Consider the following 288,358-nt stretch of genomic DNA (forward strand, 5'->3'; position numbering starts at 1 on the left):
TCCTAGAATTCAAGGTAAGCTGTCGTTAGAAACTTGACCGTAACCCTGAGGAGCCAAACAAGCACTTCGGTTTTTGTTTGTTTGTTTGTTTGTTTGTTTGCTTTTTGTTGTTACTTTTGGTTTGGGTTTTTTTTTTTCTTAAAAGAAAACAAGATACTAATTGCTTTTCAACCAGTGTCAGAGGTTTTTGAAGCACCTAGGGCAACACATTAGAATCCTTCTCCTTGAAGCCACAGTGAGTGTGTGTAATTTTTGTATTACGACACTGTACTACACTGTAAATACTACCGGGATTTAGTGTCCACGAAGGGAGAGTTTTGTTGGGATTGCAAAGGTTCCTCACAATGGGCTGTGGCAACTCTAAACTGTACACGGAATCTGAACAGACATTCCCATCCCTGGGGTTTCAATGCCAGATGAACCACAAGGGTACAAGTAACTGTAACTTTTCTACAAACATCACTCACAGCCACCTTCATTCACCTCTGTATAGTAATGCTTTCTAAAATGTACATAAGTCACACAGAGCAGTGTATAGCTGAAAATACTCCATATTTATGGCTGTTATTCATCCATTATGTGAATTTGTCTGTTTTCTTTTCTTTTTTTTTTATCATAATAAAGTGGATCAAGGTTATCCAGACTGTGAGTCCTTCCTGTACTAACAATCTTTGCTCTGCCGAGCTCATGGAATTGAAGGACTTCTTTGGATCCATCTGTGCAGACACCTCTGAAGACACTTAGACATCACTTGGAACATCGACCAGAGATGTCTTTTATTTCTCTCTTTTTCCCAATGGCAAAAGTAGGCACTGGAAAGGTCTTTGGTGTGGCGGGTGGTGGTGGTAAAGAGAAAATTCTCTGGCTAAACGCTTGCTACATTTGCAGAGAAACAAAATAAGGTTCCCAGAATCCACGTTTGAAAGCCTACAATGTCTGATAATCCAAGTTCCAGAGGATACAACATCCTTTTCTGTCCTTGTTTTCACCAGAATGATCATGTACACGCCTACACAAAACACATACACATAAGTTAAAATAATATACATGTTAAAAAGGTAGGTAGTGATGATGTCTTTCCAACAGCTGAGTCTTTAACACAGGACTGTAACTCACAGGACAAATTGTTCACTATCTTAGCTGCCTTCTTATCAAAACTTCCATCTTTTCTTTATACCTGATTTCAAAATGATCACTGTCCTTAAAACTATAAGAAGCAGCATTTATTTACCTGGTTTTCTCATCAGATGGATTTTAGGCTTGTTCGAACAGTGGGTGCACCCCGTGATAATACATCAGAGTCTATTCCTGAACTCTTAAGTGTCTGTCCCCTGCTCTCAACCTAAGCATAGTGACTGCCTTTCTGCACTTGTCATGCCTTCCTAGGGACAGTCACAGACAGGGTCTCAAAAATCATGTACCCTCAAAGGTGAAAAGAGGAACATTGTCCTGTATCATTATTCTATTCTTTTTCAGTGTGCCCATCACCTCTGCCATTCCAGACACCTCGAAGCATTGACAATTTGCAGCGTCCATGCTACTGGATTCAAGGGGCCTTTGTCAGAAAATCTTGGGAGTGAGCCTGGTGCTCACTCCAATGTGCAATTAAATCTGAGAGCCTGGGCAGAGCCTATTGAAGGTGGGGGGGTATGCGGTGTGTTTAGACATACTTACATCCAGAACAACTTGTACAAATTTAAATACACTGTTGAGCATCTCTAGGTATGAGGGGGAGTCACATCAACAGAACAGTTGTGCTTATGGAAATCAGACAGGTGAAGTAATGCTATCATGAAATACAGATGTGCCTCTGTTTACTGCTCTAAAGGTAGTAGAACCTGGGAGAATGGAGCCTAAAAAGGGGGAATAAAGTCTCACACAACAGCCAACTTTATTAATAACATCAGGCAATTTACACTTTGAGGGTTAAGAAAGATCACGTGAGTAAAGCTCTCATGAGTTCAAGCTGAGTATAATCACAATGACAGGCTGCACATTGGAAAAAAAAAAAACCATGAATTTCTACAGAGGTATATAAATAAGTAATAATAGCCAGTTGGAATGAATAATCCGAAGCAAACTCACTCCTATATGATACACCTGGGAGGGGTGGGGAAGAACAATCCTCCAAGAACAATTCGGTGTTTTGGAGAAACTGAGGTCACAAGACTTTTGTTTTCTTGGGAGTTTTCTCACAGGTACTCAGAATTGTTTTTCTTTCTTGAGAACATTTCTTCCTTTTTCCATTTTTTTTCCTTTAAATTGTATGTGTGTTGTGTTTTGTCATGGGTGTCAGGTCCCCTGGAGCTGGAATTACAGACGGTTGTGAGCTGCCTTGTGGGTGCTGGGAATTGAACCCCAGTCCTCTGGAAGAGCAGCCAGTGCTCTTAACCACTGAGCCATCTCTCCAGCCCCAGCACTCAGAATTCTCACAGGACTCCATTCTTGGATTGTGTTAGGATACTCTTCCACCCACATTGTGGTTACACCCCGCTGAACCCACTTTAGATTGAAGAGCACCCTAAATTAAAAACGCATTTGTTACATCTACCTTCCTATCCATCACACTCAGAGCTGTCAAATGATCATCCCAGAGGTTCCCAACATCTCCACAGAATACCCTGCTTCAGATTGCTTCTACAGAATTCATTTCCCTTTCACACATTGTAGAGTCAGAAGACCCTAAGCTGAACAGGTCAGCCAGGGAGCTCTCGGCAATGTGTGGCGCTTCTCCTACCTGTGCCAGATGTACGGCAGAGGTGAGGGCAGCGTGCAGGGGCAGCAGTGTCTGAGTAGCTGAGTGCCTAACATCCCAAACTCTCACCTTCCTGGAATCTGCATGAATTCTAGGACTGTTGGATGTCACCTCCTAAAAGCTGGCCCACAACCCAGAGAAGAAGGAAGGTTGGGCTTTGCTTTCAGGGACAGTGCTTTTGTGCTGTCTAAAAAAAAAAAATAAATCTTTGCCTAACTTGAAGTCATAAAAGCTTTCTATTCCTCCTCTAAGTTCTTAACCTCCGGGTTGTGCATATGGAGCTGTGATCTACTTCCTTTCCTTCCGTGTGTGTGTGTGTGTGTGTGTGTGTGTGTGTGTGTGTGTGTGTGTGTGTATAAAATGTGGTACCAACTAAGGCTCATTATATTATATTGTTGTATTGTTGTTTTCATGACGGAAAGATTGCAGAGCTCTTTTGCTTGGATTACATCGTTGAGGATTGGGGGAGTGATGGAAAGGTTGCTAGGCAGAGCTGAGAAGGTGCCCACACTCCCACCTTGGTACAAGCAAGCAGGCTGTCACAGAGACAAGTTGATGTGGGCCATACCAGACCTGCTGTAGTTGCTACTTGGTACTTGGAGTTAAAATTAGACTATCTTATGACCTTTGTGTGTTAGAGCGTAACTCCAAACAGCTGCCGGGAACATGGCTCCTGCTCCCAGGTGTCTCTAAGAATAAACCGCACAGGCCTCGGCCTCCTTCTCATCAAGCTGAATGTATTTAAAGAGCAGGGTTCCCCTCTGCAAAGCAGGCTCTGAGATGACTGTTTCCTGTTCCTGGAAGGTGTTGTGAGGGGAAATGATAAGGTGGTGGTGGTGGTGGTATGGTGTGTGCGTGCACGGGATGGGGGCCTCTAAACAGTACCAATAAGGGAAAAGGGAAGATCCCAGGTACCCTATCAAATACTCACGGGAGTGAAGGCTGACAGCCTTAGGCCCACCCCCATTCCAAAGGGATAAAGCTTTCCCTTTCCCTGCACCAGTTACATTTCTTGGCGTCTCCCATCTGTAATTCGAGAAGACCTCTACATAGGGTCATATACCAGACTCAAAATTGTGGAGGAGGACTTGGAAGTGTCCAGACTGTGGCAGCACTCTCTCCTCTAGTGAAGGAACCCTCTCCAACCAGGATAAGCGTGACAGCTTAGACAGCTCCCACCTCCACCAGGAATAAGGAAAGTAGGGCTTCTGTCTGTCTGTGCAAAGTGATTGATCTCATTTGGCTATCCATGTGATGACTAGGGTAGAGGGGTAAGCCACAACTCCAAAACCAAGAGACTTTGGACTCCAAGGAACCAAGAATCTTCCGGAGAAGGAAGAGTGGGGGGGGATTCCCCCCCACACCTGTAGATTGCTTCATTACCCGGTGCTGGGCTCTTGAGCTAGGGTTGCTAAATGTAAGCACCTGGAGGTAGGCTGTCTTAGGTAGGGAAGATTTGCTCAGCTTTTTTCTTTCCTGAGCTGTTCTAGCACACAGGCAAAACCTGAGCTAGTCCTGAAGTTTTCCAGCGTGGAAGCTTGCTTTTGAATTTGAAGTGGGGATTGCCTGAAATTCCAATGGAGCCGGTGAGTGAGCTAGCAGGGCAAGTCTCTATGTAGGAAATCTTTGTTGGGTGTTGGCACCCATTTGCTTAAGGTGTTTGCTTATGTATTTTTAATTTGAAGGAGGGAAATAGGTCAAAGGGAATATTTACTTCAGGTTATTTTGAATGGTGGGTCTTGTAAGAGTAGGGATTCATTAAAGTCACAAGTTATTAAAAAGCCAGTTATAAGAGCAAATAATATGCCAGGCATGGTAGTGTACACCTTTAGTCCCAGCACTCAGAGTGATCCCAATATTCGGGAAGCAGAGACAGGCAGATCTGAGTTTGAGGCCAGCCTGGTCTACAGCGTTCCAGAACAGCCAGGACTATACAAAGAAAACTCTTTCAACCAAAAATGAGAAGAAAGAGAAAGAGAGCAAGGAGGACAGGAGAGAGAGAGAGAGAGAGAGAGAGAGAGAGAGAGAGAGAGAGAGAGAGAGAGAGAGAGAGAGAGAGATTACTGTGGCTCAGGAGACAGATTCCGTGTCTCTTTTGTTATGAATGGCAGTCAGAAGGGACTCTCTAGACTGTGTCCTTGCTCATTTGGATCTCTTTTATCCACTGGCCTTGAGTAAAGAATACCTCATAGGATTTTAAAAACCCTGAAATGGGGAATATCCGATAATAAAAACAAAAGCGTAGCAAGTCTCCACAGCTATGAGCTGGTCCTGCTGTGGGTTTTAGAGCTGCGTGGAATGGTTTCTTGATGCCCCTAAGTTTAAGAGGCTGTTTCAGGCTCCTGCATTTCTTACCCAGCATGTCACACTTTCTTGTAAGTGTTGTCCGTAAAGGAAGCACCTTCAGGGATGGTCCTAGAAGCCACAGAGGTGTGCATTAGGTGCACCAGAAGACATTCACTGTTGTGGGGTCAGGGGAACAAGAAGGGGTTAAGGGTTAAGATCTAGGGCTCCGAAGACAGACTGCAGTGTTCTGAGCACCTGGAGATTCTCCCTCCAGCCTCTTGGTTCCCTAGGTTAACAAGGGTGTAATGGTTCCCTAGGTTAACAGGGGTGTAATGTATAGTTCTATTTTTCCATCTGGGATACTACCTTCTCAGTCAGGGGATCTTCAGAGGTTGGAAGATATTAACTAGTGTCCAAGAGTGCCAATGCAGATGTCCACTTGTGCTGTGAATCCTTTTATCTTTTGTTTTATTTTGAGATGGTGTGTGTGTGGGGGGTGTGTTGTGTACCCTTGGCTGTCCTGGAACTAGATCTGTAGACCTGGCTGGCTTCCAACTCCTAGAGATCGCGCCTTTTATCTTGATGTTTTGTGGGTCTGTGATCACTTTTGCTTCCAATTAGATAACCCCATACCCCACCTGGAATGGCTTTACGCCTCTCCCTATTTAGGATCCACCTTCACTGCAATTGTTTTCTGTGTAACAGGTGTTAACTTGTTGCAGCATCAAATCCTTAGCCTCATGGTTAGGTAGTGTGATGCAATGGGGAATAGGATGGGTACAAACAGCCAGATCCTGTTGAAAACCGGGCAAACATCAGTGACCAGAACACACCTAATACGTGTCTGAAACCTTGCTGGCCAATCTGAAAACCAAAGTGACAGACACATGGTTTACATAACTTGGAGTTTCTCCCCTAAAGCCTGCACATCTGGGGACCACATAGGAATGTGAGTAACCCTGCTTGTCAGCCAAGGCTGATAATGGGCTGGTAATTCTAGTTGTTGTTCTGAGATTTATTCAATTGACTGTTAGAGAGTTTCTGAGTTGTTGGGTTGATGTGTCCCAAAAGGAGATGAGCCTTAAACATTGGACTTCTTAGAAGCTCTCCATGATGAATATTGTCCCCTAGGCTCATCCTAGTAGAGTCTTGGCTATTTATAACTGCATAACATGTGTGACAGTTGACTCCCAGGACGGAACCTATCTATCTAGCTCCTTATTTTGCATCAGTCTGTCTGGCTCTGTGAACTTGTGTGAGTTACTGATCATGGGAAATAATTGTAGATTTTGTGATGATGAAAGGATGGAACAGAGATGCCCCTGTCACACACACAGCATGTGCTCAATGAACTCAGTAAATGTGACTCCAGCACCTCTTCCAGAGCTTATGTGGTTTACATGGAAAGTGACTCATGGAACATCAATAGTTTTGCTTGGTTTGGTTTTGGTTTGGTTTTTGGTTTGGTTTGGTTTTGTTTCTTTTGAGACCAAGTTTCTCTGGCTGTCCTGAAACTTGTTGTGTAGAGCAGGCTGGACTTGAACTCACAGAGATCCACCTGGCTGTGTTTCCACCACCTTCTAGCCAAATCAAGTGTTTCGAGGAATGGTGGCATTAAATGTCTTGCGTACAAATGGAGCTTTAGGGGACTTGAGCCTGACTCCCTGTGGCCATTTGCAGTAGCAATATTGCAGTAAGTGACTAAAAAGGAAAACTGGGAGATGGCAGGGTCCTGAGTCATGGTTAGGTGGGTCAGCCTCTTCCAGGGACTACCCTGGCTGCTGATTGTTGACAAGCTGGAGAAGTCCATCGACATGGATGTGAGAATGTGGACAGAAAAGGGGCAATCCTGACCCAAGACCTCTCTTTTTTCTTCTGTCTCATTGTAAATGAGACAAACCATTTCCAAGGTTCTTCTAAAGTCAACTACTCAGCTGCCTCCTCAGTGAGCTGAATCAGGCATTGTGGGAGAACACTACTGACCACCTATGTTCACAGAGCCGCCTTCTTGGCAGATGCTAAAGAAAAGCAGAAGCTATTGAGTTTTCCAGGTTATCTGCCTCCATTTGCAGGCACATGCAAAGTGATTGTGGGTGGAGAGGGTGGAGAGGGTCTCAGGTAGCTCATTAGAATGGCAGATAACGTCCTCCTTTATTATGGGGGCTCACTGCCACTCACCATGGCTTTATAAAATTTCAATCTCTAAAAGGATCCCCTTTTCGATCTCTGTTCCCATTGCATGACCCAATAACACTCACCTGGATAGTTCTCTACTGGTTTTAAGGAAAACAGGTACTGTGGGTTCAGCCAGGTGCCGCTGGATCCAACAGAACGTCTCCTGTCCAGCATAAGCCTCTGGTTTCTGTTTTACAGGGGGGCAATGCCTTTTGTGTAAGTTGAAATGGCTGTATGTCATCCATGGACAGGTGAACAGATAAATCATTGGCGGGAGAGACATGGTGGGTGAACAGATGATGAAAAGTTGGATTGGTAGGATGAGCAGAAGACAGTTGGTGAGAGGGTGACTCGGGATGGACATGGGGGTAGAAGAAACCACGGCAGAAAGAACAGATTTTGAGTGGAAAGGTCTGGGGGGGGGTAGAAGGGCGGCCGGAAGCGGCTGGTTGGGGAAAGGCGGGTGACGGAAGCACGGTTGCAGAGACATGAATCTCTCCTCACTGACCTGATGCTCAGCTCTGGCCTCCCACAGGGAGTTTCCTGGTCCCCTACATCGTCATGCTCATTGTAGAGGGGATGCCGCTCTTGTACCTGGAGCTGGCTGTGGGACAGCGCATGCGGCAGGGCAGCATCGGTGCCTGGAGGACCATCAGCCCTTACCTCAGTGGTGTCGGTATGTGGGGCCCTTCTCGGTTCCTCTGACAGAGACGTGTGGGTTCCTGGGCATCACCGGTGTACATGGGCTGGACCTGTGACTGGGTGAACCGACCCCCCAAGAGGGCTACCACGGAGCTCGGGCAGAGAGGGCCCTGGATTCTGACCCTCACGTGGAACCCCATCCCCAGGGAAACTCCCACCTTGGGGCATCTCCACTCTGGAGCTCAGCTTGAGATTCTCTGACTGGCTGGACATACCATTCATTTGGTCCCAGCTACCTGCCCTCTGGGGATGTACACAAACACCACCCCCTGCTTAATGTGTTTCTGGTGCTGAACATGGCATGCGCGCGTGTGTGAGGTCATTTCGTTTCGCAGCACCACTTAGGGGCATTGGCGCATCACAGATGTTCCCAGAGTTTGAAAGCCGAGGCGCCTATGCATACTAGGTGGCTTTGCTTCCCACCATAGCTTTTCAAAGTGACCTCCACTTGCTATCCTCTGGTATCTCCCAGACATGGTTCACCTCCTCTGTAAAAGCCTGGGATCCAGGCCCATCAATGGTGGGTGCCTCCCCAACCCAGAAAGGAGAGCAGTTCAGGAGCAGGGAAAGGTCGGAGGCTCTGTATAATGGGAAAGAGCTTACCAGAATCCCTAAGGGCCAGAACTCCCCCTGGTGGTGGCGATACCACTATACTACCACCATGACTAAGGTCAGCTGCGATTTTTACTTCAGAGCATCGGGTTTTTATGCAGAAAGTTGAAGGAACAGATCTTTGGCCAAAGTTTAAAATTTACAGACATACTATAGAAATGTCAGCAATTATTTTGTAGCATGAGATCGTAAAGACATCTCATGTTTATTTTGGCCTGCTTGTGGTCAGCTTACCAGGGATTTGATTTACTGAGTTTAGAGAATAATCATTGTCTGTGGTCAGTAAACTTTTAACAGCATTGATAAGAACTCTTGTACTGTTTTATTGACTTAAGGGCCCTAAAAACTCAGTAGTAAATCCCACAACAGCTTTACTGTGGGTGGGCTAATTAGGCAGGGTCATCTTGTGGGCAAATTCCTGTAGCTTTAGGTATGTTAATTTATTAGGACTTGGGCTGACACCTGAAGTCTCCACTGGCGCCCTGGGATTTGTAGCTGAGGGCTGGTCTGTATCTCTTTCTGTCCCTGAAACTGTAAGTGTTTTCTGGGCTTCTCTGAATTAACAGTGGAGCTATAGGCCAAAGCATCCATGATCAAAAGCATTAGAGCTATCATAGCAAAACAAACACCAACCACCTGTTCCAGATTGTCAGTCGGGCAATGACCTGCAGGGTCCTGAAATACTTTTCCCCAGGAGGCATAGCCGCTTGTGGTGTGATCCTCTGGACAGGCAGCCATTGAGATTTCTCTCAGCCATTGCTACACTGTCTCCACTGGGGCTGGTGTGGCAGCAGTCCATGAAGACTGAAAACTGGATTGTTTCCCCTGCAACAGTGACGAGACACAGGACACCTGCTCTCTCCCAGGTCCTACTAGGAATTCTTTTCATTCCCCTGTCTCTTTTTGAAATTTTCAAAACCTGGAAAAGGCAAAAGATAAGGTAAAATACACAATCACAATCACAGCACAAATAAAAGCTACAAACCTATCATTTGGAGATGTGTGTGTGCGCGTGCACGCCTGTATGCACGCACATACCTGTGTATGTGTGTGTGTTTGTCGATGGCCTCATTGAATTGTATTCCCATGATCCTGTAGTTGGTTGAGGCAGGAGGAGTTTCATATGAGGCCACAAAGGGAGATTTAAAGAAAACCCTCAAGATGAAAGTCAAAATCACCTACGTAACCTTCGCAACATTGCCAAATGAAAAAGGGGCCAGGGGACCAGGGGGCCAGGGGGCCAGGGCACGGAGGTAGTTGAATACAGGTAGTCATGGTTATAATTTTCCTTAGTTAGGCTTAATAAGTTATGTATAGCACACACCTTTAAAACCAGCACTTGGGAGGCAGAGGCAGGGGGATGATTGTGAGTTCAAAGTCAGTCTAGTCTACAGAGTGAGTTCCAGGATAGCCACTCTGTGAAACTGTCTCAAAACAACTGACATGGGGCCTCTTAGAAAGTAATATATTTATTTTCTCTAATTTTCTTATTCCACTTCTAGGAATTATCCAAACTATGGTCAGTTTAATTATCAACTTGACACAGTCTAGAGTCATTTGGGAAGAGCCTCTGTGAAGGATTTTCTGGTGTAGGATGACCTCTGGGCTAGTCAATAGGGAACTGTCTTGATTTCATTACTGATTTGGGCAACCTAGCTTGAATGTGAGCAACACTACTTTTGCATCCTGTGTTAATACTCCCTTCTCCCTGCCATGATGATAATGGACTAAAGCTCCAAAACTCTATGCTTCCAAGCTCCCACCTCAGTTAAATGCTTTCCTTTGTAAGGGTTGTCATGGTCATGGTGTCTCTTCACAGCAACAGAAACCCTAACTAGGACACATCATGAACTGTGAAAAGAGGGGAATGTGAGCTGAGCACTAGTAAGAATGCAACATTCACGTTCTGTGAATGCACAGCACTGGACTGTGGATGTGACTAGCTGCTTCAGGATCCTGGTTCTTTGACATCTCCGTGATATACAACAATTTCCTCCATGATAAAACATTCCACCTTGCAGGAAAGCTTTGTATGACTAAGGAAATAAACATGTCAGAAGCTCAGCAAGTCCCTGAAACTGACCAGATAACAATAGGTCCCTCCCTCCCCAACTTATGAAAACACACAGGACTGCAGAGACACCCTCAAAACCACCATGATGCCTGGAAGGGACTCTTCAATCTTTCAAGCTGCCTGCAAATCATGCAGCCTCCTGGTTTCTGGTTTCATGAGCCATGAGCCATCACCTTCTAGTGCAGGCTTTAGGTAATGTAGCTGTGTTCAAGTTGTTTTTGCTACTATAAGTAACCCCAATCAACACACTGATTCAATTGGACTTCAATGGTTATCCATTACTTTGGTCTGTTGTGGATTCCCTATCTAGCATGAATATACATTTGTTCATGTCTCCTCAGACACTCTCTCACATGACACCTCAGACTGACAAACTACAACCTGGAATTGTGAGCTAGAATAAACCTTTGCTACCTAAATGATTCTGTCAGCTTAATTAATCAAAGGAATTGGAAAGGAAAGTAACCCCCCCCAGAAAAAACAATTCAAGTTAATATTAAAAATAGATGTAAATTATAGCTCAATATATATGATTAAAACTATGATTATATAAATACTAAAGTGCTTGCTGGAGGTTTTTTTTTTTTTTTTTTTTTTTTTTTTGAGACAAGATTTCTTCTGTGTAGCTCTTGAAACTGTCCTAGAACTCTCTCTGTAGACCTGCTTAAGTTGCAGGCAGCTCCCCTGAAGAGTTTACCTCCAACTTCTGTTGTCTACTGCTGGATACATAACGTTACATTTTAGATACTTACACTCCTGAGTCTTGTAACTTCTGTAATGTTCTGAGCCTTGGAAATTTCATTAGTTTGAGTCTTAATTTTGAACCCACTTCCTCCCTCTAGGGGGATTGTTTCAATGCAGAGGGAATGGCTTCACAATAGTTAGAGAGACAGAAACATAGGTACTTACAGAGCAAGAGAAACAGGGGAACAAACTAGAAGGAATAAAACCATTTTATACACAACAAACGTATGTTAAACATTAAAGTGCAACATTAAACATTACAGGCAATACCAAGTGCACATTTCCTTGCTTTTTTTTTTTTTTTTTTTTTTTTTTTGTGTTTTGAGACAGTTTCACAGAGTGGCTATCCTGGAACTCACTCTGTAGACTAGACTGACCTTGAACTCACAGAGATCCCCCTGCCTCTGCCTCCCAAGTGCTGGTTTTAAAGGTGTGTGCCACCCATACCTAGCATCAGGTGCACATTTCTTATCCCTGTCACCCACGGTCCATTACATAGACAAAAGAAAATCACAAATTAGCTGAATATAAAGCCACGTCTATGACTGAAAGACCCCCACTATGCTTATTTTCTGTTTAAATTGCTCTTGCTAATTTGCCAAGGTCAAGTTATGAGAAAAGTACAGGAGGGAACCAGGTGCTGCTCTCATCCAACGCCAACCAGATATCTGTGGTCTGCAGCTTGGACCAAAGCAAGGTCAGCAGGACAGTGTCCAGTATGCTGAGATAGTCATAACTGAATTCTTTGTGTTCTTTGTGCCCAACCCGAATAACCAACTGTCCTTGGTTAACTACAACTGTTACATTTAGATGAAACAATGAAATCCCTGTAACCATGCTTCTGCTTCTGTAAGCCTGCTTCTTGCCACCCCAACCCTATATAAACTGCCTGAGTTTTAACCTCAGCACGCTCAGTCCCCCGAAAGACTGAAGCGTCCACAGGTACCTGTGTAAACAATAAACAACCTCTTGCACTTGCATCCAGTGGTCTGGTCTCGTCTCTTTGGGGCAAGGGCCTTCCCCCTGACAGGCTCCAAACTCTTGAGGTCTCTGGGGGTCTTTCATGACCATTCCAGCTCGATGGACTGGGTGATGTCTTGTGTTCTTCCCATTGTCATTCGCATGGTGAACATGTCCCTGACATGTTCCAGGTCTTTCTGAATTAGATCTGTGTGCGACAGGGATGTGACACTTTAGCTCAATTCTCACAGCACTTTCTATGGCCAGTTTGCAGCTGGTACCCAAATCCCTGGGCTTTGGTTGATGTAAGTGCTTCCTTAAGATGTTATCTTGCCTCTGGCACAATCTCCCAGCAACCCCTGAAATGCAAAATACACCTGATAATGGAGTCTAGTTCGATTTCATTATCAGTCTGATAACCTGGTGTGTATTTGTATTTCTGGGTTATCATGACAGCAAACACCCTCAAACCACTTAAAAATTGCAGACAACCTGATTTTAGTATTTTGAGGAGAAAGGACAAGCTGGACTTTCCCTGTTCTGAGCAGCAGATGGCGCTCCTAGCATTTGGAATCACACTGGCACAGCAGTCAGTCCAGCATGCTGGTGGAAGGTAAGGTTTGCTCATGGTGCATTGCAGTGGGCAGGAGGCAATGCATTTGTTAACTTCATGTTTTGTTTGAGAAATGTCTTGTTATATAGCCGGGAAGGTGTCAAATTTGAGATTCTCCAGCCTCAACCACGCCGGTGCTGGGGTAATAGGGGTACACCACTGTGCCCCTTGGTTTATTGAGTCAACCACAGTTGTTCCAGGCAGGAGTCTGGGCTGCTGTGAAGCTTTTCAACTGTGTTTTGTACTTTTTCTTTTTAGAGTGTAAAGTAGTTCTGGATCCAGCCTGGTGGTGGGTGGTTTAGTGAGGGAGATCTTTAACTCCCCCTGGATACAAGCAGATGGGGCTTTATGCCATTCTACCTCAGACCTGCCATTTGGAGGCTGTCAGCCAGCTCAGGTACCAGTGAGGATGAGGTCATCTGTGGCCAGGCCAAGGGCCCTGTGAATTTAACATGTGGTGCCTGTACCCTGAGCAAGTATGGGAACACCAGCATTTCTGTGTAGTGGTGTGGGGGTCATGAGTTGGCTGTTTGACCTTGGCTTGGTTTTGCTTTAGGACTCGGGACAGCAGCTTCTTTGAGAGATGCACTTACAGGACGTACTGCTTGCATGGTTTAGGGTGAGCGCCCTGCATGGTTTGGGATGAGCACCTTGCATGGCTTAGGGAGAGTGCCCTGTGTTTTTCTGGAGAGATGAAACAGAATTGTAAAACGGGAAGTGAGGGGATCATCATACCCACCCGTTACAGCTAGGAAAGGAAAATAGGAGTACTCCAGCAGGCAGTGGGCAGTCAGCCCCTCCCCTTCTCTCGCATTTTTTTTCATTGCTATAACGAAATACCTGGCAATATTAAGTTAAAGGAAGAAAGGTTGCTTTTGGCTGCTGGTTTAGCAGCGGCAGGATTGTGAAGCAGCTGTCTTGTTGCATGTCAGGAAGCAGAGAGGGGTGTGGTGCTCAGCTTGAATTCTCCTTTCAGTTCAGTCCCGGACCCCAGACCACGGGGCAATGCTACCTACATTCTTTTTATTAACGGGACTGAGAACCCACAAAGGGAACCCCAGTTTCCCTGGTAGCATTTAGACACTTGGTTAGTCCTGACCCAGTTAAAGGACAAAGTGAGGTTTGGAAGTCTGATTTTACCTCCTTACTCCTGAGGCTCTGTCTGGCCTCGGTCTCGAATTCATATGCACCGGGTCGGGGGGGGGGGGCTCTCTATCTCTAGGGATAGGTCATCTCTGAGGCCCACCCATTGTCTGTCCCTAGGGCACCTCAGGATCTGGTGAAGCTAGCAGTCCTGATATTTTGCGTTATTGGGTCTTTAGCTCTTTTTGCCCTATTTTCACTTGAGGTCTTGTGACCTGCACGTGGTAAGGAAAGTGAGTACACTGCTTTATTTGAAATTGGATTTTTTTTCCCTCACTACTAGGATCCGTGACTTCTTGACAAATGAACAAGGGAGAGCAGGTGTGGGAAGGAATACACTTGATTTAGGCTGCTGTGGCCTTCAGGCTGGGCAACCTGGCAGATCATTAACAGCCACCAGATGGCGCTGCACGCAGCATCGCGACCCGCCTTTTCCAGGAGAGTAGTTGAGATGTGTCTGGCCTGAGGAAGTAGCATTTCTTGGGTCATGGAGGGCGGGAGTTTTGCTTGTGCACAACAATGCCTAGCTGCTCATGCTCCTGACCCTGTACCCCAGGGACTGTAGTTATATTGGTTTCTGACAAATGCTTTTCTGGCAATCTGGCTTAGCATCTTTCTTATTTTCTGCCTTGCTAGCTTTAACGTCTCAAAACGGGATATTTCCTTCTGACAGATAAGGACTGTGTCATCAGAACAAGATGTTCTTGCTTGTGACGATAAAAAGTCTCTACCGTGCTCAGCCCTGGTGTAGTTTGATTCTCTCCTAGGGCAGGGTGGAAGCGAGGGTGGGTGGAGAAAGACCCAGGGTGGGCTGGGCTGGAGTGGGGGGGAGGGAAGAGCAGGATTTTAGAGGTGGGGCTGTCATGAGAAAAGGCTCACAGTTGGAAGGACACAGAAGATTGGAGCAGGGCTGTGGAAGGGGCTTAGGAGCACACTTTCACAGAAAAGTACAGGAATACGATTTGCATTTTGACTTCTGCTCACAACCATCTGTAACTCCCATCCTAGGGGATCTGACGCCCTCTTCCGGCCTCCTTAGGCATTGCACACACAAGATGCACAGACACACATGCACATAAAAATTTAAAAAACCAAACACTTACACTTGGAGGTTGTGTTCATGTGTGGTCTAAGGCGTCACAGTTTGGGAACTTAGAATATTTACTTTCTAAAGACAGGTTTTGTTTTTTTCAAGACAGGGTTTCTCGTGTAACAGCCCTGGTTGTCTTGGAACTCACTTTTGTAGAGCATGCTGGCCTTGAACTCACAGAGATATGCTTGCCTTTGCCTCTGCAGTGCTGGGATTATAAAAATATTTTAAAAGTTTTACATTGTATATATGTGATGTGGATGGGCTTGTGACCATGCAGACATATGTGTGCACAGCACATGTAGAAGCCAGGCAACACCTTTTGTGAATGAGTTTTGTCCTCTGAGCATGAGACCTGATTAACACCTGACATTGACCTCTGGCCTCCACATGCACAGGCACACATGCACATAAATCTTCACATGTGCACATACATGCATATTTATTGAGCTCAGGCATCAACAGGGCATCTAGATGTACAGATTGATCTCTGAATGTGTGCGGCTTGAGATTAGATGATCAAAGCTGGGCGTGGCTGTGCTGTCCAGCCTTTGTCGCAGTGACTGGGGAAAATTCTCATCAAGACTCAAGGTCTCTTGGGCAGGGTTTTCATCTTGTGTGGATCATAGCCTCTGTTATGGCAGTGATGACCTACAGATGTCATAACACAAACTCCTATCTCCAGCCTTAGCTATATGTCCAGCTCTCATTGGTCAAAGTAAGATTACAGCTGGCCTCAAAGCCACAGAGCAGGGAATACTCCACTGTTGCCCACCTATCAGGGACTTCAAAGACTGGGTAAAGGGTATGGATGAGGGATGTGTAGAAACTTGGTTCCCAAAATGCAACAGTGTGTATGAAGGGGACCCTGTGCACTGATCAGAAAATCACTCTATGACATTCTCAGCCTGACACTCACGCCTAAAGTCAGTCTCTTTAACCTTCTTCTAGAACCTTCTTCTCTTCCAGAGAAGCCCTCCACCCTGCCTCCTAGACAGACACACCTTCTGCATGCCCACCTTTCTGCAGATAGTCCTCCTTGTTTTGTTTGCCTGAACCTTACCCTTGCTTCTCAGTTGAATGCAGGTTCTGCTTCCTCCAAAATGCCCTGACTTGGTGCAGACTTCTGAACTTGCATTATTGCTCATCTCTTGTACTTACTCATCTTGGCTTATAGCTCTGAGGGGTCTCAATGAGTCCAGGGCAACTCTGAACCCCACCCAGTCTCTGGCCCAGCGGCTAGCTCTCCAGTAAATGCTCAGCAGCCACTCTTTGTGCCCAGGAACTGGGAGCAGCGGAAGGAAAGGACAGTGTAGAGCGGGAAGTCAGACACAGCCTGTCCTGTCCTTGTCATTCTCCTGCTCATGTTTGGACCTCACTGAGGAGCACGTCACTGTAGGTTCCCAAGCCCTGGGGCACAGCCCTGCTACTCATTTGCCTCATTACTCTGGTCAATACCTGAATCTGAGCCCCATCGGTCTCCTTCTTATTGCTTTAGCCAGTGCTGATTAAAAGGCAAGATAATTGGTTTGTGTTAACTGGATAATGCAGTGTGTGTTCATAAGTCAGACCTGCTCCCTGAGAGCAGCTGTCCTGCCCTGTGCCCTCTCAGGATGTTTTCACTGGTTGCACTCACCCCTGCAGAGCTCTCAGGTGCCCAGGAGAAGTCAGACCCTGTTCTAGTCCTACCTCTCCACAGGCCTTTGTCAGAGTCAGGGACGAGAGCTGCTGCCATCACCCTTTGGTAACTAATGCAGTTGCTATGACCCTTAGCTTTAATAAAAAGCTTAAATGGGGGAATATTCTAAGTGTCTAAGGTGGGTTTCATACATGTGCACTGACAACAGACGGCCTTTGGTAATAGAACACTTCAGATACACTCCCAATAGAGAGAGCAGTGAACGTCCTGTATCATTTAGAGCTGATAGTTGATAACATTGCTCATTTCTTGTCTTATTGTTCCTCCTACCTTTTATTTTGTTGGGTGATTTAAATTTTTACTATTATTTTCCCTTTTCTATTTTCTGTGTGTGTTCATTTGCTGTGCCTATGTGTATACATACATGTTTTTACGTGTGTGGGTACATGTAAATGTAGACATGTGTGCACATGTGCACACCTGCATGTGAGGCTTCACATTGATGTCTGGAACCATCCCCCATTACGCTTCTACCTTAGTCATCAAGGCAAGGCCTCTCAATCAAACCCAGATCTCACTGACATGGCTAGCCCTGCTAGCCATCTTGCTTTTGGTGAAGCCTGTTTTTGCCTTCTGAAGCTGGAATTAGACATAAACATGGGTTCTGGGGAGCTGAACTTTGATCTCCATTGCTTGTGCAGTAAGTACTTTAATTGCTGAACCATCTTCCCAGATGTTCTGCAAATTTAAAACAAATCACAGATGCCAGGTTCTTTCACTCTTGAACACTCAGACAGTTGACAAATGTTCTGACCAATATTCTCCAGCAATCCTGAATCTCTGGGGCTGTTCTCTGGTTTCTGTTCAGTACTTTGAGCATCTAATCATGTCCCTTTCCCTTTCCCCTGTGTTTCTCCAGGGAAATTGCAAACAAGTGACATGAGGTTTGTTGGGTCCTGTCCCCATGTTCAGCTAATAGCGATTGTGACAGATCACAAGGCATATGATGAAGTGTGCCAACAAATCAACAATGAGGGAGCGTGGGGCCACACTGACACATGGTGTGAGCCCAGATGGTGGGGCTTGCACCTGGAGGATAAACAAGGTTAAGTGAGGTTGCTTATCAGCCCCCTTTAACCACAGCCGCAAGTCAGCAAAGGGAACAGCTGCCCCATGTGTGAGAGCAACTGTAAAACCAGAGCCAAAGGAATCACAGGTCAGACATGAACCCACGAGATGATGACAGGTGACAACCTGACAGATGTCAGTCTTGTGCAGGCACCGAGGCATCTGATAGACTCTCTTTAGCTAGTGACTCGCTCCTGTGCTGTGGAGAAGAGCTTCTGAGTGGACTGACCTCATAAGATTTCCTCTGAGGAAAAGGCTCACTACCAAAAATGAGTCTGCAAAGCATCTCCCCATTGTTTCTGCACAGTCTTTAAAATGGCCTATAGCTACAGATTCTTCCCAGACCCCTTTCTCCTCTGTGACATGGCGAGGAGGTAGGGCTTACCACATTCCTTCCCAAACTATCAAGATGGCTGAGTGGGTAGATGCAATTGCTGCCAAGCCTGATGACTTGAGTTCAAATCTCAGGACTCAATGATGGAAGGAGGGAACCAATTTCTATAAGTCACACTCTGATCTCTACACATTGGCCCTAGCATGTACTTATCCCCTCCTCCAACACCATGTGCACATACAACTATGGTAAAATAAAAATTATAATAAACCCACATTCCTTCTTCTTTCCCAAACCATGGAGACACATCTGGAACAAAACTTCCAGCATTTTTTTGTTTTCTTTTTGAGACAGGGTTTCTCTGGATTGCTTTGGAGTTTGTCCTGGAACTCACTCTGCAGATCAGGCTGGCCTCAAACTCACAAGACATCTGCCTGTCTCTGCCTCCTGAGAGCTGGGATTAAAGGCATGCACCACCAACGCCTGGCTCCAGCATATTTTTTAACACTGAGAATTCTCAAGGTGACTGAAGGCGAATACCCCTGGCCTTACTGAGCCTCTGCTTCTGTACCTTTGAAATGACGACTGTCTTGGTACCCAGATAACTGAAGTTGGCTCTTCAGAACACCACTCAAGGTGTCCCTCTGCTCTGCTGTCCCCAGAGTCCTTTGAATCTGTGTAAGGTCACTAGGCCTCACGTAAACACAATTCTAAAGGAGTCGAGGGAATAATGCCAAGGGCAGCCCTGAGGGGAAGGAGCCATGAGAGTCTGCTGTGAGTCCTGTAGCCTTTCCATCTTCTGCTGGATGGGCACTGACACGCACCTATGCAGTTCTCCCTCAGTGATCCAGAGACTCGACACAACTACAGAGCACCCCACAGTCTGCTCAGGTCCTGTAGTACTCTCAGGAAAGGGGGGCCTTCTTCTAGGGTACAAAAGCAGTGAATGCCCAGCCTGTGGCAGGAGGCTCAGGGTGTGTCAGGGGGCTCAGGGTGTGTCAGGAGGCTCAGGGTGTGGCGGGGGGCTCAGGGTGTGGCGGGGGGCCCAGGGTGTGGCGGGGGGCCCAGGGTGTGGCAGGAGGCTCAGGGTGTGGCAGGAGGCTCAGGGTGTGGCAGGGGCTCAGGGTGTGTCGGGGGGCTCAGGGTGCGTCAGGGGGCTCAGGGTGTGGCGGAGGGCTCAGGGTGTGTCAGGGGGCTCAGGGTGTGTCAGGGGGCTCAGGGTGTGGCGGAGGGCTCAGGTTGTGTCAGGGGGCTCAGGGTGTGGCAGGAGGCTCAGGGTGTGGCGGGGGGCTCAGGGTGTGGCGGGGGGCTCAGGGTGTGGCGGGGGGCCCAGGGTGTGGCGGGGGGCCCAGGGTGTGGCGGGGGGCCCAGGGTGTGGCGGGGGGCCCAGGGTGTGGCGGGGGGCCCAGGGTGTGGCGGGGGGCCCAGGGTGTGGCGGGGGGCCCAGGGTGTGGCGGGGGGCCCAGGGTGTGGCGGGGGGCTCAGGGTGTGGCGGGGGGCCCAGGGTGTGGCGGGGGCCCAGGGTGTGGCGGGGGGCCCAGGGTGTGGCGGGGGGCTCAGGGTGTGGCAGGGGCTCAGGGTGTGGCGGGAGGCTCAGGGTGTGGCAGGGGGCTCAGGGTAGATGGTATTTCTCCCTTTGCCTCCTCTGTGGGTGGGCAGCTGGAGAAGGATGAGGTAGCCCTGAGAACCCAGGTGATTGCAGATTTTCTGTTCTTTATATCTGTCTGTCCATCTGTTTACCTGATCCAGAACTCTAGAACTTGCTATAGCTAAGGAAGGCTTGAACTCCAATCATAATTCTAACATAATCCCAAACCTTCCTAGTGCTGGGATTCCAAGCACCAGTAATGCTTGTCTTCTGCCATGCTGGAAATCGAGCCTAGGATTTTGTGCATTTCAGACAAGCACCCTACTATTTGAACTATGTTTCCAGCGCATGGTTTTTAAAAACATGTTATGTTATATTATGTTATGGGTGTTTTGGCTTTGTGTATGTCTGTGTACCACACAAGTGTCTGTTGTTTGAGGAAGGCATTGGATCTCCTGAAACTGGAGTTACAGACAGTTGTGAGCCACAATATGAGTGCTGGGAATTGAACCCAGGTCCTTTGCAGGAGCAGCCCACTGGTGCTCTTAATGCCAGAGCCAACTCTTCAGGCCCCCAGTGAATATTTTTAAAATCATCATTACTACAACTACTGCTGCTGCTGCTGCTTTTATTAGGGTCAGCTCTTTAACCTGCATTCCCCAAAGGTTGAACAACAGTCTCTCTTTGTTCTTAGGCTTAGGAAAGATCTGTTGGGAAATTTAATTTTCCTTGGGAGTTTATGAACATCAGAGGCCAAGACCTATTGATCACCCCGAGAGCCTCTCTTCTGCCAATTGCTCCAACAGCACCTGCCTATTTTGTTGGGCTCAGCCTTTCAGAGAGGCCCACATTAACCTCTCACATGTGACTCTGGCCTGCTCTGACAGTGCCTGCTTCTGTGTTCTGCTGGACTCCCAACTACTTCCTCTGTCTTCTGGCAGCACCTCACAACACAAGCAGGTCTTTTCTTCTGGCTTCCGTGATGCAAACTGCAAAAGAAGTGATGGATGAATGGGAAAGCTCATGTTGTAGTGCAGACCCTGGTTTTGTAGTGAAAATAGATCTCACGCCACCCATACAAGGCTCAGACTGACTTGGGGGAACTTGTCAGGAAACAGTGTGTATGCAAATCCAGCTTCGGTCCAGATAAAGAACTGGGTGGGCAAAGACGTAGATGAAGAGCTCAACAAGGAATCGCAAGTGAGACATTATGGGTACCAAAACCAATAGAAGCTGTGGCTTCTGCTTCCCAGAGGTGAGAGTGGCTATGAGGATGTGCCAAGAGCTACAGCTGTTGCAGAGTGGCTGCCCTCTTCCACATGCAGCCTTGGGTGGCAGGTAGGGACTCAGGGAATGAACATATGTCTCCCTCCTTTCCCTTTCTCTGTAGTTTTACACTAGTGACTTCATTTGCTAAAGCCGAGCAGAGCTACAGGCCAAACAGCTCCATATAGATCCTTCTGCAGCCCAGAGCAGGGCAGAGGAGAGTTCTCCAAGAGCCGGAGAACGATAAGTAAGAGTGCCCCGGGCAGACAGTTTAGGAGCAGGATAAAGATACAAAAATGTGTTTGGTGATGAGGGTTAATAGACATGGTGTGGTGGGATGGAAATCATAGGCATCTGTCTTGTGTAGTAGCCAGGTAGAATACAGTTTGACAAGTGGGCTGGTGACGTAGCTCAGTGGGTGCTTTCTATGAAGGCCATGGTCTTGAGTTCAGTTCCCAAGACACATGTGGCAGAAGGTGTGAATTGATTTCTGCAAGTTGTCCTCTGACCTCCACAGGTGTGTTGTGATGCCTTCGTGTGTGCATGTGTGTACGTGTGTGTGTGCGCGTGCATGTACATGCATATATTTGCACACATAAAGTAAACAAAATCTTACATATGCTGAATAACGCTAACATAATAAATAAATATATAAAAGAAATAAAAACATGATAGCTTTCATCTACACTGAGTTTTCCTCAAGTCAATTATTTGGGGGGAGATATCAGGTTGTGATGTGTAGTTCCCCACCCTGGATTTTAAAGACAGGATTAGAAAAAACAATTTAGAAACATAATAATCGTCTCCATCCTCTACAGGATTCTGATAAAATGTTTTAGTTCAAATAAATACTGAATTTTCATTGTCCACAGGAAGAAAACTAACTGATATATATCCATGGGGAAATAGCATGTGGATCTAATATTTTTAGGGATGTACCTGGCCCTTCCATCACAAAGGAATGGGTATGTATTATATTATATTATATTTATATGCATACATATAAAGTTCTGGAATCTCTTTGTTTTACTTGTCCTTCACTGGTGATGCCATGGAAGAGTTGTTTGCTGGCCACGCTGTTTCTCTGAGCAGTCAGTCAACTCTTTGTCCTATTATAAATCCAGAGATTTATGTCCATGTTGAGCGTCCTGCCTATGTACAGTAATAGTCCTTTATAAGATATGACTCTTGCAAATATTTTCTCTCAGTGGCTTGTTTTTCACTCTCTTGACAGTTTCTTTCAAACAGGAAACTTAAGCCTTAGTGAAACCTAGTGTATCAACTTTTTCATAGATTCTCTTTGGTATATCTAAAAAGTCATCTGGAACCCCAAGGCCATCTAGATTTCTCTCCTCAGTTATGTTCTCAGAGATTTTAATAACTTTTCTTTTGGGACAAGGCCTCATATATCCCAATCTGGCCTTGACCTTGTATGTAGCTAAGGATGACCTTGCACTGCTGAGTCTCTTGCATTTACCTCCTGAGTGCCGGGATTTCAGGCAAGTACTACCACGCTGGGCTTATGAGATACTGGAGACAGAAGCCAGGATTTCCTGCATGGAGGCAAGCACTCTGTCAACCGAGCTATGTTCTCAGCCCTCCTCTAGAGTTCTGTAATTTTTCATTTTACATTAAAATATGCAATTAATGTTGACTTTGTTCCTGTCAAGTGTATGAGGTCTTCTGTGTCTACATTGTTTACTGTTGCATACAAATATCCAATGTGGGTTTTTCTTCCTATTTAGCAATAAAGACTCAAAGTCAGATGTTGGGATGAAACACTACTAGATCAGAGAATTCAAGAAGCAACCAACTGACCTTCCTTTTGTCTGGAGATTCCAGAAAGAGAGCATCTCTTCACACTGTCTCAAACCAAAAAGGACCTCAAATCTCCAAGTCCCTCCCTACTTCTTCCTGTGTGTCTCTTATCCATCTTACCAGGTCCTCTGTATTCTCTGTGGCAAATTCTTGTCAACTAGTCACAGACATCCCTTGATCCAAGGTTAATTTTATTAACACAGTCTCAGAGTTTCACAGTGTAATCAAACGTCTTGCAACACTAATGGTTCCAGTAACAGTTGCAGGGAGACTCATGTGTAACTTTTCTTTCCCCTTCCTTAAAAGCTAGTTGACTGTATGATGTGTCTGTTTGTAGGCTCTGTGTTCTGTTCCCTTGATTTGTTTGTTTCTCACCAATAGTTCACTGTCTTGATTATCATGCCTTTATAAAAGTCTTGAATTTGGGTGATGTCAGCTTTTCTTCAGTATTGTAGTTGGTATTCTGGATTTTTGACCTCTAAGCGTGAACTTTATAATAAACTTGCCAATATCCATAAAACCTTTTGCTGGGATCCTAGTGGATCTATAGATTAAATAAAAAAGTGCTGATGTGTCAATGAAATTGACACTTCCTATTCATGAACATGAAATACTCCATTTACTCAGTTCTTTGATTTCTTTCTTCAGAGGGTTATAGTTTTCCTCACTTACCTTTTGGACATATTTTGTTACATTTGTATCTATTTTTTTCCTGGTAATTATGTACATGGTATTTGTTGTATAGCAATTTCCTGAGCTAAAACTTTCTGCCTTGGAGGGAAGGTCAATGAGGATTAGGGTGTTCTGAAGGGAGATGACATATTCCATCCTACAGAGAAGCTCATTAAACTCAGGAAGTAAACAACTCAAAGGCTTCAGGAAGTCCCTGAAACTTATGGCAGGCATTCCTACCTGTCCCATCCACAAGCATGTATAAACTATAAGGACTGCAGAGAGACACTCTTAGTAAAACTCGGCTGCCTAGAAAGGACAGAGACCAGCCACGCTCACTGTCTGAACATCTGCAGGTCATGCAGCATGCTCCAGGTTTCCCAGCCTTTGGGAGCTATCACCCATGCTGGGATGGGCTTCAGTGGTGTAGCTGTCTTTGTGTTATTTCTGCTTCCTTAAGAAACACTCCCATCTACTCCTGTAAGCAACCCCAACAAAACTTGTTAGTTCACCAGCTTAGACTCTGGCAGTACCCTTAGACTCTGCCATTACTTCTGTCTTTGGGCTGAGTAAATGCTTGTGTTATCACCCCAGGAGTAGAGTATTATTTTGAATCGCAAATTTCACTTGTCCACTGCTGACATATTGAAAAGTGATTGTCTTTTCTCTGCTAATGTTGTACTCTGAAGCCTTCATGTAATTACTGAATGGTTCTACGTGTTCTCAATTTTGTTTATCTTAAAAAGAAAATCAACTCTTAGGTCCATGCTTTTATCCACATTTTTATTCTTTTCTCTATTTATTATATGTATGCTCCAATCTTTATTGTTCCTTTTTATACCTTATAACTCTAGATTTAGCTTTATTTTCCTTTTTGGTTCCATGCGGCACAAAGTTATTTTATGGACTTTTGGAGTCAGATGTGCTATACTGCATGACGAGGTCCTATTTTATTGACTTTTAAAATTCACTTTTGTGTAGGCATTTGGCACCATGAACTTACTTTTTAGGACTCTTTACTGCCATTCACAGTTTTGGTTTGTTCTGGTTTTGTTTTCTTATGTATCTAGACATTTTCTCCAGTGATTACTTTGCACTCATGGGCTGTTTTTTAAAAAGATTTATTTAAAAATTATGTGTATGTATGTGAACCTATATGAGTGTATGTGTACCGTTGTGTGCAGGAGCCCCTAGAGGCCAGAAGAGGGCATCAGATCACCTGTAGCTAGAGTTACAGGTGGTTGTGGGTCATCATATGTGGATGCTGGACTGAACCCAGGTTCTCTATGAGAGCAACAGGCAAGTACACTTAACCACTGAGCCACATCCAGCTCTCTCCACCCTAATTTCACTTTATCATGGACAGAAAAGATGGTTAAATTTGTAATAATGCGTTTTGCAGCCTAACGTGTACTGTTGAGGAATGTGCACTCTGCTGTGGGTGGAGGATGCATTCTGTCTGCTAACCTCATCTGGTCTCTAGTGTTGTTTAAACTTTCTCTTTTCTGGTTATCTCCTGCTTCATCTTTTCTGCTCGCTACTGAATGTGTTGGGGTTTTGAAATTTCCTACTATGAAGGTGTTACTGTCTCTGCCTTCAATTCCATATTTTTCCTTTATGTATTTGGGTGCTGTGATATTTATAATCATTGCATTTTTCTGTTGAAAGAGTTTTTATTGCTATATATTGCCATTCTTACCTCTTGCCTTTGATGTAGCCTCTTATTTTTTCCCAATATGGCTGTAATCACCCTTGATCTCCCGTGGTTCCTATTGTGTGGAATGGCTTTCACAATTCTTTTTAATCATGTGTGTCTTTACATTTAGAGTGGGTCTCTTAAACTGTGAGTCACGACTCAATGTGGGGGGTGTAAGACTGAATGTGGAAAACTTGGCAACAAAGATCTCTGAATGTTCAACAGCTAAAAGTCACTTCAAGATCAATCAAATGTGTAATGAATCAGAGATGTTTCCAGTAACACTCGTCTATGTGACATCACACAACTTTGCTGTAGTAAACACACAACTGAACACACAACAGGAACGCTGCACTGTGTGTGCCCTCACGACACACATGCCAGTGTACACGGTATGAAAGAAACACTTTGAGGCCACTGTATGTTACCAGTTGCTGTGACTTCACTGTATATACAAAGATTTCTGCCCTTATGGAGACATATGTTTTAAATATGTAGAAAACAAGGACTTTTAGGAGACTGGCCAGGAAAATCTCATAATGTTTTACTTTAAACTGCAAAAAGGCTTACTTCAAGGCAGATGGTGGTGGCTTGTGCCTTTAATCCTAGTACTTGGGACGCAGAGGCAGGTGGATCTCTGTGAGTTTGAGGTCAACCTGATCTACAAAGCAAGTTCCAGGACAGCTAGAACTGTTATATAGAGAAACCTGTCTCCCCAAACAAAAACCAAACCAAACCAACAACAACATCAACAACAAAAACCCAAACCATCATTACCACCACCAATGCCCCCAAACCCCCAAAACAAAGTAAAACACTTTACTTCAGCTACATAAACAACCTACTATCTCACATCTCTTCCCTCCCATTCACGTTCCTGTTCCCTGAAACGACTTCTGTATATTTTGTGTGTGCCTGTTATATTAATGTATTTTCCATTGGTATAATAAAACACCCAAGCCTGAATACTTTATGAAGGAAGGAGGCCTATTTAGGTCAAAATCGTAAATATTCAAGGGTGTGGGGGACACTGGCCTTCATCTGGCAAAGACTTCCTGGCAGCTGCTGTCCATGGCAGGACCACGAATAAGAAGGATTAGAGGTTTACAGCAAATTTAACAAAGCTGCTACAGAGACTCCTGTGTACCCCACACTCAGTTTTCCGACCTTCACTACCAGCCCTGATGGGGTCAAACCCTGAGCTCTGTGCGTGCTAGGCAAGCAGGCCCCTATGTGAGCCATATACCAAGCTCACTAGTTTAATTTCTGGAATCTATGGAGAGGCTGGGTGCTGTAAAGGAGAGCAGTGGAAACTCTGAGGGCCTGAACTGAATCCTGGGGGCAACAAGCCGCCTACTCTGTAACAAATTAAGGAGAGCAGCGGAAACTCTGAGGGCCTGAACTGAATCCTGGGGGCAACAAGCTGCCCACTCTGTAACAAATTAAGGAGACTAGGAAAAGTGAGGCAGAGTTCAATACAGCACTGTGCAGAAAGGGATGTCAGCAGGAAACAAAGGCAGAAGACTGGTGTCTAAGGTCCCGGGTCTTTTCTGCCCTCCTGTCCAGAGATCATAATCTTCAGGCTCTTCTAGGACAACTCCCTTCCCAAATTCCCAGCCCATTCTGGAGGCAGGGCCTTATCTAACTAATGTTCTGGGGCTTGTATTATCCCCATTTCTATTGAGCGCCGTTAAATAGCAGCCTGCCTGCAACTTCCCAGCTGTTATTGATGTGAGACACGCAGGCACCAGCCACAGGGAGGGATGAGGGGCCCAGTGCCTTTCTGCTCTCCTGCGACTCTTTGAGGCAAAGTGCACAGCACACCGACATGAACCACATCCCTCACATCTTACGGTCCCTCCACGTGGCCTTTGCATCTGCGTCACCCATTCAGGCAGGACATATTTCCCTGACAGTTGCCATAAATTTCCTGGATGCCATTGGTTATTTTCATATTGATTTTGTATGCTGAGAACAGAGGCCTGCTATCCACCAGTTCTAGAAGCTGAAGTGTGTCCGAAGGCAGCAGACATGTGACTTTACTTCCATCGGGGGTGCAGGAAGGAGGGTGGTCGCATAATCTTCAAGCTCCTTCCCACATATGGACAGGCCCCCAGAGGAGGTGGCAGAGCCGACCATCCATCCCACTTCTGCTCACGCTGCCCAGCTAGCCTCTGTCTCTGTCATGTTGCTGCTCAGGGTGACCCCACTGTTAGGGGATAGTTCAGGTATTCTGTATAGCTAAGACCAGCTCTAAGGAACGGATGTCATGCTGTCCCTGCTCATGAACAGTGCAAAGAATGGCTACTCTTTTCAGAAGTTACCCATCATGGAGCACCTTAAGGCTTTAGAACTCACAGGTCAAACCCGCACTGTGCCAGTAAGCAATTCTCGGAGGACAGCTGTAGCAAGTGGTCATTGCTAACCACAAATCTGTGATACTCCCTGGAGAGACTGGTGATGTCTCATTATCATAGTCTGTGTGAGTGGGCGCCACATCCAGTCAGATTTCTTACTTTTACATTTATGACTGCCTATTTGTGATGAATTGTTGTAAGCCATTTGTTGTAGAAGGCAGCCCTCAGAGCAACAGGGCTCAGCTGTGTCTGTTTGCAAGCAGCCATCAGGTGCAGATGTTAGCTGTGGGAACTCCCTGAGAGGAGGAATAGTGGGAAGGGCCACTGGACCCCGTCTGACATTGCAGCTGCTCTTTGCAGCCATTTGTATGCAATTCTGCCCTAATTACACGTGGCCTTGGATGCATGTGTCTCTGGAGTTGCTAGGGTATGAAGGGTGAGGGATGTTAACTGAAGGGGCTCCAACTTGTGGTGGCTGTGGGGAAGTCATCTTTTAGCCTGGTGAAGATTTCCTCATTCTTTGGGTCACTGATTCCTGCAAGTAACCCCCACCTCCCCCCATCCATGCTCTGTAGGTAAGCCCAGTAAACTCATTGTTTCCCCAGGGTGAACGTGGGTGGAATCGTACTTCAGTTTGTTGGTGGGTCCTTACGGGGAGGGGTAGATAGTGTTCAGATCTCTGTAGTGAAGGAATTCTTCTAACACTCACTATACAGACAAGACTCCTGTAGGACTGAGGGACTTTTAGCAAGTGTTGAAATTAGGGTGTTCTCAGGGAAGCCAGGAGAGTGTGTGGGTGAGGCTGGACCATACCACCCATTGTCTCATAATTTTGCCTAGACACTGACCCCTGAGAGGTGGGTTTCTGAGTTCATCCTCATTCCCCTTCTTTGGGTGCAGGAAGACTCGTGACCAAACTACTGGGAAGCCTGTGTTCGAAAGGGTTACAGATTTGCTTCCCACATATTCAGACAGGAAGAGAGTTTCCCCCTCCATCCGGTGCACCTTTTGTCAAACCCCACCCCTGCTGTGGGCAATGAAATGAGGCTCATACAGGTTGGACTTCCAGGGTTCACTTCCCGATTGTTGGGCAGGTTTCCTCCCTCTTGTCCTCCTCTGGGCTGGGAAGATGACCTTTAATCTACTCAGGCCACTGCAGATGTGGGATGTCAGATGTGAGGAGATAGGAATGTTTGGAAGAGCTGTCGTACATTGTGGCCTGTAGATGAAGGTCAAGTGTAAATATAAGGATGTGGCAGGAACACTGATTTCTGATAGCATTTTATGACTGTGTATAAAGGAGATTGAGATCAAGGGTCATTATTATTATTTGTATGGGCCAAAGGTTCTCAACCTGTGGATTGCAACCCTTTTGGGGGTGGGGCAACTCTTTCACAGGGTTTCATATCAGATGTCCTGCATGTTAGATATTTACATTATGATTCACAGCTGTAGGTTATAGGTATGAAGTGACAATGATATGATTTTATGGTTGTGGACACCACGACATGAGGAACTGTATTAAAGGGTAGCAGCGTTAGGAAGGTTGAGAACCACTGTAATCGGCACATGTGTGCTGTGTATGTGTGCATATACCCACGCATGTGCACACTTGTATGTGTGTGTGTGTCCATGCATGCCAGTGGACTTAGAGCTATGGCTCTCTAGTTTTCTTACTAAGGTTGAGTCTTTTGCTGAACCTGAGAGACACAGAATCAGGTGGTCTCGCTTGCCCTGGGGACCTCCTCTCTCTACCTCCTGAGCACTGAGGTTACAGGTGGGCCACCAAGCTTGCTTGGCCTTTATGTGGGTGCTGGGGATCTGGGCTTCAGTTTCCATGCTTTTACATACAGTAAGAACTTTATCCTCTGAAGCATCTACCGAGCCCATTACTATTATTTGAGACAGACTTCCATGGAGCAGAGGCTGGCCTCAAACTCACTGTGTAGTTGAGGATGACCTTGAATTATTCCCCTGCCTCTGCATCCCAAGTGCTGGGATTACAAATATGTGCCACCATCCCTGTCTGTTCAAGGACTATTACAATAAGTGTTGAGGATTCCTCAATTCTGAAAAATTTTTAAAAATATTTTTAAGTGTGTGTGTGTGTGTGTGTGTGTATGTCCATGAGTGGGAGTGCAGGAGCCTAGGATGCCAGAGGAATCTAACGACTCTGGAGCTGGAGTTAGAGGCTACTTGATAGGGCTTCTGGGATGCAAACTTGGTTCCTCTGGAAGAGCACTCTCCACTCTTTCCCACTGAGCCATCTGTCTGGCCCCAGGATCCTTCAATCCGGCTGACGCTGTCCCTTTCCCCACCGTGGAGGTCCACACAGCTCAGTAGTCTCCTCTGTGAGCTGGCGACCTCCCCATGGTGGTGTGTTGGAACCTGGAAGGCACAGGCTCCTCTCTTGTGCTGTCATGGTAGAGTGACTAACTCAGTGGCATTGCCAGCTGTGGCTGTAGCGGCTTCATCTCCCTCTGCCTTTTAGCTGGTGGCATGAGTGGGTTTCACATTCTCTGTGATGGAAGGAGAGTGTGACTTTTCATCCTTCCCAGGGAACAGCTTCACATTCCTTTCAGAAGAATATTTTAATGGCTAGTTGAATTCATTATCCCTGTGGCAAGAGTTGGAGGTATTGTTTATAAGCCATCCCTTCTCCCCAGTCACTGTTCCCTGCCTAGCCTCTAAGGCAGGGAACTCATGTTTGGCGGCGGGCGGTCTGTTTTCTGGCATGCACATATTTGACCTTCTCTTTTGGAGGTTAGCATATTTCTGAAGAGATGTCGTGTGGGTTCGAGTGTCAGCTGACAAGATGATAATGCAGTGCTGGGGTTTTTAGTGGGCTTGCCTTTAGTATTGATCGTTAGGAACTGGAGCGAGTCCTTGGGACTCATTTCTGTTTCTCCTGAAGACCAATGTTTATTCTAGTGGTTGCATCCCTTGTTTGCTGATGGAAGCACAATATGTCCATGCTAATTGGATTTGTCTGTTTGGAAGTATTTTCAGCTATCACAATGAATGCAAAAGCAACAACTATCATTTATAAGAACTTCAAGAAAAATATACTCCTCATGAATGAATGTGAGGCTAATTTTGTTTGGAAACAGCAGAATTTTAAAAGGAAAGACACAAATGTCTGTCAGCTCTTTGCCATCTGCGTAGTTTTGGAAGCGGAAAGCCCTCTAACGCGCTGTGTGCTGTGCTGCTGGGAGCATGGAGTTCTTCTTAGGGTTTGGAGCTAGTCTCTGCTGCTTAAAGGAGACAACAGTCTGTTTATTTTGACTCCCCCCACCCCCCAGAAACAAAGGCCAGGAGGACCAATCGGGCAGGAAGCAGAGCCCCGTTCCAGATGTGGTGTGAGGACTCCAGGCAGGCAGCTGTATGACTCACCCCAGAGGAGACACAACCCTGCAGAAATGAGCTCAGCTCGGCAGGTTGCTACCTCAGCTACATCCAAGATATGACTCGTGGTTTCTGTTCTGAAGGGGAATGTAGATGGTTCTAGATGGCTCTGGTAGCCAAGCTGCATGGGGAATCATGAACAGCAAAGCAGTCATGACCAGTAGGGACACATTGGAACTTAAGGGCAGATGTCATGGGCCTCTCGAAAAGCAGCCCGTGTTTTCTGGTTCTTCCAGGACATTCGCTGTAGCTCAACCCAGAGCTCATTATTCCTTGTGACTGGTGACAATCTAATTCAGGTTTTACATGTATTTTGCACATATAAAGCTTTATTGTATTTTTTTGACAAGGTCTGGAAGGGTGATTGCAAAAATATAAAATGAGGCTTTATAGATTGGGCTACTCAAAATTGTCTGCAGATTAAAAAAAATGGTTCCGCATTTTTGTCTCACTTTACCTCACTTTTATGGCTTATATAAAAACATATTCCTACAACTCTGTAATGTACATTTATCATGTCCCCCTCCAGCCCACTGGGGTTCCCTTTCCCCTCCTTCCTATTCCCGTTAAGTTAGTCTCCTCTGTTCTTCTAGATGCAACTGCTTCTGTTTTCATGTAGTTAAGTAAACACAGGATTTTGTGCATCCATCTAAAACCTAGAAACCACAAAAGTAACAAATCACTTGGCATTTGTCTTTCTGGGGCAGATTTAATTCATGTTATACTATTGTCTCCATTTTCCTCCAAATGACACAACTTTGTTCTTCTGAGTAGCTGAGGCATATCCACCATGGAGAGATGGTTTGCAACTGAGATCGTGAACTGCTCCTGTAGAGGACCAGCACTCATGTCAGGAAGCCCACAATTGCCTCTAACTCCAGCTTCACAGGATCCATAGCCCTCTTCTGGTCTCTGAAGGTACTGTATTTATGTGCAATACACGCATGTAGAATGGTCTAAGACCATTAAATTTTATGCGTATGAATATGTATTATACATTACATTTTCTTTATCCATTTCTGAATCAACAGACACAGATTGGTTCTCTAAGTTAATTCTTTGTGAGTAAGGCTGCTATAAACATTAATGTGAAAGTGTCTTTTTTTTTTTTTTTCTTCACACATTGAGCTGCCGTCCTTTCGGTAGGTATGGAAGATCTAATCTTGGTTCTCAACATCAAAAGAAACTATAGAACACACCCAAACTTACAGAGACAGAACAGCACACTGTGAGTGAGGAATGGATCAAGTTGATTTAGAAGGAGAAAGGTAAGCTCCTACAACTGAATGAAAATGAGACTGCGGTATAACCTGTGTGGGGGATGGGAGGCATATGATGTTGTCTGGGGTTCTCCGTGACCCGAGCCTCTGCCTCAGGGTCCTCAGCTCCAGGTCTTACTGATCACCATGCGTCCCATCCATGGTTATGCGGCTAACTGTTTCAGCAGCCTCCATATAATCTCTTCGCTCCCAGCCGCTTCACTCAGAACCAACCACAGGGTGGTTTTCTGACTTAAGCCGCAGACAGGGGCTTTGAGAGGGACTTACAGCACACTGTCCTGGCTTGTACACTTCTAGTTTTATTCTCATGGACAATGCCAGGTGCCAGCCCTGTGGTACTTTGGCAGTTTGATTTCCCAGTATGCACTTGCATGAAGTCATTTTCTGGTATATCTGGCTCCTTTGCCTTGACCATGTCAATGGCTCAATGGAATTAACATTGTGCCCACCCACTGTGGCCTTTAGGGCAGAGGACTGGTGTAGAAGAAGATGATGTCCCTGGGATGGAATTTTACATGCCCTCCTTTCAACTGCTTTTTTAGTCATTCCTCCCAGTTTTTGCCCATTTAAAACAATATAAAAAATACCCAGCTAAATGCAGAAGTCTCCAGCTCAGTGGTTCTAGATACTCCGTTGTGGGATGCAATCTCATTTGGGAAACCTGCAAGCTTACTTTTCCACCAGGGGGCAGTGTGGAGACCATTGCACGCACAGCCTTTCATTCGCCAAGCAGATCATATCTAATTTTCATTTTAAGATACTTATTATTTCTCTGGAGGGCCCAGTCTTCCTCCCAAGGCTCATGAGTCACCCTGGAAGAGGGATTGGAAAGATTGCAACAGAGGTAAAGGTGATTGCTACAAAGTAGTGTTTTCCCAAAATGAAAGGCAGTTGCTCCTGTGAACCCAGCAGCTATGACTGCCAGAGTAAGATCTGCATGAGATAAAGTGAGCCCAAATCACAGCATGGGTGCGGGAGGGGCTCATAAAGTCTCTCCACTGGCTGTGGAGGAGCTATGGGTGATTGATGACTGCTTGGGGAGGGAGAGTTTGGAGGACTGGATTTGATTTAAATGCCTTATATTCATGAATTGTCAAAGAAAGTAATTCTACATAAAGATATTGCCTTGTTGGCATTTTTTTTTTATACATGTGTATGATGTAGTTAGATTTGGTCATTTATACGCCCATCACCCTCAAATATCCTCCTCATACTCCTGTTGAGCCCTTTGGAGTTTCAGATTCTTCGATTCTTTAGGTGCTGTTAGATTCCCTAGCAGTGCTACTTATCAAGATAGCCATTCAAGAATCCCTTGTCTCCTAGACTAGAACTGGCTATGAAGCAGGTAGCAGCCCATTGTGTGGATGTGATAGACCAAAAGGGGAGGGCTGTGGCTGTTGTCTACAGCTAGTGTCCCTCTCTGCAGCATTGTAGAGCCTGTGTACTCCCACACTCCTGGGTACACAGACATTGGGCAGGGCAGGGCAGGGCAGGGCAGGGTAAGGCAGGGCAGAGGGGGCGGGGCAGAGGGGGCGGGGCAGGGCAAGGCAGGGCAGGGCAGGGCAGGGCAGGAGCAGGGCCTGTTGTGCCCTCTGAGAAGTTAGAAGCTTTAGAAAGCCTGGTTCAGGAACAGCTAAATGCTGTAATATCGAGGAATCAACTAGCATTTGGAATTCTCCTGTATTTGTGATAAAAAAGAAATCTGGTAAATGGAGAATGCTTACAGACCTGAGAGCCATCAATAAAGTTATCCAGCCAATGGGCTCTCTACAGCCTGGAATGCTCTTGCCTTTTTTGATACCCAAAGAATGGCCTATTATAGTTACTGATTTAAAGGATTGCTTCTTCACTATACCTTTGTAAGAACAAGATAAAGAGAAATTTGCCTTTACGGTACCTTTACAAAAATTCTGAATGGGTGAAGAGATATCAATGGAAGGCACAGAAAAACTGTGGATACTATACGCTATTCTGTTGTCTTTAAATTGTTTGACTGCTGAGGAAATAACAACTCTTAAAACAAATGCTGCTGGATCAATTCAATTTTTATATTTCAAAAATGCTTTGACTTCAAAATTTAAGTTCAAGGACAAGTTACTTGGGAAAAGGATTTCTATTTTTGTTTCCACAGAAAATAAAGAGCTGTGGATTCTTTCCAGACTAATGTGGTTTGAGCAAGCCAGACCCCCTGAAACAGAGTATCAGGTGATCCTACATTCAAAACAGCTGGACAAAGCAGCCTTGCAGATTACAGCGAGGATTTCTGCAGCTGTTTTTCCTTTTTCAGTTGTTATTTCCTCAGCAGTCAAACAATTTCAAGACAACAGAATAGCATATAGTATCCACAGTTTTTCTGTGCTTTCCATCTTTATATGGCTTTTTTATTACTCTTTTTCTTTTTTTGTTCTATTTTTTTTATTTTTTGAGACAGGGTTTCTCTGTAACTTTTATCTGTCCTGAAATTCACTCTATAAACCAGGTTTACTTTGAAATCACAAGAGATCTGCTTGCCTCTATCTCTGGAGTGATGGGATTAAAGGCGTGTGCCACTACACCCAGCACCTCGCTGCGTTTTTAAAACCATTTTATTCTTTTTCTCTCCCAAGTCTACATATATTTTTGAACACACTGTAAACCTTTAGCGTTTTTTCTTAATGTGAATCTGTCTTTACTGTAAATCTTTATCTTTTTCTGGCCATGAATCTTTAACTGGTAAACAACAACATTGCTAAAATGGAAGTCATTGTTGTTTCTGCCGAGGTTTGTCAAAGATGGCGGCAGCTATTTTACCGCCAGCAGTGAGAGCTATGCTTACTGCCTTGGTCTGCACTGCCATCCAGACCCATGCTGCCAGCCTCATTGGGTATGCTTTTATTTATTCCTGACAAATGTGATTTATGAAGCCCAGTTCCTTTGTCCCATTAGAGAATGGAGCTATCAGCTTGGTGTCCCGACACCATAATTTTGTTTTAAACCGTTCTGTCCATTCATATGCATTTTCTGGCCACAATTTGTGCACTTCTCTGTCAGTTCCATAAATCATTAGAGATAAGCAAGTCCCTCTTTTAACCTCTTTGGAAGGATAACATGACCAGTACTTTGTGAACATGCTCCTGTGGGGATTGTTGTAGGGAGATAAACTCGGCCAGTCTTGATGGCACGCTACCACACAATGGTGTGATTTATGGAGGGGACTGAGGCTTGTTCATTTGGATTCACCAAAGACTTTTCAAAAGTCTGTTTTGTTTTTGTTTTTGAAGACCCATGCCAAGTTGTAAGAAGACATACTAAGGATTTCAGACAAATGCACTGTGGTGAGAATTTCTACAGTTGCTTCTAATGTGAAAATTTTAGTCAATCACTTGAATATAATTGGTTGTTCTTTCTGAGTGATGGAAACTTCGTTTTTTTATGTATACATGCATATTTATATACATTTAAGTTATGTATCTAGTGTGTGAACGTGTGTGTGTCTGTTCACAAGTGTATGAGTGCATGTGTGTGGGTGCACATGGAGGTCCCCCCTGGATGTTATTCCTAGGATGAATGTTTTTTACATGGGTCCCAGGGCTTAAACTCAGTCCTCATGCTTGAACATCTCACCTTCGCCCCCAGCCCATGCTTGCTTGTTTGTTTTTCTGTGTATTTTCATTGACTCCATCCAAAAAGCCTCACATCTCCCAAAGGCACACATTTGGAGTGTGCATTTAGAATGAAGTTGAAAGACCCCCACTATGCTTATTGCCTGCTTGAGCTGCTCTCATTAATTGCCAAGGTCAAGTTATGAGAAAAGTACAGGAGGGAACCAGGTGCTGCTCTCATCCAGCGCCAACCAGATATCTGTGGTCTGCAGCTTGGACTAAAGCAAGGTCAGCAGGATGGTATCCGGGATGCTGAGAGAGTCATAACTGAATTCTTTGTATTCTTTGTGCCCAACCCGAATAACCAACTGTCCTTGGTTAACTACAACTGCTACATTTAGATGAGAATATGAAGTTCCTGTAACCATGCTTCTGCTTCTGTAAGCCTGCTTCTTGCCACACCAACCTTATATAAACTGCATATGCTTTAACCAGGCACGCTCTCTCAGTCTCTCGAAAGACTGGGGCGTCCATAGGTACCTGTGTGTAAACAATAAATAACTTCTTGCACTTGCATCCAGTGGTCCGGTCTCGTCTCTTTGGGGCAAGGGCCTTCCCCCTGACAGGCTCCAAACTCTTGGGGTCTGCTGGGGTCTTTCAAAGTGAATTTAATTGAGATACAGAAGAGAAATGAGTGTGTGGCTCATGGGAAGGGCCCTCTCCTACATCATAGCTATAATATTACATACCCAATAAAAAGGGTTTTGCAGTAGAATCGTGTGTCCCAAACAGGCTTGAGTCAATGGTAGAGAGCCAGGCTGTGGAGTCTGGCTTGGTCTTCTCCATCCTCAGCTTCAGCACAAGGCCCTCCCTGCTCCTGCAGGGCCTCATTTTTTAACCTTGTTTTACTTCCCTCTATTATGGCATCTCTTTTCTTGCTCTTCTCTATTCTTCCCCTGACTCAATCTTCCTGCTCCCTCATGCCCACCTCTCCCCTCCTCTTCCACTTAACTCCCTCTCTTCTCTCCCCAAGTTCCCAATTTGTTCAGGAGATCTTGTCCCTTTCCCCTTCTCCAGGGGACCATGTATGTCTCTCTTAGGGTCCTCCTTGTTTCCTAGCTTCTCTGGTAGTGTGGATTGTAGATTGGTAATCTTTGGCTCTATGCCTAAAATACATATATGGGTGAATACATACCATGTTCATCTTTTTTGTGACTAGGTTACCTCACTCAGAATGGTTTCTTCCATTTGCCTGTAAATTTCAAGATTCCATTGGTTTTTTTTTTTCCCTCTGAGCAGTATTCCATTGTGTAAATGTACCATATTTTCTTTATCCATTCTTCAGTTGAGGGGCATCTAGGATGCTTCCAGGTTTTGGCTATTACAAATAATGCTGCTATGAACATACTTGAACAGATGTCCTTGTTGTATGACTGTGTTTCTTTTGGGTAAATGCCTAAGAGTGTAATTACTGGATCTTGAGGTAGAATGATTCCTATTTTCCCAAGGAACTGCCATACTGATTTCCAAAGTGGCTGTACAAGTTTTCACTCTCACCAGCAATGGAGGAGTGTTCCCCTCTCTCCACATCCTCTCCTGCATAAAATGTCTTTGGTGTTTTTGATTTTAGTCATTCTGGCAGGAGTAAGATGGTATCTCAGAGTTGTTTTGATTTACATTGTCATGATGGCTAAGGATGTTGAGCACTTTCTTAAGTGTCTTTCAGCCATTTTAGATTCCTCTCTTGAGAATTCTCTGTTTAGTTCTGTACCCTACTTTTTAATTAGATTATTTGGTGTTCTGTTAACTAGCTTCTTGAGTTCTTTGTATATTTGTATATTTTGGAAATCAGCCCTCTGTCAGATGTGGGGTTGGTGAAGATCTTTTCCCATTCTGTGGGCTGACATTTTGTCTTGTTGACTGTGTCCTCTGTCTTACAGAAGCTTTTCAGTTTCAGGAGGTTCCATTTATTAATTGTTGATCACAGTGTCTGTGCTACTGGTGTTATTCTCAGAAAGTGGTCTCCTGTACCAGTTCATTCAAGGGTACCTCCCATTTTCTCTTCTAAGAGGTTCAGTGTGGTTGGGTTAATGTTGAGTTCTTTGATCCACTTGGACTTAAATTTTGTGCATGGAAATAGATATGGATCTATTTTCAGTCTTCTGGACGCTAGCATTCAGTTATGCCAACACCATTTGTTGAAGATGCATTCTTTTTTCCATTGTATACTTTTAGCTTCTTTGTCAAAAATCAGGTGTGTGGGTTAATATCAGGGTTATTTAGTGGAATGCATTCCACAGACAAGAAGTATTATAGTCTTCATCAGACAAGCCCTGACTCATCATCACAGGCAAATACTCTAGGCTGACAGGAAAATTCGGTCTAGGTATTACTTAGTTTTATTGAAGGAGTGAGTAACTCAATTCCAAATAGAGCAAAATCAACTTATACCTTTCTAACACTATCAATTTTTAGATTTTATTACTTTTGAATATGTGTTTTACGTGTGTATGTGTACATGAGTGCACGTGTCTGGAGGTGTAGGAGCTGGAGTAATAGACCATTGTGAGACACTTGTCACAGATGCTGGGAACTGAACTCACGTGTCCTGGAAGAGCAGTAAGTGCTCTTAATATCAAACCATCTATCCAGTCACCCTCTCCTAACATGAAATGAATCCTTCAAGTTGGCCTCAGTTCTGAAAAGCTTCGCTGGGTGCAGGCATCTCTTCATCCCAGGACTCAGCTCGAGGAGGAGCCTCCAGCTTCCATGTTGCTTTCACAGAAGATATGAATGTCAGGAACAAGCTTGGTGTCTGCACATGAATAACTGTGTTCCACTGCCCAACTTGTCTTCATGGGATGAAGCAATGTACTTTGGGGAAGCACTCAACATTGTGTGTCAGTCTGCTCTCTGGGGACAAATTAGAAACAAGAGAAGGACAACGGATCCCATTTGTAAAGCATTTACCACGTAAGAGACTATTGGCATGTACCTTACAAAGGTCACAGGTCAGAGTGCTTCCCCTCCCTCCTCCTTTTGTTTGAGGTAGGGTCTGATGCATCCCAGGCTGGCTTAAAACTCACTATGTGGTTGAGGATGGTCTTGAACTTCTGGTTCCCACACCTCCTCCCCTGCAGTGCTGGGGTTACCAGTATGCTCCACTGGTGATCCAACCTGGGTCTTCATGCATGCAGGCAAGTCACTCTACCAACTGCTTTATACGCTCAGCTCACTTTTTCTTTGTTTTTGTTTTTTGAGACAGAGTTTCTCTGTGTAACCTTGACTCTCCTGGAACTCACTCTGTAGACCAGGCTGACCTTGAACTCAGAGATCCAACTTCCTCTGCTTCCCCAGTGCTGGGATTAAAGGCATGTGCCACTACTTCCTAGTTCAATTCATATTTTAAAGAAAGAAAAAATTTTGGTATAGACATCCAAGATAAATCATAAAAGAAAATATCATAAATACTTTTAGCTTATCTTTAGTGAGGGTTAATGAGACCAGTTTATATCCATCATCTTCAAAATCTTCATAAGGCAAGTATAGTATAGTTTTTGTTATTTTACTGATCAGGATGCTGAGGTTAGGGTTATCCAACATTAGCTAATAGTAAAATGGGTGGTGCCATTAGGACATAAGTAGAACTATGAAGCTGTGGCTTGCTTCCTACATCCTCCATTAGGATTCCAGAGATACCCCCTTCTCCCCACCATCCCATACCTCTAAGCAGCTCTGTGGCCATGTGGGTGGTAGCTCACATGTCCTGGATCAGACAGGCATATTCGAGGTCACTGAGAGGCACACATAAAATCAGGGGCATTTTGCTCTTGTGACTACACTCTGACTGCATCTGAGGGAACACACTGGACTCTGGCACTGGGTCTATTTCTTGGTTAGATGAGGCCAAAGCCAATGGAGCTCCTGGGGATTGCATCCAGATGCTGTCTTTAGCTGGAAACAGAGGCTTCCTAAGCTTCCTCTGGACCTAACAGAAGTGCAGGGTTTATTGTGTTTCTAGGTGGTTTTTCTGACATACTCCTTCTTACTTAGGGCTAAATGTTACAAAAGTAGAATTTGCATTGGGTTTACCAACTCTGCCCAAGAATGCAAACAAAACTCATGCTTGCAATCACCGAATAAGTGCTCTTGTCACCGTATCGGCACAGCATGTTTGCAAATGTCTTCCCAACAAGTCTCTGTATTGTGCATGCAAGGGACGTGTGTTCACAAGTGCATGCATGTCTTTAACCACCTATGATTCCATGGCATGTCCTGCCCTGCCCTCTCAAAATGAGAAAGATCAATATGCCAATGGCTTCCTAAATAGGATATAGGTTTCTGTGGGGTAGAATTTTGTTCTATGAAGTCACCTAATTGGAGCTGGGGTGGAAGGAGGGGAAGGAGAAATGATGGGGACACCAAGTTTTGAATAAATAGAAAGAAAATCCAAGTGTGGGTTGTTGGACCCTGCTGTTCTTCCAAACACATCTGGCAGAACAGAATAAAAAGATGACCATCTCCTCCCCCGATGGCGTGGGGCTTCTGCAGTCCCAAACAGCACCTGGCATTTCTTTAGCCTTGCTTGAGTGAATGTAAATTTCAAAAGGGCAAACCAGAGGCAAGAGAAGAACATGTGGATGGAATGGTCCCTAATAGTCCATCTCTACCCTCCATGGTGGGGACAGTGGTGAACAGGCCTTTTGAGTATGCCGGGCTGTCTAGGCTAGGGTTTCTATTGCTGTGATAAAACACCATGACCAAAAGGCAATTTAGAGAAGCAAGGTTTTCATTACTTCATCTTACAGCTCTCAGGTCACAATCCATCACTGAGGGAGGTCTGGGTCGGAACTCAAGGCAGAGAACTAGAAGAAGGAACCGAAGGCACCACAGAGGAATGCTGCTTCCTGGCTTGCTCCTCATGGCCTGCTCAGTTTGTTTCCTTAGACACCCTAGGGATGGCACAGCCCACAGTGCCACGTCAATCATCACTCAAGAAAATGCCCTATAGCCTTGCCAAAGGCAATCTGATGCAGGCGTGTTCTCCATCTAGGTTTCCCCTTCAAAGCTATGTATAGATTTGTGTCAACTTGACAAAACCAACCAGGACACTTGGCCCCTTGTCAACTTAACGGGAATATATTACTATTAAACCACAACCATTCCTTTCTTGTTTATCCCCAAGATCTCATATTAATAGCAATGTCTCAATCTAAAACACATTCCGACTTTTCAAAATCCTACTGTCTTTAAAAATTCAAACACTTAAGGAATTCAGTCTCTTTAAACTATTTAGTTAGTTAGTTTTCTTTTTTAAACTATGGGCTCCTGTAAAACAAACAAAAACAGGTTAAATGTATTTTTACTTCAATAGGGAAGAGTCAGGGCACAGTTACATCCAAATTAAAGCAAAACCAAGGTCCAACACATGTCAGGCATCCGTGACTCATCTCAGTTCCGAAGGACTCTGGCAGCTCCGCATCTTCGCCTCTGCCATCGGTGCTATGGTGCTCACAGGCTGTGCCATCAGCTGTTGTTACTGAGGTGGCCATCCCATGGCTCTACTCTGGGGTCTCCACACCATCTAGCCTGTACCTTCATCAACAGTTATCTCCAGGGACTCTGATCCTGCCGCATAGTGCCAAGCCTCTGCTTCTCTCCATGATCTCATCTGGTCCTGGGCCTTCTACTGCAACGGATGCCACACTTTCACCGACGGTCTCTCCTGGGGCCAAGCCTCCACTGCTCTCTATGACCAACCTTGAAACATTCAAAACCAGTGCTACTTGGGGGACTCTAACCATTACCAAGTTCAGTTGCCAGCAGAAGGTACAGACCGAGCCCTCTCTGGACTACAGCTTTGTGTGCTGACCTGAGGAAACAGTCCCCAGAAGATTTTGCTTTCCTTTCCTTTTCTTTTTATTTATTTTTTAAATCAAGACAGGGTCTCTCTATGTAGCCCTGGTCACAATGAAAGTCTTTGTGTAGATCAGGCTGGTATCAGACTCACAGAGATTGATCTGTCTCTGCCTCCTTAGTGCTGGGATTAAAGGTGTGTACCACCTCTGCTGGTCACTTCTATTTTTTTAAATTTGAAAGTAATTTAGTCACATAAAAGAGAGCAAAGCCCCAAAGAGATGCAGTAATTCACAGACATCATTTAAGGAAGCTTAAAAGGAAGTTTGTGGTGAAATTCTGACTCATTGCATTGTGAGCATATTTGGTTTAGGATTATAAAGTATTCAAGGGAAAAACATTGAAGCAGTTATCAGAAATGGAGATTCCCAGGGCTCTGTTAACTCAGCAGCTGCATAGACTTTAAGCTCTTTAGCCCTAATAACTGACACATGCCACTGTGGAACCCTCAAAGATTCTGTAAATGCTTCCTGTGCTACAAGACTCCAGGGGTAGATTTCTACACTAAGAACACGATCAGTCTGTGTCCTTCTTAGCCCCAGGTTCCAATGTTCTTTATCTAAATGAACAGGGTACAGTAATTAAAGGTACAATGCTATGTGCTCCGCATCTATGTAGTTATCCATCTTCTTTTTTCATTATGTTTGCAAAGGTCACAAACGGTTTCTAATCCTTCCTTGTTTCTAATCCTTCTCTTTTCCTTTCCTCATCCTTTTCAATTAATTAGTGAATTAATTTCCAGTCCAATCACAGTCCCCCCCCTCTTCCAAGTCCCTCCCCCATCCTCCATTCCCCTATCCATTCCGCCTCTGTTTCTCTTCAGAAAAGTTCAGACCTCCCGTGGATGTCAGCCAGCCAAGGCATATCAAGTCACAGTGAGACTAGGTATCTCCTCTCCTACTAAGGCTGGACAAGGCAACCCAGTAAGAAGAAAAGGTTCCCAAAGCAAGTAATAGAGTCAGAGAAAACTCTTGCTTATACTGTTAGGAGTCCCACAAGAAGACCAAGCTACACAACTGTAACATTTGTGCAGAGGTCCTAGGTCAGTCCCATGCAGGCTCTCTGGTTGTCGGTTCAGTCTCTGTGAGCCTCTATGAGACCAGGTTAGTTGATTCTGTGGGTTTTCATGTGGGGTCCTTGACATCTCTGCATCCCATAATCCTTTCTTGGCTTCTCCCAAAGGATCCTCCAAGTTCTGCCTAATGTCAGGCTGTGGGTCTCTGCATCTGTTTCCATCAGTTGCTGGGTAAAGAAGCCTCTCTGATGGCAAGTGGGCTAGGCAATGGTCTATGAGAACAGCAGAATATCATTAGGAATCATTTCATTGATTTTTAAAAATCTTTTTTGCCAGTCATGTTTGGTTCTATTTTAGGTGTCGGGCTGTCCAGCCTCTGGGTCCTGGCCCCTCAGGCAGTGTCAGTGGTGAGTTTCCTCCTACAGCATGGGTCTCAGGCTGGACCAGTCATTAGTGGGCTGCTCCCATAATTTCTGTGCCACCCTTGGCCTGGAAAATTGTAGGCCAGGGGTTACGTGGCTGGGTTGGTGTCCCAATCCAAGTCTTGCCTGGTTACAGGGGATGGCTGGTTCAGGTTCTGTATCCCTCATTGGTAGGAGTCTTAGGTAGGGTCACCCTCAAAGATTCCCAGGAGTTTCCATTGAATTAGGTTTCTAGCTCATCCCAGAGGTGTCCCTGTTTCCGGTTGTCTTTCCAAGTACTCTGTCCCTCTGTCCTCTCCTCACCTGATCTTTCCTTCCTCTCGCTAGTCGCTGCCCCCATCCAGACCCCTCTCCATCCACCAATGAATGACATCATAAAACTTGTTGGCAAACCTTAGTGAGGTAAGCCAGACACAGAAAGACTAACATAGTACCAATTTCTTCCTTAGTTAGGATTTCTGTTGCTGTGATAAAACATCATGGCTGAAAGCAACTTGTGGAGTATAGGAAGCATTTCATTTTGCAACTCTCTGGTCACACTCCATCCCTGGGGGCAGGAACTCAAGGCAGGAATCTGGAGGTAGGAACCAAAGCAAAGGCCACAGAGGAGTGCTGCTTACTGGCTTGTTCTCATGGTTTGCTCAGCGTCTGTCTTACATAGCTCAGAACCACCTGCTCAGGGATGGGCTAGCTCACAGTGGCTGGCCACACCCACTTCAATCATCAATCAAGAAACTGATCCAGAGACTTGCTGAAGGCAATCTGATGGAGGCATTTCTTCAATTAAAGGTCGCTATTCTTAAGTTCTTATCAACCCTACACAAACCTGAACACAGACCATCTCCTTGTTGTTTAGGTATTGCTTGCACGGTGTCTGGAGAGAATTTATAGAACCAGACAAGCATTATTCTACCCTGATGACAAGAAGTAATGGTTGGCTCCTGGATGTTCACGGTCCTCATCAGAGAGCGCTGGAAAGGAAGGTAACATGATACCGTCTGTTTCCTCTAATTTCTTCAGTGCTGATTGTATAATCTCGGGTTTAGACCAAGGCTTGCAAATTTTCCGCTCCGCCATCTATGCCCCTCCAGTGTGTCCCTCCTCTCCCTGTCTCCAGTGCTTGATAGCTTCTAGCATTGCTCTCTTTTCGTGTCTCCTGTAGATAGAAAACAACACTCCTTCTCTAGCTGGTGTCATATGAATTCCTTTTCAGTTTATATTTGAGTGTTTGTGGATTTGTGTGTGTGTGTGTGTGTGTGTGTGTGTGTGTGTGTGTGTGTGTGTTTGTGGTTTTTGTTTTGGTCTCTCGTAGATAAATCCAATGCAGCTGTTTGAAATTGGGCAATAAAGGATCAGTGGGTAGGAGATTAAATTTTAGGAAAATATGCCACTGAAACAAAATACCGTTAAGGGCGTTGTATACACAAAGAAACACTACAGTAGGGAATTCCTCAGTCTTCCCCTCCAATTGAGATGCAAAGCTCTGGTCCCTGGTACTTAGAGACAAGCTCTATGTGTCTATGTGATCCTGTAGCCTAGGGTGTCTGATAGCAACTATCTACACTGTACTTCTACACTGCTGCTGTTTCTGCCTTGATCTTTTTTTCCCCCCAGAAATGAGGGTTGGAGGCTGGTTCCCTACAGAGAGCTCTTCCCATGGGGCCTTGCAGTATTCTGAAGGCCTTGGAAGAAGGTTTGTCTATCTGTGGTGTCAGCAGAGTTTAGCTATATGGCCGTGAGACCAACAAAGGCAGTATTTCCAAGGTGACCATGCAGTGTTCGCTTCCTACTTTCTGTGCATTCCAGCTGCTTACGTTTCATAGTTGCCATCCTTTCTGGGAAATAATTCTGGGTGAGGAAAGTCACCTGACCTGCAGAGGAGCAGGAACATAAGCCAGCACCCCTTAATCTTAAAAAGGGCATCTCTTGAGGGAGGAGTAGCTTCAATTACAGGACAAGGAGGCTCAGTTACTCCTTTTATATTACTTTGAGTAATGATTAGAGAAAAGTCCTTGCCGATAATCCTTGCTGTTCAGGTATTGTTTCCTTCCAGGCATTGAAGGGCTTTTGTGTCTTCCTGGGGACTTGGCCCTAGACTGTTTCTCCAGGTTAGCTCTGCTTTACCCCAAATTTTATCTACAATGGTAGCACCAACTGAGGCCTGAGAGGGAAACTGGAACTTCTCAGGGACAAATCAAAGCACCATGATAATTTCTCTATAACAACCACCCTCCTGGAAGAGTAGAAGATCTAGCTGTTGAATGACTTCATGCCCAATACACTTTGAATAAATTATTTTGTTTGGTTCAGGTATTTGAAGTTTGTAGGTTTCTGGGAGTCTTGCCAATGAGTTTTAAAGGGTAGTTACCTTCTCCGTGTCTTCCAGATGTATAAACATCCCTTCTGTTTGTGAGCTTTTGTCACCATCCCGAATCCACTGGGTCAGCTGATACTGACATATGCCTGCTCTTACTATCCTCTTGAATGTTTGCTCTCTCTTACCTAGTCTCCCCCTTATTTCCTTCTCACGTCCCAGCCCCCTTAAGAAGTCTAACTATTCTGTTCTTAGACGAATCACAGCACTTTGAATTCCTACGGTCTTCACTTTAAAAAATTGGCAGAGAGACAGCTTCACCCATCTCTGCTCTGACTGACTGACTGTGACTACCATCTCCATTGTGCTGAGAAGATGCTAAAAGGAGACTAGGTTCACTGGGAAAAGAAAGTGCTATGGGCTGAATGTGTCTAGCCCCCCAATTTATATGCTGAAGATTAATCCTTTTCATGTTAGCACTTGGAGGTGGGACTTTGGAGGTGTCTGTGCTTACATCATGAGAGTGGAGCCCTTCTGATGAGATGAATGGTCAGGAAAGAGCTGGTCTCTCTGGGTTGTGTGAAGATTCAGTGAAGAAGTAGCTATATACAAGCCAGTAAATGGCCCTCACCAGACTCCAGATGACTGATGACTGAACATGTACTGTTTAGTTTGTCATCTAAGTCAGGTACTTTTGCTATAGAACCCAAACTCATATAGGAAGTCGGACCCATACAAATGTGTGTCCAGAACTGTAGGTGACTAATCATGGGGCAAAGAGAGGTTGATGGCATTTTTTTGGCTAGATCTACAATCTAATGATGCTGACTGTAAGGTGTGCATGAGCTTCACGACAAAGGTCTCCCATAAGTATCAGTGGCTAGAGAGGGCCTGTGATTGGCAAATGGTTCTTCACCCTAGGGATGACGATTTCAAACCTGGCCTTGTGTTTCAGCTGGTTTTGGATGCGTTGTTGCGTTCTTCTAGACTGCACGCTCACTGAGCATGCTGCACCGCACGCATGTCTAAGCCTCAGAAACTTCGTTTCTGGCACATAGACAGCAGTCATCACAATGAGCCATGAATGACTGTCTAGACAAATAAGACCTATTGGCTCTGAAGGCCGCATTGCTCTGTTGGAGCTTTTCTAAAGCACTTAACCCACAACTGCGCAGAAAGATGTGACTAGAAGAATTGCAGGCTCAGCTGTGGCTTCCTGACTAGAGCTGAAAGGAAGCCAGGTGAAGCTTCAGCTGACCCAGAGGCTAAAGGCAGATCCATTTGCCAGGGGGATTGTGTTTCTCAAAGTTTTCCATTGCAAATAACGATTTGCAAGAGAAAACCACTAATTAGAGTGGACTTTAAGCTTAAATTGGATCTCTTTGTGGAAAAATCAATTATGGCTTATATTTTTATTAGATCCAGGCCTGCAAGTATGAGAACGCAACTGAATTCGCAAACACTTTTCTTTTTTCTCACTAAATGTAAATTATTTGGGAGTAAAGACCAGGAGAATATATTTTAAACCTAAAACACATTAAGCATCTTAGGACAAGGGTCAACATGTGAACAAGCTGTCTCCCTATTATACCCAAGCACAAAAGGCTCGCACTGGGCTAAGTGCAGAAGAACAGCCCAGCCAAGAGATAGAAGAGGGGAGGCAATTTTCATATTCTTCAGGGTAATCCTTGAGACAGTGCTGTCCCAGAACAAAGAAAGGGTATGAATTTTATTCTGGAAGGTTGTAAGTAGTCATCTAAAAAGGCACGTAGATTAGGATGGGGAGTATGGTGTTTTGAGTCAGAACACCCCCATAGGATCATATATTTAGACTCTTAGTCATTAAGGACTGGCACTACTTTAGAAGGATTAGGAAATGTGGCCATGTTGGGTAATTGTGTGTTGGGGTTTGAGCTTCCAAAAGCCCAACCTAGGCTCAGTGTCTTCTTCCCTGCTGCTCAGGGATACAGATGTAGAATTCTCAGCTACCATGTCTGCCTACATGCCATGCTCCCTGCCATGATGACAACGGGCTAAAGCTCTGACACGGTAAGCCATCCCCAGTTAAGTGGTTTCTTTTATATGAGTTGCTGTGGTGTCTCCTCACAGGAATAGGACAGTGAGTAAGAGAGGGAGGGTGGCACACACAACTTAAATGTACACTAGTGGACACATTACTTGAATTTCGGTTCGAGAAGAAAAGATGGGTACCTGCAAGACCTCTGGGCCCATGCGTTGAAAGACTCCTGTGCTGCACCGTGCATGCATTTATAGACGATGATAGGGCGCACTGCAGTTGCATTGTAAACGGTCTATAGAAGATTCCTGGGTACACTCAGAATTAAGCACAAGGAATGTTCTCAGACAGCTATTCTTCTACCGAGATTGCTTAGCTGCAACCAAAGAAAAGGACATGTTGGAGGTGAATTAATATAGAAATCTGTCCCCTCCCCCAGGTTTCTCACATCCCCCAACTGCTAGTGTTACCATCTAGGGGTCTTGATCAGGTTAATTTTCTCTGCCGGTTAAAGAGTTAAATGGCAGGAAAAGTCTCAGACACAGCAGGCAGTAGTTTGTAGAGTGCTTGTGTAGCATGTACAAGGACCTGTGTTTGATGCCAAGCATCTCCCCAAAGTTAAAAAAAAATCTCATGCCACAAATTATAGAAGAATAGTTAATTTTAATCATAAAACATTTCAACCCCCCAGAAATGTGGTGAAAAGGACAGAGACTCTATAGAACACATTCCAGGAACTAGGGCTGGCAAAAAGCACACAGGCACTGTGGGTGGGACATGTCCTGTGCTCCTGCCATCGTGCATCCGACCCTTAGCCTGCGCACTGGATCTAAAGGGAGGCAGAGAACGCTCCTCTCTAGTCTCAGCTCACTTGTTTTGATTCCCTCCTTTCCCCAGCTGGTCATATATATATATATATATATATATATATATATATATATATATATATATTTATTTATTTTAAAGTGTGTGTGTGTGTGTGTGTGTGTGTGTGTGTGTTACTCTTGGAAGCCAGAGGAAGGCATTTGAGTTATAGGAGACTGAACTACTTGGTGTAGGTGCTGGGAAGCTTCTCACATTCCCTGATGTAGTGTACATTCTTAATCCCCTCCTCCCTCCGCCCCGGCTCATCACCTTTCACCAATGCTGGGGATCCAGATGTCATGTCACAAGAGGAAAGTTCGGCTTCTCCTCCCTGTCACCTTCTGGTTTGGAGTTTTCTTCATACAGGTTTTGAATTGTTTCTTGAAGTCACTTTGGATTTCTCTTGCCGTCTTTCCTGCCTCTTTGCTTCTGACCTTTCAATCCCGCCTTCTTTGTAAGGGAATCCTTGTGTTGTATCTTGCTAACAAAAATAAATGGGGTGGTCGGTGGTGTATGGGGGAGGTTGGCATCACTGGGGCTGATGAAGAAAGGCTGGTTGAGACAGTAGGGAGAAGGGGCCTTTGAAGGTAGGAAGGCAATATGTAAGCCAGGCATTGACCTGGTTGTTCTGGGGACATAGAAGTAACAAGAATAATGGCAAGAACTGAGAGAAAGAGGAAGTCTGAGAATTCAAAAGGACTGCAGGAGGCAAGCTTTGCAGGAGTTTTAAACTGGAGATCAGATATCCTGTAATAGCCATCATGGGGTGGGGCGGGAAGATACTGCCCACCTTATTCTCCTGTGTAGAGGAGCTGAGGTATGAGAGAAAACTGTTAGTCCCTAAGAGGGTGACAGGAAGGGCAGTGTCTTTCATGTTGGAAGCTCAGAGAAACTTGTCCATAACTTTTCATTTTTTTTAAAAGAATTATTATTTTTTTCTAACACAATCATTGTTTGCAGTCCCTCCCTTCACCCCTCTGCCCTGACCGCTCTCCCCAGCCTCATTCACTCCCCTCCTTTCTCTTCAGAAAAGGGCAGGCCTCCCATGTATATTAGCCAGCTATGCTCATCAAGTTATAGTAAGACTAGGAACCTTCTCTCTTACTGAGGTTGAACAAGGCAACCCAGTAGGAAGGAAGGGTCTACAAGCAGATAACAGAGTCAGAGACAGCCCCTGCTCTCACTGTTTAGGATTCCCACAAGTAGACATATGTAACATTTGTGCAGAGGTCTTAGGTCAGTCCCATGCAGGCTCTCTGGTTGTCGGTTCAGTCTCTGTGAGCCTCTATGAGACCAGGTTAGTTGATTCTGTGGGTTTTCATGTGGGGTCCTTGACATCTCTGCATCCCATAATCCTTTCTTGGCTTCTCCCAAAGGATCCTCCAAGTTCTGCCTAATGTCAGGCTGTGGGTCTCTGCATCTGTTTCCATCAGTCACTGGGTAAAGAAGCCTCTCTGATGGCAAGTGGGCTAGGCAATGGTCTATGAGAACAGCAGAATATCATTAGGAATCATTTCATTGATTTTTAAAAATCTTTTTTTTGCCAGTCACGTTTGGTTCTATTTTAGGTGTCGGGCTGTCCAGCCTCTGGGTCCTGGCCCCTCAGGCAGTAGCAGAGGGAGGCTATCTCTGGTAGTATGGGTCTCAGGCTGGACCAGTCATTGGTTGGCTACTCCAATAATTTCGGTTTCACCTTTATCCCAGAATATCTTGTAGGTAGGGTGAATTAGAGGTTATGTGACTTGGTTGGTGTCCCAATCTCTCCACTGGAAGTCTTGCCTGGTCACAGGGGATGGCTGGTTCAGGCTCTGTATCCCTCATTGGTAGGAGTCTTAGCTAGGGTCCTTGGGAGTTTCCATTGCACTAGGTTTCTAGTCCATCCCAGAGATGCCCTTGATTCCAGTTGTTTCTCCCAGCATAACTTTCTTATGACATCAAAATTGCATTTTTACCTTGATAGTGGACACAAAGGTTGAACTGGAAACAGAATGCAGTTTAATGTAGAGCAGCTACAATGTCAGCCATCGGGAAGTGTTACAGAGGCCTAAGGTCTGAGGTCCAGCCTCACTTGAACAAACTGCAGAAGGTTCTTCATCCGGGGCAATAACCCCGAACTGCAAGCATAAAAATAATTGTTCTCGTACCATACTGAGTGTTCTTATTCATGTACTGAGTGGTTTAGAGATGTTTATATCTATAGGGATATAACTGGGACTGGAGAGATGGCTCAGTGGTTAAGAACACTTAGTGGTCTTCTGGAGGTCCTGAGTTCAGTTCCCAGAGCCCATGTCTGTCAGTTCATATCTTCCTGTATCTCCAGCTCCAGGAGACCTTACAGCCCTCTTCTGACTCTGTGGTTACCCTCATACACACAGACACACACACACACACACACACACACACACACACACACACATGCACAAAGATATACATACATTTAAAAAAGAATATAATTTCTTGTTAAAAATATTTGATTTTATTTTCTGGAAAAGAAAGGAATTTTAACTAGTTTTTTAACTAGTTATTTTTTTTTTAAAGATCAGATTTGGGAGCTGAAGGTGAAGTTGAGTTGTGAAATAGTTGCCTGACTTTGATTCTCAGCACTGGGGGAGGAGGGGCAAATAAACAAGTAAATAAAAAAATCTAAAAGAGCAGTTTTGTTGTGCTTTTCAAAACTATTTACCTACTTATTTGTGAATATATTTATTTGCACGGTACCTCTGTTGATTGTAAAGAGTAGGGTTTTTCCTCCCGCCGCCAGTCTTGTCCTGCCACTGCGCCAGCCCCAAATAATACACAGAGACTCTGTATTAGATACAATTCTGTTGGACCAGGTACTTGTTTCTTATCCGCTAGCTCTGTCTTAATTATTAGCCCATTTCTACGTATTTCCACGTGGTCTTACCAGGGAGAGGTGGCTGGCGGTTCTATTCTCTCCAGACTCTCCATGCTGACTCCTCCTTACTACTTCCTATTTCCTCCTTGTCTCCTAGTCCCTCCTATCTTCCTTTCCTATTGGCCAACAGTGCTTTATTCATTAACCAGTATGAGAAACATATTTACAGAATGACATCCCCATCAGTTGATAGTATGAATTATTATTTTTTTTCTAGACTTCTCCTGGGCATTCACATGTGGTATCATAGGTGTAGGGCCCCACAGAGACCCACCAGTGAGCCCGTGCATTTTGCAACTTTCTCTTTAATAAGATTTCTTTCTATTGCTCTGTCTCCCCTTTTTCTCCCAATGTTCCATTTTCCTACTCTCTCTCAATCCGCACACATGCTACTTATTAGAAAAGAAAGGCCACTGTATTCTGTAGTAGGGATGGACTGCACCATCTGTTCGTATCACCCTAGACTCATCTCCCTCTGCCACACATCAAGACTGTTTCTAATTTTTTGCCATTCGAAGCAGCAGCATGCCATTATAAACAACGTTGGGCAAATGCTGCTCTCCACTATTGAGATTCAAAAATAGAGTTCTTGGATCCAAACCACTGAGTTTTAGAGGAGCAAGTTTGTTTGTTTATTTATTTATTTCGTTCTTGCTTCTCCTTTCTGAACACTTTAGGAGTTGTCAGTGTAGTCTCCCAAATATTTTGAGTTGATAGGCTCTGTCTTATTCTGGGTCTGCTGTGAACATCACTGTTTTAGAGTACACGCGTGTGTTCCTGTTGGTGAGTATGCAAGCAGGGTGCAGGACCCTGCCTTATTCTTGGAACATTGCAGTCCTGCATTCCCTCGAGACCTAATCAAAGGCAGAGCCCTGGGTCAGTGCCATTGGCTTCTCAGCTAGAGAATTCACCAGACCTGGAAGGATATTCATGGAGGCACAGCATGCTTCTCTTGTATCTAATTTTTAAGTGTGTGTGTGTGTGTGTGTGTGTGTGTGTGTGTGTGCGTGCGTGTGTGTGTGTGTGTATGTGTGTGCGCGCGTGCGTACATGTGTGTGAGTATTTTCTCCTTACACCATGTGTGCTTTGGGATTGCATGGTAAGCACCTTTCTCCACCAAGTCATCTCACTGGTCCATGCTGGTTTTTTAATTTTTTTTTAATTTTATTTTTTTGAGACAGAGTTTCTTTGTGTAGCTCTATAGACCAGGCTGGCCTTGAACTCACATAGATCTGCCTGTGTGTGTTAGGATTACAGGTGTGCACACCATGCTCTGTGTGTTTTAGGATTACAGGTGTGCACACCATGCTCTGTGTGTGTTAGGATTACAGGTGTGCACACCATGCTCTGTGTGTGTTAGGATTACAGGTGTGCACACCATGCCCAGACCACCTTACTAAGTTTGTAGATCCTGCCGGTAGGTTCACCACCCCTGTGCTCTGGCTCCCTGGCTCTGGGGTCCTGGTCAACCGTCTGTTAGCTCCACAGTGGAGCCATTCTTTCTGACCAGCTGATCCACCAGTAATCTTGTTGTGGCCTTTGTGGTTTCTCTAGGAAATCCCTCATCTTTTTGGTCTATGACCTGGGCACTTTTCTCCTTATAAAAGCTGTAATTTTAGGGGAGCTTATTTCCATCTCAGATGTCACTAGGCTCTGGCCCTGCTCCTCAGATAAATGTGCTTTGGTGGTTTCTCCCAGCTTCCTGCCTTGCCCTGTCTCTGTGCTACAGGCTTCACAGGATTACTTCTGGTTATTATGAGAGTTACCGAGGCAGGGCTCTGAATGCTCCCAGTAGAGGGTGGCAGAGCTAGAGGTCTGGGCTTGCAGAAGTTGACAGCAGTGGTCTGAAGAACTGGGTGTGCCAGGCTGGGGAGCTGGCTCCATGGAAGAAGCAGCTGCAGGGCAAATGTGAAGACCCAAGTGGGATTCCGAGAGTCCCTCGCAGCATGCAGCTGTGAGCCTAGCACTCCGGGAAGAGATGAAGGCAGAGGCAGGGGGATCCATGGCAGTTCTCAGGCCAGGTAGCTTAGCACAGAGGTGAACAAAAAGACACCCAGGCACCTGAGTTTGTCCTCTGGGTTCCACACTCATTCTCTGACACCATATTCCTGACTTTCCCCCTCCCTCTATGCCCCCCTCTGCCTCTGTCTCTGTCTCTCTCTCTCAAACATACAGACATACATACACACACAGACACACACATACACACAGACACATACCAAGAGACATACACACAGACACACAGAGAGAGACATACACACACATACACACAAGTAGGGACACACAGAGAGAGACACAGAGACACATACAGAGATACAGAGAGAGAAAGACGCATATACACACAGGGGCTTGCACACACAGATGAATAAACACAAATGCAGTAAAATTTATTTTTTAAAAAAGTGATTAGGTACTCCAATAACAGGGAAGGTCAGCTGGGTGGGGACATTGGGAACTCCAGAGGGTCAGCAGAACTGAGTGATCGTGTGTGTGTGTGTGTGTGTGTGTGTGTGTGTGTGTGTGTGTGTGTAGGAGCTTAAAGCAGAGAACAGCATGAGGAATGAAAGGACTTGTAGCTACCGATCATTGGTGCTGTGTAGCTCCCAGCAGCCTCCAGGACACAGAAAGAATGGCAGCTGCTTCTTTTCTGCATTTCAAGTGTCATGTGAGCTTTCTTTGTGAGCTAAGCAGACCAAGTCACCCACGATAGAAAAGCTTGAGATACTGTTCCAGGTTGGGTGTGCTCTTGTGGGACAGAGCCTGCAAAGCCAAAGCCATAGCTTGTCAGGCACTGATTGTCTAGTGACAGACATTTTCAGATTAGGAAGAGGAAGAAGCAGAAGGTTTTGGTCTGAGAAATCAGCAACAGAAGAAGGATGGCAGACCCCAGGGTCCATGGGTGGTGTGGGCTTGGGGTGGAGTGGGTTGCGGTGAACCATCTTTCTTAAAATATTTATTTTAATGTGTGTGTGTGTGTGTGTGTGTGTGTGTGTGTGTGTGTGTGTGTAGGTGCCTGAAGATGGCAGCAGGGGGCATCAGCTCCCTTGGTGCTAGAGTTACAGGAGCTGTGAGGTTGTCAATCAGCTGGTATGGGTGTTGGGAACTGGACTCCCATCCTCTGAGAAGGCAGCTGAGGCATTCTCCTAGCCTCTGCGCCTTTTCTCCCAGTCATTTGTACCATGTGAAGCAGGCAGGCTGGAGAGGCTCCTCTCCAGTTGCTCCCTTAGGCACAGAGCCATTTTCAACCTCTCTTTGTTCCCAGCCCCTCTTTCCTCCTAGACACATGGGTATTGTGGCCATGGGGACTTGTCCTGAGGCAGGAAGCTTGTAGACTCACACTGGAAGCCATATCACACACCTTTGGTGCTCTGGCTAATCTGCATGAAGAAATCTCATTGATTTCGATGTTTCATCCAATTAAGGCAATCTTTGCCTCAGCACCCTCCCTCTCACAGTCCCACACAACCATGTTAGGTGAATAAGGGGACTAGTAGGTGTTGCCCCCCAAAAACCCAGCTGTGCCTCTGGGAACCCCTGCACATACTACCTGTACTCTCGAGAACCCCAGTCTTCATAAGAAACTTCACGCGCGAGGAGGAATGGAGCCCCAGCAGCCATCCCATGCCTCAGTTTATTTGTGTGGAAGATAAGGCTGTCAACCACCTTCCTCAAAAGGATATTCTGAGCTTTCACATAGAAGGCTTGACATTTATTAACCAGGGTCATTTGAAAGTCCTGATTTAATCTCTGAAAAAAATGCTTTGAGACTAGCAGACATAGGGACCATATAAGCATAAAGAATTCTGCCCATAGCACTAGAGGGAGGTGGCGGTCAGTCACAGGGGTGTGGGCTAAGCCTTGGTTCCTCTTGGGTTCCAGACAAATGAAGGGAGAGTCAGACAACCCCCACACACTACCTGGTTCTGGTTTGTGAGACATTAACCATTCACATTCCAAATGAATGAACATATTCTGAGAATATTTACCATATGAAAAGATAGAGGCCCTGTGGTAGAATGCTTATGGAGGCAAGTAGTTTCCTAATAGGAAGATGATATTCTTGGGAACAACAGAGAAAATGAAAAGGGGCATGTGTTCATCGCTCGTAGTACGGAATGGTATAAAAACATTTTCATAGGGCATACGATATACTCTTAACACACTGCCCCCACCAAGCCTTCCCAGCCTCCCCTTTCTCTCCCTTTCCTCTCTCTGCTAGCCTACCTCACCACCCTAGGCTACTTCTACCTTTGATACTGTATGTGTATGGATGATTTCATGCACCTATACAGATCTACAATCCACAAGGGAGAGACAATACACTGTATGTCTTTCTGGGTCTGACCTAACATGACAATCTGCACATACAGTTCTGGCCTCTGGGAGTAGAGTTGCAGTAACCACTGATGTGGGTGTATCCAGGGATGTTGACCACAGTCCTCTGGGTGATGACCAGGCACAGCTGGGTCATAGTTTACTTTCTTGAGTAATCTCCACGCTGCTTTATAACCATGCATCACTTGAGCCTTCTCTGAGGAAGTCCTTCTACACACTTCCATGTAAGTATCTTCTTTAATGCCCTCAACAGTCTTTCTAGGTAGGCATTATTTGCTCAGAGGCTCAGGAAGTTAAGTAATTAAAGTCTACAGCAAGAAAGAAATGAGAATTTGAATTTATGTTGCTCATATAACAGCAAAAACCATAACCGATTCCACGCTATTCTCACAGTATCATTAAAAAAACTTGTGTTTGGGTCAAAGGCTGTAGTATTTAGCATTTGCCACTTGTATTTATTTTCTGTGACAATTTGGCAGTATAACTTAAATGATAAACTACGCATTTAAGGGCTGTATAATTCACAGATGCTGTATTTTAGAGTACATGTCTATATTCATATTGGATCTAGACTTACACAAAGGCAAATGCTATTGTCACCGTTTATGCATCGATCAAGTAGACTTGGTCCTCGGGAGAACGATGGAAGGAAAACAGCCAGAGCTGAGTTCCTGTGAGGGGAAGAAGGCCATATTTCTTCATTGGAAGCTACAAGGAGCTGAGGCAATGGAATGTTGCAGAGAAGCTGGGAGAAATGTCAGCCCCACTCACCTGAGCAGCATAACTGGCAACTGACCATTCCACACCCAATGTTGAATTCATTTTACTTTTATTTATGTATCTGTGTGTGGGTGTGTGCACATGAGTACAGGTGCCTGTGGAACCAGAGGCAATGGATCTCTCTGGAGCTGGAGTTACAGGAGGGTATGAGTGTCCCATTGTGGGTGCTGGGAACCAAAGTCAGGTCCTCTGCAAGAGCTGTAAGTACTCTCACTTGCTGAGCCATCACAACAGGTCCTATGTCCTGTATCCCAAAAGTCATATGTTTTCTATAGCTATCCGTTTTCAAATCAGAAACCCAGATTTGTGTGTGTGTAAGCATCCATGTGTGTGTAATACATACACAGACACATACATGCACACACACACACAAACACACACACACACAGAACACGAAGGCCAGAGAATGACCTAGAAACAATTTCATGTCCAGCACGAGAAGAAGACTTTAGGAATCCAATAGGCGTGGCTTCACGCACATCACATGGTCACAGAGGAGGGAGTGTAGTAAGACTTTCAGAAGCAGATTTAGGAGGCTGACATGATTTCACTACAGGGACCACGTCCTGGCTGGCACACTCTGGGTGTATAGGGACCATGCACATACTCTATGCTGCAGACAGGAGTCTATTTTCTAGGGCAGCTTCCAGGACCAGGGTCCAGAGGTACAAATCCTTAGAGCTCTTCCTGTCTGAGTGGAAATTCTGCTGTAACTAAAGATGATACTTAATTTATAGTTTTAGCCATATGTAGGGAAGTCTTCTCATATGCTCCAGGCCTCTGGGCTTACTGAGAGCTTTGACCTGTGTAGGTGACAAAGAAGAATGTTCCTGGAAGAAGGAGAGGGGTTCAGTGCTAGCAGGGGCAGGGTTGGGGGAAGGGCCCCAGCTGCCCGAGCATGGCAAACATGGCACCCACAGGTTTTGCCTTTTACCTTTCTCCTTGCTAAGCCATAGATTACATTCCTAAAGCTACCCACCAAGTTCTGTTCCTTTATTTGGCTACTTCTTCTGCCTGAGGCTGACCACTAAGGTCCAGATATCAAAGTATTAAAGTCCAGCAATCAAAAGCCCCCCCCCCTGGGGGCAGTCCTTTGTCCCTCTGGGGTAAATATCCCTCCCCTGTCTCCCTTGCCCCTTTTCTATCCTCCCTCATCCTCTACCTCCTATCTTTGTCTCTTATTCCTTTCCCCCGTCCCTCTGCAGCAAATAAATCTCCCTTGTGATGAGAACTTGGTCTTGGCCGAGCTGGGATTCTTCCCTGTACTCTTCACTGACCTCATCAGGACAGTTGCTGTAAGCTCAGCACATGATTTATGGGGTAGATTTCTTGTAAACAATGGTGGGGTGACAGAGTTTTGCCTCCAGCCTGAGCCAGAGCAGCTCCAAAACAGCTTTCATGGTCACAGGCTCAGGGAAGCAAAGGGGAACACAATCTTTGGAACTTTCTGGAAATTGTGACAAAGGGTTTTGTACTTGTCTAGGTGATGGGTTAAAATCTCCAAATAACACTCTCTAGATTCTAAAAGGATGAAGAGACCCAATCTTGCTGGATACATATTTAATTTAATGCAAAATATTACTGTTTATTGAATGCTTATTCTCTATAGAAAGAATTACGTTGACTATAAGGAAAATAGAAATTCAACAATCTTCCACACAAATGTGTGTTCCTGAAATCATGACAAAGTCAGATCTTTCTCTTATATTTTTCATAATCTAATGACAGAGGCACTAGCACTGTCCAGGTTTACAGAGCAGAACAAGGTAGGAATCCTAGCAGGGCAGAGACAATCGTGGGCAGAGGGGTGCAGGAGGGCACAACATCATGCCTGTGTATAACTGCAGTCCTCCTGGACTGAGTGATTTTTGCAGGCCATGAACCCATATTGGGATCGCCATAACTAGTGCTTGGAACCACAGCCATAGGTTGGATAGCTGATTTATGGCTGGGGAAACGGCCTGCAAATTCACACAACTGTGAGTGCTGAGCACAGGGACCTCATCAGTCACCACCATTGCCATCTGGAGCATCCGGGTGAGAGGCTGGCTGTTTCTATTGGGTACCGGCACAAGACATCTCTTGGGTAATCTCAGGCAGACCTACTCCCCATCGTTTGCATGAACATCATGCACAATGTGAGATGTAAGGATGCTCTCACATGCAAACCATTTCTCTTTCTCCTGCTCCCCCGACACCATGTGTCTGTGCCTGAAAGTGGTGGAGACTGGGGATGGAGGTGGAGACAGGGTCTTGTGAGGTGGCCCTGTCAATCGACGTTAGGTCCTTACTCAGTGGGTCCTTAGCATCTTTTGCTGACCTGTGGCTGACTGTCAAGGCTTCAGCCCTTGCCAAAGACAGGCAGGCTCACACCTCTGGTTCCATCCTTGAACTTGACCTTTATTTTGAGGAATTTGTTGACCCTCTGGACCTGCTAGAGTTCATTGTCACCTACTGTCACAGCCTGGCTATGCAAAGAGCTGGGAGGTGGCTAGTAGCAGCAGCTAGGGTGTTTATAATGATGCTAAAACTAGGTGCTCTGAACCTATTCCTCAGTCTGAACCTATTCCTTCTTAGAGGCAATCAAGCCTTGCTTCTGCCCTCCAGGAACTGAAAGGCTGTTCATGGAGTCAGTCAGGTATGGCCAGCAGAGGGGTACTGAAGCTCTTTCGCCACCTGTAAAGTAAGGATCTAAGAACACTGACTGAAAGGCCGGTCCACAAGTACTTCTTTCCCCTCCAGTCTCTACTATTTTAGAGATGATTGGGATGGGTAGGAGTTCAGGGGAAATAGTGTGAAAGTTAGCACCAGTTACTCAAATCACCATGGCAGGAATCAAAATGAGATGTTGGAAGCAAGGTTCATGTTGTATCCAAGGAGCAACCAGAACCAAAAAAGGCCTTGTCGTGGTGGGGCTCTTGTGAGTACGCGGTGCCCACGGGATCTGCCAAGCAGGCTGGCCTGGCTGCATTGCCATGAGCTTCTTGCTGTGGCCCTATATGGCTGTAGGGTCAGCCACCCAGTCTCGGGCTCCCTGGCTTTTACTGAGCACAGTCTCCTGTTCCTGAGGGCATCTCTTCTCCTGCTTCCACTGTCCTGATACCAACTTTATTTTCATCCTAATCCCAGCTAGAATCTGTATAGGGTATTGATTTCATCCATATTTCATGATGACCCACAAACCTTTTCCTACCTTAATCACTTCAAGCATTCTCTTTATTTCCCACCATCCTGTCTTGATGAGACACCCTTGCTGCCCTGTGCTATGATGGTTACTTGTCACTGCTTAATGATTGCTCTTTCTTGAGCTATAAATAGAAAGCAATTTTGAGAAAGATTGCAGCTCAGGGCCAGGATGCTCCTCTAAGCACATAGCTTTCTGTAGGTGGTTCCAGAGCTGGTATAGAACTCACTCACCTTTTTCTTTTCCTTTTCTTTTTTAAAGACAGGGTTTCTCTGTATAGCTTTGGAGTCTGATCTGGAACTGGCTCTGTAGGCCAGGCTGGCCTCGAACTCACAGAGATTCGCCTGCCTCTGCCTCTTGAGTGCTGGGGTTGAAGGTGTGCACCACCACCGCCTGGCCTCAGAACTCACCTTTGATGTTATCTTTTCATTGTCACACAAAGCAGGTGGTCTAGTTCTTGTGTGATGGAGAGGTAGGACAGAGCACAAGAAGACAGTACCCAGGGTCCTTCTCGAGGCCAGGGATGATGGTCCCACACTGCTTGGCACTGCTATCGTGCTATCAGGCCTTTCCTGTCTCTTCAAATGATCCCTCTGAGTCTTGAAGCCCTTTCTCCATGCTGGATCTGAGTTTAGGTTTGTGTCTTCCTGTTAAGAGTTAGCCACAGCTGTGGTGTGTATTCTCTCCTTTGTCTCTCCGCCTTCCCAGTGAGATGAGATGCTGTGTGTGTCCTATTTATAGTTTAACAAATGTGCACAAACTCAGTGAATTAAATGACAGACGTTTATTGTCTTACGTCACAGACATCACAAACCCTCAATGGGTCTCACCAGGACACCAGGGCACAGAGCAATGTTCTTCGAGGATTCAAAGCCTGCAGGCAGCAGGGTTCATCTTTCGAGTGTTACTTTAGGGTCAAGCCATTGTTACTTCAGCTGGTCCCTTGAGAGTGTCATGTCTCTGAGCTGAGGGCTCTAAACTTGTCTTTTCTTTCAGCAGACATGGATCACGCTGAGAGTTCTGGGTGACACAGTTCATGCAGACTTGTCTCATTAAAAGCGTTCTAGTGTGTTCATATGCTTGAGGGTGTGGGTATGTGTGTGCATGTATGCGGATGGCATCATCCTATAGTACCTAGTGTCATTCTTCAGGGGCATTTTTAAAAGTCTTTATGTAAGTTTTATCATTGACCCAGAGTTTGCTAAGTAGGCTGGCTGGTTGTCTGTGATGTTACCATCTCCTAGTGCTGGGCTTAGAAACATGCCACTATGTCCGGTCTTTTCTTTTAAAACATGGTTTCTGGGTTCAAACAGTGGTAGATTCAAGTGCAAGGTGAATACTACTGGCAGAGCCATCTCTGCAGCCCGAGAGTGGGTCTTTACCCCCTTGCTCTATATGGACTGTCATTCGAGTCCAGCACTCTCTCTCTCTCTCTCTCTCTCTCTCTCTCTCTCTCTCTCCTGTTGAGGGCTTGGACCTTCACTGTGTCACTTCTCACTCTATTCATATCCCAGAGTGGGCCACTTCTTCCACCAGTACTGGGACCAGTGTTCAGTCTTGCAGCCCAGAGCCTTAGTTCCATCCCCGCTCAGGGTCTGTACTGTTTCATTGCATTGCATTTTGTGGTTCTGTTATCATGTCCATTAAGAGTCATGAGTTCATTTCTTTACTTTCCAAACCAAATATAATGCAACACACATTGAAGAGTGACATCAATAAAGACGAGACACTCCTAAAGAGGGAAGAAAAACTTCCCCAACGCTAGGGGCAAGAAGCTTTGAGTTTGGGACCACCCTACAACTGGAGGGCTTTCACAAATCCTGTCCTGGATGTGACAGCATTCTAGCCTTCCTCCCATATGCCTGCAATTTTTTAAAAACCTTGGTTTTATGTCTTGAAGGAACCCTGAATTTGTTTCAACTTTGATGATATATATTTTATATTAAAGATTTATTTATTTCTTATTTTGTATGTATGTGAACCACATTTATGCCCAGTACCTGTAGAGGCCATGAGGGTATCAGATTCCCTGGAACTGCACTTACAGATGGTTGTGAGCTGGCGTGCAGGTGCCGGGAATCAAAGCCTGGTTCTCTGCTGTAGCAGCATTACTCTTAACAGCTGAGCCATCTCTGCAACCTCTTTGATGGTATTTTAACCTTTATTATCCTGCATATAATCTCTGCCCCCACCTTGAGCACCACATATAAGAACTAATGTGGGTCGAGTGGAACATTATTTAGGTGGCTCATTCTCCTTGGGACATTTCTTATGGCAGGAGCTGCTAAGACTTCTGGATGAGGTATGACTTGAATGAGAACACCATTTCGTTTTTTCTTTTTTGCCTGCACACTATCCCCTTCCCCAGCTGCCTCTTTCTTACCCATCCCCTGTCCCTACACAATCTGGTGCTACAGTGGCAATATCACTCAGTTGCTCAGTACTCCAGCTTAAAGGAAGCACACTATCAGAAACATTAGTAATGAAAATAACACACCTCATAGCCACAGCATAATCTACCTAGTCATATGCAAAGTCTAGTGAGACTGAAGAATTTCACCTGCTAACATGGTCATTAACTTGAAAAGCTGCTATGTCTGCCTAAAATCATGCAGACCTTCATCCTAGGAGAGCCAGCAAAAACCTGGCATGCTATTGCAGGTCACTCAACTTCTACTGTGGGGCCAAGCACATTCTAATTATAATTCGTTTGAATATTTATTAATCATGTCACAAACATAATATCTTAGTGCTTTTTTTTCTGTAACAGAATGTTACAGAGTGGGTCACTGAGACAAGTTGTAATTTATTGGCATTTAGTGTTGGAGGCTCTTTTTCATGGTAAACATGATAGCACTGAGCTTAAGAGAGAGGATGGACAACTGTGTAATAAATACACTCCTGGGAAGATGTAGCCTTTGTGACCCAAGCACTTCCTATGAGAGCCCAGTTTGGGATGGATACATAGCTCAGGGGTGGATCATAGGTTCAGACCTTGGGTTCAATACCCAGCACTTCAAACCTAAACCAAACCAAATGCCAATTAAGTCTCACCTCCAACATTTCTTCACTAGGGACCATGCTTCCAACATCCAGTATGAACTCTGGGGACACATCTCTGCATTTAGTATTGAAGTCCCAAGAAGATCTTTGCAACCTTTTCACTTAAAAAGAAAAGAAAAGGGTTCCTGTGTAGTGTGCTCCAGGAAGCTGAAGAGGACATTTGCTTAGGACAAGACCAAAGCAATTAGTTCTAAATGTAAAAGAGGGTGGATGCCATTTCTTCCCTGCAGACTGGACTTTGGAGGTCCTCATAGGAATCTTTTATTAATGCCCACTGTACTTATTCTTGGTTCTTTGTCTTTGATTGACATATAAGCAAAAAAGAATACAGACAATTTGAATTTCTTGAGGATTTATTTAATAGATATATAGTGAAATCAACACATTGAAGGCTAGACCCATTTCTCCAGTGTCAGCTGAACATTTATACACACTGGTCAGATATAAGAACACAAAAACAAAATAATCAGTAAAGTTAGAATTCATACAGAACCTGTTTCCCAGCAACTATACACAATGGCCTATCCATTCACATACTTAAAAAAAAAAATCAAAGAGAAAAGTCAAAACTTAAATCACAGTGTTCAGAAACGAGTAAGAATGGAGGCAACTATTTAACATGGTCAAAACTGAAATCAGGAAATCATAAAGAACCTGAGATGACACTTTTGTTTGTATTAAAATAAAAATGATTGAAAAACATGCCAACTTTCATAAATTAGTAGAAGATAAAGATGTGTTAATTGAAAAAGATGAACTCAGGGAAGTAACTCTAGAGCCTGAGTGATTGATGCCCATAAAATTCTCCCTCTCTCCTTCCCTCCTTCCCTCCTGCCCTCCCCCACTCCCTTCTAGGGTGTCTCACTGTAGCCCAGGCTGGCCTGGAACTCACTGATGAGGTTCAGGTTCCCATGGACTATTGTTGATCCCTTTGAGTCTGCCACCCTCATTTAAGGATTGCAGGCATGTGACATGCCAGGCATCACTGGAGGAATTTCAAAGTTGGCTTACCCTTGTTCTCAGAAGTAACTCTTGCACTTTTCCAGGGATATTTTCAGGATTCAGGATATCCTGACTTCCACAAAGACATGGGAGATCCTCACTAACTATTCAAATTTGATAATAGACTACTAAAGAAATATGTACCAGTTCTTCATTTTAAAGAGGTCTGTTAAAATAAGTGGCTATGGTCTTATGGACTGTTTAAGATACAGTTAAGTTTTCATTACCTAAAGAAGACTTCAGGCTATTTAAAGCTCCTTGTTAGAAGCAAAGAAGAAACCACATCCGCAGCATCAAAACCACCAGGTGTACAAAACACACAACAGGGTGGTAACTAAGAAAAGTCTCAGGGACAGGTATAGGATGTCATGTATTAGTTTGAATTTTCTGTCTAAGTTATTTTTAGGGGATTCTGTTTGTGGTGAATCTTGGTGTCCACCTGCTCACTTAGCTTCCTGGGGATTCCATTTTGAGCATGGCTGAACTTTCTCTTATTGATGCTAGCCTCCTTCTGGCTGCTCACATTCATTCAAGCTATCAGAGCTTTCTACCCTGGAGTGCATAGCTCTCCACATCCTCCTTCCCTTCACCTAATGCAGACTCAGCCCAGAGAAGGCAATCCTAAGGCCACTTAGTGCTCAGTGGCCAGTAGGAAGAGTTCAGTGTTAGGGACCTTGAGGTTGGTAGTTCATCCTGTATCATTTGAGAACTATCTTTGTAGACTCTTTCAAACTATACTCTAGAGGAGACTGGCAGTATTCCCTTGTTCTAACCCCCTTTTGGGTAACTACAGTAAGAGTTAGAAAACAGATTAAAGGTCCTGAGAAGTCCTGAGTACAGCAGCGATGTTAAATAAGTGTAAGTGTAGGTGCCTTGGCCTGGGCCAGGCTCTAGTAGGTTCGGTGAGTCTATTTACTCTCTAGCTCTCTTTTTCTTCTTGGAAAGCACATCATCTAGACTGACTTTGCTACAAGTGACTTTCCCATTGACTCTAAGTTTTCCCCTTCAATAGCAAAGAAGACCAGCTCCATTAAGCTCCTATGATGTTTTGCCCCATTGTTTGCCTTAAACATGCAGCCCAGTTGTTGGATTCTTCTTCGTTATGAGAATATGGGGAACCCTTGCCATGTGTGTATCTCTGTGTCTCTGGGTGTGCATGTCTGTGTATTTGGTATGTAGCTGGGATGGAAAATGATGAGTGAATCACCTCTGCCAGTCATCAGGCAGGCCAGGCATCTATACTTGGTTTCTCTTTGCAGCCCCAATGTCTACATGCCTGGTAGTGACGATGGTGGGGGAAGAGACATTCAGTTCCCTGCCTTCTGGAACTATAAGGAATTTCTAATCAGTTCTTCCTCACACACTTGCCAACACAGAGTCATGTTTCACAGTGAGGTGCATGGCACAGCTGCCGTGGTGTTGAGATGGCCCTGTGCCTTCCTCTTGGAGGCGGCAGCACAGACGGTGATGACTCGTGTGCTCCTGGCACTACAAAGGGTGTCCCCCGTCCCCACAGACTCATATTTGCTCTTTCGTATTGACACTTTCTTCTCCTTTCCTGTCCCCACACCAGCATTTGTCTCTGAATGTCCTCACCTTGTTTCCAGTGCAGCTACTTCTCAAGTCTTAGAAGCCATCAAGACTTGGGCAGATCACCATTTGTTCTTGTCATTCTTGCAGGCAAGTAGAAGAGGACAGGAAAGGCTCCTAACTCCTCCCCTTTCTCTTACCCTTCTCTGTATGTATGTGTGAGAGTCATCCACAACAATCTATACACAGCGTATCTCCTCTTCTGTTTGAATGACTCTAGACTTTTGGAGAATACTGCACATCTGGCACTGGAGGGTTAGCTGCCTGCTGACACCCAATGTCAGCAAAGCTTTGGTGTCTCACTGCACAAAATGTCAAACTTACATTTATAAATATTGTATATATTTGGATTGATCGTATGTTTGGGGCCCAAGAAGTGGTCAGCAGGGACAAGTCCCCATTGCTCTATCGTTGTCTTTACAACCTCATCTGCTGAAGTATGTGGTCTTTGCATGGAGGCCTGTCCCATATGGTGGCCTCAGGTACATACCTGCCTCTCTTCATGAAATGTCCCAGGGTCGCACCAGTGTGTTCTCTGATAGGTCAAGGCGGAAGCTGTGAGTTTTATGAGCTAGCCTCATGTGCCTGTCACTGTGACTTCTGCTATATTTCACTGGCTACTGAAGACTAATCCTGATCCATTGTGGGAGGAAGCTACATAAAGACTATCAGGAGGCGAAGGTCAACAAGGGAGACCACCTGAGAGGCCGGATGCCACATCTCCCTTCTATTGAAAAGGCAAGCTGATATTAAAATTCAAGTTGGGTACCCCAGTACCGGAAGCCTGCCATGGACATGGAATCAATGAGGAGAGGACAAGACACAATGTTTTATATTCCTTCCAGTTACTAGGTTGTCTTGATTTAATGGAAAATTGACTGGAGGTGGAAAGTGTCTGCCCTGGGTGTTCAGTTTTCCAAAAGGCAGTCATGTGATCCATGATCCACCTGCGCTCACAAAGGTTTTGAGTCTGTGAACCCTCCTTAACAAGTGGCGTTGGATGAAGACGAAACTGGATACTATTTGAGAACAGGAGTCAGGCATCTGGGCTACTATGAGACCAGCTGCTGCCATAGCTTGGCTCCTGATGTCACACTGGGCAGTAACAAAAACATCAAACAGACAAATGATTCTTTGGTCTAAGGAATGAGGCTGACGTGCCCTGGCCTGGATGTAGTCATCTAAGTCTTCAAAACAGAAAAACACAAAGCAAAACATTGGCTTTGGGGGTCAGGGGTGTGGTTCAGTTGGCAGTGTGACTGCCTAGCATGCATGAGACCTCACGTTCAGTCCCCAGGGCTGTGTGCATGGGTTGTGCTGGTACAGTCCTGTAATCCCAACACTGGAAATGGGGTCAACAGTATCAAAGTTCATATCATCCTCAGCTATGCAGTGAGTTTGAGACTAGCCTAGGTTAGAGTTCCTTCCTCAAATGAAAGAAACAAACCGTAAAACAAAACAAAGCAGAACCAAGCCCAAACCCAATGGTTCTAATGATTTTATTGCGACATTGATTTCAAGGTCACTGTGAATCACATTTAAACATGTCAGTGACTGCTAGGAAGCAGGTCTGAATGCTGGGACCGGGCTTGGGAGGAAGGCATCGCAGTGTGGTATGTCCTTGTAAACATCGGTACAGGTTGAGAGCAGTTTCCCTAGGTGATGGGGGCTAAGCTCCAGCTCCCTCTGTTTGCACAAGAGATGAAACATCACAGGTTCGGTTCCACTTAACACCTGCTGGAGCTAGAGATACCGCCCTAGAGAAGAATGGATTCTAAGTTGGCTACATTTATTCTAAGATGTTTTTCTCAGTGGCGCTCCCCGCTCCCTGGTTGCCTACATGGTGGATTCATCCTCTATCACCGAGTCCTACGGGCTGCACAAGGGAGCAAGTTTTGCTCCTGATACAGAGGATATGAAATGGAAATGGAGACTCTCAGCTACCACTTGCTTTGGAAAAGAACACCCCATCTGAAAGGGCTGCACAATCCCAGTACATAGGACTCATTCCCTGCCCTCACTCCCTCTTCTGGCTGCTGCTTGAGTCTGTGCCTCTGACTTTGCTCTGTCACCTCCGTGAGTCACTGAAGGAGCAATAAGGACTCCCTGGTAAGCAATCTGTCTGCTAGTCAAATCTTTGCGCTTGCTACCGAGTTAGTTCAGCCTAGGACGTGCTCCGAGGACTGAAAAGAAGGAAAGAACAGTCCTGCCAGCAGAACCACATCTGAGCAGGCGCTGGAGTGAGGTCTGGGGTGTCGGGGACTGGGAGGTTGGACCTTCTTGATTCTCGGCAGGATGTTGACTGGCCAGCACTGGGGACATCAATCTGGAACCAGAGTTAACACTTGGCTACTCAGATCCAAATGTCTCACCAGGACCACACGGTGACCTGGGGCATACTCCGGCCTTGCACAGATGGGCACAAGTGGGTACAGGTGGGCATAGGGAGGGAGCTGAGTCCCAGGGCAGCCTTGGCTACAGCCCACCTACAGCTCTGGGATGCTGCTCTCTGGCAGCCTGGGTGTGCCGTGCAGAAGGCTTGCTTCCAGATGCTAGCACAGTCTCACATCTCCTGGTCTCCCTGTTTCCTGGGCACTGGTCAGTGCAGCTGCTCGTCTGGGCGGACACAGTGAGATCAGCAGAGCTGGCCTCCTGCACTGGGAGGGACCACCACAGTCACACCGTGACCAGCACATCCAGCGGGACAAGGCCCCTCTTCTTCCCGCTGAGGACTCTGACGAAGCCGTCCTGTTCTTCTTCAGAGGTCACACAGATCTGAGTGCCAGGGGAGAGAGAGGAAAGGCTTCAGTTTGGCAGGAACAAGTGAGGACATTACAGTGTCAGTTGCTGTACAGGAACATCCAGCTGGGGAAGGAGAGGAGACTCAGGAAGGGGATGTCGGGGGTGGCAACGTGAGGAAATGCTCAATAAAACATTGCACGTAAACCTGGTTTGGAAACAGGCCCAGATGCAGAATATCTTCTGGGCTCCAGGATTAACAAAACAGCATTAAATACTGTGACTCCATGAAGAGTCACCGTAAGGAGAGAAAGGCAGAAACGTTTCATAGAACTGGCACGAGGCTTGCAAGCTTTCTGTACATTATTATGCTGAAGACCCAAAATAATAGCTGTCACTCACCGGTTCCTGTCCAGTGCTTGGAATTTTATATGTGAATTGTATAGCACCAGGAAGCCAAGACACAATTTCATTACTAGCTTCAGGCAAGTAAACATGAGCATCTCTCATATGCCTGTGCAAGACTTCAAAGGGGGCTGTGAAAATCCATTTGGATGCACTTGTCACCCACTGTTCAGGCCAGTGAAGGGCAGAGAAGGGGATGAGGCCAGATGTGTGAAGAGGTTCCTGGGGAGGGTAGGTCTGCTCTTTTCCCCCTTCACGAACCACTGTCACAGTTGAAATGTATGCCTTAGTATGTATTTCCCGGAGGTAGACTGAGGCAGTGACCCAAGCACTACATGGAAAGCGGCTGCGATGGGTTTGAGAGAGACAGCAGTGGTGTGGAGAGGGAAGAAACCAGGCAAGAACATGACTCAGCCGGAGAGAAGTCACAGGAGCTCTGGACATGGATGGCCCTACTTTGAGATAAGAGATCTGTACTGACCCGGGACATGAGATGCACAGCAGCTCAGTCGAGGCAGCATTGCATTTGCTTTGCTAAGGGGGCTCCCGGGGAGGGAGGTGGGTAGTGTTCACAACCCAGAGGTAGCAGCGCCCCCCAGTATATGGAACCTGGATGAGGTTCAGCAGAGCCTAGAGCTGGATGTGTGAGCCTCCTAGGGTCCGGAACGTGCACCGGGCTGGTATGTGAGTTATGTTTCAGGAACCTGGATGCAAAGAGGCTTAAATCACAGTGTGGGAGGAGTTAATGTCAGAGAGTGGAGGATGTATCGGGTGTGGCACAAAGCCACGATGTCTGTCATCTGTGAGACAGAAGTAGCTGGAGGTCCTGATGGATCTCACTGAACCTAACTGAGGTAAACTGAGTCCCAAAGGGGGAAGGCCACCTGATTTCAAAGACTAAGGTTTGCTTTTGTCCCCAGAAACAGTGGCACATGTACACATTGTCCCAGGACTTGGGAGTCAGAGGCAGGACAAGGGGTTCAAAGGTCAACCTTGGTTACATAGCAAGTTAGGGACCAGCCTGGGCTACATGATACCTTGCTCAAAAAACTAAAATAAAAACAAACAGAAATTAAAAGAAGCATAACACAGTTAGTGTTAATGTTGGGAACAGCCTGAGGGCATCTTGGGAGTAGTTGGGAAGTCAGACATTCTGTGAGCAGTTCTAAGAGGGTGAGTAAGAAGACAGCAATTATAATTTTGTCTTAGGAGCAGTACTCACTAAGCTGAAAACATAAACACACACACACACACACTCACACACATACTCACACACACTCACACACATACTCACACACACTCACACACATACTCACACACATACACTCACACACACACACATACTCACACACACTCACACACATACTCACACACACACTCACACACATACACTCACACACACTCACACACACATTCACACACACACTCACACACACACTCACACATACTCACACACACACTCACACACATACTCATACACACACACTCACAACACACTCACGCACACACTCACACACTCACACACTCACACACATACTCTCTCTCACACACACACTCACACACATACTCTCTCACACACACACACACTCACACACACACCTTGACACAGCCTGGGCAGGGGGGGGAGGGGGAGCAAGACCTTGGAGAAGTGACATTTAAGCATAGAAGAAAGAACATGAATAAAAATTTCAATTGACAAAGTTCAGTGCAAGGGGCCAGGTGTGGTAGTGTATACCTATAATCCTAGCAGAGGCAGGTGGATCTGAGTTCGAGGCCAGCCTGGTCTGCAGAATGAATTTCAGAGTAGTCAGGGCTACATAGAGAGACCCTGTCTCAGAAAAACAGCCAGCCAGCCAGACAGCGTTCAGTGCAGTCAGGACAGAGGCCAAGGGGTGAAGGGTGGGAGGGGAAGGTGGAGAGCATTGTCAAGGCCTGGAACATACTGGAAACATAGACCATGCAAAGCCCTGCTAGGCCCCTCAGCTTACTTTCTGATGCTTGTCTCAGTGGCTAGAACTGGGTCAGACTCAGCCACTAAATAATCACTGACAGTAGAACGGGACCAATTTGGCCAGCTTCAAATTGCCTGAGACACATAGGATGTAGGTGGATCACAAGAGTAAGGCTCGATGCTGTGCGTCACGGCTGAAGGGCACATGTGACAGCTGGCAGAAGCTAAAGGGTTTTAAGATGACCACTGAAGTGGTCACATTTATTGAAAATCATATTTTCTTAATTTCCTTCTATCTCTTTCCACGTCTCTTTTCTTCCCTTACCTTCTGATCTCTCTGTACCCTCTTTATCCTTCTAGCCAGAAGACTTCTCAAGGCCTGGATACATTTTTTTTTTCCTGATCAGGACAGTGCAGTTACTGTTAGGGCAGACCAGGCCTGACACACAGTGTCAGCCTCTGAGGTGGAGATGGTGTAATGCATTCTGAGGAGGGACACCATGCCTCCAGTCATCCAGCCGGGCTATGAATTGAGATTGTTTATGGTCTCCTAATTTCAATATTTAATTTCTTTCCAAGTCTCTTCCAGAGCACAGACACTTTGCTGGGTTGGCGGCTCCTATTTTGGACTTAAACTAAACTCCTGATCCCTTAGTCTTTTGTCTCAGTAGTCATCATCATCGGCATCACCATCATCTTTTTTTAAAAAAAGACTTATTATTTTAGTTTTATTTATTTACTTTTATTTTATGTGTATACTTTGCCTGTGTGTATGTATGTGCACCACTGGTGTTCCTGGGGCCCACAGAGGTCAGAAGAGGGTGCTTGATCCCCTGGAACTGGAGTTAAAATACACTCAGGATAGGCCATGTGGGTGTTGGGAACTGAACCCAGGTCCTCTGGAAGAGCGGCAAGTGCTCTTAACCACAGAGGCATTCCCCCAACCCCATGGTTAGTCTTTCAACTGTACATATGTGTGTATCTCTGTGCACATAAATATAGGTGCCTAGGGATGCTAGAGGTATTAAGTACCCTGGGGCTGGAGTTACAGGAAGTTGTGAGCTGCCTGATGTGGGAACTGAACTCCAGTCTTCTGCAGGAACAGAGCATGCTCTTAACCCCCATCAACATCATCTTCAGGCCATGCATCTGTGTTTCCTCCCTGCGTTTCCAGTCTAGTGGAGCTTGGTTGGACTTAGACTAATGTATCTAGTGTTTCAAGGAGGACACACTCGGTAGTCATGGTTTCTTCTAATGAGACACAGGCCTAGGAAACAAGAGAGATGGAGTACCTGGTGACAGATCTTGGGGAAGGTTTTTCCTACTCTACAATGAGGTATACTCAGAACAGTTCTTCCAGTGACTAAAAGGGATTTGTTAAGGCTCTGTGGGCATCTGTGACCTGTAGTGGGAGGCAGCCAACATTCTGGAGATCCTAGTGGAGGAAGCTGAAGGAATTTAGATGGCTGCCCACGGACTGGAGCCAACCCTCAAAGCACACACTACCACAGTGCCTCACTGTGCACCTTGAATAAAACTTGTAAGGTTGAGTCAAATTAGTTCCCTCTTTAACTTGTGATGTGTATGTTTGCTATTGCACTTAACAAATTGTGGCCAACTCAGGTGTCATTAAGTGACAATAACCCATTGCATTGTGGTTCTTAGGGCTGATGACATAGGACTTGATAGTTATTTTTTTTTTTCTGTTTAAGGTTAAGGAGGGCAAAGGACTGTGTCTTCCTTCTTTTCTATCTCTACAGATGTAAATTCAGTTCAATGTGCACTGATGTTGCTCCTGGTGGTTGTGGGACTGGGTTTCCCACTCCCTTACTGTCTGTCTCCCAGGGGCCACTCACTCTTAGTTTGCTGATTCCAGCTACACTTGGGCTCTGTCCTCCATCTTTAAATAAAAAACAAAACAAAACAAAACAAATCCCAGTGGGTTGAGTCATTCTTGGAGTTCATCTTGCGTGGACCTGCCTTCTGTTCCCACCTTCTGCCGCTGCTTCTCACTGGTTTAGCAGGATACATTTCTGTGCTTCTGGGGCTCTCATGATTAGATGTGGCTGTCCATCTGACAGAAGAACTGATATCAGGATCCACAATCTTTGTAATGGCTGTCAAGAGCATTTTGCATAATATCCGGACTAGCTTCCAGATTTAATAGCTCGGGACAACACGCCTTTTTTTCCTCTCAGTATGCAACATTAGAGGACTTAAGGTCCAGCTGGTTTTCAGAATGGAATCTCTCCCTCAGATCGCAGAGGAGATTCGTTTCACTATTCTTTGTATCTCCCAGAGTCCTCCTGCTTTCCTTGGCTCACAGCCTCATCTCCTGTCTTTTAGGCCAGCACCATAGCATCTTCAGCTCTCTTTGACTTCTGCCCTCATCTTCTTTGCTGCCTCTGACTTACTGATTTCCTCTTAGAACTTCTGCGTTTACACCTGTGCCACTGAGATAATGCAGGACTGTGTTCCCTTGACAAGAGCCTTAACCAAAGCTACACTTTTTTTTTTGACATAAAAAATAAGCTATTCAAGGGCTGGGCAAGAGTCTTGAAAATATGCAGGAAGTCTGCTTATGTATTCAGGGTGATATTCTTTGGTGTAGCTGAAGATTCATTCTTGATGTTATAGTGTAGAATCTCTTGAGGTGTAGAGATGATGTCACGGGATGCAGAGGAATACAATGTAGAGACAAGGAGACTGTTGGGGAAAGACTACGAGGAAATGTCTGCACTGAAGCCACTTTTCTCACTTGACAAAAGCAACAGAAGGAAGGAAGAAAGGAAGGAATGAAGGAAGGAAGGAGGGAAGGAAGGGAGGAGGGAAGGAAGGAAGGAGGGAAGGAGGAAAGGAAGGAGGGAAGGAAGGAAGGAGGGAAGGAGGAAAGGAAGGAAGGAGGGAAGGAGGAAAGGAAGGAAGGAGGGAAGGAAGGAAGGAGGGGAGGAAGGAGGGAAGGAAAGAGGGAAGGAAGGAAGGAAGGAGGGAAGGAAGGAAGGAGGGAAGGAAGGAAGGAGGGAAGGAGGGAAGGAAGGAGGAAAGGAAGGAAGGAAGGAGGGAAGGAGGGAAGGGAAGGTTTGTTTTGGTCCACAGCTCTGTAGAATCAACCATGGTGGGTAAAACTTGGTGGGAGCATGGGCTGGGTTGTGTCCTCAGTCAGTGCGCAGAGGTAGATGGATGCTGGCACTCTGTCTGCTTTCTTCTCGTTATTCATCCAGGACCCGAGTCCACGGGATGGAGCTGCCACACTCAGGGTGTGTCTTCTCTCCACAGCTGAACGTTTTAGGAATCTTTCTCACAGTCACTCCAAGGTGACTCTAAATCCTGTCAGGTTGACAGTCAAGATTTATCATTCCATCTACATGAGACGAAATGTGACTTGAAACTTAGGGAAGGAAGTTTACGTAAAATGGGAACAATCTTGAGGCCTTCTCTTAGGAAGAGGAAAGAAAAGAACAAGTGGAAGACATATGAAACCTGTAAGGGAGATATGATAAAGTAGAGATGCACCGGCAAAAAGGATTATTAAGTTCCAGGTGGAAGGCATTGTATGCTAAGTTGGGAAAAATATTGGTCACATATCACAGCTTATGTGTAATTATTTCTTATGCTCTCTTGATATCATAAGGAAATATGCAAAGCACATAAGCAAATGATACAGTTGCTCCATAGGTCTGTGATAAAAATGACAAACTCTTTTCTATTTAGTCAAAGCAGAATAACATAAAATATTATTTACCTCTCTAACTTGACAGGCATCAAAAACTAGTCATGTTTCATTCTGGCAAGAATATGGTGACCTGGGTATTCCTGTAAACAACAGGGGTGGGTACAGATTGGCTTTGTGGACGCAGTTTGGCATCTATCAATCACTGTAAATGTCTTTTAGGTGGGGCTGGTCATAGCACTCGCTGCCAAACCTCACAATCTGAGTGTGATCCTGGGGACACATGTGATAGAATGAGAGAATCAGCTTCCCCAAATTATCCTCTGACCTCCACATCCATGAATGCACATACCACATCCATACACACATGTATACACATACGTACACACACACTCACAAATCAATAAATGTACAAAAGTCCCATTCCATTTTCCTATAAATTCTAAAGTCTGACTTAAGGAAATAATCAAAATTAGAAAGATTTAAGTTTAACGCTGTTCATTGTAGTTATCAATAATAGTTAAAGTTAAAAAAAATCTCTTGAATATCCAGGAACAGTTGATATTTAAACACATTTTTGTATATCTAGAATAGAGTTAGCAAACTTGTTCTATAAAGGGTAAATAAACATTTTAGGCTTGCAGGCCACGTTGTTTCTGTTGCAGTTGCTTAACCCAACCATTACAGGGTTAGAAAAGATACAGAAATCTATATATATACACGTATTAAGTACATGTGTAATTATTTCTTATAGATGTATATAAGTGTGTGTGTGTGTGTGTTGCTAAGACAGACCATGGAGAATATTAAGCAGACATTCTGTCCCCAGATCTGGTGTAGACATTCTAAAAAAGTTATTTAAAAAAGAGAGGGAACTGGGATTAATATATAAAATAAGATTGTTTCTAATTTAAATAAAAAAGCATATGGTAGCAATCCACATTAAATATATAAGGTTGTAGTGGGATATTCACTTTGTCTCCTTCTGTGGCACTGACCACGCCCATTGGGGGTGGAGCCAGGGGTGGAAGTGACCTGTGGAACTAGGTCTGAGGAGGAGCCGGGAACGCTCTCTTGCTGGCATCCTTGGGACCAGGAACCTGCTGGTGTTCACCTGTCTACGTTGTGAGTTATTTCTTGCTAAATAAACATCTGTTCAGCCTAATTGTTTATCCTGATCCTTATTAAACCGCGATATAAGGCTCCACACCAACAAAGAGAATGGGGACTGAGATGACTCTGTGCTGAATAGCTCTTACTGCTTTTGGGTCCTACACCTCATCACCAGTCAATACAATTGCCCGTAACTCTAGCTGCAAGGGATCAGATGTCCCCTTCTTTCTGATTTCCATGAGTACTATACTTGTACACATACCAACAATAAAAATAGTTAAAAATAAAAGTAAAATCCTAAACCTTGTCATGTATTAAAAACCATAAGTTACCAGATTTGGCCAATGTGTCAAAGTTTGCCTCTCTGATGTATGTACAACTGTTACAAACTATATTTTGATGAAACTAAATAGAATTAGATAGACTAAATAAGATATGATATTAAACTATGCATTCGAAGGAAAACTTGACATGAAATATGACAAAGATTTTAATGCTAACAACTTAATGGTTGAGTTGCTGTGGTTGCTATTTTCTTCTGTCTTTAAAAGCATTATTTTCTAAATTTCCATATAATAAACAAATTTCAGTTATACAATCTAAAGACATCTGATTTATTTTTTTTTTTTTGCAACAACACAAGGAATCCATGAAAACATTTCTACAGCTGTGACAGACCATGGATGACATTATGAAAATGTTTTAAAGGAATGTAAAGCTGACTAAGTAGGATTCTTCTTAAATTTAAAAAAATGAAGAAAATTTATCCTGTCAAGCAGACTCCTACGTGTTCATAATGGATAACTTAATTCCATCTGGAAACAAGCACGCTGTGGATAAACAATGTAATAATTACGAAAGATTTACCTCAGAAACAGAAATGTGACTTAATAAAAAAGCATTGCATTTATTTTCAGAATCAATTTTCTCCTATCCCTCTGTTAATAGCCACTTGCCTCTCTATGTTTTTAGAGTTATAAATATCACACTGGCTATTTTGGGGACTCATGGGGGTGCCTTACACTGGTGTTTACCAGTGCAGATGAAGTCCCCATTGAGACCCGCTCTGAGTTATGATGATGGGAAATGACTTTTGTTAATACCCATGGTTCCCAGGCACCATGCTGTCTATACAGGAGGCCACATTGAACTCTCAGGTCTACATCAGGGAGATGCTACCATGCTGACATTTTAGGTGACATTTAGAGGTGATTATCAAAACCACACATGACACAGATCCATTTCTTCATGACTTTGGCATCAACGAACTTCCTACTATATTACATTTCTTTAAGAGGTTTTGAAAGTTTTAATATAAACTAATAATGTAAGACGTTAAAGCAGATGTCAAGTTTGAATATTCTATTTGTTATTATCATAACATTGATGTTTTTGGAGTCAGGGTCTTACTACGTATGTGGCCTTGACTGGCCTCGAACTCACTCTGTAGACAATACGGATCTTGGGCGCTCAGAGATTAGACTGCTTTTGATTTCTGAATGCTGGGATTAAAAGTGTGCTTCCCCATGCTCAGATTTAACAATAATAATCTTAAATTAGGACTTCTGTTTGATCTAATGTATCCCCGGCTGGCATAAAACTCCTGACCCTCCTGCCTTTGCCTCTCAAGCATCAAGATGACAGAGCCCACCTCAGCTCAGCCCAGAGGCTTTCTTACACCTGGGAAACAAAACCTAATAGTCAGCATCCCTACCCCTCCCTTATCCAAGTCCGTGGATTCAATGAGAAAGTCATTCCTTGCCCAGCTTCTCCCTCCCACCCTCCGTAGATGGATTATTTTCAGGAGTTCACTGCAGAAAATGGAATTATAGCATGCATAGGGCTGAAGAATATTGCTGCCTCTTAATACACAGGCTGAGTAACTACTCAAAACGAGTGGACAGATGCATATTAGGATTTACAGGAAGCCAATGTCATCGAACTCCATCTACTACTGTTGTTAAGATAGATTGGAAAACAATGCTCTGATTTATTGCTGTCTTAGTTTTAATAATTTTTATTTACTTGACTTTAAGATTAATAGACATGTTTTTTTTTAAACACTTTTTCACGTTGTAAATTTTCTTTAGATTTCTTTTAGGCATTCTATTGACTAGCCATGACAAAAGGTGAATCATTCCTTTTGGGAGGGCTTCTTTTTTTTTTTTTTAAACATTAGAAAGCAAGCTCAGGGCCTTGTGCTCTATCACTGAGCTATACCCTAAGTCTTGGCTATTTTGGGACAGACAGGTAGTTCAGCCTGGATTTGAATTCACCTTTTATGCTGACCTTGACCTTGAGATTTTCTTGCCCTTGATTCCTGAATGCTGGAATTGTGTGGTAAACTACAGGTCCAGTGTGAGGAAGCAGTTATCAATTTGATAAGTCATTTGGAGCCTCATATGGGAAAGAAAATGGTTGATTGAGTTGAGTTATAACAGTATTTTAGAACAATACATCCATTATAATTATGAAGCAATGCCAAGTCATGTGTGTGTGAGACTTTGTAACTTTCTTTGAAGGTAATTCCCTAAAAAGAAAATGGCTCAGTGGTTAAGAGCACTGGCTGTTCTTCCAGAGGACTCAGGTTTGATCCCCGGAACCCCCATGTTGACTCACAACTGTCTATAACTCCAGATCACAGGGAGTCAATGCCTCACCTCACTTGGCTTTCCTAGCACCTGACATGCATACAGGCACAGTCTCTACACACATAAGATAGAATAATAAAATTAAGTAAATGACATCCAGACACATTTGGAGCAAATGTGTTGAATAGACAAGTATTAAATTATGAATGCATGTCTCATTCTTTACTTTCTTGGAGACCGAGCCTTGTAATTTCCACATTTTCAACTAGAGATACCCATTGCCTTGAGAATTGCTAGAATTACTATATATCAAGATTGTAGAAAGAGGCCAGTTTCTGACTTCCAAGACTGAACATTGCAATCAACTGTGAGACTTCATGGAGAAAGAGGGCATTTCTAACTCTGGTCCCCCACATCCTCTTCTGACTTATCCAGAGCGATCTTGGAGACTTGAGCATGCCATTCTGCCCTGTAGTGACAATGAGGTATGTGACATGAAAAGAAATAAGGAGAGCAGAAAGACAGTGCCTCTGTGCTGGAAGGGGACTCACAGAGGAGCAGGCAGCGCTGGGCTGTGATTTCCTCTTTGTTTCAATCTGCATTCTATAGCAGAGCTAAGGAATCCAGAAGGAAGGATGTAGCCAAAGGACATGATACATGGAGAGGACTCAGGGAAGCAGATAACCTCACAGAACAGGCCATTCAACACAGCACTGAGCAAAAAGGTACAGGAACTTGTAGGTGAGAGCAGAGAGATGGCCAGAGTCTCTGCCCAGGATGGGTTTCAGTCCGGGCTTTGCCTCTGTTTTATCCTGTTACGGGAAAGTGTATGGTGTTTAGGGGACATATAGAGGCTTGGAGTCTTGATAAGGTGATCCGACAGGGCTCCATGTGACAAGAGCCAGCACACCAAGCCCTGGAGCACACTCGTATGCAATGACAAAGTTTTCCCATTAGGTGATGACACATTGGTGGCCACAAGCCCAGTGTGAAAACTGGAACTGGAGTAGCTGCTAACATCAGTTAGGTGGTCCTCAGACCCAAGTTCAGGGATGAGGTGCTTTCTTAAGACACTGTGAATATATATATATATGCATCTTCTCTGACAGATACCACTAAGTATGCGTGGTGCGTGGTTTGAATGAGAAATGTCTCCTGCAGGCTCATTGATCTGAGTACTTGGTCTCCAGTTCCTGGCTCTGTTTGGGGGAAGTTATGGAACCTTAAGGAGGTAAAGCCTGGCTGGAGAAAGTGCGTCAGTAGGGGCGGGCTTTGGGGGTTTATTATTTATTCCCATTTCCTGTCCTTCCTCTCCCTCCTCTCCCCCCCCCTCCCCACTATCCTTCCTATGTTTGAATGAAATGTGATCGATCAGCCGGCTTCCTGGCCCTGTTGCCATGCCTTCCCAGCCGTTATGGGCTCTAACTTTCTGAAAAATCTAAGCTAAAATAAATCCTCGCCTCCCTAAATGACTTTTAGTTGTGGTATTTTATCACAATGATAGAAGCTAATTTAAATAGCTAGTTTCCTGTTGTTCGGTTTTGCATGTTGGATTCTACCTATCCCCACACCACTGGCACAAGGTCATGTTTTCTCAAATGGCATACCTGGTCCCCTCATTTGTCCCTGCTTGTGTGCACATGGTGCATTTGTGCACAGTGCTTACCTGGTTCTCTTTCAGAGTTATTTGTCCCTGGTCCTTGCAGCCAATGAAGGTTCTAACACACCTATAAATCTTCTCATGCTGTTCTACTCTCTGAACAAAGTTGGCTGGAAAGAAACCAACCCTGTCCCGAATCTTTCCCTGAAATGGAAGAGGAGACATTCAGCGGCAAATGTAACGTTTATCGTCACTGTCATCACCACGGGATTCTTATTTTTTTTTTTTAAAGATCAAAATACCTACTTTCCACCAGTCTTCGTTGGAGTCTTCTAGAAGAGTAATCATGTCTCCTGGCCTGAAAATGAAGAATGGATAAGTTGGGCAGGGAAGTAAAACTAGGAAGGGACTTTAATGTTAGGTAGTTTTTCATTCACTCAAACAATCCTAACATAAATGGAAATAAAACAAAAACAATTTCACTGGCTCTTACCCCAGCCCCAGAAAAAGGAAAGCAAATACAATTTCTGTGCCTTTTAAAAATGTGATTATCTTTACTTTTAATACACACAGATCTTATTTTCATTTAAAAAATGCCCACATTCAATGAGTATCAAGGTCTTCCATCTTCTCTATGTCCTTCCAGATTTCCCCCTGTCTCTATGTAGATATGGCTGTATTTTGCTTTTGTATTATTGTCTAGAACTTACATGTAAAGCCAGTCACAATCTTTACTATTATCTTTATTAGTGATGGTTAATTTACTGTCACCTTGATTGGATTAAAAACACACAGGCGGGAATAGAGAGATGGTCCAGTGGTTAGGAACACAGGATGCTCCTCTGGGTTTAATTCCCAGCACCCACATGGCAGCTCACATCTATCTACGGCTTCAGGTCCAGGGGATCTGACACCCTCACACAGACGTATATGCCAGCAAATCACATTGCACATAAAATAAAGATAAATAAATTTTAAAAAGGAACACATGGGGCATTGGTGTGGCAAAGTTTCACGTATGTTGCCCAGGCTGGTCTCACACTTAATATGTAACTAAGGATGAGGAAAGGCTACATTTTCACGTTTGTCTCTTTATTGACCACCGGCATTCCTAAGGCCACTCCAGATGCAGGAGATGGAGTAAAAGGCCCTGCACCTGTGAGAGGTATTGCAGCATCTCTAGCTAAGGAGCACAGACCCAGGGAGGGAGCTACTTACTGATGCCAGTGGGGTTGTGCACTGCAGACCCAGCATTAGCCAGCACCAGGGATTTTGCCAAGTTTTGAATTTATTCCTATACCTAGGGATTCATTTTTTTTTCTGAGTACAAAGTTTTACATTTTAAGACCTGATAATACATTACTTCCCAGGCTGGCCTGGGACTTACTTCGCACCCCTGTCTGGTCTTGAACTTGCTGCAATCCCCCGGCTTTAGCCTCTTGATGCAGGGATGCAAGGCTGTGCCACAGTGGCCTGCTATTCTTCAGCCTTTGGTCACCTTTTCATCCTGCCTGGGTTTGCAGCTCCCTGCCAAGAGTTTCCCAGGGTTCCTCCTCTCCTGGCAGTCTTTCTTTTTATTTGTATGGCACGAGAAACACTCTTTAGGAAACTAATTTTTGATGTTCTTAGGTGCTGGAACAAGAGCAGTGCAGATTTCTGTGCCCATCTTGCTATTCTGGTGCAGCCTCTTCTGCTGCCAGCGCCAAGTCTCAGCTATCTATTTCAACCTGGGATTCCCAGAGACTTGCAGTGTTACTGATATCTAAGCATCACTCCCCGCTGCTCCGTGGAAAACCCGGGAGACAGAGATCAGTGGAAGGCATCAGATATTCAAGGGCAGCTCAGAGAGAACCAGAGAAGGCTCCTGCCATGGATCTCTGCTTTGGAAGGCTCAGGCATGGGAAGGGTTTTTATGGAACTCCATGGTGAAGCAATGTGCAGGGATCTCTATGCTGGGTGGGCTCTCTTTCTCCAGAGCCCATCCCTTCTCTGCTCCTCTTCCTTTCCCTCCTCTTCTTCTTCCCCATTCTCCCCTCCTCCTATTCCGTATCCTCTTCTTTTGTGCGTCAGATGTGTGCATGCATGTGCATGTGTGGCTGCCATGGTGGGCGCATTGGAATCAGAGGGCAGCCTTGGGCATTGGTCCCCACCTCACCGTATTGGAGGCAGGGCCTTTTGTAGTTTCCTGGTGTACTGCATTTGCAATGCTAGCTTCCTCCAGGGGTCTCCATAGATATCCTCTCTTTTCCATCTCCCAGCTTGTCCTGGGAGTACTTGGGTTACAGAGTGCTATACCATGCCTGGGTTTCACACGGGTCCTAGGGGAGTCGAACCCAGGTCTTCGCCCCTCTCAGTGAGCGACTTAGACACCGAACCATCTCCCCAGCGCCTTTCTTCTTCTGAAGACCATTGACCTATGATCTCTGCCTCTTTTGGAGCAGCTATGTTTTCCTTCCATGAAATTTATGACTTTTCTACAATTCATGTGAGTGCTTCAGGACTTAGACTCTCCCATGAAATGGATGGATCATTAAAAAATTAAGAATGTAGGCAAAAGTCGCAGTTTCTGCCCACTCTGTAATGGTAGCCCTGCAGCAGTAAAAACAACTGACATCTTGCCATTTCAACAGTCACAGCTGCCTGCTGATGCCACTGAAAAGAGATGGCTGGAGAAAACCGTTCTTTCCCAGGTGAGGGATTTAATTAAGCACCGTGGATGAAAGTCATTGTGGAAAAAATCTGCTAAGCTCCAGCAGATTTTATTTAACCCTGTAACCTAAGAAACGGCACATCAGTACCAAATGCAAAGGCTTTGCTGATGGTTTGATAGAGGCTATAAGCAGGGGATGGAGCAGGAGACTAGGGAGGCGCCTTTCGTAAGGATAACAGAAGATGATGCTTGCATTAAATTTCGGTATCAGAGAGCATCAAGAGATGGACTCTTTAAAGTGGTCAGAAGTGGACAGTCCCTGAGCACCCTCCCTGTGCTAACTAAACTACCCACCAGAATAAGGTACACACTGGAATAGCAGCTATAATTTTATGTGAGATAGCAGTTATGCCCCTGACAACGTGGTGAGGATTTTGTCATTCCCAACAAAAGATCTTGACCAAGACCAAAAAGGTGCCTGATAAATGAAGAGTGCCACATCGATCCATTTATTCTTTGAGTTTTACAAACATCCACTTCCTCATTCAACAAATACCCACAGAAGGTAGATTCTAGAAGATCCATTTCACTAGACACCATTGCAGAATAAAATCCCCGCTTAGCACTTACACTCCCATGCAAAAGATGAGTTGTAAACAAGTAAAAAGAGAGCAAACCCTTTAATAACAATATAAATGACAACACAATGTCTTAAAGTCTATGATGGAAACAAACAGGATGTGGCAGTCAGGCATGGGAGTGGATTTCTACAGAGATTACTCACACTACCTGTTCTTCTGGCGGACATGGCTAATGTTGGTGTCTTTTGCACTCACAGCCAAGACAACAGCTTTCTCCACATGACCTCAAAGCAGGTGAGATTTTTCTCCGTTCACACCACCACACAAAGAGAGCATCCTTTCCCATGGAGCCTGAACTCTGACTTTTTTTCCCACACTGGGAGCCAGGAGGTAGAGCTGGATGGACATGCAATGTTAGGGGGCTGATAGTGATAGGGGACAGACAGGGGCACCTTTAGAATTCACGTTCTAGGACCACCTTAATACTTTGTATTAAGGGAGTCTGTATGTTCACAGTGTACACAGCCTAGGAATACATCAATGGTTTGCATGACTTGGGTTAATCTTTAATCTCAATGCAATCCAAATGGCCATCTGGAAGGAAGTGAGACCCAGCCATCCTGCTGAATTCAGAAACTCCCATCACTTGGAGAAGAGATGATAAATAGGCAAACACCCAAGTCACACCCTTCTAGACAAGACTACCTGTCTCGAGGGGCAAGACTAAACTCGGGGATGATGGCCTCTGTGTCCACTCCCGGTGTCTGGCTAAAGTGGAAGACCGGAGGACATCCCACATCAATTCACGTTCCTTACCTGCTCTCTGGGTAAAGCGTGATTTAAAGATTCTATCTGCATCCCCACTTATTGACTGATTCTCAGTGATGGGGGCATAAGCTGCTTTGGCGTTCTAGTTACAGGAAGACTACACTGTGGTATAGTCTGTTTTATGTTTTTAAAATGTGTTGGCCCAGCTTTGAGGCTCAGGCTAGCGTTTGCCCAGTTCTCTTTATTAAGTGCCTGATTAACTCCCCACTCCAGCTACTTCCCTTCTGTTATGTTAGAGCTCTGATCTCCCATCCCCATGGCAGGTGGTGGACAATGATAGGCAGTCCCTAATCTCCAGAGCCTGGCAAATTACCGGGAGCTCCAGGAAACCCTATGACTTGGGGGCATGTGAGCTAGCTGTTGTCTTGACTCCTTTCTTGCATCCTTTTGTTCACAATTGTCCACTTTCATTTCAAACCTCAACTCTGCTCTCTCCTTCCATGGTACTCAGTGTGCTGCATTCTGCCATCAAAGGTCTAAAACACTGCACCACACTACTCTACAGAGAGAGACTTTCCATCAGTCTGGGGATAATGTGAGTCTAATGGTTGGAGTCTCCCTGAGGATGACCCCTGTTGATCAAAGTATATTGTTCACATGAGCTATGAGTATGGCTGGGTATGTGGAACTTTCTAGAAGCTATTTTTAAAGATGGCTTGGTGCTTCATGGATGAAAGTTCTTAGAGGCAGGTAGGTTGATCTAAGGCCCCACTGTCAATCTCTTCCCATGGCCTGTGTGGAGCAAAGGTTCTAAGGAGTGGAGACATTCTCATTTCCTAATGAAGCCACTGTTTGTGAGAATGGCCTTTCTATTGTTGGGACAGCGGGAGGATTGGGGCCACATTTGCCTTCTATTTAGAAGTCAGAAAATGATCTTCACTCCTCCATCTCTGCCTGAATAGACAAAGGAGATTTGTGGCCATCAAGCTTCTGTTTTCTGAGTGCTTATGACCATCAGGTTTTGACTGTTCACCAGAAGCAAAGAGATGGCAAGACCCTTTCCTTGCCGCAAGGGTGAGTGTAATATGACAACTTCTGATAAGGCCTCTATTTTCCTGTCAGACAAACACATTAGAGAAGCCTCCTCAGACTTAGAATCCCACATGAGAGGGGTGGGCTTTGAAGGAGTAGGGAGAGAGACACTGGTCTTTATTTTTAAACACCCAGTTACATCAACGCTTACATAAAATATTTAGATCACAATAAGTGGTGGTCATCATTGCTGTTAAGCCACAATCACTGCCTTCAGGGTGCTGGCAGTCTTGAAAGCAGCTATCTATAAACTAGGAGTTGACAGTGAGTGTCTTCCATCAATGAGAAGCAAGTGCCAGGGGGGTCAGAACCAGGGTGGAACTGGATCCAGGCAACTCCCACCCCCTCAAATGTGGTCTTTCTATATTTCCTAGACTGGTCTTGAACTTGCAATCTCTTGCCGTAGCCTCAGGTGCAGCTGGGGTTGCAGAGGCATGACATTGCATATTGCTGCACTGCCCACAGTGACAACTGGTCTGCTTCCTTCAGTAGCTTCAGACCCTGGTCTTTGGAATGATCCTGAACTTAGGGAGGCTTCTGCCTCTTTACATGTAGACCCAGTCTCCTTGCCCTCCATCCCTTCTGACCATAAAGAAATATTAAAACTGGGCTTAGTCATCAACTATCAGGTGCCTCGTTGCAGCGTTATTTGTGTAGGGCTGAAAACAGAAGACATCCTAAAAGGAGAACAATGTCCCCTGCACGAAGCGGGCAAGGCCAGGCACATTTGTGTACAAGTCAACAGGGGTAGAGAGATTTGACTACTTACATCAGGGTTTGGTTCCATGGCTAACTGCAGGATATCTAGCTGCCTGTAACACTACTCATAGCTTATCTAAATGCATGAGAGTTGCCTGTATCACTCCGCAGTCATTTTGAACAGTTTTAATATTCTATATCCTAGCCTATTCATTAGGCAAGGAGAAGTCCACATCAACCTTCCATCAACACCACCACTCAACCAAAACAGATGTCCTCAAAAGACCCAGCCATTGGGAAAGGCAAAGGGAACCAGCCAAATTACTCTGTTCATCTGAGATTTACTGTTGAATTTTTTTTTTTCACCAGACTCATTTCTCAATCTTCATTAATCTGGCTCAGAATTGTTTACAGTCTGGGCACATAAGTAGATAATCAGGAACTCCTAGATGCCACAGTTTGATTTACATCTTAAGACTGTTTGCATTTTCATCCAAGTCCATATTCTAGCAAGAACATTTAGCTAAAGGGCCATTTGGAAGATTTGGGGGAGATGTTCCTGAACTGTTACAGATCACGCTCTCTAGAACCTAATTGGGAGAGGCGTTTGAGTGGGAGGGAGGCTGCTAAACACATTAGTGGCATCTGGGAAGGTCTGGGTTTCTTGACATAGTACAGCCTCACAACATAATATGCATCGGAGACTTTCCTCAAATAGCCTTAATTGGATTTTGATGTCCTGGCGACTGTGAAGATTATTTTTAAATCAAATTGGTGCATTAGAATTACATTTAGTTTTAATTAAGTTGATGCATTTGCCAAGCAGTAATATACTTAGAGAATGGAAATGAGACACCAGGGGAGTCTTCTTCTGTCCCATTTGTCTCAGTGTTCCTTCTTGCTTATTTTACATAGGGTGCACACAGCTGGTGAGGTGAAGGGCATTTGAGTGGGCCTGGCAATGAATGCAGCTCTCTTGCAGGTGGTCAATGCAGAACCAGGGAACTGGAGCTCTCTCTCTCTCTCTCTCTCTCTCTCTCTCTCTCTCTCTCTCTCTGCGTGCGTGCGTGCGTGCGTGCGTGTGTGTGTGTGTGTGTGTGTGTGTGTGTGTGTGTGTGTGTGTAGGTCAGACGACAAGCTTGGGTGTTGTTCTTCGCGAACTGCTGACCTTTGTTTCTTTAAACAGGGTTTCTCACTGGCATGGAAGTTGCTTAGTCAGCTGTCTGTACTTACTCAGTGCTGGGATTACAAACACATACGAGATGCTCTGCTCTTGCTTTTACACAGGGTTTGGTCATTGAACTCAGCTCCTCATGCTTATGAGGTGAACACTTTATGGCATGACTCGTCTCCCTAGTCCTGCATTCTGCTTGAGTCTGCCTTTGGTCAATGGCAATTATGATTGCTTTCAAATGTGGAATACAACCAGAATCCAGGTGAATATGTAACCACAGGTTTCCAGGCAGAATTTGACTTAAGGTGTCCCCAGGAACCTCCATAATAACATTCCTTATGGGATTCTTATGGTTTACAGCTGATGGTGTTACTCTTCCAAACAGCTTTCTCCTTTAAAATATTGTTGGCCTGGACAACCTCATAGCTTTACTAAAGGAGCTCTAAGGAACACTGGGAAAAATCATGGAAGATTTAGAAATGGACAAAATAATCTGGCTATTGTCTTCCTTTACAATGGCTCTATTATTTCCCATTTCATAAAAGTTGTAGAAATCTTGTAACGATGCAATTGCCACTTTCCATAGTAATGCAAGAGAGCTGTGCCTGGCACAATCTAGTTGGGTTACCCTATGAATTTTGGTTATTCCTGCACTGAGTTGTAAATTTCCAGCAGCAGTCCCCATCATCTTACATGTGATACACTGGCCTTCCTCTGAACTAGGTTCGATATCTTACTAGTTCTCTCATGTATTAGTGAGTCAAAGAATAATTTGGATATATGCTCATTACATGTGTGTATGAGAATCACAGTCTGTCTGATCGTTACTGTACAATTTCTGTGTCCAGAGCAATGTGTCATGAGCTCAGCCTACAGACCATAGGCTTCTGTGCTCAGGGCTCAACCTGATAGGCTTAACGGAGAGTAATGTGCTGGGGATACATTTCTACATTGCATGATGGGTACAGGTGTGCAGGGTTAGGAAGGAAGGTAGGCTTCCACTGTTCTGCACCCAGTGGGTAACTGTGACTTTATGACATTTTTTTTATGTTTAAAAATAGTCACTAGAGATGATTTCCAATATTCACAATGCAGAAATGATAAATCTTTAGGGTGATAGGAGTGACTGTTAGCCTGATTCAATCAATATACACTATATACATTTGCTAAACTACCATATAGCATCTTACAAATACATGCAACTATGTGCCAATGAAAAATAAAATTAAGGCTGTGGAAGAGAGCTTAGTTGGTCAGGGACTGAGCTTGGCTCCCAGAGAGCATGAAAACAAAACAAAACAAAACAAAAAACAAACAAACAAACAAACAAACAAAAACAAAGCAGAGCTTTCTGGTGCACACTTGTATTCCTATGCTGGTATGGTGGAAACAAGTGAATTTTTTTTTTTTTTTTTTGAGACAGGGTTTCTCTGTATTGCTTTTGAGCCTGTGCTGGAACTAGTTCTGTAGACCAGGCTGGCCTCGAAATCATAGAGATCCTCCTGCCTCTGTCTTCTGATTGCTGGGATTAAAGGTGTGCACCACCAATGCCCAGCTACAAGTGGATTCTTAGGACTTGCTGGCTAGCCAGCCCAGCCTACTTGGTGAGTTCAGGCCAGAGTGAGACCTTGTCGCAAGAAATGAGAATAAACATAAAGGTAGGAAATTCCTGAGAAACAATACTCAGAGCTATTCTTTGCCCTCCACATCTGTATGAATATATATGCACACTCACACCCCTGCACACACACGATGGTCATACATGCACACATATCCATATACATATTAAAAAATTACTTAGCTCTTCAGCTTTTTTAGAGAGGACACTGACCAACATCTACATAGGGTGTAAAGAACAGGTAGGAGCAAAGCCAGTGTGTTCAGCCTCCTTGCGCTCTGATCCAAGCCTCTACTTTCTATCCACATTCTTAATACTGGTCCTCCTACCCAGTCTCCCGGAAGACAGAGGACACAAGTTGTGTCACTGGCAAAGAACTGACAGCCAGCACATGTGTCTCTGCCCCAGACTTCAAGACCTGCTCTGCAATGGGATGGCATTAGGCCTCTGCTTGCTGCTTCTTACTGAATTTCTCTAGTTCTGGAGTTTAAGATCTTTAGCTTTTGCCCCAACTTCCACAAGCAGAGTTCTACAAGCTGAGTGCTGATGCTGCCTCCTCGTAGAGCCTGCCTTGGAGGCCCAAGACAATCTGGATGTCCCTCTATGGTGTGTTGTAGCACCCCAATAGTGTTCCCAGGCCAGCACCTTACACTGGATTATATCTTTTCTCTGCTCTTCCCATGCCTCCCAGCTCTGTGACCCCTTGAGCTCAAACGAGACAGTTCCTTGAGAATACATCCTGGAAAAAGCCATATGTAGGTTACAATCATTTTCAACTCAATGATAAATTCAGAAGAGAAAATTTATCAGTAATAAATTCAGGCCATCCATCTTCAGGGGTCTTGCAAATATTAGCTAACCAGACTCATGCTTATTTGTTCTAACTCAGACACTAGCTAACCAGACACACAGTTGCTTTCATTCAGACACTAGATGACTAGACATATTGTTGCTTCCATTCAGACACTAGCTAACCAGACACATGATTGCTCTCATTCAGACACTAGATAACTAGACACATTGTTGCTTCCATTTAGACACTAGCTAACCAGACACATGATTGCTCTCATTCAGACACTAGTTAACCAGACACATTGTTGCTTCCATTCAGACATTAGCTAACCAGACACACAATTGCTCTCAGATGCTAGATAACTAGACACATTGTTGCTTCCATTCAGACACTAGCTAACCAGACACATGATTGCTTGCTCTCATTCACACTCACCCACAGAATGTCAGAGACTTGATGTTTTCAAGAGCCTGGTGATTCACAATTTTAACCCTTATTTGGTGTTAAAGAGATGTGCTTTTCTCTGGAACTGTCCCTCCATTTAGGAGCTCTGTCATGCACAGTCATTAATTTATATCTTCCTTAGAATGGAATAATATTGAAAAAGCAATTCCTTTTTTGCCTGCTTTAGCTCCTAAGCCTTTCTCATCCTGAACCTGCCATTTCTTTTCCCCACCTGAAGAAAAATGGCCATTATCATATAAATCTGTTTGGAAAGAACTAATAAAAATGAAAATTACTTAGATGTGGAAAGCCAAAGTGGATTCTTTAAAATAGACACCACGTGGTCACTGAAATATGTATTTGATCCTTTCACTCTTTGTTACTCTCCCCCATTTCTTCTGAGTTTCTGAATTCTTTTGTGTACTTGGTCATTTACATCTCTTGATGATTTACATATAGGTTATTTCTACTGATTAAAAACAAAAGGTGCCTTGGTGAGAATGAGAAGAAATGACTTCAAGCCTTTGTTTTGCAAACTTCTCATACTCATAGCAGTAAAGATGCTGGGACTAGTTGCATTGTGAATGTTGAAGGTAGATTTCCCCAAGGGAGTTTACAGGTGAGGGAGATATAATTAAATAGTTCCAGAATTGTATGACTACAAGTTGAGGTAAATCCTCTGAAAGAAATAATCCAGATAGAGTCATCAGGAGAGAATACCCGGCAATCAAGAGATGCTGAGGTAGGATCAAGAAGATGAAAAAAGTCAAGAGGTAGATAGGCATGTGTGTGTGTGTGTGTTCGTGCACACACTCACATGCGTGCATGTATGTATGTCTACTGAAGCTATGACTTATCTGCTCTGACTTGTGATGGCTGGTTTTGACATCCTTTGACATCTGGGCCTTCCCTCCCATCCCCCCAAATTCACATTCTCAACATTCCTTACATGTTACTCCTTTGTTACTCCTTTGTTTTCTTTCCCAAGGAAGGTACCCAGAATACTGCCCAGGGTCAGTATGCAGGCAGGTATGAATAGTATCTTATCATAGTGATTTTTTCCCCTTATGATTTGAGGAGGAAAAGATAATTTGCAAAATCCCAGCTTTTTCAAGGATTTATACCCAATCCTCTCAGTATTGCCTTGAATATGCTAAGCAGGTTGCTGGCTTTTAAAAATGGGAACTTACGATACCTTAGATTAAAAAAAAAGTTAAGTAAGTAAGTGAGTAAGTAAATAAATAAATAAATGAAAGTAAGTGTGATTTATCACTTTGATCTTGCAGCTTACAAAATGCAGATATTTCACTCTTGGGAATGAATAGCTCTGCTTGCCTGCAAGCAGATTGTAAACGTTGGAGTCCTGACCAGACATTTTGGCTTTTAATGGCCTGCAACCAACAAAAAATAAACACACAGACTTACGACAGCCAGCACAAAGCCAGTCATTCTTCAATGTCCCTGGTAACGTTCAGAATTGCTCTGAAATTGCTGTTAAATTTTTGCAGAATTCAGAAACTAGTCTAACAAAGCAGTGGGGCTAGCACAATAGGGTGCTCTTTCATCTTAAATTTATTTTTGGTGCATGTGTTCATGTGTCTGTAGGTACCCGTGTGTGTGTGTATGGGTATGCTGTGCAGGCCAGAGGTTAATTTTGTATATCATTCCTGAGGAACTATCCACCTTGATAGTGGTATTGTTTGAGGTAGGATCTCTCATTGGCCTGAAAAGCTTTCTGAGTAGACTAATGTGGCTGGCCACAGAATCCCAAAATCCATTTATTTCTGCCTCCTAAGCTCTGGGATTACAAGTTTGTGCCACCGTATCTCTTCCTCCTCCTCTTCCTCTAAGCAGGTTCTGGGGAATTGAACTCAGGTCCTTATGCTTGCAATGCAATCACTTTACCAATTGGGCCACCTCCAGTACCCACTGTAAATTCTATACACCCAAATGGCAATCTCAAGGGACTCAGGATATTATTGCCATTCTCATTCTCACCAGCAGTCAACTGTGAACCATCTCCTGAAGGTCACATAGCAGTCACGAAGCCAGAGAGGCAATGACTCAAGGGTCTGGACTGTCTCTGAGGAACAGAGACCACCTGAAAATGCCGTACCCTCTCCCAGCATTCTAGGACTAATCAGGCAACAATTACACCCCAGACAATGAGTTCATCCTGGCAAGTTTACCAAGTGAAGGAGAAAACTTAGAACCATTGTGGCAGCGGTGTAGGGTAGAGAATAAAGTCAAAATCAGCACAAAGAAATCAGACTGGAACACCTTTGTGCCAGGGCTGACATGCCATGCATGAAGGACCTGTCAAAGGTGCCAGTCTGCCTAGCACAGGTTTCATGGAACCTCATCCCCAAGCTTTGGTCCGCTACTTCCTTCAAATAGAGTTTTGTTTGTTTGTTTGTCTTTCTGGAACATAGTCTCTCGGCCACTATGTGTCCCTGTCTAATTTACTGTTTCATGACAAAAGCACCTAGGAATCCCAGAGGATGCCCTTCAGACTCCAGTCTTCACCCATGATAGTATTCACTAATCAATATCTGAAGCAAAGAGAGAAGCCAGATACAGACCCTGATACTGTTCTAAGAAGGCCCAAGTGCCACTCAGAGGCACACTCAAGCCAAGCTGACCTGAGGCAGGAGGTTGTAGATCAACCCTTCCCCTAACTTGGGGATTAAAATAAACCCTTTGATTATCTATTGTGAATATCAAGTCCATTCGATTCTTAACCTTCATGGAAACTCTCACATCCCACGGGCCATGGACCAAAGAAGCACTTAGCAAAGTGTGGTCCCCAGGCCAGCGTCAGATTAGCACTGCCTTCCGACTAGTTATAGATTAACACCTTCTGGCCTTCCCATGGACCAGCTGAATAAGACAGTTGGGATGGACAGAACCCAGCAAGCAGATCACATGTTAGCCCCACAAATGGTGGGGGGATGTGCATAAATACATCTACAAGTCACTGTTCTAGTGATTCCCATGGGTTTATTATTGTTATTATTGTTGTTGTTAGTAGTAGTAGTAGTAGTGGTAGCAGTAGTGTGTATGTGTGTGAGTATATGTATATGTGCATATGTGAGTATATGTGTGTGCATGTGTGTGTGCACATATGTGTATTAGTGTATCTCTCTCTGTGAGTATATGTATGTGTGCACATGTGAGTATATGTGTGTGTACATATGTGTATGTAGTGTATGTCTCTGTGTGTGTGTGTGTGTGTGTGACACACTGTGCATGTGGAGATCAGAAGTTAGTTTCTCCTTTTATCAGAGATTCTGGGCTTGAGCTCAGGTCAGAAAGCTTGCTTTCACTTGCTGAGCCACCTCACTGTCCCTGTTTTTGTATAGAAAAATAACCACTTTAAAATTGTCTTTCATTCATTTAATTTAACACACACACACACACACACACACGTACATATATATATACACATACATACATACACACACACATACATACATATATATTTCTTTTTACCTCATTTCCAAGTCTTCATTCTCTTGGGGTACAAATCTATACAAGGCAACGTAGGTGTTCATCTGTAATGGGTCTTTGGAAAGAGGTCCCTGCCAGAGAAGATAAAAAAGATAGAGCGAAATTGAGAGGGGGAGGAAAGAAAACAGAATGAAGACAGGACTGCCATGAGTGTCCATGTGCAGCTCTCACTAGTCAAAACCAATGGCCATCACTGAGGTGGAACTCTCTCACAACCTTACCTTCCTACTGATTGATTGATTGATTGAGTCAGGGTCTCTCCACATAACCCTGGCTGCCTTGGAACTCATTATGTATACCAGGCTGCCATTGAACACACAGAGATCCGCCTGCCTCTGCCTCTCTAGTGCTGGGATTAAAGGCGTGCGCCACCACATCCAGCGCCTTAGCTTGCTTTGAATTTTGGAATTATACTCCTTTGCAAGCTACTTGAAATGCTTGGAATGTGCCAGAAAGAATAATTTTCTTCAGGTCATTTTTTCTTTCTTTGACATAGATCTTCATGAAAAATGTCAGAAATGGGGATACTTTCTTCCTATTTTTTCCAGTGTGTGTGTGTGTGTGTGTGTGTGTGTGTGTGTGTGTGTGTGTGTGTGTGTGTGTTTTCAGGCTTATGTTAGGACTCTTCCTAATCACTCTTTATCCTATTTATTGAGGAAGGGTCTTCCAATAAAACCCAGGCTTGCAGACATAGCTAGTTTCTCTGTCAGTTTGCTCTGCAGATTCTCTGTTTTTATCTTCTGAGGCTGCAATTGACAAGTGAGCCTCCATGCCTGCCTGGCTCTTATGTGGGTGATAGGGATCAGAGCCTTGGCCTTCAGGACTGTTCGGTAAGAACTTTAACTATCAGAGCCATCTCCTCTGCCCCAAGTGAGAACACTTTCCCTGACCCAAAAAAAAAAAAAAAAGAGAGAGAGATATGAACAGGCGTAAAATAGATTTGTTTCCCCAAATAGACATTTATAAAAAGATTTATTCATTTGTTTATTTAATTGTGTGTATGTACATCACCACATATACAGTACCTGTGGAGGTCAGAAGAGAGCACCAGATCCTCTGGAGGTGGCATTATAGACGGTTGTGAGGGACTTCACATAGATACTAGGAACTGAACCTGGGTCTTCTGGAAGTGTCATGTGAGTTTTTAAGTCAACTTGACACAAGCTAGAGTCACTGGAGGAGCCTCAATGAGAAAATGTCTCTTTAAGATCTGGCTGTAGCACACTTTCCTAATTAGTGATTGATGTGGGAGGGCTCCGCCCACTGTGGGTGGTGCTACCCCTGGGCAAGTGGTCCTGAGTTCAAGCTGAACAAGCCATGAGAAGCAAGCCAGTAAGCAGCACCCCTCCATGGCCTCTGCATCAGCTCCTGCCTCCTATCCCGACTTTCTTTCATGGCGAACAGTGATGTGGAAGAAAGGTGAGCCAAATAAACCCTTTCCTCTCCCATTTGCTTTGGTCATGGTGTTTTATCACACCAATAGTAACCCTAACTCATACAGAAATTGATACCAGGATAGTGAGGTATTGCTGTGACAGACCTGACCATGTATTTTTGGGATGGTTGCAGAAGGAATTTTGAACTTTGGGTTGGAAAAGCCGTTGAGTGTTCAAAGCTTGGCGAGCTGTTCTGTCGGGTCTTCGAAAGTAAGCATGTTGAGAGCAGTGCAGAGAATGGAGGCCTGGCTTGTTTTCGAGGGAAGTTTGAGGGAGTCCTTTAATGACTCTGAGGGCCATTTGCTATTTTGAGTTAATCTGTGGTTCTTAAGTTAGTTGGGGGCTGAAGAATCAGCTGAGATTAGCAAGATACCAGAACCACTTCCGGGAAAACCTTTGGTTTTACTGGGACAATTAATGCTGGTCAGCTGGAGCTGAGAAACTTGTGGTGGTTAAGAAGACCAGCAGCACTGAGGTAAAGTCTTGTGGGAGGCATTTCCTCAGAGCCAGCTCATACAAGCTGTATTCCAGAGGCTGCCAAGGTTGCACTCAATGCTGGCAGTTGTACTCGGTAGTGTAAGAATCGCTCATGTGGTACTGGTTTTGAAGGTGTGAAGGGGTCATGAGAGAGGCTGAGGCTTGGCACTGTGGCAGGGTTGGAGTCCCTGAAGAGAGACCAGGAGAAGCTACTGGTGAAAAGTGAAGCTTGGTTGCACAAGGTTTCCCAGCATTTTGGAGATGCCATTACCATGGGAAGGCTGGCCTGAGCCTAGGAGACAAGGTATGTGTGCTGAGGAGGGGTGAACTAGAGAAGGGACCCAATCACTTTGGAGGAGTTCAGAAGATGGTGAGCAAGTCCCAGGTATTGGACGTTGAATTATTTACACTGTTGGGGTCTGGTTTTGCTTCATTCAGATTGTGACCATGCCCTGGTTCTTCCCTTGTGAAGTAAAAAAAAGAAAAGTATTTAGCTTAATTCTAATTTTTATAGGAGTCCACAGAAGAGATTTTGAACTTTTAAAAGGGATTTTAAAGAGACTGAGTTGTTTTTTTTTTGTTGTTTTTTATACTTTTTATAGTTTCTTTGTGAATATCAGAGACTGAATATTTTAAAGGGAGTGAACTTTTAATGTGTCAGAATTTGTAGACTGTGGGACTTTTAAAGTTATTCATGTTTTTAGTGTGAGATCTTGGGGGTGAATAAGAAAGGGAAAGTTATGGCTTAGTGGTGATGTGTTTGTGTCAAGTTGGCAAGGAGTCACTTATGCTGGCTAGTTTGCCAACTTGACACAAGCTAAAGTTATTGGAGAAAAGGAACCCCAATTCAGAAAATGCCTAACATCAGGCTATAGGCAAGCCTGTAGGATATTATGCTAATGTAATTGCTATGTAATTGATGGGGAGGGCCTGGCCCATTGTGGATGGGGCTACCCCTGGACAAGTGGTTCTGGGTTCTATAAGACAGCAGGCTGAGCAAACCATGGAGTTTTATTATAGAAATAGTAATCCTATCTAGTACAGGCAAGAGGTGCTCTCAATCACTGAGCCATCTCTCTGGATCCCTAACACTGACTTCTTATTGGTTGGTTGAAAGTTTGTATACAATGCATCAAAGAGCCCATGGGCATTCATATGGCAATCATTTCATTTGTGGTGAGGAAACATGGCTTTTTGACAGTGGACTGGTAGCTATGTATAGTACCACAATCTATTGACTTGGGAATATTGCAAATATTATAATAAAAGCTGCCAAAATTTTGATAGCTTATAGGCTATCTGGTATTTATTATTTGTATTAACATAACTGGGCTTCACACCCTGTTAGATAGTTTTACTATAGTTCTCAATTTATTATACTATAAAGGAGTCTTGTAGTATCACATAAATATTAGCTGTTATCACTAACCAAAAAATTGTAATACTATAGATACATCTATATTTTATAACATACAAGTTAAATTGACATATTATATACACACAATTATATAATGTTCTTGGGTATTTTATAATATAATAAATATATTCTATTTATGAATATAAAACATGAGACTTGTACAAAACTATATTGCAGCCTTTTGAACCCTGCGATTAAGTTTTTACACTAACTTATTGGTGTGTGTATCATATATATCCCAGCGTATACATGTGGAGGTCACAGGACAACTGTGGGTTTCAAAGACTGAATTCAGGTCAGCAGACTTGGCAGCAAGCACCTTTAACCACTGTACCCTCTCACAGGCCTTTCATTCCACTATAATTTAAGGCTTAAGTACATTGCACAATATTGAGTCTATTGTAATTCTATGTGTATGTATGAATGGTTATATCTAATGCAGCAATACATGCATACATACCATACAATGTAATCATAACATGATTTTGTGATTAACACATTGTAGAGTATGTCTTAATTTATAGTAATGTACGACAGAAAATTGTGCATGTCACTAGTACAGTTTTATCCTTTTAACCTTTTATACTCTGTGCTTCTATTCAGTGTTATTTATTACACATTATCATATGATGTCACACTTTATTATATGACATCACATCATTCCTCACCGGCACTTATTGTCAAACATGTTACATTTTGTTTTTCAAATGATTTTAAAAATGATTTGACATGAAGCCATGCCTCCCCTCATGGATTTTGTGAGCTACTTGGGTGGGGATGATTGGCAGGCTGACCCCGGGACTCTCACCGGATCTGTGTCCTGTGATTTCTACATACCTGGTAGTTTATGGTCTTTACTTGGTCTCTGAAGTCATCGGTGCCATTCTCTGGATATGTGAACACTGAGGAAGGAAAGAGAGCAGAGACATTTTGCGTGGCTGGTAGCCATGATCGGGGACACACATGATGAGGCCAGTTATGATTATTCCCTGAACTGGAGCTTTTCATGGCTGCTTCCTGCCCATCCCCTTCTATACCTCCCAACCTCATTCTTCTTTCGGAGATGATTTCCCTGCCTCCTCATGCAGCATCCATCTAATGCCAGTTGTCACTCCACTGTCTGTGTGTACCCAGTGATACATCCTCACCATCACTGGCCAGCTATGTGTCTGAAACTCTCCGTTGGGAGTGCCCTTTCGGAGGCAGAGGCATGTTCACTGTGTGGAATCACTCGAGAAGACAATTCGGTTCCTTCAAGTAACCTTTCCGAAACACTCGGAGTTTTACGTTCAACACCGTGATGCTCTTAATGCTGTCTTAAAGCATTAGCTTTACACTTCAGAGCATTCCCCTGATTGATTACTTCCAATGTACAGATGCCACTGGCCAGATCTTCTTTGAGCTTAGTTTTGGACTGTGTAACCCTCTTCCATGTGTGCTGGGGCATCAGCTTGAAGGCATCCCCTTTGATAATGAAATCTCTCACGATAGGCAGAGATGCACACTAGCCCAGAGTTCTCGCCATCCAGATGCACACTAGCCTAGAGTTCTTGCTGTCCAGATGTACACTTGCCCAGAGTTCTTTACAGAAACCTAGTGAGCTTTACTTGCCAGATCTTGCCCAGTGACCATGGCCAGCTTGTCATTTTCACTGGATAGATCTTCCTTTGAGTAAATTATTCTACCTTGTGATGGCTTGACTTTTTAGAATAACATATTTATTCTTCATTCTTTTCCTTTACAATAGCAAGAAGATATCAGGACATGATGGCACATACCATAGAAATCCATATAATTTGGTCAGTTACTTTTATAAAAATCACTCTGTATGTGTGTGTGTGTGTGTGTGTGTGTTGCACACTACAGTGTGCTTTTGGAGATCAGAGGACAATTAGGGAGAATCAGTTCTCTCCTTTTACCATGTAGGGCCTGGGGATTGCACTCAGGTTATCAGACTTGGAGGCAAGTCCTTTTACCCACTGAGCATCTTACCAGCATCTCTACTGTTAATGACACAGACCAAGAAATTCTACATTAAAAACATATACAAAACAAGAGCTCCTGCAGAACTACTAAGGAATCTTAACTCTCCAGGGCATTCAGTTTATAATTCCAGAGTTTACAGATACAGTTTCATTGGCACAAGGATGTCCAAGATGCCCACATGCTACCAATGGAGCATCACTGAGTTGTGGCAAATGGTCCCTTCCCACAGATTTTGCCTGAGGCATTTGGTCACTTGGAGTTTACTTGGTGAAACAGGACAGAGACCGGCAACACCCTTTTCTGGTATTACATCATCTCTTCAAATCCTGGTGAAAACACTTGGTTCTGTAAGTATAAAACTGTATTCTTCCGAAAAGATTAGTAAATAATTGAATGGAAACAAAGAGGATCTAAAGAAGGGAATCATATCAGGTGAGTCTACAATGTCCAGTTTGGAATAATTGTACAGCTTTAAGTTTCATTGTATTTTAGCCTTTCATTGAATAGCCATCAGGTCTATTTAGTTCAAATGTGCATTATGCTATGAACTGTCAAGAAAATTATTTGAAGTGACCTTTAAGTTTTTCAGATCTGCAGTCAAAAGCAGAGTGGAGCCAGGAGTAGTGGGGGTTTTAAAATCTATTTCCTCGAGCCATTTCTTCTTCTTCCTAAGATTTTATTTTTAGTTATTTCATTGTGTGTGTGTGTGTGTGTGTGTGTGTGTGTTTGTGTGTGTGCACATGAGTGTAACTGCCTGTGAGGGTCAGAAAAGTGACAGATCCCTTGGATCTGGAGTTGTGAGCCACCATGCATGGGTGGTGGTGATCAAATGTGGGTGAGTGATTGGAAACTGAACTTAGGCCTTCTGCAAGAACCAATGTCCCCTTCCCCCTCTCCAAATTGTTTCTGAAGCTGATTTGCAGAATGAAAGAGAAAAGTAAGTCAGGTGTCTGTATACTGCCCAACTCTATATATTGCACAGTGTGATACTACACAATATGTATATTGCACAACCGGGTATACTGTACAACTGTTATTCTAGCTGCTTTATAGTGTTTTTTTTTTCTTTCATTTTGTAGATCTGTGTTGCCCATGTCCTTTTCCTTTTTAATGATATATGTCATATTACATTACTAAGTTATCTGATAGGGGCCCGTATTTAAGTTCTTGGTCTAATCCCAAAGTAGTTATCATGCCGTGCCCTTTAAAAGTCCATCACTGGGTTCAGTGCACGAGAAATTTTACTACAGACTTTTGCATCCATACTCAAGAGAGAGCGGCCAGCAATTTCCCCTTCTCCGGCCTTGTTTGGTTTTGAAGTCAGTATTGTAATAACCTCGTAAACCAAGTTAGAGAATGTGTCTGCCCTCCCCTCGGTACTTTTGCTTCTCAGAAAGAGTTTATGTAATGTGGAAATTTTCTGCTCCTTAATTGTTTGGTAGAATTTACCTATGAAGTTGTCCAGGCTTGGTAGTTTTGTCGTGCAAATGTTGATTTGGTTTCTATAAGGATTAGAAATGCTCACAATTTCTCATTCCATCCTCTGCAGTTGGGCCACAGTCACTCTGGCAATTTTGGTATCAGCTCATTTAGAAAAGGTTGACAAGCTTTTCTGGGAGAATTTGACGGCTGTCTTGTCTTTTTGGTGTGTTATACTCCCCTTTTGGTTGTGACATCTTGATTTCCTACTTTGTTCCATCTTAAAAATTGTTGGAGCGTATAAATTTTGTTCTCTTTAATATCCACGCAGGATTTATTGCCCTGTCTTTGCAAGCTAATGATGTCTGCTTGTATTTTTATGATTACCATTTTCATGCTGTCTTTGGATGGGAGTATCATATTTTGTTTTCTGACTTTTTATTGACACCTGTATACATATTCATGTGTGTGCTCGTGTGTGTGTGTGTGCGCACGCGCGCGTGCGCGCACACGTGCATGCATGCTTGTGTTTGTGTCTACCTGTGTGTGTGTTTAAGGAGTCTGGAGGATAACCACAGGTTAAGTTCCTAGTGCTTTCTCTTTGATTGGTTGGCTCCTACTTCCCACTCAATTCATTCAATTTTTGTTGCCTTTTGCAGTTTAGAAAATTTGGTCTATTTTGCTATCCTTTGTCTTATCTTAGATCTTTAATGAAGCGCACTTTAATAAAGTTTAAAGTAAAATATTTTTAAGCTTCCCTCAAACAGTATGAGGATCACTGAAGGCTCATTGTCTATTTTACAGGTCAGCACTTTAGTTTATTTATTTATTTATTTATTTTTTGGTGACCAATGTATGCTTGCCTAGATCTAGATTTAACTTACATTTGTTACTTTCATTTTTATCATTTATTTATTTATTTATTATTCCATATGTATATGATGTGTGAAGGTCGTATGCGTGTGACGACAATTTTTAGGGACAAGTTTTCTTTATCCACAGTGGGATCTGGGGATTGAGTAGAGGTTGCCAGGCTTGGATGGCAAGTGCTTCTACTCACAGATCCTTCTCCCTGGCCCCATCTCTCTCTTGACTTTCCATTTCTTCTTGCCTCAGGATGTTTGCTGTGTATATAGTTTGAAAGGAAATGGCCCCCCAATGGGAGTGGCACTATTAAGAGGTGTGGCCTCGTTGGAGTAGGTGTGATCTTGTTGGAGGAAGTGTGTCACTCTGGGGGTGGGCTTTGAGGTCTCTTTTCTCAAGTTTGATTCAGTGTGACACTCAGTTAACTTCCTGTTGCCTCTGAGTCAAAATATAGCACTCACAGCTCCAGCACCACATCTTCCTGCATGCCTCCATGTTCCCTGCCATGATGATAATGGACTGAACTTACCTCTGAAACTGTAAGTTACCCCAATTAAATGTTTTCCTTTATAAGAGTTGCCATGATCATGGTGTCTCTTCACAGCAATAAAATCCTAAACCAAGACACTATGGCTGCTTTATTTATGATTCCAAGCTATGAGTCCTTCCTTTCTCCAACCCTCCCTCTTTCCTTTCTTCTTTCTTTCATTCTAAAGATGCCATATCACTGTTAGCTTCAGCAGTAATGTGTAAGACCCTCTTGTATAATTTTCATTCCTCTGTTATCATCTGCCATTCAGCATCATCAGTACTTGGCTGCCTTTGTAGTACTGTTGTGTCACAGAGATGGCTTCGAGGAATGGTGTCTTCATTCAGTTCTGTGAGTTCTAAGCCTGAATGTTCTCTTAATCCCATCTCTGTGTATGCCAGCTGGATGTGCATTGGAATTGTCCACTCTCTTTCCACAACACATTTACTCCCAGTCTTTGTAACCCTGGGTATTCACTATGTTTATTAGCTCTCTTCAGCTGTGTCGAATGCCCGATCCAGCTCGTCAAACACATTTCTACTTTACAATATTCTGGAAGCTCTCTTTTGGAGTTTTCTTAAGATTTTCATACTTGATAGTCTCTTGTTCTTTTGTTAGATTTTCTAGTTTAAATTAAGCATTTTAAATATAAATGACTATATAATTGTGTGATAATTTTGACACATATGACTCCGAGGCGCTGACCTTAAATTAACGGACTCTGTTACCTCTCCCTGATAGCAGCACATTTTCAGGTGACTCTGTGGTACAATGGCTAGCACAGAGGACTTCCATTGGGATAGTAACACATGTTCCTGTTCACTGATTTTGGATTATTACATTATGTTTGTTAAAAGCTTATTGTGGGGAATGTTTGAGTTCTTGATTTAAATTCCATAGACTGGAGTCACCTTTGCCTCTGCGCATGAATTATGAGCTTTGCTCATACAGGAAGCATGGATTCAGACTGTAAATTTAAGAAGGAAAGCTCCCTCTCTCTCTTATTCTCTTTCTACTTCCCCCCTTTCTCCCTCCTCCTACTCTCCTATTTTACCCTGTTTCTCCTATTCCTCCTCCATCTCATCTTCTTTCCTCCCCCACTGGTGACAAGTGAGCATTTGATATCTGGAAACAACATATACTAAAGACAAAGGTAAATGTTCAAAACCAAAGTTTGCTTACTTTTCTTTCTTGGCAAAAGTTCTTCATGCAAGCGTAAACTGAGGCAGCACTGGGCTTTGTGACATCCTCGAGTGGATATTGATTGGTTCAGTCTTTTCAGACGCGAACTTCTAAGGATGTGCACTACCTACACTCTGCTCCTTTTCCAGGGAAAACGACTATCAATATGATCAGAGTGAAATGTGGCCATTGAAGCCTGCTGGTGTGCCTTTTGGTCATGATGGAACATGCCATTCAGAACAGCTTGTGACCAGTTGCACAGAAATTCTGATAGGCTACACCTTCTTGTCCTAATCAAGAGGACCCAAAGGAAACTGCATCATTTGAGTGTGCTTTCTCCCCATTATCTGCATGGATGAGGGACCGAGAGCAACCAAGAGTGTGGAGCAAACTGCTGCATGATTAATCCCCCTGTAGCTGCTAAGGCATTGTGAAAAAAACTATGCCGATCAAAGGGCTTGTATATGAATCTACAAAGCGTGTTGCAAGTTTATAACATGCATCTTTCTCTTCCTATGACCTTTTTACTTTACTTTTCCTTATTCCTTACTTTAAAAGAATTGAGATGGGCTGCTTATGTAGTTTGGGCTGGCTTTGAACTTGTGATCATCCTGTCTCTGCTTCCTGAGCATTCAGATTTCAGGCATGTGCTACTGTGTCCATCCAGTCCTATGGATCTCTTTCAATATGGCTGTGAATTGCCAGTTAACATGGAATAGATGGAAAATAGTCAACTTTATGCTTTTGAGTGTGTTTATTCTTCACTCTTCATTTATTTGGAATATTCTCTCTCTCTCTCTGTGTGTGTGTGTGTGTGTGTGTGTGTGTGTGTGTTGGGAGTGGGAGGAACTGAGTGCTCTAACCCTACTTCTCAAACACCACAGATCATATACCCATGCCTATTCAGCAGGTACACTGAAATTCTGCATTTCTCACAGGTTACCCAAGTGATATGGGGTCTGTGGACAGGTAGAGCAGGAATCTCCAGGCTGTGTCTCTGCCTCAAGGAGCTTATGAAGAATTTGTTAGTAGTAATCACACTTTGCAATGATAATTCCCAAATCCAGCTGTTTGTAATGTGCAACTCTGTTAAGAGCAGTTGGCGAGAGAAAAATCTATCTGTCATTAAGGGGAATCTCAACTATCAAATGGACCGAGTCTAACAGGCTAGCATTAATGGAGTCAGACCTGGATGGCTGAGACAGCAAGCCCAGTGGAAGGCACGTGTTGGCTGCTCTCATGATCTATAGGCAGATTTGCTGATGGGCTCGATGTGGAAGTGTGTGAAGAAAGGGGGAGACTGACCAAATAAAAAGACTTTGGTCTAACCAATGGTTGAGTTGTATTCCTATTCCCTGAGCAGAGAGAGGTGTGGGAGAGTCCTTGTGGCTGAAGAGACCAAGAAACAGCATGCGTGTTTTTAATTTTATGGTGCCTGTGAGGCTGGAGACTAGGACAGAGCATGAGGTCCAGAAGGCCTTGTCTAAAGCCGCACAAAATATGCATACTAAGAAAACAAAATGTAAGCAGTTCACACAGAAGAAGGCTAAAACTGGTCACTGGTGCAGGCACACTGTCTCAAATCCATTCATCCGTGCACAAAATCTCCATGCCCTTGGGTGGAGAGTTAAGATGCTAATGAGGCCCCTGAAGGATGGAGTGGCAGTAGAACCATGTAACAGAGCTTGAGCAAGATGGTCCATGGCACACAAAGGAGCCTAAAGGCCCTGGTCCATTGTGCACTAGGCACCACTTAGCTCTGAAGCAATTTCTCTGCTCTGGCCAACTTCCCTATCCATTCTCTTAACAAATCGTCTCTGGTTCCATTGCAACTACGTGTCTTTGCTAATTCTTTGTTTGGAGACTCAAGAATCTGGAACCCATCTTAAAGTACTCCAGGGACCCTGATATCTGCCAATATTAGTTCCACATTCCAAAGGCTGGGCCTCATAGATATCTGAAAAAGCCTGATGCAGGAGATGAAGGCTGGCTTAATGTGTGTGGGTGGCATTACATTATCTTATTTAAAGATCACAGCAGCCTTATGGATTCACAGTATTGCAATAGCACTTAAAAACTGCTTTTGCTAACAAGTGCTGATTCCCCACTTGGGCCCACAAGGTAACTAAAAGCAAGGAGTGAGAGCCTGGACTCCCTGCCTTCATTTTTGTATCTGTAACTAGCTTAAGGCTTAGAGGTAAGACTTCCTCCTGAGTCATTTTGAATTCCAGGAAGAGCAAAACCTCTCAGATGAGGATAATCATCCATGAAGATGAGGCTGTATCCTTGCAAATATCAGATTAACAGCTCAACACTATACTAGACCACTGTGCAGAATGAAGCCTAGATAATGGTAGGCCACGATGGTCAGGATTGCAGCTTGACCAAGACTCCTTAATATGGCATATCTCTTGCCCTTTATTTTATTTTCATTTGTGCCTGTGTATGCATATGTATACATACATGTGTACAGTGCCTTTGGAGAAAAGAAGAGGGTGCTGGATCTCCTGGAGTAGAGTTAAGGCAGTGCATTGCCTGATGTGGGTGCTAGGACCTGAACTCTGGTCCTCTTTAAGAACAGCAAGTGTTCTTAACCACTGAGCAATCTCTCTAGCCTACCCTGCCCACTTTTTAAACTGCTTGTTTGTACCCTGGACCTCTGTGTCTGTTTCTTGTCACCTGTGGCCACTTCACTCTGCCTTTTGCCATTGTGTATCTATCTAGTTGCTTTATCAGGGATGGGTGGCTAAGCCTTGCCCATTGGAACTCCTAATGATGTCAATGCTTTCATTTTAGACATGGGTAGAAAGCGTCTACTCAGTGCCTCTAGGTCACATGATCTCGAAATCCAGAACAGGGCTTGCTGAGGCCTACATGTCCAGTGCAGAGGCCACCGGGTCCACTGAAGAAGACAGCCAGCAGACAGGTGACCAGAGAGATTAGACTCGGCATGAGCGGCTAGCTAGACTTGCCACATGAATGTGCAAGTTTAATTATGTGACTTGTGGCTTAATCTTTGAGATGTTAAACTCTGTGGCTGCTGGCTAAATCCAGTTACCAGGCACATGGTTCTACACAGACCTGGGCCAGGATGACTCTGTCTGATTCTTCCTGCTAACAGTGTGTCTGCTGACACGTTGCTAAGAGCTCAACTAGTGGTTGCGCCATATTTTCTTGTATGATGCTAAAGAACCCATGAACTGAAGTGTCCAGAAAAAAACAGCCTCGCCTGTGTTAAAGGCTCAACAAGGCTGATCAACCGACTAATCTCTGTGACTGTGGAGTCAGTTCTTACAGATGTGGAGCCAAACTATCTTGGTGACTTTTAGCCCCCATAACAGGAATTTATCACTCTCCTGTGTTTGATCTCATATCCTTGGGTCTGTGAAGCAAAATCTTCCTCTATCTTCCACTAACCTGAAGGCTAAGGTTGTCTTCAGATAGTTGAAGGACTTTTAGGTTTTGTTGTAATCTGCCTAGCTATATCCCTACTAGTTTAGTGTGTGTAAATGTGTGCACATGCATGAGTGTGTATGTGTGTAAACAGGTACACATAGAGGCATGAAGGGGCAACAGATCCATTGGAGCTGTAGCTTTATGAGCTGCCCTATGTATGTGCTGAAATCCAAACTCTGCCTCTCTGATAGAGCAATCAGCCCTCTCAACCTCTGACCCAACTCTCCAGCCACCATATTGGTTTTTTTCCGTGTGTGTGTGTGTGTGTGTGTGTGTGTGTGTGTGTGTGTGTGTGTGTGGTATTGTGTGCTTGCATATGGATGTTCTTATATGTTCAGGTACTGATGGGTGTACAGATTTGAGTGCACATATGTGCCAGTGTTTGTAGAATCTAGTGTGGCCAACCTCTTCTGACATTCCTTGGGCATCATCCATTTTTTAAACATGTAGATTCTGGACATTGATCTCAGGTCCTTGTGCTTTCAAGGCAAACACTTAGTGAGATATTTCCTATCCCCCACAGTGGTTTCTGAATCTTAATAATCTCCTAAAATGACTGGAACGTGTCCCTCTCTTTCTGGCTGGGCCACTGCCCATGATTCAGGTACCTCAGATGTGGCACAAAGTAACATCCAAGTGGTTGGGTTTTCAGATCTAATCTGGGTCAGTTTAGGAAAAACTCATTAGCAAAAGGGTTGCAAACAACTCCTAAACCTTTTGATGGCCAGGCCTGTAGGTCTGAGAACTGAGGAGAGAGGGTAGAGGGAAGCAGAATCTGATTATTGGAATTGCCTGGAATGGACACCCACCTTTCTTTAAGAAAACCAGACTCTTGCCCAGGTCACATTCCAGAGCTATCAGAGAACGAGAGGGGCATGAAAGAAGTGGACACAGCGCCTGTAGCCCCTGACAGTGTGCTCAGGTCTCCCCACTCACCACTGTTGCTGCGTGTCCTGAGATCAGACCCATCTCCCGGTCCATCAGCCTCTTCAGGGACCTCCACGAGCTCTGACGTCTTAGAGGAAATAGGAGACATCACAGAGTAAGCCAGTGAGCCGTGATGTATCATGGCCAACTGAGTACAGAGCTTTAATGCCAGTACTGGAGCTAAAGAGGGATTAAGTGCACAGCATTTGTGAATTTTCAGCTCTTATATATGGTCTCTCACTGATTGGCATCTTAAGGGGCACACAGATACCCACATATATTCATGCACTTTGGCATGGTGTTTATTTAAATCACATTTAGCACCCTTTCTATGGTTCTCCCAGTAGATGAATTAATGACACATCACCATTTGAACTTCAAATGAGAATGATATCCTCGTCAGAAGGTCATCAGGTCATGTCACACATTCTAGGAGACTGAGGAGGGCTTGCTTGGTAAAGTGGTTGCTGTGTGAGCATGAGAAGCGAGTCCCCTTCCTCTTTAGTGTCCCCTACAGTCCTAGCAAAGTGTCCACTACTATTCACCCTCACCACATAGAAGACAAACTTCAATGGGGTTAATGTTATGCATAAGCTGGGGGAAAAAAGCCATGGAAGTTGTTTTTCCTTTTTAAACTGTCACTTTTCTTCTTGAGAATTTCATTAATGTAGACAATGAAATATGATTATGATTTTTTTTCCTCTTGGAAGTCAGTAGAAGGACAGAGCTTCCAATGGGTTTAAAGACGGCATCTTAGAAAGTGTGTGGCATCAGAAGGCTTTCTAGCCTCACATGACCTACATCCCTACTCTCTACTACTGGACATAGGAACCCACAACTGTTTGACACTAAGCTTTGAGCTCAACAATCCTTGAGGTTGGGTTGTCAATGAGTTTGAGGGACCTGCTGTCTCTCTCCTTTTTTGGGGGCTACAGACACACCATCTGCACTGACTTTTACCTGGGTTCTTGGAATCTAACTTGGGTCTTCATGCATGCTGCTAGAACTTAATCAACTAAGCCATCTCCCCTGCTTGACACCCAGACACTTGATAGGACTGATGACAAGGTCCATTACCGAGGTTCTGGGGGGTGAGTCAGAGCCACTGCCTGAGCTGCCCTTCTTCGTTCTCTGGGCCAGGGAAGTGCCAAATCGGAGGGCCTCATACACGGGGTCCACCTTATTGCCACAAGCTGCAAAAGAAGGAAAATATCCATTACAGAGAACCCAGAAGACCCAAGAAGCAAAACTTCTGCCAAAGAGTCCCAGGGACCCGGCCAGGGGGCTTTGTGTGTTCACTCTGTCCTAATGGACTAGGGCTCACATCAAATGCTCTCGCTACCTAGTGGAACTCCACATGTCCAACCAGAACTGGGGTTCACATCATCCTGCTCACATTCTCCCAGGAAACCAGATATGTCTAACTGGAACTCTGCCCCCGAGGAGGTGTTCCTGAGTGGGTAGCTTTCCTCTTTGTCTTCCCACTACACCTTGATGGGTCTTCCCAGAGACCAGTTTGTTTCCTACTGTAAGAAGTGCTGATCTCTTGAGAGAAAAATTTTGAAGCAGGGACACATGTTCTCAAACAACCAGCCATCAAACATTATACGTCTCATGAAAAGTTGTCCAGTTTATCATTTCTAGTTTAAAATCCATCCAACTAAAAAGGCTGTGGTGTAGGTATGTAGAGACTTGCAGGTACAGAAAACAAAACAAACAAAAGCAACCCACCCAACTAAAACAACAAAGGGAAGCCAATTAAAAGAAGATAGCCACACCACATCTGTAGAGGGTACTTCATTAAATAGTGTCGTTTGTTGAGTTTCTACTCAGCATTGATATACATGTTACATTATATATATACCATATACAATATATAGTATATGTATATACATATGCATATGTATATGTATATACATATATATACATGTATATACATGTGTATATACAATATATATTATATATATATTGTATATGATATATATATATATATATATATATATATATATATATATATATATTTGTAGTGGGTATTTGCTCTGCCCATGACATTGGGCTATGTGGCCTGATAGAGGTAGGTGCTTCTCATCTGCTGACAATGTGACCTCTTAAAAAAGAAAGGGGGAGGGGCTCAAGCTCTTTTGGGTGGTGAAAACCCAGTTGATCCAGCTTTCCAAGGACTCTGCAGCAGGATTTACCACATTCTGTATTCATGAGTGTACTTTTTCCCCTTTTCATATTTTTATAAATCCTTGTTACGCATTAGATAGATGCATGTGGATTTCTCGCTGCAATATATGCTATATATAATTATAAATACTACATAAATATATAAATAATTGTGAAAAGTAATGACTACTGGCTCCATCTTACAGCATATGGCAGAACGTTCAATGATGCTGTTGATAAACAGAGAGCTCACTCTGCACCAGGGCTGCAGGGTGCCATGCCCCATGCTGATGGTTGAGTGGATGTGTTGCTTTGATGCTGATGGTTGGGCAAGTGTGTTGTCCTGTTTCTGAATGTCTGGAAATTATGGCATCTGCTTTTGAGACTGCTATTTTTAAACTCCATTAGGGGGAATGATGAAAATGTTTCCTCTCCAACCAAATAAGTAGAGCTAAAAAGCAAACCACCACACAGGTAGCCAAGGCTGTCCCACTGGCTTTGTAGTTCTTATAGGGTCACTGTCATCACTGACACCTCAGTGCATCGCCGTCCCAACTCACCAATGGGCATAACTTCTTTAATGCATCCAAACTGTTCATGGATGAGCAGAGGGGAGCTGTAGTAACGCCGAAATCCCTTTGGCTGGAGACAGAATGAAGAAGAGAAGGGCTTAATGTCAGAGAGGAGATGGAGAAAACCAAGCAGGAGTCTTGCCTGTCGTTGCCTCTCATTAGTGTACTGACATAGGCTGTTAATGCTATGATTTACCACTGACTGGAGACGAGGCGAGTAAGCTAAGGTTCCATCTAGAAGGCAAGCTTCTAGCTTCCTGGCCCTTGCCTTTCCTACTGGGCCCTATAACTTCACTACATACAGAACCCCCCACCCCAGGATACCTCACACAGTTTTACACCACAGCTTACTGTGGGTGCTTCAAATTGTAAAAAGTCTCCACAGGGGAAGACAGAGGTCAGGGCATGCCCAAGGCCCCTGTATGTTTTCAGAGTGTCACCCAGAACCATCAACTTGGTTCTCTAGCTTCTGTGTGTTTCTGACCTGTGGTCTTTCCCTTGTACCGTTGGAAACACAGAGGGGAACAGATGTGAGAGGAATTTAAAAGAAGAGGACATTGCAAGCCAGAGTCCCTGGATGTACTTTCTCAGAACCTAGATTTGATATGCTCCAGGGTTGGAAGGTAACTTGGTGACTTGGACCCTACAAGCATCCATGAGTCTGCTCACATGTTCTTGCAAGTGGTATCCATGCTTGTCTGGGCATTGCCAGAGACTGGGGTTAGAGGCAGCTCCCTACCCTGAAGGCGGGTCTTTGTTGGCATTGCATCTGGTGTTAAGATGCTGTACCTACTCGTCATGAACTTCTCCTTGGATGTGGAAAAGCCATCAGAATTCCTTCCTGGGCTCAGATTAACAGTTTCTGGAGACTGTTGCTAATTCCCTATAGTAGATAATGGTGTAATATTTTGTCACTGTGGTTTCAGTGGCCTTCAAATGTGTTCTGAGGCATGCTGGGACTGGAGGCCACACTGCTGAGATGGTCTGAGTGGAATGTGCGCAGACTGTGAGATCTCTTTAGTCTGACAAACAAGACTGTCACAGGGACACTCAGGCCAGAGGGTTAGCTCCAGTCTTTTCTCCACCCCCAAGCAAATAGCAACTAATTCAACACCTTGTAACCTGGTTTGCATGGGCTGATGGAGCTCCTGCCATGTTTAATTTTCACTCTGAAAACCTGAATTGTCCTGGGTGAAGAGAAATGAAATGCTGTAGCCGAGAAGTCCCCACCTGAGAGAAAGCTGGCACCTTCTGAGGATTGGACCCCTTTCCAGTGTAGGGCATCTGTTACAGAGATTGACATATCTCCCCACTCCTTCACTGTGCCCATGGAGCTGATGGGCCGGCCAGCACTTCTGAGGATGCTTCAGAACTCCTGAGGCGTTTAGAGGGGGTGGCTCCCCTGGGACAGGCTCCTAGGGCCTCTGGACAGAGTGTTCCAGGGTTCCCTCAGGCTGACACCAGTCCTTACCAGCTTGCCCATGCACCGCTGGGGTGCCAGGCCGTCTGCACACTTGTGATGGATGCTCATCTTACAGGCCCCGCAGCGCAGTCCATGCTTAGCGTGTGTTCCTGTCAGGCACACAGCAAACTCTGGTTAGGTACAGCTTGCCCTTTCCTGTGGTCTGGTCTGAAATCCCTGAAAAAGGGGGATATTTTCTAGCCAGTTAATTCTTCTCTGGGATTTCTTTCAGGAAACTTGAAAACTGGAAAATTTTAACATTGCGTATCCTTTCCCCCATCCCACATCTCCTGCTTAAGGCATCCTCTCTGGTTCCTCCCTTTTTATGTTCAGGACGTTAGCAAATCCATGCTTTCTTTGTCTTAATTTAAGTTAGCAAAAGCCACGTCCTTTGCTGTTCATGTAAAATGCCCATCTCTTCTCTTTTGGTCCTTACCGAGTCACATTGTTCCTAACACCTTACCCGTTCTCGCCTGCTCACCCCGATGGGGAAGCGTGACGTGAGTTGAGGAAGCGTGCACTCCCTCATGCTCATGACATGCTATCCATGTGGCTGACTTTCAGTTCTCTGGATGCATTAGCTCTTTCGTCCCTCGGGGTGCTTGCATGCATACTTTATATATCTACAATGCAGTCCTGTCTCCCTTTCCTGGGCTAGTGACCCCTTCGCTTTCACTCTGTCAATTGCACCAAGCATTTCCCTTCCCCTGTCCAAGTATTTTCTTCTCTTTCCCCTTCCTTACATCTCCCTCCCACCCCCTCTTCCTCTTTTCCACTGTCCTCTCCTCTCCCCTCTTCTTCCTTATTTCCACCCTGTTACTCTCACGCTTCACTCTCCCTCCGCCTCCAGTCCCCCAGCATCTCCTTATATCCCCCCCCCACATCCTTCACACTGGAGATGAGCCCTGGGGTCTTGCACATGCTAGGTATGCACTCGAGTCACTGAGCCACAACCCAGCCCTCCGTGTGATCATCTTCTATACCACTCATCATAATTAGCAATGAGCATTTACTTGAAAGCTTGCTTTTGTCTTTCCTTCCTTCCTTCTTTCCTTCCTTCATTGAACTCAATGAGACCAAGGACGGTGTGTGTTGGTTTGTTGCTGTAAATCTTGCCTTGTACACAATGCATTAAATAACTAACGAGCAAATTCCTTCATAATCACAGCACACGGTGACAAAACAGTGGCTGATCCGAGGTCTTCATGGGAACGGATTCCTCAACCCTGTGGGAATATTTAGAAGCTAGAAGGGGAAGTGGAATTCTAGCTGCATTGTTTAATTTTAAAAAATGAGTCTTCAGGGGTCATAGTTTGCCCCAAGGCAACAGAGGTCTCACCTTGCTCACCCCCTTCTGTTCTTTCACAGCTTGACTCAAATACTCCTCCTGGTTCGCCCCCCCCCCCCCAGGATTGCTTACTGTATATGCAGATGAAGTCAGGGTTAGTTAGATGGTGTAACAAAGAAATACAAGGATCCATATTTCATCTGGGAAAAGCAATGCGTACATCCCTGAATGGGCAAAGGACTAGAAATCCTTTGGAAGTGTCATCTGGAAAGTCCCTTCAGGAAGCACCATTTAACAGAGGATCTGTCTCTGTTATACGTGAAGACAGAAAGCTTCTCTCTCTTGTTTCTTCATCCTCACAAATGCACACGCGCGCGCGCGCGCGCACACACGCGCGTACACCCACACCCCCCCCCCCCACACACAGAGATCATGAAGGTACATTACTTGTTTATACACAGCGACAGAAAAGACCCCATTTGTTTCTGAGAAAATCCCTCAGGTAAAGCATGCTGTTCTTTCAAAGGCTGGCCTTGGAGAGCAATGGCTTTTCATTTCACTTCAGAGCCTGCTGTTTGCACCTAGGTGGGAAGGTAAGAAAGATCTTCAAAGGGAAGTGGCTTTGCTGTGAGCTGGCCTCTGAAATGCTGTCATTATAAATGATGGTATATTTTCCTGTATCTATATATTTCCTTTCCCTGACTCCGGTTTTCTGGCCGCTTTCATACTCTGCTGCTTAGTATGAATCAGATTGCCAGCAATTACTCAGTGTCAGCTGTGCCCATTTTCACTGTGCAATGACAAGCTTCCCTGAAGGTTGGTGGGGAGTGGGGCTTCTACTCTCAACTTCAGAGAACTGGGAGGGAGTGGTTTGGATCACTGCAGCGGTCCTGGTTTATTCTAGAAAAATTTGAGATGCTTGATCTGACTTCGTTCTGTTATTCCTGCTGTCCATCACCAATGTCTGGCCATATGTTCCCCTTATGTCATCCAACTACAGGGAAACACTTAGTTTTGAATTTCAGTGCATCTCCACTGGGTCTTCAAATTTAAAAATGCAACCACAGATTTCTTTTCCCTACCTTCATCATCAAATGCGAACCTTCTCTCCACAGGGCTGCTAACACAACAGTTTCACAATGAGACATCATCCCTTGACCTGTGGAAAGGTTGTGTCCTAATCAGATAAGCATAAGCTGAAAATAGTTTGAGTCAAAAGTGCATAGAAGAAGTTAGCTAAGGCCAAGCTGGTCAAGGGCTTGCCTTGTGAGCATGAGGGACTGAGCTCAACCCAGGGCTCACATCAAACATAAAAGCTAGGTGTGATGGTGTGTGTTTGTAATTCCAATGTAGGGCTCCCTGGTCACCTAGCCTAACCTAATTGGTATGTTTCAGGCCAGTGAGCAATCCTGCCTCAAAAACAAGGTGATTGTGCCTGAGGATCCATACCTGAGAAGGTCTTCTGGCCTCCATAGGCATGTGTACACATGTATGCACTTGTGTATCTGCACACTCACAAGCATGCACAAACGCATACCTATATGGACTGCACTTGAAATTCTTACTCTGCTACACACCGTCGCTCAAAAGAATGTGGTATACAGAGCTCTTGCTTCCCCGGCACCATGGGGCTGTCTAGTTGGAGCTCACTGCTACCCAGCTTCTTGAGACAATTTTACAGTTATATTGATAATGGTCCTGGGATATGATCAAAACCTGAAGTACAGATTTTTCTCAATGTGTACAGCTTTCTCATCATAAAATTAAAGTCAGGAACTTAAGTATAACAAAGGGATTTCACAAGGGCTTGCCATCCAGCATGACAACTTGAGTTTGACCTCTGTAATTGTTGTCTGACCTTTATATACAAGCAGGGTACATACACCCCTGACACACAAGACAAACAAATAAAGGTAAACATTTTAAAAGAAAGGAGTGTGTCAGTTTAAATACTTAGAAACAAAGATGTTACTGGATTTCAAGTAAGTAGATTGGTACAATACACTTACTCATGTCAAAGGCCTAGTAAAATTATACTGTAGGAACTAAAAATCACCAATAGGAAGGAAGAATAGAATTCAGCCTAGTATTTACTTGGAAGAAAACCTCAAAAAGAGTCAAATCCTAAAGTTCTGGCAGAAAATTATTCCCAAACTAGTTTTTTATACTAAGCTAAATTACCACATATAAGTGATGGCAGGATTGATATTTTCAAAAATGTGGATCCTTCTTTAAAATACTTTCTTTCCATGTGCTCATCCTTAAAAAAAATAACTACTGTAGAATGTGCTCTAGAAAAATGACAGAATAAGTTAAGAAACTAAAGATCATTAGATGTAATGTAGAAGAGACGTGGGTAGAAGTAGGGGCTCCCATATAACTCTGCAGTAGCCCAGGCTGGTGCTGCAAGATGTAAAAGGGAGGGTAGGATGAAGAATAAGACAAAGGAAACAGACATTTAATGGCTTTGATTTTACAGCAGACGCAGCATTTGAAAGATCTGTGGGAGGATTTATAAATTATAGAGATAGGAAAAGTTAAGGGAGTAGAAAGGGCATTCTTTAATTTGAGGGAAAGCAAAATGTGTTTAAGAAAGAAATGCAATCATAGTAAAACATTTGAATTAGAAAATATCAGTGATTAGTCATGATGCCTAAACTGACCTTCAGACTTACACAAAATTGTGTTTTAACTGTTGTTTGGAAAGGGCAGAACGAGGAAGACAGAGGCAAATGTGTCTGGTGGCCCAAGAGATGAATCCTTATCTACAGCAGGAAGTCATCATCGATGTATTAATCAGTACAGACAGCACAAGCATGTCCTTGAGAACGATGGATGTAAAGGTCACAAAGAGCAATGAGACATGAGGGAGGATACTCTTCTGAGTCTGGGATGAGCTGGCTTCCACTGTTGCACTTTTCAGACCATCTCCATTGAACTATTCTCTTGTACTATTGTGACAGAAGGCAGATAAGAGGAAGTGCAGGATGACTTAGAGGGCAAAGGAGCTTTGCAGCTCAGCATGATGAGGGTCAATACAAAGACCTACATAGTAGAAGGAGAGAACCAATTCCTGCAAAGTGGTTCTCTGCTCTCTACACGAATGCATGCTCTCTCTCTCTCTCTCTCTCTCTCTCTCTCTCTCTCTCTCTCTCTCTCTCACACACACACACACACACACACTTGTTTTTGAAAAAAAATGAAAGATGGAGTGTCTGGAAGAAAGATCAAGGTACCTGAAGGTGACTAATGCTGTCACTTTATCACTTAATCCACCAGTTACTCCTTGGACTTGTGAAGTTCCAGCATGAACTAAGACAGTTGTAGGAATCATCAGTGGTAATTAAGAAGAATGTCAGATGGAACTTCAATGCTTTCCCTTAGGGTTGGGAGATGACCCGGGGGCTAAAGGGCTTCCTATGTAAGAGTAAGGACTGCCTCTGGATCCTCAGAATCCATTTTAACCTCATCTGCCCTTTTTCCACAGCAGACACCTGAAATCCCAGCATTCCTATGGGGAGATGGGGGACAGAGATGGGATCTCTGCAAGCTGGTGGGGCACCTGGTCCAGAGGACACACTGACCAACAGAAAGAGACCCTGCCCAAACAAGGTGAAAGATATGGACCAGCGGATGAGGTTGTTGGTTCTCTGCCACCTGTGCTCCAACTCAACCCCCCCCTCACGTGCACAGGGTAAAAACTGTATGCAGAGACTGATTTTTTTCTCCATGCTTGTAGCTACATATACTGGATTAAAATGACATGCTATTAATGAAACCTACTAGATAAATATTTTAAACAGTTGTCCATACTGTTTATTTTTTCTTTTTTGTGGTACTGTCAATTGCATTTATGGCTTTGCAAATTATTGGCAGGGCTTTCTTTAGCGGTAAGTTTCTTTTTGCTTTTGCTTTTTCTCTTTTGAGACCAAGTCTGGCTATATAGCATAGGCTGGCCCTGAGTTAACTATGTGTGAGGTCCTTCTGACGTTTCCTCCTGAGTTCTGAGGGTACAGGTATGTGCCACCACACTTAGATTGGCTAGATTAGTTTTGTAAGGAGCTTGACATTGAGACATTGCTTAACTATTCGGAAAATTCCAGATAATGTCAAAGTTCAACAGAAAATAAGGCTTAACAATTTAGGGTCTTAGAAGTGATCTCCATATCACTTAATCAAATAGAACTGGCATGTAAATGTAGTGGGAATGCATCCCATATCCTGTATTTGCTGGTTAGACATATGTATGTGTATATAGTCTCCCCCCCTTAGGGCAAATGGGGATCCCTTAACTATAGAAATAGTTTGGAGGATGAGGAAAAACATCCCGTGAAAGAAAAGAAATCTAAGCATACAACAGTATTTGAATTAGCAACAAACAATGGTTGAAAGTTAATTTTGTAAATGTTTAGATTGCTTCAAGTTTCTTCCATTGTAGAATTATGACTACAGATCATTTGATAAAAATTAATGTAAATCAGATAAGAAAAGATGCTTTTGAAACTATGATTTGGGGAAAACATGTTTTCTTCTGAGAGAAGACTCACACATGCTGTGTAATGCAGGCTTATCACAATCTTCCTACATCAGCATCCTTAGTGCCTGAGTTACAGATGTGTACCACAAGACCCAGCTGGCTTGGGAAAAATACTTTAAAAATGTATAACCCTATATATAAACATGGGCATCTATAAATAGAGAGATTTAACCGCATCTCTCTGGGTTATGATTCCCACTCTATGCTTGAAACCACGAGTAGTTTTGAATTCTAAATATACTGTGTTTATTCCTATTCATTCCTATGATAAGGTTGATTTATGAATTATTATGTACGTAAAAGCAACAACCATAACTAATAATAAAATAGGAAGGTTATAACATACCATGATGAAATTTATACGGCTACAAAATTTATCTCTCCCTCTCCTTTTTAAAAACACCCCACGAACTGCATGCATTACCTTCTTGTAACGTGAAGAGATATGAAGCCTATATGATGAGGTGAAATGGAATGGGTGTCATGGGCATTCTGACAGAGTTGTTCTGGTAACCAAAATGGCTACCACGTAATGACCTGGTAGGTAACTTTATACAGCTTAAGTAAACCAGAGGAGGCAATGCCGTGTTCCCAAGCAGGGCAGTGCGGCGTTCTACCACTCAGAAGAGTGCACAGTCGAGAGCCCACGACTTCTTTATTTATAGAATTTTCCATTAAAAGTTTCAGATTATAGGTGATTATGGGTAACTGAAATTTCTACAAGTGCATACATATATTATATATGCATACATATATTATAATTACCAACCAGCACATACAGGGTATGGGATGAATTCCCACTGCATTCCATAAAATGATATGGAGAGCATTTCTAAGATCCTAGAGTCACACAAGGCTGACAAAGCCAAACAAAGCCATGGAGCACAATTCTGTCTCTTGGTCCATGGACAAAGGGCAATTAGAAAGAAAATAAAATGGATTGGTTTGTCGGTGAGCGTGTGTGTGCACGCACGCACGCACACGAGAGGAGGGACACATTACACTAGAAGCTGGCAACTTGAATTCTTGTCTTTGTGCTGTAAGAAAGAATTGAAAATAATTGAGCTACTGGGGAGGGCATAATTCCTCTCAGCTTTCTTCATTTGACTAATAAATGAGCCTTGTGTTTTGTAATGTAAGCTGTTATTTTAACTAAGGGGGCAGGGATACACATAGCTCGTAGCTTCACTGGAAAAATGAACGAACAATAAGTATGTGATACACTAGCTAGGGAACTTTCAGGCCCTTCTGTGGTCTCCCATCCAAGCACTAACCAGGACTAATCCTGCTTAGCTTCCAAGATCAGTGGAGATCTGCTGCACTCTGGGAGATATGGTCCAAGACTCTTCCTATTATCTCAGTAGTCCTCTGAGGTAGGAATTTCCACCTTCCATTTCTGTAGAACTAAGGCCTGGGAACAGGAAACTGGTTGGAAAAGGAAAGAGGGTGAGGGTCCAGTCTACCCCACTCTCTGAAACTTAGCTCTCTTCCTTTCTCGGTAGCCTTCTGCCAGCCTTTGTGAATCAATTGGTTGCAAACCTCATCTGTCCAGATTTTTTTTTTTTTTTTTTTTTTTTTTTTTGCCATTGACCAAATCAGCTTCTTTATTAACCAATGGTAATGAAACATATCAATGGTAATGAAACATATTCACAGCATACAGGAGCCCCCTCCCCCCGCAACATCATCCCCTCTTTTCTGCCCAGTTAAAAAGGAAGGTTTTAACTTTAACATTGTAAAATTACATATAACTAATCAGTTATCAAGCAAGAATTACAGTTATACTACTTAGTAGGTTATATTTGACAAAATTAAAGAAAATTCTCTATCATCTATCTTTGTGAGTCTAAAGTTTTATATCTAATTTTATTATAACTAAGGAAAACTATAATTATATCTAGCTAGTCTTCAACTCCATTAAAGACCCCATATTACCTGAGTAAACAGAAAGTGCATTGTAAGCAACTTCCAAAACTCTACAAATGACAGAGATATCACAGATTTCCTTGACTCAATATTAGAAGGACAACCGTGACCCTCTGAAGTCTGATGTTTTAGGATGAGAAAATAAAAATACAAGTATGACCAATAAGAATGGGGTCAATGAGAAACAGCAAGGATTTCCATGTTTTCCAGAGAAGATTCCGGGGCTGCAAATGAACTATTGCATTTTCTTCAGAGGGGACATCTGGTTGAGTACATAGAAGAAGCCCCCAGGAGCTGAGACAACCCAAGTTCAGTTCCCAGAAGCCAGATGATCTGGTGGCTCCCAACAGATTGTAACTCCAACTCCAGGGTTTTTTTTTTGACTCTCTCTTTTGGCCTCCTTAGCATGGACACACATGTGGCATACATACACACACACACACACACACACACACACACACCTACATAAAAATAAAAAGCATCTTTAAAAGCTCCCCGAGACAACAAATCTACCTTTTTAAGACTCTCATGGTGGATTAGGCTATGCTGGCCTGTAGCTCAGTGCAAGCCTTTGAAAACAAGCAACATGGAGGTGAAATACACAGAGAATTCTTCCCACTATGCATGCTAAGCCCTCCAAGTTGGTGATTGCTGTCAGTCAGGAGTGTGTCAGTCAAGGCTGCAAGAGTGTTAGCCAGGATGTCTTCACTGGTGTCCCAGGTGTGCTATGCATCTATTCAGGGGCTTGCTATTTTATTTTATTTTTTTTTTTAATAATAAACTCTAGTTCTCCTTTAGTCAAAACCATGGTTTAATCTTGATTATTTACCATTTTTTTTTTTTGGTGTGTATGTGTTTGTGTGTGGTCTGATGTGTGTGTGTGTGTGTGTGTGTGTGTGTGTGTGTGTGTGTGTGTGGTGCCTGTTTCTGAGTATGTGGGTGTATGTGCCCACTGCAGACACATGGGAAACAGAGCAGAATGGCACATATCTTCCTCCATCCCTTTCTACTTTATTCTCTTGAGACAGAGCTCTCAGTGAACCTGCCGTGGCTTGCTGTCTCAGCTAGCCTGACTGGCCAGCAAGCTTTGGGGATTTTTTTTTTGTTTCTGCCACCTAGGGCTGGGGTTGTTGCAGCACTGTTTGGTTGTTTTTGTGGATATTGGGGATTTGAATTCAGGACCTCATTCTTCCCCGCTAAGCCAGCTCCAATGATTTTGGTTGATTCTTATAATACCGGGGTTGTGAGACAATGAAATAGATGGCCGTTTAACAAATTACTATGCCTTCTACACATAAGCTTTATTTGGATGTTCATATCTGATTACTTGTGCATGTATATACACATGAAATCTATGAAGACAGCATGGCAGAGTGGAAAAAGCTGGGCCTCTACTATTAAAAGGTTTCCACAGTTGTCCTGTGCTTGAAGACCTTGGGCAAAGCGTCTAGTTCTGAGGCGCTGACAAGCAGGTGCTGAGCTAAGCCAAGATCCACCTCTTGAGCAGCAACTTCCTCTGGGGCCACTGCGTTAGAGCCCTTATGTCTGAGCTAGCTATATCAAACTCGAGAACTGCCATGGTCATGCTTTGGTGCATGTCTGCATGTGCATTTCTCCTGTGTGTACTGCTTCTATGCCTCTTCTTTATAGTTACACACAAGAGAGATGGTCCTTACTGTGCAGAGCTTTGTCTCAAAGGCTGGACAGGTGGCTTGGCCATTTAGAATACTTATTTCTCTTGCAGAGAACTCAGTTCAGTTCTCAGAACTTGACTGCAACACCAATTCCAGGGAAGCTGAAGGCCCCTTCTGGCCTCTGTGGAACATGTATGTGGTATACAGACACACAGGCAAACCGCTCATATACATAAAATCTTTTTTAAAAAAGGCCCTCCTTTAACAAAGCTAGTCTTAAGTACATTTTCACGTGATTTTGTTATAGAATACCAATGAAATGCATTGTTTATAGAAGAATTCACCCTGCAGTGAAGCGAATCATACTTATCAAGCATATTAATATTTTTCTATCATCTGTCTATTTATGTATTTTGTATCTATCTATCCATCTATCTATCTATCTATCTATCTATACATCTATCATCTATCTATCTATCCATCTATCATCTATCTATCTATCTATCTATCTATCTATCTATCCATCTATCATCTATCTAGCTACCTACCTGTGAATGAAAGTACTTTAAGAGGGAGAAAGTGATCTAAAGAGTGGGAATGGGGACAACAGAACAGAATAATGGCATATGTGTGACATGAAGCAGAGAGAGGAATACTTGTGGAGGGGAAGTGGATAAGGTGAAGGGAAGAGGAGGCGAACGACAGAGAATAATGATTTAGACATAAACAAATGTCACCATGGAACCCATCACTTTGTATATTAAAGAAAAACTGATGAAAACAAACAAGACACATCTTGAAGAGTGTGTCTCCAAGAACTTCATACCATTTTTGAAAGATAATCTATTATAACAAACCACAGGTTGATTAAACCAGGACATGCTTGGTATAGGGACAGATGATCAACATAACCAATAATGTGGATTCAAAGAGCCCAATAATATCTTGAAGGATCCAGTGTTTGAGAGAGGGAGAGAGGGAGGGAGGAAAAGAAAGGATTCAGTGCTTGGTAAAAATGATTTCTCTAACAAGCAGTGACAGAATTATCCAACAAATGTTAATGAGGCATCTGGCTCATTTCTGGTGAAAGCAACAGGTGCTTATTTAGAGGAGGTTTGGAAATAAAGCAAGAATGGGCAAGAAACTAAGAGTTGAAACTAATAAATTACCTAAAGAAAATGTATTAGCTTACTTATTCTTAATAAAAGTGACTCTTTCTAAGCATACTTTTGTGATAAAGCAATATATGAAAATATTGATTAACACTGACCACATAAAAACATTGTCATAATGGTGGACGTGTGGCTCAGTTGGTAGAATGCTTACCTAGTGTGTATGAGGCTCTGGGTGGTAGGTCATGCCTGCAGTACCATAATTGAAAGGTAAAGGAGGGTCCAGAGGTTCAAGGTTACAATGAAAGTTCAAGGCTATCCTTTGCTAACCTAAGAATCGGTCTCAAAACAATAACACATTAACTCACTGTGGAGGGGGGGGGGGGAGGCTGAAAAGTACTGCTTGTGAAATCAATGATGTCACATAGGATTCATGAACTGTTCTTACAAGTTGAAGGAATAAAGGGAGAGAGCCAAAGGCCTACAGTGTCATCCAAAGATAGGGACCTACAACTAACTCAGACAATTAAGCATTTAATAAATGGCAGTCTTAGTAACCAAAGAGTTAGGGGAAAGGATATAAAATTCTCTATTGTTAAGGGGAGAAGAGGCAGGGAAAGAACAGAGGAGAGCAAGATAAGACACCCTGACAGAGGGAGCCGTTATAGGTTTTAAGAGAAATCTGCCACTAGAGAAATGTCCAGAGACCTACAACGATGACCCCAACCAACAATCTAAGCAATAGTGAAGAGACTACCTTAAATGCCCTTCTCCAATAATGAGATTGATGACTACCTTAAATGCCATCCTAGAGCTTTTATCCAGTAGCTGATGGAAGCCTAAGCAGACACCCACAGCTAAACACTGAGCAGAACTCCGGGAATCCAGTTGCAGAAAGGGAGAAGTGATGAGCAAAGGGGTCAAGACCATGTTGGAGAAACCCACAGAGACAGCTGACCTGGTTTGTTTGGGTTGTACTTTTCAATTTCTGCTTATTTGGTAGAGGGGAACAATAGAGAATTTCTCTCTCTCTCTTTTTAATTAAATTTTGAAACAAGCTTGTTTTACCTGTCAGTCCCAGTTCCCTCTCCCTCCCCTGCTCCCCTGTCTCCCCAAAACCCAACCCACCCCTTTCTGCTCCCCAGAGAGGACGAGGCCTTCCATGGGGGAATCTTTAAAGTCTGTCATTTCATTTGGAGCAGGGCCTAGACCCTCCCCCATGTGTTTAGGCTGAGAGAGAATCCCTCTATGTGGGATGGGCTCCCAAAGTCCATTCCTATACTAGGGATAAATACTAATCCACCACCAGGGGCCCCATAGACTGACTGACCAAACAAACCAGTCAGTGGTTGCATAGGGCATGGTGATTACCCTCACACATTGCAGCTGGAGGAGGCAGGAAATGACATCACTTGTTGTCAGGTAAACTTGGAGCAGATATTTTCTTGCTATCAGGCTTTGTTCTAAATATCAGAAGCTTACAGCATTTTCAGTTTCAGGATTGGGTATTAGCAAAACAGCCTACTCGCAAAGAGTTTGCAACAAAAGCTCACATCAGCTTTTCTAGTAACAGTGAGATATGTTTAAAAAAAAAAACAAAATCAAAAAACAATACAAACAAACAAAAAATAATGACTGACATGATATTCACAATATACTTGAAAACTGTCACCCTCAGAGCAAAAAGACACCCAAAAAAAAAAAACTCATTTAAAATAGGCATACACATTAAAAGGCTAACATAGACACCAAGCACACTGTTAATATCTGTGTTATAACCCTTTTCCATTTACTTATTTGCGTCTCATTTTCCACTATAAGCACATTTTCCCTTGTAATAGGAAACAGAGCTGGCCATGTATTTGAAGGGAAGCATTATTTTTGGGGATTTAGGAAAATAAGGTCATGTTGAAACAAAAGGAACTGCTGTGGCAGTTTGGGTTTTGGTGTTCCCATTGTTGGGCACTGTTGGGAAGGGAGTATGGCAGCTAATGGACGAATGATGGGTCTGAGGAGATGGACCAGTGGGGAGTGGGCTGTGCACGCAGGGTTGGACTTCTCAGCATCCTAGTGAAATCATCCTGGTTTGATGGTCTTCCCAGCACCACACAGGTGTTCAGCGGACCCAGCTGAGCTCAGGTTCTCAGTGATCTGCTGTTTTTCACCCTTCCCAAAGGAGCCCTAGACTTCTCACTGTTTTTCCTGTGTTATGTTCTAGAAGGATCTTGAGCTGTTCAGTGAGAGTGTTGTGTTTTGGACAGCTTGAAACCCTATGGATCAATCAACAGGTTTCTGTTAAGAGAAAAGAGAGGGAATGATTTTGCTATCTCAGCTGAATCTAGCCATGGGGCCCAGTTAAAACTGATTAAAAACAACCTTCCTGTCTCCTCTACTCTCAGCTTGACTCACAAGTTAGGGCCAAGTTTTCCAGGAAGTAGGAGTGTGGAGGCCCAAGGCTGATGGTAGAAGACTTCAGGTTCTCTCCACTGTATTTATTGAGGCATGGCCTCTCAATTGAATCCAGAACTCACCAATCAGACTGGCCTAAACTAGCCAGCTCGATCTGAGGATCCCTGCCTCTGCTTTCCATGTGATGGAATTATGATTGGTTACCTGCCACATCTACTGTGTTTATGTGGGTTCTGGGGATCGATCCCAAATCCATCCTCACTTGCAGCAAACACTTTAGCCACTGAGCCATCCCCCAGCCTCCCACCAGGAATCTGAAATGCCATTACTCAAGCAGAAAGCTTGCAGAGAAGACTCCTGGGCCCCCCTCCCTCTCCCTTACTCTTCCCTATAGAACATCATCTTCAGCCCTGTCCTAGATTAAAAAAAAAATTAATGGCATTCATTGTTTATAAATGCCTCTGTTGATCTTTCCTATTTCAGTTCCTGACGACTAGTGGAAAAACTCTCCTTTCCCTCACCCCTCACCCACACTTGGCTTTAAAAATAGCACTGAGAGTTGGGTTGGCGAAGGGCCTCCGGGGTTTGGAGTTCACAGCCTTTGCCCCTGGGGCCATCAGCTCATAATGTGAAACATGGCTGGTTAGCTTTTCTTCTGGGATGTGTGTTTGGCTTGAGCTTCCAGAGGAGGTATCCTCTGAATGGCCACTTTCTCATGCTCATCTGGGGAGTATTTGGACATGATGGCTTGACCCTGGTATTGACACACTGCTGATGTTTTTCTGTCCCCCCTTTCCAGAAGCCTGTTCCTAAGCCCATTTCCTTCTTTCAGACTTGTTCTTGGAGGCTGGAGAGATTCTGTTTATCTAGGTTACCACAGACTAAGATGGCCCAGTCCTTTCCCTCCAAGGTGCTTTTAGAGAAATTGGGCATATGATTGATATCAACCTTCTTGCACATGAAGCTATTATTTATTAAGTTTTAATTTTACAGTGGTGCTCGGGATATGCCAGGCAAATGTTCTGCCATCAGGCTACATATATCTCAGTCACCTTTAACAATTTTGTTACGAGACAGTGAATTACTAAGTTGCCCATGCTCACTTTGAATTTGAGGTCTTCCTGCCTCAATCCTCCCCTGCAGCTGTGAAGACAGATGTGTGATACTATGAGAGGCATAGAGATTTAATAATGGATAGGCTTTTCAGTTCAGTAACCCACAAACCAACTTTCTGAGGCATTGCTTTCTATTAGCCAATTTTATGAAGTACTGTAGTTGTTTTTAATCTCATTTTAAAAACACTAGGCTTGAAAGGAGGGGAATGGCTTGTCTAGTCCCTCCACCCATTTACTCTGGGATCCCCCACATTTCTACCCTGTCCTGTATTCTTCTCAGTGTTCACCATTTTTAACACTGGCCGTGAGCATCAGTCACGAGTGAGATTCCCTTTCCATCAATCTGAAAGGGCAGAGCCCTTACTCTACCTTTGCTAGTTACTGGAGGTTTTAGAATAAACGAATCAAACCCAGGAGCACGAGGGCAATTCTTTAGAGAGCAAAGTAAGGTTAGCACCCTTGAGAAGAGCAGACTGTGATGGTAGCTGGCCTGGGAGAGTGGAGCAGGGTCACAGATGGAAAGAAGTTATGTGATGCAGGAAGCTGACGAAAGGTCCATGGGCATGGGGAGTGACTGAGTTAGTAAAGTGTGAGCAAGAGGAACAAACCCCATATACAAAGCCAGGCAAGGGTGGCTCCCACTTGTAATACCAGCACTGACTGAGGAGAGATAATGGAATCCCTGGGGGCTTGCTAACCAGTCAGCCTAGCTCTTACTAAGTCCCAGGTCCCAGAGAGAGACCCAGGTTCAAATGCACAAGGTGGCTGGGCCAGAGAGATGGCTCATCAGGCAGATCAATCTGAGATCCATACCCAGATCCCACATGGTAGAAGGGGAAAGCTGACTCCTGCAAGTGTCTTCTGACATCTAAACATGTGCCTGGGCCTGCACATGTGTGTGTGTGTGTGTGTGTGTGTGCGCGCGCACGCGCGCGCATCTCGCGGAAACACCCACATAAATAACACATGTAATAAAAAATATAAGCAAAAACATACAGTAAACAGCACCTGGGAAATACCACCTGCAGTTTACCTCTGCCCTATACATGTATGTTCATGTACATGTACTTGCATGTACATACCTATGTTTACCAGCACACAGGAAAGATGGAGATGTGTCTGTGTGTATGTGTGTCCATGTGGTATATATGCACATGTGCATGCAACTCTATGCGCTGTCCTGCATTTGTGCACTGTCATCTGTTGAAATGGTGCATTCCAGGGAGCCGTAGGCACCTGCATATTTTTTCCAGGCATGAGCTGCACTTTGTTTCCATGGCTAGCCGGCTGGGCAATGTTTAATAAGTGATAGTGAATATACTTCAATAGGATTAGCCATGGGTTCTCTTCTCCCCACCCCTGACCTCAGGAGGCTTTAAGCCCCACATATGCAGACTTGCCTGTTCTATTTTATACCACTGACCCAATTCTGTCATTTATGATGTCTATTGTTGCTGCATAACCGTAGGGACCATCCTAAAGTAGGTCAGTGGAGCAGGGCCTGCTATGGCAACTGAATGGCTGTACGGGAAACTTCCTTCAACAGGGTTCCCCAACATGGCTAGCTGGAGGTGATGCTCTATTCCTGTACACTATCAGCCTCAGATCTGGAATGATTCACAACTCAGAAGCCTCTTGACACTCTTCATCTGAACCTCCGGCAGGAAGCAGAGACCAGATGCAAAGGCTCTGCCATGCTGGTACTCGGCAAAGCCTTCCAGTGCCACGACGGCTGTGCCCGCCTTCTCTCCCCATCCCTTCTTCTCCAGCTCCAGCTGGATTGACCTTTGCTCTTTTCTTTCTGCCCTGGGCATTCTGGATAGAATAAAAAGACATTCTAATGAAACAGCATAGGAAAGAGGGTGTATTCAGGGCACACTTGCTGCAGTTTGAGCATGCTGTGTCTAGGTGCTAAACTATGATAAACTACTCCACATACTTAACCAAGATTTGTCCTGAATGAGCACACACCCTCCTCTCTCTGCTTGGCATTTATGCACTGAAGCCTTCTTCCTAGGCATTCCTTATTTCAGCTAAGGTGTGATCTTCAGATCCAAATCTCTGGGGCCAAACAACTTTACTCTCTCGAAAGATCACCTCTGCACTGTGACTCACACACTTCCCACGGCACTCAGTGCATCACACTCTACGGTACAAGAGACCATTTCCTTCCATGCATCATTTCAGTTTTAGGCTCTCCTTCCAAACTTGGCCATTTAAAGTCTCCAGCCAATTAATTGCTTGTAAAACAAATAGTTTGCAGGAAACTAATGTTGGCCTCCCCACATTTTTCTTCCATGGATAAGATAACAGCAGTGTCTGGCAAGATGGAAGTTTGCACTTTCCCAAGAAGAGCTGTGCATGCCTATGGAGACCTTGTGTTGTAACTTGACCTATTATATCCCTTAGCCCTCTCCCTCTCCTCCCTCTCTCCCTTCCCTCCCTTCTCTTTGCTCCTCTCTGTGTACGTGTGTGTACGTGTGTGTACGTGTGTGTGTGTGTGTGTGTGTGTGTGTGTGTTTGCTTGCATGCCTGCATGCGTGTGTGCACATATGTAGGTAGGCTGGAGGACAATCTCACATTTCATTCCTCAGAACATTGCTTTGTGTTTGAGATGGTCTAAAGTTTGCCAGTTTGGCTAGCTTAGCTGGCCATTGAGCCCCCGCCCCCAGGCCTCCCTGACTCTGGGACTATGAGTGGACACCACCGACACCTGGCTTTTTCACTTGGGTTATGGGGATTGAACCCAGGTCCTCATCATTGCAAAGCAAGCCTTATCTCCTCAGGCCACCTTCCTTCTTAATTGTCACCAGATGTTAAAAGATAGGACTCAAGGCCATTTCCATGACATGGAATATCAGCATGGATGAAGGGGAAACAGACTTAGCAGACATGTAGAATGTGACCCATGTCATGGAGGCAACAGACTCTTACAGCTCTTCTGTTTTTTTTTTTTTTTTTTTTTTTTTTTTTTTTTAACTTCTCCCCAATGATACTGAAATGAGGCTCAAATATCTTCCTCCAGTGATGTGGCTTCAGAGTACCCACATGTGATCACCTGCATAGGTGAGGTTGTTCATCTCAGGAGGCTGCTGAAGTCTTCCTGTCTGCTACCGAGCATCCATCATGGAGGGATTTGTATCTCCACATGGTGAAGCATCTTCTCTCTCCTGGCTTCTAGATAACTTCTAGTTTTTCTCCTCTCACTTTCCTTGCTGGAGTTTATGAAGATTTTGCATTGTTTGTCCCCAGAGACAAAGGGTGGGCTGCTCAGACAATGGCTACAACAATTACCCACAGTACTGCTTTGTAATTATGAACACAGCTCTGTGTGTAATGAAATAAGCTTAATTCTGATAGTAATATTCCTCGTGGATTGAATGTTCATGTGTCCATTCTTATAATCACTTAACCAGTTCACAAAGGACAAGTGACAAGCTTAACTGTAATTGGGAACACCACAGAGAGAGCTGGATACACCAACTTCCACTCTGTGGGGTGCATGTTGTCACATGAGTCATTTTGCTGTAAGTCAAGATATGCTTTGAAGGTCATTAAAGAGGTAAAAAAAAAAAAAACTGACCACAAGCAGTGTCTGTATCTGGGAATCCAGATATCACAATAAAAGAGTCTAAAGGAAAATCTTCCAGCAACCTGGAGCAATATGTGGGACAATAAAAACAAATAAACAAACAAACAAGTAAATAAATAAAATTTCATGATCAACGTCTTTATTAAAAGCAAAGGATGGTAGGACTGACTTAATATTATAAAGCAATAGTTTTCAAGTTTTCAGATTTTTCTAGACTAACATATGGGGAGGGAACATGCTAGAAGCTTCAGGAAGAACAACAGACAGAGAAATAGTGTGAAGAACCCACGAGGGACAGACATTAAGAGAAACCTGCACGAATATGCCCCATCTATCAAGCATTTCCTAGCCAGGGATGTGGGGCTCTTCACACTGGTTCCCACATGTATTTGGTTTCTAGCTTCTTTTTTAAAACATTACTCCAAATGGAGCCTGAACGACTGAGAAACAAAATTTTAAGGGTAATAAGACAGGTGGTGAATGGAGAAATCATTCAAACTGGAAATGCTTGAGATGTATAAAATGTGATGTTATGAAACGCATATCCCACTTTAAGCTCACTCTCAGCCAGGGCAGCAACTGCAGAACTTTGCAGTAGCAGCGAGACATGGGTCTGCAGCTGCAACTCGGTGGTGGAACTCTTGCCCAGTATGCAGGAGGTCCTGGGTTCAATCCCCAACCCCACAAAAGACAACAACAAAACAAAAACACAGTAAATTGTGGGAAACACTGTTGGTAGGTGTAAAATTAGGATTAAGAGTTTGGTAAATATGCCTGGAATAATACCACATTTAACCAAAATGCTAAATATATTTATACTTGAAAAATGTACAATAAGGAATGGGTATAGTTACTAGTGAAAAATTCATATATTTTGAAGGTTGTGGAAAGGAAAGATCTCTTAAACTGCTTATGGAACTTGGACACATGTGTGGGTACACACAGTGTGGGAAATGAGAGGTACATAAGGTAGAAAAGCCAGGTATTTTATTACTTTCAACTAATTATTTAACTTCAGACCTATCTGTCTATTGTATATGTGTCAGAGGAAACCTTGCTAGAATTGGTTCTCTCCTAATACCTTCTGAGTCTTGGAGTTCAAACTCAGGGTATCCAGCTTGGTGGCAAGTGCTTCTTGCCCTGTGAGCCATCCGACTGGCCTAGGAAAGCCAAATTCTTCACAACAGATGGAAATCCAATTTAAGAATATAAAAGAAAAGTTCAGTTAAAAAAAAAAAAGTCCGTATACAGTTCCATCATGTCTGCTTTCAAAAGAGCATGTAGCAGAGCCTGGAGTGGCCCACCAAGCTCCACTGGATAGTCCACCCCCATGAACACCCAGATAGCTCGGGTTAAGTTCAGTGGGTCACAAAGGAAAACAAAAGGACATGACCATAGCAAAGGTCTGGAGCTGGTGACAGGGTTGGGAGGGACATCTGATAAGTTAGGGAGTAAGAGTAAAATGAACAGTTACATACATGTATAAAGTTATCCAACAATGCCCATAAAAACATGGCAAAAAGTTGAAAGTTAAGCCCAGTGATCGATCATATATTAAAAGTAGACAAGACAGAACCGGGAACCCATCACTAACTGCTAGATAGAATAGTATGGTGTCTTTCTTAGGTGTGGAGTCAGCTCACAGCAGGGGGTCCCTATGAGGACCTTTGTGCGCTGTACACATCTGTATTAAAGCATGTAACAGAGAAAAGATGGATGTCAAGAAAGTCAGGCCTCTGTGCCAATTTTCTTTTATGGCTGGCTGGGGTCTTACATCCCAGGGATGTTCCCAAATTCTTGTGCTAAAACCCAGTTTTCTTTAGTATGTTTGGAAACCATTGTTCCTCATCCACTTCCACCTTTTTTAAGGCAGAGTTTCAGACAGTTCTGGCTGGCCTTGAACTCCATGTACAGCTAAGAAGGACCTGGAATTTCTGCTCTTTCTGTTTCCACCTCCCAAGTGCTGGAATTACGGGTGTTGGATACCATGTTCACTCTATACTCTGCTGGGTATCCAGCAACAGGTGAGCATTTCACCTGCCAACTGAGCTCTACCTCCAGCCCCACTCACTGCTACTTCAAATGTGTGTCAGGTGATTGCCTTGCAGTTGCTGTAATGATAGGCACACATATTAGAACTGAAAATATCTTTAGGGGATTTGCCACAGTCTAGGCTACCTAAGAAATGGCATGGAAATTCAGAGAAAAGAAGTGATCCCCAAGAACTGGCAGGTAGGTTTTTGTTAGTCCTCAATAGACTTGGGATTGGTCAGAAAATAGTGCCTAGAACTTTCGTGAAAAACATGTTACCTATGACAGATCAAAAAGACACTCCAATGTCTTTACTGGCTTTTCTATAGGCAGGGGGCCAAGGTTTTTGCCTCTTCAAAATGATGATATTCAAGCCCACATGTTCCCACAAACACTGTTTGTCCATACTCAATATTCCCATGTCTGAGACATGGAAAGACATCTCCTTTGCTATCCAATCCATATCTATTTCTGGCGGAACAAATGGTGTGTGTGTGTGTGTGTGTGTGTGTGTGTGTGTGTGTGTGTGTGATAGGTTGATTTCTGTGTCATCCTCTATTTCTCTGCACTTTACTTTTTGAGACAGGTCTCTCACTGAACCCAGTGCACATCAATGCCAAAAGGCTGGCTGTGTGGGGCACCCTACCTGTGCCTCGCGAGCACTGGGGTTACAGGTGTGTGTACTGTGCCAAACTCTTTACATAAGCACCAGGAATTGGAATGCAGGTTCCCATGCTTGCATGACATACACTTTACCAACTAAGCCATTTCCTTGGCCTCTGACATAATCATAGAGACATTTGAAATCCATTCTCTTGGCAGTAGACAAAATATCAGAAAATTAATAGGAGGTGTAGCTTTCAAAGTATTTTGTGCTTCCTTCTTTTAGCTGAAAGGTACTGAGTACCAGCCATGTACATTTCTGTTTGAGAGCATTGGGCCTGAGATTTAAGTCTTAATAACTTTGCAATGACTTTACTTTTGCAGGAATTTAAAGATCCTCCAAATTGTGTGTGCTAGACGGAGGAGAGACATGCTGAAATATATTCGCTAGTGACCAAATGGCATCCGGCATCAGGAAGCAGGGGTGTTGGAATGGTGAGTCCTTAGTGACAGTTGCAATCTCCTACTGTGATTGTCATAGTGTCCCCACCCCTCCCCTCTCCCCCTGCAACCTTGTATGTGTGTGGAGATCAGAGGTCTGCTTTGGGTTTATTTTTTAATTAATTTATTGACTCAGAACCTTGCACTGGTCTCGAGTCTAGTAACCAAGTAGTCTGGGCTCTCTGATCAAGAAACCCCAAGGATCCTCCTGTCTCCACCTCCCAACGCTGAGAATAAAAGTATGTGCCACCACATTTGGCCTTTGTACATGGGTCCTGGGGACTGATCTCAGGTCCCAGTGCTTTCAAAGAAAACACTATCTTTCCGGCCCTAGTTCTATTTTCTTTTGCTTAATTCTTTGTCCAGCAGCAATGTGATTCTCTTAGAAGGGAGCAGATAAGAAAGCAATGGGATGAGGTCTGCCTCTAATGGACAGAGCACTGCTTTGCATTTTTGTCCCTGTAATGTGAGTGAAGCAGTTAAGCTGTGAATAGCAGAGATGAATAGTCCCATGGGATAGGACAGCCAGAACTGGGTATTGCATGTTATCAGAACTGATCGTGCCTTCAAAGGATTCACCAAAGTCTGCACTGTGAGAAACGACATGAAATTTCAGAGATAACAAGTGTTTGCCACAGAATTGGCAGGCACATTTTACTTAGGTCTCAATAGATTTTGGATTGGCTAGATGGAAGGACAGATCGGGAAGGTAGATGCCAAATCTGGAATGCTGAAAATGAGCTGAGGAAACAGTATCCAGAATTTTCTGTGGAGAATAGGTTGTCTGAGACAAAACAGGGACAAATGGCCATTAAGTTCATACCACCTTTGGCCCCCTGTTCTTATTATGTCCGTAGCCAAGGATTTGCCCGTTCAAAGGGGTGGCATTCGGTGCTGCTCAAGGAGGCTTCTGTTTGATATATTTCCAGGAAGGCTTTAGTGATGTTTGTATTTTCTTGTATGTAAGTTGCACAGCCCTATAAGAATTGTTCATGTAAATGACCACAGATGTCCTTTATGTTCTGCCAACTCTGAGAACACATAGACAGACAGACAGACATTATATTTGATTTTAGATATTCCCTTCAATCTCTGTTTGGCCATTCTCACCCTCTTAAAAAAACCCAACTTATAAATTTTATGCTTTCTGTGTATATATACATGTGTCTTCTCCAGTGCAGATCTGGTTACTATCTAGAACAGTTGGGTGCTTTCAGAATAGGTAATGAAATGGTTAAGCTACTGGTCAGATTAGAGCTCAGCAGAAAGGTCTAGCTTGGGTATATGGTAGTGTTTCCTGATGTCAGATGATTTATTATAACCACGATGGGTCTATCAACATCAGGGTCTCCCTGCACCTTAAATGCACACTCAGCAAAGATGCTGCTCTGCTGGTGGATGCTGATGAAAGGTGGATTCTACTGGTGGCTTGCTCATATCTCATTTATCTGGTGCAGTGATCAAAGACTGTGAAGCTATCATACATTCATTCCCCAATTCTCTCTTTTTCTGTAAGATAATTAGTCTTAACCAAATAGGATTCTTATTTTCTGGATGCCACATCCCTCCTCCCTCCCAGGGCAGCCGTGGCCGGTGATTGGGTAATAGGATGTGTACAGAGAAGTCCCTTGTCTCTGGTGGACTGTTTACTTGATTCAGGATGATAATGATATATATACCCTGGATGAGATCATGTCCCGCTTAGCGCCTCCCCTTGTTTTTTCTGTTTCTTTGAGGCTCCTTGCCAGGGCACCTCCTACAACTAACCACTCTCCTAATAATCCCTACTTAAGATAACATTATTATTATTATTTCCCCTTTTGGCAGTTATAAAAGTCATTGATTTTTTTTTTTCAACAGTGACTGTATAAGGAGTCTTGAAAATTTAAGCAAGGAAATCCAACAATTTTTCTACCAATATGTTCATAAAATGAGTCCATTTAATATGCAGACTACAGTTAAAGCCATTAAAACTAATTTAAAATAGTCTTAGAGACATGACATCTAACAATAAACAGAAAACTTGGGACTTGTAGGAAAAATAATTTTCTTAATTGACAGAACAGATCCATGCCTAAAACTGGTCATATTAAGAACATGTGTTTCACATCCATGAAACATCTGGACATGGTGGTATAATCTCAGTACTGGAGATATAGATGCAGGAGTATGTTAGAGCATGCTAGCTACCAAGTCTAGCCATATTGTTAAATTTCAGGTTTAATGCCAGACTCTATCTCAAAAAAAAAAAAAATGGTGGAGAGTAAAGGTGCCCAATGTTTACCTCAGCCTCCACAAACACACTCATACACTCACACATGCATGCACACACATGTGCATGTACACACACACACACACACACACACACACACACACACACACACATACGTTTACCTACTGCATTGTCACAGTGGCTCAATGCTCCCCTGAATGAGTCACTGCCAAGTCAAGGCAGAATGCCATAAGTAGAATCCATTTAGATGATGTATGAGAAAATGGTCCTCTGACACTCTCCTTGGCAAGCCTTAAGGATTTTAGGAGAGGATCTGCTTGGAGGAAAAAAAGGTGTTCATCTGACCAAGGACCTTGGTCTGTTTGTAATTCTCTCCATCTAAGACTTAGTCTTGAGTCCTGTTGTTCTAGAGGCAGGCCGCTCATCTTTGGAGTTCATAGGCACACAGGACTACTTGCTTCTATTACATTTCTATGAAAGGTTGGGTCTATCATTGACTTAAACCAGTCTTTGTAGAAGCTGCTAAAGAGGTGAGAATATATCGCACTCTCTACCACTCTTCCCATGTCTCAGGGAACATTGAGGAAGAGGAGCTAGAGAGATTGGAGGAGCTTGAGAATGGGGAGGACTTGGGAGAAACAGTATGCTCCATTGTGCTCACTAATGGCCTCTCGTCTCCTGCACAAGACCTGCAGATGGATGGAGAGGGGTGGGACACATGAGTTTCCACTCCTAGCTGGGAAGTGACTGACACTTCATGGTTGCCAGGAGAGAGACAATTAGTTTTCTTTAATGGTTTGGTACCTAGTAGGTTGCCCAAGCTCCAGTGGGTGGCCACACGTGTGTGTGTGTGTGTGTGTGTGTGTGTGTGTGCGCACACACGTGTGTATTACCAGCTGTAATTAGACACAGCAAGGTTTTATAAAAGTACATAAAATTAGGGCAGGGGGAGTTAGAGGATCTGGAAGGAATCGGATGGGGAGAGGGGATGAGTATGATTGAAATACATTGTATGCATGTATGAAATTCTCAAAGAATAAATTAAAATATCGTACTAAAATATTTTTTAAAAATCATCCACAGCAACCCTGCCCCATAGGCAAAAATGAACAGTAGGGAGCTCTAGAGGCATGACTAGACTGTCCAGAGGGCCTAGCCTGGGAACTACTTAGCCCATTGGGTGTGCAAGCCAGAGTAACAGGGAGTGCCTCAGGCATCGTCTGAGGCAAAGGAACTTGAAACAGATGGTTGGCTATGACGGTCTATACTGATAGTATGCTCTCGGTGGCCATGTTACCCTTACAACTTTAAGGACAGGTGTCAACAGGCACACACACACACACACACACACACACACACACACACACACACACGCTGTTTCACAGACCAGTCGAGAATGTACTTCTGTCTCAGAAACCTAGAGTAGGGAGGGTAATGTCTGTTGGTCTCTTTCATTCAAAGAAGCCCCTGACATGGTGTCTGTCCCTCACGTCTTTCAGTCCTTTCCTTGCTCTCCTCAAAGAAGGCACTGGTTTGCTTTGTTAGACCCTTGAAAAGAGCAGGTCAACTGTTGGCTACTTTCTCAGATAACAAGCAGTAGGGTCGGGGAGATGGCTTCCGGCAGTTGTTTCTCAACCTTCCTTCTGTTGCCACCCTTTAATACACTTCCTCATGTTGGTGTGACCCCTCCCCCCCCCCGCAACTGTAAAATTATGTTTGTAGCTACTCCATAACTTTACTTTTGCTGTTATGGATCATAATGTAAATCTCTGTGTTTTCTCTGATGGCTTTAGGTGACCCCAAAGGGATTGCAACCCACAGGTTAAGAACCGATGAGTTTGGGTCCCCAACACCCATGTAAAAGCCAGGAAAAGTGGTGACACATACATATATAACCCCAGTGCATGAAGGGATTGGGATAAGGCAAGCAGACTCCTGGAGCTCCGTGTCCAGCCAGACTAGCAGAAAGGCTGGGCTCTGGGTCCAATGAGAGACCCTGCCTCAAAATATAAAAGTAGTGATAGAGGCAGTGCCTGACAGTCAACCTCAAGCCCCCACTTGCACATGCATGCCCCTCCCCCACCCCAGTTAAAAAGGGTTTTCAATGAACAGGTATCTATGGTACTTCCTCAGCATTCATGAAGACCTGGGTTTGATCCTTATAAAACCAGGTGTGGTGGCACACAAAGGTAATCCCAGTTCTCTGGGGGAGGGAAAGCAGGATGATAAGAAGTTCAAGACTGTCCTAATTAGGCCAGCCTAGGATGCATGAGACTCTGTCTTCAAAGTAATTTAAAAGGCAGATACATGGGTCTGGAGATACGGTTCAGCAGTTAAAAGCACTTGCTGCTCTTTTTGAGGATCTGAGGTTCATTCCCAGGACCTGAACCAGGATGCTCAACGACACTTGTAATCCCAACTCTGGCCTCTGAGCACATGCAGGCATGTGCACATGCTTCCTCCCAACCACATATACACATAACTTTTTAAAAGGCAGCTACAGTGTAAATTTAATTCAGACTAAAGCACGTTGTAACCTTCTTTAGTACGGAGTCTTATAAAGTTGTTGCTGCACTTGAGATGTCCTGAAAAGCCCCCCAGGGTAATGGCTGTGACATTCCTCAGAGGTGAATGCATTTCCATTACTCATTCTTAAAAACACATGCTCCTTGTCTTTTCACACGCATCACAATGAGGTCTAAAATAGACGCTCATCACCACCTCTTTCAGGGTTATGAATAGCGGTACCTTGAAAAGGCCTGGTGGCAATTGAAAGTGATGCATGAGATTCAGAAAGGAGGCATTCAAGAACACCAAGCAGGAGGCAGGCTGCTAAGTACTTTTAGCACAGAACACGACGGGACCCCCTCAGTCTCCCGCGCTGGCAGCCAGGTGCCACACTTCAGGGTCAAATGGAGAAGTGAGTGGGTGGGAGCTCCAAGAAGGAGCTGCACCTACCAGGCAAAGAGGCTGAAGAATCCAAAGGCGACCCAGACATTGGATCAGATCGCTGATCCTGTTCTTTGTGTCTTCATCCATGCCCCTTTCCAGGTGGCCGGAAAGATCAATTGGTATTTCTCTACCCTCCCGACTGTGGGATTTCTCATTCAATTTATCCAACCAAAGGAATTCACCAGAAGTTTCAGTGGGCCACCTCCAGCTCAAGAACCACCCCTTGTCCTTGCCAGGACAATGACAAGACAGGGCTGTGCCTCCGCCTTAAAGAGAGAGTGAGGGACAAGGACGAGAAAAGATACAACCAACTACCTCGCAGTGTCTCAGTCACTCAGGCTCTGTCTGATCTAAAGGTGCTCAAACGAGAACTGAACGGTGGCTAGTTTAGTGTGGGGGTGAGTGGTGTTATGATGGAAACCTCTTGACTAACACAAGCCTCTTTTTCTACATCTGGCTTATTTGGAGAAAAACATGGAGCATTAAGAGTAAAAGAGGGAAGGTGTGAAGTGGTAAGCCCTATCCGAAAACGTGGACAGGTCTCATGGCTATGGCGACAGCAGGACTGATGTTACTTCTCAATTAGAATATCCCATCTGGGAGTGGAAGGTTCCAGAACAGAAGCTGTACCTCCTTACACTCTATGAGGCTGTCACTTCCTAGAGCCAGAATATTGCAGGTCCAGAGACAAATGCTTTGGGGCTATCTTTAGTTCCCTAGCAACTGATTGCCCACCACTATGTTTGACCTGACAGCCTTGTGAGACTTGGAGGTAAATAACTTCTGGAATATATGACGGCCTTAAATTTCCACTGGCCCAAAGGCTGAGCATGTCAGGAATCACATCTGAGGGTGACGGCTGAGATCCCCCTGGGCTTTTCTGTAACATGACTACCTGATGATTGACCCCATCCATCTATTTTTATATATCCCTTGATTTATAACTTTCATTGTTACTATGAAAATCTTCATGAAACATTGAAGCATGGTATTTGGGGTAATCTAAATTTGTATTTCTGGGACCATGGCCACTTATATTTGGCTCTAGAATAAACTCTTCTTTATTCTTTTTTACACTGATGCACCCCTTAGCTGGACCTTGGTAAAGGTGGGGGAATCATAGAGCATTCGACCTTCTTGGCCATGCCGGCCATCACTTATGTGTCCAGTTTCAGTAAGGACAGACATTCAGGTCTCCTCTGCCCACCTGGTATATCAGGCTCAGGCAGGTATACACAGGCTACATACAGAAAAGGTGTAAATGGTACCAGGCTCCTGATGGAGGGTGCCAGCTGATGTCTTCTCCTTCTACGTGGCCCTGCCTCCCTTTGCTTTATACAAGCTCTCTTCCTCAAAGCCACTCCCCCACGTGGACCCTCTTGCATCCAACTCTCTGAAGCTCAGAGTTCGTTTGTGGTTCCCTGAGCCAGGGCACCCAGTTCTCATTCAGCTTCCCAGGGCTATTACAGTGGAGGGGGTTCTTACCCACAATCATGTGGTTGCAGACATCACAGAAGGTGGGCTTCTTAAAGACATGTTCCTGAAAGGCGTGGACCTTGTTGTTGCTGCCGGGGTGTAGGCCAGCCCTGGTAGGCACAGGTGCAGGGCTTCCAGGGACGGGCATTGGGCTGGGGCCTGGGCTAGAGCCCAGGCTGACCTTGGCCAGCAGGTCTGCTTGCAATTTCACATCACTGTTGGTTCTCGGGAAGAAGTTGTCGGCGCTTTTGCTCCGCAAGCTCTTGGTCTTGAAAGAAAGTGACCGTTTTAGTTTCTGGAGCTGCAATGCAATGACAGGACAACTGCTCTTATGATCAGTCCTGTGACACCTGTGGCAGGTGCAGCCCCACAGATACCTTAGCCCAGGAGGCTGTGCCAGGCCCCAGTTGGGGAGTCCAAGGGCAGCAGCTAGCTGAAACGGGATCAGAGGTCCGCCCTGCGCCCCGTTCTTCCCCCCCTGCTTCTTTAGGTCCCACCTATGTACTGTCTCAAGTCCCAGGACACTGGGTTTTTCATCTCTTATCTTTTGAGTTTTCACAGTTGGAAATGAGGCATGAATTCCTGGGTGCCAAGCTCTGTGTGTAATACCATCTTCTCTTTCTCATGACAAGGTCTTCGGTCTTAGGATGATAGCTATCCATCTCTATGGACAGCATAGTGTGCGAACGATGTCTCCCTATGACTTGACATTGATCTGGCTAACTGGTCTCCGGGTCACAGCCATAAGCTCTCTAATCTGCATGTATCTGAACATGTGGAGGATTGTTTGAGGCATGCCTATATGCACATGTGGTATACGCTTCTGCATGTGTGCAGTATATGTGTATGTGTGTATGTACATGTATGTGTAGCATTGCATGTATGTGCATGCATGTTATTATATGTGAGGTATGTTTGTATGTATATGTGTGTGGTGCATATGCATGTGTCTGTATGGATGTGGTGTGGGGGCATGTGAGGTACATGCGTTTATGTGTGTGGTGTGTGTGTATAACTCAGTATTTCAACAGCCTGTTTAGCTGTGCCCTTGCCCTGGTGTTCAGCCTCAGTAAACTAGGTCACTTCGCTTTGCCTTTGGGACTGATGGTGAGACACCAAGTGGATTTAGAAGAGCTCTGAACTTGATTTCAGTCTGCACTCCTAATCTAATCCATGTTGATTCTGGAGGGATCTTCTGGAAGCACAGACGTGAATGTGTGAGTCTCATGCTTAAAATCTTTTAGAGACTTCCCCTTTCTTAGGTGTAAAGACACACTCCAGCTGAGTGTGCCATTGCAGGGCTAGAACTCTAGCTACTCAGGAGGCTGCAGGCAGTGGATCACACTGCCTGCTTTGCAGAGGGAGTTCCACTCAGCTTTGGCAATTCTGTGTCTCAATGGTCCAGTGGTGGAAAACAAGGCTGACGTTAGCTCAGTGGTAGAGTGCTTGCCTGGAACCTTAGGGGTAGTCCCTGGCACTAAACAAACAAAGGGCCCAAGCTCAGCCCTGGTGGCAGTCTGCACTAGCTTGGTTTTGCTCAGTCCTTGTTAGCTACCACCGCTCTCTCCAAATCTCTCACACATTTCAGTATCAGCCCTTTGCATCCTGTCTTCCCTCCACCCAGATAAAGGGAGTGGACAGTGTACTAGTTTTATGGCTTTTTTTGGGGGGGGTCACTGTACCTTTGAGGTGGCCTCCCTTGACAATTATTCACCTGTGGCCATTCTTTCTAATACCCAGAATCACACCTGACCAGCAGCGGAAGCCATTCATGAAGGTGCATGACACAGAGCGACAGGCTCCCTGAGGATGCGTAAGATAGCTCACCGGCCCCTGACAAACCTGCCACCTTCATCCCCACCTCTATCTTGCTCTCAGGAGACTAGGAAGCCACTATGGTCATAGAGCAGAGACACAGCACAAAATGGCCACACTTCACCTCCAAAAAGCCATATTGATTTGCAGTGTGATTTTGCCATGATACACTTCCAAAACAGAACTTATTTTCCACTCTGAGTCTTGTTATTTTAAGGGTTCTGCCAGTTTTAGGGACATAAGACAAGATCTCACATCACAGCCCAGGCTGTCTTAGAACTTACTATTTGTCCAAGACGGGCCCTCAAACCTGCAGGTTTCCCTCTTTCCTCAGCCTCCTGCTGAGAGTTCATATGTGATTCTAGGCTCTTGAACTTTTATTTTACTTTAATGTCAGGCTGATGAGATGGATTAACACATGAAAGGCACTCATCATCAAGCCTGAAGACCCAAGTTCTATCCCTGGGACCCACCAGATGGAAAGAGAAACGACTCCTACAATATGTACTGTGGTAGAACACACACACACACACACACACACACACACACACACCACATATTTACAAAGGTTGACTGTGTGTATTGCTAAACGTCATACTGCCATATAAGGACATTTTATTAAAGTATGTGTTGTAAGTTGAGTACATTCATGACAGTTATTGTTGTTATTTATCCATCTATTCCAGACCTGGCAACAGAGGAACAGATGACGGATGTGTGGTATATTATACACAATGGGATTCTTTTTAGTTATAAAGAAGAAAGCAATGTTGTTCGCAGGAAAATGATATAAGCGGAGGTAATCACATTGAGTAAATTAACCCAGGCTCAGAAAGACAAAGGACATGTTTGCTATCATTGGGGGTTCTTAAATTTTATATAGACACATAAAATGTGTGTGTGTGTGTGTGTGTGTGTGTGTGGTGTGTGAGTGTGTGGTATGGTGTGTGTGTGTTGTGTTGTGTGTGTGTGTGTGGTGTGGTGTGTGTGTGTGTGTGGTGTGTGTGTGTATGTGTGTGGTGTGGTGTGTGTGTGGTGTGGTGTGTGTGTGTGTGTATGTGTGTGAGTGTGTGTGGTGTGTGTGTGTGTGGTGTGTGTGTGTATGTGTGTGTGTGGTGTGTGTGTATGTGTGTGGTGTGTTGTGTGTGTGTGTGTGTGTGGTGTGGTGTGTGTGTGTGTGTGGTGTGGTGTGTGTGTGTGGTGTGGTGTGTGTGTGTGGTGTGGTGTGTGTGTGTGGTGTGTGTGTGTGTGTGTGTGTGAGTGAGAGAGAGAGAGAGACCTGAGAGTAGAAACAGGACTATTGGGGAACAAAGAGAATTAATGGGAGGGAAGAAGGGGGAGGAGGATAGGAGAGTATGGGGGTAGCTCTAAGCCAGTTTTAAGGCCCTGGATCCTTTGGAAGCCTCCCAAATGCTTTCAGGATAAAATCTGAGATAAACTGAGGGATCATGAGAGGGAAGACTCCTTCCACACGGGGAACTCACAGACTTGAGCCATATCACCTCATGAAAGACAAAAGGGACTCCAGCTGAGATCATAACTTCCCAGCCAAGTCCTATCCAGACTGTCAGCCCCACTCAGCAACAGAAAGATGGAAGTAGTTGAGGCTCTTGAGCTACATGTCTTCTCTGCCTACAGGGCAGAACCAGCACAGGAGTGTAGGCAGGGGAGGTGGTATTGGAGCCTTGGAGAAATGACGGCTGGACGAGGTCAAGTATCAGCTTAAGGTCAAAGAGCTCTTGAAGACCAGGTTCAAAGTTCAGACTGCCTTCTACTGACCCTAGGCTCTTTCCTTCCCTGGTTAGTCAGTCTCCAGGTGTTGGATAGGGGTGAAAGGCAGTTACCCCAGGTCTCAGGAACATGGGACTTCTGCTGGTCAGTGAATGCGTAAAGGGCTTTGGAATGGACAAGTAGGTCTGTGGTCTCCAGAAGTTTATATATGATGACAGGGAGTCCTTAGTGGTTCCCTTCCTTGTCCTCATGTGTGTGTCTGGATGTGTGTGTCTGGACACTGTATCAAGTGATGAAGTCAGCTTGCTTCTAGAGCCAGAGATTTGGTTGGAAACCAATGAGACATTTCCTATTGAGGTGGACAGCTTGGAAGACATGCCCACCGATCAAACAGGATCACAGCTGCAAGCTAAGGCAGGCACTTCCTTCATTCATCACCAATGGAGCAGAGACCAGAGAGGAAGACATCAAATGAGGAAATATAAGTAGAATTTGATAAGCACATGGTCACAAAATAATTCTATGCACAACCACTAAGATACAGTTCTATTTAAAAATATTCTTTTTTAAATAAAAGAATTTAAAAAATTATTTTATGTCTATACTACATATATGCTGGGGTCCCCAGGGGTATAGGATCCCTTGCAGATGGAGTCACAGGCAACTATGAGCAGCCTGACATGGGGAATGAGAATTGAACTCAGATCCTCTGGAAGAGCAGCACCATTGAATCACAAATTTTGCTTCAGCAAATACTCATAAGTGCATTCTTATGTGCTGGAAATGCCTCATACTTCAGTTCTTAACATTTTTGTAAACCTTATTCATTTATGTATTTAGTCATTGGGGTCAAATACTGGGCCTCCTTGTACATGGAAGTCTACCACTGAGCTACATCTCCAGCCTCACACACTAGAAAACTCTCCAAGTAGGGGATCACTCATCTCCTTATTCATTAAATAAGTCAATAATGAATATCCATTTGGATACTACCAGGAGCCAGGCATAGTACTCAATTTTGGTGGTAAAACAGTGAAAATATTTAATGACAATGAAATTAATCTCCTTATGGTTTAAAGTTGAGTAGGCAGAAGAAGAAAAAAAATGAATAAATGACAACATACTTGGGAGAGTGCTTAAGTAACAAATGGAAAATGGAAAATAGACGCAGGCTTTAGATGGTCAGGAGAAGGCTATTTGACAGGTGACATCTGAGCAGATGTGAGGAAAGTGGCTGGTGAGTAATGTAGGAGAGCATTGTGGGTCGAGGGAAAACCATCAGAAAGACATTGTTGGTATTGGACAATGAACAGAAGAGCATTATGGGTGATGAGAAAACCAGCAGCAATGAACTCAATGAGAAAGCAACTTCTCTGCAGCAACTGATGAGGATGCGGCAAGGGCACTGGTCCAAAATAAGCTTCAGTTGGGGCTTCCTTGTTGGCCATGGTAAGGGCTGTGTAATTTATCCCAAGGGCAATGGTTCAGAGCAAGAAAGTGGCTAGGGCTGACTTTTATTTAAAGGGGTGCCCTAGGGAGTATTTGAGAAGCACATGGTTAAGAGGCAAGATTGAAGCAAAGAGACCTGCTGGGAGATGCCTGCAGTAAGTTTCTGGCTAAGAGGGGATTCTGACATTTGATAAGACACACTTGCATTCCAGGGATATTCTGAAGGTGGATCCAGAGGTTTGCTGGGGAGTTGGATATGGATGAGTAACTCTAAGATTTCTGACTGGTGCAACTGAGTGAATGGAGGCATAGTCTTTTACTTGAAGGAGGAGCATCAGAGAAGACACGTTTGCCATGGAGACTGGGGAGGGGGGGGGTCTGAGGATGCTCATTTAGAATTCAAGAGGAAGCAAATTATTGGTAAAGAGATACATGCTTTTGGCATTCAGGAATAAGGTCCAAGCTAGGTAGTGAGTGGGAGCCATGAGCGTATGGATGGTGAACAGGGCCAGGAGACCAGTTGAAATCATTACAAATGTCATGAGCAGACCCTAGAGATCCCCTGTTCTGAAGGCAGAGCTTAGGAGATTGCAAATGCAGATGAAAAGAAGACCCATGAGGCCAGGCAATGGTGTTTCGGAAGAAGCTGCCAAGAAAGAAGACCGAGAGAAAGGGCCATCATGGAAGCTAAGAGAAAGAATGGTTCAGAGAAAGCTGGACAGCCAGGGGAGGGGTCAAATGAATTCCAGCAACAATTTAAGTCAATGAGGCCCAAGACCCTGCAAAGGAAGGCCTCTGAGAAATCTTAGAAACATGGCAGATCCAGTGAAGCCCAAAGTGTGCAGGGACAAGGTTTCAAGAAGGAATCGCCAGAGGAGAAGAGAGTAGGTGTGCTGGTGGGTGGGCAAAGCAGTGTCCTTGAGTTTGCCATGAAGCAGATCCGTAAAAAGACAGTGGCCAGAGGGGGCTATACACCTCAGCATTGTTTGGGGAAAAGTTTTGTGTAAATGCTAGTTGTTTCCAAGCTACTTTTAGTCTGATGATGCATACCAGGGGGTCATTGTTGGAGCTCTGTCCTTGGGTAGAGGATAAGGGGTGAGGGTTGTATATGAGAGAAGAGCGACACACACTCTTGGTTGGTTGTGTACAGATCTTTGTGTGGTGTGTGTGTGGTATGAGTGGTGTGTGTGGTGTATGGTGTGTGTGTGTGGTGTGTGTGGTGTGAGTGGTGTGTGTGGTGTGTGTGGTGTGAGTGGTGTGTGTGGTGTGTGTGATGTGTGTGGTGTGTGTGTGGTGTGTGTGTGTGGTGTGTGTGTGGTATGAGTGGTGTGTGTGGTGTGTGTGGTATGAGTGGTGTGTGTGGTGTGTGTGTGGTGTGAGTGGTGTGTGTGGTGGGTATAATGTGTATGGTGTGTGTGGTGTGTGTAGTGTGTGTGGTGTGTGTTGTGTGTGTGGTGTGTGTGTGGTATGAGTGGTGTGTGTGGTGGGTATAATGTGTATGGTGTGTGTGGTGTGTGTGGTGTGTATGGTGTGTGTGGTGTGTGTGGTGGGTATAATGTGTATGGTGTGTGTGGTGTGTGTGGTGTGTGTGGTGTGTGTGGTGGGTATAATGTGTATGGTGTGTGTGGTGTGTGTGGTGTGTGTGGTGTGTGTGGTGTGTGTGGTGTGTGTGGTGTGTGTGTGGTATGAGTGGTGTGTGTGGTGGGTATAATGTGTATGGTGTGTGTGGTGTGTGTAGTGTGTGTGATGTGTGTGGTTCACTCGTATGCAGGTGCATGAAAGCCAGAGAACAACCCCACAAGTTGTTCTTCAGGGTCCACATCAGATTTTGAGACAGGAAGTCATCTAAGCTGGCTAGACATTATCCTCAGGGATCTACCTGTCTCTACTTGCATAGTGCTGGGATCACTGGCATGTGTCACCATGCCCAGCATCTATTTTTGATGTGGTTTCTGGGGATACAAATAAGGTCTGGCACTGAGCCTTCTCTAGGTCAGGATATGGATCTTTGTTTGTAACACGAGAGAAGCCAGGAGAGAGGGCAGAGATGTCAAGAGCTTGAAGAGAAAGACAAGCTTACAGATAGAAGAGAGTGTGCACTCCAGACCAATGCAGAGTGGGGGGCATGGGGCATCTGTGACAGGTCACTACATATTTTACAGATGAGAGACCAGGGACAGGACGTGACAATGTAAATGCCTCCATACAGAATTCTCTGACGTCAAAGACCCCAAAGCCAAATGAACTCCGATGAGAAAGCAGCTCACCTTCACCCTCCTCTTAGGAAAATCTCTGAGCTTAGTGCGATTTGTCACCCTGGTGCCAGCTGGGATTTTAGCAATGATCTGTGCAGCTGCCATTTGAGCAGCACTTTGGTGGTAGTTAATTAGGGAGTACAGAAGTCAGGTATCCTGAGAGCACATGGAGAACTTAGCCTGAAGGTGGCCATAATGCAGACGTGTTGATTCACCAGTTGGTGAAGCTGCAATGAAGCTAATTAACCAGTGTGCACTTGATGTTCCGAGCTTTGGGACCTCAAGCCTGAACTATGTGGGGAAGTGTGCTGCGGAGCAGGCTGCCCACACAGGCAGCTACTTGGGAGGCACATGCTCCCTGGGGGCACCGGGAGCTTATGCTCATGCTTGTTAAGCTAAAACCACCAGTAGCTTTTACAGCCATCTTCTTGGCTATCTAAAACCACATCATTAGCACACTGGCTTTCATATATGGACCCAGATAAGGTCATCAGAAAACTGTTGACAAGCCAATATCGCATCCTGAATTTCCCTATGTGATCCACATCTTTGATTTTGGATCAATATGTTTTTCCTCTTGACATTTTATGTCCTCTAAAATAGTTACATCTCCCATTGAAATAGTCACTGGCTTCGTTTTTGCCTGTAAGGATGTGATTAAATCAATTGATGATCTAAGCATGAAGGGAATGAGTTACTTGGCAAGCAGAGGTGGGTGATTAACTGTCATGTGTGGGCACTCCTGCTATAACCTACTCTCTTTCACCCTTCATCAACCACATGGACCACTAACTGCATCTATTTCAAATCTGGCTGATGCTGTGGATTGTCAGAGTGTTTCCCAAATGTACCCAAGGCTACTAGGTAGCAGTGCATTGTAGGTCTTGGGAAATACAGGGCCTATGGTGAGCTTTCCAATTTTATGCTCAATTTTTATTCTTGAACAGTTGGATTCCTTTCATTTGTACATGTGTGTGCATGCATGTGTGTGAATACATACATGTGCACATGCATTTGCATTCACATGGAGGCCAGACCTTCCAGAGTTTCTATCTTAGTTTTTGAGACAGGCCCTTTCACTGGATGTGAACCTCACCGATTGGCTGGCTGGTGAGTTCCAGTTCCTGTTTCTGCCTCCCCCATGCTAGAAGTACAAACACAACACTGGATCTGACTTTTTAGGTAGGTTATGAGAACTGGAACTCAGGTTCTTATTCTTGTATGCCAAGTACTTTAGTGACTGAGCCATCTTCCCAGCCCAAGTCTAATTTCTTTTATTACAAGCACAATGCATTCTAGGTTAGATTCACTGTAGTTTAGACAGTGACTTACAAGTTAGAAAATTTCTTCCTTTGTCTACCTGGATCTGTCACAGTCATGTTAATGAACAGACAGGTTAAGCAACCTTTATTGAATAGGACTGACTGCATACTGTGTTCCCTACAGCTGCATGGTTGAAGCAAGTCCTTGAAATCTCATGGCTTGAGTCCCAACAGGAAAGGGGAAAATTAACATAGTGTTTCCAAATTCCCTCACAGTTCTGACCCCACTGTAATACAGAAGATCAGAGTTCATTCTTCAGAAATATAGGGTGTGCTTATACAGACAATCAGTAACGTTGAGAACAATGTAAGGTTTCACAAGACCATGCATTGATGTCATTAGGTAGTAAATAGACTTTGATTTCTGCCTGGTCTATGTAGTTGGAGAAAGGAGGCATCAGTAGGGGCTAGTATAGTCAGACAAAGACATTGTTTACAACCTCGGAGGATGGATTAACAGCTTCTCATGTTATAAGCCTAGGTTGGCCTTAAACTTACTAAGTAGCTAAGGATGACCTTGAACTTCTGTCTTTGTTATGGCGTTTTTCTTGATGCATCCCCTCATCTAAATTGGTCTCTAGTTACCATTTTGGTCTCAACACAGACACAACCAGAGCATGATCCACCCCAAATTTCCAAAGATGTGTTTGTTATCCATGTCTTTGTTTTTCTGAAATGACTCCTGGGTATGTCAGCATAGTCATACATTGTCTCCCATGTATGATGTCAGCAGAGTCATGCATTGTTTCCCATGTATGATGTCCACAGAGTCATATAATACCTTCAGAGTTTCCTACTTGCACAGAGAATCTGTGTGTGGAGAAGAAATGTGGTGAGAAGTGACCATGATAGATCTGGGCTGGAAAGGGCAGAAGGAGCCAAATTTAGGAGTGTCTGAAGCAAAGAATTTTGGGTCAAAACACTTCTAAATTGGGTGTTCATTGTAAACTTGCATTTTTTTTTTAAACTCAGAAAATCACCAGCAAGGTTTACACTGGCCTCTGAGGTATATGCACGGGGCTCATTATTAGCCTGAAGGAAGGCTTGTGGAGTCAGTCACCTGATATAGCATAAGTGGATTTTGTGGAGTGTTTCCGTGACCCTCTTCATCCTTGGAATCTTACCAGGGAAGCCCTGTCCAGGAGGCACAGAGGCTGAACTGAATCCTGGGTGTTGATCCACATGGTCTATCAGGGGCAGTCAGTCAAGCTGTGGGACACAGCAGCCACCAAGCCTTACTTGTGGCCTTACTTGGTCTCTTCTGCTTCACATGTTGTTGCTATTGCTGAGGGAAACTGAGTGGGCAGGGGTCAATCCTGGAACCAATGATATGTCTTCTCAAGAGTAAAAAGAAGAGCTTCTGTTGGCTCTGTGCATCATGGAAAAACTATCTCAAAAGCATATGAGGAGTTTCGATTATGAGCCCTTCTAGAATTTGATTCACAGAACCCATCAATTAAATAATCAGAGGGCTGGAGAATAAACATGTACACTTAAGTACACTAAGCTTTGTTTATTAAGCAAATAGGCCTTGTAAATAGGCCCTGATTACAGTCTGAATAGTGTCCTCCCTAATTCTTACACTGAAGGCTTAACACTCCACCCTGTACCTCAGAATGTGACTATGTTTGGAGATCTGGCTTTTACAGGGGTAATTAAAGTCAAAACAAGACCATTACAATGTGCTCTAATCCAATCTGACTGCTGCCCTTACCAGAAGAGGAAATTTGGGGGATGGGGAGGTGGCTCAGTGGGGTAAATTTTGCTGCACAAGCATTGATGTTCAAGTTCCCACCCCCGTGGAAGAGGTAGATGCAGAATCATGCATTTGTAGCCCCAGCACTTTGGGGACAGAGATAGCTGGATTACTGGGGCTCAGTGACTAGCCTCTAACTGAATTGGTAAGCTCTAGGTTTAGTGTCTCCAAAATTAAGCAGACTAGCAAAAGAGGAAGGCATCTAATATTGACTTCTGGCCTCTATCCACCTGAATGGGCACTCATACCCCACTCCATGCAAACACATGTGTGTGTGTGTATGTGTGTGTACATGTACACTCATGCACACACACGTACACAAAGAGATTTAGACAATGTTAACATGGAGGAATGACACAGTGAGAAAGCATCCCTTTGCAAAGCCAGGAGACTGAAGCCTTAGAAGAATGAAACATGTATCCCCAGCCTATAGAATAGAGAAAAAATAACCCTGTTATTTCTGTCATCCAGTCTATGGTATTTTATTACAGCAGCTGTTCCAAACTAACAAGTCCTCAATAAAAAGCTTGCCGAGGGACGGCACTGCCCACTAAGAGTGATGGCTGTGTGTCGGAGCTGCAGCGAGGAGGCTCTTGCTCTGTTCTTGGTGCTGCCTACCACACATAATGCACTGGGTAACAAGAATGGAAGACCCGGCAGGTTGTCTTAGCCATGCCCATCACCTTGGACATTTTCATACACATGTTCCTGGAGAGTTTTAGCTCTACACCAAATCTTAGCTCAGAACTTCTGTCCACATTCTGCCAGATCTTTCCATAACTTCACCACAAAGTTCGGTATGCCATGTTTCCAGGTGCCTCATCACCAGGCAACCACATCCCTACTACGTCCCTGGGACTTCATTCTGTCCACTCTCACCTTATACTAAGAGGTAAGAACTCTGCTTCACGCTTGTCTCTATCCTACAGTGTAGTTTTTGCCATGGGATAGGTATTTTGTTTTAAGTGAGTAAGTGAGAAAGTGGGCCTTCTGTGGGCTTGGATTTCCCACATTTATTGGGGGAAAATCACAGAGTCATCCAAACAGTGTTCTTGCTTACAAGACCTTGAGTCTTCCTTTCTGCGATCCTTAACCCCATTCGTTGCCCCAGACCGCAGCCAACCTCCTTTTCCCTCTTCAGAGCTCACAACTCTGTACCTGTGTTGGTGCCTCTCCTGCCCTGTCTCCATGCTATATCTTTGCACACTATTTTATAGCATTGTGTGGGGTAGAAGGGAATAGAGGATGTAGGTCCTCTTGACGATGAGGCTTGAAACCAAAAGATTTCAAGAGCCCAGGTCTAACAGTGGGTGGTGGATGAAAGGAGCAAACTCAAGGCTGAGGAGCCTCAGTGGTGGCCAGGCAAGATGAACGCATAGGGTCAATCCAGAAGATGAGGATATAGTTTGGAGGGGGTCCAAGGACATGGAAGGGACATTTTCCAGGGTACATGTGTCAGCCATGATGAACACACAGAAAGTGTTGCTCTGAGAAGCTCCCCAAATGGTCTCACCATGCTTAGGCTGCTTCCTGCTGGCCCATAAACCAGCCTAGAGGGATCTCAGCAGCCACAAGGAACATGTGTCTCACTCTGGGGTGGCCCTGGGACCTGAGCAAGGCTTGTAGTGGGACCTTTGTAGGTCGTATGGCACGGTTAGATTCTTACAGAGAAAGATGGCTGAATTGTTGACCCTTGTGACCTTGAAAGCAGGTTCTTCCTTCACATTCCATTGTCCACATTCCAAGTCACAACCAGCCTAGCATTTGCTCAGTTATCAGGCCTCAGGGCCCGAAGTCATCTTAATTATCTGTTTCTGCTCTTTGCTTCACATACTGTCCAGTGGCCAACACATCCATCCATACTTCTTTGAAAACCCACATGGAATCCACCTGTTTCTCACACCCTCGATGCCCCCATGGGGGTTCAGTCTCTAACCATTGCATTCCTCAAGGGCTCTTTGCCCAAGTGCAGGAATTACGTTGTTTTCCTGCCCTACTTCCTGTAAAGTGGCTAACAGTGATTCTAAGACAGAACCTGATAACACTTCCTCACCCCAGCTACCGTATGGTCAGATGCCCGAGGACTGACTATCCCAATCATTCTCATTCTCCATTCTTATAATCCTTTTGACCTCTGGTCAGACAAACCAAGAATGCTGCTGCCAGGCCTGTGCTGTTCTCTGCGCCTTCCAACGAGGCTCGTCCCTTCACAGAGGTATGCATTTCTCTTCAGATCTGTGCTTTGGCTCTGTTCCATTTGGCTGTTCAGGGTGCTTTTTAATATATATGTATATGCATGCGTGTGTGTGTGTGTGTGTGTGTGTGTGTGTGTGTGTTTTGTGCGCATGGAACGTTAGCAAGAAAAAAAGTCCCAGGAGCGCAGATCTCCCTTTTAGCAAGATTGAATGGTTGTTAATAATTTGGCAATATTTGCTTTTCTTGTCCTTCCTTCTGGCCCAGAAATAATGATTGATTATTATCATTGTTAGGGCATACATCACACAAATCCATCCTCAATATTTCTGAGTTCTTTGGTGCGCGTTTCTTCAGAAGGAAGGTAGTCCATTACACAAACACACTTCACATGAGTGCAATTTTTTTATTCATACCTGGATTTTGAAAAAACTGGACAAAGGTGTCTCAAGAGCATTAAGAAAATCTTTCTTAGTATCTCCTGTAGGATTACATTTTTTTTTTGTTTGTTTTGTTTTGTTTTGTTTTCATGTTCTTAGTCTCATTTGGTCTGAAAGAGTGTGTTGGGTTTTCTTTGACTTTAGTGACATTTTCAACTTTAAAGATGACTGAACTTCTCTGTCTTGTAGATTGTGCTATAACCCGAGCTGGTCTAGTGTTTCTTTACAACCCAGTGAGCTTTATACAGGTTGGAAACAGTTTCATAGGCCTGGCACTGTACCTTCTGTGTACCGTAGCAGAGGCACATAAAGCCTGGCTCTGCCTAATGTATTTATTGCTTTGTTTGTTCATTCTTTGTCTCCTGTGCGGGGAGGAGGTCTCTGAAAGGGCAGGCCATTTCCACTGTGTTCTGACCTTTTATGTTTTGGAACCTACCATGCTATCAATGCTCAGTAAATCTTCCCTGAAAAAGAATGAATCCAAGTGTGACTGACTATAAAAGCCCGTGCACTTGACTGCACTAAGAACCCTTGGTGATAGAAAATCCCTAGGGTTTGGAAGTGGAGGACTTGCGGGTTGGACAAGTGGCAGGGAGGGAGGGAAGAAAAGCCAGGCAAAGGATGCCTGTGGGGACAAGCCACCTTTCATCCTTCCTTGTCAGTTCTCAGCCCAGGGACACCTTGGCAAGGCCTCCATGGATGCTGGAGGAGGAGGTTGGTAGCAGAAGGAGGGGCAACAGCAGGGAGTCAGACTTGCATTTGTTTTAGGCTCAGTAGACTTCAGAGGAGGGGAGAAGTGGAGGGGGGAGGAGGACATGAGGAATCAGGAGGGTCAAGGTCAAGTTGGGGGAAGAACAGAGAAGGAGATCAAGGAAAGGGATACCTTGGTAGAGGGAGCCATTATGGGCTCAACAAGAATCCTGGAAATTCCCAGGAATCCACAAGGATGACCCCAACTAAGAATCTAAGCAATAGTGGAGAGGCTATTTTAATGTTCTTCCCCTATAATGAGGTTGGTGACTACCTTAAATGCCACCCTAGAGCCTGTTTTTTCCAGTAGCTGATGGAAGCAGAAGCAGATACCCGCAGCTAAGCACTGAGCTGAAGTCCTGGAATCCAGCTGCAGAGAGGGAGGAGTGAAGAGCAAAGGGGTCAAGACCAGGCTGGAGAAACCCACAGAAACAGCTGACCTGAACCAGGGGGAGCTCATGGATTCCAGTTTGACAGCGGGGGAACCAGCCTAAGACCAAACCAGGCCCCCTGAATGTGGGTGGCAGTTGGGGGCTTGGACAGTCTATGGGGCCTCTCTGGCAGTGGAACCAATATTTATCCCTAGTGCGTGAACTGGCCTTTTGGATCTCATTCTCTATGGAAGAATAGTCTCTCAGTATACAGGGAAAGGGACTTGATCCTGCCCCAAATGATGTGATAGACTTTGATGATCCCCCATGGGAGGCCTTTCCCTCTCTGAGGAGAGGATGGGTTATAGGATGGGGAGATGGTGGGGGTGTGAGAAGGCAGAAAGGAGAGGGAACTGGGATTGGCATGTAAATTAGGTTGCTTTTAATTTAAATTTAAAATTAATAAAAAAGAATTGGAGAACAAGAGATTGAAAAAAAGAGTAGGCTTCATAGTAGAAAATAAGACCCTTGTGATCAACCAAGTGGCAAGAGCTGATCCAAAGTTTTCAAAGTTGATGAGAGGAACAACAGATTTTATCCATCATGTTAGAAAAGTGAGGTAAGAACAAGGCCCATGGATGAGGTCCTGGCATGGAGTTCAGACGATCATAGATGGTTGTCCATATCTGTATATAAAACTTCTCTTCATAGACATTGCTTACTGGATCTAAAATTACTAGTAGGTGAAAACTTGAATCCAAACTTCCAAGTCCACATTTGGGGGTCTTGTTACAGCCTGGATCTGGGGCCTTTGATTTTAGGAACTCAAGAGAAAGCTTGGGTCTTGAGAAAAAGTGGTTAAGGACATCCATGTATATGCTGACTACTTTGTGTACTCAAGTTAATGTACTGGAGCCTTAAAATTTCATTTTCAATTCATGGTGGAGCATCTCCATGGCTGCAGCCGAGCTCACAGAACTTAGCTAATGGCTTCTATGAAACTGTTCATAGCTTAAATGGCTGCCTGGGGAATCTGAGCAGCAAGTCCACCCCCAGATCTGTGTAAAATCTTAGCTGATGCTCTCCCAGTGAACAGCCAATCCAGAGAGAAAGATAGTTGCTAAAGTTTCCTTTGTAGAAAGAAAAACAGAGGTTTTTGCTTACTTGTTTGCTTGTTTGATTTTTTTTTTTGTTGTTGTTGTTTTGAGATCAGCCTTGTCACTATGTAGACAAGGCTGGTCTGAAACTCACAGAGATCCTCCTGTCTCTGTCTTCTGAGTGCTGGGATTAAAGGCATGTGGTGGAGGAGTTCCTAGTCAACCATGGAATGTATGGCAATGTACAAGGAGGAATGTCTTAGAAAAAAATTGGCACACAAAATACCACAAGGAACAGGGCTGTTCTGCTAACTACACCCTTCCTGGAAGGAAGTACAGTAGAGAAAGGAATATATGTCTAGTTTTAAATCTATATCTATTGGGGTTCTTTGTTAAAGAAACTTACCCTTACCCTCTAGTATACTCCCTGTTACAAACAGCAATTGAGTGATCACTGCACCTGCATAGTTCCCTATACTCCTAAAATTATCTAAGCACTATAATGCTGGAAAATGACTTGCTTGGCCAACTCAATGTGACAAGGATTAACTGTGTGAAAGGTGACTTTGGGGTGGGGACGTTTAAGAAGCTGTGGGGAGAGTACAATATAGACACAAGAACGTGGAAATCACTAAAGCCTGTGTTGTTGGAGGAAACAGAAAGAAACGACTGGATCCCAAAGGAGAATGGAGTAGAAGAGACATTCATTGGTAAGGTGCTAGGCCTAAGGCAGGGGACCCAGGTCTAGCAGCATGAATCACCATGTGTTGGGTCCGTGTAGTCAAGAGGCATCTTTCGTCTTGCCATGGTGTGAGTGTCCTCTCAGAATGTTCTAGTAACAAATGTGAATGCTGCACAAGCTCACAGGTAAGATTGCAGTCCATGCACCCAGAGAAACCTTTAGCCTCATGGCACACTCTTGTGCAGCAGGAAGCCACCATGCCTGAGGTCTAACCCAGCTTCTGAATGTAGGCAAAGGGCCACTGATAAACAGAAAACCAAAGCAGGAGGAAAACAGAGTAGCTGAGGTACAAAGACACTTGTTAATGGGACAGTCTCAGTAAAGTAGATGTGAATCGAGGTTACCAAGAAGCTTCTCCTGCTACAAATTCTGACTTTTAAGATTTATTTTATTTTTAAATTGTGTGTGTGTGTGTGTGTGTGTGTGTGTGTGTGTGTGTGTTGAGTTCATGCATGCATGTGCAGATGCCTGTGGAGGCTAGAGAGGGATCTGGATCTCCTGGAACTAGAGTTGTAGGTGTCTGTGAATCATCTGATGTAGGTGCTAGGAACTCAGTGCTTATCTGTGCGCTGACTGCTGAACAAGTGGTCTCTCCAGTCCTGCATATTCTTAATGACGTAGAAGACATACAATTTAGACACATTTAATGGTAATGAAAATACCTTGACTTGTAACAAAATACAAGTGAAGTAGGTGGAAGGGGACATGACATCACTTTGTGCTGATGTCCTCATTTAAAGGAAAATGAAAAGCAGCAGTGACTGTAGCACAAGGGTATTTTACTGCCGGCATCGAGTGCCTGTGCGTCACACTGTGTTCATGGGACTTTATATGTGTCACCTCCTTTAACCTGCAGTCATTACAGGGAGCCATCATTACCGTCCCCCTGTAGGACAGGAAAGGAAATGGCTGTGCTATTCCAGTCCTCAGTGTAAATCAGTAGATTGCACAGTTGTAATAGGGAAGCAGTGGCTATCCTTTATGAGGTGCCAACATGAGAATCCACACTAGTCTTCATACAAGAGGATAGTGCCAGGGAGATGAAAGGCAGTCGACTGCCAAGTCTGACAGCCCGAGTTTGATCCCTGGGACCCACACAGTAAAAAGAGAGAATTGATTCCTGCAAGTTCCTCTAACCACGTGTACCATCTACCATGACTGTATACACACACACACACACACACACACACACACACACACACACACACGCTTAATGAGTGAATGTAAGGATGCTTTTTAAAGTGCATATTTAAAGACAAGACGGGTCTAGTGGAGTGAGTCTCGAATCTTGTCTGTGACCCCCAGAATCTGAAGGATGCTGTGAGTCTAAGCCACCTGTTTCAAATAACAACAAAAAAGACGAGAAAGTTTTAAAAGTATCCATTTGCACATTTTTGTATAACCGTCACGAATTTATTAGGAGCCCAGCATGTTGGCTCATGACTGTAATTCTGGTATTTAGGAGGCTGAAGCTGGGGACCTTGAGTTTAGGGTCAGTCTAGGCTACACAATGAGTTCCATGCCATCTTGAGCTGCATGTCAAGATCGATAAGCAATTTTTAAACATTACCAGCAAAAGTTCACATCATAAACAAAGAATGAATTTAAATGGAAAAGGTGGTAAGGAGTGTGTAAAATTCCAGAAACAAGCAACAAAATGGCAGAGAAGGAACTAAAATGCAGCGAATGACAAGGAATTATGTCCCCAGAAAGCAAATTTATAACAGACTGATGGAACCCTAAATATTAGATAAGAGCAGTGAAGGAGAAAAATTCCAAATACTAACAAAAGAAAATACTTTGATAATCATATTAGTACAAAATCTAGTAAAGAGACTCATGAGGCCAAGGGTGAAGTTAGTTAATGTTGGATGTTACATCATGAAATAAAACTTCAGAGCTGAGTGTGCTGGGACAAAACCTTTATCCCAGCACTCAGAAGGCTGAGGCAGGAGGATTGCTAGGGCTCAAAAGATAAAGGGAAATGTGGCTCAAATAAGGTAAGAGTATATATCACTTTTAGGACTAGTGGACCCTAGCGTTTTTATGTGGTGAACTCTTTGCAAATGATTGTAAAACTTAAATAGAATCCTAATATCTTATAGGTTCACATATGAATAGAAAAAATTTGAAGAATAAATGGACAAGACACCAGAGGATGTATTTACAGCTAAACTTAAGGACACATAAAAAAATCCATAGTTACCAAATAATTTTCGTTCCTTTGACCCACTAAGAAAAGTCATTTAAAAAAAAAAAATGTTTGGGGGGAGGGGTTGGTAACCTGAATATTTTCTGGGTTTTTTTTTCTTTTTAAAAACTAATTGTTTTAATATAATGTTATCTAGTAGGTAAACTGTTTATTTTTATTTCTAAGGAAAAGCCTTTTAGGAACAAAACGCATGTGTGCGCATGTGTGCCAGTCGCATGAAATGAAAAATAGAACCGCACACAAAGTGTGTGAGTCTACGTAGAGTTGTTCATGTGTGAGAAGTATTCAAAAATGGCAAATTGCAGTCTCTCCCAACCAACTCCCAGTTGAACTGCAAGTTTAAATGTGCAAGAGGGAAAATAGTAAATTAAAAGGGTAGCGATGACACCTAGAACTAAAGAAAGACTCGCGAATAAACTTAGTAATCACAAACAGCGAGGGAAAACATTTGTGGTGTTCGTGATAAAATAGGAATCTTGTAAGTGCACCAGTCTACAGCATGAGTGACAACTGTGGTGAGAATCCACTGGGACCTGTGAGCTGCTGGCCTCAGCGCTAAACATGCTGATCTATACTGTGAGAGAACCAGAGAGGAGGTGAGCAGCATGTCTGTGTCTAATGTCTATTGACTGGCATCTGATAGGAAGTGGGGGCTCTGTTTGTAAAGAGATTCGTTGATGTCTGACGATGAAATGCTGGATTGGTCTGTAGGCTCTTAATTAAAATGGAGTAGAAATACTAAGAACCAAGGAACATGTCACATCCCATTGCTTCAGGTCACCACACCAAAAGCCAGATGCCAACTGTAATTAAAAAGCCCCACAGAGGACAGCTGGGTGACTGCCATTAGAACACAAAGCCCTGGAGGGTGGAGTCCTGTCTGTTTTGTTCATACCCATTTCCCAGGTGTATGGAGCTGCTTAGAGTGGCTTCACTCAACACCTGGGGATGCCTGGCACTGTAATATGGCTGTCCTGAGCTGTTGCGGGCTACAGAGCCCCAGATGTGGGAGACTCAGTGCAAAATATATTGAAATATTTTTTGTTTGTTTTAATTGATTGTCCAGGTTTTTGTTTGTTGGTTTGTTTGTTTGTTTAGACTGTGTCCCATGTATGACCAGTTGTCCTCAAACGGGCTATATTGCCAAGAGTGACCCTGGACTCCTGATTATTCTACCTCTGTTTCCTGAGTCTTGAGACCCCAGATGTGTGCCACCATGCCCAGTTCATGCAGTGCAGGGGGCTTGAACCCAAGGCCTTGTGCATATTATGCAGGCTCTCTCTATACTGTTAACTGTTAATACAGTGTTGCTATCAGGTTGGCCTGTGTTATGATTTTATTGGACACCAAGTACTTACCCAAGGCAATGACTGACACATGGTAGGCCATAAAAGATGCTGACTGGAGGAATGAATACATGACTTTAGTTCAATGGAACTTTTAGTTGGCAAGTACTTTGTGTTTTACATTAATTCTTCAGCCTCACATATGACTCCAAGTGTTCAAAGTGTCCTATTGGTTGTGGCTTGTGGGGAGGACTAATATAAGTTTACAAAGCAAGGCAGACCATGAACAGAACACTATTTACCTGAAAACAGGGCACACTCTGTCCTGAAATTGTCAACTGAAATAAACTGTTCACCCATGAACCTGCTCTATTTATGTATTTATTTATTTATTTATTTGCTTATCTATTTATTTGTCATTTCTGGAGCAAGGTTACAACTACTGAATATTAGCACTTTATACATGTCCTCTCAATTCTCCTCCTTACCCTTACCCTGTGAAGGGCCAGAATACAACTTACAGACAGAGATGGTACCACTGGAAGTCAGAATAGCAGGGTCCTCCATGAGGAGCTGGTGAAGCCAGGGGTCAGTTCTGCTAGAGCCCTCTTCATCCTGTGTTTCAGCCATGATCTGCCAGCAGGGTCCCCAGCCTGCCTCCCAGCCTCTATGCTCTGCCTGGGGATGCCATCACCCTTTTAGAATGCCTCCTGCTCTGGTAAGATCTGTAACATATGGAACGTGCTTGTATTTTCTCTAAACTCTTGAGTATGGACTTCCTAAGGGTCAGGTGGGTTCCCTGTATGTCACTAGAGTCGTAGTGATCAATGCTGACATTTATTGGGCATGAGTAGTCCCTTTCAGGCAATCTCTGCCTGGATCACTGGGGATGCCATGGTATCACCATCATTCCAGCCAGGAACAGGCACGTCTTGCATCTGCCACACAATGCTCTGATGCCCTGTAAACGTCTTGTCCCGGTTTCTGATGCATTGTCATCAGCTTTCACCTGTATCACCACTTTGTGATGATTTATATTTATTGTTATCTTGATTGGATTTCAAGTAACCATGGAAACCTGTGAGCATGTGCCTGTGTGTGTTCGTGAGTGTGTGTGTGTGTGCGGGGGGTATTTTGAGGTTAATTGAACAATGAGGTGAGGAGACCCCACAACTATGGGTGGCACCATCTCTGCCACGGACTGAGGTCTTATATCGTGGATAATGGAGAGTGAGCTGAGCACCAGCATCCACCTTCTCTTTGGATATTGTATCCCATTACCCATGCCCAGGTGCCTCAAGCTCCTACTGCTATGCTTCCCTGTTATCACAGACTCTGCCCTGAAATTGTGAGCTGACATAAACTCTTCACCCCTGAACTTTATTTAGTCACAGAAGCCAGAAAGGTAACTAATAGAATTCCCCACTGTAATCACCTTGAAAGATCAGATTTGTGTCTTCCTAAAAGCTACTTTCAATTCCTTTCCGTTGTAAGGCTTTTGGTTTTCCTCTATCTGTAATTCTCTGTGGAGGTTGTTTAGTTGCCTTCCAGTTCCCGTTTTCTTTACAAAGTCCTCATCTTACTCGGAACAGCAACGCGTCAGGCTTTTCTCAGAGGATTGAATGGCCAGCGACAGGTACAACCAGTGCAGCTAACCACAGAGAGGGTTCACCTTCCTGATCCAAGAGAGAAGACTACAAGGCTGGAGAGAGAGAGAGAGCTCAGCAGAGAAGAGCACATGCTGCTCTTACAAACATCTGAGTTCGGTTCCCAATACCTGTATCTGGCAGCTCACAACACCTCTAATTCCGGCTAATTGAGTACCCTTTTCTGGCCTCTCTTAGCCCCTACACAGATGCATATGCACACATAATATTAAAGTGAGAAAGGGATCACTACACACTTTTGAAATACTAGGGGATTGGGAGGCTTAAGTGATCCCCAGGGTAGAGGCAGAAGTCGTATCTAGATCTTTCAACTTCAAAATTCACACCGTGACATCCCTAAGTTACTTCCCAACAGGGTTTATTCTGTCTACTGAGCCCACATCTCATGCCTTCATGGGCATTGGGGACCTCTCATTGCCATAGCCTGATGAACTGACTCGAGCAACACAGACACCTAGACTGAGATGCTATGGTCTTGTTGCCTATAGGGAAGTATACCTTGCTGACAAGAGTCCATCTACCTGTTATGGATATGACTTTTAAGAGACCAGTGGGAACATTTGCCAGCAGTATTATTGGATCCTGATTATTCTCCCAACCAGGGATAGGGATACATTCTGTGTATTTGGGGAGCATCAAGGAGGAGGGTGTGGGAAGGGAGGAGAAATCAGAGGAAGAGGTAGTTGCAGGGGCTGGATCCCATGGAACCTTGGAGAAGACAGCAGAGATTTGGGGGTTGTTCTCAGTGTGATGGAAAGTCATTGCTTGACTCCAAATAAGCAGGGTGTTAAAAAGGCTGTGAAGTTATACATGGAATGAATCAAGTATTTCTATAGACAAATGACAGCCATGTACCAGTTCTATCCAACACTGTGGCATGATGTCATCCCCAGAGTTCACACTTGAGAACCATGTAATAGAGTTACCAAAAAATGCCAAAATATAATCTCACAATGTAAATTTATTATTTGTGTGGAGCCCTAAACTTAGAATGCATGTAGCTCCAGGCTTTTGATTTGAGTTATTGTCATTGGAGAGGTGGCTGTCAGCATGAAGACAAATGTCCAGCATGGGGAGGGAGGAATAGTTGGAAAGTAGTTTTCATAGATTATCTTTTGATAACGACATCATGGATCCCTAGGATGGGAGAAGGAGGTAATGTAATAACCATAGTTTGAGGGATTTTTTTGTTTTGTTTTGTTTTTCCTGGCACTAGGCAGAACATTTCCATGTCTGTGACTTTGTCCCTAGCAGTGAGCTTATATTTCCTTAAAATGGAGGCCATTCCTCCTCACATGTGGTAAGTCTCTTTGTACCTGTCATAACACAAGGAATAGAGGGGGTCAGGGCATCCACTCTTAACCCCTGCCTGTCAATCAAAAGTTATCTCTTTGCTTGTGGACAGCAACAAAGGCCCAATCCCTTCTATTGAAGGGGCACAGACACCTCAAGACCAACAGAAAAGGGCAGGAAGATGAATCACTAGGTTATATATCTAAATCCAAACAAAACCCCACTCTCCTAGATTTAGGGGTCTCTCCAGCCTAGGGGGTCTTCTTTATCAAGGAAGTATGTCACACCCACCATTAGATTTGCCCTTTGTGTGGTGCTGTTCTGTCTTTTAATTGGAGAAAAATAACCCACCTGCTATAGCTAGTATCATGACAACTATTAGACATCTCTGTGGATCAGGAAGAGGCTCCATATGCCCTAAACATATGGCTCTGAGGAGTGAGATGGTAAGCTATTAGAGTTAGCCTGTTAGCACATCAGAACGAGGAGTGCTAGCATGCATTTGAAGGGAAGGACAAAGATCGATAGCAAATTCTGTACGCATACTCTAATAAGACTTAGGTTTCCATCTCCATTTGCTGCTGAGCAAATCAATAGATTACCAAGAACATGAATATGCTTGATTAATTGCATTGACACAAGCAATACATCAGTTCATTCAGAAAGGGGAAGGATCACTTTTAAGATTTCCCCCAAACCAAATTTACACAAATATATACATAAACGGCAGCATCGGAGAGTGTAGAACATCCTATGTGCCAAAAGCCTCTAGGGAGCTAGCTTTCCCAACAGTCCAGTTGCCTGGGTCTCAATCCTGGTTTTGATTCTGAATAGCTCTATTAACTTCATTTGGAATGGAAAAGGCTGCTGAGCTCATTCAAAGAGATAATCCCATAAAGCTCTTAGCACAGAACCTGGGACAGAGTAGCAAGGCAATAAATACCAGTTAGATGCTTTTCCTTTCATGCACAGTAACATACATGACTCACAGAGTCTGTCTTCACACCCACATTCTGATGAGCTTATGCCCAAATGGACAACAGCATAGCGTCATGGCTCAGTGAGCACACAGAGAAATGCCTTCAAATTTCTCATTTTCCCATTGCCCATTCTTGCCTGCCTCTGTACTTGGTAACACTCCATCTTAATGCTCTTCAAGAATGGAAAGATTATTTTCTCTGTCTTCTAAGAGCTGGCTGTTCCCACTATGCTTTCCATGGCTCAGAGGCCTGCTGCCCTCTTGAATGAGTGATGAATATCCTCGGCAAGCCATTTTCTCTAAAAATAGACTACCCCAGCTGATCTTAACTGCACTTCTCATCTCCATAAGCCTTCAAAGGAAGGAACAGAGTCCTTTCTCAAAGGGATTTCATACTAATCTACCAGAAGCAACATGATTCCGTGACACAGATAAACCCTTCCTGAGTGTGTGCAGAATGTCCCACTTCCAGATCCCCTGTTATTGGATTCATATAAAATAGAAGTGTACAGCAAGTGAATTTCTTCAGATACTGACAATTGAGTGCTCATTCTGTCTGGCTTTATGGGGCCATTTAGCTAAAGTTCTTCACCTTGGCGATTTAATGCATGATTTGCTCTGGTGATTTCTTCCTGAAGAAGGATTTAGTGAAGGTAATAGTCAAGCCATAGTCATTTTGTGGAAGCTGATGATTTTTTTCTTACCCCTACAGTTCTACTAGGCTTTTGATGGACATGGACACTTAGCTTTCTGGAATCTTTAAAATCTTGGAACTCAACTGTTAGTCCAGTCCTAAAGGGGATGAAACATGAATTCTATATTTGTCCCGATGACCTTGGAATGCGTAAATCAACTCTTATTTAGATTGATTTCTATAGATCTGGGATTGTAGCATCAAATGAAGGGCTAATAGAAATTCATATATATCTTAGTCACATGAACTATTGATATAAACTTTCAAAATGGAAGACACAGAATCTTAACATCTGCAGAGATGCAACAAACCTGTGTTTTCATAGCTTTAGAAGCTGTTAATTTAAATCAGGAGCAATGGATTTAATATGCTGGTGATTTTGATGTTATCTGATGGGCAGAGCAACTCCTGTCAATATTATTGCTTTTGTTTTTATCATCATCATTGGGTGCAATAGTTTCAAGAATCTCTAGCCACGATATGTGAAATAAGGGAACCACAGTATTTTGTGTCATTTCATTGTGCACCATGATAGGTACAATTAAATACTGGACACTCACATTCAACTTGGCTCAATAATAGCTATGGTCTCCTGTAAACAAGGTTGTAATGCAGGTAATTCTAGGGGTGGCTCTCCTAACAGTTGAATCATCTCACCCAGGACTTGGGTTCCTTCTATTATCTTCTCTGACTTCTTCACCCCAGTCTGGTCCAAAAAGATATGGCTATCTATTGGCAAATATCCAGTAGTAACAGCTTCTTCACTGTATCTGTTCTTATTAACCCAGAAATTATAATTCTCTCAGCAGTCATTGGTCACAATTGTAATGAATGTCCTTGTTAAACCAATGACTTGCAAGGAAAATGAAATCACCAGGCTTGGCTTAGTTAGACTAATCACAATTTGTCTCTTTGATGTTTGGGCTGAAAGTATGCCAAACAAAGAAAGGTTGATATGAGAAAAGAAGCATTCCATTAGAAAATTGGAAAAGGAATAAACAGCTCAAGAGTATACAAACCCCAATACTCTCTAAGCTCACAGAGACTCCTGGTTGAATTTGAAAAGGACTAACAGTGAAGGGAGGGGGAAGACACAGAAGATAATGAGGTCTCCTTGGGGCAGAAATATTTAATCCCTTGCCTACAGTATGGAAAGACCTGTGGATAAGATGGAATAGCAACTCTTGATTAGGACAACTGAGAGGAAAGTCCCTCTGAGTAGAACTCTACTAAATTATTGAAGAGGAGAGCAGGTCCATCCAGTTGGCCTTAACAAAATAAGCTTGCACAGCATGGGAATAAGGGAATGCATGTGACAGGGATATAGGTGCCCTCTAGTTGCTGAGAATATCCTTGGGCTAGCTAGTATGACACTGGAGACTTTAGCCACATGACTGCAAGGAGTTAACCCTTTCCATACTAGTGAGCTTAGAAGAGAACCCCAAGCCTCAGAGGCTGTATCTTAGTTGGTATGCCATCTCAATAAGAAGCTAAGCACAAAGCCATTTCAACCTCACTCCTCACCCATCACGCATGTGTCATAATAAATCTGTATGGCTCTAAGTTCCTAAGTCTTTGCAGAGAGATAACAATAGAGATAGATAGATAGATAGATAGATAGATAGATAGATAGATAGACAGATGATTAGACAGGTAGGTAGATAGATGATAGATAGGTAGATGACAGATAAGTAGATAGATGATAGATGGATGATAGATGATTAGACAGGTAGATAGGTAGGTAGATAGGTGATAGATAGGTAGGTAGATAGATAGATAGATGACTAGACAGGTAGGTAGATAGATAGATGATAGGTAGGTAGATAGATGATAGATAGGTAGATAGGAGACAGAGATAGGCAGACAGAGAAAGACAGACAATGGGCTTTTACAAACCTCAAGGCCTACCTCTGTGACACACCCTCTAACAAGGCCACACCTCCTAATCCATCTAATCCTATCAAGAATTCATTTCCCAGTGACTAAGCTTTTAAATATGTGAGCCTTTGGGGGCCATTCTTATTGAAATCACCACAGGGCCTCATTATTCAGCCCTGTGCAGTTTGGAGCTCATTGTGTAGGCCAGGCTGGCTTCAAACTCACAAAGATCCATCTGCCTCTGCCTCCCATGTGCTGGATTCAGGGTGTGTACCACCATGACCAGTTTGCTTAGAGATTCTTGTCTTTCCATATGTCTTCTTGCTGTGTCATCACTGGCGTGGGGACAACTGATTAAGTTGGGTTTTAGATTTTGACCACACAGTGTATGGAATTGTCCTCTTAGTCACCAGAGGTTCAATGGCCATTTCAAACAGATTTTCAGATGTGCTATTAAAAATAGCAACATTCTCCCCTTTCTACTATAGATGCTGGTATGTCTTTCTCAAACTAGGACTTTGAAAAAAAAAAAAAAAAAAAATGTGGTGTGACACAAGAAAAAGTACCCTTCCTGTCTTATCTCCCAGTTTACAGGGTTGATGATTAACTACTACCTGAGGCCTTTGCCACAGCATTCTGCTGTCTACCCCGCAACAAGTGAATGGCTCCTACTTTACCAGGGATCTTTTTGATAGTAAGAAATTCCATTTATTTCAACATCAGTGGAGCCACAGTAACATCCTCCTGCTTTAAAAGCTGAAGTAGGGGTTGGATACTTTCTTTTTGCATATCTTAAGTCTCCCTTTTTCTGTAAGGTTCATCCTCCTCCAATCTGAGACCAAGGAGACATTTTCAAACAAGACTGGTGGCTTTGAATGCTTGTTGCAGGCTTTAATTTGAACCCATGTCCTTTGGTGGCTGTCTTTCCCAGAATCACCCCCAATGACCTGACATTAGACTCCAGCTTGAGCGAACTCTTGTTCAGGTTCAGAAGCCAAGCTGCCCTTGACTTTGACTCTGTCTACTGCTTCACTGCTTCTCATTATGAGAAGGTCATTTGCTTTTACATTTGTGGAGACATTTCAGGGTTTTTTTCCACTTTGTAGCTTACAAATGTTACCATGGTTTCTCTATTCATACACAGAGTTCTACTTCAGCGTTATTGTTCATGTTTACTGCTGAATACTTATTAGGCTTAATAGTCCACTAATTCCATGTTGATCATTCTTCCCCAGTGGAGAAAGCCAGCAACCAGTGTCTGCATTTGCTTTCTGTAGACTGTATTCTATGACAACTTCACAGATTATCTTCCTTTTTACTGACTCAGCCTTTACATCTGTCTGTTCTGCTTTTGAGGCCTCCCATGTAACTTTAAGAAAATGGTCACTTTATTTAATGCAAACACAAAAATTTGAAGTTTTACCTTTGCTGAAAACTCATTTGTAGGCACCGATTGTTCTATTTCTTAGAAAGAAATAAACATCCACTCTTTGGGGTGCCCATAACCTGTGGATCTTCCACGTAAACTCCCTGTGTGTGCAGGTGTTTGCCTTGTGTGCTTTAGCCCACTGTAGTAACACATTAGTTGTTTATTCATACTTAAAGGCGAAGGACTGGCTTGATCATGTGTGCAGTCTGGTGAGTTTTCTGTGCCCATAAGGATCCAACTAGAATTATCTGAGCTAGGGAGGAGACTTTGCTTTAGGGAATGTGGGTGTGTCACACATGGGGACATGCAGAGGGCTCACTGTGGCATTTGGATGCTCCCATTATCTTTCAGTTGTCTTTGATGCATTACCGTTTTCTTACACTTGAACATGCTTGCACTTGTTTCCTCGTCCTGGCCCCCTGAGTTTTGTTTTGCGTGGTTTTACTCGCTAGTGTTACACAGTCTTTAGGTAGAAATCCTGAGCCTGCATCCTTGGCCAAATTAGTGAACTGCTTGCTGTAAGCTCGTCTGTTTCTGTAAGGTGAGCATAAAGCAGGTACTGTCAGGGGGAAGTGCTGTAAGGAGGAGATGAAACAAGGCATGAACAGAGCTGTGTCCTCACTAGCCAGGATGGGATGTGCTACCTTCCCCTCCTCCTCCTGCCTGCCCCTTTCCAATTCTTACTCAGCCTTCTCTTCCCTCTCCCTCTTTTTCATCTTCTTCTTTGATCCTGCATTTGTATTTTGCCATTACTATTTTAAATAATCATGCTTATATCAGCACCTGGACCAGAATCTGTTAATTATTTTATTCCTTATAGTTTTATTGAATATGTCTTCTTGCTTTGGCCTCAGAGGGAATTAAATCTGAACACAGAGGTCAATACATTCCTTATAAGCTTTTTTTTTTTGCTACAGGAATGTGCACGCAGAAAGATTAAACAAAGAAACAAACAAACGAGGTGCCAGAAATTAATTTTAGTATAGACTCCAAATCAGACATGTGTTATGGGCAATCTACTTTAGTCTACTCAGCCTCTATGCTTCTGAACTTCCCTCATCTGAAAAAGGGCATCAAATGAAGTAATGCAAGTAAGTCAGCGTGCACAGGCCATCTAAGGGAAATGCCCACTCATGTCTCCAATTCTGTCTCTATTCCGTCTGACTCTGCAGTAGGTCTAAGGTGTTGCAGATGCAGGGTTTTGCACTTGCAGTACCCCAGGTTTCCTGCAATGCTGTTTTTTTTCCATCTTTGGGTTCATAAAGATATCAAGGAGCTCCTATTTCCTTGCACACCAAATCTCGCATGTCACTGTGCATGCTGTGACACAGTTCCCAGAAGAGCAGGTCTCTCTCCATCTTCCTAAGGCACAGATGGCTCAGAGCCGCAGTGGGGACCCCAAGACTGCTCAGGGCTGCAGCTGTCCTGCCATCATCCCTGTCCTTGCTCCTAAAGGACTTGGTGCAGCTACCTACCCCTAGACACTGTGCAGCACTTTAGCTGCTACTCCAATCTGACACACCTGGTGTTTCTATCAGGCCCTTAAGAGAGATTTCTGCACGGCTTTGGAAGTAAAGCAACCTAGAGCCCTTTCAGTTAATGATTCAGAAAGGCAGGGACAATTTTCTGAGCATAAGAAAATGTTCGGACTATGCCTGGGAAGGCACGTCATGCTGTGGTTGGACCATAAGGTATCATTGAATTTGAGCTCCTTGCCAAGTGGATTCATGGCTGGGAGTTCCCTTTGCCTCCTATGACCTTCCAGTGAACCATTGGTCCTTTATTTCCACAGAGGCAGCGTGGATACTGCTTCTATAAGCCAGGATGACTCTACTTCATTTTAGGGAGGCTTAACTCCCGAGTAGTTTCCAAATGGACATAACTTATTGCATGGCATTGAGCAGGTCATTCTCTTTTGTCAAGCCTACAGTCAGAGAAAGAGGCATGGGCAATGACGGTCACTGCAGCCACCTCCCTGCCAGCTGAGTAAATACTGGCCATGTGTGGGGTGGCAGAGGCTGAAGACAGAGCCTTTATGTACTGAGGGATGATTTTGGGTCAGCCTGGGTCTGGAGAATACCTGCATGTGTACCTCAGGTGAGCAGAGCCAGTGCTTACCCCAGGGTGATGCTCACAGTGGCATGTGTGTCACAGCATCTCTTGTCATTGCTTCTGCTATGATGGTGGCATGTTGGGGAGTAAGCAGATAGCTCTGTGGTTGAAAGCCCTCAACTCCATCTGCCCTGTTTTTTGATATTTATAACAGTATTCTAAATTGTAGGTCATGGAGGAGGGAAGAGCCTGCCTTGGATGAAGCAGAATGGGCAGGGTTCTGATGAAGGGGAGGAGCTGTGGGGCTCACCCAAAGCTTCAGCTAGAGCCTAACTCTCAGCCTGCAGCAGTCTGGCTTACTGATCTCTGTTCTTGCAGAGTCATCTGCACTTGTAGGACCTTTCCCTTTCTTCTTGTGAGATCACACACACACACACACACACACGCACGCACGCACGCACGCACGCACACACCTAGGTTCCATTCCAACTGTGCAGGAAGGGTCTGCTGGTGAAAAGTTGCTTGAAGGGATGGCTATGAGGAATGATTTTTGCTTCAGGACCTGAAGGTGATGTTAGGCAAAGGGGAGACTCAATGTATGTGAAGCCATGGTTCTTTTCTATCTGAAGCCATCTCCTCCATACATGTTGCTTCTGTGTGATCAACCTCTGCTTGAAGAGACCTTCTCTTAAGACAAGGATGAGGTACTAAGAAATTTAAGCTCCATACCTAACAGAGCTCTAGCAACTCATATGCGGGAAGAAGGCATTCTCCATGTCAGACCTGCAGCATTTGCCCAGTATGGTTGCTTAAGTCTCCTCTCTCTTTATTCCTTTTTGCTTCATTAATAAATATTTATTTTACTTATATGCACTCTGCGCACTCTGTGTGTACAGTTCCTCTGGAGGCAAGACAAGGGTGTTGGTGCCCCTGGAATTGGAGTTATAGGTGGTTTGTGTACTGCCTAATGAAGGTGCTGGATATCAAACCCAGGTCCTCTACAAGAGTGGCAAGTGCTCTTAAGCCTTGAGCCCACTCTGTAACACCTTTCTTTTTTATTTTAACTTTGTTTCTATGTTACCAGGACAGTCTTATTTACAAAACTCATAAATTGGCAGGTGGCATTTTAGCCTGAGCACTGTCAGGCAAAGTCAATGCTGCCTGCTCTTCTCATGGGCCCCTGACCCCCAGCTGCCACTGAAAGTCCGGGAGGCAGATGCACAGGCTCGGGGAGCTCACCAAGGCTTTGCACAGCTGTCCTACCAGGCTGTGCACACTTACTTACAAGGGAAGGTGCAATTAAGATCCAGGAGGACCCTGATAGGAAGTCAGATCGCTTGGCATTTTGCTTTTGGATCCTGATACAGGTTTAATACCATTGTCACTATTGGCATTCGAGACTGGTTTTCAATTGTACATGGATCAGACAGGGTATGGAAGAAGCCACAGTCGGCCTAACCATGAGAAGAGACTAACAAATAACATTTGAAACACTATATAATTTCTCAGACAAGTTCGTGCCATCTATGCAATTAGGTGATCTAGACTAATCTGCACAGAAGGCTTCACATAGTGGCTAATGTGCTCATTTGAGGGACTAGGGAGCTGTTTCAATAGGTAAGGGTGCTTGATATGCAAGCTGGGCATAGCTCTGAATATCTGTAACCCTACAAGTGTGTGTGTATGTGTGTGTGTGTGTGTGTGTGTGTGTGTGTGTGTATGTGTGTGTGGACAGAAGGATCACTGGGGCTTGCTGGCTGCTAACTCAGATCCAGGTTGAGAGGGAGACCCTGTCTCAGTGGAATAAGGATTGATAGAACAGGATGCCTGACAGCCCCCTCTGGGCATCCACATATGCACTTTTGCACATAAAGCAAACAAATATACCCACACACACATATGTACATTCATTTGGAATGATGCAGTGGGCAGTGCCATGGTTTGATACCAGGACTCCTGATTGTACTCTGGGATTATATATATATATATATATATATATATATATATATATATATATATATATAATGAAGTTTTCTAACCTGGATATTTTTGTTTCATTTTGCTATATTTTCACTCGGGCAACTTTTTCAGGGAACAGTATTTTGATTGTTTTCTCTATGAGAGAATAGAAGAGATATCACTTCACATCTGCTCAGCAAGACAATAAATAGTAAAATTTCATATCAAGAGGGTGATCATTTCAGTTAATTTGAAGGCCCATGGAGGATGGTTAATCCTGAACTGATCAATACATTAATTATCCAGCAGAGATGAACTAATTAAACAATTAGGTACCTGAAAATCCAGCCTAGTCAACTTGTGTTTTAAAGGAGGTCTAGAAACATTAGCCCTGTGAGGTAGACAAGGTCCGAGAAGTCACTTAAGGGAAACTCGGCAATGAAAAGAAAATGTAAGCACAAGTCCAGAGAAGGACTAATCACTAATAGCTAAACAGCAACACCCAGAGATATCAGTGGGGGAGATGTACAGTACATAAAATCCTCACATGCAAACATGAGGACCTGAGTTTGGAGTCTCCGAATCCATGTAAAGCCAGGCATGACAGAACGTATCTGTCATCCCGGCTCTCCAACAGTGAAGTGGGAGTTAGACATAGAAGCATCCTTAGAAACTTCCCTCCAGGTCACCTCCCTTCCCTTCTGACCCTCGGCTTTCACATGACTAAGGTTTTCCTCATTTCATATTGGTTTCTGTTGCAAAGACTACTTTGCCAGCCATAGACTCCTTTCCCAGTCTCTGCTTTAGTCAGCTCATGTCATCTATAGTAAGAATTCCTGCAGCTGGCAGCTTTAACGACAGGTGACAATCTCTCAGCATTCTGGACACTGAAGCTCCAAGGTCAGAGTGTGTGTCTGGCCTGATTGACAGATGGCTGTTTTGCTACTCACTCACATAGGAGGGGGCTGAGAAAGGAAGCGAACGCTCTCCCACTGGAAGGTATCCCATCATAGGGGGACGGTTTACAGTGTGGGACTGGGGGAGTGGCACATTTCAGTTCTGGGCACCACAGATCCTATGAAAAGAATTGCCCCGGCCTCTCTTCCCATGAGCAGGCACCTGTGTGGCATCATCCCTGGCTGAAATGACCTGTTGATCACCTGTCACCTGTACTCTCTCCAGAAGTGCGGGGACAGAGTAATCCGGAAACTGGCTTTCCATGTGATTCTGAACAGAGGGTCACAGAATCTAGCAAGCTGACAGTATTTGCAAAAGACTCATTGTCATGACTAAGAGCAGAGCCCGAGGAGCCAGAGTGGCCAAGGGCAGGTGGCAAGGGCATTTGTAGTTTAATTAGTTCTGTGCTCAGGTCGGGTGAAGTGTCCTGAGAACAAAAGTACCAAAGGGTAAGGAACACCAGTGTTCAGGGGAGTGGAGGCGGACAGAGGAGAGGACAGAAGACTGCCAAAAAGAATGAGGAGTTTTGACAAGGTTATGGCAAGAGTTTTTGTGTGAACTCAAACTTCTTGTTTTTTTACATCTTAAGTTTTAATTACTATGTCTTACAGATCCAGATCCATGACAAAAACCAAACCACAACAACAAACAAACAAACAAAAACCAAAACCAAAAAAAAAAAAAAAAAAAAAAAAAAAAAGCCTCAAATCTTCAATCCCCTTGCCCAAGGACAGATAGTTCCTGAAATGCTGAAGGCTATTGTTTATAGAAGACAACAAACCACAGTTCCTCACTCCCTAAACAAGTGTTTGACCCAGCTACACTGGATGAGCTTGATCACATGCAGGTGGGAGGTTCAAACTTACTAAAGTCTCTCTCTCCCCTCAGGGGAAAGAAACCCTGCTTGGGGTTGGCAGGGGGGCAGTGATGTTGACATCGGGTGGAAACCCTTGAGAGAGTAGATTTTACAGAGGTGACAATAATATGGAAGAAATGGAGTGTGTCCCTAAGAACCAGGTCTCAAGAGGGAGATCCACCCTTTCAAAGTCCCACAGAGGAAGACTAGACATCTGAGCAGAGAGTGAGGGACACGGGAGGGAGGGAGTTGGAGGAGGTTCCGAAGCTGCTAAGGGTGGGAAGGAGGTGCTGATCTCTGGAGGTAACTGAACAATAGGCCAGCTCTCCGATATGCAACCTGAGTGGAGACAGAACCATGAGAGAAAGGGACACCAAAGTCACATGGTGCTCCTGGCAATTAAATCCCCGGGGAAAGGCTATGACAGCATCTGTTTCGAAGACACCAAAGTCATCTTGTTTGATTGAAACACGGAATGTGGTGGGGAGGAGGGATGTGGGTTGTTGTCGAGGGTGCACATACCCATCGGCTCTTTTTACTTCCTGAAGGTAAGAGAACAGTGCCATCCTCCGGCCCTCTGAGTACCACAGGGCCCTTTTTCTCCACTGTCTTACATCTCACTTAAATTTTTGTTCTGTTGTCACAGCTGCTCATAATCTGAGAAGAATACCCTGACTAAAATCTAACTGTGAGGGACTGTATGACCAGGTGGCATGCACATACCTGATTTTAAGTCAAAGGAAAGCACCATTTGAGAATCTAGAGATCTCTTGTTTCCTGACCTTGCTTTGGCCTCCTCGGATGATGACCTCTGACTTTCTAACCCGGTTGATGATGTGGATGAAGAATATCTATGGTTGATCCCACAAAAACTGAGGTGACGTTTAGGTGGGGAATAATGACTTCTGTTGAACATGAGTTGATCTAAGATATAAGCCTCAAGAGGTTGTCCAAAGAACAGTGGATATGTGTATGATCTAGAGTTCCAAAGAAAGTTGGCCATATTGAAAATGTAAGAACAGGTAAGAGCTATCCCAGTAAATCCAGACGGACTTGGAAGGTGAGAGGGGTGTGGGCTGAACACAGTGTTGAGGTAAGGGACAGACTATGAAGGGTAGGCAGAAATGGAAGAGGCAGCATTAAGATCAGACTGTGTCTGTATGAGTGACAGGGTGGGGGCCAATCTGGGGAGAGAAGGGTCCATTCTTTCCACATGTTAGTGATCTGAGCAGTGGTGTTGACTGCTTCCACTTCTAGATCTAGACCTGAGGGACCAACTCATACAAAAACATAGAGCTGCACAAAAAGAGTTCCCAGGGTGGGTGCCAACAGGGCTCTGTCTTGAACTAAAGTGAGATGAGCTTAGAGGAAGGGTCTGCAGCTGTCTATAAACCTACCCAGAGACGTTACAAAGATTAAGTGAAACACAATCTTCTGGCAAAACAAAAATTAACAAGTTTGACTGAAGCCCATTTGTATTTTTGAAGATAATGATGATGATAAGACAAAAGAGTGTTTTCAACTTTTATTTAGAAATGGATGCTAGGTTTAGACATTATTGGCATCTGTTTTCCTTCAAACATTCATTCAGAGAGGAGGAGAATTCTGGGCTCTGTCAACAGTTCTATAGAGAAAATCCAAAGCATCCATGGCCTTCTTCCAAAATAATTTTTTTTTTAAGTTTGGCATATCCTTAAAAATGAAACATGACCAAAAGCACCACGCAAGAGATATATATGTAGATTCAAAAATAATAGCACATTGGCAATCACACTACAGAAATATATTAAAAGAAAACCCTTTGGCCAAATAGAACCTGTGCCAAAAACATAAAAAGAATTTAATATTCCAGGATGTCTATTAATATAATACACCAGATAAAAAGGCCAAAGGGCCCAAAATAATCCCTTGGTGACTTAAATACCTGAGACAACTCCACACCTGGTCCTGATGGAAATTCTCAGTAGGCCAGGCATATGATCTCTCTCTAACACAAAGACTCTTGTGGCTTAATTGTTAACACAGTGGAGAGTATGTGGTTTGCATAGGAGGAATGATATGGGATGGCTTAGCTGGAAGCTGATTGGCCTTGAGAACTGAACTTGCATAGTATCCAATACTTTTTTCTCAAATGCATTTACTGATCAGCAGAAGTTTCCAGAATGGCTAGGGATATCAGGAGAGTTAAGGCCATCCCTCAGTACCAGCTAGCTCCATGACATTGAAAACTTCAGTGAGTCTATAAGTAAGTCAGGTATGATCCTGATGCCTCCAGTAATAGTCATTGTCTTGGAGAGTTGTAATTTCCCTAACAACTGCACTTTACCTGGCCCTTTAAAAAGAGGGCTGTAGCTCTAGGTCAAATTGTGGTCATAGCTATTTTAACTACCCCATACAATATCCACTCCTGAGCAGATCCCAGGCACTCAGCATCCACTAATTGCATTGACTCTAATGGCAGTGCTGTGGGAGGTGTAACAGGTTCACTTTAGAAAAAACATGCTACAGCTCTGGAAAAGGAAGGACTGTTAGCTGGCATGTCAGAGGCACAGTGAGATTTGCCCAGTGTCTGACTTCAGAGCCCAGTGTTCTGGACCAGTCAGCAACACAGCAGGCTATGGTTGCTCTCTCTGTCTCTGCTCTCTGTTGTTCATGTGTGCATGTGTGTGCAGGTCCATATGCATACTTTCACATGGATGTCCACAATCCCTGTCCCGTCTTCTTCAATTCTCCCTACCTTATTCACTGAGACACGGTCGCCCAGTTGGACCCCAAGAGCTCACAGCAGCTCACAGTGTAGCTAAATTGCCTTGGAGATCCCTTGTCTGAGCACTAGAACTTCGGGCGGGTTGCTATGCTCACCAGACTTTAATGTGGGACTTGGGGCTCTAAACTGCCAATCTTACACTTCCTCAGCAAGAGCTTTAACCAAGACATCTACACAAGCCTTATTTATTTTCTTAAGTAAATTCCTTTGTGGATGTTTGAGTTTGCAACTCGGTGCCATATGATGACAGCCAAGTGTCTCCTCTAGCGAAGCCAATTTCACACTTGCTTCTTCGGTGTGACAAGGAAAATCTTCTCACTCCAAGAGAAGTCCCCAACACAGTATCCCTTCCTTCACTGTACTCCTCATAATACCCCCCTGGCCTGCATTTCTCTATTTCTTCCCCCTGTCAATCCAATGATGACCTACCCACTGCCCCTTCCCTTCCTTTTCCCTCCCTTCTCTCCCTCCCACTCCCCTCCTCTTCACTGAAATAACAAGGGATCATGTACTGTTATTTTCTTCATGGGACACATTATCCTTCAGATTCATTAATGTTATGGCAAGAGATCTTCTTAAAGACTGAATAACATTTTGTTATTTATACGTGTGTGTGTGTGTGAATGTTTGCTTGTGGGTGCATACATCTCAGTCTCATTACCCACCTACTGATTGCTGTGACCATGTCTGGCTATGAACGTGGGAGCACAGATAGCTTTCCAAGGAGGCGACTCTGTTATCTTTGGGCATGTACCCAGATCCCATGGCACTGGGACCGTGACAGAGTTTCTCATGCTGGTTGCACTAGTCTCCCATCTGACAATGCGCAAGAGGGTTCTCTCTCCTTACTCCCTTGTCAGCCCTTATTGCTTCCTGTCTTTATGCCACTAGCCCTCCTTAAGGTTTTGACATTTTGTTATGGTTTCGTTTCTTCATTTGCGTGGTGCTTAGAGACGCGAACACCATTTCACGCACAGGTTGGCCATGTTTAATGTCTGATCAGTGTGTCCATTAACAAACAAAATATGGAATCTCAGCTAGGGAGATGGCTCAGAAGTTAAGGGCACTGACTGCTCTAGCAGAAGATCCAGATTCAGTCCCCAGCATCCACATGGTGTCTGGCAGCCACCTGTAACTTCAGTTCCAGAGTATGCGGTGCCGTTTTCTCGCCTCCATGGGGACCTGCACTCATATGTGCACACACACATTCAGTCTCGCACATGTATGCATGCAATTAAAAACGAAATAAATCAAGAAATGGAATCTAAAAGATCTTAGATTACAGGAGTGTGTAAAAAAATGAATTCCCTATGTGCCAGTTATAGAAAACACAACAGATGGTTCCCAGTGACAACTCAGAGTATGAAATGCTCAGTACTAGGGTGTTAATGCCCATGTCCTCTCCCAATTCGCTTGTTAAAGCCTAGGCATCAAGGGGGTGGTAGGAAGAGGCAAGACTTCATGGACCTAAGACAGAACTGGAAGTGAGCTCTCAGGAAAGGGCTGGTATTCTCATAAGAGAGGTCCCCAGGGCTGCCTCTCCCCTCTATATCTAAACCAGGGAGCAGCCTCACTGGCCTGCCTTGCCTCTGCCGGTATCCTGGAAATCCCCACTGCACAGCAATGAGAAGTACTTTCCTGACGCTTGCAAAGTCACCTCTGATCAGTTTCTGGCACTGTGTTCTGGAACCAAACGGCTGAGAGAGAACCGCTAGAATTTTGTTATGTATGTTTGTACGTTTGTATTTTTCAATACTTTCTGAAAGGCATAAAATTATGTCAAAGCTAAATAAAAATACATTACCTTCCTTATAGAAATCATACCGTGAATATTTCACTAAGACACTAATGGACATATTACACAATTACTTTAAAAGTATTAGGATTCTTTAATATTTTTTAAGTTTTTTTAAAATTTAAAATGAAGTTTCACTGATACGTGAAACATCTAAATTGTACATACGTATGTGCTACCATGTGATATGTGACTCCAATGTGTATATTTATATATGCACATATATATCACATAATATTTAAATGTGAGTATACTCATCTACCCCGTCTCTCTTTATCGGTTCTTTAATGTACTAAGACGTGGTTGGGCAGAATAAGGAGTTCTGGTGAACTGTGACACGCCAGGGTGCCTATAAATAGTGATCGCATGTGGTTTATTTCAAAAAAACAAGAAAGGATTTTAAATATTTTCCCATAAAGAATATTTTAGCCAAAGTGTTATTTTTGGAATGAGACTATAGCTCAGTGGTGGAACATTTGCCTAGAATGTGCAGAAAAACAAAAAGGCAGGCAAGTGCAAGTAAATTACTAAAACTCCCAGGATGGTTCTTCTCTGATCTCTTATCGATTATCAATGCCTGTTTTAGCTTTTTAATTTTTATTGTTGCGTATGAGTCTGTGTGACTGTGTGCATGTGAGTCTAGATGCCTTGGGGGGGGTGGAAAGGGGGTGTCAGATGGAGCTGGAGTTAGAGATGGTTGTGCACTGTACTGGGATTTGATCTCAGGTCGTTGGGTAGAACAGCGAGTGCTCTGAGCCACCGTGCCGTCCCCACAGCACCCATCAAAGCCCCCTGTAAAGTATAGAGCAGTACTAAATGAACGGATACATTTTCAAGTCATCAGAACAGGATGGATGATTCCAAAAGAGACTCCAGTACACATTCCCATTTATTAGATAATAAATGTACCACCTCAAATCACTGAGAAAAGAATAAATTACTCAGCAAGTGGTTTTAAGATGCTGACTAATCATTTGGGAAATTTAGAATCATTTCATACCTTAACAATGAATGATGCAAACCCAAGATGGTTAAGAAAGTGTTAAAATAAGTTTTGTGATAATGATACAGATAGTGAAATATAGATTAGTATTTTTCTGTTCTCCGGATGAGAGAGGTTTTCCTAAATATAAATGAAAAGAAGAATACACAGCTAAACTTGAGACATTTTATATGATAAAAATAAATCTATTTTGAAATGAAAGAAACCAAATTGAAAAATAAATGACAGTGTGAGACAATGTCTGCAGTGCATATGGAAGACCACTTTTCAGGATGGATAGAGAATCTAAAAAATGAATGGGAAATGTATATGCAGGGTAAAAAAAATGGACAAGGGCATTGACTGATTATTCAGAAAGGAAAGAAGACAACAGAATGGTATGTAATTAGAAAAATAATAAAAATCAATGCTGCTATTTTATCCTTCTAATTTGCTTGTCTTCCTTCCTACTTTCCTCCTTCCTTCCTTCCTGCCTCTCTCTCTCCCTCCCTCCCTTCCTTCCTCCCTCCCTCCCTTCCTCCCTCCCTCCCTTGCTTCTTCATGTCAGGCAGGCACTGAATGTTGTCTGCTTCCTATCTCAGCTTCCTGAGTGCTGGATTTCAGGCATTCACCACCATGCTTAGTTAAATTTCCTGACTTTTGAAGGATGTGATACCATAATTCCAACACAGAAATCACCTTTCTAATTAAAAAAAATAATAAAATGGGCTAGCATTTCCTAGATCTTTTCCCAAAGAATATATGCAAATGACTTATGAAAACAGGGAAGGACGCTGAGGATGATCAGACATTAAGAAAACCAAAATTGCTATCACCACAGAATGCCCCTTTAAAGCCGTTAAGAACATCAGTTAAGAACATCAACAACAACTGGATGTAAAAATACCAGGCACCGGTGAAGAGGCGGAGAAACTGGCTCTGTTGTTGCATACTGGGAAGGAACTAAAATGACACAGAAGATGGTATGGTGGTCCCTTAGCAGGCTAGGCATGAAGTACCTATGAGTTCCCGCAATTCCACTTACGGTTGTACAAAGATGAAGAATCATAGAATTGGAGCAGATTGTGTCTGTGCCATCTCATAGCAGCATCACGCCCAATGGTCAAAAGGTCAAGGTAACACGAGTCTTATTAATACAAGAATAAATTGTGTGTGTGTGTGTGTGTGTGTTTAAAATAGAACATTATTCAGCCCTCACGAGAAGGGACTTCTCATAATATGGCACAACATATGTAATAGAAATAAATATGCTATTCACAAAAGGGTCAACATTACACAAGATATTCAGAATAGCCAGAACAGCTGAATTAATAAGGCAAGTGAATAGAATTGTATTTTTCAAAAACTTAGTGGGAGGTGGATGCTAGGTAACCATTGTTGAACAAGTATAGAGTTTCATTGAGGAAAGAAATAGAGATAGATGGGTAGTGATGGTTCCACAACCATGAGAATACACATGATGGCTCCAACTGTATGCTTACAATGGTAAATGTAATGCTCTGTGTTTTATCATACATTCTGCTTTGGGCTTACACTCCCACACCACAGTCTGTTACGAAAGGATGCTAAGGCAGGAACTTGAGGAAGAAATATGGAGGCTGTAACTGAAACAGAGGCCATGGAGGGATGGTGATTACTGGCTTGCTCCCAGTGGCTCGTTCAGCTAGGCTTATTATATAACCCAGGACTACTTGCCCGGGGTGGCACCACCCACAGTGGGCAGGGCTCTCCCATATCAATCATTAATCAAGAAAATGCCTCACAGCTTTCCCACAGTCCAATCTGAAGGAGGCGATTTATCAACTGAGGCTCCCTCTTGCCTAGTGACTCTAATTTGTGTCAAGATGTGAGCCAGCACATCAGAGTGAAAACAAATCTGGAGTGATGAGTTTTGATGATTGCTCTTGGGAGGGAAACCTAGAAAAGAAAGAGAAGATGAACTCAAAGCAAACTGCGCAATTCAGGATGATGGGGAAGAAAGCTCAGACTTGAGGTAGGCAAAACTGATGATTAAAAATATTTCCCACAGAGGTCATTATCACAGATTTGCCTTCATGTAGACTTGAGGCTCAAATTTATGTTAAAACAAGTTGGTTCTAGGAATCCCCAGATTGGAAAATTAACAAATTCACTTCTCAGCTAATGGTAGCCTGAGGACTTGGAACTGGGGAGTGGGAGATATTACTGGAAAACTGCATATTATAAATTCCATTCTCTTAAAATAGGTAGTACAGATTTTCTGCAGTCCCCATCAAAATCCTGTCAGGTAGTTTTGTGATTCTAGGTTTCATCCTAAAATGTGAAGAGCCAAAAGTGCACCTCCACAAGTCAATTTGATAAAGGAAAGCAAAGAACAAAGCTTCAAGGCTCCATCTACCAAAACCAGAGATCTCAACGATAATGAATCCCTGATGCTCGAGGCAGGGCCAAACTTGGGTGAAGCCATGACCTTTACATCTCCACAGTTGAACTGCTCAGGGCATAGGTGGTAATACAGTTGTTACCAGATCTAGATCTGTACTTTATCCCACACCAAGAAAGAAGCCACCAATAGATTTTCATCTATCTGTGGAAGCTATGTAGATAACATTTCTTGGGTCAACCATACAGAACCCCTTCATGATTCTGAGCAAGTACACCCATGAACAGAAGGACTGACAAACTGGACCACAGGAGACTAAGACATTGTGTTCATAGAAGCTGGGAAGATGCCTCAGTAAAGCATAGGGACCGGAGTTCCATGCCCAGCATCCATTCAAAACAAACAAGCAAACACACCTGTGAGCATAGTGTGGCGGTGCAATACTTGTAAACCCAGCCCTGGGGAAGCAGAGACGGGCTGATCCCTGAGGCACACTGGCCAGCCAGCCCAGTCTACATGGTGAGCATCAAGCTAGGGGAAGACCCTGTCTTCTAAGTCTAAAGGTAGCCTCTTCCCAGCCCGAGACTATTTCGTGAACTCTCAGCATTCCTTAGTTGCGGGCAGTTCTTTGTGTGTGGGGCTGAGGTCTCTTGAGCTTTCTCTCTCCACACTAGCAAGTTTATCGATGGCATTCTTGTTCGGTTTATATTTAGGCGGGCATGTTGGTGAGACTTTACCAGTGTAGCTTCTGACATTCTTAGGAGCTACAACCTCACAACAAAAGTCACTGATCCTCTGGCTATCATTATCTTTCTGTCCCCTCTTCTACAATGATCCCTGAGCCTTAGGAACAGGAATTATGTTATAGATGCATACACCTATATGCTTATTATAACAACTAATGTAAAAAGAGACCATGACTTTGAACACTAGTAAGGACAGTTTGGAGGGCAGGAAGGGAAAGGGGGAAATGATGTAATTATAGTATAATCTCAAAAAAAATGTTTTAAAGAGGTGGATAGTATCTGAGGAATGACTCTAGAGGTCCTCTGGCCTCTATATCTAAACATCTACATAGACAGACAGACACACTCATGTGCATGCACACACAACACACACACACACACACACACACACAGAGAGAGAGAGAGAGAGAGAGAGAGAGAGAGAGAGAGAGAGAGAGAGAGAGAATTTCTGCTAAGCCACTAAGAGGCCTTTTATTGGAGTATGAGAAAATGCATGTATTACATCTATCTTTCTCATACCAAAATATATAAAGGACTCCAATGAAAAAGAAGTCAATCTAACAGAAAAGTAAATAAGATGTGTGAACAACTACTTCACAAAACATATACATGTCAATAACCACGCGAAAACCCACTGTTTTCAATGGCCATTGAAGATATTACAAATTAAAATATTTTGTGCTGCTAACTATTGTCTATGATATGACACAGTGAAAACATCTGATAGACAGACGATACTGAATGCTGGGAGTGCTCAGTGACTGTACTGTTACATGTTGCTGGCTGGGATGTGTGCTGATACAGCCATACTACAGTGCAACATCTAATATGCATATACACATGCCATGACCAACAAGGCTGCCCATAGATACAAACTTAACAGATTAATTCCTCCATCACAGAGGGTATGTACAAGAGTGATCATAACAGTACTGCTTCAAGCATCCCGACAAAGTAGCTCTCTTCCATCAGTAAGATGGGTAGACAGCTGTGCTCTACTCTCACCATGGATAATCACATCGCTGAAAACGAAAACACGGCTGCTGAATTGGCCCAACATAATATAGAGCAGAAGAACCAAGCAGTTACCTGGCCCACACTGATGGATGCATTGGTCAAAATTTCCAAGACAACAAAGATAATTTACTTAGTTAGGAGTGAGGAAATTGCTCATGTTTGGGAGAGGTGACTGGAAGGGAACACACAAGCTATATGGGATATTGGGTGAGTCACAATCTGTTTTGTGCTTTTATATAGTGGTTTACCATAACCAGGAGGGTTATTTTTTGGGCGGGAGGGCTTTTATTGAGATGTTATATTTGAATGAGAAGTTTGTTACAAAAGAAAGGATGACAGAGGCATTCTCTTGTAACAATGAAAATAAAATGCACAGGCCCAGGAATTTCTCAAGAAATGATTAGAAACACGGTGCTTATGCATCTGGGTGCAGGTTTTAATATTTCTCAAATGTGTGAAAGCCAGGAAGGAACCTAGATGTGAAAAGCAAATGGAGCTGATAAAATCAAAGTATTTGAGCAAGGAAACGGGATAAGTGGAATATTATACCAGTGATTTCAGGGGACATAGAACTGTGTCCGGAAACAGTAGGTGGAAGAAAAGGCATAACGCATGTGTGAGAAAATTTCCAATTTCATTTTCAGTGTGTATCAACCCAAGAAGGAAAATATACTTGAAAGAAGCAGAGCAGAAACATTGAACAATCCTTATCTCTGGGTGGCTGTGTGATGTGTGTATTTTTCTTCTTTAAATTATTTTGGTTTTCCAGTTATCTGCATAGAATGCCATTATTTTTCTATGCATGGAAGGAATAGGGATAGAGTTAGTCCATAAAACTAGCTGCCTCTGAGTAATGCTTTAAATTATTTAGCAACATGGAGAACTATAAGAAGGCCACCTTTGCAAAGCCATTTCTTTGGTTCAGTAGGAGGAAGGTGACAGAGAATATGGATATTGCTCTTTTGGACATTCTATTATCCTTAGAAGAGTCCAAGAACTGAAGAAGCATTGGAAATGTAGTGATACCAATGATTCATCTTAGGAGGTTATGCCTGCCCTGACTTCCCTAATGATTCGAATGCATTTTGCTTCTTTGTCTTCCTTTGAGTAAAAATTGAATTTCTTGTCTATCATCAAGGGAAGCCAGGACAGGAACTGAGTCAGAGACCATGGAGGAACACTACTTACTGGATTGTTACCTCTGGCTTGTTCAGCTAGCTTTCTTGTATAGCCCAAGCCTACCTGTCTAGGAACAGCACCATCCCTAGATGGCATGAAACAATTAGTAACTAAGAAAATGCCTCACACACATGGCCACAGGCCACTCAGATCTGAGAAATTATTCAGCAGAGTTTTTTTTTCTTCCCAGCTGATCCTAGGTTTATGTTGACATATGAGGCTGTTAAACTTGGGCTTGGAGATAGTGAGCTGTCTTGCCTATAGACAGAGAAGTGACAAGTAGAAGGAAGCTGGGAATTTTGTCTATTTGACCTCAAAGCCTAGGATCCTTTTGCATCATCTGGATGGGATCTTAGGTCACATCCCTGATGGCCAAAAATCTCACATTCGACCCTTGTAAACTTCTGTGCTGTCACTAAGTCAAATGGGAAAAAATTCAACTACTGGGGCTAGGGTACCCTCCCCCCTTGTTCATTGATCTCCTTCCAGCACACTGTAATTAGCTATGGTCTTTCTGGAACAGTTAGTGGAAAGATAAAGGAGGAGACACACATTAGTGGCTTTCAGAGTTTTCAGCTCAACTAATGGAAAAGAAAAAAAAATACAATTACATTAAACATCATGACTACATGTGCTTACAGGGAATTGGCTCTGAGGAAATCATCTGGGATCCCAAGTCAGAGATTGGGATCTCAGAGAGGAGCATAGCCAACATCAAATAAGTGTTTAACTACCTGTGCTACATCATCTCAGCGTCTTACTGTCCTTCTCTAGAGCCCTGTCTGAGAGGGGAAAGAGAGAGAATGCAGGATCACTAGAGCCTTGAGTGCTACATGCTCTCATGAAACTTATGCAAGGCACACATGCTTTTCACAGGTAACATATGTGCCTGTGAGGTCTTGAGTGTTCGTTCTCTTTACTCACAGGTTTTCCACAATGTTTGAACCTCTGAAATACTCTGTTGATCCTCGACAACAAAACATCTGCAGTATATGCTAATGGGACCCTGAGTTTACCCAAAGAGTCCTTATCTTTTTAAATATGCAACTCAAAGTTTTTCTGCCTAAAGGATCTGATGACTCAGAACTTTCTTTAAGATGGTCCTGTGGTGGTGGTGATGGTGGTGGTAATGGGGGGGGGGTGCATCTTGGCGATGGGATAGTCTGTCAAACTTTATTGTCCATGAACCAATAACCTAGGAAGGTGGCTGGTCAGATTTACGATGACTTCTTGTCTTCCTGTGTGTATGTTGACATTTTCCATGCAAAGCTACAGGTTTTAAAACACCCAAAATAAATGTTCTCTAGTATTACTAATATCAACACTGTAATTTAGCTTTTCAAGGAAAGTGCAAAGGAAATGGACTTCTGCTGGTGATGCTGTTTGCCCTTGTTTTATGTTTGGTGGTGTTTTGTGTATTTTATACACTCAGACACGGTGTGCACATGCTTGCTGCTCATGATGCCATATAGACCTCTGGAATAGTGGGTTTAATGTGTCCCATTTTCCAGGAGGTTCTTAGATAATGCATCTATTACATGCACATGTACTTTGGGGTGAGAAGTAGCAAATACAATGTTGAAGAAGGCAAATAAGACTTGTCATCAACCATTTCTCACAACAATGTGACTTGGTATAGTTACTTATTTTTGAAGTGCTGTGGATTGAATTTAGGGCATTGAGTAAGCTCAACAAGCATTCCACCACTGAGCTACATCTCCAGCTCTTGATTTCTTCCTTTTCTGTGTATGTATGTTTGTGTATACACAGGTACACACATATATGTGAAATGCATACATGTCATACATATGGACACTGCAGTAAACCCTCAGGTGTCTGTCTCAAGAGCCATCCATTGTGCTTTTTGAGGCAGTCTCATTTGTCTAGAATGTTCCAAATAGGTTAGGCTGGCTGGCCAGTGAGACCTACTGATCTGTGAGCTTTACCTCCCTAGCACTTAGGTTTGCAAGCAGGCACCACTGTGCTTGGCTTTTAAAAGGCAGGTTTTGGGGATCAAATTTGGGACTTCATGTTTGTGTGGCAAACACTTTACTAACTAAGCTGCCTCCCCAGCCCCATTGCTTAAGAAGACACGACTGGGTTGACAAGATGGCTCAGTGGATAAAACTCAGACTGACTATCTGAGTTCGATCCACAGAGCCCACATGGTGGAAAGAGAGAACTGACTCCAAAAAGCTGTCTTCTGATCCTCACACACATGCCATGGTGTGTACACTCTCACAAGAGTTCGTGCATACACATAATAAATGAGGAAATGAATGAATGTAATTAAAAGACTAAGTAGATGTGGTGATACATGTTTGTGATGGTGAGGGGAAAGAAGGAGAAGAGGAGCAGGAAGAGGATATGGAAGACATAATGTGTCACTAATGACCTCTTGGTGAGAATCTGATCTCTATAATCTTAGGAGAAAGGGCTGATGTAAGAAATGCCCAAGCGAGAGGTAGGTAAAGACCAAAACTCCTAACTCCAAGGTTGAGTTGCTCAGGTCCTGCTCTTGCCATTCAAGGAGCTGCATGACCTTGGGTAGGTCACCTATCTTTCCAGAGCTTTCCAGTGCTCTAGCCATGAAATGGACGTCGCAGCAGAGTCTTCTGGTGTTGAAGATTATGGTTATATCTGGCTAGAGGAGCATTTAGTGGAGACTTACCTTTGTCTTTGCCACTAAGTAATCATGACACTAGGTTGAGCAGAGAACAAAGTGCTGTCTGAGCTTGCTTCTGGACTGTCAATCAATGGTGTCTTACTTTTTATTTTTTATTTTTTTCCCACTGGACTTTTCAAATAGCCAGCACTTGTTATTCTTATATTTAGAAATCCCCCCCCTCTGTGTGTGTGTGTGTGTGTGTGTGTGTGTGTGTGTGTCTTTTGAGACAGGGTCTCATGTTGTAGCTTTCCTGCTTCTGCTTCTCAGTTGCTAGGATTACAGATCCATGGCCAGCTAAAACATCTCTCTTAAAAGTCTTTGAGGGCCAGTGAAATGGTTCAGTGGGTAAAAGCCCTCACCTTAAGCCTGATGACCTGAGTTTGAGCCATGGGTTCCACATTGTGGAAGGAGAGGACTGATGCCTACAAGTTGTCTTCTGACCTCCACACAAACAGTGTAGCAAGCTCATGTCCACATATACATTAATAAATATGTGTAATGAGAAATTAAAAATATATGAACAAAAGTCTTAGCAGAGAAATTTCAATGCCCAGTAGGGTCTCCACGATGCATCCTCTAGATGATATTGTTAAAAATTGTGTTAAACTGCCATATCATAACTGTGTTACAATATGGAGTACAAGTGATGTTTTTGATATATGGACCTGGAATTTACTTAGTTACTTGACATTTTTGGGATGTATTTGAAGCCTGTCTTTTTGCTTATATTGAAATGTGCATTTTGACCAACACGGCCACTTCCTGGAAGAGTTCAGTAGAGAGCTGACCCTGCTTTGCCCGCATCTTCCCAGCAGACTCTCTCCTTCTCAGGGCACAGAGCTGCTTAAAGGCCAGTGACAGTGATGTTCACCGTGTGCACTGATGATCTTACCAGCTCCTGCTCCAAGCCCTCTGCCCCTCACCACTGCTCCTCCAAAATCAGCAGGAAAACCTCTTTTGAGGGATGTGAACCCCTTGATCCAGTTACGAATAGCACTTTGAGAAAAAAAAAATCACACCCAAGCATGCTTTTCAGTATGTAGTTTCCTATCCTATGGTCTGTTCCTTAGAGCTCGTCTCCACTAGTTAGTAGGATGCCTAAGCCACAGTGGAGTGGCAAACTGAGGGACGCATAGACACACAACAGGCACATGGATGACGTTCAGAAAAATGGACGTCTACAGATCTGAAATTGTAAGCCGGATAAACTGGTGGGTAATTACGGGCATTACATAGAAGGTTTTTGCTTTGCCAGATGATTTACATGGGGACATCTATAAATAGCAAGCCCATGCTGTGTGTTTGAGTCATGCTGCTGTTTTACTCAAAGACTAAGGCCTTTCTAGAACACACCTATTGCAGGATGGCAGGCCCAAATGTGAAGTTTAAAACATAAACACTTTCATTCTTGCTCTGAGTTATTCCATGCACATAATCCCAGATCACCTCTGAAACAGCAGCTGGCCCTCGGCCTCTAGGACTACTGGTGGTCAACAGTTGACAAGAACGAGTTCCATCACGTTGCAGATAGAAGAAGGAGAGGCACAGGGAGCCTGCTTTGGAAAGGGCCATCTAGTGTGGTGGACCCTACTTCCCCAGCTCACACAGGGGCAGGGTATGTCTGTCAAGGCACCAGGAAAGAGTCAGGTCTTGTCTGTCTTTCCAACGGGATTTAAGTTGTCACTAGAGCCCAGATGACATAGTCAGGAATTAAATTTGTGCACAGATTTTGGTCTTAGACCACCATCTCTGATGGTTAACTATTGACACTGAAAATGTACATTGCCAACATCATGCCTGTCCCCATTACCTCGAGCTGTATGATGCCATACAAGGTTGCATGGCATGACCACAAGAACCCACTTCTCCTGGCTCTGGTCTAATCCAGCATCCCATTGGTCATAGGAAGCACTCAACACTCCCCGCCATGTCCCACCCAGGTACTCACAAATACCCCTGCACAGCCAGGAGACACTCACTTAAAGGAATCTATGAATCTAACTGCAAATCCATCTTACGAGCTTTATTTTCCCGGCGGGGTTGCCATTTGTCTCTGCACATTCAAGCAGCCACGCTTTACTTGGTTCTCTTCCAGTTTTTCCAAACATGTGCCTGGCACCCACGCAAGTTTCAGAGGAAGTATAAATGTGACAGGAGACGTGCTGAGGGCTTGGTTTTGTGTATGTGTGTTAGTGTGACTCTTAAAAAGACAAGTGTTAAGTTCTACAGAGTAGCAACTTCTACACGGGGAAAACTAACTTTCTTACAATCCCAGTTACTTCTCTTCGCCTAATATATTTCTTTAAACTCTTATCTGAAGTTAGGGAGGCTCCCTAGTAAGCAAAGGGTCCCTGAGACCCCAGGATGAGGCACAGTTTGTGGGCTCAGTGCCCAAGCTTTCTAAAGAAATAATCTCTAGGCTGTCTCAGTTTTCTGCCCCCAGAAGCTACCCACCCACACTGGGGACACAAGCAGGTCTAGGGCACACATCACCCTAACTCCCTCTCCTGCCCAAGGAAGCCATCTGGGTATCGGGATAAGGGTGAAGTGCTTGGCTCCTAAAGCAAAGCGCTGCAAAGGGTTGTATCTGGGCAGCTGGCTTACCATGAGGAGCAGCAGGTCCTACTGGTCCCAGACCACTGGAGGATGTGTCCCAGCTCCCCTGGCACGGGACCCCTGAGGAAAGGTGACAGAGGGAGAAGGGACTCGGTGTTGCCCCAGGGCAGGCACACTGTACCTTGGATTCCAGGCTGCTTGTGGACGCAGGAGAGGGCGGCTGCTCTGTGCCGGTTGCCTCCCCGGTCAGCCCGTCCCCGCTGTCCTCGCGGGCGCCACTCGGAGGGATCATCGTGGCCGCGGGAATGGTGTTGGGCTCCTGGCAGGAACCTCAGGCTTGCTTGCCTTTGCTCTCCCTCAGTGCCAGGTCCCTGGGATGTCCATCCCGCCAGGCAGCGGCGTGCACCCTGGGGCCTTGCCTGGCCGGGTCCTGCCCACCTCCCGGGCCTCCGCCCCGCCCCGCGCAGCACCCGCGGCCACCTCGCCCGCCCGAGATCGCGCGCGTGGAGTCGTGACTGCCGCCCACCGCAGCAGGCGGGTGGGCCCAGGCTGGCCCCCTGGAGGATGGGAGGCAGCGGCTTGGGGCGGGGCTGCGTGGTCTCGGGTGGGGAACCCAGGGAGGGCGGGAGCCGGAGATCCGCGCAGGGTCTGGTGATGTTCTAAGGGAAATGCTCAGCAAACCCCCAACTAACAGAAACTGAGTACAAACAAGTGCTACAGGGACGTGTTCAGCAACCTCCTCATCCCTGGTCCTGAGAGCGAAGAGAGATGTGGTGGCACTTAGCTTAATTTATAGTTCAGTGGCAGCAGGGACCAGTGTGGGCGTCCTCTGACCCATAGGCACTGCAATTTCCAATGTTCTGCCCTGATCTAAATCAGGCAGATAAAACGCTTGGTGTAGGGACACCTGGTCCCCAGTCTCTCTTGCTGAGCCTCCCAGGCTCACTACGGGTTTGACACCCTCACTTCCTTTTATAGGCGAGGAAACCGAGGCTTGAACCGGTTGCTTAAAGTCAGTCACTCGGCTATAAATGGCAGAGCTGGGACTTGGGAGTGAGTTGGGATTTTCATATCCATGCCATTTGGACTGTGGAGCCTGAACGCTAAGCCAAGCTTGGAAGAGAAGAGGAAACCTTGGGCTGCAGGGCTGTGTTTGCTACTGAAGTCTAAGCAAATAGACTGGTGAACCCGACTGCTCTTCTCAATTTATTGGCAACAGACACTGAGCAGTGTTGGACCAAGGCACGAGGATCCATTTCATTTTACAGACATGACAGAGTAGGTAGCCCAAGGGAACACTCCGAAACTTATAAAAGCCTTTCCAAAATCAGTACAAAACTCTGTCCTTATTTTTATCTCTTTAAAAACTTAAATTTATTTTGTCACTTGTAGTTAGAGTGTACAGTAACGGGGCTCTTGGTCATATTTTCATATGCACAAAGAAGACCTCATCCCTCTTTATTCTCCTTTGTGGCTCTCCTCCAGTTCACCTCCAAAATCATGATTGTAACCCAGGAGGCTGGGGTGGGAAGGGCAGCCTGGGATAAGTGATGAGTTCTAGACCAGCCTGAGCTGCAGAGTAACAACCTGTCTCAAAACGTAAAACAAACCAAAATGAAACAAGACAAAAGCCAACCTTCAAAGCAAAGGGACAAAAAACACTGCTGCGACTCAGCGGAGCCCTGTTGGTTAACTCAGCGGAGCCCTGTCGGTTAACCTCAAAGGCCTCAGGCATTCCTCCTTGAAACACTATTCACATTTGCTGGACAGGAATGGAGTTCACAAGTAGACATCACACCGACCGCTGGCCTGAGGCAGAGCACAGAGGGGCATAACTCTGTATAGATGGATCTTGGGCTGTGCCTGCTTTGCTCCAGCATAAAAAGCATCAGTGGAACCTGTTCAGAGAGAGAGAAAGAGAGAATCAACTCACACTCACGCACTCATAGAGAGCTAACCAACTGATGGGGGGCAGTACAGGACTCTAGCAAACATGTATAGATGTGAGAGGCCTGAACGGATACAGGGAGGGCCAGATGAATACTGCAGGGAAGGGGAACTTTTAGGGTCTTACAGACCTCTGCGTTAGGGAGATAGCATACCCTAGCTTACAACAAGAAATCATTCATCTTTAGGTTTTGTTTTTTAGAATTAAAGGTGCTACCCCTTGTTTTAAAATGCCCAGTTTTAGTTATCAATAGGATCAAGCAAAGATATAAGAAATACTGTCTTCTAATGGAAACAGCATTTGGTGCTGGGGTTCAAACCCTGAGTCCCTGTACTTGTTAGGTACATACTGCACTGCTATGCTCGGCTCTATCTCCTATTTTTTTTTTTTTTTTCTTTTGCGGTGACTGTTACTACACTGTTGACGAATGAGAGAAGTTAGGAATTCACTAGAGAAAAAGACAAGACCAAAGATTTGATTTTGTTCTGGGGTTAATGACCTTCTGCCTCTGCCTTGCAAGAAGGTAGGACTACTGGTCTATGAGACTGTAGGAAAGTTACTTCCTTGCACCTGACCTTTAGTCTACTAACAGAAATTGTAGCTGTGGTGCCTGAGGGGATGGGTCAGTTGGCAAAGTGCTCAGCTTATATGCAAGAGTACCTGAGTTCGATCCCCATAACCCATGAAGAATGCCAGTGATGAGGAGGTGAGATGTAGAGATAGGTAGGTTCCTGGAGCTTGCTGGTTGACTAGCCATGCCTACTTGGTGGCTCGTCTTGAACAAAAGGTGAAAGACACCCGAGGAATGACATCTGCACTTGTTCTTTGATCTATATGCACACATATGCACATACACACACATGCACACAGAGTCAGACACACAAACAGAGAGGCACAGACATACACACACACAAACGGACAGAGATAGACCGACACAGAGAAAGACAGAGACATCCACACAAACACACAGGTTGACAAAGAGAGAAGAGAGAGAGAGATGACACATACCCACACAGAGAAATAGAAATAAACAAAAAGAGAGAGGGGGAGGGAGGAGGAGAGAGGGAAGGAGAGAAGTCCTTCCTATGTCTTACAAATAATAGTTGCCTAGGACTTCTCAAACAAAATCAAACCTTTGTTCTAATGTTTTTATCATCTCATTTTTGGTCATCTAACTATTATTCTTCAACATGTATCTACGCGGGTTCACTATTCTTTGCAGCCTCCCTATTTATCTCACTTAGGCTTCCACATCAGTGACACCTTGTCATGGTACCTTCCCCAAGTAATCAATGGCAAAGTGGGCTGTCCTCTGGGTGTCTTAGGGTTTCTATTGCTGTGAAGAGACACTATGACCACAGCAACTCTTATAAAGGGAAGCATTTAACTGAGGTGGTGGCTTACAGTTTTAGAGATTTAGTCCATTATCATCATGGTAGGGAGTATGGAGACTGGGAGTATGGTGGCGTGTAGGCAGACATGGTGCTGGAGAATTCTACACCTCGACCCAAAGGCAACAGGAAGAGTCTGTCTTACTGAACATGGCTTGAGCATACATGAGCCCTCAAAGCCCACCTCCACTATGACACATGTTCTCCAATAAGACCACACCTCCTAATAGTGTCAGCCCTATTGGGGGCCATTTTCTTTCAAACTACCATACTGGGTGAGAATTTATGCTAGAGAAGGAACAGTGTCTTATTGTCTTGTTTTTCTAGTTACTAGATACCTTGTTGGTTACAAGGATACTGGCAATACAGTCATGAGCTCTAAACTATCCCAGTGTTGGTAACCTCATGCCCCTTCCTTAAATGGAGGTTCCAGAATACATATGGGAAACAGTGAGATTTAAAATCAAATAAGCTCCACCTGAAGGATTTTGCCTTTATTGGCTTAGAAGAGTCACTGATGTCGGAGACTGTGGGACTCTGTTCTAGTCTGTGTGTCTGTTGCTGTGATAAAACACTGACCAAAAGAAACCTGGGTGAGGGAAGCATTTCTTTGGATTATGGGTTATAGTCCATCATCAGGAGATCCAAGGCAGGAACTCAAAGCAGGACCCTGGAGCCAGGAACTGAAACACAGACATTGCTTACTTGCTCAGCTGTCTTTCGTGCATAGCCCAGGCTCATCTGCCTAAGGATGGCACTGCTCACAGTGGGATGATCATTCCCATATCAACTACCAGTGAGAAAATGCCAAACACATGGCCACAGGCCAATTTGATCTTGGCAATCATTTCATTGAGATGCCTTTTCCCCAAGAGACTCCATGTTTGTGTCAACTGAACAGCTGAAGCTAAATTTGACAAGCTCACTGACTTCCATGGGGGTAAGGGATATTCCAAAGGGGAGCTGCATCCATGGCCCCTGCTGAGTATGTTGTCTCTGTTGTGCACAGCTTGGTGTAAGACCTTCTCCTACTCTGTGTTGGGTTAGTTTTGTCAACTTGATTCAAGCTAAAGTCATCTGAGAAGAGGGAACCCCAGCTGAGGAATTTCTCCAAAAGATTGGCCTGTGAGTATGTATATGGGGTCATTTTCTTGACCAATGATTGATGTTGAAATTCCCAGCCTGCTGTGGATAGTGCCATCTCTGGACAGGTGAGCCTGGGTTCTGCAAGAAAGCAAGCTGAGCAAACCATGAGGAGCAATCCATTGAGTAGGCCTCCTCCATGGTCTCTGCCTCAGTTCTGGTCTCTAGGTTCTTGCCTTGAGTTTCTGTCTTGACTTCCCTCAGTGATAGACTGTGATTGGGTCCTATGAGCCAAATGTACTTTCTTTTTCCCACATTATAGAAACCTGACTAGGACACACTCTCTTCCATTATTAGCAATAAGGGAGTGAGACTGAAAGATATGCATTAGGAGCTGTGATGGCATTTTAGCTGTGGCTGCTGAGTTACCCCATTTTCACTGTGAGTTCACAGGTTCCGGAAAGAAAGGCTATACATGATTATTACAAGTCTCAACTTTTCAGCCTATGATTTATGAATTCCCCTTATGGTCCATGTCTTTCTGGCTGCTAGATGAAGATATAGTCAACAGATGCATGGAGTGGTCAGAACTTCGTCTTCACAAATGACCTGGGATCCCTCACTCCTGCTTCATATGCTCGTCCATTAATTTGTAGCAAGGCCAGAGCCTTCTTCCCAACCACCCATATTGCTTTTCTACTGTGACAACTATGGAGCACCCAGGATACCATGTTCCTGACTTCTTCCATCACTTTGCTCTGAGTTTGGATGCAGACTCTGTTTTCATGCTGTGCTTTTTGACACCTAGATCCATTTAGTAAAAATGACAGGATGACTGCTTGCAAAAGCAGTCACATCTATTAAGACCTTAGATGTGTAGAATAAGGAAAAGGAACGTGGCAGATCATTGGGATGCTTAGAGAATAAGCTGCTGACTGGGGCAAAGAAGATACACTCAAGCAAGGGCTGGTTCTCAGCACCCAATGGGCTGGGCACTGAGACTCAACTTCCTCATCTGAAATAAGATAATAACATTTGGTCAGAACATGGCCTGATAACACTATTATCATCATTGTCATCACCATGACATCATCACCACCGACATCATCACTCTTATTATTGCCATCATTGTCTCCAACCTCATAATCATCAGTCATCAACTTCAGCAGCAGCATTTTCACAAGCTGTGTGATTTTGTAATTAGTTTGAGTTGGACTAACTGTTCATTATAGTGCAATGTGTAAATAATACCTCAAGTATATCTATGGTACCATCCTAAAATTAATAGTTCCTGTGTGGGGAGCAAAGAAACAGTGTCTATTTAAAATTACCTCCATGAAAAGTGAACTCATCTTTTGAATTTTGTCCTATTAGCATGAAATTAGCATTTAGCTAGATATAGTCCTCTTACAAATTTTGAGTCTTAGAGTCATAGGATCCAGCCCATGCTGGTCTTTGTGCTCATCAGAAGGTGTACATCAGTGCCAATAATTTCTGCATCATAGAGGCCAAGCTGTTTCCACAGTCAGGATTTTGAGTTTGGGGCCCATGGACCTACCCACTATTTAAAAATACTACTTTTTTTGTTTTGTTTTTATTTTTGTTTTTTCAAGACAGGGTTTCTCTGTGTGATTTTGTAGACCAGCCTGACCTCCAACTCACAAAGATCTGTTTCCCAAGTGCTGGGATTAAAGGCATGCACCACCGCCACCTGGCCTTGAAAATACTTATTTTCTTACCTTCAGAAATATTTACTTATTCTGTGTGCATGCACCCATAAATGTGCATGGGTGCATGAGTGCCATGGCACATGTGTGTAGGTCAGAGGACAACTTGCAAGAGCCATTTCTCTCTTTACATTAAATGGGTCCTAGGGGTGGAACTCAGATCATAAGGCTGATGGCAAGAGTCTTTCCCCCACTGAACCATCTAGTTGGTTCCTATTTCTTTTCTTGATATTTTCTAGAATATAAGCCCCATGATGTCAAAGGCCTCCCACCTCCTCTTCATGTGTCCTTAATGCTTAAATGCTCAAGTGACAGGAAGTGTTTATTAAATGAATGGACAGGTAAATGAGAAAACATCAGCATTGGAGAGAAACTAACAGAGCTAATGAAAAAATGGTTTGTAGAGAGAGAAAAATCATGCCTAGAATTCCTCTATCTAAATGGATTTGTATTAAACTGACTTCTAATGATTTATCATTATACCTATAGATTATTACATCTCTCAACATTTATTAGAGATGCTCTTATTTGCAGTAGGTAGCGATTAATCCATAGATCCACAACTAGCCAAGGTAAATAAGAAAATAAGAAACTGTAGAATCCTTAGCCCTAACCAGGGCATGCATATCACACCGCCTCCTTCCAAGGCTCAGAGATCATTGTGGAAGAGAGGATAAAAAGATGGTAAGAGTCAGAGGCAGTGGCTGATTATAAGGAAACAGTGTTTTCCACACAGCAGGACATTTGAACATTAAACACTCATAGTGGTTGTAATAGAATATACAAGACTTGTGCAAACTCAAGCAAGACAAAAATACCAGCATGGAGAGGGGAGGTGGGTACAAAGTCCCACTCATAACTGAGGAGATTTTGGCAATTGGTAGTTGCTAGGAGAGGGAAAGTCTGTTTTCTTTGTCCCACCCCCCTTCCCCAGTTGGTCAACAACCGTGGAAGGCCACACAGCCAAGTGTATATAAACATTGTAGATCAGAGCTGAAGACTTAAAAAAGAGACAGACACAAAGTAGGGTGGGTAAGGAAGGGAGTGGCCCTGGGAGGTGTTGGGGAGGGAGTGAGTATGATCAAAACATCCTATGGAAAATTCTCAAACAACTAATGAAAATGAGGAAAGCAGGAACAAAAATCAAGCCCAGTTAGACGTACTATTGTCTAAGCCATTACCTGTGGAGCAATGAGCCACTCTCTCTTTCCTTGCTTGTCTTTACAATGGCTGCCATTCTATTTACCTCTAGAGTACGACAAAATGGTCAACTTTATGAGCCTTTTCTCCAAGTTTCAAATTTTTATGTTATGTAGACATTTCTGAATATTTTCCTAAATAATAGTTTTATAATTGTTTAATTAGGATTCAAAGGGAATGCTGAAGAATATAAAAATGACTTAAAATTTCACTCCCATTTGTTAACAACTAGTATTATTTTGATGATGTCCTTTTAGAAAGCGCATGTACATATGGATATATTTAAATATATTTGCTTATATTTGTATAAAATGATATTAGAGCATTAATCATGTTGTTACCTTCCTTTTCTTCAATATTATATCTTAGACATAACTTCGTATCAATACATGTACATGAATACATCTTCTTTTAAAGCTTGTATTCTCCTGTATAGATACACCTTAACTTATTGATAAAACACAATTTATGCTCTTTGCTAGGAACTGTTAGGAAGCAATTACAAATTCATGATGACCTCTTTTTCCCCTACCTATGTGTTAAGTACTAATGGCCAGGCTTAGGAAGCCAGTTTCGCTGTGTATGAGATTGCTGGAAGCAGACAGCATCGTGGCTTCTTCAGTAGGTTTGGTTAGGTGCAGGGGAAAGCCTCTTGCCTCAGTCAACAGTGAGATGCAAATACATCGAGGCTGTGTGAGAATTCTTCATGGGATGGCTTGAGAGCACTTGATGCTGAGACATGTACACCAAGTGAAAAGGACATAGGGGAGACTCTGGTGGAATTTGAAAGAAGGACTTTCTTTCAAAGAACAAAGGGAAACAGTATTTTATGCAGAACACATGGTGTTAATGCTCACGTGGAGACACATGAGTACAGCTTGTTCAGGTTTGTCTTAGTGTTCTATTGCTGTGAAGAGACACCATGACCATGGCAACTCTTATAAAGGAGAACATTTCACTGGGGCTGCCTCACAGTTCAGAGGCTTAGTCCGTTGTCATCATGACAGGAAGTATGGTACCATACAGGCAAACATGGTACTGGAGAGGTAACTGAGAGCTCTGCATCTGCAGGCAACAGGAAGAGACAGACACTGGGCCTGCTTGAGCATTTGGAACCTCAAAGATGTCCCCCAGTGACACACTTCCTCCAACAAGGCCATACCTCCTAACAGTGACATTCCCTATGTACCTATGGTGGCTATTTTCAAGGTTTCTCCCTCCCTCCCTCCCTTCCTCCCTCCCTCCCTCCCTCCCTCCTTCCCTTCTTTCCTCCCTCCCCCCTACCTCTCTTCTTTCCTCTCCATGTGTTCATGAGTCTCTGTGTGTTCCTCTATAGTCAATGCTGGCTGGTCACCAAGTCTCACACACCTGCCTCTGCAACACTGGGAATACAGGCTTGTGTTACATGCCCAGAATTTCACACGGGCTCTGGGAATCGAATTCAGGTCCTTGTGCTTGCACAGAAAACACTTTACCTACTGGGCTGTCTCCTCAGCCCCTTTTCTTGTGAGCAAAATCAATAAGTCAAGTCACATGGGATAGATACACTGAGAGGTAGAGATGAGAGTCAAAGAGTAGGAGAGAAGGAGGGGAGGCTGTTTAGAAATGTAGGAATTGTTTGAAGAGTAATTTTAAGTGGTTTCACAATCTTCAGAAGGAAACTTGGACTCATTCCATCTAGAAGTTGTCTTTATTATAATTGCTACAAGACTAAAAGGAAACAAAAATGTCAGTGGGACTGTTGGAAGGTTATGTGGGCCACAGAGTGAGAGAAAGCCAGAAGTCAGAGTTCTGAGGGACATAAAATCTTCAGTTTGCTCAAAGACAGGGTACTGTGGTCCTCATCAAGGAAGGAAGCCATTGAATACATGGGGCTAGGAACTCACCCACACATCACTGGGCTCATTTACCAACTCTAAGAGGTTACGACTATTTGATGCATTTTGAAGGATGTCCTCAGAAGTGAGCAGAGAGGCTGATCTTCAAAACATAAAAGGCATTCCAGCAAAATTGATCAAAGTTGCTGTTCTCTACCCATAAAGCCTTGAACTCACTTTAAAATATGCTCTGAACATCTGTAGAACCTTGCTTAGAGAAAATGGCCATCAAAAACTCTGCTATTATGTTTTCTGGATAGGTCTTCTTGACTGCCTCATCTTTCTGCCTCCTGTGACCCTCTACATTCCTCCAATTGCCCACTTGGCAGCCATGAGCCATCCATCAAACACTTGACAATTGGCCTGGAAAAGATGACTCAGGGCTCAAGCCTTAACTGCCAAGACTCGCCTCCACAGAAGAAGCAAACTTACCCATAAGGATTGTATTTAAAAACATACCTATACTCCATCTGCCCTTTGTCTTACAGAGCCAGCTAAAACAATGGGAAACTTTTATTCCCCTCAAATATTAACAATAACAGTGTGATAGTTAATAATCATAGCTTATCAGAAGCAGGTGAAGTGGCAGACTTGATCCCTAGAGCTAACACTCGGAATGACCTCCAGATGTGGTTGGGATTACCTTATTTCTTCTCTGAAATGAACATTGCCTAAATGCCAGAGTCTACCAACAAAATGGCCAATGGTTTAAAGATAATCAAGTTATTAGTGTTTGAACTGTAAAAACTGCCCATATTTTAAATAAGACCTTTAAATCACAATTTCTCCAACATTTGAGGAGTAAGTCACTAGATTCTGTTGTTTTTCTCTCCTTGTATGGTCCTAGAGCAATGATTTAGTATTCATTCAGCTTAAGATACCAAGAATAGTGCAATATAAGGAAGAGATAGAAATGTATGAAACCTCTAAGTCATTGATTTATTGGTCAAAAGTTGCTGATGTCTTTTGTTCACCAGACAACATTCATTAGTTCTAAGAAATTGAGAAGTGTAGTCACAAATAACGCCCTTGGGTATGAAGACAATGCTATGGTAATCTTCTGCTGAGATGCCCAGGGGAAGTTCATCAAAGAGAACAATGGAGGGTACATGGAAATTCCTCAGGGGAAGGGATGGGCCATTTCACAAATTAAGGTTGGTGTTCGTCCATGCTTATTCTTTCTTAAAGTGTGTTGGAGTAGATATTTGTAATCATTACTTTGAGAGATAGCAAAGTGACCCAGTGGCAAGCTATTGAGGACATGCTGGCATACAAGTCTTTGCAAATCCCTTCTTATTTTAAAGTATGTAATTAATTGTCCCAAATTTACCATAATCCTCACTTGAAATTTTTTCTCTTTCCTGATATTTACCACAATTTTAAAAAGTCTTAGATATGTATGCATATTTGAGAAATATGTAGAGTTAATTAGTGCATATAAGTACTTTAAATTGCATAAAACATATTGTGCTTTGGCACAGTTTCCTTTGTAACTTATTTCAGGAAACTGAGTTTGATTTTGACAGCAGCATTAGAAGTAAAGTATGTAACGATTGTTTAGAACCCATGACTATCCACATTGCTGATTACAATCTTTCACTATTGCGGGGTTCTCATTTCTGTTCCTGTAAGGAACTCTTCGTCTATGCTTTTGTAAGTAACACAATAAAGTCATTTGTCCACTAAGATGGACTTCCATGGTCTCTTTGTTCTGTGAGTAGATATTTGTGCTTGCTACACTGGGAATAGTGTCCCACAACAACTGTGTAGGAAAGTATAAGCGTGTCCATGACCAGCCAGAGAGTAGCATCCTCCAAGCTTCCTGCTGTATGTCTCTGGCTGTGAAGTAAGTTCGTTGGTCAGAGGTAATACTGTGTGGAACAATAAGCAGGCCTGCCCACAAGTTCCTGCCTTGACTTTCCTCAATGACCTGAAGTTGTAAAGAAAATAAACTCTTTCCTCCCCCAAAACTCCTTTTGGAAATAGTATTTTATCATAGCTCCAGAAAGGAAACCAGAACAACATGTAAGCATGATGAAGATTTCCACTCTTTTTCTTCAGTACTGGATGCAATCATCATTGTTAAATTCAGCATAGCCTTCATTTGCACTTTTGATGACTAATAAAACAAAGTACCTTGTTAAGTGATTGTTAGTTGGCTAAATTGCTATAGAATGAAAGAAATAGATATACTCTAAGTAAAATGGCACATACTTGTAACCCAGCACTCTACATGTTGAGGCAGGATGATCATAAGCTTATTAAAAACAAATGTAGCCAGGACATTCATTGAGGACCTTTCCCATGGTGTCAGTGGAGAACTCTTAAGAGAGTGGACATCTGCCTTCATTCTTTAATGATGAAGACCTCTCATCATCCTACAGTAATGAAGACTCTTTCATAGTCCTGTAGTGATGAAGCTCCTTTCATCATCCTACAATGAAGACCCTCTCATGATCCTGCAGTGATGAGGATCCCCTCATCACCCTACAGTGATGAAGACTCATCACCCTACAGTGATAAAGACCCTCTCATTATCCTGAAGTGATAAAGACCCTGTCATGGGCAATCTGGATTTCATTTTCCATTTGGCAATGGTGTTATGCTACCTACCTCCCCTTTCCTATCATAGTGATGTCAGAGAAAGTCAGCTCTAGACATGGGACAATGGGAAAAAAATCTCAGGTTTCAATAAATATCTCTCTTTATATCAAGAAGCTGGAAGATGACAGATAGGACACATGCAGAATTGGCAGGGGTGCTAAAACTACGTAGTAGATTTGAAGGAGGCTGATGGAAACACTTCAGTCTCCCATGACAAGCACAACTGGAAGGACAAGACAGAAAGCTTAGGACTGGGAAGTCTTGGCTCACAAAGGGCATACACAAAAAGAACCAAATGGAAATTTGAATCAGAGACAGAAAATTTGAAACTAGAGTCTCCACCAACACTTCAATGCCAGAAAGAAGTAACAGACAGAGGGACAAGAGAACAGGACATTGCAACAATTAAAATTACACAATCTGAAGAACAGACAGAAAAATAGGTGGAAAATTGAACAAAGCCCGAGGGGCCCATGGGACTGTAATAAATGTTAACACTCGCATCACCAGAATTCAGGAAGAAGAGAACTAAAAAATGCATTCAAAGAGACATGGCTGGAAACTTGACACATTGAGCTGGAGACATAAACTTAAAAAGGTGAACCATCAAAATCCAGTAATACGACCCCAGTTGAAATATAAATTTATCAAAAGTAGAGACACAAAACCGTGAAAGAATCTTGAGAGAGTGAGAAGGGGAAGGAGGAAGAAAGATGCCTCTGATCACAGGCAAAACAAAACCAAGATTACTTCTTGGCAAAAACTACAGAATTTGAAAGTATGGAGTCCCAAGAGCTGGAAAAACAAAACTGGTATCTCAAAATCTCGTGACAGAGAAGTGTCCTCAGCAACAAAGTGGAGTGAAAACATTGCCCGATGTCTTGGACACAGTAAGTGTGATGGGTAACTTTCATTGCCAATGTGACTAGACTTAGCATCAATGTGGAAACACAACTCTGTGTCTATGAGAAATTCAACAATGGTTTAGGAGAGCATGAGGGAGCCACCTTGATTATGAGCAGTGCCATCCCATAGACTGCAGCCCCTCTCACTGCTTCCTGGCAGCACATGCAATGCGACCAGCTGTCCCTGAAGCCTGCTGCCACATCTTATCCTTTGGGGTGGACTGAATTCCTTCAAACTTCAAGCCAAAGGAAAACCTTCTTGAGAGATTTGGTCACAGGGGGAACAAGGTATCTGACACAGAAACCAAAAAGAATGTCTCACCAGCACAGGGTCATAGTAATGGCCATGGGAAGGCAACAGAAAGAACTGGAACGGAAGGAATATGATATAGGAAGGAAAGAAAAAAAAGATACTGTAAGGATGATGGGCAAATATACTAGACTGTTATTGTCCCCTAAAATTTTGGGGGTATGTTTTATTGTTTGAGATAAGGACCCCAGGTATCTCAGGCTGCTGTAGCACTTGGTTTGTAGTTTAAGATTACCTTGAACTACTTCCTTTTTCTTTTTTTTTTTGACCTCACTGTGTAAATGATAGGTTTTGCATCCATCTTTCATCTGATGTTTTCTAAATCATGTTTGCTGTGAAAATAAATATCCTAACACTGTGTGATGTGGTTCTAAATGTGTACAAATGAGATACTGAAGACAAATATATTACATGTCAGAATTAGGAAAGGAAGAAAAAAAATTATTTGCATTTATTTTCAAAGTGAAGAGAATGTACTACGCATAGGAAACATATATTTAGAATATCTGATCTACCATAAATGCTATGAGAAGAGATACATGTAATTGCTACAACAAAAATCACAACAGGACTGTCTAAATCATTAAAAGCATGATTCAGGGACTGAAGAGAGATGGCTCAGTGGTTAAAAGTACTGGTTGTTCTTCCAGAAGTCCAGGATTTGATTCCTAGCACACACAGGGTGGTTCACAATAATATGTATCTCCTGTTTCAAGGGATCTGAAGCATTCTGGCCTCTGTAGGCACAGAATATGCCTGGCACACATACATAATAAAAGTTGGAGCTTTTATTTTGTGAGCAGTTATAAATAAAATAATTACAATGAATATATCTGACAAATGAAAAGCTAGAATTTATTTTTTTTTTAAAAAAAAATCGAAGTTCAGCAGTGCAAAACAACAACAAATCCAATTAGAATTGGGACAAAAGACACAAAGCATTTATTGACATGGAACATGCATAGCAGATAAGCACATGAGCAGATTATAATACCATCAGCCATTACAGCAATGAGAATTAAAATCCCAGTGAGATCCCAGGACATGCCTAACAGTCTTATAAAAATTGTGACAATACCTAGCATTGGTGACGAAGAGGAGAGGCTAGATCAGTCAAGTTTCCCTGGTGAGAATGTAAAATGGAAGTTACTTTGGATAATAGTAAATTTCTTTAAAAACCCAAGTTGCTACTATATGACCCAACTATTTCATGCTCATGCTAGTCCCAGAAGAACAGAGACTCACATTCTCACCTAACCTTCACATGAATGCTGTGATGGCTAATCTTGTCAACTCGATATACTTGCAGAGAGGAAAACATTACCTGAAGAATTGCCCTGATCATATAGGCCCATGGGCATGTCTATGGGACATTTTCTTGATGGCTAATTCATGTGGGAGGGTGTATGCCACCATAGGCAGCACCAATCCCTAGGCAGCTATTCCCAGGCTATATAAAAAAGATAACTGAACCAGAGTCTGGGACCAAGCCTACAAGCACAGCTCCTCCATGGCTTCTGCTTCAGTTCTTGCTTGAGCTCCTGCCCTGACTTCCCCCAATGATGGGTTTTGACTGGAGAATAATAAGCCAAATGCCTTTGCTCCTCTCAGTTGCTGTTGGTTGTGGTATTTGTCATACCAACAGAAAGCGAACCAAAACAAATGCTTTTAACTGTCCAAATTTGAAACAGCCTGGTTTTCTTTCAACAGTCCCATGCATAGATAACAGGAATGTAGCTTGACCTATACATCAATAACAAAAGTAGTTGTTGATGAATTTATTAATCAACAAAGACTAATTCCAAAACAGTTGTATTCTACATAATTTCATTTATGTGATGTTTGTGAAATTAAAGGTATAGAAATAAAGAACTGATTGTTTGACAGGGGTAAGGAAGGAATAGGGAGGGAGACAGAGTGGGTGTGGATACACATGGACAGTATGAGGGAACTTTTTGCATATTGAATTACCAAGGCCTATGTTCATACTGTAACAGTGTACTGTAGTTTAGTAAGACTTTACCAATTGAAGGTACTCACAGGATCCCCGCAGCATTTCTTATAAACTGTGTAGGAATCTGTAAATATTTCAAGATCAAAAATATTAGTAAAACCAACATTAACAAAATACATAAGATTACTAAATAGATCAGAAAACCTAGAAAATATCAAAATTTGCCCTTAGTGTGCTTTTGGGTCACAAAAAAAAAATAATCAAAGCAAATAATGTGGCCACTTTCATCCATGCACTCTGCTAAGAGAAGGAAAAACATCTTTTCTCTCTAGGGAGGATGAGGAAATCCACACACTCACACTAATCGCCCAGCTTCTAGAAAATTACATGTTGCAACAGCTATTTAGATGAATAATTCAATTGTAAAATACTACTTCACTTTGGGGGATTAATCATACCCTACTCAGGAAATGAGTCTGGAGTCAGTAAGAGAGAAATTATTGATCGCTTAGCTTTCTTCATATTCCTTTTACTTACGCAATATTTACATGTAATCTTTGGGGACTTACATCACCTATGAGGGACTCATCCTGAGACTGATGCATGAAAAATAAATATGAAAGATGCTACAAAAGTGAGCTTTCTGGCTTCAGCTCAGAGATGTGAGAAAGCTACATCTTTTTGTCCTGCCAAGAAATAAACAAACAAATAAAACAAACATGTTAGGCAGGGGCATAGACTTTCACAAGACTTACTGGGGATTTCAACCAAGGGTGTAGAGCGTGGGGGGGGAGATTTCCAGAGGGATATGTACCCAGGGACTCCAGTGGGCTCATTTAGATAGAGTTCCTAGAAGAAACATGGACCAAGAAAGATATTCTAGGAAATGCTGGAAGCTGAGGGGAACAGGGTTAGGAGTGAGAAACTCCCAGGGGCCTTAGGGTAGTTAGTTGCCTGACATTTCCCTGGGTTTTATTTCTGAGAACACTCCCAGATAGTCACAGCTTCAGCTAGAGAAAGCTTCCTCTTTGATTGGGATGGGGGAGGGGAAAATGACCATTTCTCATAGGCCCAAAGTAACTGCCACAGCAGAAGCAGATGTTGTAAAAAGAACCTTCCAGAGTCTTATTTGATCTAGACAGGAGCACCATTGCCAATCCCGAAACTCTTGCAGCCTTCCTGTCACTTCAAAGGTGATAGGGTGAGAAATGTTTACCAGGGCCATGTCCTAGGAGCATGAGCCCACTATTGAATAACTGTGACATAATCATGACTTCATAGGGCACTTCCTTTCCTCACACACTTTACCATCAGCCAGCAGCATTCCATAGAAGAACACTAGGTTAGAGCAGGAAGAACTATCAACCTCCTAATGTCAGCAGGTGATACAGAAATCAGAAACAAAAACATCAGAATAATTTGAAACCAGATATATCTCCATCAAACATTAAACACAGTGCAACTGTATGGACAAGGTAATCCAGCATGTGGAACAGGTTCCCAAAAGCCAGCTGGCACCAAGGTCAGGTCCTGATCTCACTGTCAGGAGCCTTACAAACAGACCAAACTACACAACTGTCACACACATGCAGAGGGCCTAGGTTGGTCCTATGTAGGTTCCTCAACTGTTGGTCTAGAGTCTATGAGCTCCCAGAAGTTCAGGTCATCTGTCTCTGTGGGACCCTCTCCACCCTCCCTCAAGTCATGACCCCCTGGCTGATACAATCCCTCCTCCCTTTCCTCAGACTCCCAGAGCTCAGCCCAGTGCTTGGCTGTGGATTTCTGCATCTGCTCCCACCAGTTACTGGACAGAGTATCTCTGATGACAATTAGGGCAATCACCAATCTGATTGCAGTAGATGGCCAGTTCAGGCACCCTCTCCATTACTGCTAGGAGTCTTATTTGGGGTCATCCTGTGGATTCCTGGAGGTTTCTCTGGCACCAGGTTTCTCCTTTTTGTGGTCTTTGATGGAGTTGAAGACAGATAGTTATGGTTATAGTTTTCCTTAGTTATGATTAAAGATTACTTACATGTAAGAATTTAGACTCACAAACATAGGATAGATCATAGAATGTTTCCTTTAAATCTTGCTAAATGTTAATGGGCTAAATATTGTTAACTATAGTTCTTATTTGATAACTGTTTTGTTATATATTTTTCTATGTTAAAGTTAAAACCCTTCTTTTTATTTTAGACAGAAAGGAGGAGATGATGGGAGAAGTCATTCTATAAATATGTTTCTCTTATTGGTGAATGAGTAAAGCACTATTGGCCAATAGGGAAGCAAGATAGGTGGGACTGGGAGACAAGGAGGATTCTGGGAGATGCAGGAGAGGGGACTTGCAATGTGATCTCAGGAGGAGAGAATGCATGAGTCTGGCATTCTCGGTAAGATAAGACCATGTAGAAATACTTAGATTGATAGAAAGGAGTTAATATTTAAGACAGAGATAGCCAATAAGAAGCTCTAGCCATTGGCCAACAGCTTTATAACTAATAGAGTCTCTGTGTGTTATTTTGGGGAACTGACATGGCTCTGGGACCAGGCTGATGGGAAAGAATGCTTGTAACAGAAGTCCCCCCTCCCAATCAAGATATCTCTTTATTTACTCAAAGGAGCTGTTGTTGCAGGTGCTGCCTACCATATCTGGCTTTCCCTGGGTTCTAGGTATCCTGACTCAGCCTTCTCTTAAGGCTTTTAGTGTGTAATCCACTGAGCAATATTTCCAGTCAAATGACTTCAAAACTAAAGTTATTTTCACTGAATACTGTTTCAGCGTGGCCATGTTTCCCAAACCGGAAAAGTGGCACTAATACCAGACCCTTGAGTGACAATGCTCAATGGCAAATGTGGAAACTCTGGGTTACAGAACCTCCTGCAGCTCAGAGTTAGCAAGGGCCCAGCAGGCTCTTTCTTCCTTTGAAGATACTTCTGTAGCCACACATGCCCTTAACTTGAAGTAAAGGCAGGCAGCTTAGCCCAAAGAGAAATTCATAGGCTTCACTTGTTACAAATTATAATATGGTAGTACCATGAGTCACCGTGCCTTAAAGACATGACTCCATTGTTTAAAAATCCCTATGGCTATTAATAACATTAGCCTGTGGACATAGAGTTTTCCCAGAGTGCCCCAAGGCAATTCCTTCCTGTCTTTCTCATTGGACAAATATCATCTTCTTGGTCAGTAGTCTCTGATCAACATTCCTGTCCCCACAGACAGACTGAGCCATCATGCAGGGACAATCAGCAACTGCTGACCTTTGTCACCAGCTGCCCTGATCGTTCCCTGCACCAAGTGCTGGATGTGTTCTTACCAATCCCATGCTTCCATAGGCCTTAACAATATCTCTTCCTCTTGGCAGATGATGATCCCATGGCTCAGAGATGGGCAAAATCTGCCCGAGAACTCTGTTATTCTGAGCAATGCTCTTGTACAGTCTGACCTCCTAGCAGTGTCCTGCTAGGCTGGGAAATCCAAGTGGGAAATTTGGACTGGTTCTGGTGACTTAAGCTCTTTATCTCTCATTTGCAGGCACACACAAGGGCTACTGTGGTGTAATGTAGTTCAAACAGATTGGAGGGACTGATGTTGCAAACGTAAACAAGCTTCTCTTTGGAAGTCTCTCATATGTGTTGTCTTCGTGGCTGGCAGGTTGGTGCTTGCACTATTCCTGTGCTCATATTTTAGCTTCCTATGGGACTCAGACTGAAGCCCCTATAACACTGCAGTGTCTTGAGAAATAGTCACTGGATAAGCCCTCGGAAACTGCTTTTGTTCATGGACTGTGAAGAGCAAAACTCAGCAGTGAGCAAAGTTTTACCATGGGGAGATGAATGAGAGCCAGTAGGAGCCTGCTTATATTAGCACACAACTCATTAGAAAAGGAGGCATCATAGAGCTGAGCTCAGAAGGGAGCACTGGTGGGTGCTTATCTTGCATGTTGGTTTTAAGTTTGTGTCAATTTGTCACCTCATCTGCACACAACTGAGTGCACATAAATGCTCACAGCTACCAGAAACAACTTGGAGTTGCCTAATACAAATTAAATCTTCATTATTGGAAAGGAAGGTTCATGTAGTTTCTTAATTGTGTTCCATTAGTGTTGAATTTTAGTTTTCAGAAAATTAATTCTATTCAATTTGATGTTCAAGATAAAGAAGTAAGAAAACAATCTGAACCACTTACCATGTATATTTCCCCCTAAAGGCCATTGCCAAACCCACATACCATTCCTGTTATCTAGTTACCTATTCTTTCTCTTGTTTCTTCTGTGAGTGATGGATGAGGAAGATGATGGATAGAGATGGATGGAAGAGAAGGAAGGTACTAGAACAGGGGTCAGCTTTCTGTAAGATCGAGGTCACCCTTCAAGAAGCCAGAACCCACGGTCTAAAGAGATCAGGTCATTTCTTCCTCCAACCTCTCTGGGACAGAGTGAGAAATATCCATTCTGTGACAACACCCTTTGCTGTGACACCATACTGTGCTGTGACACTATACTGTGCTGTGACATCTTCATGTGCTGTGTCATCACCCTGTGCTATTCTGTGCCACCATCCTGTGCTATGACATCACCCTGTGCTGTGACCCAACAGTTCTCAATTTATGACATCTGCCTTTTCCACATTCTTTGTCACTTACCATGTGGTATGTTGTGTCTGTCAGGTGACAGGAACTTTCCACTAGCTGAATGTATAAAATCTTCACATTCCCTTCATTTTGGGTCTTCGTTCAGTGGAATTTTCTCTGGAGATTCACTCTGAAGAGGCCCCTCTGCTCCCCCATTTCACAGTTTCTCTCTCTCCTCTTTATCTCTCCATGGACTTTGGGGGACAAAATGCAGTAAATGCCTGTAACCTCAGCAAATTTGAGACCAGCCTGGGCTACAGGAGACTGTAAACACAAATAACAACAACAACAACAAAATCAAACAAAACAACACAATCCCACTATTTGCTTTTGAAACAACTGTGTGGCTGCTGTATGTGTGGAACACACAGCATCTTGCATGTGCAGCCCTGACTGCTGGCATATTAAATTCTGGGGTAAGAGTATAACTAGATTCTGAAGAAACATTTAACCTCTAATAGGTTCCCAGGATGTTAGATACTACATTAAAAACTTAACATGCATTACTTATTTAATGCCTTTTTTATGATCTTATTTAACATACATTTTTTTTGCAGAAGTATGAGCTTATTGGACCATGTATAAATGTTTTGGGCACAAAAATTCTTTACCTGTTCAACACAGGAAATGTTACAACAGATCCTTAGGCATAAACCAGAAACTTGAAATACGTTGTTTAGAAATATCAAATTATGAAGTTACCCCTGTATATGTTTAAGGATATTCTGACAATGTGCAGATTTTATTAAGGATTTTAGAGAATATATTTTTTAAGCATTATTAATGTTTAATTAAATTAGTCTCACACTTTTACTCAAAGTTGAAGTATACTTTACTAGGCAAGGATAATCTGTTCTAAAATTTATTTTAGGTTTTGAAACATGTACCTGACTAGCCAAGATGAACTCAGTCATCAGAAGTGGCTTTGGAGACTCAGGAAAGAACCACAAATAATCCCAGTCTGGTGTCATCATGGCTGAAAATGGAAATCCTGTCACAACCAATGAGTCCCTTTACACACAAGAGCCAATGGGTCAAGTCTTAAGTTACATCTGCATTGGAGGAAGAGTGCATCTAACATAAAAAGGAAGTAGGCTAGGTAACTGGAGATAGAATGTAAACCCTGGGCAACACTCTATCTTACCACTCAGGTCGAAGGCGAGATTTGAACTCACCATTTGATGACTTTTCAGAGGTTCCATGGAATGTCAGTCTGTAGGAACCAGTAGATGGTGTATCTTATGTCAGGGAAAACAAGAGTGTTCAAGTGACATTGTTGAATTAAATGTTTTCGTGCAGACAAGAAATGTGAGAGAATATTGAGGAGCTGCGGATGACAGATTGACTTTAGGTTATCAGGTGAGTGTATCTCTTAGGAACTGGCTGGGCTGCCATGTCCAAGTCCATGTAAACAAATGTTTCCTCTGATATGGATTTAGCAGTGGCTGATGGGAAAATTCTTTCCTGAGAATGCCCAGCAGAGTCTAATGATTCATCTCTGTTTACTCTGATAAAGGGGACTGGCTGCTGGGAAGGGGCCAGGATAGGGACCAGAGGTTGGGATGGGGACCAGAGGCCTTCCTGCTCATTATTTTATTTGTTCCAACAAAAGCCCTTTTAAGGAGAGAAAGCTGTATGCTGGCCCATGGTTCAGAGGCTACAGCCCATCTAACTATACGTGTGCAAGACTGGTGTACAAAGAAGGGCACCAGAATCTGGATTAATTTTATTTTACTTTCAACCTCTGAATTACAGAAAAGATTCTTTATTTCTATGCTACTTTTATGTTTCCTATAATGTCCACATTTATGTTTTTTGTTTGTTTGTTTTGTTTTTAGAAAAAGTAGCTAGATGTACAGAGTAAGACACATCTTGTGTTAACTTGGTATTTCAGCAGTGTTGGTTGGGGAGGGAGCGTGACTGATTGAATTGTCCTAGAACGTGCATGAGAAGTAGCGCTGTAGGCAGGACCTCCTTGCTCTCCACAACATTAATTGCTTTGTGGTTTATATGGCTTTCATTTCACCTAGCACAGTCATCTTGGAAGACTATAATAGTAAAATACTAATTGTGATCAATAATATTTTTAATGATTTACTTTATTTTCACTTGATGTCACTGGTGTATTGCCTTTATGTTCATATGTATACCACACATGTGCCAGGTACCAGTGGAGACCAGAAGAGGGCATCAGATTTTCTGGAATTAGAGTTACAAATAGTTGTGAGTTGCCATGTGGGTGCAGGGAATTGAATCCAGGTTCCCTGGAAGAGCAGCTAGTGCTCTTAAGCAATGAGCCATCTCTCTGGCTCCATCAATAATGGTTTTGAATGTTTATGGTCATCCTTATTCATATTCTATTCTTTTTATTCGCTCCCCCTTATATTCATTTGCTCCTGGATCCAGTGTGACAATCTCCCCTCCCCAGTACCCTATTCCCTTAGAAGCATAGCACTTGGACTTAGGAGATGGCTCAGCAGATACATGTTGTCAAGCAAGCAGTAAGAACTGAGTTCACATCCCAGCACCCACACAAATGCTAGTCATAGTAGCTCATGTGAACCCAGTAAGTCTCTTTTGTTTACATAAATGCAAACACTGCCCCATCTTTCCATGTTGTTGTGCCTACCTCCCACCAAATCAAGGCCACTGCTAGTGGATTTTGGCTCCTTTGTGATCATACCTGAGTTGGAGTAGTCAAACATACACTGTTCTGCTGTGCAGTCTCCACTCGGTTTTCCTTCACCTGGAGATTTTAAAAGCTCACTTTGGCAACATGTTTTTGATATAGCCTATTCTTTTGCAAGGATCAATTGATGTAACCCCTTACAGATTTTGTATTCCATGACCCCCCCCACGTGTGTGTGTGTGTGTGTGTGTGTGTGTGTGTGTGTGTGTATGTGTGTGTGTGAGAGAGAGAGAGAGAGAGAGAGAGAGAGAGAGAGAGAGAGAGAGAGAGAGAGAGAGAGTACCGTTTTTGTTACTTTTCATGAGTCTTTCACTAAATCTGTATCTTTCCTAAGCCACGCTGGCTGACCAGTGAGCTTCAGGGATCTGCCTGTGTCTACACATTTGCACATGTATCCCCTTCCCAACACAGGTGTTGCAGACACATGACCCCATACCCTGCTTTTATGTGGCTTCTGGAGCTCTTGACTCATTGAAGCTCTATTCCCTCTCTTTTATGTACGCTTGGCTCTTCTGATTAAATCAAGCAATGGAGAACAATAGAAAATCAAGGAAGAGTCCCCTATTTTTAATATAAAGCAAATGCTCAACATTTGGAGGCTTTGGCATGGGACAGTTTTCTTTATCCTGCTAATACAAAGTCTATTGTCACTAGATCAGGCACCCTTCCTTTACATAAAGCCATTTTCTTCAGCTTTGGGGCAAAGCCAGAGTATTCTAGACCCAGGTTTAGAGCAGTTAGAGCTATTCCCACAAACCTGGCATGACCTATCCATGATTGCCCTAGGCCTTGGTATCCCTTTGGCTAAGTCAGTTCCTACAATGGGGGTGTTTGTTAGCTTTCTCCTTGTACTGTCTCTGCATTGTGAGTCTATTCTGGTTTCCTACTGTGCTCTCCAGCCCACAGCCACCTACTTTGCTAAGTGTCTAGCTGGAGGCTTTAAAAAAATTCCATAAGTGTCATCATAAAGAAATTTCCTTGTAAGCATCCAGTGTGCCCATTCTTTATTAATATAATGGCATCAAAGTGTTAGTGACGCTCTTTAGTTTTACTGTGGGGGAGACTGAATTATGTTACTCATTTACCAAACAAATGAAGTAAATATTAACCTAGCTAAAATTATAGACCTCATGACTAACACTGCAGGAATGTATGTAAAAGAGTGTGAATTCAAAGATTAGATGTAAAGTTGAAGTAAAATGCTGACAGTCTATGGCCTCTTAATTTCTACTTTATTGCCCTTGGAGACTGGGAAACTTAGAATATATCTTTAGTTTGGAAAAACTATGGACTCAAGAGGGACTTCATTATTAAACTCGGGTTTCTCAGCTTATTAATTTGGAAAGAATCATGTTGGACAAGTGCTTTACAGCAACAGAACATAATGTATTGAAATGTTGCATTGTTCTGTAATAACTTTCTTGAAGCTGAGAAGAAATTATGGTTTTGCTTAGATCTATGTTAATTTCTTTTTATCCCTCACCTCTAGACTTACCACAAACCATACAGTTTATGTAGTGTAAAGTGTGTGTAGTTAAATTTAGGAAAATAGCCTGATATCCTAGCCCTGAGGTAAGAGAATTCCCAAGCTGAAGAGTGAGACCCTGCCTCAAAAGGGGGAAAAAGAGAAAGAGAGAGAGGAAAAGAAAAAAGGAAGAAACTAAGGGAGAAAGGAAGAAAAGAATAAATAAATGAAGGAAGGAAGGAAGGGAGTAAAAACTAAGAAAGAAGCTAAGGGAGAAAGGAAGGAAGGCACATAGGAAGGAAAGAAAAGACAAGAGAGAAAGCTTGGGAAATCGAGGATGAGAGACTAAACACTACATTCTGAATTAACACCAAAAGTTAGGTTAGTTTTTCATTATTTTAAAAAACCTACTACGTAGTTATACAATCATATTTTATGGTTTTTCTCTTAGTTGTTATATTCTCTCCCTTTCTGTTCGTATAAAGGTAATAAAGCCACGAAATATTGTTAACACAAAATTGAGGGCGGGGGGAGGGGGACATTGAGCAGAGTTGGGGTTGGGGTCCTGTGTGTGTGGTATGGAAAGGCTACAGTCAGAATTCAGAGGGTTCTTTTCCTCTGGTGAGGTGGGGGAGGAGGTGATACTGTGGGTCTCCTGGGAGGGAGGGTGTGAGAGTGTGAGGTGTGAGGGCATTCTTTGGTATTTGAGTAGGTTCAGGAGTAAAAGGAGCCAGATACCCTTTGGTATTGGAAAGGGAAGAGCTGGAGAAAGGAGCTGGGGCATGGATGAGACTTCTTTCAGGGTTGCAGATGGGCGCTTGGGAAGCCAAGGACACAGGGCTACTAGTAGGGGACTGAGTTGAGCCCTTGAGTATAGCAGAGAGAGAAGACTGCCTGTACTGGAGGGAAGTAGAGCTGGAGTTTGAGGGAAAGTGCTTAGAGTGGGAACAGCAGGGAGTTTGCTGGTGGGCTGAAGGAATGGGGGAAGGGGAGTCAGGAGGGAGGTCCTAAGGCCCAGATGCAGGGAGGAAAAGCCTCTTCAGGGGGAATTGGAGTTGAATGGATATGGTGGCCAGTGGGGCTGGGGATGGCCAGCAGAGGCAGAGTCAGCAGACAATTCCATTCTCTCTTGATAGAGTGGGATTTTGTGACTTAGTTGGGAATGCGGTACAAGATTGATGGGGTGGAGAGGAACCTCTGGCCACTTTCCACTGTATTGTTTACATAATTGACATATGTGGAGTGACGTGGAATAAAATACATGCTGTTACATTTCTAATACACACAGTAGGTGCTTTGTTCAATACACACAGTAGGTGCTTTGTTCAACTGCTGAATCAATATTTAGAAGGTGATGATATCATTTTAGATGGGATGATACTCTACAAGTATAATGATGTTCTATGATTTTTAAAAAGCATTTACTTTTATACATATGAATGCCTGTACATTTGTTCATGGGTGGTGCCCACAGAGGCCAGAAGGGGGCATCATATACCCTGAAACTGAAGTTACAGAGGATTGCGTATATACTCAGAACCAAACTTGGGTCCTCTGCAAGAGTATCAAGTACTCCAGACCTCTGAGCTGTCTCTCCAGCCTCCATTTTTAAGTTTTATTTTTATCACTCCGATGTTTTATATTTGAGTAAATGAAGCTGATGAGCCTATTTACTCTGCAGTTTTCATTTCTGCATCATAGTGGAGAAAGGGGAACACTCCTCCATTGCTGGTGGGAGTGCAAACTTGTACAGCCACTTTGGAAATCAGTATGGCGGTTTCTCAGGAGAATGGGAATTAATCTACCTCAAGACCCAGCAATTCCACTCTTAGGCATAAACCCAAAGGATTCACACTCATACCACAAGGGTATCTGTTCAATTATGTTCATAGCATCATTATTTATAATAGCCAGAACCTGGAACCAGCATTTATCCCTAGTGCACAAATGGCCTTGGGAAGCCCATTCCCTATAGAAGGATATTCTCTTAGCCTAGATACAGAGGGGAAGGCCTAGGTCCTGCCCCAAATGATGTGACAGACTTTGATGATCCCCATGGGAGGCCTCACCCTCCCTGAGGAGTGAATGGGGGGGTGGGATAGAGAGTTGGCTGGAGGAATGGGAGGACAGGAGGGACAGGGAACCAGGATTGGTATGTAAAATAAGATTGTTTTTAATTAAATAAAATTTAATTAAAACAACAACAACAAAAGAAATTATATCATGGGGGGAGCTGTCAAATGACCAAATGATAAAACTGTCTTTGGAAGCTTTTTGCACCATGATAGACTTTATAGACATAATCTTATGATAGAATTTGTATCTTAAAGGGTCATGCCTCAGGAAAAGTCACATGGATGGAGCCAACCCTAATATGACTGGGGCACTGGCATAGCTCACATGTGGCCCCAGTTTCCATAGCAACAGGCAGAGGTAACACCTAGTCCAGGCCAGGTTCCCTGGTCCTGCCTAGAATGACTTTGACAGAGGCTCAATTTGAAGATTGCCTTGAGGATCTGAGTGCCTCAACTGTGACGAGGGAGACCTCAGCTGTGACACTCAGTAGCTGACTCCATCCCACGTATTTTATGAAGAAAATGTGACCTCACAAAGTCACTGTATTTATCAGAAAGCTCAGAGGAGTGTGATTTTTTATAGGCAAATACTTTAAACCTCTACATGGGAGAGAACAGGGCAGAGCAGTTTATGTGCTGTGCACCGAGTCTGAGCTCTGCTAGCGCCACCCCATCGCCCTGTCCTAATTCTTGGCTTCAGACCCTTAATTCTTGTAGTGAGCATTTGCATAGAGTTGGTCTACAAAATGCAGTGGTCCCTAGGAAAAAAAATGGGGCACATCAAAGGCAGGAGTGCTCTCGATTCGCCTTGAGGTTCAGGGCTGGTGATGTAAATTGCCTTGGTAGGACCACCTAAGGGGAGCTTTCTTTGGAGAGTCTATTTTTAGCACAGAGCCTGGGAGAAACAAAGAGCAGCAGAAACTGTGCTTTTGCTTGACAAATGACAGAAGGCAAACACCCTGGAGTGGGCTTTTACCCCCTGCCTTCAACCTCACACTTAAGGGGATTAAGGTAGAGGCTGGATATTAAGGAAGATTCCTGGAGAAGGCTGTCTAGTATCAATTTCTGACATGCTTGAGAGCACAGTGCTTCTTAATTCCAGTTCAGATTGCTCTATTGTAAGGGGCTGGGAGAGAGCAGGGAATTTAGACAAAGCAAGCTCCTCTAAGCACAGTACATCAATCCAGTGACATTTATCTGCACAGCAGCTACCCATTTTGGTACCTTAGCTCTGTCCCTCATCAGTAGGCAAAGGGCCATTAAGGCCCTTAGCCCTTCCCATTAAGACCTCTTTCTGCCTTCTCTTGCCCTTGAAGAAATGACAAACAAAGCTATAAAGTAAAAAGAACAAAACAAAACAAAACAAAAAAAAAAAAACAAAACAAAAAAAAAACAAAACAAAAAACAAAAACAAAAACAAAAAAAAAAACAGGATACCCTTTCTTGTCTGGACTATGAAAATCTACTCACAAACATCTTTTTTCATTCTTCTTGTCCTGCCTATTCTTCTGAAAATTGCCATAGGGGTATTTCCAAAACAAACTGGTCTTGGGATCCCTTGCAAGTCTTCAAGTTCTTCAAAGAAAGACCCCCAGTTTTTTGGGGTTTTGTTTGTTTGTTTTGTTGTTTTTTGCTTTGGAGCCTTGCCTGACACATATTTGACTAATTTGACTAATTAAGGTAGAACTAAGGACTAATTAATGTCCCTGACAACACTTTTCCCTGAGTGTAGGTGGAAGTTTGTGTGTGAATTCCCATCAAATTCTCCTCTGATGAATGGCCACAGCCCTTATGACCTCATAGTTCATAAAACATTCTACTCTTGAAATGTGTCCATTGGGAGTAAGTATTCCAATGCCCAACAAGGTTTAAGATGAGTAGATATAGCTCAGCTTTGCCTATAGGTTCCCCTTACCTCTGTGATGTTCTACTAGCCAACCTACTTATCAAAGATATCCTTACGGGTTACTCTTTGATATCTCTGGCCATTTCATGTGACCCATTGCTATTCACTGTGAGTCTATTTTTCTGCCTCTAGAAACTTTAAAAGACATATCTATGATACATTGGGCTTCATGGGATAGAAATGTCAGGTGATAACAAACATAAAGCTAGGAGGCAGATTTGGTACTTTAAAAAAATTAAGTTCTTCCTGAAAATTCAGATAGAAAGCATTTCTTATTTCTCTTGTGGTCAGTCATGGCTTTATGATTGACACCTGTCTTATTAAATTTTCTATTGCTGTGGAGAGACACTATGATCAAGGCAGCATATAAAAGAGCTTATATGTTATAAATAAAGCATTTAATTAGGGCTTGCTTAGAATTTCAGTAGGATGAGTCTGTAAGGATGGAAAAATTTAGCCTAATTTTCCCTAGACTCTGCCCCCTAGCAGTGAGTAGGCAAAAGATCATTCTTGACTGTTTATGACAGGGCAGTTTACCGACAGCACCTGTGAGTGAATGTGAGGAAATGAGCCGTTCCACACTACCCAGAAGCCCTAGCGAAAACAGACTTCTTGGGCTAAGCGCGGGCTTGGATAGTTCAAATTGATTGGTCTGCACTGGATGCTATGAGATGATTGATTTGTGATGCACGGGCTTTGTTGTAACCCTATAAAAGCTATCAGAACCCTGTACCCAGGGTTCCCAGTCCTCTATCCCACGTGGGGTATGGCTGAGGACCCCAGGGCACTGGAATGTAAAAGACCTTATGCTTTTGCATCAAGACCACTTCTCGTGAGTGATTTGGGGGGGGTGCCTTTCCTGAGTTGGGGCGTGAGGGTACACACCCTCCGCGGGTATTTCAAGTCCATGGCCATCATGGTGGGCAGTAGGCAGTCAGCTGTGGTACTGGAGCAGTGGAGAGGGTTAACTGGGAATGGCATGGGCTTTTGAAACCTCTAAGCCTACCAACGATGACACACCTCCTCCAACAGGCCACACCTTCCAATCCTTCCTAAACAGTTCCACCAACTGCAGACCAAACATTCAAATATAGGAGCTTATGGGGGCCATTCTTATATTTTTGGTTGTGAGCCTAGCCTTTAACGGCTGAGCCATCTCTCCAGCCCATGGGGACCATTCTTACCCAAACCATCTCAACATCTAGTCCATGGAGTTTGAGAAAATATGGTAGATGCTAGTATCATATTTAGTCTATGAGTGTTTCTGCCTGCTCTTAACTTGATCCAAATGACTATGGGGGTCATTTGTGGTTATTTTAGAAGCACGTGTTGAAGAAGTCCAAGACTACATTAGCCTGCACCCCAGAATCACCCTGCCTTGTCCTCCCAGATGAGTGAGACACAGACTGTTACCATGTTTAAGCCATTTTTGAGTTGAAGTTCCTTTTTTACAGTAGCTAGCTGCATTCTAACACAGGGGCTACTTAGCTGAAAGTAGGGGTGGTGAGAAGATCTAAGTTAAGACCTAGAGCAAGAGCCAAGGGTCTCTTGCTGTTCCCAGCAGTGTCTAAGGGGCAAATATGCATGCTCGAGGCTCACGTGTATTGAGGCCAAGGATCCATTTCAGTAATGTACAGAAATGTGTCACATGGCACACACAGAGAGGACTGAAGCTGGTCCCTGTAGGATCTTTTAATCACACTAAGGATCTCAGTCTCTTTTCCTGAGGGCTACTGGAGAGTCTTTGAAGGAATTCTAACAGGAAGAAGTAACTATATAGACTGCCTAGAATGGCTTTCTCTCCATACAAAACTCAGTTCTTTATATGTGTCTTTGGATACAATTTCTTAAGCTCAAGAAAGAAGGTACTTGCGGAAATTAAACACAGTCAAATCACTTTTGTTCCTGTACCAACACCTTAAAGTTGGGGATTTGTGAGATTTAGGAGCCCAGTCATAGGCTGATGGTCCTCCTCAGTTGGCATCAATTCCCTGATGCAGAGGAAGAACCCTAGGAAGGCAGAAGAAGGCAGGAAGCCTTTGCCATCTTAGGACATATGCTCTGCTCATTTCTTTCCTCCCTAGAACCCCCTTCTTTGCTTTCAGTGAAGAGCATGAGGAATCAGTATTTGTTCTTCATCCATCTACTCTTCATGCATTTATGGAACAAAGTCTGGTGAAATCCTACTTTGTGCAATGGCATGTTTTAGGTTGTAGGAATACTAAGAGAGTGAATGTGGCAGGCAAAGTCCATGTTTAAAAAGGACTGTGCTAAGGATAAGCATAGAACTCAGTGACTGAAAGGCAACCACTTGTTTCCCCAGCCACATCCGCAGACAGAAGATTCTATTTAAATTAAATTACATATAATAATTGTAGTAATGATTAATAACTCTGTGAGAAACAACACACTGACCTAAGACCTGAATAAAACATGAAAATAAGTTCTGACTCATCAGAGGAAGAGTCTCCCAGGGAGAGAGAGACATAGGAGAAGCACTGAGTAACAGGGTATGTGGCATTCACAGCAAGCAAATGCCAGTGATGAGGTGGAGAGTCAATACCCAGGGCTGTGATAATGTATGTATTTTTCAACATCTAATTTCCTGGAAGAAGAAGAAATGGCCAACACAAAGAGATAGGGATGTGTGTTCTACATAAAGGAAAGTAAGCAACGGAGCAATCTATATGGAAGCTCAGATTTCAGACAAACTATATTTCCTTCATAGTGTCAATTATGTTTAAAAAGTAAATAAGCCCTAATGAAAGAATTAAAGGAAAATAAAATATCAATCACATCACTAAACAGAATATATCAATAAAAAGGTAGAAGTTATACTAAAGATGAAACATAAGTAATTGAGTTAAAAAGTAGAATAAGTGAAATAAAGATGTATTAAAAGTGATTAATAGCAAATATGAACTTATGGAGGAAATAATTAGTAAGTGTGAAAACAGATCAATAGGGACTATAGAACCCAAAGAAGAAACAGTCAAGTGAATGAAAGAAAATAAACAGAGACTGAAAGGAACACGAGACACCAGTGGGTGTCAATGTCCTCGCACCAGACAAGAGGTGAACAAGACTTAAAGAAAAAAGGAGTGAGCACTCCCCTCATGCAGTGAACAACAAATCCAGGAAGCTCAAGTAATTCAAGTAGCTTAAATGTGTAGAGATGCTAAAAAGCAGATACACTGTAATAAAAGTAATGCAAGTAAAAGCTAGAAAAAAGAAGAACCCAGCAAGAGAACAATGGCTCATTGACAAGGAAGCTTGTGCCTCTTATACAAGCTAAGCTATGACTTTTTCATAGGGAAAATGGAAGTCAGAAGACATCGGGGTGATATACCTAGAGTGCTGACCATGGGGGGAGAATACTGTCTATTAATGCTGTGTATCTGACAATGATGCCTTATTAAAATAAGGGTGACATAGAACAAATATCCACAAACTGAATCCACAAATCTAATAATAAAAAATATCAACAGTCTTCTGGCTGAAAGTAAGTGACACTTGATGGGCATCCAAATCCTCATGAAAAAAGCAAGGGTTACCAGTGACTAAGAGGCTTCCATTTCTTCCAGAGGACCCTAGATAATTTCTCAGCACTCTGGTTGGGCTGCTCATAACAGATGGTTAACCCCAGATCTGGGAGATCTGATGCCCTCTTCTGTCCTCTGTGGGACTCACACTCCAATGAACATATCATCCCCCCCCCCAATTTATATAAATAAGTAGTAAAACAGATCTTACAAAATTAAATAAAGGGATAAGTTTAGCAAAACACTATTGGGCTGGTCACATTTTTAAATGTAACTATATAATAGTTTAACACAAAGGGGAAAGAAGGTAGAATTTTAGAGGTTATTATTTCTATGTCTAATTGCAATTTGTAAGTCACAAACTAATTCCAGTAAGTTGAAATGTTTATTGTATGTCCCAGAGTACCTAACATGATCGAACCAAATTAAAAATGCTATACTGAAAAATATCCATTTGATGCAAAGGAAAAATATAAGAACAATAACAACACAACTCTCAAACCTTAAGATGCAGGTAACAAAAAGATACAAACCCAATTATATCAGTAATAACACAGTGAGAATGGACAGCCCAATGGACAGAGATTATGAGACCAAATAAGCAACTACATGCAACTATGTGTTCCACACAAGACACACTATTAATTAAAAGATACAAACTGAAAAAAAGAGCAACTAAAGAAAGCCCAACACACTAATATCAGATAAAACATGCTTTAAGCAAATTATGCTACTTGAGAGAAACAAGACCTTTTTGCAATGTTGAGGAGAGGGTCAATTTGGAAGAAATCTATAACCACTGCAAACACATAGTTACTTAATAACACACAAAACAAAACTGACATAAATGCCTGGACAAATAGGTGACTGAACCACAGACATCTCAATACTCACTTTCAATGACAAATAGAACGGACACAAAGGATGTGTGGAGCTGTATCTCAACAGGGCTATTTAAAAGAAGGCAGGCACTTTCTCTTCTCCGTGAAGTCATATTTAAACTTGATGACTGAAACCCCTGGAGCTCCCTTGTGAAAACGGCATCTGGGTCTATGGGGCATGTTAATTTTCTGGGTGGTGGAAAGACCAGTCACTCAACACTAAGCAATGTCTTCCATTCCTGTGAACTGTTTTGAGGCAGCAAAATGTGCTATTGTTTTAGCCACCGTCCTTATGACTTGATACAGCATCTCACTGTGTATTCTAGGCTAGCCTGGGACTCATGATATAGCTCAGGATGACCCTTAAGCATGTGTGCTAGCTAGGCTTCTGAAGTGCTGAGATTATAGACCCTTTGCTATTCTTTAAGACAATTCAAGTATAGATTTCTTTCCTAGACTTCAGAAACTTTTCTAGCTAGCGCACTATGTGTACCATTGGACAAATATTCTCTAAATAATATAGTATATTATTAACAAAGGAGAATAGCAAAAACCCCAAAAAGAAACAATCAAAAACCAAAACCAAACCAAAACAAAAACCTCAAAGTAAAATGAGAACAGAGTCAAAAGAACTTGAATCAAGCCCACTTTCTTTACAGTATTTGGTATGTTACCCTGAGTAATGTATTCAGATTTAGTGTGATTGAGTAAGATATCTGGCCTCCTTAAATCTTAGTTTTCTTTATCTAAAGCTAGAATGGAATAATCCCAAAATTTCCCAAGGACTAAATATAATAATGTAAATCAAATGGAAATGTGAGGAATTATGATGAATGAGTTATTAGTCAATGAATTATTCAGTTTATTTGTGAGCCTAGGACAGCCTCACTCTTCGTTTACTTGCATGTAATTTGGTGTACCTATCTTAACTGATTATTCTGAATTGAAGCATGGAAAAAGAAATGATTAACAGATAGCATTTTCAAGAGAAGCAACTCCACTAATCCTGTTTCAGTTTTGCAGAGGCATGAAGAATGCTTTCTTGGTTGTCAATATCGTATTTCATTGGATGGTTTCTCTTTCTTGTTGAAAAGCATTTTCTGGACTCACATGTAATATATGGTTGATAGGATAGCCCTTTCCTGTAGTGAGATATCACTTTGTCTGCACCTGTGGCACTGACCACGCCCACTGGGGGTGGGGACAGGGGCGGATGTGACCTGGGGGAAGTAGGTCTGGGGAAGGGGAGCCCAGAGTGCTTGCAGGACAGGAACAGAGATCATCTGGAGGCATCTTTGGGACCAGGAGCCTGCTGGTGTTCATCTGTCTCTGTTGTAAGTTATTTCTCCCTGAATAAACAACTATTCAGCCTATGTGTTTTCCCTGATCCTTATTAAGCCACGATACTTTCCCCCTTATTCTAAGAAGTTCCATATCAAATTTGCATCCAATTGATCTCCAGTTGAAGCCTCAGATCTCAGGGCACCAACTGTTACTCATGCTTCCTGTGACCAGACTTTATTGTCCTTTTCCCTGATTCTTTGATCTATTTGCTCCCATCGTTTATATTTCCATCACTTTTCTCAAAGGAGTAGGAATGCAGTAAAAGTGATTGCATAACTCTTCACTGGAGTTCCTGATTCATTCTCTCTGTCTTTTCTGGGTTGGACCAACTTTAGCACAAAAAAAGAACCAACCCAATTGTAGACTGCTCCCGTTACTCTGACCAGGTCTCACTTACGCTTGTCATCAGGAACATAGTGACACATCTCTTTCATGAAGGTCCTTCTGTGCTCATCATGCTGATAGAATTCCAGAAAGAACAGTGTAGACAGGGAGCCACAATGTCTTTCCTGATTTAGACCAAGGTCTATGGGACCAATTATAGCAGAGGCGATGTCCTGAAGGAAGGGCATAGGAAACAACTAGAAACAAGACATTTGTGCCAACATTGGGTGGAAGAGAACAGGAAGAAAAGGCTAAAAGAGTGGATTTAAATTTAAAACTGGATGTCCTGTTAGATCTTGAATAGACTTGAAAGTTACAATGAAGTAAGCCTTGTGGACATTTGGGCAAACATTCCTGAACAACAACAACAACAACAACAACAACAAAGAACAGAAAGGAAACGGAATGTGCAAGAGAATGTTTATTTAGCCTTCGTCCCTTTTGCAGTGTTACCAATAGAAGGCTTGTAACCTTATCACTGCTGTACTTCCTACTCTCACTGCAGTGAAAAAAATACCTGGTGGAAAGGGAGGAAGGATTTATTTTGGGATGATCCATTATGTCCCCCTTGGATAGAAGTGGCTCTCGACATTAATGGCAGGACCCTGAGGCTGGCTGCTCACACCTGGGTGACACAGGAAGAGGCTATGGGGTAAAGCTCAAGGCCCTCTACCCAGCAGTTCATTTTCTCTGCCTTGGCCCTGTATTCTAAAGGTTCCCAGTGCACCCCAAACAGCACACCATCTGGGAACAAATTTTCAAAAATACGAGCTTGTGTGGGACATTTTACATCCAAACTATAGCCACTATACCCAGAGATGTACCTCCTCTCATCCCATTGCCTTGAAGATAACGTTCTGTTGTGACTCCTTTCTTTTGACTGTGTCCCTTTGCAACAAAGACTAGGCTGACTCTGAATTTGCATCAATCCTCCTGTCTCTGCCTCTAAGTACTGGGATTAACATGCTTTGGCCTCGAGTACATGTGTAGTGAGAAATGCACATACCCAGAGAACTGTGTAGGAAGAGAGATGTTCTGGCCTTGGGTATACATGTAGTGAGAAGTATACACACCGAGAGAACTGTGTAGGAGGAGAGGTAAAACCGAATGACCTATGAATCATGTAATGTGTTTCACTCAGCTGGACCCAGAAAGCCCTGGAAGTCAGGGACAGGAAGCAGGCTGGGGATACTTGCTATCTCATTTTATTTTACTCTGTTTTATCTTGTTTCATTTCATTTCTTTTCATTTTTGAGACAAGGTTTCATGCATCCCATGCTCCCCTCAGCCTTGCTATCTATCCTAGGATAACCTTGACCTTCTAATCCTCCTGTTTCAACATCCCAAGTGCTGGGATTACAGGCTTATGTATGGTCTACTCACCTGATCATCATTCTCCTTTGTTTTGCAGTCAAGGCTGCAAGGTGACCTTGTTTGCAATGTGTCCTCCAGTCCATGGTGCTTGCTGTGATAATGAGGGCTGACACTTATCACAATATAGCTTTGTTGTAGGCACAGGGCTAAATCCTCACGGGTCTGAGTTAATGGGTGAGGATACACTGAGAATGAGAAGGATCCTGTGGCTTTGTCCAAAGACACACATTTCATAAAGGTAGCATAGGTGCATCTCTAGCCCCAAAGCCCCCAGAGTTTTATATAACCATATGCTGTCTATTGATAAAAGTAAAACATAAAGGCTAAGTAAGCTTGCTCCAGGATCAGGTCACAGGGGTCTTCTCCATTGAATAATTATGTTTTTTTTTTCTTTTTATCTCTTAAAACACATTGTCTTAGAGCATGTGGAGCATGTGGAGGCAGGGGTCAGCAAACATGCTTTTAAAGAGTCAGATAGTAAATATTTTAGTCTTTGTGTTCTGCCAGTCTACACCCTTTCAAGATGCTCTCATCTCCAGAAAACAGCTATCAATAGCTGTGGCTAGAGAAACTGTCAGTCAACATATGTGGCTGTCCTGCAAGAAGCTAGGAGATAGGAATTTCATGTACTTTTCGTGGAAATATTCCTCCCCTCTCCCAGAGCCATTTAGAATGTAAAAGCTATGCTAATCATTCGGGCTGCATGAAAATTAGAAAATGGAATGGATTAGAGCTTGGGGGAAAGATAGAGAGAGAACATAAACCTTGATGTTATGTTGAACATTAAATTCTTTGGCTCTGTAGATTTACTCATGGTTTCTGCCTCCAGTTCCTGCCCTGGCTTCCTCCAATGCTAAACTGTGACCTGGAACTGTAAGCAGAATAGTCTTTCCTCCTCTAACTTCCATTCAGTCACAGAAACAGGAGGGAAAGCTAGAGCAGTAGACTTCAATCTATCGTTTCACTGCTGTGTCTCGTATCACACACTTTGTCTAACAGGTTTTCACCCCCCCCCCCCGTGAATTTCTGCTAGTTCTACTTTGCTGTGGCCCATGCCACTGAGCTTTTCAGAAAAGTAAAGAAACACATTCTCTTGTGTCCACTCTAAACAACATATCCTGGCTTCCCTGAGCATGAATGATCAAATATTTGTAGTAAAGGGTGGGTGTCATGATCTGCCAGAGGTGATGGGTCAGGAGGCAGCATGGTCCATGTCACATGTCTGTTCTATCTGGAAATGCCTCCTGTATTAGGGCTCCACAGATAAACAGTGCTAGCGGCACTAGGGGACAGTTAGATGTCCTGGAGTCCCAAATGTCTGAGAAGTAGAGCCTCTGATGCCAGGGCAAGGGTAAGATGGATGTCTTATCTCCTCCACCCATTACCACACACTGATAGAATCCCCCTCTGGAAATAGCTTTGAGGATACTCTCAGAAATGATGGTTTACCCCAGCCATCATGGGGTCTCAGCCTAGTGAAGTTGACATAGAATACCAGCTGTCACATCAGCCTTCTGTTAATGATGCTAACCCACCTTTGTGTTGATATTAATTATGACTATTATTAAGTGAGCCATGAAAGACTTAATTCCTTCCTAAGGAAAAGAAGGCTCCAAACCCTGTAATTTATTGAACACATCCCCTGTCCTGATCTTATAGCTAGATGGAGACATGTAGGCAGGAGGACTAGGGGAGACTAGTGTTTTAGTTGCCAACATGTCCATCAATGAGGCAGCAACTGTTCATTATTGACAAAGTTTAACTACACCTGCATGGAAGTGATTGCTGCTAGCATCTAGAATAAGCATGGGTGACAAGCCCAAGAACATAGTCATTAAGATCTTGTATCTCATTTAGCCCCAGGCATGAGATAAGTTTGGGTTAAAACAAGTTCTTCAAACCTTCTAAGTCCTTGAGTGCTTGTCTGCGAATATGAGCAATGTTGGCAGCTTTGTGGCTGGGAGGTTTTGAGGTTAAATGGATTTCTGCATTTGGGCCAGTATCTACATCACACAATTGCCGAATTCCATAGAATTGTTCTGAACTTTCCTGTAGTTCAAACTCCAATCTCTTTTTAAATTTGAACATATACTTCAGAACCGTGAAGTGATTTTCTTCAAGGTCATGCAACCACAAAAGACAGAGGAAGGGAAGAAGAGAGAGGTGAGCAAGTGGGTAAGGGAACGAGAAAGAGAGCAAGGGTGGGAGACACAGCAAGAAAGTTCAAACTTGAATCTTTTAACAAAGTTGTATTATGAAAATACTTGCAAGACAACAACAACAGAACCACACCAAAATTAACCAGATCCCAAATCTACACATCTCAGTGAACTTCTATACAATTGGAATAGCCGTTCTGCACCTATAGATAAGCACATAAAATATTCAATAGTGAAAGTATAAGATATAATGTGAAGCTCAACGAGTATTTTTAAGATTTATTATGTAATGTACATATATGCATGTTTGCATGTGTATATATATATATATATGTATATGTACCACTTGTGTGCAGTGCTGGAGGAGGCCAGAAGAGGGAGTCAGATCACCTGAACTGGAGCTACAGCTTTGAGTGTTGTAGGTGTTGGGAATCCCAACTCTGATCCTCTGCGGGAGCAGCAAGTGTTCTTAACAGTTGAGCCATCTCTCCAGCCACACAAACGTGGGTCTTCTAAGTATAATGAGGTAGGGTCATTTATCAAGAACAGTGATGTTCAATATTCAAGTCAGTATTAAAGTCCCAATGACAAGCAGACAATCTGGAACCACTCCTGGGTTTCTGGAGTTCAAATACTATCTGTCAGTGCAGGCTGGCCCCTGTTTTTATTCACCTTCTGCCTGGAGGGTGCAGCTTCCTTAAGGAGATTGATTTGTGACCCCCAGCATCACTAAGCTACTCATCTCAATGTAACCATGTGATTCAGAAGAGCCGAAGCTAAGCCATTTTGCAGAAAATGATTAAGACAAACTCCAGGAATATTGTGAGCTTATCAGGAAAATCAATTCCTCTAACAAGGAAGTGAGTCACTATTGATTCTTTTCCCTCTAATTAGACTCAGAGTGCTGATAGCTTTTCATGAGTGATGGCAGTTTGCTTTCACCAAATGTATTTTTCACTTTGCAGTGGAGTGTAATGGGCTTTCAGAAGCTGTGCCTCCTCCTCTGTGGGCCGCTGTCATTTTTCCCCGTTCTTAAAAGTTAGCATGGGAGCTTTTAGACACTTGCCATGGTGGTATCAGGACACCTTCGGGCAATCTTTGGGTTCTTGCGCTGTGCAGATGCATGGAGACAGAGAAAGGGTAGACACACAGGGCAGATGATACACACTGATAGCTGTGAAAGGTGGTATGTGACTATGGGGGTCAGTAAAATAGCAAGCAAGCAACTTTCAATCCAAGATGTCTGCATGCATGCCCTGCACGGTGTGCAACTATGAAAGAACCCAGTATGCTTCCTAGCAGACATGCTGTGATTTGAAAATGAAATGACCCCCATGGAATCATGTGTAAACACCTGGGCCCCAGCTGGTGTTGGTGTTTGGGCAGAATATACAGCCTTTAAGAGGTGGGACCTTGCTGGAGGAAGTACACCATTTGGGGTAGGCTTTAAGGTTGGATGGCTTGGCCGTATGTCCTCTTCTTTTTCTCTGCTTCCTGGAATTCAGGCTACCTCAAAGTTCCTGATGCCATGCCTTTCCCAACATCATGAACTACATGCCCCCTGATAAGCTAAGACGAACTCTTTCTTACATTGCTTTTCATTTGCCTTGCAGACAAGAGTAATTGACTCAACAGGCCTGACAGGACCAGATGCTGCCCATTTGCAAGGAAGGCCTAGTGCTAGGGTTGGCCCTTTGGAAGGAGAGCTCAGAACATGGGTATGGCCTTCCTGGCCAAAGCAGTGCTGTGCTTCAAAGGCATGGGACACAGCATGTCACCAACTGTGACTCCTGTTGTGTGCCTGGTGCCTTGGCAAATGCCGAGTTAGTCATCCAGGTGTCTGTTGAACCACCATGAAATTGCAAGTCAAGGCTTGAATTTCATTTGGCATCTACCTCACAGCAAACATTTGTTCCTATGGTGACAGGTGGGAACTCGGATGACTGCGCATGTCGAGAACACGAAGATGAACTTGGAGGCCGCAGGTCACAGAACTCCTTTGTTCCTCTTTCCCATGTGGCCACTTTAAGTAAATCCCCTTCTCCTGCTTTCCTCTGTTACTTTATGGCCTTACTGGTCACTTAAAGATGGTGGCTGAGCTTGGCTTATTAGCTGCTAGGACCCAGGCTCTGACCTGGGTCAACTCTGGTGACAACTTGAATGAAGTGTGGCTGGTAGTTAATAATGGTCCTCTAACGCCGAAAATTGAACGGGGGCTGTTTAGGGCCACGAGTGTCTACAGAGACTCCTGGAAGGCTTGGTGGGGTATCACAAGGAAAAGATGAGAGCGGACATGCCCCCCGGGACATGCCAGTGCCTAAGCAATTAGGATGACCTTGCAGGTGTGGAAGCCAGCTTTCAACCTCCCCCATTTCTCTCACTGAGAAATGCATACTTCTTACTACTTTCACTGTAACGTCTCAGTCCCCATTTCACTGGGTGATCTCAGATCACTTACAGGTGTTGTGATATTCACATTTAACTTGCTCCGTTATTGGCACGTTTTGGTAACTGCCAAATACCCAGTTATGTTCTCATGAAAAGAAACTGCTGTTGGATTATATCTGTTAATGTTTTTACGAATATTTCTGTACCAATATTCACAGAGTTGTTTATGTTATTTTATATGTTGCTTTTTACAGGGGCTGTTTATATTTTGGAAATACTTCTTTCTTTCATCTTCCTCAAATTTCTTAATTACCTATAGCTGGCAAATGTTAGTGGCTTCTTAATTTGTAATTTTTGTTGCAGTCAAAGCTTCTAGGGCTGGGCATGGTGGCACATACCTATGGTCCTAGCACTCAGGAAGCAGAGGTAGGGGGATCTCTGTGAGTTCAAGGCCAACCTGGTTTACGCAGAGAATTTCAGGCCATCCGGAGCTACATGTAAGATCCTGTCTCAAAAGAATACAGATAATACAATTAAAATGAACATCTATGTATTCAGGACTCAGGTTAAGAAAATGGGCATCATCAAATTTTATGCCTCCCCAATTTTCTCCCACTATTTCCTCTCTTGTCTACAAGTCCTTAATATTTACTATAATTATACATTTTCATTATAATTTACCATATACATTTCTATGTTTAAGTTAAATATTAGTCAGTTTTAGCCTGCCTTTGTTTTATATGCTTGGAATTACATTGAATACATTGTTCAAAAACTGTCTTACTATGAGTTCAGTTTCATCCTTGCAGACAGAATTCATTATTTTTTACACAAGCCATGACTTGTTAAGCTTTCTTGCTCTTGAGGATATATTTAAGAGGTATCTAGTCTTTCTTGTGTAGATTCATGTGCGTACTCATGTACCTGTGTGGGCATGCATGGACCTGCACATATGTGCATGTACACCCAGGCCAGAAGTCAATGCCATGTGGATTCCTTAATTACTCAATTACTCTCTATGTTTTTTTTTTTTTTTTGTTTTGTTTTTTTTGAGACAGGGTCTCTCACAGAATCTGTAGCTCCTCAATTCAGAAAGACAGACTGGCCCACAAGCCCCAGGGACCCATTTATCTCTGCTTTTCTAGCATGAGGATTATAAGCATGGGCAATTGTACTCAGATTTTTTGTTTGTTTGTTTTTTGTTTTTCAAGACAGGATTTCTCTGTATTGCTTTGGAGCCTGCCCTGGAACACTTGCTCTGTAGATCTGACTGGCCTCCACTCACCTCTGCCTCCTGAGTCATGGGATTAAAGGCATGTGGCACTAATGCCTGGCCTTGTGCTCAGATTTTTGTATGGGTTCTGGGGGATAAGAGTCAGGTCCATGTGCTTGTGTGGTAAGCATTATACTAATTGAGCCAATTTTCCAAACCCAAATGCCCATTGTCTTCCTCAAATTTCTTAAAAGCTGCATGCATATGTATGTATCTGATATATATATATATATATATATATATATATATATATATATAAAATTAACTTCTAATATCCCATCATCTAGTGAGTTACATTCAGAAGGACTGGCAGTAAGACCTTCAGTATAAACAACTTTGGGAGTCTGAACACAGATCCTCATGCTGGAGCAGCAAAATCTCTAAGCCATCTTCTCAGCTCTCCATCTAACCTACTGTGCATCTCCCCATCATCCCCATCTTACCCCTGATTACCCCCATGAGCATCTCCCCATCTTACCTCTTGAGCATCTCCCCCATCATCCCCATCTTACCCCCTGATTATCCTCTGAGCATCTCCCCATCTTAACCTTGAGCATCTCCCCCATCATCCCCATCTTACCCCCTGATTATCCTCTGAGCATCTCCCCATCTTAACCTTGAGCATCTCCCCCATCATCCCCATATTACCTCCTGAGCATCTCCCCATCTTACCTCTTGAGCATCCCCCAATCCTTCCCATCTTATCCCCTTAGCTCCTATTTTTGGGTGTCATTAGCCATAGGAAGAATGTAATTTTACATTTATAGATTAAAGTGTCTTTCTCACACTCTGGGTGACATGCTGGACACCAGCCGTACTACTTTGATCTGTGCTGGCAGAGCAGATTCGATTCTCTCTGATTTCCCACAGCTGTGTGGCAGCGTGCTTTGGCAGAGCCAATGCAAGAAAATGATTCGTCTGTAAGACTTAAAGAACTCATTTTCAGTGTGGTCTGCCTGATGAGAGAACATCTCAGTACAGAGATGACGGGGAAAGTTTTGCTTTTGCAAGAGAAAGTCACCATTCTGTGTACCATGAAGGATGCTGTGAAAGTCAATCTGTGGTTTTATAGAACTAAGGGAATAACAGGCATGGCTTAACAGGAAAACTGGAACTGTGAAAGGGACTTGCAACTCTGTCATTCAAAAATGTACATATGGATGGCCAGATGGCTCAGCGGGTAAAGGCACTTGCTGACAAGCCAGATGATCTGAGTTTGATCCCTGGAGCCCAGATGGTGGAAGGAGAGAACAGATCCTGTAAGTTATTTATTGTCTGATCACCATACACACACTGTGGCATGTACACACGCACACATGTACACATACATATACATAATTTATAAATGCAAAATATTAAAACTCCATTTACTGTCTATACATGCTTAAGAAAAGTGTGTGTATGTGTGTGTGTGTGTGTGTGTGTGTGTGTGTGTAGTGTAAGTTGTTAAATTTTCAAAAAAAAATGTGCCATCACAATGAACAACCAGATGAAAAGCATAGCACTGTGCCTCCAAACCCTTCTTGGGCTCTTATCCAGACATAACTCCACATCCTCCACACTCCACCACCCTCCTGACTTTTAACAGTGCACATGAGTACTGGCTCTTAGCCCTTTCTGTAAACTGTACATGCCTTTTGTGTCTGGTTTCTCTCATATTTCTTCATGGGCGCTGTTCATATTGTTTCATGTAGTTAACGACTCTGCTAACATTATTAGCACACACACACACACATATTTTAGAAGGAATTGTATATTGAGATATGCTTCGCATTTGGATCTATGTGGTATCCAAGAAAAATTACAAGTTTCTGCATTATTCTAGATATGTGACTGTTTTAGTTTTATTTCTGTGGTTGTGATAAAATATCCCCACAAGAAGCAACTTAATGGAGCAAAAGTTTAATTTAGCTTAAAATTGCAGGTTATGGTCTATTACTACAGCAATGCCACAGTGGCAGGAGCTTGGAGCAGTAGTCACATTGTACCCACAGAAGAAATGCATGCACACATGCTGTCTTGCTAGCTTGTGCTCAGCTCTATTTCCCCACTTCTATGCAGTTTAAAACTCGCTGCCTGAGGAATGCTGCAATGCACAGTAGGTTGGATGTTCCCACATCAGTTAATTAAGCCAATACCTCACAGGCAGGCCCATGGGCTAGCCCAATGTAGACAATCCTACAATCTAACCCACTCTAGACAACCCCTCATGGATACTCCTTCCCAGGTAATTCTAGATGGTGTCAAGATGACAATTATAGCTAAACATCACACTGACAGTATCTTCTTCCTTCCCTGTTCTTCATTCCTGCAATAAACTGTTCCTCAACTGATACAGACTCTTCAATCCAGTGATCCTCTTTGTTCCACAAAGTTCTTAGGGGCAGGGTTACTGACAGACTCATAAGACTACTTATGCTGACTTTATTTTAGTGTGCCTTCTTATTGCTTCAAAACTACAAATTTGAACATATCAGTTGTTTGTAACATTTGATGGGCTCCTGTCTGGAAAAGTGGTATAAAATTAATACTTTTTAATTTGCATTTTGGTATATTAAAAATGAAAGCAACAAGAAATAGAAAACTCAGTCTCTCTGTGTGTACATGCATGTATCTCCATCTCCCCAGTGCTTGGATTACAAGCAGGAACTACCACACCTGGCTTTTTACAAGGGTCCCAGGGATTGAACTCAGGTCCTTATGCTGGCGAAGCTAGCACTTTACCCACTCAGTAGCAAAATGAAGACATGTTTGAAAGTTTTGTGTGATCCGAAAAGCAATCTCAATTTCTACAGAGACTGAACAGCAGTCTGAACAGACAGACAGATCTGACAGACAGGCTTAACAAGACTGTTCCCTGGAACTCTCGGCTCCAGAAGCAGAGTTTGACAATCCACATCTGTGCAGCATGCATGGGGGCATGGCCAGCAGAGGGAACATCACTTGCTCTAAAGGGATTACATAGGAGTCAGTTAATGAACCAGTTATAAAAAGGACCTCATGATGTGAGCAGGTCACAGGTGCCGACGCTGGTTGACTTGGGAATAAATTAAAGCTAAAAATTAGCACTTAGAGGGCAAAACCCTGATTCACCAGGACTGTGAGAGCCAGTTAAGTGGCTTTGGCAATAAGGCATCTGCTTTTAGCTGTTCTCGGAGAAATCCAATGCCTTGAAATGAGACCAGCAAATAAAAAGACTCCAAACAGAGTCACAAGACTCTGAAATAAAGGAATCAGAATAATAGCCATAGATTATTGAAAAATAGACACATTAGGTAAAAACGATTTACAGCTGAAAATACCTCAATGTGGCAAGTACTTTTGTGTGTGTGTTAAGGTTTTAGTGAGATCATCAGAACAACAGGAAATGGAGTAGGGAAGTGACTTCCTTACATAGGCCAGCACAGGTGATCTTAGCTGCTAATCATTGTGGGGATCCAGGGAATGAGCTTGGGTATGTTTGGTTTGTGTATTCCAGTGGCAAAGGGGAGGAGATGCCTTTTGAGTTGTGTACCGATAAGTTATCTTTAGTCCAGCCTTACTAAATCTGAATTCAAGTCTAAGGCCTGGGATGCTACTGTGTCTATGTGTTTAGTTGCTTACTGTTACAACTCAGGCTTGGAGATGTCCTGGAGATTACAGAATCATACTAAGTTATTTTTTGTATGAAAAGATTGCTCTTTTTAAAGAAATCCTGTGCTTACCTTTTGAATCTGACTTTTTATTCATAGAATGTAGAGCCAGCAGCACTGTGCCAGGCCAGGCCTAGTTCCCTGGTGACACTGCAATGTTCGCAAGTTGGTTAACTTCGGATAGGTTATCTGATGGAGTTGGCACTATAGAGAGAGCACTGAGTCACCAACCTCTCAAAGTCACAGCCAGAGGGGTGAGCCTGGCCCACTCTAGGCATTTCCTATGTGTTCTGCCATTCAGTTTGGGAATAGTGAGCACATTTCAAAATTATTTGATATTCTTCAATGTGTCTAGTCACATTCAAGGCAGGAGTTCTCAGTGGGACTAACACACACAAAAGCTACTCAGGATGAGTCAACGCCTGGTTCCTGCACTGATGAATGGGAAAAGCTATGGCAATGTCTTTGGATTCCCGGGCTTCACTCAATGACCATGACATGAAGGGATGCAATATTTCCAGGGTCCCCTTGAATGTGACAGCATCCACTCCCAGAAGCTCCTTCTGACTGCCACTGTCTCATTCTTCCACCAGTCAGTAAGCATGCTTCTCTGTTACAATGAGGAATGACTTCTACCTTCATCTTTATATGGTTTCCTTTAGTTTTAATTGCAATAGTTACTCATATGTCAGTAATTCACCTTGAGTGTACAAAGGGGAGTTCAGCTTTTAAAAGTCACGTACATCCCAGTATTTGAAATGTAAATATTGTAACAGTGCTATCGCCCCTGTGTGTGTGTGTGTGTGTGTGTGTGTGTGTGTGTGTGTGTGTGTGTATGAGAGAGAGAGAGAGAGAGAAAGAGAGAGAGTCTCATATAGCTCACCATGTAGATAAGGATGACTTTGAACTTTTGAACTTCTGGTCCTCCTACCCCTAACTCTTGACTACAGGGATTGAAGGTGTGAGGCATCACCATGTTAGATGTTATGTGGTGCTGGAGATAAAACCCAGATCTCCCTGCATACTAGGTAACCATCCTACCAACAGAACCATATCCTTAGCCTTCATGCATATGTTTAAAACTAGGACTATAACATGCCTGTTGCTCTACATATGGGTTCGTCCTATGAACGCGTACCTAAGTCTACAAGGAAAATTGGTGCCACATAGAATCTTGTCCATGCCCACCATTTATTGATTTTTCTCATTTACCATGACACACACAGACTTTTTAAAACTTTTACTCATTAATACACAACATCCAGAATAAAATTTCCTAAATTTTGGAAATACATTTTTGGAAGCTAAATTACTGAGTAGATTTCTAGTGAGAAATACTGCCCAGAAAACAACAAAATCACACTGTATGTTTAGGCACTTCATTTTGGAGTCATTTGTTAGTCACCATTTCCTAAATTCATGGGACACTGGAAAATTCTACAGACATGGACAGCCTCTACACCCCCTACTGAAACTAATTAAAGTGAGGGTCTCCAGGGCAATCTTCGATGCTTTGCTTGGTAGAAGCTTGCACAGCTAGTTTCTGACTAGTGTATTTGTTTATTGACCCAATTAGAAAAGTCCCAGAAATAAAGCAATTTCCAAACCTTGTTCCCATTAGCTGTAGATGATGAGAAAAACTGACTCTAGGATCCATAAAAATAGATGTCTGGGGACATACTCTCCTGTTTTATTTCTAGATAGACATCAGAATTTTATTTTGGCCTCAAGAGAAAATTCAAAAGCCCACAATAAAGAAAAGCAGGTTCTGGAGGGGCAGCTCAGTAGCTAAGAGTACTCCCTACTCTTGCAGATGACCTGGGTTCAGTCCCCAGCACCCACTCTGTAGCTCACAACCACTAGTAATTCCAGTTCCAAAGGATTCAGCACTCTCTACTGGCCTCCTTGGACACTGTGTGCATGTGATGTGCATATAACACACACAAAACATTCATATACATGGAAGGAAGGAAAGAAGGAAGGAAGGAAGAAAGGAAGGAAGCCAGCCAGCCAGCCAGCAGAGCTATCCTGGAGGAGAAACCACAGATTCTGAGCACTCATATGCCAGGCACATGAACACATAGCACAGACATTGCTCCAACTATTACAAGTGTTCACTTTCCACATCTCAAACACATTTTTTTCCTTACTCCAAAGAGCTATGTCTATCTCACGTACATCATGTCAGTCAGAGATTTTAAGCCTTTGTGTCAGTTATGACTTAAAATATACACACTCATCTTTCTTCTTGCCTGTCTTTCTCAGGCTATAAAGTGTGAGGTGTTTGTGGTCGAGATCTATGTTGCATAGCTTTAGCTGAACTGGGCATAAGAATTGTCATTGTTGACTGCATTGGGCATTGAATTATACATATATGGTTCGGAGTTAGTTAGACTCTTCTTGCTGTCTCTCTTTTCTTTGTTATCGTCAGGGAAATAGAAGTCATATTTCCCTGTTTAGGGTTGTTTGCAATGCAGGAAATGCATGTTAAGTCACCATTTTCTCTTCTGGGTGATCATATGGAGACCAAGTATTGGCACTTTGCCAAAGCCAGTCAACGGTGGAGCCACAGTCATGTGTCAGTTTCCCAGCCTGCAGTTGGTTACAGGTCTGGGTTTCTGGAATGTAGGATGCTTAGTTTTAATATCAAGAAACTGTCAACCCTGCATGAGTCATATGACAGTGGTCCTGGATGACAATGCTCTCAGAAGTAGGGAGACCCTTCATGGGGACAGTAGAGTTTAGAAATTAAGGGGCAGTGAGAAGGTTTGTGTACACCTGGAGGGAAGGTGACTCCAAACTTGTCAAAGATGCTCTTGTCCCAAGTGGATGCACTGAGAAAATACGGGGAGTAAAAGCATGGTCAATAATAGTTCTTCAAGGGACTTCCATTGTAATAGGAATCACATAAATCCACACCAATGTCCTACTTAGAGAATTGACATGGTGACAGATGAACTATAAACTGAGGTGTCTTAAAAAGAACAGAAGTCCTTAGGGCACCACCAGACAGAGCCATGGATGCAGAATGGAGTGGCTGTGTGTCTACACAGGGCAGCTTTAGATCCAAAATCCATATGTGGGTCAAGGAGATTGGTAAGTAGAATGAACCTAGAGACTTCCAGAGCAAAGAAAATGTACAGACAACTTTCCCATGTGGTATCAGCCTTTTCTCCCACACTTGGACAGGAAGGATCATGTCTGGATGGAATGTCTTGATTCTTTCTTGTTAAGAGAAAAATTTTGCATCACTATGATGAGGGATCTTCAACTCTTGTCCTCAAATTTCTGCATCATCTTCTTCCTCACACACAGGGTGGGGGGCATGTCCTACAAACTGATGGGGGTGACTCAGGTCAATAGGGACCATACCATTCTCTTGTCTTGTTTTCTAGACTTTCGTCAGCTTTGGGGACATTCCAATAAGGTGTTTGAAATCTATTAAAGAGACTGGAAAGCAACCACAGGGGCATATGAAGTTTATGTGGTCCTTGAAGACGGATGATTCCTCTGGTTACTATTGTTATTGAGCCCAGAGCCCATTCGGGGAGGTGCTCAATATCCAGTAGAGTGAGTTGGGCAGCCAGGACTCACGCCGCTCTGCGAGAAATCAGCCACATGGAAGTCTGGCTTCCTTCAGCCACTGTAAAAGGACTGGTCATGCCTCTCTGACTACTTAATAAAGTGCATGAGCTTTATTCTGTCAGACAGAGAAAACATGCCAGAGTGAGGCTGTCACTTAAATGCATTCTTTTCTCAGGGATTACCAGCAGGAATGGTCTTCCTGCAGGGCACTCTCTAGATCTGACAGTGTCAGCAGCACTCTCCCTGCGGTAATAATCTACTTTAATCATATTAAACTTGTTCAAGGAAAAGTTATCAAGACATACTGACCGAGTATTAGACCACCCCACAAATCTCAGAACTGTAGTTTTGTTCTTCCTCTCCCCAAAATTCTCCCTCAAGCCCAGCAAATAAAGCTATGCATTAGTAGGATTGTAAAAGATAAAATAAAATAAAACAAAGATGTCAATGAGGCTCCCACCCACGATGCCCTTACAGGGCTGTCCTCGCCGAGTGACCTGGTCTCATGTGACCTGGTCTCATGTGAGACCTCATCCTGTGTGTTTATTTCACAGTGACATGCTTCTCGCCACCTGTTGGCTGCTAGGCTAGTTGGCGCTCCCATGTGTTACACTGTGGGCTTTTCTAAGGCAAGGCCAGGGGGAAAATAGTCATTATCTGTTGACTTTTGTCAACCTATGCAGATCTGTGTCTGTGAGACCTGGGCTCTGAGGACCTGAAAGAATGGAACGGACTGCAGTCTAATGCTGTAGGCAACCTGACCAGGTCCAGTGTTCTTTTATACATGAGTGAAATAAAGAAGGCAGTGGCATAAGGAAGCTTGCTTGAGTTCAGAAAAAATACGTAAATAAATGTCAATAAGCACTTACGGTATATTAACAGAGCAGCCCTTTCCAAGAATTTTCTCAGGACTGACAGACTTAAATACAACTGCCTGCCATGTACTATAGATTACATCTAGAAATCATGAAAGCAAAGCAGAAGGCCATAACCCTACTGAGGGTCCACGAAGGACAGCACTGAGCATGTGCTTGCACCAGAATGGGTTCCATACTTACGTTCTGACATCCAACAGGAATAAACATGTCTTATACATAGAGTATAAATGTTTAACACAGGAGGCATAAAAATCACATCCAAGAACAACCAGGGAAAAAATGCCCTTGAGGTAAAAGACCTTCTGCCTTTTTTCCGTGAAGCATCTCTCATAGTTCCCCAAGGCATTGCTCACCATGCGTCATTCTTTTGACCGTGTTCTGACAATTATCCACAGCAATAGGTGAGTTTTTAGTTTGGCTCATTTGACTTCCTCCATTTAAGTTCCATAAGAAGTCAGCACTACTTCAGCTATTTCTGAGTCCCGCTTAAGGATTGTGAGTGGCAGGGCAGGAGCAAGCCTGGCCCAAAATCCTGCCAGGTCCCACCTTCTTCCCTCCAACACAAGGCCTGGTTTCCTATTTGTGGTTCTCAGTAGATGCCTCCTAGAAGTTCACATGCTGCAGGAACTCACGAAGAAGACGACAGTGCAGGGTGCCCATGTACAAAACAGCAGAAGTACAGCCTGGTCTATGTTTTTCTAGGAATAATCCATCCATAACTATCATTACAATCAGTATATAACTATTGTTACAGTCCTGGAACCATGTTTCTGAGGTCACGTGACATACATACATACATACATACATACATACATATACACACACACACAGATATACAGATGTATATAAGCATTGTAATAGTCAAAACTCTCTACACAAACAGAAGTAATTGGGTAAATACATATTCAACAGGGTTTTACTGGATTGGATTATGTAATTCCAGCACTGGCTGTCTTCACAGTGGAGAGATTGGAAACCAAGCAGCTGCTCAGTCCATGAGGTTGCATTCCTCCCAGTCTCAAGTTGGTGCTGAAAGCCTAGCGGATGCCTACAGATTGGTCTTTGTCCCTGATGGAAGCCCAAGGAGGCTGGGTTCCGATACCTAAAGGGCGGAAACACCATCAGCTGCTGTAACAGGTAGATAAACTCACCATTGAGATATGAGGGCAATAAGGCAAAATGCAAAAGCTGTTCTCTCAGACTTCCTTCTATCTGGGCTGCTATTGGAAGGGGTAATTTGCCTTCAAAGTGGGTCTTCTAATTTGAAATAACTGGATCAAGGTGAGTCTAGCAGCTCATCTTTCAGTTGACTCTAGATCTCGTCAAGCTGACAGGCAAGATGAACCATCAGATGCCATGTTGATTACTTTTCTACTGCTATGAAGACACCACTAATAAGGCAATTTATAGAAGAAAGAGTTTATTTGGGCCTTATAGTTTCAGAAGGTCATAGTCTACAACCTTTGTTCCAGGGAGCATGGTGGCAGGCAGGCAGGAGGCAGGCAGGCAGGAGGCAGGCAGGAGGCAGGCAGGCAGGAGGCAGGCAGGCAGGCAGGCAGGCAGCAGGCAGCAGGCAGGTAGGCAGGCAGGTTTGGCACCAGAGCAGTAGCTGAGAGCGTACTTCTTGATCCATAGCCACAGGGCAGAGAGAGAGAGAGAGAGAGAGAGAGAGAGAGAGAGAGAGAGAGAGAGAGAGAGAGAGAGAGAGAAACTGGGGATGGTGCGCACTTTTGAAACCTCAAATCCCCATATAAGTGAAAGCACCTCCTGTTTCTTCCTCAAACAGTTCTGCAGGCTAGGAGCCAAGTATTCAAACAAGGAACCTACGGGAGCCTATGACACACCACATGCAAACACATGACATAGAGAATATGGCTCTCACTCATGATTTCCCTCTGCTTCTCTGTGCAATCAAGATAATTTGATTCTAAAATAAGCAAGTCTTGAGTATGTTTGGCTGATTTGAAGCTTGGGAAAAAATAATCACTTAGGCTATATTTTAAAATGTTTGATTGAGTAAGTCATCTCCCGCCTGATTCCAAACGGAGCGTTTGTGCTTCTGTGTGCATTTTCGTAGATTTTACAAATAACTTACAGCCCTGCCATCCAAGTTATGTAGTTGTTTTCACATATTATAAATTAATGACATCAATTTTACTGATTTACTTTTATTATTTATGTGGGCGTGTATATCTGTGTGTGTGGGGGGGGGTAGATGAAACTCAGTGTAATGCCTGTGGAGGCCAGAAGAGGGCGCTGGATGCCCTGGAGCCAGAGCTATAAGTGGTTTTGAGCTCCTTGGGATGAGTAGTGCTAGGACCACAACTCTGGTCTTTTGGGAGAGCAGAAAGCACTATTAACTGCTGAGCTTTCTCTCATCCTTGAACATTTTTTTTTTTTTTTTAAGAATCCTTTAGAGCTGTAGTCTGGTCTGGGTTTTATGCAAAGGCATTTACCTCTCATCCCCTAGATTTATATCCAGAATGACTCCCTCTGAAATACCACTCTCTTCTTTCTTGTGGCTTGTGAACCTGAATCTCTGCCTTACCAGTGTCCATACCTAATGTAATCCAAGATAAACAGTAAATCCTTGGTGGGTGTGTAAGCTCTTCTATGGAGAACAGATTTCAGTTACATCATGCATTCATTTTGTACCTAACGAGAAAATGCCGCTGGTGATTTTCTTATCCTGCCAGGTTCTGCCACCCTTCTGAGCCCCAAATAAGCACACAGATGCTATATTACTTATAAAGCTGTGGCCAATGGCCAGGGCTTCTTATTGGCTAGCTATGTCTTAATTATTAACCCATTTCTATAAATCTATGTATTTTCACATGGTCTTGGCTTATCAGAGAATGTCTGGATCTGTTTCTCCTGTGGTGGCTACATGGCGTCTCCTTGTTTTTGCTCTCTGCCTACCTTTCCCAGAATTCTTCTTGTTTTCTAGCCCCGCCCATCTTCCTGGCTCTATTGGCCAGAGTTTTATTCATCAACCAATAAGAGAAACCTATGTACAGAAGGACATCCCCCATCATGCCACCACACCATGTGCCCAGAGACCACAGGGTCAATGAACAGTAGAGAGAGTCTGTGAGGGTGTGAGCTGAATCCACACAGCCTTTTCTGTCTCTAAGCTGATCATCTTGGGTATTAGTTGCAGTAAAGGGGAGCTGACTGACACACTTTTGCTTCTGGCTATGGATATTAGCACTGAAACGCTGCTCCTGGCTGGTCCTGTCTTATGACATTTAGAAGCGCTGTGGTGAAGCGTTCCATCTTTACAGTGGTGTGTTCATCATTCATCTCCGTTTATTCGCTATGTCCCACAATAGCACCTGGCAATTTTTCGGTAACCGTCATACTTACCTGTCACTAAATCCCCCCTAAAGTATCTCACATTTCATGATCTTATTGTGAATGGCAACTTAAAATACTTAACAGTTGGTTATCACGGGCTAACAGAAATTCTATCGATTTTTTTTTTCCATCACATGGCAGCTCATTCCCTGCTTCTTATACTCTGTCTGTGCAGGCAAACACAATGTCTTGGTACAACTGCTAGGTCTTGATTTTATCTAATCTTTGCACTGCCTGTCTCCTGCCCCTCTCTGTCCTATCTTACTCCATTTATCAGTATGCTTTTCAATCCCCCCTTTGGCTCATCATTAGCACCGCCCACATTTTGTTTCTGATTTTGCCCTTTGGGCCATGATCTCATTTTCAGCAACGATCCTTCACTGTCTTATGGGTCCTTAGTGCATGGCAATATCTAGGGTTGTGCCCTCTGTAGCCTTTCTGGTTTACAAATTTTTGTGTCAGTCCCTGGTATTTTCACACACAAGAAATACTGTCCACATCCGAGGCCATCGTCTAGAGGCTTCCATTTCTTGTCATTTGCTGTCTCTCTGTCCATTTCCCTGGACTGTCACATACACAGGGCCCTGGCTTTGATTGCCCTAATACCACAAAACAAACAGCAACAAGTCATTGTAGAGCTAATGGCTAAGTTTTCAGGGAAAACAAAAAATCATAGTGGTGAATGAAGAGCCTTACATTCCTTCTCCTTCTTGGGATTTTTCTGGTTATTTTCAGGTTTCTGTATATATTGTTTTCAAGAACTCAAGGGCAAATGGATGCTCTTTGTTTACTAAACCAGGAGAAACCGGGTCATAGTATGTGACAGCTGTCCCCTCAAGCACCCAACATCAGGACCTTAGAGCTAGTTCCCATGCTGGGAATCATCTTCTGTGGCTGGCCCCATCCCAACACTGTAAACGAGTCCCGGATGGGCTATCAAAGGCCTACCCTGGCTCTGGGTGCTCAAGCAAATAGCTTTCATTCCTTAGGATGCCATTACTATTCTGTCATTCTAGGGGAGGATAAGCCTCAAAGTGTAACACTCACAAGAAGCATTATGTTGACTGATTAGGTTATATATATATGTTTGTGTGTGTGTGTGCATCAAAAGTTATATCTGTATATGTAGCGACATTTAATGAAAAAAAGAGGTCACTATTTTGAAAAAGAGCGAGGAAGGATAAACGGAAAGATTTGGAGGGAGAAATGGAAAAGGTGAAATGATATAATTATATTATAATTTCAAAAAATAAAAGGAACAATTTTCTAAAAATGTAACACACGCATGCACGATCAACAACTAGGAGCCTCACCGGGTGAGTGTGCTCCCCAGTGATACTGTGATATTATTTTGTGCTGGGTGGAGACAAATTGGAATCATGGAAAGACAGCTACACAAACAGGCAGTGATGACATTTTCCCCCTGAAGGTCACTCTGCTCTGCTTGGCCATGCAGAGGCACAGCCACTCAGTAGTTTGTATACAGTATGGCAAGTGGGGAATGGGAGGCCTGGATGGGCAGCCTACTGGCCAGATGACTCAGAGCCTTGTCTGTGACTGGGGGACCACACCCTTCTTCCCTCAGTCTTCATTAGCTTTGATGGTATGTGTGTCTAACATGAAGCACGCTGCCCATCCTCAATGAAGATTAGCGCTGTCTGTGTTCTCTCTGGTATTTGCAGAGAAGAAGGCAATCTAGCAAGATACATATACAGACCAAACAAAACCCAAAACAAACAAAATACAAAATAAATAGAAGAACAATGCCCACTCTCCAGAATGCATAATGGATTCTAACTTTGGGACTATTTTAGGCAAAAGGAAACCAACCCATCTCTGCAGACAGGATTATTTCTATTATTTGAAAAAGCCCAAACAACCTATCTAACAACACTGATTCTGCATATTACATGCCCCCAACTTGTAAATAAAAGCAGAGCCACCCAGATGTTGTTTCTTTATCAAGTTCCTTTTCCTTTATCTTACTGGGGAAGGCATATTTCTGACACAGATTCTTATCACATAGCTCCGGCTGACCTCAAATACATGGTGCCTGGACTTGACCTCCCAAGGTGCATGCCTACTGTTGCAGGCATGCACCGACTACTGTTGCAGGTGTGCACCAATGTGCCCAGCCTAGTTAAGCAATGAAAAGAGACCAAATGCAGGAACGAGTGTGGAATGAGAATTTCTCCTCAAGCAAAGCTTGGGCAGAAGAAAAGACCCCGTCTTTAAAGAGCCCATGCATAATTGATGCGCCAGGCTAGTTTTGCAGCAAAGAAAATGGGAAGGTCCTCGTAATATCAAAGGGACATGGAATTGGATTCATCTTCAAATAAGTTTCACAAAGAAATCTCATGAACTGCATTGCTCTTCCATTCTCATCCACTATGACAAGGAGTGACTAGTTTAGAAGCCTAGTAAGTCAGGCATGAGGTCATTTCCATTTCTGATGATGTCACTGTGTGTGTGTGTGTGTGTGTGTGTGTGTGTGTGCCTTTCTGCAGACACCAGCTCTCCACTGGAGCAGGTACAGGAGCCAAAGGTTTTTACCAGGGGCTTGCTCTGCTTGTGTAACTTGTTGGTAATTAACAACAATAAGCATTCTTTTTTGAAAAGTCTGAAAAGCAAAACTCTGCTTTTCTTGAAGACAGTATGGTAAAAGTAGGATTTACAATTGAGTTCTGTATTAATGAACACTTACTCAGTGCTTGCTGTGGGTCAGTTTATGTCCAAGGCTTCAGGCATTGCTGGGGAGAAAAAGCCTTTGTTCTTTGGACCCTGTGTGTGAACCAGGCAGCACAGACCATAAACAAGACAGCCACACTCTGACTAAGGTGACTTTAAGAAGGGCCATTGGCATGCATTAAGGGCTGGCATTAAACCTGATAACAAGATAGCAAGAGAGGGTGAGTGGCTCAGGAGAGGAGGTGGCACCTGAGCTGAGCTCTGCAACCATTCAAGGGAGGAGAGGGTAGGAGATGCTTTACACAGCAACTTCCAGAGCAGAGCAAGTGTGGCAATCACTGGGCATGAGAGCCTAACCCTTGTCTGTGATGTATATGTCCAAGGAACACCCCAGAGGACACATATGTTCCTGAGCAGTGTAAGTCTGGGTCATAAGGGTGAGGCATGGCTTTTAATTGTTAGATTCCTGGGGGGGAGGGGCTGGGTTGGGCATTTAATGATGTTGTGCATGATTCTTTTTATATGGCAATGTCCTGTTCAGCTAAAGGGGGCATTGACACTTAAATTATCCAAAGGTCTATCAATGATGATTTTGTTGGAACTTTCCATGGTCCCCTTGTTTTGCAAGGTGAAAACTTTCAGGTGTTAAGACATTTGAGGTAAAGCTCAGGATAGACATAAAACCAGTTCATAATGACATTTCTAGCAGGTGTCACTCAGAGAATGATTCCCTGTGCTTAGCTTATGCGTAGCTGAGTCATTCCTCTCTGAAGGATGGCATAGGTCTGCTGCCCTTTGTAAAGAAACTGTTATTCCAAGGGCAGAATTACAGGAGCTGTGCCATAGCCTTTCATTTCCAGTGCAGAGTCCCCTTAACATAATAGCATTTCACAACGTATACAAAAATATACATACTAGTCATTATGCAAATAAGCAGCAAGCATCGTTCTAGGCTAAAGACAGAGAGGACTGGTCTCCTTAAAAGTTCATTTCTTGGAGCTAGAGAGGTGGCTCAGTGGTTAAGAGCTCTTACTGCTCTTGCCAGAGGACCAGGGTTCAGTTCCCCTCGCCCACATGGCGGCGGCTCATCTTCAGGTCCAGGAGTCTGACACTATCTTCTGAAATACGCAAGTACTGCATGCAGCTGTACACAGACATACATGCAAGCAGAACACCTACACACACAAGATAAAATAAACCTTTTAAACATCATGCTAAAAACAAGCATTGGATGTTGGCTGAAATGACATCATAATGTTTGCAAGTACTGTTAGTGTCAGAAAGCAATTTGACAAGTCATCTCAACAGTTCTAAAAATGTTGCCTCCTCTAATGCATAGATTTTACCCAGAGAAATATGCAAAAAGGAATTAAAGAATGGAAAGATATGACACGAACATATCCCTTATTACACTGTCTGCAATGCACAGAGATAAAAGAAAATGGAGTCTCTTCAAGCAAGAACTAATGGCGGATCACCTCTGGGAGGGGCTCTTGATAAGCCATTATGCTGACATGTAAATTAATGCTTAGATGATGATCAGGTTTCATGGGGAAAAACTCTAAACAATAACATTTAAGCCAATAAAGCAGAAAGGAGTCAGGCTCGCTGACCTAGCCTTTATAATAATATAACAACCTTGACAGCACTTTAAAAATCATATCAACACGTTTGAAGCTGGGAAGGTGTTGCTCTGTTAGTATATTAAACTTTTTCTTTTGATGTTTTGCTGTCCACTGCATTATCATAATAAGGAAAGCACACTGTAGTGGATGCTTTGTCTGGAGACCTGCTTTGATGTTGACATTGCACATATCTTTCCTGAGGTTGTTCCTCCTGTTGGTGAGGCAATCTTGCTCCGAAATGGGAATGAAGGGACTGAGCCAGCCACGAAGAGAATGAAATGTGAACTCCCTGTAGTGTACCCTATGCTCAGACATGTGGATGCTGGTGGCTAGCCTCACAGTGTGTGCTCTCTCCATCCCTATGGGAGCACCACCCTGCCTCATGGGGGTCTGCAAGGGAGACTCCGCCATGGCAAAAAGGCTTTAGTTGGCCCGAAGTGAGAACCCTTCCATTTGCTGCATTTGGGGAACTGTAACTCTTGCCACAACCATAAGAGAAAATTTCCAGGCGCCAGCCAAAAGGCCATGGGAGAGGTTTGAGTCTTCTGCATAGAGATACCAAAAATAATTCTACTTCCTTTCTATCTAGCCCACAGTTGTCAGTCCCTGTGGGATGAGTGGTTTAAAAACAAGGCAAGAAGTTCTGCTTTGATTGTCTCACTGGCCGCTGCCTCCAGGCTCAGCTTCCAAACGGTCCAGTCGGGTACTTCCATGCATACACACAGCACAGCGTACGGCAATGAGAATGAGGCTGGTCATAAAGGATGGTAGTCAACCGTGGATTACATGTGTGTGCATATGTGTGCATGTTCCTACATGCTAAGATTCACATGCATGGTTCAGCTAAAGCTAATTCACTTCCTTGAACTCATGATGTCAGGACTTCGTATCTGCTGTTATAACCTCTCTTTACTCTTTTTCATTTGGGATTGATGTTCCATGGACTTCCCCCAATAATATAACTCCCCCCTGGTTTTTTTGCTTTTGTTTTTTACAAAATCAGTTTTTTTTTTTCATATGATAAGTTATCTCTAAAGATGAAATAGAACTCCAAATTCTGGTGAACTCTAGAAAGTGAATTTGGGAGAAGGAAAAAAAAAAAAGCAATCTCATACCATGCCTGTTAATGTTTATGATAAATATATGTTACATTATATAAAGCAACTGCTAACCTAAATAGTAAAAATAAAATAAAACAAAAAGCAATATCAGGTGTGCAGAAAACAGCTCAGCTGGTGAAGTTCTTGCCTTAGAACTTGAGTTTGAATCCCCAGCATCCATATTAAACAGGCAAACAACAGCAAAATAAGGTGTGACAGAGCATGCTCATCACACCAGAGCTGAGGAGGCAGACTTCTGAGGCTCCCTGGCCAGTCAGCTTAGCCTGTGTAGTCAGCTTAGCATATGCAGTGAGTTCCAGGCCAGGAAGAGACCCTGTCTCAAAATAAAGATAGACAGCACCCAAGGCATGACACCTGAGGTTCCCTGTGTCCTCTCCATGTATGTTCGCATGTGTACCTCCATCCACACATCCAACTGAGAGAGAAGGGCAAAAGCAGGACTTTAATTTTGATCAGTAGGCCTGGAATTTCTGAAGCCAAACCCAGCTACTAAAATAGCTTTCTCGCTCTAATAGTAGCTCAGCATAAAGGTGCGCAATTCTGATGGTTTTTAAATACATCTGGAAAAACAGTTACTGATATTCAGGATACAACAAGGTAACTTACTTGGGTTCTAGCTAGTCCTGTCATGTCCAACCCAACTGTGCTATCATACCGCATAAAGTTGTCTAAAATTGTCTTTGTTTTGTACAGACAGTATTTCCCGAGTCACCTGTAACTGGTGTTTTTTTTTTTTTTTTTTGGTTGTTGTTGTTATTGTTGTTTGTTTGTTTGTTTTGTTTTGTTTTGCTTGTTTTTGGTTTTGTTTTTAATCTTTCTTGCTAGCAAAGCCAATTTTTTAGGCACATCTTATGACGATGTGGTGTATGTGATTCAAAAGCTATTTTCATACTCAGCCTGTACTTAATTGATGGGTTTCAGTTCTCCCGACAAACAGTTTGTTTTATGTCTGGACGTTGGAATCAAATTTTGCTATTTTAAAATATAACACTCCTTTGGGAGTTGGAGCCAGGGAAGTAAACCAAGTGGGACACAAGTATTTTGAAAGCCCACATGAATATCGCTATTTCTGTCTGTCTGTCTATCTATTTGTCTATCTATCTACCTATCTGTCTATATTTAGTGCCAGAGTTTTGTTCTGTGAAATCAATACACATAGCCAATTCCATCCTCCAATAATAAAATTTCCTCTTGTAGATACATTTAATAGTTTATAAAACATTTTAAGGTAATTTATTCTTGGGTTTGTATATAGCCATGACAACAACTGTGGAGAAAAGGAAACATGTCATGGCAGTAGAGTAAGTTGGGAAGGATACTATCCCCCAGAGCTGTATTCAGATCACAAACATGAAAGAGGTACCCAGTATTTTAACACTTTTTTAAAATTAATTCTTTGATGGAGTAAGCCCCTCTTTTGACCAAAGAGAGCAAGGTAGAGACAAGACCTTCACTTGGGTCAGGGCATCTGAAGGAGAGGTTTCTGTGTGGTGTTCAGAGACCTGTTAGAAGGACCACAAATATTTAAGACAATTTTATTATAGTAAATATTAATGTATAAATATTAAAGTATAAATGAAATGCCTATTTAGCACTTTATATTAATAAAAGATTATGGCTTCTGCCACAAAAACCAAAGCTGGATCAGTGGTTAAGAGTGCTCACTATGCAAACATGTGACCCGAGTTTTGAACCTTCAGCTTCCACATAAAACCCAGGTATGGCCAGGTGCTGTAACCACAGTGATTGGGAGCAGACACAGGCAAATGCTAGGACCTCAGTGGCCAATTAGTCTAGGTCCAACAGTGACTTTCTAGTTCAGTGAGCCACCCTGTCTCAAAGGAAGCAGGCAGAGAGCTGTAGAGGAAGACACTTGATCACCATCTCAGGTTACCACATGACAGGGATGGGAACACACGCCTGCACACTGCACCCACATCTAAACAATTAGATCCATAAACTAAGTAAAAGAAAATAAATGACCAAGCGTTTAATGGCATTGATTTAAAGTAACAATAAGCACAGTTTTGCAGAAACTGTCCCACAGAGCCTAAGTTTGGCTCCTGACATTGTTAAACACAGTTCAGTAAGGATCCTAGCTGCCACAGGCTCAGATCTTGCCTGTGCTTTGACTAGTGTAAAACCTATTGTGGATAAATAAGGATCTGGGAAAACAGATAGGCTAATGGATGTTTATTCAGGGAGAAATAACTTAGAGCAGAAACATATGACCATCAGCAGGTTCCCGTCCCAAGGATGCCTCTGGATGCTATTTGTCTCCGACCAAGAAGCAAGAGAGTGTGCTGGGGTCCCAAACCCCAGATGTATTTCCCACAAGTCATGTCCACACCTGTCCCCACCCCTAATGGGCATGGTCAGTGCAACAGGTGTGGGCGGGGTGGATATATCCTTCTGTGGTCTTTGATGGAGTTGAAGACAGATAGTTATGGTTATAGTTTTCCTTAGTTAGGATTAAAGATAACTTACATATAAGACTTTAGACTCATAAAGATAGGATAGATGATGGAATATTTCTTTTAATCTTGCTAAATATTAATGGACTAAATATTGTTAACAATAGTTCTTATTTGATAACTGTTTTGTTATGTATTTTACTATGTTAAAGTTAAAACCCTTCTTTTTATTTTAGACAGAAAAGAGGAGATGATGGGAAATGGCATTTTGTAAATACGTTTCTCTTATTGGTTAATGAGTAAAGCAGTTTTGGCAAATAGGAAGGCAAGATAGGTGGGACTAGGAGACAAGGAGGATTCTGGGAGATGTAGTGGAGAGTTGAAGTGTAGGACCAAGAGGAGTAAGAGGTCTGGACCCTCTCTCCGGTAAGAAAAGACCACATGGAAACATTTAGATGAATAGAAATGAGTTAATAGTTAAGACACAGCTAGCCAATAAGAAGCTCTAGCCATCAGCCAACAGCTTCATAACTAATAGAGTCTCTGTGTGTTATTTGGGGCTGATACAACTCTGGGACCAGGCTGGTCAGAAACTGTTCGTAACAAAAACCTTCGCCTTCCTGTTTGCTGTCTTGCAGCCCGACACCATACAGCCTGGAAGTGCATTTGAACACCAGAATGCCTGTCTACTCTTTATTTATAGGTCACTTGGAACACAGTACTCAAATTGTGTGTGGTAGATAGGCCAAACTTGGTCTAAATATGAAATGCTTATTATTTACAAAAGGGCTTAGAAAATGTAACTTAAAACACCATTGGGATATTTAAGGAGTAAGTTTGGACCTCAAATTCCATTTAGACTCATCCCTGCTGAAAAATGCTTATGGAATAGAACTTAAAATGTTAACGATACAATGTCATAAGCTAACCAGTGAGAAAAACCATTGGTAGGATTAGGTCAGTAAAATACAGATTTTTTCAGATAGATTTTTTTTTAACATCATTGTCATGGAAGGGTCCCATGTGTGTGGTATACGTATTCTTACAGATGTGTTCATGTGTGCATAGGATGTATGTATACCTATGTGTGGATGCATGTGGAGTCCAGAGAGCGACATCACTGTCTTGATCACTCTCTACCTTATACTTTTTGAGACAGGGTTTCTCAGTGAACGCGGAACTCATCGATTAGGCTAGCCGGTGAGTTCCAGGGTCCTGTCTGTTTTTGCCATCCCCCCTCCCCTGGGATTATAGCTGCAAGCTGTTGCACCTGACCTTGTGTGTGGATGACAGGGACCTGAACTCAAGGCCCCATGCTTGTGTGGCAAGCACTTTATTAACACAACCATCTCAATAGCCTTTTATCCCGTGGGTTTAAAAGATGAAATGTAGTCTGTGAATTACATGCATACTGCACGGTGATGGAAGCTCCTGGCATGTGCTCCTCAGAGTTTGCTATGGTCTTGAGGCTGCAGTGTTTCTGTGTCTTCAAGGAGAGAGGATGGGTTGCTGCATCCATTAGGCCACAGCAGGTCTCCACAACCACAGTCTTAAACTCATTAAGGTCCCACAACACAAATGCTTAGCTCCTTGTTTCTTAATTGCCAATTTCAACTTCTTTATTGCCACTTACCTGAAGCCTCACATTTCATTTCCCAAATGGCCCTTGAGGTCACCTATTTTCCAAACACTGGAACAACCCCAGGTGAGAAATGTTAGTGTGTAGACAAAAAAAGCAAAGGCAATCTGAATATCTACTGTTCTTCCTAGCATTAAAAACCCCCTGTGCCTAACAGTGCCTACAGGAAGTATTTAGGGCAACTAGCTAATACTTTCTTCAGTGGAGCCGGCCCCTGCTTGCATTCACATGTAAATGTTTGGATATACCTGTGGGTGCATTTGCATGCCTGTTATTTGTATGCATATATCTATACAATTGTAAAATCAGATTGAGGCAGGGTAGACAGACAGTTGGGAGTTGGGACTTGAGGAGAAGAGGCTGGGGGAAGCAGGCAGTCTTCTGCTCCTGGGGTCTGATTTGCATTCACTGCTAGGAAAGGCAGACTTCAGGCTCCACTGATAAAGAGCTCTTGGCTTACAGAGAGAATATATGTTTTCCAAAAGGCATCTTGTCAAAGGTAATAAATAAATTGCTCTTACTCAGAGCTGGAATATGCATTTCCAGAGACAACTCAACTAAAGGTGCCATTAGGCAGAGCTTTCACAGGGCTACATGCCATCTAACTTTGTCTTTCAGCACACTGTCTCAGAGATGGTGATTCCCCTGTAATCCCTCTTGCAACTTTGTTTACTGAGAAACATTCTTTAGCTTTTAATCCTGCTACAATTACACTCCTTGGGCAACATTCAAAAGAAGGATGACAGTCTCTAGTGCCAAGATCCTACATATACCAAGTGTGAAGAAGCCTGTCTATGGATCTCTGATAGAGACACCCACACTTGTCCTATTAGTGTGTTTTACCTTTTCCCTCTTGAAGAGTCTATCTGTATGAACTGCTTCATATTTGAATGGCTCCGAAAGCTTCAGAAATGAACTTCCCAGGCAGCAGCTGCAGGTATGGGATGCAGTGGTGTGTGTGTGCGCGTGCTTGCGTGCAGGCATGTGCCCATGCAAGCTTGTGTTTTCTGGCCATGAAATAACAATGTAACGGGTAAAACTGCAACAGGGTGAGGAAATGAACTCTTGGCAGGATTCATGTTGATTGGTGATTTGGATTTTGTACCTGCACTTTTCTAGTAATTCATTTAACCCTTTGATGCAAAACAGAACAGGCACAAGTTTATGCTTAGTGAACGCTGGCTGGTGATATTATTTAACTGTTCAGCACAAAACTGGTACAAAATAGAAAATCATGAGTTTTTAAAAGTCCCATTAGCCAATGTTAAAGTTGGCACCCAAAATGCTAAATTTATATCCATACAATTGACCAGAGGATTGTGCATGGCAGATATTTAGAACCAAACTCTGTCCTCACACTTGAGTTCCTGGTTTCCTGTTTATTTCCTATTTCCTTATTTCCAGTTTGGCTCTCAGGATTCCAGCTGCAGCGAGCATTCTGTGCTTGTCCTCAACCAGTGAACCCTCGCATCCTGGACTGGTTTTATAACTGTCAACTTGACACAAGTTGGAACTGTCTAGGAATGGTCAGTCCGTGGGAGATTGTCTGACTGTCTGAGTTAATGTGTGAAGACTCGGTGTAGAAGTGGTTTGGGGCCCCTGGACTCTGTGAGAGTAAAGTGAACTGAGGACTGTGCATGCACACACTTATTTCTCTAAGTTGTGACTCTGGATGTGATGTGCCTATGTACTCAAAGGTCCCACCTCTTTGATTTCCTCACACTGATGGACTGTAACCCAGAATTGCGAGCTACAATCAATCCTCCTTCCCCTAAGCTGATTTTTCCAGATTATTGCTTGTTTGTTGTTGTTTTGTTTTGTTTTTTATTGTTGTTGTTTGTTTATTTTTTGCTTGTTTGTTTGAGACAGGGTTTCTCTATGTAGCTTTGGAGCCTGTCCTGGAACTAGCTCTAGATCAGGCTGACTTCGAACTCACAGATATCCACCTACCTCTGCTTCCCAAGTGCTGGGATTAAAGGTGTGTGTCACCCACCACCACCCTGCTTTTTTTTGGAGGGGGATGGTATTGTTTTATATTTTTATTTATATTTTTATTTTGTGTTGTGTTTTATTTAACCAGTACAACTAGGGCAGACCCTAAGCATTGTCCCTTCTGCTCGCTCATTCTCATATGACTCGACTTGAGTGACTCTTCACAGTTTAGATTGAATGGACTTTCTACTCTGGGTCCCCCTTCCCGCCCTGCTCTTTAGTACCTTACCCCTAGTACATCTGAAGTGGTGTAGAAGTCCTATGTTGGCCCATATTTATTACCCGGGCAGCATGCATATTGCAGCTGCTGGAGGCTGCCTTGTGTGTGCCTGCAGCATTGACCACATGCTACCCTCACCTGTCAGGTGTACCTGAGCAGGGAGGGATCAAGCTCCCTCAGTTAGTCACTGAAGCCTGGCACACTTGTAGGGCTCTTTACTGGCTGATGAAATGGTTAATGGCAAGATGCTCACACTCAGTTTCTTTACTGGTTCACTCTGATTTTGATCTTCTGGTGACTAGGGCTTGTAGTAGTTTCTCCTTCCACGCTCTCTATAACCATGTGTCTTTTCCCAGATCACTCATGTTTTCTTTTTTAACAACTGCATGACATTCTGTTGGATGATGATTATGACCTTAAAAATTGTATCACCTTAATATTGATGTTTAATAAGGATCAGGAGAAACAAATAGGCCGAATAGATGTTTATTCAGGGAGAAGTAACTCACAACATAGACAGATGAGCACCAGCAGGTTTCTCCAGATGTATCCCTGTCCCCGTGCTGCAAGCAAGAGAGCTCTTCAAGCCCCCTCCTCAGCCTTAGTTCCCCCAGGTCACACGCCCCCCAATGGGCGTGGTCTATGCCACAGGTGCGGACAAGGTGAATAAATATCTATATATTTGAACTCTTTTGAAACCTTGGTTTTCTGTTGGAAATCACATCATAGTGAAGACTCTTGACATCCCTTCATGGTGTTATGCTCACTATTTGAGAGCATGTGTTACTTAAAGGAGGATTTCTGGGTGATAGAAATGAGTGTATTTACTATATTATATTGAAATGTCCTAAAGGATAGCATCACACTAAACTCACACACATGATCTCATGGCTCCCACTTTATCACCAGCACTGGGTATTACCAAGTAGTTACTTAATCATCCATCACTATTTCCATTTTTATTGTCATTATTGTGACGTCTCTGTGTGCTGTGGTTTTGCTTTTATTCTAGTTATTAATTTTTTATGATATGTTCTCTGAATTTGTTTTTGTTTTTCTCATTTTAATAGATTTTTCAATGACAGACAAAACCATCGATAATTGCACCGATTCTCAAGAGCTGTTAGCACTTAAATTCCATGATAATTTTTTTCCCAGTTCGGCTTTCATCATGTAGCCGTCTAAAATGCATCTTGTAGTCAAGTCTGCCCCTAGAACTAAAACAGGAAGCAAGTGGAAAGTGATGGTGAGAAAGAGCAAGAATGAGAGAGGGGAGAAGGAGGAAGGAAGAGAAGGAAGAAGAGAAGGAAAAGTAAGAAAAGGAGGAGGAAATTTTCTATATTTTTCCTACCAATAATTTCATTATTTTATTTCTGTGAGTCATGAATGTCTTCTGTTGAGGATTAGTTTCTTTTGCATATCAGTTAGGCCAATGAAGTCAACAATTATTAATCTCTTCATTGTCTTCTCATTATTTTTTAAATGGCATCTTATTATACATCATGATTCCTTTATCTAGAATTAATTTTGTGTGAAAGTGTGTGCATATACAGGTCCATGTATATGTGGAGGGCAGAGGTCAACCCTGGGTGTCATTCTTCAAGCATCATTACCTTATTTATTTTTATTTATTAATTTGTTTATTTTTGAGACAGTCTCTCAGTGGCCTGGAGCTCATTCTGTAAGCTAAGTTGGTGGGCCAGGGCGCCCTAAGTTCACCTTCCCAGTACTGGGATTACAAGTGGGTGCTACTACACCCAGCCTTTTAATGTGAGTTATCTGATGGAACTGGAGAATTTATAAGCACTAGTGAGTGCTCAATATTGCACTGAATTAGGTCCTTGTGTTTGCACGGCAAACATTTCACTGACCAGTCTTTTAGCCTCTATAATTAATTTTAAACGATTTTCCATTTCTATAGAATAAAATTGTCATTTTGATTTACCCTATATAAAATTGAGGGCAATGATTAGATTTATAGGTCCAAAACATTTTTTTTTTGTCTTCTGAAATTTTAACAAAAGTTGCTACTTGTGACTTGAATAAATGTTAAGTGCTAGCATATTTTTTGTTTTTACTTAAAAATATTTGTTGGAATGTATTTACCTAACTTAATCTTAAAAATTTAAATGAACATTTAAAAGTGAAATTGTTATATAGTGTTCTTTCTTTGGTGAATTTTGATGCTTCTGTCTGTAAAGATCAATTTGGAAGCCTCATTTCACCACAACCCCTGTGTTGGAATAGCTTAAAATATTGTTGATAACTAGTTTTGTGGCATTTTTGTTTGTCTGATTTGGTTTGGTTTGGTTTGGTGTTGAGACAGGATATTAGTCCAGGTTGACTTGGACTAGACATCATTTATATTGTTGAGGCTCAAACTCATGAAATTCTCCTGCCTCAGCCTCCTAAGTGCTGGCATTACAGTCACGCGCCACTATGCCCAGCTTTGTTCATAAATAGTTACTACATTTGGTGAGATGTCTCAGTGGGTTAAAGTAGGTGGTGGCCCTAAAGCCCAGCAGCTGGAGCTTGATCCCCCAGCAGCCACGTGAGGAGGAAAATAAAGAATCAGCTCTTCACAGCTGTTCTCTGACCTTGTCCCACCTCATGCTCCCTATGTGCCGTCCCGTTCATGTAACACACAGAGACATAAGGAAGTGGGTTAAGTTAAGCATCATTGAGGCCGCTGCTGATAAGTTTAAATCGACCATACATTGCTTCAACAAACACTGCGCACCTCACGATGTGCTAGGTGACAGCTTTCAACGGTGAGCCAGCCCACCTCCACAAGTACTCACTGTCTGCAGTGTCTCATCTACCTCTCCGTCCCCCATTCCGGTTGAGGTGATTTCTAGCAATGTGACCTTCACAAGACATTGAATTTTTCTCATTTATTTATTTATTTATTTTTAAATTCCATTTTTAAACTTTTGGGGTCAGGCTGCATTGCAACAACTTGCCATTCTCCCGCCTTCGCCACCCAGGTGCTGTAGACACATTCCATCATGCTGGATTCTCTTTAATTTCTTGAGTCTGTTTTCCACCTGAAAAATGTACCTGCCTTATAGTGCAGATCTGGGAAGTGCCACTTACTCTGCCATTTAACAACTGCTCTTTAGCGACTAGCAATTAGTGGTGCCCTGAGTGTATTTACCTCTAAAAGGGGCCATTCATCTGTCAGCATGGTGGTCTCTCCTAGCTTTTCACAAATTGGGAGGTAATTTGATCAGAGGACAGAGTATTAGGAGGCCCCTAGAGGAATTAGACTAAATGTCAATACATTAAGCTTCAGGTACCAAATAAATTTATTCACGAACAGAAACTGTTATGCACTGGTAGTAATGACTCTGGGATTGGGTGTTGACATTTAACAATGGGCATAACATGAAAGATAAACAAAATAAGTATCTGCTTTTTTTTTCCTGAAAATTTGCAACAATAAAAAGTTTACCTACTTTTCAGCAATGGCTTTCAGGAGAAAAAAGTAACTTGGTGCCCCAGAGAGCAATTTGCAAGCTTCTGGCCTGAAGTCTATCCTGGCCTGGTCCTGAGAAGCAAGCTGAGGTGAACTAGCTTGCCTTTATGTCTTAAGTGTGAACTGAGGTGGGGGGTTGCACAGCTGGCTCATAGAGATTCAGCTTCACTTGCTGAGCCCCCAAGCCCTGCCTGCCAGTCAGAAAGCCTTCTCCATAACTTCCTGTCTCATATTGTGAGGTGGCTGGTGCTTTGAAACGTCAAGTTTTGTTCATGCTTAGATAAATCCATGCCCCTTTTATTTTCAAAGATCAAAAGAAAAAAACACCTATCCTTTGTTGGGGGGTGGCAGAGGGATGGCAAGTTAGAATCCACCTCTGGTAGCAGCAATAAAGATATTCTAAAGACACGTTTGTATCTTTTGACTGTTTGACTGTTGTGTTATTGAAACAATGTACTCCAAGAAGTGGGCTAATCTTTCTATTACAATATGAAGATGAACTCTGTGGAAGTCCTGGTCTTCCTGTGGCTCATGAGTTGAACTTGTTCCTTAACTCTCAGAAAGCAAACACGCTAGTGGGAAGTAGGCAGATCTTGTTTTCCTGTCCCAGTTTCCAGACGCAGGTCTGTCCTAATTTCTCTCCTGGATAATCTAGTTTCAGTGCATCCTGCAGGCCTAGAGTCCATGGTGCCAGAACCCTGGGACACAAAGCTACCCATTCTGTAGTCACCAGGGCGAGTTGAGCCTCTGTACTTGCAAAGTGGGGCGCGATGATGCCACACCTTTCTCTCGAGAAGCCACAGGCAGCTGGGCTCCAGGGTTCCTGTGGACTCCCCTCTTTCGGTCAGGGCTTCTTTTCCTCGGAGCAACTGTTCTTACTGCCTGCCCTGGCCTCTGCGCAGTCTTATCGCTGAAGCAAACTAAGCCACCATGGCAGCTTTAGAGCCAGTGTATTAGTCAGCTCAGGAGGTCAGTGCAGGTCCATTTGCAAAAGAACCTGAGCTTTTAGCAGGTGTTCCAGGGCTCTGCTGCCTTTGGACTTGCTCAGTTCATAGTTGAAAGCCAAACCTGTGCAATTCCATTCGTTATTGGAGAAGTTAGAGTCCTGGGGAATTCTACTTGGCGAGTTCTTGTTTCCCATCTTTTCTTCAGGATGCACCCTTTGCCAGGGTTAGGCTTGTGCTCCCCTGAATCGAGTCTCCTATCTTCAGTGGCTCATCTCTCTCATCATGTGTGCAGATCTCCATCATGCCAATGTCTCGCCTTCCACCTCACCAAAGCCTGCCAGATGTCTGAGGACAAGAGTTACTGCTCTTAACTCCAAGATCCCGTGTGGTCCTTTGAACTGGGCTGGCAACCCATGTCATACTCAAGCAGGCTCAGTTAATGAAGAGCATATGATAATCATAAGCTTTCATATGGCCAATACAGTTCATACGGCTTCATCAACACTTCAAGGAAACTAAGAGAGAAATTTAAAAATTCATAATCACTTTAAAGTATTTTAATTCCTTTGCCCCCCCAGAAAATGTTAGAACAAAAAGATAAAAGAACTAGAATATAAAAGAGTTACATAACATAGGCATCTGTCTGGCCATAACTCACATTTGTAAAACACTCTGTCTAAAACAATAAGTATATTTAAAGTCCTTACGATTATGTAACTGAATTTGGCACCAAGGGAAAATGTTTTTATGAGTTTTTTTTTTTAAAGATACAAAGCACACAGGGACTGCATAGGGTTAATTATAATATAAGTCCAGGGAAATAATTTCTGGGAGATTCCCAAGTATCTGAGAATTTTCTAATAAAAGAAAAAAATAAGAAAAAAATTTAAAGCAATTAGTATTGTGTAAAAGTGAGAACACTTCAAAATGTGCTATATTCACCTAAAATGCCACTCAGAAACTTAAAGACTAAAAGGTTTATATTGGGAAATGAATCGCAACTTAATAACTTCCATTTCTCCTTCAAGAGAGCAGGAAAAAAAAAAAACAAAAACAAAAAACAAAACCACACACACAAAATAGGGCACAGAGGGTCACACCTTTATTTCTGCACTTTGGGTGAAGAGGCTGGTAGATATTTGAGAGCTGGGGGCTAGCCTGGTCTACATAGTGAGTTCTAGGGCAGCCTGTGCCGTACTGTGAGACCCTGCCTTTCTTTCTCTCTCAACAACAAAGCAAGCAAAGAAAGAAATATAGAAAAGGGAGCAAATAAAACTCAAAATAATGAAGTGATTGTGAACATAAGAGAAAAAGCCCAGGAGATAAACTCACAAAAACAAAAGAGAAAAAAATCTATAAGATAAAAGCTTAGTCCCTTGGAATTACTAAAAACTGATAAATGTATACATAGATTAACTAGTACAAAAGAAAGTATGTAAATGATAAATATTAAGAATAAAGAAGAATTATGATCTGACTATAAATTGTATTATAGTGTACTATTGTAAGTAGTAAAGAAATACGCAAAAAAGTATTAACTTGATCTTATTAATTAAATTTGGCTCTACAAATCAGATGGATTCCTTGAAATTCATGAACTGCCCAAACTAACCAAACAGAAACACAGGACTTCAGACTCAGATGGCTGCACTGGTGAATTTTACTCCCAAAGTGGTCATTCCAGCAGATCAACCCAAGTGTAGATAGAAATCCCCAGACAAAATTCAGACATAATGCTCATCAAACCCCAAGGAGAAAGGAACATTTGTATCTGGATAAAGGCCTTTAGCTACACAGTCCTCTATCATGGTGGAAGACTTGTGTCCCCCACTGAGGACACAGAAACGCAGTGGCAACCCACCCCATTTTCTCTGAGCATTCTATGAGGGTGTCTAGCCAGAGCAATGAAGCAATGGAAGCCAAACAGAGGAAACATCTGGAAAGACAGAAATAAAATTGCCTTTATTTGGAGTGTGAAATAGTTCAGGATCTACTAATAAAAAAAAAATGTAGCAGAAAAAATAACCAAGGTTAGTCAGGCTGCAGGGCCAAAACACAAAGTCAACTAGTTCTTTCTGTTAGTAAGACTGAACTAAAAATGAAACAGGAACATGACAGTCTGTAGTTATGGCTGCCCTACCCTTCCTCTCCGCATTTGGGAGCGAGAATTGTCCCTGACTTCATGTTCACTCCATCCCCATCCCCATCCTCCTACTGTTATTCTAGAGGGATCACATTCCCTGCCTCCCATCTGCACCAACAGCCTGCTCTCCTGGACCCAATGCTTACCCTCTGGAGGTGTGATGCCCCATTTATAACAACCTCCCTTCTTTTCCACTTTTTAAAACCTACATCTCTTTCTTGATTCTCCTACTATCACCAGGGGAAAAAACGAAATTTATTACCTAGATTATATTCCAAAACTTTTTGCTGGACTGTGGAGCTTTCTTTATTCATTTGATACACGTGAACAGAGATATAACCATTGCGTTATATGTATAATCTGCAACATGGCACATGGAAGCTGGGTTAAAAATGTCTACCAAAGACACCAAAGACCTCGGAATGCCCTAACTCCCAGAGCAGGAGTGAAGAATGTGTTGGTCAAAGTGGCTAAAACATTTAGTCGCCAGTTTCTGAAGAACTAGACACCATCTGAAGTCTTCCTGTCAGCGACCTTGGAGTTAAAAACTGCAGTGGATGGTGGGGAGGTCTGGCTCACCTAATACTTGAGTTCATGCTCAGTGCCTTTCACAATCATACCTTGAACCTCAATGTCTTTTCAGATGTGTGCTGAATAATGCTGGCTGAAAGATCTCCAGCTTTACTAAAGGACACAGGATAGTCATGTTTTGGTGTTTTAACTTAAAATTTTAAAGTGTTGGGTTTTAATTAGCTTACAGAGCAATGGGGTTTATTCTGACGTTTTCATTCACACTTTGTCTTAGTTGACCCTCCTTGCTTGCTCATTCCTCCCGCCCCTCCCCTATCCACCTTTCCACCCCAGGTGAGCCCTCTGTATTTTCACATCAAATGTGTCCTATCACCCTCTATCTTCCCATAATCACTTCTTTTTCTTCTGACACCGTTCCCTTTCGAGTTTCATGGCCCATACACGGCACAATTTGCTTGCACTGTCCATCGGTTTACACGTTTCAACCTCTGACTGCTATTTCCTGTCACCTCAGCATGTTACTAGGCTTCTACTGCCAGAACTGTCCTTGACTTCCCCAAATACCTTGTCACCTCTGATTTCTCTCTACTCTGCATCTTCTGCTGTCTCTCGTCTCTAAACTACTCATCCTGTAGCCCAGAGGCCATTGCCTCAGCCATTCTTTGGATAACATTCAGAGTTCTTTCCCTCAATGGACTTTCTCTGCTTCTTTACACGTGTGCTTAGGAATATTAGTACTTCATAACTAATCTGACTTTTGGAGGAAAGTATGCATGTGAATAAGAACACATCAATAATCTTATGTACACATGTATGCACAAAACCTGTGCATATAAATTAACACTGTGACCCTATTTATGTGCCTGTGTGTATGTGTGTGTGTGTGTGTGTGTGTGTGTGTGTGAGAGAGAGAGAGAGAGAGAGAGAGAGAGAGAGAGGGAGGGGCGAGAAAGAGAGAGAGAGAGATCTGTGCATAGTATCTTCAGTTCAGTGGTTTGTTTGTTTTTCCTCCTGCTGTGCAGGTTTCTGGATTGGGGAAGGGAAATTTGGATAGTGCAGGAAGTGGAAAGATCAAAGTAAAAAGTGAACCTAGGGTAAAATTCTGTGGTTGAAAGATTAGCTAGCATGCCATGTGTACATTATAGTCTCTGCCTGGAGTGTTTTGTGCTGAGCTGCCTGGTTGCAGTATTACCATACCTCTAGGGCATCTCTTTGCCTGCATACTGACAATATTTGATTCCCTAACTTTCTCACCCTACCCCAGTATTTTAGTCAAGCTATGAGCTTCTCCCAGTCATTAGTCATACCAAGATACACGCCCACTGTCACCTAGGCTGTTTTCAGATCTTTGTTAGCTGAGAGACCATTTTGTCTCCATAAGCAGCTGCACAGAATTTTTCCTTTGATCCATTTTTGTGTAAGAGTTTTACTTTGCTGCTTATTCAGGTTCCTAGGGTTTCCTCTCTTCATGATTGCTCTCTCACTTCTGCACACATGAGTGCTGAACATGTAAATTCAGACACAATCAAGGATACTTAGCCATTAAGGATGGACACAACACTACTGGGTATTTCAAGGCAGTATAGACACAGGTGTGACCAACTTAATGTAAAGTACACAGCAAGGGATAAGAACCCTGTGGTACAAATGGAAACAAGTTAGCTCGCAGGTATTGACAAGGTATGATTGCAGCTCAGGTCAAACACAGAAAGATGCAGGCAGGGATGTGCCCAGATGCAGGCATGGATACTGTCATTGTTTCCCAGATATTGCATTCACAGCCATCACTACTCATTGTCAGGCAGCACAGAAGCTGAAGCCTGTTGTGGGTGAGTGTCTGAAGGGTATAGGTAGAGCTGAGCACAGGGGTCTTACCCCTTAGAAACGTTCAAGTAAACACAAGCAGGTACTTCTAGATTTCTGGTCTTCAAGATGTTCTGAGGATCTACTGAGTCTTTCAGCTGTTGAGAAGCCTTCAGGTGACAAGCCCGGTGGCGGGTATTGAAGGGGTCCTCTGACATGGGAGTGACCTGATCACAGAAAGGAAGAAAGTTCATGAAGGAATAGCTGATGAGTGAGTACTTCAGGGAAAGACTCACTTCACAGACACGCTGTGGATGTGTCATCCTTACTACAGAGTATGCAGTCTACACTGGCACATCCATTTGTGGCAAACTCTAGTCACTGTTTCTGGATTTGGTCCCAACACTCTTCCTTTATAAAAACTGAGGAAAGAGAACTTTCCATCATTCTGCATGGGCTACATAGATGTGATTTCACTTTAAGTCTTTTGATGGTTTTATGCTCTATGAATGATTCCTTAGATAAAGGCCTTATATGTAGCAGCCACGTGATGAGCTAAGAAGCAATGGGATATTCAGCATGAGCTTTCCATGGCCCTCAGAGCATCATGGATGGATGGCCTCATGGAGGACAGGTTGAAAGTCAGAGGGATGAATTATTCTTATGATTGTAACAGCACAAGACTGTCAAAGATACTTTTACATTCCTTCCAAATTCCAGTCAGAAATGAGCATATTTCTAGAGCATTAGAATATATTCCCAATGGTATGAAATCTATACACCCACTACACTATATCTATGTATTTATATAATATATCTATCTACCTATCCATATCTATATCTACATGTGGAAGAACATGGTGTTTGTTTTTCCAAGCTTGTCTGCCTCTCTTTATATAATAATTCTAATAATCACCCATTTTTTATAAGTTACACCCCTATTTTTCCTACACAAGTCAAATTCTACTGTGTACCCCATTTTCGCTGTCACTCACCTGTTGATGGGCATCCAGGCAGATTACATGTCCTTATGTAACGAACAGGACAGCAGGAGGGATGAACGTTTTCATGCCTCTGGCAGGGTTTAGAGTCTTTGCGTATATGCTCAGGAGCGGTTATAGCTCAACCATATGGTAGGTCTATTTTTGGTGTTTTGGGAAACCCCACACTAATTTCCATATGAGTGCCCTAGTTCACCCTCCTGCCAGCAGTGAAGAAGGGCTCCTCTCTCTCCATTAGCATTTCAACAAATGATTTTCTAATGTGCTTGAACCAATTCACAAGTCTCCCCTGGGTTTGCACTATAATATTTACAACAACTGGAATTTTTAATGAAAATATAATGGGGGCACAGGGGCATCAGATTGTTCTTTAGATTTGCATTCCCTTTTACCTAATGAAGTTGAGCTCATGTCTCAACTTCTGTAGATTTTTTGGATATTCTATTGTGTGAAGTGTCAGTTCAAGTCTTTTTCTCTATTTTGGGTTGTGAATTTCTATTTTGTTGACTAATAGGGAGAAAAGATAGCTGGCTGGTAGGTTCTGAAGGGTTTACTGTGGATGGACACAGTTATTTGTCCCTCTTTCCTGCTGTTGTGAGTCACCGTAGCAAAGTGTTTTTTGTGTCACTAAGGCACATATATATTTGTATTTTGGGGGAGAATATGTACTTTCCAGTGTCTTCTCTCACTCTTTGGCTTACCTATACTTTTTACTTTTGTTCATTTTTTCTGTATTGCTAGGGATAGACTCCAATGCCTTGAACATTTCAGGCAAATATTGTACCGCTGAACTACACCCCAGCCTAGTTTTTACAGTCTTCATTTTTGCATTTCTGTGTTTATTCATTTAGTGTCTGTGTGTCTGTATGTGCATGCGTGTGCTTGTTCTCCCATGTGTACCATGGTGTACTTGTGAAGGTCACAGGAGAACATGCGGGCATTAGTTCTTTCCTTCTGCCATGTGGGGCCTGGAGATCAAACTCAGGTCATCAGGCTGAGTGGCCTCCTTCACCCATTGGGTGGCCTTATTGTACACTTCAAATGGAATAGTTCATTGAACACAATTTCTTAATTTGATAAGGTTATATATCTACCTATGGGTTTATCACATTCAAGGTCATGAGTATCACACTCAAGGTCATGAGTATATGGCTATGATTTTATTTGAAAATTGTTATTATTTTGTCTTACACATTTAAATGAGAAATGTCTCTGGTTTTGACTTTTGTGGGTATTGTAAGTTAGGCATGGAGTTTATTTTTATATGGACATATAATTGGCCTACCATAATAAATTTAAATTCCATTGTCTACTCATTGTTCTAAAATATACTGCTTTTAAGGGCATATTGAAAAGACAAATAGTCATCTCTTTCTAGCCACTTCTGGAATATTCTTTGTCTCTGGTCTTTTGTCTGTCTTTGCCCTGATGACACACTGTAGATTTAACAGCTCTGGATAAAGGGCAGTGTGAGTCCTCTAATTTAGTGTTAGCTCTTCTTTTGCAAAACTGTGCTTGAAATATTTATCTACAGGATTTTCAGATAAACATTAGAGTGCCCTTGCTAATTAAAAGTAACTTACTGAGGATTTACATGTGTGTGACTCAGCAAATCTCATCGGGATGTTTATGGCAACGTAGGTGATCGGCTACTTACAGGAGTGTGGGAACTTACTGATGACTATGCCACTGAAGACGATGTCTCTCCTTCCTCCAGAAACCTTTAACTGTGAGATACTCAGGGATGGGTGGAGCCTTATGAACCCCTCCCTGAATTAGAAATTTTAACTGGGACTTCTAGTATTTCTAGATCAATATGAGGAAAATATACATTTTTGCACCACGAGCATTTAGATCTATGAGTCTGTACATCCCCCAAGCTGTGGAGATGTCTGTGATTTATCTCAGATATGTTTTTATAGTTTCCAACATAATATTATTATATATCTCTTGTATTTTGATAAATTATATCTAATTATTTCTTCATGAAATTTTCCTATTTTTCATTAGAGATAAATTTAGTCCATTGATTTCATATCTAATTATTTTTGTTAAATTCACTCCTTAATTCTCATAGGTTATATATTTGCTTTGTTTATACCAGGTTATATCTTCTGCCTTCAATTGCTTACTGGTTCTAAGTAAAAGGTACACATGAAATGAGATCCTAAGCAGATGTTGGAATGTATATTTTATTTGAAATATAAATTATGCATAAAGTATTACACAGAAATTTCACTCTATGTGTATGGTAGAAAAGTAATTAACTCCTGAAATGATTTTAAAGATCAGAAGGGCTTAAAAATATCCTTCTGAAGGTTGGATGTTGAACTAAAAGACTTACATTAGTAAGTACACCTCCCCAGCATTCTCCCTCCCCCGTAAAATGCAGGTGAAAGGCTTTCACGAGATGCAGACAGGGATCTCAAAGCTTCTATGGCTGTGTTTGCATGGCTAACCTCGTTTTATTTGTTCCCTGTGCATAAGCACAGTTATTTGATGCTGAAATTCGAGACAATTGCTCTGCTTACATCCTTGCTGGTCTATTGTAGAGGGAAAAGGGTTTTATCTTCCCATGAACAGATGGTGAACAATTTGATCTGATTGCTACTACCATTCAACTCTTGCTGAAGCTAGAACTGCAGAGAGGGACTTTCCTTTGCTCTCTTGGGTTGGAAGGTCCATGGCACACATAACACCCTGTCATTAACCAATAATTACTACCCGAGATGTCGCTCATAATTTTTAGGTCCATGCTTTTGGTTTTTACCTGCAGCAATATATTTTGTCTCCTCAGGAGGACTGAATATCACTCCCGATTTCTCACTGAAGTTTATTATGCCCTTCCATAATCCTCTTTGATTCTAAATGTCTGGAATGAAAAAAATCACTGTCGATGAAGGGACTCGATGGGATCCACACAATTGGATAAACACGTTGCAGACTGGCAACCCATTTCAGCCCTCTAACTTTCCAAACAAGACATTTCTGTCGCTGTGATAAAACACCATGGCCTAAAAGCAACAACTTAGATGACGAAAGGGTGTGTTTGCCTTGAGTTCCAGATTACGGTCCGTCATAGTAGAGAAGTCGCAGCGGCAGCAGTTTAAGGGAACAGTCACATTACCTCCACAGTGAAAGGCAAGGAGGGGCAAATTCATGTTGCCTGCTTGTTGTTGCTCCTGCTCAGATACCTTCCTTCACTCTGCCACACAGTTCAAGGAGGACCCCAAATGATGCCATCCACAGAAGCATGGGTCTTCCCACTTCAGCTGCCTATCAAGGTAACCCCCCGACAGGTTATCCCACAATCCAACCTGATCTTTATTCAGACTCTCTTTCCAGGTGATCAAGTCTAGGTGGGATCCAGTTGACAGTTAAAACTAACAAACACAAAGGCTGAGGTACAGAGATACTGAGAACACAGCCCCTGTTACACAAGAAACGGACTCTCTGCAGTTGGACACAGGCTTGCTTCTGGTTTGGCCAGGACCCTTCTTTTGCTGTTTGTTTCACCCTGTCTGCATGAAGAGGGTCATTGCCCCTGTGATACACTTATCCAGGCAAACAGAGAAGACCTTTGCCTGTTCTAGCACAACAAATGGAATATATGGGCAGTTTTTATTTCTGTCCACTGGAATACTTCTGAGAGCAAAAACAAGAAGCCCAAGGCTGTAGAATGGGTATCGGAAGATTGATCATTCCTTTTAGTTCCTTGTGTATTGCTTTATTGTTTTAATCTTTGCATAATGTAAGTCAAAAAGTCTAAATAACAGCCATAGAAACACAGAAAACTGTCTAAGATATAAAAACATCACATGAATACAGGAGAGAAAAATTTACTCAGGGAAATAATGAGGATTTACCAAAGGAAGTCTACTCTAAATTCTAGCATAGTAGAAAACTGTCAACCTATTTTCTATTTTGAAAGTGGTTTTGTTTGGAAAATTGAAGCAACATGAACATATAATTAAATTCTTACTAACATGTTTCCTACTATGGGTAAGCTGTGGGGATTAAAATGACCTTCGAGAGGGGTTTTCACTATTCTATTTCATGGTTGATTTTATTTAGCCATAATCATAGAAAGTGTATTTTTTTTGTGTCACTTCAATCATAATGTTGAATGTCAATTTATATTTTAATACTTCTATAGTCTAGTTTGTGGTTATCACACAGTAGACTCTCAATACACATTTGACGGTGACATGCATAGATTCTACACTTAAGAAATTGACAACTTGGTGAAGAAAAATGGACAATAAACAAAGAAATGTAGATGTATCACTGCTAAGAAGTCCTTGACTCTAGTCTCAGAGATTAAAGCAGTTAATGCTGACATACTCAACAGTGTGAGAATCAGGAGGAAGGAACCACCAAGGAACTGCTTGCCTGCTAGTCAGAGAACATGTCTGAACTGTGACTAATGTTGGCTTTACAGAATTACTCAGGTCCTTGCAGAAGTGTCGACATGAAGGTGAAGGCGGCAGTGGGGTGACTTCCTGCTTTTCTTGCATTGGTTGGGTAGCTTTTGCTCCCACCCAGATAACTATTTTTCAAAGAATTTCACTAAAAAGAGGGGGCAGCTCCGAGCTTCTCAGGGGCTTCCATCGTGTGAAGACCTTTGCTGAGAGTGAGCAAATGTGGCTCCAGAAATGTGGCTCAAGCCAAGCTCACTCTTTTTAAAGATAAGAAAACTTAAATTTTTGTCTAAAATTTAACATTTTTATTATGAGGACGTACTTATTACTCCTTGTTTAGTTATTTATTTAATTTGTTCTTCTAAGAACAACAACAACAACAACAACAACAAAAGGCTTGTAGGGAAATCAACAGGGCTTTATTTCTAGTTTAGCTAGCTGTATTAGGTAAAAATGGCAGTTGGAACCCATGGGTTGCTGTGGTCCATCCGAGGGAAACATTAGAGATATGATGTACTTCTGATCTGTTCCCAGTGGCTACACCACTTTAAAAAGATTTCATGATGGGTCTTTATTTTAAGCTGGTCCTCCTAACCTCACCCTTTTAAGTGTGCCCAGATTTTCTGTAGCCTCTGTGTAGCCCACCAAGATTCCCATCTATTCTTGCTCTGTCCAGTCCATGTAGTCTTATGAACTCATCTCTTCTTACGACCTTTGTGTCCTGGTTCTCTCTGGCAGAGACACTTCAGTCTCCTACAGAGATTCATTTCCCTTCTTCTGTGCATTTCTTTGGTTCCTTTTCAGTATCTTAGTTGCTGAGACAGCGCTCTTTTCTTTAGACCTGCTAAGTCTGGGTCTGCCTTTCTCTCTTACATCTATCTGACCTTTAAGATCTAATCCTCTCATAATATTTGAACTAATTATTAAATTTCAAACTTTCTTTTTATGAATAGGCCTTTCCCCCAGCATAAAGGGTCTACCTTTTCTTATTCTGATACAAGATGAGATTTTTCTTTTAAAAATGCACGTTTCTACTTAATGCCAGGATTGATCTTAAGCTTTTAACCATAACTTCGTTTGAAAAGATTCAGAATTCTTTTGTTTGCAAGAATTTCCTTTACATTTCCTCCCCATATCCCAAGAAAATGACATGTTATCTTTAAAATGAGTACAGTTTTCTCCTCTTACTCTAAATAAAACAAATCTGCCATCTTCTTATCTATGATTGATTAAAGGCTGATCTTGATGTCTGAAGTCTCAAAGTATCATTAGTATTAAAACAACCCCCCCCTCAGTGTTGTGGTTTGAAAGCCCATTGGCTCATGTGTTTGAACACTGGTCCTAGTTGGTGGTTCTGTGTTGGAAGGCGGAAAAACCTTTAATATGTAGAAACGTGCTGTAGAAGATGGCTCAGTAGAGGTGAGCCTTGAGGTTTTATAGCACAACTCACTTCCCGTCCACTCTTTTGCTTCCTGAATATAGATACAATGTGGCCAGATACTTGCTGTGTCCTCTTGCCTTTCCTGTCTCAATGGACTGTGCATCTTCTTAAACTTTAAGTCTGAATAGCCTCCCTCCTCCTCCATCCCCTTTGAATTGTTTCTTGTGATGTATTTGGTCACAGCAACAAGAGAAAGTTACTAAGGTACCTTGACACCTTGAATATATACAAAGGGTTTTCTTGGACTCCATAGTAACACCACACAAAATCCAGTCCCAAATGCCTATGGTTCACAACAGCATGTTCAGCCATTTAAAGGTACATCATAATGCTTACCAAAGCCCAAGATGATAAAATCCTGCTTCAACTGACCAGGAAGCCCATTTGAAGCTGCGGCTCTGGTTCAACATTAAGATTGGAAGACTATTGCCTGGCTTGTGTGTCATTCAGTAAATGCTGCTTAGGTGGCTCCAAGGGGAGTTTGTTTAAAACTTGAGTGGCCCTGTGTGCTCTGTCTTACCCGCTCTCCATGGATCAAAGCAGTCATAAGCTAAAGTGACTGTCCTAGGCTACCACTTCCTAAAAGTAATTTACTGTGACTTTCTAGACAAGATGAGACAAATATTGTTCATGAATTTACAGTGTGTCCTTCTAATCATCAAGGTAAATTTCACAATGGAAATTTCATAATTCCTTTGCTTCCCAGTCAGCTTTCTCTCTCTCTCTCTCTCTCTCTCTCTCTCTCTCTCTCTCTCTCTCTCTCTTTTTCTCTCTACCCCTCTCCATCTCCCCCACTTTCTCACACATACACACATCACAGCTCAGTGCTTACATTTTGGGGTTTTCAAGGAAGCCAACTATATGGTACTCCTCAATATATAGAAAAAGCCAAGTAGGTTTGAGGATCATATTTTTCATGTTTTTTATTATTACTACCTATTTAATTGTACAGACTAATGGGTTGAGTGTATTTTTTCCACACAGGCACTGTGTATTGAGAGTCACCCTCCTTTCTAATGGATGAGGCTGACTCAGAGTACTGCTCATATTGGAAATGATTGAGCATCCTAAGGCAGACCTAACTCACAGGAGACATTAGGCCCATTGAGCTTGGACACTGTTGGATAACCCAAGGAGTTCCTTCTTAGAAATCTGTTCATGGGACTATCTGAATGAAAACCAAGACAAAACTTTCCCCTCCTTTAAATATCCTGAATCCCAAGTGAAGAAGTCCAAAGGGGCAAAAACCATTAAAGCCATACTGAGTGTCATGCCACATGCCCGTAGGCCCAGCACTTATAAGGCTGAGGCAGGAGGTTTGCTATGGTTTTCAGGAAATCCTGAAATATATCATGACCCTCTATCCAAAACAACACTAACAAAAGAAGATTAAAATGGTCTTGTTTTTGGCTGGCTCAGTATGTAGCATGGATGACTTTGAACTTGAGATTCTGTCACTTCTACCTCCTGAGTGCTGGGATTACAGGAAGGTATTACCTCATTTGGTTTTTATGTTGTCCTGGGGAATGGACCCATGGTCTCTCCCATGCTAGGCAAGTACTCTACCAATTGAGCTGTACTACCATCCCTAAAACAGTAACTTTTCAGTTCTTTGATGAGAAATGAAGTAGAGAAGTGTTTTTCATAGCTCTTAGGACACAAGAGAGAATACTCTGATCTTGAAGAACACCCTGGTTCCTCCCTTGCTCATTACCCAGACATATTCTTAAAGCTGCAGTGGTCTACAGAGTCCTTGGTAAAACAGACAATGTTAATTCATGGAAAACTGGTGACATCAGTATAATTATATCTTATCTCTGACCCTTTTAGTTGGTAAGATTCATGAGCAGTAGAAGAGCCTACATTTATAAAGAGCCACATGACCAGGGACATACATTACCTCATCCCTTTTAACCAGTCTAAATGTAGATAGATCATGTAGTCTTTCTATAGGGAAAGGAATGATTGCAGAAAATTTGTGACCTCCTGCCTAGTGTCTTAACAATGAATAAAGATGCAAGGAACATGATCTAGGTTTCTGTTGGAAATCATCTTTATTAGCCTTTCCCTCAATAGGACTTCAGTGATTTCCAAAGCACTATTATTAACAGTGTGGACCTTGGAGATAGGACGAGGAAATGCTGAGGAAGTTCTTGAAAGCCCTGTCTCCCCAAAGAGAACTGTGTGCGTTCATTTTTCCATCATGGTGACAGACTGCCAGAAGGAAGGTTTATCTTGGCTCCCAGCTTTAGAGATTGAGCCCTCAACTGACACCCCTGATCATGACTCTAGCGAGGGAGGTTGTGGTGGTGGGAACACGTGGGAGAGGCTGCCCACTTCATGGTAGGCAGGTAGCGGAGGGAGAAAGACAGGAGTCAACAATAAGATGTGCCCAAGGACCTGGCCCTGGTGACCTTACTCTAGCTAGGTACCACCTCCTACTGATTCCATGACCCTCCAAAACAGGATGCTAGCTGGGACGAAGCATTGAACTCACAAGCTTCTGGGGGAGGCACTTCACATCAAAATAACACAATAACAACAAAAAATGCTTTGCACATAGACAAAGAACTGCCTGACTTGCTGGATGCTCAAGTTGTGTCTGACTTGTAGGCCAGGACTTTTGTTCTCTTTTCAAAGTAGGGTGACAGTTAACACAGGCAAACAAGAGCTACAGGACAATCCCATCCTGTGGTTTACCAGGAACAGAGTTCCCTTAGTAAACAAATGACCTTTGGCGAAGTACAATAGGCTTGATTGCTTCTATTCAGTGTGGATATAATATTGTCTCTGGCCTTTGGAGACTAATTTACTACTACTTTGTCAAACATGAAGAATTCTCCCAAGTTTAACAAAATGTTGGTTTGTTGGGAAAGGAGGCAGAGAATTGTAAAGGCAGAGAATTGATCTGTTTACAGAGCTGCTGTCAGGGTGATTCAGAATGCCTCAAAGGACTACACTGAGCTTGCTCATAAATCAATCGCCATCATAACAAAAAGCAGAGGACACAAATAGAAGTTTGTAGATTGCTGAGGATGGGCAGGTCGTCAGACAGGAACAAGGGAGGAGAGATGAAGCACTTAGTAAATTCTTGTTAAAAGCTGAGCACAGAAGCATGTGTCTGTGATCCGAGTGTGGGGACCCAGGTTCCAGTCAAAGTCGAGCACAGAAGCACGTGACTGTCACCCCAGCACTGGGAAGTCAGAGTCAGAAGGGTCCGTGCAGCTCACTAGCTGCTCAGTCAAGGGATTTGTAAACTCCAGGTTCAGCCTCAGAAAATGGGTGAGAGTGGTTGAAGTAGACACTCGGTATTGACGTCTGTCTGTCTGTCTGTCTGTCTGTCTGTCTGTGTCTCTCTCTTATACACACACACACACACACACACACACACGCCCATGCACACAAGAGAGAGGCAGAAAAAGAGAGACAGAGAGACCACAGAAGCTCCATTCTTCCTGTCCAACAAAAGGGAAGAAACTACACATGCTTTTAAATTCACTACAAGAAACAAATGGCACATTTCAAATTCCGCCTCCAGCGTTTTCCTCCAAAGTCACCTGTCACCTTTCTCGGTCCATGTCCCTGTTGACCACACTCTGAGTGACTCTGTCACTTTTCCATCTTTTTCATATTTTCTTGTTCCAAGGCCGTTTCCCTTCAGCTGGCATTTACGGAAGATGTCTGCCTCCATAGCTTAGCTGAACTTTCGCTCCTCCCTCGGAAGTTCTCTCTGGTTTCCCCGACCCTTGTCCCCTTCTTCCCTAGGATTCTCCAAAGCTGCCACGGAGCACTTGCCACAGAGGATCTTGCGTCCCCTGCAGCTTTGGTGAAGGTCAGGATGCAGTGGGATTTTGGTGGTTTGAATGAGAATGGCCCCACAGGCTCTTATACTTGCATGCTTAGTCTCCAGGTTGTGCATTGCTTGGAAGGATTAGGAGGCATGGCCTTGTTGGAGACTACCGACTGGGAGTGGGTTTTGCCGTTTTAAGAGGCCCACACCAGGTCCACAGCTCTCTCTGCCTGCTGCCTGCTGATCAGGATCTCAGATACTTCTCCAGCACCATGCCTCCCTGCATGCCCCATGCTCCCTGCCATGATGATGTTGAACTGACCCTCTGAAGCTGTAAGCCAGCCCCAATTAAATGCTTTCTTTTTATCATAGTTGCCATGGTCATAGTGTCTTCTCACAGCAATAGAACAGTAAGTAGTTAAGACAGGAAGGAAGGCTTGTGTGCAGGGGCCATAGCTTATTCCATGCTGAATAAGACAGGCTGCATGGTAATGAGCACACGCAATCACCAAAACCATGCTTAAATATGTGTCAAGTATGCGACTTCCTATAAAAATAACCCTGGGGGCTGGAGAGGTGGCTCAGGAGTTAAGAGACCACAGGATTCAGGCTCAGTTGCTGCCACTCACTGGGGCTCACAACTGCCTGTAACTCCAGATCCAGGGGATTGGATGTACTCTTTGTCCCCGGTCCCCCAGGCGTGTTCACATACATGGCACATATACACACAGAGAGCCATATACACATATAAATAAAAACAAGAATACATCTTTAAAATAATCCTGCTTAACTCTCTCATAAAGGAAAAATATAAGTCTTGAAGTATTTTCTTATTCTTAGGATTTTGATTTTGAATTTGCCACAAAATAATAACTCAATGCCAGGTGTCGGTGGGTAGTTCGTGCCTGGGATCCCGGCACTGCGGAGTGAGGCAAGGGTATTGCCATTTTGAGACTGGCTTGGGTTACATAGTGGGTTCCAAAACAACCTAATCCACAGAGTGAGGTTTTGTTTCAATCCCCACCCACTGCCAGTCCCTCAACTTTAGAGGTTAGAGACATTGGATGTTTTCTGTCCCACTGGGTCACCCTGGACCAGTTTCTCTTCAGCTCGCTGGTCCCCGCAGCCACTTATTATCATTCTGAGGCTTAAAATTAATTACAATTATTTGGCTGATGGATCAGCATATTACTAACTAGTTCTCACAATTAAATTAACCCATTTCTATTGTTTTATATTTTACCATGAAACTTAGGCTCGCTGTCTCATACCTTGTTTTTCTGGCAGCTACACGATGTCTCCCTGATTCCACCTTCTTTCGCTCATCACTCTGTTTGGATTTTCCACCTAGCTATATTCTGCTTGGCCATTGGCTGAATCAGCTTTATTCATCAACCAATAGAAGCAGCACATATTCACAGCATACAGAAGGATATCCCACACAAGATTAGGGTAATTTTCATCAGTCAAAATCCAATTTTTTTTAAACAAAATATCCCCCCCCACACACACACCTTTCCCTACTCTGCTCACTTTAAGAGACAAGGTCTCACAGGTAAATTCAGGCTAGCCTGGGACTCATGATCCACTTATTTAGCTTCCCAACTACTGGAATTACGGGTTAGACCACACTTGGCTCCCAATCTACCTTTTTGACCTTGAATTCACCTAAAATAAGAAATAAGAACAATTAAAAAATACTTTAGGATCATACTATTGACTTTAACATAAAGAAACAAAAGTTTTTGATTTAAGAAGTATCAAGTTGAAGAAGTTTAAATTATATATTAATTAATATTAGCATTTGAATGGGAAAATTTTTCTATTCTAAGAAATTGCACACTAACTTTTTTCAGTATCAGTTAAAATTGAAAAAAACAAACAAAACAAAAACAAAACAAAAAACATTTTGTTATTTATCTTTCGTAAGAATGCTACTGTGATTTCTCTCTAAAAAGTTATGTGAAATTCTTGTGCGTTTTTTGATGAGACATTAGCATCACTTTAAAATCTCCAAATGAAAATAAACTGGCAGATATGGTTTTGTTTATACCGAACACCATCCAGTGTTTTTCATTTTAATGTTATTGCAGAAATTCTGTCTCTGTCCCTTAAACTTTGGTTTTTCAACTACTTTAGATATTATTGCCTGAAGTGAGTCTGAATTTATTCAGGAGAAAAAAAAAAGAAGGAAATCTTGGTCAACTTTCAAATATGATTATTTTTCTAAACATCAATTATATGTACCAAATCTGCAATTATGTATTATTTTAGATTACTCCCACTGGTTTCCTGTAAACACAGAACTATGCAGTTCATAGTTGTTCTTTTGTACTGTCTGATGTCCTCTGGGTTGGAATATGCTAAATACATCCCAGCTCTCCCATTTCTTTCCAACTCTCTTCTCACTCCATGGGCAAACTCTATATGTAGATTTTTCCATACCCATCATCTTCTTTGAAGTAAATTGGTGCTGCCAGGGGCAGATGTATCTCACTGTCATGAAAAGCATTATATTATTAAAACATTTAAAACACTATATTCTGTAGGTATCTGAAGTTTTAAAGTTTTTGAAGAAGATTTATCTATTTAAAATACATGAAGCTAAATAAAGCTTATTTCTGTCTACATATAAATCCTTACTAGAAGTTTGATTGTTATCTTAATTTTCCTAAACAATTTGTAATAGTAATTTTCAAGGACTAGAACTTTACAATTTTGAATGAATTGCATAGATACAATACCTTACAGTATATTCTAACAAAAATAACCTTAAATTTATATCAATATACAAACATCAATGCCAATATAAAATATTTGAGACTAGTAGTTGACTTTTAGTTTAAAAGTAGATTCAATAATCTACCCTTTTATCCTATTATTCCTATATCTTTCCTTTTATTCATCCCTTATCCTCTCCCAGTTTTTTAAACACTAGATAGAACAGAAAGAAGAATAGAGGAAAGAAAGTGATCCCTAAATCTAACATCCCTTGCTTAGTTTCCTCCATGACTATGACCAATATCAACTTGCAACCAACTCTCTTAATGATAAACATCTATAACCAACTGAATGACCAAAACGTCACCCCTTGGAAATGTGGGCATCATGTTCTTAAAATTACTTACTGTTGTCTGGGAGTAATAGCATCTTTAGGGGACCCAGAGATAATTTGGATAATGGTCAAATCCTGGGAGAGCTTGCTGTATCATTTGTTGCCCAGTGTGATGGGCAAGAGTGGTGCTTAACTGAAGTCCTGGCTAGAGTAGACTGTTAAGCTGGACCATCTCAGCTGGCAGCTTTGAAGTTATTCTGGGTGCAGATTTCTGAGGAAACTGCAACAGAGACATTCTGAGAGGCTGGATCATGTCAATTACTTGTCTTCATTGGTATTTGTCCTGTTCTGAAAACACAAACTTTTAAAGGTAGCATACATATATTCATTAACACAAGTATGGAATGTAAGTTGTGCACAAATTAGGTAAAGATGATTTTATTTTGTTGTTTTATGTTTGAGCAGGTAAAAGGTATCTGTCAACTTTATAAGTTTGCTTGGACTGAATAACCAAACTGTAATGTAAATCTCCATCCATGTCATATGAAAGGATGGACTCTATAGCAAACAAGAATTCTCAGAGCTGTACCCATGTAGGGGGAGCAGTATGTGCATCATCTGTCTTATAGTTTTCCTTGGTTTCTTCCTTCATGTTTGCAGCCAAGATTTTTAGGAGGTCTCCCCTGATCTTTATTAACTTCAAAAGAATCCATCACTTTTCATTTCCTGTAGAAACAAAGGCATAACCTCTCTCCCAATGTAACACATTTCCTGATATCTATTCTGAAGGTGAGACATCCTTAAAATATATGGGTTGGTTTAATTCAGCAGTCCCCCCCCCCACACACACAATCCAATGTCTTTCAGTAATTGTTATTTGTTCATTAGCTTTTTTAAAAATTGAGGTTAATAAAACATTTTATAGGACCCAAACATTGTGGGTTAAGGTATTTACCATCCTTACATGGCTTATTATTTTTACATTGCTTTACTCTCACTTTAAGACTTTTAAATTATTTTTTTGATGACTGTCTATACCTGTTCTCTTTAGCAGCTAAGCACAGTTTCAAGCATACTGTACCTATTCAGAGGTTTTCTCAGTCTGAACCTTGCTTCCTATGAGCCTTCAAGCCTTCTCTGACCATGTGAGCTAAGCCTTAAAGGGTCAGACCACCTGCCATAGGGTTCTGCCTAGCACATGGCACTGGTGACTGGATCTACCCCATTCTGGTAGGTCCAGCAGGTTACTCTACTGGTTCTGGGCTGCTGTTGCTGCTTGCCTGTCTGTAAGAGCCCAGTGTCATGCCTGTGAACACCATCTGGGAGCCATGTCTATCAGCCCCAGCTCTGGGTAGTTGGTGGGCCATGCCTGCACCAGGAATTTCTACCCTATGCTGAGTAGTACTTCTGCTGCTCACAGGCACTCTGCTTGGATATACATGACTCCACATTAGACAATAAATATAGTCAGACTTTCTCTGGACTTCTAGCTCCAAATAATAAAAGAAGACTTTTTTATTAATTATGGAATCTTGGCCTTAGGTTAGTCTTATTCCCAACTAGCTCTTGTAACTTAAATTAATCCATTTATATTAATCCAAATTTTACCCCTTGGCTGGTTACTATACCTTCCTCTATACTGTAAATTCAACTTCCTTTGTGCCTTGCTAGTGAATCCTCACCTCCCTGATCCCTTCCCAGAGGTCCCATTTCTGCCCAGAAATCCTCACCTATCTTCTTCTGCCTAGCTATTGGCCATTCAGCTTTTTATTAAACCAATCAGAAGGTGCTTTGAAAGAGACACATCTTCACAGTGTACAGAAAGATTATCTCATGGTACTATCCCTTTTTCTTATGATTAGTAGCTGTATACAGATAGTATTTTCCATGTTTAGGAGCATGATTCTAGACTTTCACCATATATATGTTGAGTGCATAAAAGTTACAGTCTATTGAACATGGGCACGTGATCAGTGCCCTGTGAAGGTCCCTGCAGATTTCATTTATCCCTTGCATATATGCTCAGCTTCTGTGTGTTTCATGGCTGAGAACTAATCCTGGCTGGCTACAGAGGATCACCCTTGGATTCTAGAACTTCAGTTTTTCTCAGAGAAGTAGGAATACCTAGGAATCTTGTATCTTCTTTACCCAGACAATAGAAGATCTGAACAGCCTAAGAATTGTTGATGCAGAATCAGAAGAGCCAAGCCCTTTTGCTTTTCCACTCTTGGACTCCCTGAAAATCAGGGTGAGCCCAAGGCTTTGTGTGAAACTACCATTTTGGTTTCTCCTTTCCCTTTTGTATTGTATCTTTTCTACCTTTAACCCCGAACACTTGCCTGCAGATTTCTGCAGGGTTTTTTTTTTTTTCAATTAAGAAAGTACCTGATGATGAATCACTGGCTCTGCTTCTGAAGTACTCAGTATGATGGTTCTCCCACATAGTTATCACTAATGTATAGGCAAGGGAGGAATGGATTCTTGGCTGGGAATAGCCATCATGCCACTAGTTTCCTGTCTCAATTAAAGTGCACTCTCAGACTTTTTTAATGTGTTAAGTTTAAGTGTTTTCTCATATCCCTGTCTTCCATAGCAACTACTGTAACTTTCCTTGTGCATTCTTGGATACATTTCTTAAATTCATCACATATTTATAAATATATCATATTAATAAAATACATGAGCTTTACTTTCTTCCTACTCCCCTTATATTTTTTTTTTGAGATGGTACCTTGCTATTTTGCCCATACTAGCCTCAAGTTAATGATCCTCCTGCCTTAGCATACCAAGAGGTAGGATTACATGTCAATACTGCTATGTATGTACATACATATGTGTGTGTGTGTGTGTGTGTGTTTATACATACATATATGTATATATATGTTTATAAATATATTCATTTATTTTATTCCATTTCCTTTATAGTTCCATATTTTTTTATAAATTTTAAATGTGTTCAAGACTAATTTCATTAATGCAACTCAGTATATTGATTAAGTATATATTTCAAATCACTTTTTTCCCCTTTACCATTTTAACTCTTGCCTTGCTCTTCCCTCTAGGTCTCTTATGAAACCATCAATATAAGCTCTTGAAAAGTTACATTGACCATGACTATGTAAATGAAAAGAAATTGCAATTTCTGAGTCAAAATACCTCCCTCTCTTCTTCCCTCCCTCCCTCCCTCACTTCTTCCCTCCCATTCTCCCCCACCCTTCCATCCCATCCCATCCCCTTCCTACTCCACAGGGAGGGTGATGCCTTCCAGGAGGGGTCATCTAAATCTGTCAAGTCATTTGGAGTGGGGACTAGGCCCTCCCTCCTGCCTCTAGGTTAAGGGAGTATCTCTCCATGGGGAATGTGCTCCCAAAGTCCTTTTGTGCACCAGGGATCTAGCCTGGTTCTATTGTCAGAGGTCCCTTAGACTGCCCAGGCCTCCTAACTAAGACCCATGCTCAGGGGGTCTGAGTCAGTCCAGTGCTGGTTTCCCAGCTATCAGTCTGAGGGTCCGTTAGCTCCTCCTTGTTCAGGTCAGCTGTCCCTGTGTGTTTCTGTAGCCTGGTCTTGTCCTCCCTCTCTGCATCTGGATTCCAGTTTGACTCAGTGCACAGTCTTATAGAGGCATTTTCTCAACTGAGGACCTTCCTCTCAGATGACTACACTTTTACTGACATATAACTAGGCAACACAAAATGTACGCATATTCATTTTTCATTTTTATGAAATAGTCTTACTATGTAGCTTAAGCTGACCTCAACATTCAGTCCTCTTGTCTCAGCCTCCTGAGGGCCAGAGTTATAGGCAAGTGTGACCTATCATCCCTGGTGGAACGTATGTTCTTCATCTGGGCTCCAGTGTGGTCCTGGTTTTATACATATGTATGCTAATGTACAGCAATGCCTGAAGAGAAGACCTGGAGTTTTCACTAGCATCCCAAAGGCATCTATGGTAGTCAAGTATTAGGATCAGCTGTAGAGCATGTACTGTGTGATGTATTTGCATACATACAATTTCATCTTAACAGCTTTCATCATTAGATTAGTAACTTACTACCAGCTCTTCTACTTGCTGATCAGAGTCTGAGATTGAGCCCCACCTGTAGCTAATACCTGCCCCACCTTACCTAGTTCAGTAGGACAGGAAGGCAGTCATTTGGTAGCTTTCTTTTAAAAGATGACTGTTTCTCTTTGGTGTTTATGAATTCTAGTGGAGCTGATTTGATATTCTCCTGCTTCTGCCTTTGGCCCTCTTCTGCTTTGATCTTGGTGAATTTAAGAACAAAGATCTTCCATCGAGATGGAATCACTTTGAACTAGTTTACAAACCTGAATGCACTGGGCAGGCACCAGCCTGGGTGATAATGCCTCCTTCTGCTATGTCCTCATTTGAGCACAGCTTCAGCTGTTCAGCATCCTCTATCCTAAGTCAGGAGTATTAGGCACACATGTGGGCTCTTTACCTTTGGTCACTGATATCCTTTTGTTCAGAATTCTGAATTAATTGACAAGTTTCTTGGAGTGGTGAGTGGCCACACTGCTTTTAGTTAGCCAATGAAATCATCTGTTTCTGTCATCAGTGTGTTGCTAGAAGAAGAAATAGTGGCCTTTGTTCTCCTTGTCATGGGAATGTGAAGAGTGCCTTGGAGTGACTGGAATCTCCATGGTAGAGCCCACTGATGGGCTGAAGTATAGCATAAAATAGCCATAGACTGTTCCACCATTAGGGTCTGTACAGCTTTCTATGTTCTAGAATTCCATGTATTCTAAAGGCATAACAACAGACTTGGAAGTCCTCACAGAGCACTGAGTCTCCTCACTGGACATAGATGTCAGCATAAACAAAAGGCAGGAAAGAAGTGTGTTGGTGAGATGGCTTAGAGAGTAAGGGTGCCATATTAATCCCTGTTCTATTGTTCTAGTGATGTCTTTACACCACGACCAAGGCAATTTAAAGAAAGTATTTAATTCAGGACTGGCTTACAGTTTCAGGGGGTTAGTCCGTTATAATCATGGTGGGGGCATGGCAGCCCAGAGGCAAGCATGGTGCAGAAGAAATAGGCGAGAGATATATTCTGATACATAAGTAGGAAGCAAGAGGCAGAGAGAGGTGGGATTGGGGAAGCGGAGAAGGAGAGGGAGAGGGTAGCCACTAGGCCTGCTGTGGTCTTTTGAAACCTCAAAGCTCACTCTGTGACATACCTCCTCCAGGAAGGCCACACCTCTTAATTCATCCTTCAAAGCTCACCAACTGGGGACTAATCATGCAAATGTATGAGTCTATGAGGGTCATAGTCATTCAGACTACCATAGGTGCTTGCCAACAAGCCCAGTAACCTTAAATTGATGCCTGGATACCATAAGGCACAAGGTAGGAATTGATTCCTGCAAGTTGTGCTCTAACCTCCACATGTACTCTGGGACACCTGCAGACACATTTCCCACAAGCTAACCAATCAACCAACCAACCAACCAACCAATGCATAAGTTCAAAAAGGAAGTTGGTGCAATTGTCAGATATGCAGCGGCGAGTATTCACCCTCCCATCTATCATGAGAAGAGCCGAACTTTCACTCTAATGTGGATCTATGGCTGGGTCTGAGATACTAGGCATGGGAGCTCACAGTTAGCTGCACACATTCCTTCAGTCAAGAATGCACAAACCCAGGGTCAGGTAGGCTCATCATTTATAAGGCAGAGCAATTCCAGGTGTCACCCTTCTGCAGTCTCCCTCTCTGCCTATTAGAAGAAGAACAACAGACAAGCACAACTCTATCAAATGCCACAAGCTCGAGCGCAAAGATGTGGGAATGAAATTATAGAGTACTGGATTCATGTGAAGTTTGGCAGCTTATGGTGGAATCATTGGCCTATAATTACTTTGAAAATGATAACAATATTGTAATTACACTCAGAATTATAAATACACCCCAAGATTATGCTGCGTATAGTCTAACACAAAGATTACATGAGTGGCTTCCAAAAAGGTTTCTCACAAGCAGAGAATAAACATGCTTAATGAGCTCTGTGACTCTGAAAACGCTAAGGAAAATGTTAAAAACATTAAATGGAAGCGGCGTGACTTCAATGGGCTGAGTCGCACACTCTAAAAATTCCTGTGTTGAAGACCATCAATCCTCAAAGTCATTGAGTTTGGACATAGGGCACTGAGAGGTAGATAAGGTTGTTAGGTTGAGGTTCTATTGAGAGAATACTGATACACTTATCTATAGAGTACTAAGGACTGCTCCAGAGCACAGAAGGACAAGCCACAAGGAGATGGGATTCAGGCAAACGCCCTCACCGGAGACTAGCCCTAGTGTCACCATGGTCTTGGACTTTCAATCCCAGAACTGAAAAAAATAAATGTCCAATGTTTAAATCACCCAGTTGGTAGTATTTGTTATAGCAGGTGGAGCCAACAATAAAGCAACATTTTGATTAAATAACTCAAGGCTTCTCAAGAAGTCTGCTAAGCCATTTCAAGATATTGTCAGGGACTTTCAAGAGTGGTGGGCTGGGCGGGCTCTGGAGGGCTGTATACAGGGGCAAAGTTTAGTAAACTATGGAACCCAAATCCATTGTCATTTGTCTTTATGTGAACATAGGTGCATAGGGAGTAGGGTGACACATTTTATAATTGAGAACTGTTAAACAAAGCCTCATAGAAATATTACTCTCTTCCAGTGGAGTACAGTGAGGCTTCTGGAGTCTTGCCTTCCAGAGTCTTAGATTCTGTGCACTGCTGTCTTGGCTCACAGGGTGTCTACATGCCAGAAGGGACAGAAGGAAGACTGAAGCATTGTCAGACTTTTTCTAGAAGTAAACTTCATGACCATCACCTGAGCTCCTCAAAAGCCTACTGTTAGGATAATAATCTCTATAATATTCTAACATGAGAAATGAAAACTAATTTACTTCCCACCTCATCTTTGAGGTTGAAGAACAGAACTCACCTTAGCCAATAGCTAACAAATAATCCTCTATGTGTTTTTCTTTAAGGATAAATGCCTTTAAGGCCCTCTTTACAGTGGGAAATGCATAACCTGGCCAAGAACCCATGTTTTGGGAGCTCACAGACCTGGGTGTGAACTCACCATTATTCTGTTAAACTGGCACTGTACCAAACTTCCCTCTACATCTGTAACTCTGTATCCACACATTAGTGTAGCTTTTGGAGCTCATTAGACAAGTTTCTTTGTGCAGTGCATGGTGGTCAGCATGGAAACTCACAACCTGTCAAAATGCATAGAACTAGTGTCAGTCACAAATGAGACATCTATACTCATCCCCCCAGGAATCATCCTGGAGGAGGGGCGGGAAAACTGTGAGAGACAGAGGGGGGAGTACTGGAGTTAAATCATCTTCCTTACACAACAGGACAGCTGCACACCTGCCCAAGGCCTGCACAGAATCAAGCCAATCCACATTCCAGTGTGGACTGAAGGAGTTCAGCCTCTCCGAGATGACTTTAAGGGGAAGGAGAGTCTTTTTTTTTTTTTTTTTTTAATGATAGTTGCCTATGCTCTAGTGAATGGCCCCAGTCATAAGTATGTAAACATCAGAAATTGGACTTAATGAATTATTTAAAAGGAAATGATACAATGTGAGGAGAGCATGGGAAGGTGGGGAGCAGATTTGACATGGTTAGAGGAGTAGAGGTGAATATGACCAAAGTACATTGTGTGGAATTCTCAGAGTTAATGAAAATATTAGGAGAAGGAGGAGGAAGAGAAGGAGGAGGAGGATGAAGAGAAGGAGGAGGAAGGAGGAGGAGGAAGAACAAGAAAGAGGAGGAGGATGAAGAAGAGGAGAAGAGGAGGAGGAAGAATCATCTAGATAGAGCAGAGCATGCTACAGTTTCACAGACAGGACAAATTCACACCACCAGAACTCAAATCATGGCTCAGTATTGGCAGCACAGAGTCCTCATCTCTTTCATAAAATGTCAGCGCATGTTGACTTTGAATAGAAGATGTTGGCTTTGTCTGGTTTTGCCCTTTTTATAATAAGAAGAGTCACAGTGCACATTCACTTGCGTTTGCTGTTTCTGCCTCACTTTAATCCTGTGGGTTCATCTTGATACTTCCTTCTCCCTGCTTCACCTATTTCCTTTCTCCCAGGGCCGTTCTTCATCTTGCCTAGGAGAGTTTGTGTCGTTGCCCTTCCTGGTTTCCCCCTCCCATGTCAGGTTGTCTCATTTCCCCCCCAAAGACATTCTAAAATGGCTTTTATTGTCGGATACATGTGAGCTTTATACAAGAGGGATTTCTCAGTGGGAGAGTTAGTTCTCATTTATATAAATGCACATAGTATTATTGATGGTGATGAGCCATTACAGCTCTACTCTGTTTCCTCTCAGGTACTCCTAAGAGCTCCTGAAAGTGGTTGTGGGGCCCAGGAAGGAGACTTTCTCCTGTTTCAGTGATGGGAAGGGTGAGACACAGAGCTATCACGTGGGAATCAAGAATCACTGGACTCAGTTAAGTGAGGTTTCACTTGCACATGAAACAGATGACTGCCACGGGATCGCATCCCACAGATGACACCCAGACGTTCTCCACAACCTGAACAGGAAGCAAGAGAGTGAGCTGGGTTCAGGGACCCCAGACCTGTCCTCCCCCATCTCATGCCCATATCTGTGACCATGCCCAAACTGGCGTGATACAGGAGCGGATAGGGTGGAAATCTCACAACAATTCCCCTTTTAGTCTAAAGAAAAGATTTAGGCTAGATACAAAACTATATACAAAGATAGGAAATATCAAGTATGCTCTAGGAGAAGGAAAGGTAAGAACAAGCACACTTAAGACTTTTCACCAGCGAAGCAACAGGAGAAAATGGCAAGAACTACATATCTAGTCCCAGGGTGAAGACATAACTGAGATCACTGTAGAGTTGTCCTAACCTGGAAAGTTTAAATCTTGTATGTAATATTTCTATTTAGGAAGAAAGAACAATAATTGTGACCATCTAATCTTCAACCTCATCAAAGACCTGAGAAGGAGGATAACAATAATAGGGTAGGCATGAAGTGCAGGCAAGCAGCTTCCAAAAGGTGTAGAGAAGACAGAAACAGCAGGCTACCCGGACAGTCACCCAAAGTCTCACAGCAGCAGGGGCAGCCATCTTTGGCTGAGGCCTAGAGTGTCTGACTGACCAACACAGAAGCAGGGAGGGAGAAAGGCTGTCTTACCCTGACTTGGCAAGGTTCAGCAGTCTTCTATGTTTGTCTCCTGCAAGCACAGTAGGACAACACATCCAAGTCAGCGGTTGAGGTGTGGTCAGTGCTACAGGTGTGGGCCGGGTGAATCACCCCTGCAGATGTGGGAGATTTTCCTCTTTGTCTCCTCATGGCCTGCCTGGATGATTTTGATGGAGTCTTGCTTTCACATTCTCTTTCATCAGTTCTAATGACTGATAATTACTACATTTCTAGCCTTCTATGTCACAAGCTCATTGCCTCAGAGCACAACTGTTGGAGAACATTAGGCATTACAATGAATTCCTTGAAAACCAATTCCCTGTAAGGCAATGAATTATTTTCTGTATTTTCTTTCTGTTATTTTTTTTTCCTCAGCATATTAGAGGCATTAAAGGAGAAGGAATAATAAAATTCAGGTGTCTTATTATAAATACATAATAGCAAAATGGCAGGTAAGAAGCAATTGTTCTGAGAATAAATGTTAAATAGCAGAGTCACGATGCAAATTTCCAGTATTCACAATCTTTGGGGAAACACACAGAGACTAAACATGGATGAGCTAGCTGCTTGCATAAGGAGTGGTGCGGCATCTCGAAGCCTTATGCACTCCCTGGTGGACGAGAATAGTTTAAACCGTGGCTCAGAAGCTGCTCTTGGCTTTTCCATCCTTGCTGGAAGATGAAAGGAGATGTCTTCAACATGCAACCAAAGTGCTTATTAACACAGAATATCCAGGGGCTCAGGACTTGACCAAAAAAGCAATAGGCAATAATGTAAGTATAGAAGAATAGCTACCTTGGGTTGGGGGTCCCTTGAAATAGGAAGGAGAGATTTGTGTGTGACTAATGCATTAAGGATGTGCTTCTAGAGGGATCCTGTAAAGAAGATGGGAATGCCAGGAAGGGAAATAACTTAGCAAAGAAGCACAGAGATCAGATCCTAGCCTGAACCCACCAGGAGCTCTTGAGGTCAGCCATGCCATGGGACAGCGATGACACTTGGAAATCCAGGGAATAAGAGACTTCACTTACATGATTCTCTTCTTGGTGTCTGCCTGAGAGGTGGGGAGGGGGATGTAAATCTCTGGACATGCTCGCTTTTTTTTTTTTGATGTAGGTAGATGGGATTGAAGAAGGCTTATGACAGTTATGAAGCAAATGTTTGCTGTTCAGAGCAAAAGGGTGCTGATGGCATGCACATCATGGTGGAGGAAATGTACCATTTTCTTAAAGGAAGTGGCACCTAAGGTGATAGGAACATAGATTAAGAATCAGAGTGAGAAGGTGGGCAGTGGTGGCACATGCCTTTAATCCCAGCACTTGGGAGGTAGAGGCAGACAGGTCTCTGTGAGTACAATGCCAGCCTGGTCTGCAAAGCTACACAGAGAAAACCTGTATTGAAAAAAAAAAAAAAAAAAAAAAAAAAAAAAAAAAAAAAGGAGTTGACAGACAATGAACAGAATTGTGAATGACATGTAGGTATGTAGGTTAGCTACTGAAGCAAGATGCAAGAGAAGAGCTTGGTGTGGCTCACCAGGCTCCGTGACAAGACCAAGTGCTTAACAAGATTGCTGAAATGAGTCACAGTACCACTCTTAGGAGATGGTGAGACCCAACCATGACATCACAGCTGAAATACACAGTCCAGGTCTAGACTTGGAAGCCCTGGAGTGCGTCTGCATCCTAAGAAAACGGAACCGATGAGATGTCCCCTAACTCAGACTTGTCTCTAGCTCTGGTCAAGCCTAAGCATATCATTCTAGTGGGGTTGGGGATGGGAGAGAAGATGGGGGATACTTGCTACTCATATGCAGCAATGGTCCTAGGTTAGGAAATAAGGAAGACATTTCCACAACCCATGTCTACAACTGATGGTTCCCTTCTGTTCCTTATGTGTGCCCCAACCCTTCACAGTTCAGGGCTTTGTATTCATTACTTTAAATTCATTTTTGCTATGGTTTTTTTTTTTATTTCTACTCTATTTCTATTTATGTCTGACCCACTTACAATACTTCTGATGAGCAAATTTTGCCACAATAGGTAAGTAATATCAAGGAAATGTTTGTTGAATGTTTCTCTATGTAAGCTACTTTATGCCAAACACTAAATTATTCATAAAGTACTCTGTTCCGATCATTCTCCTTGAGGCACGCATCATCAAGAGCAGCTTTGGAGCTCTATCATAAGCCTAAAAACAGGGAGTCTCCTGGGATATACTGCACAGATAATTTAATAAAGGCCCTCTTTAAATAACTAGATAAAATACAGGACACAAATATTGCTTGAGGTATAGTTCTACTAAAAATTACTTGTTTAGTTTCAAAGCCCAACAATTCTACCAAAAAATTCTTAGTACTCTCTTCGATCATTCATTCACAGGAATGTGAAGGTAGGGAGTAAAGAGAGATATATTCAGAGAACTAGGACAAGCTCAGCTTGGGGAATTTTTCCTAGCTCTGCCCTGGGGATCCTGAGCCAGAAATTCAGCTCATTGAGATGGCCTATATCTATGGGATAATAGAATCCATTTTCCAATGCGACTGCTAGATGACAGATGTCTGGGAGAAATTAATCCCATCCCTCCCTTTTCCCAAGTAAAATGTTCAGTTTAAATTTAAAAATTATTCCTTTTTATTTTGAGATTATAATATAATTCTCCCTTTCCTGCCTTCAAACCCTTCTGTATATCATTTCTTACTCTTCTTTAATCCATGCTCCCCACTTTTTTTTTTACATTGATTGCTGTTAACATGCATATGTGTATACATAGATAGATAAATAGTCCTAAACACAAACTGCTCAGTCTGTATAATGTTACTCATAGGTTTGTTTTCAGGGCTGACCGTTTGTTATTGGATAACCAACTGGGGTGCTCTCCCCAGGAGAAGACCGTTTCTCCCACACTCTGCATTCTTTAGTTGACTGTTGCTCATCGTGCAATGTCGAAGACTTGTGGTCTTTCCTTAGTTCCCTTCAGCATGTCTATTATTGTCGCCCTTGCAGCTCATGTGTAGGCAGTCATGTTGGTGAGACTCAGGGATGAGTGTATCTTCTGATATTAATAGGACATCGTCTCATAGCAAACTCTGTGTTCTTCTGGCATTTAGAATCTCCCTATCTCCTTTTCCACAGTGATCCCTGAACCTTACATGTAGAGGTGGTGTTGTAGATGTATCCGCTGGGATGGAGCTCTGAGGCTCTGCATCCTGATTGCAGATTGTGCCAAACTGGCTGGCCAATAAGCTTCCGGCTCCTCCTGACTCTGCCTCCCAAGCTTTTTATGAAGCCCTGAAAGTTTGCTTTCTGCTTGGTACAACATATGGTCATGTTTTACATAGAGATTTTAATTTGATTTATTGGAAATTCCATTTCTAAGATTTCCAATTATTTCTAAGACAATTTTCTGTACTTATTCAAATCTTGGATTGTCTTTCACACTTCTTTCGGCTGGTCATCATAATCTTTGAGAACAGACTTACCATTTAAAAATGATTTGTGAGTGATTTTTTTTCCTAGCATCTCATCCACATTTTGTGGCTGGATGTATGTTTCATTCTTTATATAAGTCTTCTTAAATTTAATTCTGCTTGTGGGTGTTTTGTTTGTATGTGCATCTATGTATCATGTCTGTGCCTGATGCCTGTGGAGGTCAGAAGAGTCCTTTGGATCCCCTGGAACTGGAGTTAAAGGTGGTTTTGAGCCACCATTGTGGGTGCTGAGGATCACATACTGGTTCTCTGGAAGAAAAGCAAGTGCTTTCATCTACTAATCCACCTCTCCAGCCCCAAGTAATGTGATTCACAATAACTGAGTCCTGTCACATCAGAACATTGAAGAGAAGGCAGTAACAGAAAGCCCACTCAAAACTAAAACCATTTAACTGCAGGTATTTATTTGGAGCTCGGCATTGGGTCCTTGACAGCTTCAACTCCTGGGTTCTTCTTCTCTTTGGTCCTTGATAATGGGCATCTGTCTTTCCTGTTTGGATGAGCTGAAGTTGATCCTCCCCAGCAGCATGCTCACACTCCATATTTACAGCTTTTTTTTTTTTTTAACGTGTCCAACACCTTTCTTTCTCATATACTTGCCCATGACAGAGAAACTTTATTCAACACTCTTGTTTCATATCCTGTAATGCATATGTAGAGTGCAGATTTAATCTGGAATTTCAAATAAAATGTCATTTTTCAATTAAGCATATGCATTCATCATGATGGAATATGTGTGTCTATTCCCTTAGCAAGACTCACTTTCCTACCCCAGTAAACATGTGCTTCACTGCAGTTGCCAAGGAGACTAACTTTTGCTGGCCCTCTCAGGCATTGCTGCAAGCTCTGATGGGCCCCCTGTGTGCATTCAGAGAAACCATTCACTTGGCTGGTTTTTCCACTGGAAAGTAGGATCAGTAATAATGGGGAGTGCTGCCTAGACTCTTCTTCCTCTGGGACCAGAAAGAGCAAGAGCTTTATTCCTGGGAGGAGCGAGGCAGAGTGGAATGGTTGTATGGTTGTGACTGCATTTCTTAACTCACTGTAGGAAACCAGTTAATATCAGGGAAGGATATAAGCCAAGTGACAAAACATCTACCCTCTGAAATCAGTTCTGAAGCAGATCATACGAAACAGAGATCAAAAAGGCTTAAAGTTGACATTTGGAACACATTAACATCAACATTCCTGGGCTGTGGAGATGGCTCAGTTAGTAAATTGCTTGTCTTGCCAACAGGAAGCTCTGAGTTTGATGTCCACAACATACATAAATGCTGGACACAGTGGTGTGTATTTTAATCACAGAGCTGGCAAGGCAGTGCCACCAGGACCTCTTGGACTTGGCGTTCTGCTGGTATAACCTAATCGGTGACCTCCAAGCCAACGAAGAAGGTAGATGGATGGCATTCCTGAGGGTGACAACCAAGGTTTTTCCCTGGCCTGCACGTGTACACGCACTGGCATGTTCCAAGTGACACATACATGTAAATACATAGAGCACT

The 288,358-nt window shown here is 43.2% G+C and overlaps 1 protein-coding gene across 2 annotated transcripts; it reads right to left on the minus strand.

Annotated features, from left to right (window-relative positions):
- Positions 1 to 67,811: 67,811 nt before the first annotated feature.
- Stac (SH3 and cysteine rich domain) lies at positions 67,812 to 187,921 on the minus strand. Of its 2 annotated transcripts, none has more exons than XM_051201402.1 (11): positions 187,477 to 187,921; positions 138,029 to 138,287; positions 110,620 to 110,720; positions 109,137 to 109,218; positions 107,485 to 107,600; positions 106,417 to 106,495; positions 96,882 to 96,946; positions 92,697 to 92,785; positions 79,692 to 79,743; positions 79,452 to 79,589; positions 67,812 to 68,091 (listed from the first exon to the last, which is right to left on the minus strand). In XM_051201402.1, exons 1-11 carry the CDS (start codon positions 187,585 to 187,587, stop codon positions 67,993 to 67,995), a joined length of 1,191 nt encoding a protein of 396 aa, XP_051057359.1. In that variant the 5' UTR covers positions 187,588 to 187,921; the 3' UTR covers positions 67,812 to 67,992. The 2 variants fall into 2 exon arrangements, with proteins under 2 accessions (XP_051057359.1, XP_051057351.1); XM_051201394.1 differs by having other exon boundaries at positions 138,029 to 138,320.
- Between the last annotated feature and the right edge of the window lie 100,437 nt (positions 187,922 to 288,358).

This window comes from Phodopus roborovskii, unplaced genomic scaffold, assembly GCF_943737965.1.
Source record: "Phodopus roborovskii unplaced genomic scaffold, PHOROB, whole genome shotgun sequence".
NCBI classification, from domain to species: Eukaryota; Metazoa; Chordata; class Mammalia; order Rodentia; family Cricetidae; genus Phodopus; species Phodopus roborovskii.

Bases quoted from the DNA above. Each gene is read 5' to 3' on its own strand.
- Stac (XM_051201394.1), bottom strand. From the start codon at position 187,587: ATGATCCCTCCGAGTGGCGCCCGCGAGGACAGCGGGGACGGGCTGACC. The intron at 110,721-138,028 runs GTAAGAACCCCC...TGTGCCTGACAG, and splicing joins CTGCAACCACATGATTGTGG to GAACACACGCTAAGCATGGA. The intron at 79,744-92,696 runs GTAAAAAGAAAT...CTTCATTTTCAG, and splicing joins AATGAAGACTTGGAAATGAG to GCCAGGAGACATGATTACTC.